We start from the raw sequence: 286,724 nt of genomic DNA on the forward strand, positions 1-286,724 counted from the left end.
CTATCACTCTATCTAGAAGACAGATTCTCCCTTGGCTAATCCTATCAGGATATTGGAACCTCATTTCATTGTCCATCTGTGTGGCCGTTATGACCTGAGACAAGTAGTCTACGCCTACACAAAAGGACTGTTATGTAACTCAGGGATGCTTGTGGCTTGGGCAGAGTGAGAGAAGTCTTTCCCCAGAGGACTGTTGCTCACGCTATGACTCTCACCACTATGTTGCCATTAATTACTAACAACAGCATGCTGCCTCTGATGAGCGCTGGCTGAAAACCAGCGCAGATCTGCATGCGTCTGTGTTTTGAGTTATCAAGCTGTCTGTTAGCGCCATACTTTAATCATGTCTCTGCATAATTCTGTTGACACAATATAGTCTACATATACAAAATCAACGATCCGTTAACCCTACACACATGAGTGAACATACAGCACATTATTTGGCAGACATTTTTATCCAAAGCACATGCAATGCTATGAGAGGATACATGTTAATCACTGATGGAAACACTGCAGGGGAAGTGCCATTTTTGAACCCGAATGAAGGACCAAAAACTGTAAAAGACAAAAAATGACACCAGCTTACACTTCGTCAAGATGTGTCACAACAAGTTATCCATAAGAAGCTGAGAGTTCTTGTAGAAAGTACAAAAGCAGTCAGGCGTCAGTAGCATGTCTGTAAATCTAACCAAGGATTTGTTGAACTTCTCTCTGATGTCGATAACCCGCTGTGCAGTGGTGTCTGGCAGTCGAAAGACACACAAGCATACAGTGATCACACCTCACACTCACATGCCCTCGGTGCGCCTACCCACTGCTAACTGCCACTCACACACAGCCTTATGATCGTAAAAGTATCTTTGTAGAGAAAGCCCCGCACCTCTGAGTTCCTAACCTTTGACCATGCTGTACTCTGTATATTGTTGTGTCCCACTGAGTGAGAGACACAAGGAAGAAGCGGCGCTAAGTGCAGACTGCAGAGACCAGGAGAGGAGAGCATGTGCTGCCAGACTGTAGATTGAATCGTTGCGTTTGTTTACAATTGTGAGCGACCACATTTATAGTCCAATAAAAGTTGGTTGTTTTCCAGTTAGTCATTTATATACAATGGATGGATGGAAAGTTCTTGCCTTAAATAATGAGCATTTTGTGCGCTGTGCACGTTCCTCATCATTTAGTTCATGTGATTTCTTAAAATCCCCCAAAGAAAAACATTGATTGCAATCCAGGAAAAAAAGAGCAAAGAGAAAATAACATGTCACTTCAGATCACATGTCTGTTGGTGAAATATGATGTGCTTATTACCGCTTATGATAGAGGAACAACAGGTTTGTGGTATTGTGGTTGAGGGCTTTGTTGACAGAAATTGATTCTTGCCTTAACAGGGCAACAGATTTTCTTGCACTTCCTCGTCTAGTCCATGTTAGCCAATTTATTTCTGTCAACCTTTGGAGACTTTGGCTGGTCGGGAGTCAAATTTGTTAGCTCGTTTCAACAAAACCTACTTAGAGGAATTCTGTCTTTATGCTTTCAGACATGAAGCAGACTGAAATACCCTGCTCCTCACCGATAGTGAGCTTCAGTAGGGTTGTTGTAACTCACTGGCATGGCAGTTTAATGTGCTACATTTGACTGGAATTTGCCCTGTTAGTCCTCATCAGGCTAGTTTAACATTTGAGTTCATTGTCAGTTGTTGACCTAGTAAAACAGCTGTTTTGATGACCACATGGCCCGCCTACTACAGTTAACTTCATTGCAACAGGCAATTTCTAATGATATATCAACAGCTATTTATCCCTTTCCAAACGTATGGCTCAGTAAACCCTAAAAGTAATGAACTATCTCAATACCGCATGTGACATTGGGAAACAGATGTCTCTTTCTCTACACCAATCAGCCGTGCAACCTCTTTATAAGACCTCTCAGATATCCCTTCAGTTACTCTGTGGCTTACCAACATTATTTATCTGTTTTCAAGAGTCTCTAGTAGCTCTTACACTCAACAACAAACTCCCTCAGGAGACAGGAGAGGGCTTCTGTGTGGTATTTCTCTCCACGGGTGATCAAGGGGCGGCTCTTGATCGCAGGGTTAAACTGTGGAGACTGGGGACATATGTAATGAATTCAAGGCCCTCAGATGCTGGATCTTGGGGATATTTCATCAATCCAGCAGCTCAGTGTTCTTCCATAACCAAAGCGCCACTATTAAGCAGCCTCAGACCACCAACAAGACAAACAGCCAAGTACAGTCTGCCCAGGCACATCAGTGCACATTCTTGCTATAATTCCACTCTCAACATCAACACCACAGTGACTTACAGGAGTTCAGCATATGGCATCAACAGCAACACAGCATTTGCGCTGTGCACACACGATATTGCCCAATAAATCTGAGGTAAGCATGATAGCGTCCATGCTGAAACAGGGTTTTGTTTTTATACTTGCACAAAGTGTATGAGGGAAATACAAAACACATTTTCTCCATTAGAACAACGTAAACTGAAATAGATCATACGGAGGATTTGATGAAAGCAGTATATTATTCCTCGAGATATGAGAGGCAGGCCACCTGGGTAGAAGTAACACTGAAAGTCAAGTCAACACTCACCATCAACCACCATCAGGAGTCAAACAGCACGTGTCCTGTCTCTACATAGCACATGGGTGTAATTTCACATTAGTATAACAAGGAGACACGTCCACTTTCAAAATGTGCACAGTTTTGATTGATTACCTTACACAAATGTACTGTAAGTTGTAACCAATAGTAAGACCCAATATAGCAGATGCTGTTCAAGTTACCATGTGTGAGGGTCAGTACACTGAATACTACAGTTAGCCTCCCGTTAACCTTTAGCTTCAGCTGAAAATGTTTACCAACCAGGGCGACTTGTTCCCCAGGAAGTGCTGCTGCAGTATTTGGAAAGACTATAGAGTATCTTAACTAATCTTAAAAATTGAAAGTTGCATGAAAACTGATTAGGAGAGATGTCTAAACAGTTAGCCAAAAGTAATACAAATGGTTGGAAGGAGCTTAAATTAATGAATAAGCTGTTCATAATTTAATGTATTTTTTAACATATTAAAGTTTACGATAAATTGTCAAAATAATAGCTTAAAGTTTTGGATAAACGTTTGAGATGGTTAAAAGTAGTGGATAAATGGATGAAATAGTAACTTAAAGTTTTGTTATATGAAATAGATGAATGCTGAAAGGTGTAAACATTCTCACTCCAAGTGGTAGTACAAATGCAAACTTGATCAAACCAACCTAAACACAGACAGTTAACTTGTATGAAAAATATTAAAAATATCCAAAAAAAATGTATGATCATTATTGAAGTTACATAACATCCTGTTCAAAATCAGTTCCACTGAATACATTTGGAGCAACAGCAGTCATGTTGATGAAGGGGTACCTGAGCTCATTTGGGTTGTAGGGGCACGTCAGATAAAGAAGGTTGGGAACCACAACACATGTGAAGGATCAGTCTGTATAGTAGCATCATTTAACCTTCATCCTTTAAATACAATGTGCAGTGTATGATAATTTACAGATGTAAAAGTTTCCATGCAGTTCTGACCACAAGCACATAAAAATCTAACTCAAAAATGGAGCTTGCAAGCATCAGTGGCAGTCATACATCCTGATTAGTAATACTGCAATTTATCAGGAAGACATAAGGTTAACTATGCTTGTTTAGTCAAGCAAGAACTCAGTATATGACCCATAGTCATCATCCTGCAATTGAACAGGGAGAGGGTTTGACCCCTAATTTTTGTGTCCTCCTATCTTGTAATTTTCAAGTCATCAATCTTCCTCCATTAAGCAGAAGAACCTGCGGATACACAGCTCATGTTGTTCAGCGTACAGGCGAGGATGTACTTGAAAGCTACAGCAGGCCAACCTGAGACTCCTCTCAGTCTGCAGGGAGTGCTAGCTTTGTGCCAGGGGGCTGAGATTCAACTCATTCACTTTGAGCCTCAACACTTGAGGGACCTTGAGAGCTGAGTGACAACAGGGGTATGCTACCACATTGGCTGCTGTTGGCAGGCAGAACTGGGGCATGTCACTCGGTTCAAGAAGACAGTGTTGGGGTCTGTTGAGTTCAAAAGAAATTCTCATTCAGCAGCCTGCCTAGTGTTGGCAAGCTAAATTTGTTTAAGCCTGATCTATCGATAATATGATGTCTGACTTAGTTGCCAGTGCCTTGCTATGCTGAAATGAGCAAGATCATGCATTGTGGCATCTAATTATATATTTTCTGTTTCTTAGTAATGGAAGCTAGGCTTCTTTATCACCTAGCTGTTACAACATCAACCTGTTTTGTGATCGCACTTAACCTATTGTGGAATGCTACCACTGCTGAATACAATTACCCCAGTCCTCTTAGTCAGACCACAAGGATCCAACTCATTTAACTGCTGCACATGCTCTCAGGGCTCCGTCATGCCTGCCTGGTTAAGACAAATTGCACGGCAGAGCTGTCTTCTCTCACAGGCTGGCAAATGCTCTCACAGTATGCAGCATGCTGTTGAGAACAATGCCAGCCTCATTATTGGCTGCCCTGTGTCCTAAATGTTGTACATGCCGGGCAGTCTGTCTGTCTGTCTGTCTGTCTGTCTGTCTGTCTGTCTGTCCCCTTTAAGTTTGGTTACTGTTCTCACACTTGACTTCAAGTGTCAGTGAGGCCTGTCATTGTTGGATTTTTTGCTGTTCTTATTGATCCTTGTCCACGTTCAGATCTGCATTACTGTAGAGCACAGGCTGTGTTGAGATGAATAGCCCACCTTTGTCGTTTTAGGTACAAAGCCATCACTCTATCAGCACTTGAGATCTGAGCTCTAGCTAAGGAAAGGTCGGTGACTGGTTTACAATACATGTCCAATGTTTTACAGGAATGGTAACACAAGAACTCTGGTTTTAAAACCATTAAGATAGGAATGAGGTGATTAACAGGCGTAATGGATTTTGCACTCAAAACTTAAAACTCTTAGCCCCTTAAAATGTCACAAAGAGAGCCCTGAGGACTCTTTGAGTGTTCTCAACCTTCCAGGCACGTGTAGAAGCCATACTTCACACTCCTCACATTGGGAAACAAATAGAGGGGTGGAAACCACAAGTCCTTCTGAGCATGCCTGCTGCTACTATTTAACACGACAATCACCCAGTGGTAAGCAATCCCACCAGTGCCCAAAGGAAATCATTTAGCTTTGTAAGAGTGTTATGACAAGGGCATAACCTGACTCAAGACAATATTTCAACACCTTATTTCCCATGGGGAGTTGATGCGGGATCTTTAAGAACCCCAGTTGTATCCGCAGTGCCACTGGCGAGGTGCCGAGCACTGATGGATCTTTCAGCACTCAGAGAAAAGACAGCAATGTCAAAGCTGCTTTTTTCTTATCCACCTGAGGAAGTCTGGCATTTAAGACTGTCCTCTCACCTCAAGTTCATGTGTCAACACAGGAGACCTCCCCTGGTTTAGAGGCCAACAGTGAGTTCACACAAAAGCACCCAGGAGTGTCCTATGGCTGCTGGTATTGACCAAAAAGGGGTCAGGAATGTGTATGTGTTTGGGTGAACGGGTGCTTGTAGCTTTGCAAGGGATAAAATAGAAAAATTACAGGCAACATTGAAAGCTGTCTCAGTCCTAGAAGCCACATTTCAGGCTGTAAAGGTAATCATCCCAAGGAGACGGTATCCAGTGTTGTTTTTGAAAGAGTGTGATCATACTAGACTGTCTTATTGACGGTAAAGCGGTTTTCAATGTTTATGGAGAGATCCAAATGAATGGGCAATGTAGATCTCCAGTGTACCTTGAAAAAAAGGCTCCTCTCTTCACCAGCCTGTTGGACAGGAACTGAGTGACTGGCTCGCTACAAAAACACAGATGTCTCGAATCACAGAATAGAAAGTATTCAGAGTATCTGTCCAGAAATAGCAGGCGGTTTTGTCATTAGAGGACATTGATGTCCTTGGCCTGATGACATGCTACAATTGGACTCAGACAGACAGGTATGTCCCATGTCTAGACCCGTGAAGATACCTTACGTCTCATTACCTGGATCATGTAGATTAATCTTACTTGGATTTAGGGACAAGACTTGATAACACTTGCCACAGATGAGTTATAATGGGAGCAAAGAAGACATTGCAAAGTTTATTGGTGCAAAAATAGCACACTCCATTTCAGTGTTCACTTTAGACATATGTTGCACTATTATTATTATTATTATATGCATTTGGCCGATATACTTTTAACGCTAGCAGCGTGGTTAGTTGGTCGGCCCACCACTTTGGTGCAGAACCTCTAGCATCACCATTAGGTATCTGATGATACCTAAACAAGAAATGAGATTTCCTCAGCTATACTTTGTGTGCTAATTAGCAAATGTAAGATGTTAAATGTAAGAATGCTAAAACTAAACTGAGATGGCAAACATACCTGCTACCTGTTAGCATTGTTAGCACATTGACATTGCGATCAAAGCACAGTTGAGCCTCACAGATCTGCTAGACTTGTTAAATCAGTCTAAATCATAAGGATCTGAATTGCTCTGCAAATCCACAAAACAAATATAAGCCAGCGACAGCATATTACATTCTTCTTAGGTGATAACAGGGACAGGTGGTTGCAGTTTTCGTACCCATTCATCACAAGCAGCCAAGGAAGCTAACAAAACCACGACTTGCAGTGTTTGTTCTACCTTACAATAAGTATGTTTGACCACCCATTAAATGGACCAAGGCACGAATTTGGGCAGAGAGAAGCAAATCATCCCGTGGCTGGGAATTGGTTTTGTGTGGCCACTGGCCGCCAGAGGAGCTTGTTTAAACAGACCCAGACTGAAAGACTTAATGACCATGCTGACAGCAGTCATTCGAGATGTCTAGTGAGGCTGGAGTGCTGTGGCTGAAAGGGAGAGAGTCCTACAGCTGCAGAGAGAAAGGGAGGGATGTTGCGGTCGGCGTCTCTTTGTGTAAGCTCCAGAGAAAAGAGGCGCACAAGATTCATTTTTAAATCTGACTTCAATATTTGTTCTCCCACCAAACCTAAACCAACAGAATATAGGATATACAGTCCCCTGGCAGCCTGCTGTGTTTTTCCTGCCACCTCAAACGTGTTCTGCCGTTTGCTCCGGTGTCATCTCAATTAAATGTCAGCATGTGGACAGAGAACAGCTCAGACTTAAAAGGAGGTTCGTGCTTTTGTAATGTAGTGGTGAGTTGGAATTGCATCCTAAATATAATCATGCATAATTTGGAGTAAATTCTGCTGATGTGATTGATTCCCCAAAACCCATGAGCTATTTACACATGCTTAACACGTGCTGACCAGAAGTGTAGCATATGTAGAGAAAACAGTAGCAGGAAAGATAGTACCATTACAAAGAAGAGGACATTTTGTTCGATTAATTTCAAGAACTGAAAGAGCTGTGCGTGTTCTAAAATAAAAAGATAAAAATTGTTGCAATCAGGAGTTGATATTTTCATCTTTCATTTCATTTTATCTTTAAATGTTTTGATAATCTTAGACAATGTTAGACAGGTTTTGATCTGTGATCCTCTGGGTAATTCTTATCTTCAGCCCCACTATTCCCCAGGCTTTAGCCCTGCAGAGGAGACCACATGTGTTTGAAATGTCCTCAGGTCTTTGGGACGCTTTATCTGATAGAGACTTGGTCTGCTGCTACATTTTGATCCCTTTAACTTGGGCCAGGCCAAAGCAAAGAAGAGGATTCCTGATATCAAAAGCTCTGAAGAGCCTCATCATCTGCACTCTGTATATACAAGCTTTCTGTAAATAGTTATGAAAGCAAATGTTTTTTTCTATATTGAAGATATTTTCTTTTCTTTACATAATATAAAAAGATCTTGGCACATACAGTACACTTTGTGGATTATTAAACAAAGTAAACAAAAGTATGCTTTGTGCCCCAAATGGCCACTTGAGGCTAGCTGCAAAGGCGTGTCTCCATAAGCCCCCATGTTATAATGTTAACCTCTACAGCTGAAATAAACACGTTTTCTGCCTAGTTAAAAAAAACAAAAACAATTCTGCACTCTAATTGACCACTGCATTGGAAGTTAATTTTTGTATAACTCACCCATTTAAATTATATTAAGGCTTAAAGTTATGCATAATTAAGAGCGTGGCCGCTTTGAATGACAGGTGGGTTGCTGTCACAGGTGGCTGGTTTCAGCAACCACTTTTGGATTAGCAAAATTCATTTTGAACAACATTCATTAACATTCATTTGAAGTTGTGGCCGCCTGATGAGCCACCAGCTAGTCACTAACTTTGTTTGCCTGCTGTTTGCTGTTGGGCAGGTGGCAGTCACTGAGTTGCCAGAGCTATTTTTCTCCAATTAAAAGCTGGCTGCTGCATCTGGAAAAAACACTGATGAAAGCAGCAAGAGTGAACCAACATAAAACCAAAACAATGAGCTGAAATATGCAATAAAGTTCCCTCAGAGCTGAGGGGAACCACAGAGTTGGCCGGGTGATAAATCTCTGTGGGTTCATCACTATGAGCAACACATTTACATTAAAAGTAGTAATTTGATCCGTTGTTAATGTAAAGATATCCATTAGATCAGCTTTGAAGCTAAGTGACGACACAACTGCGTTCTGCATAACAGAAGAATATAAGCCCGAGGCATGATGGGAGAAAGAGCTGGAACAAATAGGAGTGAAAGGAGAAAACATGAGTCTGCAGAAAAGAAGCGAGTGATTTAAGACTTCCAAGTCTGGATAATCATGGCTATCCTCCACATTCCAGCCTATAAGAGAACAAGATTAAATACTTTTGGAGAGCGACGCTGGCTGTCCTTCCTGCTGTGGTTACTGCAATCGCCTTCAAAAGAAAGTCACAAAGGTTATTGTGATGAAACTGTTTCCCTATGCTGGTGGAAATCTGTTTCGCTTTATCTAAAAGGTCACTGAGTGTTTGTCCCAGACTCTGCAGTCTGCAACAGTATGACCCCCACTTCAGTAGAAATGCCTTCATATGAGAAGTTTAATAATATGATGTCTGTCTTCACTTCTGGGCATCTGGTTATTGTGAAGAAAGAAACAGGTTGATTCTTCAGCTGCCTTTAAGGACACACTATATCATGTGGAATGCACATGATGGATCAGACGTGTGGAGCAGTAAGCCGAAAGCACCTACTTCAGACAGCATTACGCAGCTAAACCAAAACACACAATATAGCTGAGGGAGCTTACTGCTTTCCCCAGCCTACAGAAAGTGGTAGGAGAAATGAACAGTATCAGCAGCTCATCTTTTTCAGCACAGTCCTCTCATATCCCTGCAATTTCTAATTTTAGCTTTGTCTTCCCCAACCTGAAACCGGCATGGGGTCAACTATAGGTTTAGCATTTAGGTGAGATATTCCTCTTGTGTTTGGTTTAGTACTTCCTGTCTTGAGTCCACATAATTTGTCTCCTCTGTGGTATGTAAACTATCATAGACTGAACTGGTTTTTGCTCTTTTCCCCTGCACAAATGCACTTTCTTGTGATACAAACGAAGGTCACAAAAGTCTATAAAATTAAATAAGCAGTGATTGCAGATTGCCAAGCTATTTACAATTTCTTTAAACAGGAACGATTACATTTGCATAATCCTTCTGCACAATTTGAAAGAAAATCTTGACCTTTTTGATGTGCATGTGTCTGCATATTCATGTGTATGTACATGTGTGACTTTTGACTTAACGAGTGTGTGGGCTCATCAGCACACACTCCTGTCAAGTATACACATGTGGAGTGGTTAGGGTTAGTGGTTAGATTCCAGCCATTTCTACGGCTGTGACGGATCTAAACACCAGTCAGTCACCCGGCCCTGCAGAGAGGTGTGATTCACTCCTTTGTGCTGTGTGACTCAAAGCCCTCTTCCCTGCCTCCTCATGTCCTCCTCTCACTCCCACTGTCCTCCGCGGACTTGGGCCTGCCATTTGACCCGCTGCCAACTTGGACATGCTCCCCCAATGGTCAGCTGTGGGCTCGTATACAGCTTTTCTGCATAGCAACAGTTTGTGGACATGCACTCTGAGGCATACACATGCAAAAATGACAAACAGATGACTGTGGAAGTGGCGCGGTTTGCATTTTTCCAAATAAAATGATTGGTTGCCCTTTTCAACATATTGACTCCATATACTCTTAATCAATACTGAACCAAGAAAGGCCCTAAATCAATCTGATACAGGCGAAACACTGTCTGCTCTAGTGAGAATCAACACATGCAGATTGTTGCTTTTGGAAAGTGAAGAACTGACTCTTTCATGAGGTGGCAGTTGAAAAAAAAAATCCTTCAAATTGCTCCAACAATGAAAAAAAACCCATAAGTTCCCAGGTCCAGCTAAAGTATCATACAAAGACTGAGCCCAAGCGGGCGGATCTACTGCCTGGTGTTAAAGAGGACCAGATGATGGGGCGAAGGTGTTTTCAGCAGTGGGGTTTCGGATTTTCTGAGAGGATGGGAAGAGAGGAGCAGAGCTGCAGATGTCAAGGATTCTTCTGCTGCCGTGTGGTCTTATTTGTGCTTGTCTCAATTTGGATTGAGCACTAACTGAAAGTGGTTATGCAAGATCGGCTCCGCAGCTCAGCCTTTGTTGGTTCCTTTATTTACTGATCTCAGTGGACTTGCCACTGGAGCATATTTAAAATGGGGTGTGAAGTGGTCCCCTGGACAGAACAGAACCAGGGTGAGACTAGGTTGAAACGAAATGACCTCAGAATCCAGAGACCGAGAGTTTGCGCTTAGAGTTTCCAGTGAGACACTTTCTCTCCTGAGGACGCTGTAAAAAAAGCTTTCCTGTTCCTCTCCTCGTGAGCTTTGAACTCATTTCTTCACTTTCTCACCAGAGCTGTGCAAAATTGAATGTAAGACTATAATAAAAGCAGTCACTGAAGTCAAATGAGAGGGAAAGTTAGTCTGGCCAGTCAACAGAGCCATGGTGTCATGAAGGCCTTGGAGCCAAACACCACAGTGCAGCTCACACACAGGGCGGGGCGTCCAGTCTCTGTATCCCACAAGAACCAGAAAAGTCCCCTCAAACATTTGTAATAGCCCACATCAGAATATACTGTCTGACGCTCAACCTCCAACAATAATATCAGTTATTATCAGTAACTGTTGTTAATGGAGGGCTCAACACAATCAACCATCCAGTCAAAAAGTACACTTATGGGATCATTTGTGTTAATGGATCAGCAATTACGTTTGAGAACAATCAGCATTCACTCAGAGCATGGCAGAGCAGAGTTTCATTTGAAATCAACCCAGACATCATTATGAAATCCATGCTAAGGTCAAACTGTTGTTTAACATCACTATTGTAAAGTAACTTATTACGTAACTTTCAACACAGATTATTCTGGGCTTGGGTGTATCCAATCCAAAAAAACTGTTGAGAGGAATGAAACTTTCTAATCAAGAAATACCAGCACATAACCCCAGTACAATGGCAAATAGTATTTTTTTATACTTTAGTTTTTGTACTGATAAAAAGAAAAAAAAAACTTTAGTGGGCTGTAGAGGTGCTGGTAGGCAGATTGTATTAGAACCAGGCTAGCTGTTACTCCGTGTTTCAGTGTTTGTGAACACTAAGGGGGATTTTCCATTGCCACTTTTGGCCACACCACGTCAAACTATGCTGCTTTGATTTGCGCTTACATTACCAGCTGAGCAACTTGTTGAGCTGTGCCAAATTGTGCCCACGAAGGACCATCTCCAGACGGACACATGACTGACCCGACTGCCTCTAAGTGAATTGCGGTGAAGTCTGATGGGCTTCATCACACCTGGATGTATAAAGTGCTGCAGTTCTGTGTGTCTGTGTGACCGAAAGTAGGACTGAGCTACACAGAGAGCTTCGGCTTTATTCGAGTGCATTCTCTTTACCATCCGCTACAGTCGATCCTTTATTCTGCATCATAACAGAAAGGTGTTCAATGTGTCGTACAAAGTTGATGCACATTCTGCATCACATGTTGCTAATTTTTCCTCTGACCGAACTTAGCTCTGTTTACAGTTCGGAACGTTACGACTATGATCAGTTCTGCGTGCGTGTTTCCTCCAGTCCACACACTTTATCACTGGTTCTTTCACAGTTAGTTGAACTGTAACCAAAACACTGAAAGCGTAGTTTACATGTATCACTTTGGTCGTAAAACAATGAACCAGCTGTGTGTAAAACAAGAGCTAACAATGGTGCACCATGGGAGTGAATGCCATACAAAGCTGCCTCCCTCTCTCCTGCATGTGTGCGAGCTGTTTAACCATTTACTGACAGTAACTAACTTAGATATTTGCTGGTGCTCTGTTTGGCTCCAGCTACTCCAGTACACACCTGGTTAACATTTCTGGTATTGTGCCTCGTGATTGGTTTAATAATGACACCTAATCTCAGGATACACCGTCATATCTAATTCATATTAACCTTTTCCCCAAACCCAGGGCGGGTATAGCTTAGGGATATATGGGCTTGATTTCATGAAATGAAGGATTCTATCTTCAATTACAGTCAATGGCGAAAATATTCCCACAGTAATTTGCATTATAAAGAACAATGGTATTGTCTCTACTTGAAATAATGGCTATATTCACTTGCTGTGGGTTGATTCTGCAAAGCTTTTAGTCATAAGAGACTACTTCCAAGGAGAATGGAATGATCTGTTGAAGTAGACTATGCTCAATCATCCTCAAAGTTAATGTTTTGGATCAATGAGTGTCTTTGCTTCAGGCAACATGGCCCACTATTGAGTTGAAAAACAATGGTGCACTGTGCTCGGATGCTGAAACATCTTCAGCTTGCCAAAGTCAATAAAGCCAGACTTCTTTAAAGCTCGACAACAGGCTCCGAGCAACAATTAATATGCAATGTAGAGATTTTATCTCCTTTTCCCTAAAAGAAGAAACACATTCGGTTCTTTCCACTGGATTTGGCCTCGTCTTAAAAAAAAAAAGAGGACAGATGACGTGAAGCGATAAACTGCCCAAGAAGTGGAGAAAGGGCCTCGGGTAAGTCCAACAGTACTCCACCTGGAAAACAAAACAGGTGAAAGGATGGAGAGAGATCCGCCTGTCTCCAAGAATTCAGGCTGTATTTTCCACCAAGTCCTGTGGATAAACATTTAAAAAAAAAGGGGGGGTGTCTGAGAGTGAGCTGTCAGTGGGCAGTGACAGATCCAGCTCTCATCTCCACCGCCTGCATGGTCAAAATAGAGGGGACAGGAGATTCCATAGCGACTCCTCAAATAAGCAGCACACGGCATGACACCTCCCTTCACAGGAAAACGGGAAGGAAGATGAGATGGAGCGAGACAGAGACCTGCCTGTCCTTTTAGCCAGTGGAATGGGAAAACTAAACACCTCGGTTTAAACACCCAAGATGGGATCCACTCATCTGTAATCAACAGCCCTTACAATAAATGGAGGCCTCCCTTTTGTTTTATTTGATTCATTTTTCTACGTAGTGAAATGAAAACAGAACAAGTATTCGCTCCGAGCTCTGGTCTTACGGGCCCCTAAAGGGACATGAAAAAAAAAAAAAAAATGAAACGTTTCTAGTGAGCACTAGATAGTATCTTGTGCTCACTAGATAGTATCTTGTGCGCACTAGATAGTATCTTGTGCTCACTAGATAGTATCTAGTGCTCACTAGATAGTATCTTGTGCTCACTAGATAGTATCTAGTGCGCACTAGATAGTATCTAGTGCGCACTAGATAGTATCTTGTGCGCACTAGATAGTATCTAGTGCGCACTAGATCCGTATCTAGTGCGCACTAGATCCATATCTAGTGCGCACTAGATATGGATGAGTGTTGGCTCATTTAAATATTAAAATTAGCCATGTGTTAATAGGTCACAACACGAAAATGTAACCAATGAAATTACTTATTTTGACACACATTTTAAGCCAATACGTATTAAACTAACAAGGTAATGTGTCAAAGGTGGACTGTTTTTGTTATTTTCTCAAAGGAGGACAGGCATTTAAATGCGGACTGTAATAAAAAGGTTACAGATTAATTTACATTTATTTTTTACTTACAGACAAATTAGTTTAATACTCATTTGAATATTAAAATTAGCCATGTGTTGATTCACCACAATATGGATAGTATCTAGTGCGCACTAGATAGTAGTAAGTATTGGCTTAAAATGTGTGTCAAAATAAGTAATTTCATTGGTTACATTTTCGTGTTTGACCTATTAACACATGGCTAATTTTAATATTTAAATGAGCCATGTGCTGATTCGCCACAACACTCCATCCATAGGATCTAGTGCGCCTAGATCCGTATCTAGTGCCACTAGATCCGTATCTAGTGCGCACTAGATCCGTATCTAGTGAGCACTAGATACTATCTAGTCGCACTAGAAACTATCTAGTGAGCACTAGATACTATCTAGTGCGCACTGAAACGTTTGATTTTTTTTTTTTTTTATGTCCCTTTAGGGGCTCCGTAGGCTCTCAATAGAAAACACCAAAATAAAGTTGACTAATCGCACATCTTGTCCACATCCTCCATTCCAAGACAGAGTACAGCTGCTTTGGGAATGCTACTTTTTAGCTAAATCTTTCCAATACTTTGGTTTATGATTATACCTTCAAACATCAACATGTTAGCATTCGCATTTAGCTCAAAGCACAACTGTTCCTAAGTACAGCCCATAGACTCTCAGTCTTGTTTCACTATGGCAATCTTTCTATATACATTGTTGAAACAATCACAGATGGAATTGATGCTCTTTCTCTATGCTTCCATGTGTTTGGCCTTTACATATCACTTATGACATATGAGTGTGATGCTTATATAACACATCACAGCGGATGAGAAGCAAAGTCACTGTGAAGATGCCATAATGTGTAGAGATCCTAAAACATTCTGTGTGTTATTTTAAACCCCTGCCCTGCTGTCGGAGCTTGTTTCCTGCTGATGTACTGTAGGTGGCCTTTGGGAGAAAAATAGCCCTGATCGCTATGATGTACAGTACAACTTCAATGGCTTCTATAGGGGAAACAAACTCTTGAAAGGCGGCAGTAAAATTAATTTGCAGCATCGCGCTTCCAAAGGTTGAACACACAGGGTTTGTTTAAACAAAAATCTATTAAACAAAACATGTAAATTACACATTGATTTACATTAACAAAAAAAATCGAACCGTAGATTTTATCATTACAGGCCTTTTTGCCGGCAGTGAACATTTCCATAAAAGGGTAAAGGGGAAGTGATGTTGTCAGAGTGCAGCGATTCGGCAGCTGGTCTCCTGTGGAATCCTGGGTGATATTGGGAATGACGGAGACCAGCTGCTGACTCAGTGACTCATTTTTACCTCAGCAGGGAGAAGGAGGGAAGGAGAGAAGGAAATGGGAGAGTAGCAGCTCCCGCCCAGACAAAGAACAGACACAGCCAGCACCAGCAGGAAGGGTAGCCAAACAAATTTTGAATCTGCTATATCAGTTTGTACCGTCCTTTTCCTTTGGCACCAAACCGGCTCATGTTGCAGCGTAATCACTTGGTTTATAAACAAGATATACAAAAAGTCATCGTAAAAGTATTTGTCTTTTGGTTAGTTCAATAATTAGTGTGGGATAACTAGAAGCTGAAACTTGGGAGGAAGGGTTTTGCGTGTAGGCTTTATCTTTGTGGCCAAATGACAGCAACCCAAATATCTGTGTCTCTTTCTTCCCGCTCTCTGTCCCTGTTTCACTCTACAAATTATGTGTGTGAGCCTGTGTTGCGTCTGGGTATTGGCATTAGCAATAATTTTATGTTCTGACTGATGAAATTGGATCAGTGGTTCTCCGTCCTGGCAGCCAGGCTTTAGATTCAGGGGTGGAAAGAGAAGTGGCATAAACTTTTTTAAATAATCAAAATTAAAATAACTTGGATTAAAGTAGAGAAAATATTAGTTTCATTTACTAAAATATTGTTCAAACAAAAGTTCATATTAGCTCTTTTCCAGGCGACTGTAAAATACATTTACATTAGTTATATACTGTAGCTGCTGGCCCGGTAAAACTTGTATGGTATTTTTTATGAACCTACATCTTTGAAAACATGTCTAAAAATGACACTGTTACTGTCAAGACCTTTCAACCACTACATTCATTGATACTGCCAAATGGTTACTCTTCTGTATAAGAAAGTCCCTTAAGAGGGGAAATTGTTTAAAGGTAGGTTAAGAGAGGGCAGACTCTTTGTCTTGTCATAGTTGGAAAAGTCCAGGTGTAACTAATAACATTAATGATGGCTTTGTTCCACAAAAGGTCCCAGTAAGCCATTCCACTGGGCCAGCATGGACAATACCAGGAACCTGGAACTGACTCATCTTAATGGAATGCAGCCACCATCAACGTTATTAATTACTTCTGTGCCTTTCCAGCTCTGACCTGTCAAAGGTCTCTATCCTCCTGACTGGATGGTAACTGCATAAACCTGCAAGTTACTGCATAATCCTTCCCCTGTACACAAATACAACAGATACATTCAAAAGTTACTTAATCGCAGCTACAAATCCACTGGTATAGCGGCATGTTTGCACAGCAGCTGAACTCAATCTGGTGCATGAACTCTGGCACATCTCAGACAGCCCACACACACACACACACACACACTGTTTGACACCACAAATTTGACACAGATCTTTGTCCCTTTTAAATCCGGGAAAAGAGCGTATTTTCCTGTAAGTTTTCACATTTTTGTATCTATCACGTTAAGATCTGATTCCATTCTGATGCTGTTTGTCCCAGATGTTTTATGTCACATCTCTAAAGTGACAAATCCTCACCGCAGAGAGTCTGGGAGGTGTGTGACTGTGTACGTGGTTGTCTCTGAAGATTAATCCAACTGATAGCAGTCTTGACTTCATGGCCCCGACGCACTTTCCCAAACATAAATATAGTGAGACTGTGATTACAGACTTGTCTTTTTGATTAAACTCTTTCCACTACTAAGGGGAATATTCTGAAACACTGCCTTAATCATCATTAAACAATACAATGCAATGTTGCTGCGGCTCAGTAGCACATCTCCAACTTCCATAGTGAATATGACTCAACTTGAGCGACAATCAATCAATGTATTCAGTGAGAAAAACTGTCATGACAACGGTTGTGACTGCGTTGGGAAGAACCTCTGAAGATAAACAAATTGCAGGCATACGTAGCGCTCACAGTTTCAGAAGAAAACTACTGAACACACATATTTCAATGTAATTTTACACACATATTTTACTCAAAAGACAAGACATTTTTTGTCAGTACATACCTTTTCTGTCTGGGTGTATGTTTTCTGGAGATTATGGGAAGCTCTGTGATGACAAGGTAGCCTTGCCCTTATATGGCAGCCACTGTCCTCGTACTGTTCCCTGGTGAGAGGGACAACCACTGTAAAAGTCTCACGAACAGCAGACTTCAATTACATAACAGACTTGGCAGTGACTAAGGGGGTATGCTAAAGGCTTAAACCTTGAGCCATGCAGGATTTGTCAATGGAGGTGGTTGGAATTTCTGGTATGGCTGGCGGTACCACCAGCATACAAATCAGAACAATCTGCTGTTTGTTAATCCGGGAAAGAACAAATAAGTTTTTCTGTTGTTATCCAGAGTGAGTTATAAGGTTGTGTAACCAAATCAAATATACAGACAAACATATAAATGAACATGCCAGACTGCGGGTACCAATAAACATTCTCTAAAGATGTGACGTCTGCTGTCGAGAATCAGTGAACTGACTTCTCGAAATAAGTCAAATCAAGCTTTTCCACTCTGACTGTAATGGCTGAAGGGGCCCATTGGATCTTTATTATCTGGTGTTTCTTTTACCGAAAACGCTCTGAGTCAGAGGTTTTGAAGGAGGGTTTTGATTATGAGTTATCTTTCGTTAGTGCTTTGCACCTGATTGATACACGTTATTTGGAACAACGTGTCCAGAGTGACAGAGTTATTTGTCATTTCATGATAAATTATGTAAAAATAGCCTTGACGTTGATTCTAAAAATGAGAGATGATGATACTGATTGTTACCATAGTTTATAATAGGTTTTATTGCTTAGCGCCAGAGAAAAGAATGTGTGATTTTTTTTCCCCCTACACAATTACATTTCTTATCACACATCTGCAACAAGTTAGCCATATATGTACACAGCCAAACAGAGTAATACAGATTCCTTGTAGCATCCTTTGGGAGTCTGTGTTGATAGGCATGAGTAAACATGGTTGCTATGCAATAAAAGAAACTGAAGAAAATCCTCAAAACATTGCAGCTGCTGTTCCAGCTATTCAGGTATCTACGTACATTATAGTTATAGAGACTTACATGAGAGTCAGCTTGTTTACATTATACGCTGACCTGCACTCTCCCAATACCAACTAATACATGATAAGATTACACAAACAAAATCCTACTTTTATTGTTCATATGAAAAGTACACTACAGAACAAAAAGCCTGAGGCACTCAAAAGCTGTTGGCACACAACTCCCAGATCCAGTCATTTGACAATTTACAATCTGTTGATATATATATGTTCGGAGGAGTATGCCCAACACAGACTGGACACGCAATATAAAATACATTCAACGACCAATATGTAGCCAGCGGTCCAAGAAGCTATGGAAAGTAAACTTTCCCGGAAAGGATGCAGTGTTTCACAACAGCATATTTCAGTAAAAACAAGCTCCATCTTTTTATTGGACAAGTCACTCTGCTGGAATTTGCAGAAGGAAGTGCAAATGTTTGATGAAAGGGAGAGTGTAGCCATCCTTTTGTTATTATTTTATTGATTACTGGAACTGCTTCTCTTCAAGTCCAGTCACTTGAACCAGAACCGCTGTGTGAGGGGATCACCAAGAGTTCTGTCTGTTCCTCTGCAGAAGCGTTAACAGAATTGTTATTATTGCATGATTGTTAAGTATTAATGGTAAAATGAGTTTGTGAAAAAAGCTTGAAAAATTTTAGTAAAATGCTTTATGTAGCAACTGAAAAACAGATGATCCTCCTTTAATTTACATGCGACACTATTAACTAGAAACCACTATGTATTTGACTTCAAAAACTACCAGATTCAGATTGTCCTTCTTCTTCTTCTTCTTCTTTCCTTAAAGTGGCTATAACCAATATTCTTATAATATTGCCTGACTACTTTGTGAAAGGGGTTGCTTGTAGTGATGGACCCACAGAGAACTATCACCTGACTTTTCAGTTCCCAGTTGAAGATATATTCCCATTCATTAGCTGAGAACCAGATATTTCCCCAAAACAGAGTGAATATTCGTCTCCAGTGGGGTAATGCAGCAGTGGCATGCGTACATTTAGCACACATAGAACACACGGCACATTAATACAACTCTAGGACAAAAAACTACATAAATACACACTAACAGTACTGACCATGCCAGAAACATGCTAATGTTGCTTCATATCTGTTGGAGGTGTAAATAAGCAATTATTTGCTACCAGGTTAGCCAGGTTTTCAACTTGAAAGGTCAGAATACATTAGTATTGTAAGAATCCAGAAGCTATCTGATGTATGCGGGCTACTACTTTTTTGAAATTCTGGTGCACATCAGATAGTATCCCATGTCCACCAGATACTTTCTGATGAGACTTTCTGATGATGATATCTGAACTTAAACATATGTGGTACACACAGGATAGTATCTAAGTATATAAGTAAATGTTCCTCAATGTCAATATTCATGTCAAACTATGATCAACCATACTAAACTCTAAAACTAATAACATAATATCCTGTTGGAAATCTTCTTTATAGATAATGTGCTTTGAACGGAAATAGCAATTAAAACCAACTTTTTGGTTTGACATACAGGTTTTTATACTGAAATAAGATTTTATGTAAATAGCCCATTCATTCTGTTGAAGTAAAGCTTTCAGTGTGCGAGGTGACGTTGTGCATTAAGTCTGGAGAGGGAACTGCTGAGCTAGGTGCCCATTTGAGAAATAAATGCAGCAAAATGTTACACCAAGTCAAAGCAGCAGATTTCATGTTGAAGAAAGAGGCTTTATTTTCCTCTCCTGCTGTGGCAGTTCTTGTTGGCAGCCCGTTTCTCCTTGAGAAGGCTCCTGGCCGCAATCTGAACAGTCTCGCAGCTGAAGTTGTGAACCCAGGGCCGTGATAAATGAGTGAGAAGAGCTGTAATTCACTGCTACTCTCCGGTGGGTCCTTAAAGACTGGTGGTACTATTTTCGCCCAGACAATTTGCCTGGGAGCTGATGTTGTCACAGACTCTACTCAAAGTTCAACTAAGATGTTTGAGTACAAAAAACATTTAAAAAAAATGTTTTAAATAAATCCAAAGAAATGAAAAGTTAATTACGTATTTCTCAGGCTGAAAAAAACGGACAAGTTTGTGAATCAGTTGAGGGTCTGCCTGTAAGCTTTGGAAAGTCAGACAGTTGACTCAAAGCTCAGTGAGAAACCTGACATGATATATACAGTGTTAAAGCTGTCTTGTTTAAATTATAGAAAACTGGATTACAACAAGGCAACTGTGTTTATGTGAAGCCTCTCTCCATCCATAGCTGTGGTTAGCCACAGCATTCCTGCCACAGATACCATTTTAGTCATACCTGCTTATATGCATGAGCCACAGTAGCAGACAGACACCCAAATAATTATTCAATTTGTCCAGATGACTATACCATTCAGCCACCCAAGATACGGTGCAAAGTTGAAAACTGCTTATATTTGAGTGAAGGAAAGTAAGTCTTCTTCCAGTGAATAACACAAAAGCTGATGAACTTTTAGTAATAGTTCCAGCACTGATTCATCACAGTGAGGATCAGAATACAAAGCTTTAGTTACACATGGAAGTTTCGCCTGGTTTTTACGATGGATTTATGGAAATGAGAATTCTATAATTACAGCTCCATAAAGGGAGCATTTGGGGAAAAATAAATCCTGGTGGTGTGATACGCCTTGACTTTAAAGATGGTGCGGTTTTTAATTCCTGGTGTGTGGCACGCTAATAAATGTCAAAGAGGATATGCTATCTGAAAGCCAGTACGCTATTTGTGGGCAAATAAAACTGATTTCCAAATTATTTTACACAATTTATATATATATAAACATTTCGTCTTTCCTTTTCTAAATTTAAATAGTGAAGTATACTATGGGAACTGAAGACAGAAGTACTGAATGAATTATCATTTAACATGAGACTACCCAATATCATTCCCTTGTTCAATCATTCACTACTCCCTAAATAATGAATATTAAGAAGAAAGTTAATAATTTACTTTATAGTTTGCAGTAAATTGACAATTTGGACAGTGATCATCATCATTTTGCGACACCTGTAAAGTCGCACAACTGTCATTTTTACATCTATAAAGTGCAGTGCATTATGGGACTGTTGTGAAAGTTTTGAGGGCTCGTTATAGTCGATACATTTACACACATTTTAGCCTGTTCGCATTCTAACGTTTGCTAATTAGCGCTAAACACAAAGTCCTGTCATTTGGGCACAGTGGATATCTGTACCAGATTCTATGGCAATACACAAGATACAGTAGTTCCTGGGATATTTCAGTTGGGTCAGTAAGTGGTGGACTGACTGACTGGCCAAAGTTGCCATCCCTGGAGTCGCTCGAAACTTGCTTCTGCATAAATGTGTTACATATGACTATCACTAGTGTAATGTATGCTATGATGCAGGTCAGCTTTCCAGGAGTAATTTGTCCTTTTGGGTGGCAGTATTCACCTGTACAGCGGAGGTCATTGCTCTTTTCACAGAATACATGTTGTTCTGAATATCATCCAAATGAGGTAATGACTTAAAATTTTTCAAGCTTTTTAACAATCTGGAAAATCTATTGAAGTTGGAGAATCAATTTCTATGATCAGTATCAAAATTCAGTTTCTGGTCCTTTGAGGATCACGTCTTCTGCTACTGAATGGACTGTTATTTCAAAAGGTATTACAGACTTTGTTTTGGCTTTGAAAGGTCAATATATCATGTGGAGTATTGAGTAACACGTGCCTTGGAGACATTTTTATTTCTGTAATACAACACTTTTATTTTATGTGCAAAAAATATTTTCCAGCAGAATCACTATGGGTTACAAATTCTGAATTGAATAGAACATTTTCATATATATTTGTTGTACTTAAGTTTAGTGTCACATGAGGGCAAACTCCAGGGACAGGGTTCATTATTGCAACATTATGACCACATGGTGACCAAATGCATTTATTTTATTCACTCCCTGTGTGATTAATGTGGATATTTGAATAAAATATACTCCTTCTCAAAACTGACACTGTTGTGCTTGTGTCGCTAGGCAATATAAGGATATTACAGTGGTCCTTTCTGTATGAAACTGCTACTATACAGGTCTGCTTTTCATCATTTTGATCTGATGTCTTTGGAATTTTTTATTACTGACAGTTTGAAGTTAAAAAAACATCTTCTCTTACAGAATACTGTAACATTTAAGGGCGAGTACACTAAAACATACAGAGAAAAGAGACACTTTATTTTAAAACTACTGTTTTAACTGAATTTATGTGTGTCTGATTGATGTAAGCTATAAAAATATGAATGTATAATATCTGTAAATACATATTTTTTATTAGAAATGTTTTTTACTTTCAACAGTAATTAAAGTGGATGTGACAGAACGCACAACACAACTGTATTTTTTTATTTTTTTTCCATTATTGGATAGTAGTCAGTAAAGAGTTAATGTCTGGAGAGAGACGTGCTCAAAAGACCATGATCAAATTTTAATTAGCTATGTTGCAATTACATGGTACACATCATACACTAGTACACCACTGGGACAAGATGATGTGATTGCAATGTAATTAACATACTGATTTATTTTTGGGGCACCATCTGTACCGAGTCCCTCTCTCTCCCCCTTTCCTGTCTATCTTCAGCTGTCCTGTCCAAAAGCCCCCCCAAAAAACATTCTGATTTAATTTGAAAGGACCACTCTCTGTACATGTACGTGTGTTAGTACAGTCAGTGTGTGGCTAGAGACAACAGCCACAGTTAGCTCAGCTTCACACAAAAACTGAAAATGGGGAGAAACAGTTAACCTGGCTCCGTTCAAAGGTGACAAAATCAGCCTACCAGAACCTCTTATTACCAGATAGGAGAGTGGTATCCTTCTCCTTATGTAACTGAAACCAAATAAAGAAAGAAAAATAAGACAATTTCCCAAAATATCAAATTGCTTTAAGGCTTCTAAACGGGATTTAACACAGGGGCAAATTAAATTTGAACTAAAAGTGTTTTATAACTGTAACTATGTATTTATTGTTTCCTGACTTGCAGAAACGCTACCTTAGGTTCTTTTTGCTACAAATCACCAGTTGCTAGTCTTTGCCAGTTCCTTACACCCAAGTACATAGTAATTCTTATGTAACATGTTGCTCCAGACATCTAATTAGATCCATTTCAGAAGCCATTCTGTGTGAGTCTTCTGTCTTGTGAAGTGAAATGTGTGCCAGGGGCATTAACATGATAAAACGGAGTACAATTTCATGGTAAAAAAGCCATGGAAAATCTCCTTGTTAAGAGGCATAATTGAGCTTCTGTGGGTGTCTCATATTTACTTCCCCTGTTGCATCTGTTTACAATGAGGCATTCTTCGTAAACAGTGAATAATCTTGGTGTTGATGAGTGGAACATTTTATAAAATTTTGATGTGTTTATGTCAGTCCCCTCTTCCTCTTATTGTTAATATAATGAATGCTGTCATCCTCTGGGGAGCATGGCCAAACCACAGGCCTGTTCAAGCACACACTCAAACATCACTGGTTCCACTTATGAAACCCTCTGGCCTATCCAATGTCTTAATTTACTGGATCATTTGAGTTATTAATTAGTAGATATTAAACTATGATGCTAGAGAGCAGTATTTTTCTGTTATTGAGTCAAAATGCCATCTATACAATCTTTTCTATTACTCTTCCAGGAGCACATACAAAATAAGTTCTAAGTCAAGGAAAAAACACATTACAATTCATTTGGTAGGAGTTTGAATGAACAAATATATTTAATTGATATGTGTACAATGAAGAGGACAAATGTGAAAAGTCTTTGGCAATTAGACCCCATCATGACATCATCACATTTGAAGGGGTTGGTGAAGCTGTGATCAGTATAGGTAACCCCCTGATGGAGTCCAGACACAGGTGGTGGTGGTGGTAATGAAGTTATGACGAGAATGAAGATCTGTTTAGTTTAGTTTGTCCATTCAGGGCTACTGTACATGGTGAGGGTCAACAGTGGTCAACAGGTGATACGGCTAACTTGTTAGCAAACAGTTGCCAGTTTACACATCCTGCAGATCTGGAGTTACATAAGCATTTGGAGTAGTGTCTGTGTGTTTCATTTGGTGCAGCTGGAAATAGGGTCAATAAGACCAATAAAAAGCTGAAAGATGCTGAAATGCTCCACAGAGCTGATGGAAACAAACGCTTGTGCGAAATGATGATTATGTGCAGGTTCGTCGCTATGAGTAACACCTTTCACATTGACTCTAATTGTGACCTCAGCACAGACCTTTGGTATTTAGTCACACAGTGTTCTTTCCTCCAGTCTTAGGGGGAAATGAAAAACATGTTTTTTTGCCTATTATCCAGCAGTGGACAGTGGCTTCCAAGGTATTTTTGTGATGACACATAAGTTTATTTTCTGCCTGGAATGATAAAATGTTTGCCTCGGGGCGAATCCAACATTAAATTAAATTTACCAAAGACTGCGCCATCCTGCTCTTCTTATTCACTCGAACATACATTTAGTCCACTGTGCAGACTGCAGTAGTGTGACACCTGTGAGATCTCAAAAATACCTTTAAGATACAATCCGCTTCTTGATAATTGATGAAAAAATAATGTTTTCATCTTTTTGCATATATTAGCGCAGAGAACGCTATGTGACCAGATCTCAGAGTAACATATGGACTGCTGTGCTCACAAATAAGACTAAGTAGCTATGTGTAGTCATTTCATTCATTCTTTATAATAAATATTGAGTAGCACAGCTTAAATTACATGTATGTTAATGAGTATCATTAGGTTAATGACATTGCCATCGTTGATATCTGCCAGACTTGATCTTAAAATGTCTCAACATGTTGTCCTCTGTGAATGGTCTGATCAGTAAAGCATGTGTTGTTTTTTTGTGAGAAATGGAATAATGATAAGGAGCCATCACTCTGTGATCTGAACCTGTACATGTATTGAAATGTTTTTCCCCTTTTGTCTCGTGATTTTATTGAAACTACAGCTGGAGAACAATAGCCCTTTCTAATCTGATTTTGGGGGCACATCTAGTCCACATGTAATGTCTTCTATCAAGATCCTGTTACCACAAAATATAAAATAGCAGGCCAGCATTGGTTTGAATGAGGCTGAATGGTGACTTCACGCAAACTCACAAACATCCACTGTGAAGTAATCTGTGAGCCTCAGACATGACGTGTTGGAGACAACCTGGCCACTAAGAAGGCTTCAAATGTTTATTAATGAGCTCCTCAGACTCACCACAGTTATGTTGCTGGATACTTATAAAGACATGATCTAATTCTGTAACCTTCTCAAGCCCGTCAGATTACAGCCTTACTCTTCGCTGCGCAGCCTGCAGATCACTTTGTAATGTCATCTAAGATGTTATTGTCACAGATGTTAATTGTCAGAATAGGTTGAGAGTATTTGAGAATGAGGCAGCGGTCACATTCACTGAGTTCTTCTAGCCTGCTGAAGGAAGTTGTGTTGGAAATATTAACATGATGTTGAGGCCAAACGCAAGTCAAAATCATTAACGGTCCAATACCCAGCATTTATGGTACAGATATCTCTTTCTCTGCGTCCCATGAGCGCGATCAACACAAAGGCAGTGAAGCTATCGGAGCACTAAGTGATTTAGCAGAAGGAAATTGGTTGTCTAATGTCTACTGAGAGGTTTGTGCAGAGGTATGCTCGCAGGTTTTCCATGATTGCATGTTCAAATCACAATAAATATCACTCTCTGTAGAGCTACTGAGCCCGAGGTAAAATGTTCTGTTTCCCTGCCAGATGCAATTGCCATTTAGAGAGCCTGGCGAGGTGCTTACAGTTTAAAATACCTGCAGTGGTGCTTACTGCTAGCACCACTAGAGGGGAGAATCTTGGTCCTCTGGCTGCAGAGCTGAGAGATTTAATATGTATCATAGCTGAATTCATATGAGCGGTCTGCTCGGTGTTAAGCCATGATAGAACCACACCAAAGTCTGTGCACTTCCTTGACACACATGCCCTCCACATGCATATTTACATTATATCCAGTCTGCAGGAAAGTTCAGGAACAGTGCATGCATGTTTTCTTGAATCTAAAGGGAACTTTTTGGCCTTTCTAAGAAAATAGGTGAACTCTTCCTTGAGTTTACATTTCTGTTTATTGCCTTTCCTGTCTCCATGTTCTCATATTGAAAAACAGAAGATTTTCCTCACCATATAAGAACTGTGTCATAAACTCAGCCGTACGGTAAATGATATCATCGGAATAAAGACAAAAACGAGGTATGAAAACGGCTCAGAGCAGTGCTGAAATTCTTTTCGCTGTAGATAATTTGCAGTGCAGACAGACACCATATGGGATTGTATTCGTGGGGCAATAACCCCAACACAGCTACAGCAGAAAATGTGACAGTAAATTCTTGCTGTTTCATGTTCTGACGTTGTGTGTAACATGAAGATCAGAAAAAATACTTTGCCTCAATTTAAAAACCGTGCTTAGAAGACCCTCGAGGTCAACACACAACCGCAGAAAAGAGCTCGACGCAGGAGGCTGCTCTCAGCGTGCTAATCCCACAACTTTCCAGAAGCTTTTTTTTTTCAGCTCGGTTGAGTAGACTTTTGGCTGTTAGGTCCCCTATTACTGTAGAGGTATAGGCACAATCAGCTTTTCCATGTGGTGGACATTCCAGGCCACATCTGCTTTCAATATCGCCACGTCCAGCTGTTTCAGACCTATAGGCTACCAGTCTTTTTCCCAGTCAGTCCACTGAAGCTATAAATGTAAATGGCATCAACATTGTACAAATCCATGCAGTACTATTACTAGTCATATTGTTGATGCATGTACAGGGACCATACCTAGTCAGATTAATGGGAAAATTAGGGTTAGGGTTAACCCAAGCACAAGATTAAGGCTTAAAGATTTTCGTTACACATCCGAAACCACCAGGTTGAAATATGACTGTAGACAACAGAGAATCAAGGATTAATTTAATTGCTGTTGTTTACACATTTCATAACACCATAACCACATTTATTATTGAAGTGGCATCCAGAGGATTGTCATTTGCTTGTAGATGTTAAGAGAAATTACAGCTCTCTGTGGAAGGAAGTGAACATACATCTTAGTGAGACATCTGCTTTCGACGTACAATTTAAATCAAAAGAAACAACCATGTCTTTGCTTGTCTAGCCACAGCTGTGTGATGAACCTCACATCCCTTAAATGTGTTATTTCCTTCATCTCTTATGTATTTAGACACGTGCACTACAACCAGACTGGGACAGAGTTGTGAGAAACTGATAAAAATCTGCATCAGATATCAGCCGCTACCGCCTGGCCTCTGTCCAAAATTAAACTAGTCGGAGACGAGACAAGATGATGTACAGTGTACCCAGATTTATTTACGATCGGTGTAAACTCAAAAATGTGTTTTGTTTATTGTTACTGTAATTACTTAATTTGGATGTTTGACTTCACTGTACAGAATGATGCATGTGCAGAGTTTGACACAGTTCTAACATTCTTCGGCAGAAGAGGGAAAGTTTGTCTGTGCTTACATTAGCAATGTTTGGGACTGTCTTATCCACTGCATGGGAGACGACAAGTTTCCATTGAAAAGCTCAGGGAGGATTTTTCTTCTCATCAGAGGTGTGTTGCAATTTATGTAGTCACCATCTTAGAAGCCTTCTTCCTTGTAAGTCTCCAAAATACTATCCCGATAAAGCATAAATCTACCTTTTGTGTCACTTGTCCCAGTTTGTATTCAAGCGTGATATGGGTTAATTGTTGCTTCTTGTGGCCTTTGCTGGAAGGATACACCTACTATGAATGACTGTTCTCACTAATCGTCAAATACAAGTGGGTGTTTTCTGCCCTCTGGCTACAGGGGACAGTAATGGGGCCGGAGGGCTATGCTCACCTTGAATCTGAGACTTATCTGTATGAGCAGCTGACTAGCTTGGCAGCCAGTCCTGGTCCAAAAACTGACATATAATTACGCTTTACGTTTATATGGTGGACTTGTTGCCATACAGTTGCCTAGTTACACATCCAGCAGATACGGAGCAATATTAGCATTCAGTCATGTTCATTGTCCTTTTAGCTCTGATTTTGGTCTCCATCAACTCTTAAGGGGAAATATCTGGCTCTTTAGCTGTTACATAAATGCTCCATTACCAGTTGGTCTCTAGCTATGTCTGTGTGCTGTTTGATGCAGAGCAGACAGGTAGTACAGTGGGTTTTTAGAACTTTTGTTTAATGAAAACAGCTGCCTGCCACTATGAGAGCTGTGAGAGTGAGGCATTAAAACAAAAAAGTTGTGGCCAGAAAGCCAAAACAATGAGCTGAAAGATGGTGTAAAATATTTCTCTGTGTGTTTGTCACTATAGCTTTCACATTATACCAACCATTGTTAAACCATTGTTGTTGATTATAGCCAATTTCAACCTTGTAAAAATAGCATATTCCTAATGAGAGGGAAATAAATAAACTTTTTTTTGGAACAAACATATCAGACAATTTATTTATTTTATGGGCCAAACAAGTCTGGCAGGCATCTTTCATAGTTTACTTGCTGTGTGTTGGTTTCTCAGCAGGAATCTCAGTGGAATTCAGTCATTTTCTGATGAATTTCCATGTTAAGATTTCTCTATAAGAGTTTCTTCCAGATAGTTAAGAAATGAATGTGATGCAGAACATGTCAGTTTAAAGCATTAAAAGGTGTCTTTAACACATCAGATCAGTGTACCAGAGTCTTGTTTCAGTCTCTCATCAGCAGCCTTCTGGCAGAACCCCAGAGGAACATCTCTGATGATTCATCACACACTAAATAAGCCAGCTGTTGCTGAAGATAAAGATAAACACCATAATCACAAATGCTATTTTCAGCACCCAATCCATAAAATGTCCCGCAAGTTCAGTAAGGGGCACACAATACACTCAAAAATAAAATAAAATGCCCCATTTGCCTCTTTTACCCTACCCTTCACCTAATTATGTTTCTCCTGGCTGGTTGATGTGTACCTTCATGTAATGTGTCTTTAACTCTGTCCATTACCACCTTTATCTTTGTACTGGCTGTCAAGCAACTATTCCCTTCCCTCATCAACCCAAAATAGTCTTTTGCCATCAACTTGCCATCACATACTTGAGGGTTCATGTGGTGATAGAGTCTGGACTCGTTTGACCCTGGTTCTCATCTGGACCTTGGAACTGTGTCAAGCTGCCCTGGAGGGGAGCTGGTCAGGCTGGAAAGATCCTTTCCTGGGGTGCTGCAGAGGGACTGCAGCCAATTGTTCTTTAGCAGTTTATTTGTCTTTTCCCAAGCAATCTTTTACACATTCCTCGACTTTCCCCAATGCCTTTCCCATGTTTGTTGCATTTTATAGTTTAAGATAAGACTAATTATGACATTTTCCTGCCTGCTGGACAAATGGCTGATATTAATCATCTGGTGGTCAAACTAAATCTCACAAATCTCAGTCCAGGGACTCGAGTTTTGATTTACAGTAGTAGACAAGTTCTGCAAGTATACATCCAACTGCTTAAGTCAATAATGCCTTGATCTGCATCCAGCACAGCCTCCCCAAAGTTGAACTGTTTTACAGATGAGGAGCACAATGCTGTTTCTCAGCAGATAAATTTACCCCCTGAAGCAGTGTCAGCATTTTTAAGGTGACAGCTGATGCTCAGAGGTCAAGTTGTCTTGTGTGTTTAAACCGTCCCGTTCAATCAAAGGGGTCAGTCTCCTCACTGATCCCTCAGGCCAGAAGCATGCTGCAGCTTCCACTGGTCAGTGCAGATGGTGAAGAGTCACTCTATGGAAATTATTGTATTACATCCAAGAGGCAAACATAATAAGTTTTTAAAAATCAAATTAACACTACATATTTGTCAAATCTCTTTTTAAATCAAACTTGAGCTTGCATGAATGTCAGAACTCACCCAGTCAGGTGGACAATAGATTTACATTTTCCACTGGAAAGGCGTTTCAAAATAAAACACAACTATAAAGAACTGTAAAACTGCTGCAGTGTCAGCAGTTTAAAAGCTGAATTCCAGATAAAGAGTGCTCCAATTGGGGAGGGAATTTCCAGCTTGGAAACTACTTGTTTCTGACTTGTCAAATTGCTTGTAAATGTAACAAGATGTACCCCATCACCATTTTCTTGTTCCTCTGTCAGTTCCTGCAGTACACAGATAAAAACTGCTTCCATATTGAAACATCTTTAACCAGGAGAAGACGTACATAACAGAGTGAGAAGTGTAAAGTAAAATGATATATAAGAGGTATACAGCGTGCCTGGCAATAATAATGGAAAATGACTGAGTGAGGTTAACACTTCCTTATGCCACGACCAAGGTATTTGCTAAATTATACGTTTTCAGGCATTCTTTCAATTGATGCCCCAGATATGCCATCCAAGCTCTTGTCATGTAGCTTTAAAAAGTTGCCATAAGTCTCTCACTCCAACATACTGTCATAAATATTTTCCACGTTTCCATTTATGTGCATTCCTACAAACCAAACACAGGCTGTAGGTAGAACCTTTCACATTTTTCACACTTCACTGCCCATTCTCATTCCTAGGTCGTAGAATACAGATCCTGTGTTCAGTTAGTTGCAATTTGAAACTTCACCGCTAGATGCCACTAAATCCTGCACATTGGTCCTTTAAAAAATAATAAATAAACCAAAGGGCCCATGTTCATTGTACTGAAGAAATATGTCACCTAGTACGGCACGACAACTGCACAAGAACAAAGGAGTAAGATAAATCAGGCTTTGACTACTCAGGTTTTGGTCTTTTCATGCATTTTTGACAATAAGAAAAAAATAATTTCTCCAGTCATATCCTTTAAACAAAGATGTACTCTCAGGCTGAAGTCTGTACAGTCTGTCCCATCATTTCTGTCAGCACAATATAGTCTTTCTAGGACTGTTTGTAATCCATCATTTTGTGATTGCTATCCTGAGTGGCACTTAAGCAGGAACTTGTCCAGCTATTATTTACCGTCATCAAAACTGGAATGTCCATATGTTCCTACATTGGAAAATTTAAGGACTGAAGCCACATAAAATCACATCCCCATATTTCTGCAATTGCATAAAAATATCACTCACTCTTGACCACAATCCCTCAATGGGCTAAAAACAATATTATGATGGAAACTGAGAAATACTGCCCTGTCTAAATTTGAGACTTCAAAGCTATGAATTTTAAGATGACATTTTTCCAGTTATACTCACTCGAGGGTCTTTTTCGTCACAGATTATAACACAGCTCAATTTCTTTGTAAATAGCCATGCATTTCAAACCATTTTCTAACGGCAGTCAAGTTGATACTGCTTTATTTCTACAGATAGCTGGCTCAGAATATTTGCTAAAGTAGACCTCGTCAAACTCATCTACAATCCGGTAAGCAAATTCAAGTATCACACATCTGTCGGATGTGTTGCTTGAGGTTGGAAGAAACCTGGTCAGAAAGTGGAGTTGGACCAGGGTAAAAGAGTAGTTCTTGTCTGAGAGGGCATACCAACAGATGTTTATGTGATTCATATGCTGATCAGGGATGTGAAGAACATTTATTTGTCCTTCATAAATGTCTGCAGTGTGATGCCTTCATCAGGCGTCTGTGCGGCTGGATAGCTGACATTCCTGACTGTCTCTTCAGATCCAGGATCGGTCAGAAATGATCTGCACACACAGCACACACACAACGCTACTCTCCATAGGAAGACCAAAAGGCTATCTGTGTTAAGGTCCATTTTATTTATGAAGTCTCCTCTCTTCTGACCTTCTAATTTTTTTTTTTCTAATTTCCTTGTCTGGAAAACTTTTTTTTTATTGTTTTTAAACTAATAAGCAGCGTTGGGTGTGTAACATGTCACAGTAACACATTACAGTAATGTCTGTAACTCTGTCATGTAAAGCATTGCTGTTCCTAAATCAGTTATCACATTACGGTTATTAATCAAACAAATATACTTGCATTACATAGGTTCTTCAATTATCTGCTTAATTTGCAGAAAGACAAAAATCAAACTGTCCTTTTAATGCATTGACTTGCAGTGACATTGAATGTTTGAAGTTTTGTGTCAGAGATGGAGGTCCTGAACTGTTCCCCTACAACATCCATGGAATTAAACACACTGTCTAGTATAGCAGAAACTCCCACTGAGGTATTACACTGCTTTAGTGATAAATCCATTAAATAAGCTGGACTAGTCTAAAGTCATATTTTGGTGAGCAAGCGACTCAAGTGACTTTATCTGGGTGAGTTTGTCCTGTTAAATGCAGTTCACAAGTAGTGTGTTATATTACAGGGAGTAACTGAATAAAGTAATGTGTACCACATTGCTTTGTTTCAGTAATGACCTCAACACTGGTAACAAGTTCTTGAGAACCACTCAGTTGTACACTCATGTCAACAAAATTTAACCATTCACAGGGTCTACTTGCATGCTTCCACTGGTACATCTCTACAGTTTGACTGCTATGATGACAAAGCTCTGTTATATCTGCCCATAACACCTAACTACAGACAAATGTAAAGAAGAATTTTGTAAATTATAGCAGGTAGCAGATGAAAAATATAGTCAGTTTAAGCATTGATAAGTATGGTAAAACTGAATTTTAATCCTATTTCTATTGACTGAAAATATTTCCAAGCTCTGTATTTAAACATATATTAATTTATGCAGATGACACAATCTTGTATGCATGTGCCTCTTCTCTAACTCAATCTACTGTATATCTAGATTACATTCTGCCTTGAGATTTGTCTGCATAACCTCAGACTTATACGAAATGGTGAGACTACATGTGTTTATTCTCAAGAGCATAGCTTTAAAAATATAATTTATGCCTTTTTAGTGCTTCTTTCTTAGAATAGCTCACCAGGTAGAGCTTGCTGCAGAAGCCATGGGTTCGAATCCAACCTGTGGCCCTTTGCTTCATGTCATCCCTTCTCTCTCTATCTCATTTTCTGTCTGTCTTTCCTGTCCTATCTGATGAAGGGAAAAAGCCTAAAAAAATAAAAATAAAACTAAAAAATGAAAATACAGGCAGGCAAGATTACAGAAAAAGATACTGGTAAACAGGTAAATAGGCTGGCAAGGTAACACAATGGCCTGTACCCTTAACAATCTGACTAATTATCAAGACCAAAAGCCTGCTAAATATACGTACTCAAAGCCTGGGATGTGTTTGTTCACCAGCTGGAGGTGAACCTGACCAGCTCAACCTCCATGGTGGGCCAGTCACACTGGGAGTCCTCACATGTTATCTACACCCATCAGACAGCCATTCACGCAGAGGGTCTGTCAAGCGTGCATTTTCTACAACACAACCTGAGACAGACTGCATGCTGTATGACCACTCAACAAAGAGGTGAGACAGATATGTGTATTCCCTTTTACAATGAGGGAAACTGCATTACACAGAGTTGACTCAGTGAAAGTTTGCTACAAAGGACCAGTTGGCGTCAAGTCTGCGAGAATACTCAGTGTGTTACTCAGACCACAGCTGCTGAAATTGATCTTCACTCTCCAATCCAAGTGTTTAGAAGCATGTTAGGTTAAAAACAAAACAAAGAAAATATATAGAAATTGTTATTATAAACATAATTATAATGATTATAACATTTACTATAACTGTATAGAATTGCTATCATATCAATGTCATACTATAAATGATTGTATACTAGTAGTGTCAGTAATACTGTTATAATACTACTTTCATCAACTTTATTGACTAGTTAACAGTTTAAACAACATTTTACAATTGGTTGTTGTGAATCCTCACCTTCAGTACCTCCCAACTCTGACCCTGCAACTTAAAACACCACAGCAGACTCACACCACACACACTGCACACACTCCTTGTGGTTGTGGTTGTTTGTGTTGCTGAGGTGTACAGTAGCAGCGATCCTGTTCAGACAACAGAGGCTGCGGCGCTGGCTGGGACACATGAGAGCCCCTGAGGAGGAAAATGGGATTCTAATAAATCCTTCAGCTGGGGGAGAGTGAGCTCTATAAAAACTGCCCTCCATTAAAAACACTCAGCTGTCATGGCTTGTCTTTGTACTCAACACTATGAGTGATTACAGTGTCAACCTTTTTACTGCTGGTGCTTTTCTAAGAGCAAAAGTGAGTGAGGTAATTTAAGTTGGTATTTGTTTAGGCACTACAAATGCACAGTTTTGGCTAAAAGAACGATTATATAATGCCATGTGATACCATCAGGGAATTAAGTCTTATTTTTTGTCATATGCAGTAAAACATTTGTATGTGAAGGGATTTAGAGACATGCACGTAAAATTAAACTTTTTAGCCATGCTAGTGGCATGGATGGCAATGTCAGCCTGTTGGAGGGTCGGTTGGTGCACCGCTTTGGTCCAGACTGAAAAAAATCAACAACTACTGCGTGGATTGCCACCAAATCTTTTCACAAAAAAGTCATGGTTCCCAGAAGATGAATCCTACTGATTTCAGTGATCCCCTGACTTTTCCTCTAGTACCACCATGAGGTTCATACTGGATTGTTAATATGCTCCGCTCAGTATTGGCCTTATAAGGTCATACACATATCAACAAGTGTTAATAGTGCCCAGATAACTCTGAATGAAGTCTTTCTAACTCAGAATATGTTCCCCATTCTAAAGTGACCTCTTGCTTATAACTCATATGCTCAGTATGGCCCAAAGTCAGAAGACTTTGAACTATTAAACTTTTATTCAATTTGAATAGAAATCTTCAAATATATATATATATATACTTATCACAGTTTAAGTTTAAGGCTCAGTTATGAGCAAGAGCTTACTTTAGAATGTGGAACACAAGACTTAATTTAGAGTTATGGACACTATTAACACGTGTAGTTTGTTGTTTTGTTACATAAGAATAGACCATATTATTAAGGAAAAACTGAGTATTCTTGTGGTACTACCACCATACTGAGCAAAGCATATTCAGATTGTAATTCACAACTTCCTTACATACTATTAATCATCAGTAATAGGAGGTTATTAAGAGAAAACTCTCTAAACCCTAGGTAATATAATTAATTGTCTTGTAGCTATAGAATGTGGTCATGCAAAATAAGGCATTAATACGTGCTTTATAATAGCTAATAAATGCTACTAATATGCATGCTAATTTCTAACGAACAAATATTTATTGGTAAATATTTGTACTTTAATATACAGTGTCACCAAATGAATTTATTTTGCTGCAAAATGTCATACTGCTGTGACCAGCAGGCCTTTACTCTGTTGCCAGGTTTGCTACGAAAAAGCTGCAGACTAATGAACTGTGAGTGATATGATGTTTGTTTGGAAAAAGCAACGAGTGGAACATGTATACACCATTAAGCAAACTTGTCTTGTCTCGAGGCATGATAGAGACAACATTGTAGAGGCTGCTGACAAAGCTCTAAGTAATCATTTTGATGCTTCAAACACTAGGGGCCTGATTTTTGTTTTAGGCAGGAGCAGGAGCAGGAGCAGGATTTAGAGCTTAAGCTGTTTTGGGTTTCCAAACACTTCAAATGTCAATGTCAGCTTTTGAAGTGCTGAGATCAAATTACAACATCACAACCCTTAATCCATGAAAGGAGATGTCCTCTTCCTCTCTTCTCTTTGGTGATGTTTCCTGAGAATATATTCCTGCTCTTGTGCTGATTGTCATCTCTTTGTGTCCTGTTGTCCATTTTCTGAATTGCTGTGTCAGTAGTTTGTCATAGTCATCACATAAAGCCACAAGATAATGAGCGTCAGTGGCAGGGAAGTAACCACACAGTCCCATCCAACCTCTGGTCTTAGTTTTCTTAATGGACATTTTAAAGTTCACATTCATTTAGGATATAGTTTACTGATTTGTTGTAGCTGTGGTAACCCATTAATTCATCACTTTCACATTCCCCAGTGGCACTCAAATGGTCAGTTTTAATTAGGTTTCTGGGCTACATCAGCCAAGACAGCAAACTTTAAACATAAAATATTGTGAAAAGTCGTAATGCGATTACAGTAATTTATGGAAACTAATTGGGCTCTGTTTTCATTATTTGGATTACTGTTATTATGGCTTAATTTGTCATGATACATTGACTTCTTGATGTCTGCATAACTTGGTCACTGGGCTTATGTGTCAGGGCCCAGAGGTGAGCTTGGAGGCTTTATTATGTTAGCTGCATTGACTATGAAGTATAAATGTTTCTTCAGGGATCAATCATGAAGTACATAATCCTTTTTATTATTTTTAACATTTGCATTGCATCTTCTGGCCTGTTTCCACACAATGTGTTTACATCATTTCAGTTCATAATCGGGGTCCAGTGAAAAAAATGAGGCACGCATAAATGACACAATTACTTTTTTATTCATTCAGGAAACACTCTATTAAGGCTAATTGCAATCTTTAAAAAACAATATCAATCATGCATTCTTATCCCTAGACACTGTAGAATTGGAAACCAATTCATGAAAATTGAATAACATGGGAACACTGGATTTTTCTGCAGGGCATCCGAGCCCTACCAGCAGCTTTTCTTGGCTGACTTTCTGCCTCCTGATGAGGTCTGGAAAACATATATCCCTGCAAGGGGCTCCAGTAGATGCTGCTGCTCATTGCTGTGGCCCAGCAGGCAGCGCACCCCTGTATTATGCCTTCCAATGGGAGCACCACCGGAAAGTGTCAGTCACAAGACTTTGGCATCTGCAATGTGAGGGAAGCAAAATACTTAGCTTCTGTTTCCCTGACACAGCACATTGCCAAGGGCACATGCCCACTGTGCAGGAGCCCCGGAGGAGTATCACACACAATGCAGAGTGTAGGGAAATGGTAGCTGGACATGAATAAATTTGGCACCATTGGAGAAACTGTTCTGTGTCATGTCATATCCAAAGTCTCATCTATCAGCAGCCTCAGTTGGCTTGTGCCACATCCTCCTTTCCTTGCCTCCTTTCAGAAGATGACAAAATACCCTCACTGGGCCAATACTCACAGGCCCATCTGTCCGTACACACAACATTTTGGTACCATTGCATGATAGGAGTGTCAGCTCATAGTTTCCTTTAGCCACACAGAGCCTGGTACCACATATCTCTGACTTATCCTGGAGCTCTGATGTTGGTTCTGGTGCGTAGTGTGGAAAGCCTTTTGATATGAGTATCAAAATTAAGCAGACATTTCAGAGGAAGTATCCCAAATAAGTGACATGGGAGTTGAGATGTTTCCTGGCACACTTCTTGTCCAATCAGTGCTGTCTGAGTAAAGTTGTCAGGGAAACAAAAGGGCTTTAGTACAGGAGTGCAGCGTGGGGCAATCTCTGATTGATCCACCAGTTCATCTTCATCAGCATTTAGAGGGGTTTGATGAAAGAGGCTTTGACCTTTCTGCTGATTTGGAACATTACTCATCCTTTGCTATTTCTTGAAGCTCTAGATGGAGTTTTCTCTCCAATTATTCTGTCTGGAATCATCTGCTAAAAAAATTTCGCTTTAGCCTTTTGGAAATGGATTTCGTAGATGAAACTGCACCAAGAGCCTGAGCTACAGTTTAGAATAAAACTCACTGGTAGAGAGGTCCTTTACAGAGACAGAAAACATTATATATTTGCTAACAGCGATCTGACATGGGCCATAAACCAAAGAGGTACACTAACGTATGTTGTAGCTAATACACACTGTAGCTGAATAAGCCCAAATAATGACTTAGAATAAGCCTTTAAAACCAGAAGTACGTCAGGGGACAAATGCAGGAATGCGTAGCATGTGTTTTTGTTTAGTAGCTCTATCTGTTACCTTTCACCAAAACAAAAAACATAGGGATTACACTGATTCCTGTACTGCTTCACAGCTACATTCGATGTCAGGATGTAATGGAATAAGTGCACATGCAACTTTCAGATGTGTTCATTGACTTTAAAGTGGATTCATGTTTATATTGTACAAGCAGCCAAAGCTGCCAATTGGAAAAAGTTGCATGCAGCTGTCTGGTGACTGGTCATAGTGTTTCACCATATGCAGAACAAATCACACTGCTAAATACGTTTACTAGGATTTGCTGTTGGCAGTTCATCAGAGATTATCTGATCCAAGCTGAGATCTTTGCTGATAAATTGTCTTAAGGAAAAATAACCTTTTTCACATTGCAAGTAAAGGAAAGTGTGTAATGGTTACACAATGTGTAGAAGCAGTAACTTTCTATAAACTGTACTTTTTTATGTAGTATCAAAAGCTGCAACAGCACTGCAGGGATAAAACTATTTCTAATTTGGTGAATAGGCCTGCACTTCTTTTTTCAACAGGGAAAGCCTCTTTGTGCAGAGGCATCCAGATGGACACCCACCCTCACTTCAAACTCCAAACAGCCATGCAAAAACATGGAGTCTCCATTTGGTCCCCAGAGGCATAGTTTGAGCGTGCTTCAGCTTTACCGTAAATGCTCAGACATGACAGCAAGAGTTATAACTCCAACAGTGGAGGGAACCTCCGATTTGTGGGGCCTGGAAAGAACAAGCAGGAAGGGGGTAAAGGGGTTCCCGGCACTCTTTAAGGTTGATGACCTAATATTTCATCCCCTTTTTCTGAGAAATGACCATCTTTTTTGTCAGACAGGGGAAAAGCCCAGAAAATATGTTGGGAATTCCTCAGATTCTTTCTTGTTCTATAACTCTGGTAGGGTGTACACTGTACAGCATGTTCTTCTCTTCTCTTCTCTTTTCATAGCACACTTGGGTGTCACAATCAATATTGACTGATTATTGGGGAAATTTAGCACACATGTTGCAAACACATGGAGTGAGAATTAACCACCTCTAAACCTATACACAAGTAAAATGACTCTTTATGCAAACATTTATGTCATTAAAAAAGAAATGCCTTGTAGTTATAAATAGAAGTAAGTAAGAAGAAGAAGTCTTTTGAAAATATTAAATAAAATTGTCTTTAGAGTATCGCAGTCGGATACTGTCGATATATGTCTGAGGTGTTGTGGGACTGCCAAAATAGAGAAACAATATCGTCTTTTATTTTAAAAAGAAATATATTAAGCTGTGTTATTTAGTGCATGATGTGCATAAATTATAGCTGCGAGCCTTCTAGTGAACATCTGCATGTGCTGGCGTGTCCCACATTACGAATGACTGGAAATGATGCACGGTCCCTCTGAGACTTGCAAAAAATGGTTGTACTTTGGGATTAATCTGTTTTCACAACATGTTTGTTGCCCAGATTGCAGCCAGTACACAGGTCATCTCTGTGGCCTGATGTATGACAACTACACCTACAATTCATGCTTATGATGTACTTTTATGGACATGCTGTTGAGATCAGTGAAAGAACAGCAATCCAATGAGATGCATCACCGGGAAAAGTCATACAATTTCATGGTCACAGGTAGCACCAGTTGTTTGTGCCGGGAATCTCATAAAGTATTTAGCCGGCTGAAGGGAATTATTGTTTCCCAGGATTTCAAATAAAAGCCATGATAAATATTTTGGCAATGTCAGCCAGTAGGGCACTACAGAAGGAAATCTGTTAAACAGCTTCAAAGAAATATTATTATACATTCTCCATACCTGTCTGAAACTTTGTATAAAAGGAACTCAAAGATGAACAGCATGCTACACCTTATTTTTCATTTAAACATGACTGATTACCCAATATTCATGGGTCAGCTCTGTATTTATTGCACTGTTGTATTTTAAACACAGTGTGTTGGTTCACTGATGTTGAACCACAAGGAAAATAATCAGACGGGTCTGTTTTAGTGCACTCCTGAGCAACCAAGACAACAAAAAGCTAAGCTCGTGCCCCAGGCTGCTGTTGAACCGGACTCATGCCTGTATGAGTTATTGTATGTGAGCTGTTCAACAACAGTTGTACCTAGCATTACAGTAAATCACCCACATGTTGACTTGGGCTTTTATAATAATGCTGTAATGTTGATTGTAACAATGTGAGATGTATTAGGGCCGTCATTTACTTAATCCATTTGGCTCAGCAGTTGGTGTGGTGTTTGAGTCATGTTAAATTGCCTGCAATGCCTGCAAAGTATTTCTTTCTCATCAGAGTTGTAAGGTAAAACAAACTAAACCACACTGGGCTTACAGTACCAAACTAAACCTTTCAAAGAGCTGTAATAACTTAGCTTAATGTATATGTCCTGCCTATGGATGAGAACCTTCAGCTTCAGAGAACCTTCAACAACCCCCTGCAGCCTCAGCTGCAGGAAGAGCACTGAGGGAAGTGAACTGATAGATTTTCAAGATGTAGGGACTACAAACAGTAGTCAGCAATCCCTGTAAGTACTCTCCAAGCTGTAAGAGGCCCTCGCAGAGCCGAATGGTAACAGATTCAATTGGGGAAAAAAAGCCAAGACAATATCTGTGTTTGGGTACATTCTTAGGCAGCATTCCCAGACACCGACAGTGGCTTCAGTGAGGCTCGGAGGCTGTACTGGCTTTGCCAAGTTTATTCAAAATACAGGGACAATTCAAAGTTTGTCCAAGTAGGGGATTGACGGAAACAAAGTAAGTGGAATAGATGAAATAGATAGAAGTAAGAACATATTTTGATCGAGCAATCTCCAGTGAAGGTACTGACAGTAACCCATTTGTATATGATGTGTGCATCCATGCCACATGGCAGAAGAAAGCTTTTTGAGTTAAAGTTGGTGTCTTTTATACTTTTCCTGTGAGAGTTGGCAAACATCTTGCTACTGACTGGAAGAAGCAGCACAAGCGGCAGTAAATAAAAACGTCTTTATCAAGCACAAAGGAGATAATAAAAGAAACTGCTGCCATTAATTAGCTTCCTCCCTGTGACCCTGACAGACTCTGTTGATAAGTCTCCAGGAGAAGCGCAGTGGAATGGCTTTAGATTGCACACTCCCCAGAACACAGTGGACACTTACTCTACACAGCCAACTGTTTTGAATCAGCGGTAAATACTGCATGGTACATTTACCGACCTTAAAAGTGAAGCCAAATAGGAAAAAAGTAAATGCCTCAGAGTGCATGCAATCAATCTTTACATGAGAATGTCTGGACGGGGACTACGTGTAGACAAACAAGGAAGGTTTGTATTATGTCTGTGATGGTAATTCCATACACTCAAATCCTAACCATCCTCCACTAATCTAATCAGGTAGTGCAGTGCGAGACAAACTTTATCATGTTCAGTATGAGATGGGAATTCCAGGACAACTCATGCAGAAGTGGATAACCTATACCTTAAGGCAAATCTGTGCAATAAAGCTACCTGAAAATATTAAAATCCCACCTGGTTCTACTCAGCATAAACATCTGTAAGAATGTCAGGAATTCTAAAGATAGGGCAGCTTTTACCTGATTTTGCATCATAAAAAGGATTTAAATCAGTGGCCAGTATACACAAACAATCTTTATCTGCAGTGTGACTCATGCAGAGCAACACAGAAACTGTCAGGAAAGACAGATGAAAAATATATGCTCTTGAGCAGCATAGTAAAACTTTTTTTTCCTGTTATCTCCAAAGTAGGTCAGTCATGTGCCGTGGATCGTAAAAAGGAACGTGAGTGACACGTTTACTTCCAGAGTCCCCCAGTGCACTGCGAGGTGAAGGAGATTCATATCCCAAACCTTCATCTCTCTGATGTTCTCACCTAAAGAATGTTAATCTGATACATGAGCAATGATGTTTTCCAAGCATGTTCACCACTTGATTTTCACACCCTGTTATCTCCAAGCACATGAGCACGTCTTAACACCTGGGGTGAAAAGTGTCACAGGAATGTAACATGTAACAAAAGCTGCAATGATGCATATTTTTGTATTATGAATTAAAAAATGATTAATGTGAAGGGGGCGGCTTGCAGTGAACACACAGATAATATATATATCACTTGACTCTGCAGTTACACTCAGCTCTACGCAGCACATTTAGCACATTTAAGCTCATTGTATTAGTTTTATGGTCATTTACTATTTTGATTAATTCTCACCTCTTTTAACACCATTTCCTGGAGCAGCTGCCAGCTGTTTTGAGCAAAAAAGCTCTAAAACACACTGTATGCCATCTGCCCAGCACCAAACCAGACTGACAAAGTTAGCAAATAGCTTGTGAAGAAAGCATAGCATTTAGCATCTAAAAAGCCAGATATTTTTCTCTGGAGTTGGTGGAGACCAAAAGAGAGCTAAAAGGAGAGTGAATGTAGCACTGTAGGGGAAATACAACTCCAAAATGACGTTGTGTAAGTGAGCTGAACTGTTTGCTACCAAGTTCACCATATTAGCTGTTTGCAAACAGGTGATAAAAATGTTGTGTTTACAGCTTGTTGCCCTGTCTCTTAATTAGCCCAAAAAAAAGGAAGCAAAAAAGGTTTTAAGTAGATTTAAATGAATTTTATTTGTTAAATAATCTTATTTATATATTCATGCTATGATGTTTACAATGACCAACACAAGACTCATTGTTTTTTCTGGGTTCCCCCAGCCTATAAAAATATTCAAGAATGTTGACTTGCACACTTAAATACATTGTTTACTTACATTGTACCCTATTTGGTATTTTTGGAAACTGGGGACTCCACTCCACAAGAATTTTAAAAAAAGTTCTGGTTTGAACAAAGTTTGTCTGCACTCCATGACTTCGCCTTGACTGACACATCATTTTTTCCTTGGGGCGGAAGAAGTAAGGATTTTTTCTTCTCTGGAACAGTTCATGGGTCACTCTTTAGTTTAGCTTAGTTTGCGTAAGCTCAGCGCTCCTGTAAAGAGCCAAACAAAAAGCTCTGGAGGTGTTTAAAAGAAACACTCCCTGTGGGCTCATATCTAACTCCATTAAGTTATTTTGACAGAATTAGACCATGTGCATCATCACAGAGCTATGATGTCATGGGAAAGATGCAAAAGTGGTATACTGTACCGACTGTGGAGTGCTGAGTTTGAAGCAGATCAGCAGGGGGAGCTTTGGCCTCACCTCGCTGCCATCACTGGAGGTTGTTTCACTATGAGTTTAATATCCTTCAGGGTCGACATGGCGAGAGCACACTTCCTAAAATCGGTGTGGAATTTTAATAGAAGGCCAAGAAAAGCAGGGTCGTATAGCAAACTGAACTGTAAGTCTGTGCATGTGTGTGGGAGGATGAAATAGTGCCATTACCTTTTAGTTTGTTCTGTACAGCCCAATGCAGAGTATCACCAGTGAGCTATTTTCTTTATGAAGCTACTATTTCCTACTAAGGAATTGTGGGAGAGATGGGCTCTGATGGTGCTCTCTTAGAAAGGTGTGCCTGGGGTCTTTTGAAACAAACTCAATACTTATTCACAATTCTCAGACGTCCTTCCAGAAAAAGAACAAAAATGTCTTCATTTTCAGTGAAATCTTGAGTTTTGTAATAGAACCGGATGTCCTCTAAAGAGCTGATGATTTCGGCTGAAAGAATCTCTGGAGCCAAACTGCACATACTGTACTGAGCACCAGAAAGTAACATGATGACTTGCAAGTGAATATTTCCACATTTGCATCAGAATATTTGATGCTTGACAGGAAATTAAATGTTACATCACCAGCTGTCTGGGACTGATTGTTCATGTCTCTCCCCAATGAAATAAGAAGCAAGGCATTGAACTTTTATCGATATAAAACCTGGAGCTACTCCACTTGTACTTGGGGATGGGGCGTTTCCACCCAAAGACATTTCGATGCACACGAAAACCACTTTGTGAGCTTTAAAGGTCCAGTGTGTAACAATTAGGAGGATCTATTGGCAGACATGGAATATAATATTCATAGGTATTCATTAATGTGTCAAGAATTGTGTTTTTCTTATCTTAGAATGAGCCTTTTATAAAGATGCCATGGGGACCTTCTACGGAGGCCATGTGGAAGCGACATGTTTCTACAGTAGAATGTAACGGACAAACCAAACACTGGCTCTAGGTGGGGCCTTTTGCGGCCCCGTAGTTTCTCCTTCGCACTTTATAACGGGAGGGTGATGTGAGGGAGTTTCAATCTGCAACCACACTGCTAGATGCCACTAAATTCTACACATTGGTCCTTTAGGAAATAGTTAAACATTTTTGTTTTCTTGCTGAGTTAGATGAACATATTGATGCCACACTCATATCTGCACATTTATACAAATCTACAGCCTGGACACAGTTAGCTTAGGTTAGCATAAAGACTGTAAACCTGCTGTTTTCAAAGAAAAGGCTATGATAAACCTACTGTACACTATGCCAGACAAAGTTAGAAACTAGTCAGTGAAAGTTGGTAACCAGCTAGCTAGTCAAAGTTAGCAATTAGCTAATAAGCAATTAGTGAATATAATGGAGCATTTTTCCACTTAACAGGCAGATATCTTTTTGAGGAGCTGGAAAACAGAGCTTAAAGGATAGTGAATATTGGACATACATCTGTCTGGTGGTCAGAAACACTACTGCTAATGTTGCTCCACGGCTGCTGGATGTGTAAATTGTTGGCAATTGTTTGCTAACACATTAGCCATACACTCTCACCAATTAATGGTTTTATGACTATATCCACAAAGTTTTCCTAAATAATCTCTGACAATACAGCTTCTTCAGGTTTTCTGAAGCTCCAATTTTTTCATACTTTTGTCTTTAAGTCGACTTTTCCTTGAAAATTAAGTCGTAAGAGTATTTGTCAAACCATTTAAATACACTTTCCAAAAAGTCATTATTCAATTGTGTGGCCATCAGGAACTCCAGTGTGTAGAGCCTTAGTTCTTTCACAAACAAAACACTATAGTTTTCTTCTTCTAGTCGAGTGGCGTGCAGTCTGTCAGCTCATTAGTCAAAGGTGTGCATTTAGCAGGAGAAAAGTCACAGAACAGCAGCGAGCATTTACCGCCATCACTCACCAAACTCAGAGCCCTCTGTGCTTATACAACTGGCATGCAAGGAGCACCATGGATGACTTGGTGTCAGTCTGTAAACAAGAGAAGACAAGCTTTCAGAGTGTCCGTCCAACATAATCAGACTCTGACATCACTTGCCGGAATCGAAAAGACTCACTGCAACCAATTAATCATTTCCTTCCATGCATAAATCCAAGGATCAGCTAGCTGAATGCCACTGCAAGATGACCCATTTCTTCTCTGGTCCTTTGCAGTGTTTAGCAAAACAGATTCCCTAAGACTGAAATCAATTTGTTCATATGAAGCTAAACACAAAACATGATTGTTTAATGGTGCCATCAATAAGTGCAAAGCATTGGAAAAGATACAGGAAGATTGTATTTTATCACAGAACAGGTTCTTATAATGCTGTTTCACAGAACATTATTTTTGCCAAGCTACGCCAGCTCCAAAGCCACCAGTAATATCCATATTTCCCTCTTTTATCCGTCCGAGGCCAAGCATGTATTACAATCAATGATTTACAATGGTCAACGGCTCCAAGTCATTTTAGTGTTCTGGCATGTGCCAAAGACTAAACAGCTGAAAGAATAAAAAAAATTTGTTTAGTTCTGGCTACACACAACTTTCAGTTCCTTTCATAAATTATATCTTTTGATTCCCAAATTTCCTTGGAAGAACATTCAGCCAGTTTATATACGATGGTTAGTTACTGTTATTAAAATATGTTGCACACAAAGTTCAATATAAACTTGACCAGACAGGGTCATTGTCAGTGCTTTAACATGGATCAACAATTGTTCCTTAAATAAAATATCATCAGTGATCACTGATGACCATTTTGGTGACTCATGTTGTTCTGTGTATGACTAGTAGCATCTTACTCACTCTTTCCATTTTTATTCTCGAGTCTTTGTAATTTATTTCCCCCTTAAATCACGACTTAGACGCGCTTGCTCCCTTGGGGCATGTTTTGTGACAGATAAAGTGAAGGATGATGTGTTCCAGCAAGGCCCGCTTGCCAAGTAAAAGTTGTCAATACACGCTAGTCTTTCTTACACACCTTTCCTTTGGAATAAACGTGTTATTCTGCTGTAAAAAAAAAAAAAAAAAAAAACTACAGCTGCAGGGGACAATGGACCTTAAATGTTTGTTGACTTAGTCATTGCGTATGATGGTTAATTTCAAGATAAAGTTCTAACCTGTTGATACTCATTTGCTGCGTCATGCGTTACTTAACATTAATCCTATAAAATGCACATCCTCAGATGTTATTCCAGATCAGTGTGCTGTTTCCATGCTTTGATAACAATGGAAAAAACCCAGATTGGCTTGATTCACTCAAGGTGAATAATAATGTTTTTAACAGACCACAAAATACCACAGATGTATCATTTAGACAATGCTTGATAACTACATAAAAAAAGTTCATTCTTACCACTTTTATCTAATTCCTTAAGCACTTAATTGCACAATCACCGGGTCTCCTCCATCTGACACACACACACACACACACACACACACACACACACACACACACACACGTGTTGATATCATCACCAGAATGCCTGTGATCTTTAAAGATAATCCCTTCTTATAATTATTATAGCCATATTTAGGTGGATGTCTAATAATTTACGATTGGTTCAACCAAGTCAAAGTAAAATATGTTTAAATGCAGTGTGGTAATACCATTTAATTTTATCTGATCTTTTCACCTGCCTGCTCAGACGCATGCCGTTAGTTATTACTTTTCCAATGTATAAGGTGTAGCTCTCTCTTTGTTAGTAAGGTTGCTTGTGTTGACAGATTTCTTTCTTCGTTGGTATCCTGATTGTCTGCTCCATTCATTGTTTGACTGTTGACTTCGTAGCTGTTGCCAGCTTTAAGCCTGCTTGACCACTGACTTATTTTAATAGTCCACATTATAGAAACAGTGCTTGAGGACTATATTTTTGACTGTATACCCAATGATCTCACGTCTAAAGTCTCTCAAATTGGTTAGTTGTTGTTTTCATCCTGTGCTAAGCTACACTAACTGACTGTAGCATAATATGTACGATGCAGATGTATGTCGACATAACTTTATTTCTGCAGGCCTGTTATATTTGTCTGTGCAGCCATGGCAGCTATTGCTACCCATGCTAACCATATTATAAACTAACTACAGTGGCTTGTTTCAAGTGGTTTTGTTAGTGTTTAAATGAACATAAATCTCTGAACAGACTTTGCTGATAGTCAGTGTTTATTAAAGCAGACTATCATACGGAACATGATATAATATAAAGGTTCAAACCATACCCACTAGGGTTTGAACCTTTATATTATATCATGTTCCGTATGATAGTCTGTGTCCTACTATACTGCAAAATAGAATGTCGACCTATTTGTACAAATATTGTACAAATGTTAAACATATTCTGTAACATGGCTCATCTAGTAAGGTAAGACGGACTAAAATATATAAGGTAATTATTTAGTATCAGAGCCCATGCAGAAAAGAGCAGAGAAATTATGCAATTAAAATCTCCCACCCGCTGACCCCTGTAAATAAGCTCCCCCAGTTGGAAAGAAACACTGGATAATACACGCAGAGTAAACACTTCTATCTATGTATGAGCTGTCTTCTCTGTAGTTTTGGCTCACTTTAACTGGTATTCATCGCATCTTGGCAAGTTCCTTCGCCTCCAACACAGTCTTGTCAGTTACACCTCCCACGCTGTGAGCTCACGGTCACGCCCAAAACGATGTGCGCAGTCACACCTGCCTATGATGTCTCCAAAAGTCTTTCCCATGAAACCAGAGGCTCTTAGCCCCCCTTGATCCCACTTTACAGCCTTAAAGCCATTTTTCAGTTCAATCAAAGTTTGACCAGTGAAGCATCACCACTGCCTTATCACTTCCTGTAGGCCTATGCTTCACCAAGGTAATCCTATTTGTCACAGAGATCATAAAACATCAGAGTTCCTGTGGTATGTGCACTGGCTGAAGAACAGGTATCCAGATGTTGTGTTCCATCACAATCAGGGTTCCATATATCTAACCTATTTTTAGACAGTCCCGCTATTTTAGAGTGTAAGTCATCACAGCATGTAGGCATCTCTGTGGTTCTCTGTTTTTCCAGAAGGCTTTTATCTCTGTCACACACTCACTCTCTTTCCTCAGCTTTCCTCTGTAGCCACAAGTCTGCATGCTGGCGTTATTCACAGAGTTAGAAAACAGTAAAAAAAAAAAAAAAAAAAAAAAGCCAAATGTTTTCTTTGGTCAGGGGTGAAGTGGAACATGTCTGTCATGATGATGCTGTGTTTACTTGGTGGTGGTCTGGAAAGGAAGAGAGAGACAGAGATAAGAGATCATAGGTTGAATGGTCAGTTAGCCATAAACCTTAACCTTCATCTGTGTGGTCATCATGTCATGATTTCGAAGGAATCGGTGTAAATATTGGAGTTCATAAGAATTTCAAAATGCTGTTAAATATAGACTCGTAATGATAAAATGGTGTGGGCAGTGGTGGAAAGTTACCCAGAGCTACTGTGTTTTGTAGTGTTTGAATATTTTCATATTCTACTACTTTATATTTCTACTTTACTACATTTTAGGGAAACCTTTTGATATTACGCTACTACATTGATTTATACATTAGATTATATATAGTTTTTTTGGGTTTTTTTTACAAGTTAGGATTTTAAATGTAGAATAAAACACATTGTTAAAGAATAAACTATGGTTCCAAATCTTTTAGCTTGTGGTCCATTACAATAATCAGAGTGTAGTTGCGGCCTCATGTCATATTTTAGGTGTCTGTATGTTGTTAGCAGTTACACCAAAGAAACATTTCCCATCTTAACTTCTCAGATTGTTTAATTTAAATAAATGTTCAAGGTCCAATTATTTACATTAAGAGTAAAAGAAAATATGAAAATATGATTAGACTTTTGATTGATTAGGATTTTTACTTCTTGTAGGCTATATTTTCTACAATTCTTCTGGTACTGTTACTTATGTAAAGTATCTGACAAATGCTTCTACAGTGGATATGGAATATAAAATCTGTCTAAACAAATAAACTAATAATAAAATATAAATATTTAATACATTTGAATTCACTGAGCAGACCATTTAAACAGTATTTTTTTGGGGGGGGACATTTTCTATTATCTTTCTTAATACATTAATACATATGGATTATATTGATTAGATGTTATATTTTTAGATTTAAAAAAAACCCCCAAAACATATACATATACATAACATATAACTAAATATATTTAGTATTTTTATTTAAGAAATACTTATCAGGCTTTAAAAAACAAGCTTGAAATGGACATTCATAAATTGTATATTTTTATACTGTGTAGGTACAAAGAAAACCAGAGACTTTTATCCTCATATAGCCCACCTCTGATTCAGACCACTTCACACTTCCATTCATTACTACATCACAGTCCCCTGGCGGCCACAGCGGGGATAACAAAATGAGAAACACATCATAAACCAGTAAAAGTTTCTGTATGTCATAAATATGAGCTGGAATTAATACACGAGTGTAGGCTATGGAATATAATTTAATGTTTTATATGACTTTTAAATTTACCCGTAACTGGTTTTGTATTACCAGTGTACTGAATTAATTGGCCCATTACTTATTTTGGATCATATTAAAAATAAATCTATATTACTTTTTTTTCTTTTTTTAGAAAATGACAGTTTTATAAAATTAAGATCATTTGACGAATAATTAAACTTTTATTTGACCGGAAACGACCAAGTCTTGGCTCGGGTGCGTGTATGAAATATTTGTCCGGTGATGGAAACTCAGGAATGCATTTTTCCCCCTCTGTGTGTGCGTCGCGGATATCGCTCTGACTGGCTGTGAGGTAAGACGATAAGTCCGCCCCCTCTCTCCTGCGGCCACCCCATTGGTCCAGACGAGATCTCAGGATGTCCTCTGGTTATTTAAATAGCGGTTGTATCGGCAGGATAAGTCAGAAGAATAAATCCAAGCACCGGAATAAATGCCGGACAGGAGCTCATAGAGACTTCTCAACTATCGACCCAAAACTGAAGACCTTGTAAAGGAAGAGACACGGGATACATAATCGGAGACGCAAGGACTTTTTTCCTCTTTTTTTCAGATAGAATTTTCATTTAAAAGGTTTGTAGACTGTTTTTATTCCGTATTTATTTATGATAAAGATGAAATTTATATGTGTCCATTAACGGAGTGTGTCATCCTTAACAGAGATCCCTTGAGATTTGGAGATGATGTTGTGTGGCATCTTTCTGCTGTTGATGCTTTGGAGTTGTGAAGGCGCAAGACTGGCAGGTAAGAATGGAAAATATTCATTAACAGTGTTCTTACCTGTAAAAACGTTAGAAATTGATCCATGTTTAAAATAATCATTCATATGGGACATTTACTGTAACTGTGGTATTCAAGTTACATATCACATTTATATCATATTTCAATAATATTCTGTAAAAATAGTTATACTCTTATAATGTATTGCTGTTACAGGCTGTAATTATAGTTCTAGTAAATATACTTTATCTCATTACTTTTGGGTTTTTTGTTTTTATGCATTTTCATGCACACTGTCATTATGAGAGAAAAAAGCTGAACAATGCTTTTCTTTTCTTTGACCGCAGAGAGCCGGGATGATAACAGTGTGTATGACTTATTTGATCTCGCCCGGGTAAACAAGAGACAAAACGGAGTGAGTTTGGTCAAAGGGGCAGATCCTTACAGCCCTGCATACAAAATCCTGAACCCAGACCTGATCCCCCCGGTCCCCGACAGCTCCCTCAGGGACCTCCTCGACTCCATCCAGGCTGAGCGGGGCTTCCTCCTCCTGGTGAACCTGAAGCAGTTCAAGAAAACCAGGGGCAGCATTTTGACCATTGAGAAGAATGATGGATCGGGACCCATTTTCGAGATCATTTCCAATGGGAAGGCAAACACTCTGGATGTGGTCCTCTCCACCATGGATCAGCAGCAGGTCGTGGGCATCGAGGAAGCAAATTTGGCCACTGGGCACTGGAAGAACATCACATTGTTTGTTCAGGATGACCGTGTGCAGCTTTTTGTCGGCTGTGAGGAGATCAATGTATCAGAGATGGATTTGCCAATCCATAAAGTGCTGACCCAGGAGGTGGCAGACATTGCCAGGCTCAGGATTGGAAAGGGAGCTGTGAAGGACAGATTCATGGTAAGTTCTATAGTTTTTTTTTTAGCTCAGATGGAAAACCAATTGCTGTCTTATGATGAAAAATAATATTAAGTGCACCATATATTGTGCTCACATAATAACTGATGTAAGAAAATAAATGTTTGATAGAGTGTCTCTTAACTGGAATTTATTGTCCCTCAGGGAGTGCTTCAGAATGTGCGCTTTGTCTTTGGGACCACTCTCGATGCCATACAGAGAAATAAGGGATGCCAGAATGGAGGTAAGTCTGAAACATACATCAATTGCCCTTGACTGAGTGGATCTGCATAATACAGGAGTGTGTTTGGACTACCACATTGTGCTCCAGTGAACAGAAATGTATTTATCTTCTCACCTTTTTCCCCCCTGGCAGCTGCCTTAACTGATGTCATGACCCTGGAAAACCCGATCAATGGCTCTAGCCCTGCCATAAGGACTGATTACACCGGCCACAAAGCCAAAGGTGAGCCCTCTCCTCCCCAAAGAGACAGACAAGTTTGTGTCTCTGTTCTACTGTCCAGTTGTAAACTTTAAGAGGTGAATTTATTGGGCTCTTCTCTCCAATATTCAGATCTGCAGTCTGTCTGCGGCTTCTCTTGCGAGGACATCGCCGGCATATTTAAGGAGCTCAAGGGACTCGGTGTGGTTGTTAAACAGCTGTCGAATGAGCTCCACAGAGTGGTAAGCTCCAAGGGCCATCATGGTCTGCTCTTTGTCATCAGTCACTCTCTCTTTTACTCTGCTTCCAGTTAGCGCATTCCCAGTGCGTAGCCACTTGTCGTTGTAATGGCAATCCATGGCCAGGTTCTTAATGAGTCCCATGTGAATACACAAATATGTTTGGCCGTTGGTTGCATTTGCACTGCTTCGCTAGAGTTAAGCAATGTCTTAATCACGGTGTCGGTCAGTGATTCATTTGTATTGGAACTCTGGCAAAGTGAAAGTTTTCCATCCATCCTGAGCACCCCTTTCTCTCTCTCTCTTCTTCCCACCAGTCTCAGGAGAGAGCTCCGCTGATAAATGAAATTAACATCCACAGTGGAATATGCATCCACAAGGGCATCGTGTACAAGGACAGAGACGAATGGACTGTGGACGGCTGCACCGAGTGCACCTGCCAGGTAAGTGTCATCACACCTGCTGGAATGCAACCTTTAAACATGTCAGGAATTAGCTTAGGAAAGACGTTGCTGTGTTTCCTATATCCCTGCTGTAGTGAAGTGATAATAGTGTTTATGTTAGCAATGTGATTATGCTTCATAATCACATTGCTTCTGTCTGAAAGCCATCAACACTTCTTCTCAAGTATCAACAAAGCAGCATGGGGCCTTTTTCCCCCCCAGCAACATCTCTTGAAGGTTGTTCATTTATTGTGTAATTAGTTAGGCGTTAGTGGGAGAGTGTTAGTGAGGATTATATTTTCTATCAACACAACAGGAGTGTCATATCCCTGATAAGGATCACTCCATCATGCAATGTAGCAATTAGGCTTGGAACAGTACCAGTAGCCAGTCAAGCAGTCCGCTCACTCATTATTCTTTTACTAATTTGACTGTTTCTCTATCCAGAGATCTGCAACTGTGTGTCGCAAAATCTCCTGCCCCCTGATCCCATGTGCTAACGCCACCGTGCCCGATGGAGAGTGCTGCCCTCGCTGTCGTAAGTTTCTTTTTGAATCTGCTGCACCTTTCATAACTTTAATCAGATTTTCTATATTTTTTTCTTGATATCTTTTCCACAAGGTAACAATACCCATACTTTATCTTTTTTACCCCTACAGCGACCTTTGAAGAGGACGGTTGGTCTCCCTGGTCTGAATGGACCCATTGTTCGGTGACTTGTGGTCGAGGCATCCAGCAGCGCGGACGCTCCTGTGACCGCATCAACAGCAACTGTGAGGGCACCTCTGTCCAGACCCGTGACTGCTACCCCCAGGAATGTGACAAACGCTGTAAGTCACTCAGCATTCTTAAATCAGCCATTGTGATAAGAAATATTCTCAGTTTGAGAGCATGAGGAATTAATTGTGTATGTATTGCTCACAGTCAAACAGGATGGTGGTTGGAGCCACTGGTCTCCCTGGTCTTCATGCTCTGTGACCTGTGGTGAGGGGGTCATCACCCGCATACGCCTCTGCAACTCCCCCACACCCCAGATGGGTGGCAGTGACTGCCAGGGAGAAGGACGTCAAACTGAAATCTGCCAAAAAACACCTTGTCCTAGTGAGTTAAACTTTAATAGTTTAAGGTATAAAGTGTGTTAGATGTATGAATTCAGGGAAACATACTGAATGTTGTTTTTATGATACTTTTTAGTCGATGGAGGTTGGGGACCTTGGTCACCATGGGACACCTGCACTGTTACTTGTGGTGGAGGAATCCAGACCCGCAAACGTCTCTGCTCTGACCCTGTCCCAAAATACGGAGGAAAGGACTGTGTTGGTGATGGTACTATGTCTCAAGTGTGCAACAAACAGGCCTGCCCTATTGGTAAGCATTTAAGATTTGACACACATTAAAAAAAGAAATAATTTCCCCCAACAGATTATTTAAATTAGGAATTATTTTTCTCTACAGATGGTTGTCTCTCCAGCCCATGCTTCACCGGCACAAAGTGCACCAGCTTCCCCGATGGCTCTTTCAGGTGTGGCAAGTGTCCACTAGGCTACACTGGGAACGGTATCACCTGCGACGACATTGATGAGTGTAAAGAGGTCCCTGATGCTTGCCATACACATAACGGAATCCACCGCTGTGAGAACACTGAGCCCGGTTACAACTGTCTGCCCTGCCCCGCACGTTTCTCCGGTCCTCAGCCCTTTGGAAGAGGAGTGGAACAGGCAACTGCTAAAAAACAGGTTTGAGTTATTACTTACTCACTATGCTTGTGGTTAGTAAGCTAGTTGCTTGCATGGTTTTAATTGACTGTCATTTTCTTTAGGTTTGCAAACCCCGTAACCCCTGCCAGGATGGTAGCCACGACTGCCATAAAAATGCAAACTGCATCTACTTGGGTGTTTACTCCGAGTCCATGTTCCGCTGCGAGTGCAAGCCAGGGTATGCCGGTAATGGCCGTATTTGTGGAGAGGACAGTGACCTGGATGGATGGCCAAACACTAACCTGGTGTGTGTGGAGAACGCCACCTACCACTGCAAGAAGGTAGCCAGACCCCACATGAACAGAAATACAAAAGGCCATTATTACCCATCTGGACTCTATTATCGTGATGATTGCCTCCTTAACCACTCCTTTGTTCCTTATAGGATAACTGCCCCAACCTCCCCAACTCTGGCCAGGAAGATCATGACAAAGATGGCCTGGGTGATGAATGTGACCATGATGATGACAATGATGGGATCCCCGATGATAGGGTGAGTCATAACAGCAGCTTATTTTAGCCCCAAACTACGCTTTCCTCAGAGACCAAACATAGCAATCAGCAGTAGCCATCCTTCCTTTGGGAAATTGGAATGTAAAGTCTCTATGTTTGTGTGCTTTCCCCAGAGAGTCAGAGTGAAAATATAATTTCAGCATAAAGCCCGAATTGAGGCGAGGTGGCTTATTGCCCAAAATTCTTAGTGTGGATTTGGAAAGTTGGGCAAGAAAAATGCTGTGGTAAAAATAACCAGCTCGCTTGCAATGGAATATCACATTCCTGCAAAAGTCAGAGAAAAAAACAAGGCTTGAAAAGCAGAGTTTGTTCCTCTAAAATAATATTTCTTTGAGTAATGACCCATTTTAGTCATTTAATTGTTGCTTTTGTATTCTCTATAAATTTAGGACAACTGCCCAAAAGTGTACAACCCTGCTCAGTATGACGCAGACAGAGATGATGTTGGTGACCGCTGTGACAACTGTGTGTTCGAGGCTAACACTGACCAAACCGACACTGACAACAACGGAGAGGGTGATGCCTGTGCTGTTGACATTGATGGGGATGGTAAGGGATTTCTCCAATTTCCTCTCCAGCTATCTTTAATGTCTTTCCTTAGCCTTACAAAGCATTTGCACAGTCCTGAAGGCTAAGACAAGTATGTTTTGACTCAACAGGCATTCTGAACGAGAACGACAATTGCCCATATGTTTACAACGTGGATCAGAGAGATACTGACAGGGATGGGGTGGGAGACCATTGTGACAACTGCCCTCTGGAGCACAACCCCGATCAGGTAACTTCAGATCTTATATTTCCATTAGAAGCCGTCCTAGGTAACATAGGTTGATCTGTCATGTAACTATGCAGAAGCTCCCTGTGGACACAGTATCAAAGCCACAAATTGCACCTGCTTAAATGAAAGAGAGGAATGTGACAGCTTTGAGGAAAAAGAATGCAATGCTCCCTCTTCTCCTCTCTATTCATCCACCTTTGGAACAAATAAGAATGGGTAATTTTGCTGAGGTGCAAGGACACTGCACACTTGTCTGAAGGGACATTGCTTACATGCCTGAAAACAAGGGGCTACTTTTAATTCACATCCTGAGTAGCACTTCTGTTATACTGAGGCTGCTGAAAAACAGTGAAGGGAGTAATTTGAAGTGAGGACAAGAGTCTTATAGTGTGAGAGTCGGTCTCTGGGAAATCTCATCGTAACGGAATTCTGTTGTCCTACAGATCGACTCTGACTCCGATCGCATAGGAGACAAGTGCGACAACAATCAGGACATTGACGAGGACGGTCACCAGAACAACTTGGACAACTGTCCCTACATACCCAACGCCAACCAGGCAGACCACGACAAGGATGGCAAGGGTGACGCCTGCGACCATGATGATGACAACGATGGCATTCCTGATGACAAAGACAACTGTAGGCTGGCCTTTAACCCTGATCAGTTGGACTCTGATGGTGAGTCTCTCAATCTTGTCTTCTGAAAGATTGGTGTCTTATTTGGCTATATGCATTATTTTGGATGGTTTAGTTTTACAGCTCCTTGTCCATAGTTCTACATCTTTGAGACCATGTTTATTTTCCTCACAGGTGATGGCCGTGGTGATGTGTGCAAAGACGATTTTGACCAAGACAATGTTCTGGACATCCATGATGTGTGCCCGGAAAACTTTGCCATCAGTGAAACAGACTTCCGCAGATTCCAAATGGTGCCTCTGGACCCCAAGGGCACCTCCCAGATTGATCCCAACTGGGTGGTCCGGCATCAGGGCAAGGAGTTGGTGCAGACTGTCAACTGTGATCCTGGCATTGCTGTTGGTACGTAATAAACAAACAGACATCTCACTGCAAGTGCATGGACACAAAATATAGTAGTGAACCAATTCTAAAACTTCTCTTATCTTCTATCTAATTCAGGTTACGATGAGTTTAGTGCAGTGGATTTCAGTGGAACGTTCTTCATCAACACGGACAGAGATGACGACTACGCTGGGTTTGTGTTTGGCTACCAGTCTAGCTCGCGCTTCTACACAGTGATGTGGAAACAGATCACGCAGACCTACTGGTCCCACACACCCACAAGAGCTCAAGGCTACTCTGGCCTGTCAATCAAAGTAGTCAACTCCACTACTGGACCTGGCGAGCATCTGAGGAACGCCCTGTGGCACACCGGAGACACCCCAGGACAGGTGAGAGCAGATTCATTGATTCAGGGCTTAGATATAATTTAACACAATTTTCTTATTTTAAACACATTGCAATATAATAATAATATTAATATCCCTTTCAGGTTCGCACTCTTTGGCACGACCCTAAGAACATTGGCTGGAAGGACTTCACTGCCTACAGATGGCATCTGACCCACAGACCCAAGAATGGACTTATTAGGTGAGTTCAAAACCTCTCTGCTCTGCTCTTTCATTCCATTACAAATCTGCATCATTTAAATGAAATGCCAGTGAGCTCATGCGATTACATTTTCTTTTTTCAGAGTGGTCATGTATGAAGGTAAGAGAATCATGGCTGATTCTGGAAACATCTACGACAAGACGTATGCTGGTGGGCGATTAGGCTTGTACGTTTTCTCTCAGGAGATGGTTTACTTCTCAGACCTCAAATACGAATGCAGAGGTAAGTACATAAGTGATGGTTTGATATTTTAAAAAGAATAGCTATATCACCATAGACTTTATTTGTAACGTGTTTTCTTTCATTTCTTTCAGATACATAATTGGACCAGAGAGCCTTCCAGACAGAATGGGTCTTGTCAGTATGAATATATAGCACAAGACCTGGATCGATATCTCTTTAACTTTTTCTTTTGAGAAATGCACATTGGAGGAATAACGAGCAAGTGAGGTAAACTGACCTCAGGACATTAAGCCAAATGAAAGTTCAATGCACCACTGCACCAAACTCAAATTATGAGCGCAGCTCTGCTCAGAAGAAATTGGCCCTCACTTTGTTGCTCTGATCTGCATTGAAGGGGGGGCACATTTTATTGCTTTGCACACCTGAACTGTTGTTGGTTGTCGGTATTCCTCTGTGGATGAGGGACCAAAGGGAAGAGTGTTCCATGTTTTTAATTATTTTTTAATTTTTTTGAGCATTAATATACATCTGCTGTGGACTCAAAGATACTTGTGTCAGTATGAAGAAGGCGAGGAGAGAACTTTCTTAGGTTGGGGTAAATATACCCCTTGAAGGAACTGTTGAGGGACCATGGACAGTATGGACGGACTGTTACTATCAAAGAGAGTGAATGTTGTATGTGTGTTTGTGCATGTGTGCCACCCAACAAGCATAGTTATGAAGACAACCGCATCATTTTTTTTGTTTTGATTTCTCTTAATGACCCCTCAACCCACTATCATGCAGACCATATACGAGGTCTTGTACTTAGCCGAGGCTTAGGGCTGGCCCAAAACAATCGTCTTCTCAGGAAAGAGCACTAGAAGAAACGAGGAGAGCACAAAATTCAGGACAGCACAGGGCCCCAAAGCAGGCACACTGAACACTGCTTTGGAACAGTAATTATTAGCAAATATTATGTTAATATCTCTAATTTTTACTGAAAGTGTCAAGGGACGTAAACAGCAAGGGCCAGTCTATTTCCTTCACGAGTAAACTTTTGTAAGTATGGCTGTTTGTATTTACTTATTAATCAAAGAGGCTTTCATTCTTGCTCATCTCTGCATCTTGCCATCTTAAAATGCTGTCAGCAACCTATTCTAATTAACTACAATAAGTATCGGCTAATGGCAAGACACAGCATTACATTTGACCTAAACGGTAAAAAAGATAACATCATTTACACAGTATCTCTGAATATTCTGCTTTTGCACAGTGTGCATGACTGGTGTGCCTGAGCTTGTGTGTACATTTCTGACAAGGGGAAATCAAAAGAAACCCTTTATGTACAAATATTACCTCATTAATTCTTTTTGTATTGAGGCCAGCAATACACAAAAATCACTTGTCTTACCAACAGAGTATAAATTGGTTGGCTTATTTTTTTTTTTAAGCAAGACTTTAGTATCATTTATATGCTGTATATAAGATATTTTTGTAGCGAAAGAAGCCCAAACAGGAACGTAAAGGATTAAAGAAATGTTGTCTTGACTATGTTGTGCTATATGTGTTTCCTGTGCATTTTTTGATAAATTATTATGTTTGTTGTATGTTGAGGGTATTTCATTGTGTAGATATATGCTATTTAAATAATTTATCTAGAAGCGTAGCCTCATATGGAAGCGTTTCTGTCTGTATAAACTTATTTGCACACTGACATGAGGATGTCTTTGTTATTTTGGTTTTTGTATGTCTTTTTTTTAATTATTAGTGGAGCTTTTATATAAACTTTGTACTATAGTTTCTACCTAAAGTGCTGTTTATACTCCAACCTGGTATTCTGTAATGTCAAGTGAACAATAAACACTTCATGAAAAAAAGTACCTTGGTCAGTTGCTGTCTTTTTGGACAACAATGAAATAGTCAGCTTTTTTTCGCAGAGATTTTTGGACTTCATATCTCCTTTGATTGAGGTCTTCTCCATAGAAAAGCAAAGGGAATCGAGCCATGCCATGTCAAGCGACTGGAATCCATTAGTTGAGTCTAGTGAAGCCTTGGAGAAAGGGAGTATCCTCGGGAGTCAACAGCATGAAAACTCAACATGAAGTATAACCCACTTAAATAGCACATCCATACAGGTCTAATTACATATTACACAGGCATCTCCTTCCACCTTCCACATGAGAGGTAGACATAAGGAATTTTGCACTGAATTGGGGAAGTGAACTTAAGTTATAGCTGTGGTCCACTCTTGCCAGTAGGAATGTGCATTGAAATTCCATAGTTTTAATAAAAATGTCTCAATAAAACGTGTCAAAGTAGATAAGGTCCACAGAGTAAGCCTGCAGCTTGCTGACTGTTGTGCTGTAAGACGCTGCAGTACATTATCAGTAAACATAATTGAGATCTTTCACAGGGCCAGAAAGAGCTGTAATCTAAAGCACTAGAGAGGGGCGTTCCAGAAAATCCAGACAGTCTCAGTATGCTGCAGGTCTCTTTACATTAGAAGTGACCTCATTCTTACCATAGTGAGCTCACTGTGTTTCCATTACCCCACATAAGCGGTATACTGAGTCATCCCTACTTAAAATATATATATTGTGGGAATTACACATGGTATTTGTAAAATGGACAAAAATGCTACACATGCTGCATATATATCTATGAAATTATCCCAGATGTATGGAATTAGTTAAAAAAAACAGTCTTATCTAGTGCGGTCAGTCTGAAAAGTGTTTGCGTTTGAGTTGTCTGTTAAGATTCCTGGACAGATAGTGTGGCAGGTTTCACTGATAGCAGGGCTCTTGTTAGGGTTTGACCTTGGAGGCTCACCTAGCTGACGTGTTTTCAGTCCAAAGGAATGTGAGATAATTCCTGCCGTTTAGACGGGGTTAGAATGTGTGGGTGAGGCGAAGAGTGAGACGAACAGGCCCGTAGGTGTCCAGTGCCAGGAGAGAGGAAAGGCAGGACCTCTGGGCTGAGGTCAGCCAGGTGCAGACTAGCTAACTCACACTGTGCAAGCAGGAGCAAATAGGAACCGTGTCAACAGCTTTGCAAATCTCCCAAACAAACCAGAAAGCATATTTCTCAAAGCTGGCCATCTTTTGTCGGTGGAATCCAGTTTCTTTAAACGAAAATTAAGCTGGAAAGAGGTCACACAGGGTCCAGTTTCAGAAGATCCTACTAATCTGACCCTGTCTGAAGGAGTTCACCTGCAGAGGCCGAATTGAAAGGAATGCTGAAGTGGATCTGACTATCACTCCTGTAGAGCACACATCATCCCTCTGTCCTCATTAACAGCCATGTTGGATCCTTGACCACACATTACTAACAGAGCCATACTATATTTCATAAGAGAGGGCTTAAAGTTAATACAATATAAGGGTTCAGACTTCACTAGACAGACCCGCTGCTATCAGCTGAGTGTTTATGTGTGCAGTAGAACATTCTGCGGCCACTGTACCCGGTTATTAGATTTAATGACAGCAATTTTCTGTTCTCATCTATGATACTTAGGTTAATACAAAGGGTGGCCCTGCTGCTTGGTTTCCTCCTGCAGAGCTATAAACACAAATAAAAACAATGGGACGCAATCCAGCTGCATTGTGAAGACATGGAGACCAAGTAGGATCACAATAACAGCTCTCATCCTCAGTTAGCCCATGAACCAAAGGTTAGAACTACAATTTCTTCAAATACTGACACATTGCAAAACATGTTCATGATCAGTTTATGTTACTGTATGTAAGACAGGTTAGTTATATCTCCATAAATCTAAAAGCTTTACAGTGTACCAAAGCCTCTTTGTGAATTCATAGTCTTTTGTGATAATGAAATATTGTGGTAATTTAGTATTTTAGCAATAGCAACATCCCAGCAATGATGTGTCTTTTGATAGCAGGGTTTCAGATGGATTGGGCCCATCAGTCTTTGGGTGACTTTTTTAGGGTCTCATGGTGTCGTGTCATTCGTCTCAAGATCGTGGGTCCAGCTCTCTGTCAGCTCACACTCATCCAGCAGACTAAGCAACTGCTCCTCAGTAAGGTCTGGTGACTCATTCTGCAGGAAGACACAAACATAACATATGTACAATTTAGAATATATCTATGGTGTTAGACTAGGGTTAAATGAAAAAAAAGAAGATGTGCAGATGTGCGTGCAGATGGGCGTGCACATAGCCTTTTACAACCAATCACACATGTACACTGGATCTCTGGCAGTATCAAGGTCCCATTTCCCTATTAGAGAAGTGACGACAGAATATTTTTCCGCTCAACTGCTGATCTCTTCCAAACATTTCCCATTAAGAACATCCTTTACTGAACTTAAAACTCAGTTCTTGACAAATCCAGACAATGTGTTGTATTAATGCATGACCTGTGATAACAGTGGCAGTTCATAATAATATACTTTTCCCTGGTTGGAAGCTTCCCGGGAAAAAACACTTCCAGTTGGATATAGCTCTTGTTATTCTACTGATAACTCGTACTCCTCACAGGGAGCCTTCTGGGAGTGCATGTGAGTTCAAGGAGAGAAGCCAACCTTCTTAAACTAGGTTAAAAGGGAAAGTTTTCAGGATTTAAATAATAGCAATATCTGTTCATGGGAGAGATGTGCTATCTGGCATGTGCAACTGCAATTTTTGGTTTCAAATAATATGGCTTTTAATTCCTTTACCATAATAAAAAGGTGAAACGTGACTAATTCACCTATGCATGTGTGCTCATAGACAGTTGCCATTTCTTGGTGTATACTCTGTTTAGACAGCTGCAACTCAACAGTTAATTTGTTCCAATAATATCAACTCATTACCTTTCATGACATGTGCATTATGCCAAAAACATGTCCAGGGAAGCCAGACCTTAAATCTCCTGTTTGAATAGTAATCATTGTCATCATTCTCTCAGCATGCGCACTCGTGTTTCTAGCTGCCATCCCACACTGAACAGAATGTCCCTGGCCTTTATGAAGGGATGTACCGATCCAGTTACTCTGTCCCTGATCCTGATGTGAGTCATAAGCCAGTTATTCTTTTTGCCATTTGGGGCAAAGGAACAAGCTGTAAAGACAACATTGGCATACTATCACTTTATAAAGTTAATATTGCCAGAATGTTAGCAAATAGTTTCTATTTACAAGCAGACAAGGAGCAACATTATCATTAATTAAGTCATGTCTGAGTCCACCTGAGGAATTTAGGTCAAATATTAAGTCCCCTTTTAGCTCAGTTTTTGGCCTCGGCCAACTCCTGAGGAAAATGTCTGGCTACTTAGCTGCTAAATGCTCCACTATGTTCACTAGCTAATCACTAACTTTGTGCGTGTGCTGTTCAGGGCTGGGCCAAGCCAGTTAGCTTAGCTTAGCACAAAGACATGACGCAGGGGCTAGCTAGCTCTATCTTGTTTTTGTACAGATTAAACAAACAACATACAAAGTGTTAATTAAGGAGTCTTAGAGGTGCTGCTAGGTGGATATTTCCCCGTTTCCAGTCTTCATGCTAAGCTAATTGGCTGCTTGCTGTGGCTTCCTATTTAGTATAGACCTGAGAGTTAATACAGTTAGGATTAGAGTCAGTTTTAAGATCCATAAATACAAAGTTTAATCTGGTATTAAATAACTTTTATATTCCTATATGTTACAGCAGCCAAATGCAAATTTATTACTAATCTGTATTAAAAATTTGGGTGCCAGAAAAAAATAAAATCCTGCACCCCAGTGTGCCTCATCCCAGGCACTCTTTCCTAATATCATGCCCATACAGTTGTTTTCACCCTTTCCCCATATCCCGCTGAGTCACTCGAGACTAAATCACATTCCTGTGTCTCGTCTATCCCCACGAGCTGAAGCTAATACTCTTCATCGATCATCTGTATTCCTCCTCTGACCAGGCCACCCTCTGAAACTCTCCAACCTCTCTCCAGGACCCAGTTGCTGATATACATCTCTACCAGACAACCCTGTCCATGTTCAAAGTCCTGTAATGACACCCCTGAGGTCATGGCGGGTTGGGCCACGTTACTCAATTACCCAGGCGCTGCAGATCATCTCCTACCAATGGACAGGGGGCCACAGGCACCATGGACACATTCCAGCCTTGTTGCCCCCTGCAGCATTGCATGCTTTTGTCCTTTGACATGCATGAAGCAAGACATGGCCATTTGCCTGTGGACTTGACCATCACCTCTAAATAGTGAAGGAAGATGGCCAGTGTTATGTGTTTATTTTTTGCATAACGTATGAATAAACTAGTGACACACTTGGTAGGTACTGTATTATGGATAAGCTTTCCTTCCAGGTTTATTCTACTGTTTTAATAGCAACCCCACTCAGACCAAAAAAAAGAGATTTGCTTGGAATGGAAACTGTAACATAAATTTGCACAAAACATAAGTAAGCCATTAGTGCAACTTACGACATATGGCACAAAAAAATTCACTGGTCAATTACTGGAATGTTAGTGTTTGAGTGTTCATGAATGAGGCAATAAAATGTGCCCCACTGGCTGGAGTATTAATGGCCAGAAATGCCTTTAACCAGCACCAGCCCTCTTGGACATGTGAACTATAAGTTAGACTTTCCTAGAAAAAGGAACGAAAAAGAGATGGAAGAAAGAAAGAGTTTTTTTTTTTTTTTTACTGCTGTGACAAAATGCTGTGACTCTTTAAAAGTGGTTGACCTCAGGTGCCCTTAATACTAGGGAGGCCAAGGGTGTCTGTGGGTGACTGATATGTGTTTTCCTGTCTGACTGTCTGTCTACTCGCTACAGAGTCAGTTTAAAAAAGTATTACAGCCACTTCAGCTCTTTTACAGTCCAGGTTCCCAAGCAGACACCACATTCATTTCAGTAAACAGCCGAGTAAAGAACTGCAGATACAGGACAGCTAGCCAAAGAAAATACATGATCTGTTTGATTGAGGTTGTTCCGGCGAGTAGCCTCCTTCCATTGGGTTATCACTGAGACTGGAACAACAAGGCCAAGCCTTTTTCTGCCAAACTAGGTTCTGTTTTTAAACTGCTATGAGTGGTTTTAGTTCAAGTATCCATTGAACACACTGCAAGAGAAGATGCAAACACATCAATTAGTAGTGTTTTTTATAGACCATTTCTCAGTCAAAGGAAGTGTGCAGGTGTGCCATCCGCCACCATTAATGCTGGAGTTATTCCCAGACATATATCGTCTGAGATAAACATGTGAAAAACAAGCTGGAGGTGCAGAATCTATAGACACTATCACCTATTTTATACCAACACTGACTAACTGAACGCTACGACAAATACCAATGGAAGAATTAAATCAACATACATATTAATTAAAAAAATACTGACTGCCTGTTGGCCCGCTGCTCAGAGAGCTGTTGTGAACATTTTGATTGATCTGAGTCAGAGAAACAACGCAATTACGAGGAATTGGCTTTGACGTGGCTGCTCATGAACCCAACACATTATTAGACAATTATCTATTATTCCAGGAATGAACAATTCCATGAATGACAAGAACAGCCTCTGCCCTGGGCACATCACCTCTCTAACAGTCTTACCAAAACTGCTAAATTTGCATGGTTCACAACTGACTCATCACTCATCAGTAAGTCTTGGAAAAGTTATAGTCAAATAAATCCACAAGCCCTATATATCTGGTGGTTATTGTCAGAATGTAACATTGCTGCTCCAGACATCTGTCTCAGTCTGGCCTGCAGCCACACAAAGCCATTTGCAGAAAAAGTAAGTGTAAGGGAAAACCATAATGCCCTGTTTAGCAACTATTTGCCATGCATCCACTGTAATTTGTCACTTCACTCCCCTTCCTTATTAAATAACCTAACCTTAACCCTAACCCTCCAGACATGGGAGTCCTGTTCCTCTCCCACCAAACAATGGCAGGGTGGGTGAACCCCCAACCTTTGGTAAAAGATCAAGCTTCTCAGTCACTGTCCTGTATCAGTTTCCCACCTGCAGATGAATCTGACAAAGCCAGCCCTGCAGCTATCCATCCTGCAATGGACCACCACCTCTCTTCAGCTCACTGTTGGCTCCTGTACACACAGGGTCCAGGACCGGTTTACCACAAGCAAGGCCTGCTCAGCTTTCAAGGTTACTGACTTCAGGCACATACCTCATCTTTATCGGCCACAGACCCAGGGGCCAGTTCTCCACTATAGGCAGGAATTCTATTCATTACACTCCATGTGGTCCCATTCAGATGTTGAGACCAATTCACTATACTCACTTTCTGCTATAGCACACTACTGACATCACTGTGAATTCATCGAGGTTAGAAGAAAAAAACAAAAACTTGCCAAATGTCAGATAATGTGGATAATACAAATGATTTGCCCCAGGGTCTCTCTGAGGAACCTCATTAAAGTCAGTTTATAGTTGTGATTCATGGCTGAATCCCAATATCCTCATTTTACCCCATCACTTCACACATGGCACCCTGCACATGTATTGTATGAATGAAAGTATTGTACAATGGGTCAGGGACAGATGTCTTAAAATGCTAACATCTAACACTTGCTAAAAAAGGGGGTGAGGGGCTGTCTTGTATCAACGTTCATAACACAGGTCTATGACATTACACACCACCAAAGTTGACAGCATATTTCCTAGCGATGCTGGCTCTCAGTCAACAGCTGCCATGGGGAGGCCTGGAGAGCCGGCTCACTGTAGACGTTGTTGTCCAAAGACGATTTTATCCTCCTTTGAAACATTTTAGAATACGCTGTAAATAACTGCATTATTATCATAGTTCATATTACCAAAAAAGTGAGGAGAATTCATATTTAAGTTTGACTTTAAATAATTGAGCGAAACAACAACAGCTGTTTTTGGTACTTGCAGCACAGACAACAGTGCATAGAGAGTGGTTCTTCACTTCGATTGCACATATCACAAATACCTTTATAACAAAAAACATCCGTGGCCATGATGGGAGCACCTCTTATTCTCTGCCACTCATTAGAAGCAGGAAAAGGGGAGACTGTCAATCTGTCTTTATTTCAGGAGATCATAAAGTGGCAAACAAGAGCAGACAGTGTGACAAGCCAAAGGCTAACAGCCAGTAGCCATGATAATACTGGAATGAAGTGAGAGGGTGAGACAAGCTGAGAGTGAGAGAATCCCTTTTCTCCATGGCTCCTCTTTTCTGGCAAACCTGACTGTGGAAAAAGAGTTGTGAAACTGCAGAGTTGCAATGCAGCTCAACAATGCCTGAAGAGATTGAGGCCAACAGATTCATCAGTGGGTGCTGTCTTTGTGTGGAAAGGACTATAGGTGAGTGCTCACACAATCCCCTGCTCTGCTCCTCTTACTCAATTCAACTAGTTTCAATCTGGATTGTGCCAGGATGCTATACTTACTTGTGCTTTTAATATAATCGTTATTATCCCACCACACATGAAAGACTCTCACATTGCTGAGAGATTTTTTAAGAAATAAAGAAATTAAAACCAAATACATTTTAGTCCCAGTGTGCACACAATAAAGACATGAAGCTGGGAGGAATTAAATATTGATGCAGAGACAGCTGCTGTAACATCAACTGGTTGAAATTAACTGTTGAGCAGAGGTTGAAAGATCGGTTCATGAAAATGTGGCAAAGAGAGCTCAGAAGCATGACGTCCTGCAATATTTATTCAGAATTTAAACAAGAGCTTAAAAGAAAAGAAAATGAAAACCAAAAGTGTTGGCAGGCTATTTGTAAGTTTAGAGTGAATAACACCAGAATTCCTAAGATCAGGGGATGATATAAGGGGCTGGACAGAAACCAGAGGATCTGCAACCTATGTAATGACAATTGTTTGGGAGTTGAGTATCTTTTTTTTATGTAGGAATGTAAGCATACTCAATGACAGAGAGGTATGTGCCAAAGTAAACCGCCCATCTATGTTTAAATTAATCTTGTTATTACAATCAGATAAGCCTAAAGTTGTTTGTAAACTAGGTGCCTTTTTGAAAAATGTCCTTCCTTTGTTTAAGTAAGATTTGTTGTACATTAGCTCTGCCATATGGTATCATTTTGTTATTACTTTATATTTTGTCTGTGCTCTATACCATGTGATCACGGTGCTGAATCACATAAATAAATTCAATTCAATTAAATTTAAAAAATGAAAACTGCTACTTTCAGATCAGAAGTGGACATGAGGTGACGTGAGCTCACAAAAGCTGATTCTTAAAATCAGATCAAGTCATTTTGTGAATTGTGGCCAGTTCAAAACATATGAGAGGGTTGTTGGTCTGGCATAATAGACAAACATGAAAGCATATCCCTGTGGTTGGTACTCAGGTTAAACGGCACTAGAGAATCAAGGCTAACATGACAAAGACTGTATGATTAATGATGTCTGCCTGATTAGATCGAGACTGTCCTGCATTAACCATCCTGTCTTACTGTAAATGTTGGGATTGTCCTTCCTTTAGAAGTTGATCTAGGAATGCAGCCAAATGAGGTTGCAGGAAAACCAGCACCGGATCAGCTGTTGAAAATCACAGATTTAGCGCTAACAGTTGAAAATAACCCTGTTGAACTTGTGTTATCTCTTCTTTCATGATTTTCTTTTGATTCTTTTTGTTGTTTCGTGTAGGTTATCATTGACAGAGAACAATGGCAGTCATACCAACGATACGTTTCCTACCAAGACCTTGCTGCACAGGAAAATATTACCGGCAAAAAAAAAAAAAAAGCTGGAAAATCAAAGGTGAGAGGAGAGATTCTTTGGCACGGAGATGAAGTTCGCTGGAATGGGGGATTGTTTGGATTGAGAGAAAGGAGAAGTTGAGATGACGCACAAAATTACAGGTCTCAGATCTGAAGCCAATGCAACACAGCTTTTGTTTGAATAAATCACTGCAAAAAGGTAAATCAGGTTGATCTCTAGGCAAACATTTAAATTCTTAACACACTGGAATCAATCAAACCGAAGTACAGCAGAGAATCTGTTGTCCCTGCTACAACATTAGAGACTAAGCTTTGAACATTTTCCACCTTTACAATAGGTGCTACACTTCAGCAGAATGCCAGACTAAACACAGAGCACTATACTTCCCATTTGGAGGGAAAACATCTGACATGCAATCCATCCTGACAGTTTATTATAGAGATATTGCACTTCAGTAAAACATTTTTTATGTCAAACACATTCCTAAAACAAATTCATTAACAGTCAGCCTCATGTTAGCTTCCTTCGCTGGAATTCAGGACTAATTTTTTAACTCTTGTCATCACCGACTGTAAGTAGGCACTACTTCTTAAAAAGATTAGACAAAGAAACAAATAGCATTACCCGGACTACAGTATCAAAGCTTATAGACATGTTATTTGGACTAGATGTTTAAAAAGCATTCCATGTGAATGATATCACTGCGTATAAGGTAGTATTAATATTTTACTATTTATGAACTAAAGCTATGCATGCTTAAAGCAGAAAATGGGGTACTAAAGTAAAAAAAATGATTGAAAATTAAATTGTTTTCCAAGCAGCTCTCTCCAAAGGTTTAAAAATAAGCCTAATAGCACATAAGTTGACTTAAGCACATTGTATCTCGTATAATCGTATAATAAAAACAGAAATGTAAAAACTGCATCTTGCATTGTTTTAAAGGGAGTCACACGCTGTTAATATTTCATAGAGAACAGCCAGAGCACTGTCTTCCTGAAGTTTTGTTGTATGAGGTGTTGGGCTTGGCAGTTTGAGTTTACTCCCCTAAACCACAAATCATCATTTTGATTTGCCTGTGTGTGTACAGATTAAACAAATAAGATGTCGATAAGGTGGGAAGCCATATTTTTTGAGCTGTGGAGCTGCAGCTGCTCTCCCTTGCTGCAAGTCTTAATGCTAAGCTAAGCTAACCACCTCTTGGCTCTGACTCCATTTAACGCACAGACGTCAGTGACCTTCTCATCTAACTCTTGAAGTAAGAAGATAGGTACATATCCCAAAATACTTTATAGTAAACTAGTACTATTAAAGTAAACACTTTAATAGTACTAGTGTTGGTAGCATTTGGGGGAAAACTTACTTTAACTAAAAGGATGTTAAACTTTCCTGCATTGCTCTGACTTTGACTTAATTGCTCAATTCAATTCAGTTCAATTCAATTTTATTTGTATAGCGCCAATTCATAACAGAAGTTATCTCAGGACACTAATTCAACACAACAAAAAACGTATTCTCACAAACTGATCTCTCCTTAGTTATCGTGCTCTTATAATACACCAGAGAACTACGCACAATCTCTGCAGACACTTCAGGTACAAAAAGACTGAGAAGACATTTGAGTTATGGATGTTACACAAATCAACTTTATGACTATACAGGAGCTGTGTGAAAGTGTTTAAGAATGCCCTCCCAGACAAATTCCATGCAAATAAATCTTTTCTAACCAAAAACAAGCCCGGTGGCACTAAGAATATGCACAGAGAGTGTGCTGTTTGCATTACACTCGCTTGCTAAGTTCAATCATTTAGTCACTGTATATAAAATGCAGCTTAATGCAAAGAGCGTCTAGCTTCACCAGTAGTTAAGAGACTGGTGGGTTTTTGATGTTTTGTGATCGTAATGAGAGAATGGTTTCCTCAAACAGAGCTTGGTTTAATTAGGAACAGATTCCAATTGTGTCTCCTTAATTAGGCCAGGAATAGGTTACATGGCATGGTGCCTTGTTTGATGTAAGGGTGTGGCGGCCACTTAATGGTTTTATTACCTCACTGTTTGTGAGCAAGTGGGGGCATCTTTTATGTTTAAATTAGGAATATATGCATCATGTTGTGGTTCATCAGTGTGAGAACTGATGTGTTGGTAAAGTTTAGGACAGAGCTGTGAAGAAGCAAGCAGGTAGTTTCTTGTGCAAGACAGGGAGAGACTGCCCATTCGGACAATGACAAAGTCAAACTACTAAATTTATCTTGAATGTTTTTCTATCCTTTCTCACAAAATTTAAAGTCATAAATGTCAGAGGAAGCAGAAATCAGCGCTATCCGCCTTTGTTCTTGGGACATTCTTGTGTTGTGCCTTTAGCTACAGGGTTTGGGGAAAGAGTGACAATTCTGTGGCTGTAACTCTTCAGGGGCTCCTAAAAGCAGACAGAGCTCAGTGGTTTCTAGGGAACACTGTGGAGCGTGGACATTGAATCTCAGTGAAGAATGCTCAAAAGCAATGAAACACCGTGGAGGACAAAAGGCCATCGGTGGAGTAAACGACCATCCTCGCCCTCAGATCAGACTGCAGAGGAACATATTTGACTCTGTGAGTATGTGAGTGATATAAAGAAAGAGAAGGAGAATGAAGAGACTGAGAGGAGAAAAATATGGGCCTGCTGAGACACGAATATTGCATGTGATTTCATCGTCCCCCTGTGAGAACAACAGAGAATGAACTGTGCGCTTGTAATAATTTGTCTCACACAGATGCACGGATAGAAGCACTGAGGAGTGTTAGAATGCACAACACAGGCACTGTGTGGATGTAACGACTTGTGTGAATTTGAGCATGTGTTTTGTTGTGTGAACGAACGTAGCTGCTTTGAACTCACAGTCATCTCTTGGCCCTGGCCCAGGATCTCCAGCTGCTGTTGGATCTCTTGGAGCCGCCTCTCCTGCCCTCTCCTCTCCTTTATATCCTGCAGGACCTTCTCTCCTGGCTGCGGGTCCCCATCGCACTTCCAGCCAACCTCTGAGCTGTGGCCCTGATACACAACAGACACGACTGGTTCTCACGGGGAGCAAACAATTCTTCTCACATGTGGATGTGCTTGGGTTCTCCTAGAGGGGAACTGCACATTGTTCAGAAACCCCCACGAAAAATGTCCAATTGGATTGAAAGCCCACAGCTCTGAAGGCCTGTTTTAAATACACACTCTCCTGGAGTTTTTCACCCTTAATAAAAAAAAAAGTCAGGTGACCTTCATCCGGTCAACTTTGACATCATGGTAACAATAATAAACACATGTTAACGCTGTAACGTTAGGTTTACAACAAAACTACTGGGAAAAGATCATTGTTTGGGTTAAAATAAGTATGTCAGTTATGTTACAGACATAAGTTAGTAATACCAGAGTGTGTGTTTTCAGAACAGTAGGCCTTCGAGGCAATGGGAATTTGTTTTCCGAATAATGGGCTGTTGGACAAATGGGCTTTCAGTCCAATGGGACATTTTTCAAAAAATGTTTTGGGTTTCAAAATAATGGGCCGTTGGAACAATGGCACCCTCCTAGAACTGCACTCAAAGCTTAAGAAACATTTAAATAGGGATCAAACCCATATATCAGTTTATTGAATATTAAAGTTTTCCATTCCTCTAAGACTCTTGAGTTACAGCATGCTTATTTCTTTTAAAATGTCATCATGATGGCATGTCCTAAAGATGTAGGGATGAACACCAATACTGCTTTTTACAGACAGCGAGTAAAAATCAGGTGCTTATATTTAAGACTTGAGAAAGCCATACAGTCCACACGGGGTCCAACATAAATCACAGATTTATAGCATCCACGTGCACTGGGTTGACACAATGAACCGCAAGCTGCATCCAAAGCAAACTTTGAAAATGGGTCAGGAGGAAATGGGTGAGTCATGCCCGGAGGACCAATCCATAGACAGCTGATAAGTAAGCGGCTAGTCATTCTGATCAAGACATGGATCTTTTTCATTGGAGAGGGAACAATCTGTGGTGAGGTCATCAGATTCAAATTACACATTTAGATGTCAAGTTTGTCACAAATATTTGAACAGGTCATAAGTCTGTCACAAACTGTGTTGATGCTGAAATGCTCTGCTAGGTTAAGGGAATAGCTTCTGCAGATGTAGTATGATGAACTGTAGGTGCTGAAAAGCTAGCATAGTTGTGGCAAATCTCAAAGGATAGGTCAAACTGTAAATATCCACCCCACTCACAATTCATTCTTTATACGTAAGGATGGAAAAACATGGCGAAATGAACAATACTGTAGAGACTGACCAGTGAATGACCTGTGGTACCGTCATATTGTGACCTCTAAAAATACACAGCTCTATAAAAGCAGCAACTAGGTCGAAAAAAAAAATTTGTTGGGTCTGAGAGGATGTTGCCAACCGCAGGGCTGTTTTGGAGTGTCAGTCCAGCGCCATGTGGTTGAAATCTCCATCTCTCTTGGTTAGTCTGGATGCCAGGCAGGCGTATGTATGATCTAATAATGTTGAAATTGATGGATATTTCATAAAATGTCGACGTCTCATTAGGGAATTGCATACAGCGAAATGGTAGGTTACCGGAGACAGCGGGATCCACCAGAAATTGTGAACTTAATCACTGAGTTACTAAATCTATTATGACACATTTATGATAGGATGTAATCTTAGTTAAACCCTCGGTAGGAGGGGAGTTCAGTTAAGTCAGCCAGTGTGTTGAGGAGAAGAATAAATGCTTCTAACAGGCATGCCTACATGACTAATATCACGTATTGCATTTACACAGATTTCAGGAAACTGAATGATACCAGTGTTACTTAACTTTAATATTTAAATCTTGGCAAAAACAAGAAGTGTGTGTGGCCTCACCTACCAGTGCCCTCTGTCTCCCTATAGGGAAATAATGACAGCTTCTATCTGAAGCCTCTTTTAAGTGGTCGTTACTAGAGCCGTTCAGTAAAGACTCCCTCATCCAGACTACAAAAGAGAGGACCACGACGGGATCAGACTCCTGTCATGCACCAGAGTGAGAAATACAGCATCCCAACCAGGAAAAATAAAAATTAAAGTCTAGCTTTACCACCATCCTCACACCACTAAATGCATGTTTCTAAAAAAGCCCAAATCTTTGGGAGAAACAGTTTATTTAATTTGGAAACAACATCTGCCCTACTTTTCAAGAACTATAGACTGCAAACTTTAAAATCGCCTGCAGGGCTTAGCCATGATAAAACTATGACTGGCCAAAGTTTGAGTGAATTTGGCACGTGTGTCACATATTTTCCTGAACCAATTCTCTGTGGCCAAATTAACACAATGTGAATTCTGGTGAGTGTAAGGGGAAAGTCTCTTTGTATAAACTTTACTGATTTGACCGTAATTACAGAAAAGATAGATGGTCCACAAATTACACATCATCTTTCCTGGCTTTCACCTTCCCGTTACTGTATGACTGTCTTCTATTAGTTACAACAATGGAAAATAAAGCAAAGCTGTGAGGTTTACATAGTTTGTTGCATACGCTACTATCAAGTCATGTGACACCTGGATCTCACTCACACCCTTTCCCAAGATTCTTCCCTTCTTCCACTGAAACAAGTAATCAGATGTTTTCCTAATGTTTATTAATTATATAAATTTACTGCATGACTACACAGGAGATGTTTCAGCCATGTTTTTCAGTCATGAAACCGTGTTCGATGGAACACTGTTATCAATCCAGCTGTCTCCACAGGCCATGTAACGTTTCGCATTTTACTTGCGTTGTACTAGTGTAAACCTAACCCAAAGCATATTTTTACACTTCATGTCTATTTTTTCCTGTTTTACAAACAAAACTTCTTAATGGAAAGCTCTTAACTATGCTATTATAATATTCAGAATCATCAAACTAAATCTGCAAAATGATCATTTTTATTCCAATGGACTGAAACAAGACTAAGAGTCAGGCAAGTGTCTCTGTAAGGTAGAACTTAGGTATAGCTGTGGTTTCAGCTAACTGCTAACATGCTCACGATGACAATGCTAATGCTCATATTTAACAGGTGCAGTGTTTATCATATTCTAGTTTGCTGTGTCGCTAGCGTGGCTAAAAACATCCCACCAACAGTAAACTGTATTCGTTACAGTGTCATGCGAGGTTCAACTGCACACGTTGGTTCTGATGCTTGAAATGTAATGCCGAGATGAAACCGATTTGATATTGTTTGAAATACAGAATGTGAATATGTACTTGCTTTGACCAATGATAACTGAAAGCTGTATGAGATCATAAGTGTTAAACTGACACAGGGCTCATTTTATGTTTCATAAAAGACGCAGTAGCCTATAACTTACTATTTGCAGCACTTTCGCCACAATGTTTCTAATTATGTAATTGATTAAGCAGTAATAATAAATAAGTGCTAAAACTTTAGATCCACTTCCAAGTCATTAGCAAGAATAAACACTAGTCTCCTGTGCCAACTGTAGTAATGACACACTTCTTGAAGAAGATTATGTACAAATAATGTTTCTTGACCTTTATAGACTCCAGTGATTATTCTTATTTGCTACTTCTCCTGGAATGTGTGATAGCATTAACTTAACATGAAGTTAAACCGAGAGACTTCCAAACAGCCTATCTGAACATCAGCAAAAAGCTGGCAATTGGCTCGCCTTGGAGTTGTCACTTGACATGCTGTTAAAGATCTCCAATAATCACATCACCTATCTGGGTCACAAGACTGCTGGAAGGCCACAAAGATCTAGACTTTGAAAAACATGTCAAACATAATTATGTTGAGAAAAGTATGTCAGCCTATTGATGGTGATCAAATTGGAATTTGATGTTGCATTAGAGTCACAAGTTGATATAAAGTGCAGCATTGTAGTACAGAGTATTACGCTGACTGCCAAGTGTACATTGAATGCAGAATGAATGTTAATAAAAAAGGGGAAAAGCTCATTGGTGCATGATATGACAATTCCTGAGAAGCTGTCCTTGTTTCAACTTACGGTTCAGATTTTGCTTTCCCACAATATGAAAAAAACAATTTGCCAATTTCCATGAGCTAAACCATCATTAGTCGATTATTTGTAGGAGTTTCAGATAACTTTGGTCAGCCATGCATTACACATTCATGAAGTGGGTATTGATATCCTGCGATCAATTTTAGGATTTCAGATAGAAGCAATACATTCCACCCTGGGGTTGTCATGTTCTTTGAGTGTGAAACAGCTGCAGCGGTTGATGGATGAGCCGCTGTTGTCCAGAGTGACGAAATAGGAAAAACTACGGAGATTATTTTATGTTTATAATTTAAAATAAATCTTGAATGCCTAACACTAAGCAATACTGAGTGTGCTTTATCTTGATGTTCCCATTAAAAGGAACATATAATTACATCACGTCAATCATATTAGTTTTGTTAGACAGTGGAGGGAGCCACTGAGATTGGTAGCCTGGAGCTTCTCTGCTCCAATATGGGTTGCATCTGTGGTGTGATTTGCCAAATATAACAGCTGGATCTTCTCATGCAGGCGCATTCTCAGATACATCTCATAAACAGCAAGAAAACAAGACAAATGACTTGGTCACCCTTGTGTATAAGTATTATCTTGCATCCTATTGCAATATATTACATACAGTATATACAAGGCAAACAGTGTACCCACCGTTTGCGTCAGGTTCCTTTATACTGTGCATTAGGTGTTTAAGAGGCCTGCCTGAATCCGGATCAAGAACTGCTCGATGGCGCTGTTCAGACACTCAAGACAAGCTTAACAGGCAAGGCATGCTCTGAGGCAGCTAATCCAAGGAAGTATCAACAGTCAAATCATAAACACTACTGAATATTCCAAACAAACTAATTTGTACAACGTACGGTCCTTCCAATCACATTCTCCAGGACATTTTTGACTAGCTAAAGTCAAAAATAGATACATGTCTTTTTTTTTTGTGCAAACATACAAAGTTACACAAATCGAACAGGGGGGGAGTCCTTTCCTTGAAAAACACTTATGTGATGTGACTGCCAGCCAACATTTCAAACGATTTGTTTTAGCATGCGGTAGCCACAAAACGGCTCATTGGCCTTGACTCTGGGGCCTTTGTTATACTAAAAATGCTTGTTGGTCACATTAAGTCACTCAGTCATTAAAAAACAGGCTACACAAATAATGAAAACAGCATGTTTTTGTTATACAACATTTCATTTAGTAATCTAATGCAATCCAATACAATAGCCCTGCAATAATTCCTATCTTTTTAAACATTATAACTGAGGTTTTGATTCAAATCTACGATATACTGTAGTCATTTTGGAGTTAGTGGTAGTGTACTATTGTGCTGGACTGAATCACTTTGATTCTGACACTATGTCAACAAAAAGTGATCACGGGAAGCCTCACAAACATGGATTTAATGATGCACCTGACTATTGGTAAATCGGTGTAACTCTTTATAACACACTGGCAGTTTCTCTAGAAATTGATTTTTATTGACCGAAAAATATACTCCCCTGTGTTTGCGGACAATACATCTTGTTAACGACCTTTGGCTACATACTGTAAAGGGACAGTGCTGTTGTGATGAAAGGGAGCCAGCCATGCTGACTCACCCAGAGATGGCTGGTGCTGTTCAGAACAGCATGCTCCTCTCTTTCCCTCTCTGCGTCTCTCTGTTTCTCTCCCTCTGTCTCTCCTCAAATCTGAAGTGTAGTAGGAGCTCTGGCTGTGCCACGTGGACCCAGGCTACCTGCCAAGGCCTGTCCACATGCCTTGCCACGAGCGCTCCCTGTGAGAGCTCGGGAGTAAGCTGTTCGGAAGCTATGGCTGAGAGTCTCTTGACTTCTCTCTCTCTCTTTCTCATATTTTTTTTCTCCGTCTCTCAGATTGACAGTTTGCCCAGCTATGACCTGTGGTCATCTGCCAGGTTCTGAGGCAGAGGTGCTGTAACACAGATGTCTGCCATACATGATATATGCATACCTGCATGCTGACACTTGGGGATAAGCAAGGTCATGCAAACAAATGTTTTTAATCCTGCACCACTTGCCTTGCACAAAGTCATAATCTAACTCTCAACACCATAACCACAATTTGATCTAATATAGCTCCATAAGAGAGAAAGTGAAGCTTTGTATATCACCATCTTAAAAATGTCCCAGATATGAAATTTGTCTGAATCCAAGTTGTCTTTTCTGCCTCCAGAGGTCATGTTTTTACATCAGTTTTTTGGATCTACGGTAGATGACTTGGTGATTGCTGAACATTCCTGAAGTATTAGAAGATTCACTTGTGGGTCATCTGGACTTTATACTTGCTTTTTTTTTTTTCAGAACTGAGGGTGGTCTGGAGCAAACACTGTTGCACAGATCAAAACCTCCTGGCACATCCTACAATCAAAAGAACATATTGAATTTGATACTGGGTTAAAATGTCCACACCACCACCTGTGTGTTCTCAGTATCCTACAGCATCATCCAAAGAGCAATCAAAGTGTTTGATCTGTTTGAAGTTTTCACTGTTCGGGTTGTGGAAGAAAATCTTGCATGCATTTGTGATCCCTCCAAACCACTGTAAATACTTCACAGTCTATGGCTTTTACTAAGAGACTCACAGGGCCATCTCCACCCAGCTTCACTTCGCTAATATAAGGTAATTTCAGTGGTTGCCAAATAATGACACACACAGATAAAATAAAATTGAACAAAGAGCTTAAGAAGCATGTTAAATATTTATCAAAAGCATCTGGAGGACAAAAATGTCCAAGCATCTTTTTGCACTTCTTATCCATCAGTGATCACATGCTATGCATTGTCAAGCACAATATCTGACCTAGATTTTAGCTGCTAAAAGTCTTGGTGGTACTTTTTCAATGAAGAGAGACAAAATATAGGAATGTGAGCACTGTCAGTGTGATACTATAAATATAAATAACACATAAAGAAGAATTTCGACACATGGTGTTTTTGCAGTGTCGGTTTTCCATACAAAGACTGCTGCACTGTTTGTGCAGTCCTTGTCGAATAGCTCCGACCAACATACACTGTCTGTACATTAGCTGTAGGCTAGCTTTAGAAATGTATAGTTGAAACATTTTACTGTGCCTATATATGCAGCCAGTTCTCATTCCCAGGTTGTCAAATAATGACGCTTTGTCACAGGGTACCCTTCAGAGTCACCGGGCTTGTGTGTGAGTGAGAAAGAGTGAGAACGTCTGCACCAGAAGGAGGTGGGGTGAACGGATGGCTAAAACAAACACAGTACTTTCACCCAGGAGATCAGGGTTTGTGTCTAATGTGAAACCAAAAGTTAATGTTAAGTTATTTTAAGTTTCAAGTTACACAAATTATGCTATGTGCGTCATGTGGCTTGCAAAGTTGCTTATGTCACATGATTTACAGAATATAATTATTTTGACCCAAACCACTGTCTTTTTTAGCCTAAACATAAGAATACTGTGACAGCACTAAACATGTGTTAAAGAAGGCTTTAAGGCAGCCCAGTGCATCTCATACAGATGCTACAGGGTGCTGTGTGCATCTCTATGGACACAGAGTGGGTGTGATAAAGCATCAGGGTTTGATGACCTGGGATAAGAATGGATTGCGGTGCTGTTAGGTAGATTTGGTTAAATATGTTGAGCACCGCCGGGTATTAAAATACAGACAATAGTGGATGGTGATAATATACTAAAATACTTTACTTACACTTTAATGTTTCTTAATTTGGAACATAGAGACAATTAGCAAACATTTTAAGCATTTTTTATTGTTAGCAGATGATTTTGGGACTGAATAATCCTCTATGGAGTGTCATAATGAGTGGAACAGTCAAAAGTAAGATTTCAACCATGGCAGGGAAAAATCTCTAAACCACTTAACACAACTGCTGCTGTGGGTAACACCAGTGGGAGAGGCGTTTATAAGAAGACAATAAACTGGGTCTCATAGGAATTATAGGGTGGGGAAGGGTGTGGAGTCTATTCTTTTAAGCCAAGTTGACTTTGTGAAAAACACCAAGCATGCAACATGTCAAACCTGACATCTCCTTGTCACCATGCAGCTCTAAAGAAATACTCCTGCAGAATATGTAAGCCACAAAGGCTGCAAAGATGACATTCGACTAGCATACACATTGAATTAAAATGGGGGGGGTGTAAATGCATGCATTCACTATAAAAAACCCCACATTTGACATTTTTTTACCAGTGTGATAAGTGCTGACTGCTGGATTCAGCCAAACTTCAGTCACTGGTAAGGAGCAAAACATAGTCACATCCTTTTCTGTTGTGAATTAGCATATTTTCAATTTTTCAGTAGGGACATGAACATTGTATTCCAGAGAGGAAAGTTTTTTCCTAAGCACAGGATAAGATGTCTTTTCCTGCTGTCATCACTATTAATGAGAAACATATTGTTCTGCCTGTGTTTTACTGCCGTTTTTCTTTACTTTCTAGTTCTGGTTTTATTTTGACAACAAGGTACATGTATATCTCGTATACTATCTGTGCCACATATCTGAACATCATGAATATGTTAAGGTCAGCCAGTATCCCGACTGTCTATCATAAATTCTAATACAGTTAGAATTACACTTGATATAGAATAAGAACTAACCTGCATTTAGATGAATATAACATGACCCAAGCTTTTCCACAGCTGTTTAATTATATGACCGGACCAAATAAGATAAATTCGCAAACTATCTGCTGACCACATTGTGTTGGTCAACAGGGCGTTTTCTGACCAAAACTCTGCTCTTTTACTTAGCATTTGCTGTAGTTAACATCGTGGGTGCTCATCAGCAACCGCACAGTGTGACTAGGTGACCTCATGGTCTTACATCAAAATATAGCCAACCAATACACAACAGAAACACAGTTGGAGTTACTATGCAAACACAGAAGGAGTTGAATCCCTGCTGATTATGGGAGGGATCCGATGCAATCAAATACAGCGGGACAGTGACTGAGAACCATACTGTATTATACCATTCATTAATTTTCATTGTAACCACACTTTCAGTTCAATGCAATTCTGAACTATGAAACACACACACAAACACTTAACACTCCCATGTCACCAAACACCCGACACTAGCTAATTCTCATGACAGAATTCCCCTCTTCTGGCTTCAAACTGTGGGTGGTGCAGGCATTACCACACAGTGGTACAGTAGGAGGGGTGCACTGTACAATAATCCACCGTGCCAACAGATGTTTTTAATGACAGAAAGGCTATTTCAGCTGAAGCCTGAGAAAAGGGGAAATGAAGAATGCAAAAGGAGCAATGCTGTCATAAGCCTAATACCGACAGAGTCCAAGGAAAACACTGATCAAAGCTGTGTTTTGATTCCATTCAATCCAGATCATGAAAGCAGAGTTTGTAGATATACCTGACCTTTTTCCTATCATCAAAAATCCTCAACAAAGAGCCAGAAAAACTTTCATCATGACTCACCGTGTCCTGGGGTTTATGGCATTACGACATAGACTTTTCTGTGCCTTATCATTCAGTCAGTACAATATAATATGCACCTGCCACTGCATTGCCTTATAGATATGGAAAGATTAAAAAGAACCTTTAAATGTCCCCTTCAAGACATATATGAATATTTTGCTTAGAACAATAGAGTGTGTTTTCCACAAAGTATAATTTCCTCATTAAAAGCCTTTAAAAGGCATCTACTCCTTCTACCTCATAAACAATCCAAATCTATGAATATGCAAATTGTGTTCATTTCTAAAGTTCCTGCTGGACACAAGATGTCTCTTACTTCTAAATCCATTCTCAGAGTATGTGCACTGGAGGCTTTAAGTTTTTACATCACACTTGTATAAGTTGCGTACTGGACCAGGCTTTACTATTTATGATGTCACAAATCATGCTTGTAGGCCTGCTCCTTAAAATCTGATTTTAAGGAGAAACAGAGAAAGGTTCTTTTTATGTCAAACTCTGCACATACATCATTCTGCACAGTGAGGGTCAAACTCCCTTAAAAATGAATAAAATAAAACATTCAAGTGTAAAACCTAGATGTCATAGATGACCACCTCCATCCAAGACATTTTCTCCTTTACAAAAATGTATTGCTGCAAGTAGATGATTGGCTACAGAATATAGGCTATTCTTATCCGGTATACAGTAATCTTTACTGTATATATAGTCAGCATTTCTGCATGTGTTAATATCTCCAAATGAAAGGGAAAGCCTTCTTCCTTTTCTGGAGGAGCTGGCACTCCTCTACCTCTACCAGCTCTGTAATTAGGTTCTGATGGGGGGCTGACTCTCCTCTGTGGCAGTATGTGGTGCCAGGCCTCACGGACAGTATCCACCCATATAGGCTCTCGGCAAGGACCCACTTAGCCAGAGAGAGAAGTTACTCATAAGGTGACTGCAAAAGAAGGCAATGGCTCCTTTTACCTCAGAATATCAATCACAACTTATTGGGGAAGAACACCGCCAAGTTCTGAGGTCACAGATTCAAGCCCCGACTGATCCTTTTTGAGTGAGTGCTCACTGGGGAGAGGTGAATAACTCCCTCTTCCATGTAAAATATGACAGATGATCGATCTCACATAGCCAAAGACATAACAGCGTGATTTAATGTGATGGGGGAAAAGAGTTTTGGTGGTGTTGAAACAGAGATATGATGATCTCGTTTGTGTACATTAGAGACTGCCTTGGAATGAGCAGGCAAACAAGCAGGTTTCTGCGTTGCTGTCCAAATGGTTTCAGTTAGGAACTCTTACTCGTGCAAGCTACCGCAGAGAAGAAATCTAATGGCAAAACAAAAGCATATTCACTTTTATGACCACCTTCAGGATTTAGTGGCACTCATGTGGATGAATTACTGGCTCTGAAAGAGATTTGTCATTGCAGTCTATCGATTATATATGCCACAACAGTTAAACAGGATTAAGGCTGGGTGAGGAAATGGCTACTTTTTAAGGCCATACAGGTGTGGTGTTCACCAACCTTTCATTTTTATTTTATACAAGCGTGGAAAAACTAAAATACACTACATCTGTTTGTCATGTGAGCAATCTTAATCATCTAAAAAAAGTTACTTGCGAGGAAACGGTTCTGTCTAATTGTTTAATTCATATAATAATTCACATAATTTGAAAGGCAATGCCCGCATTAGACATTTCAGCACTAATGGAGAGCAGATGATGGATGGATGATGGGGAGTTTTACTTTCCAAAAAACTCTTTTAACCAGGCGAGATGATTAAAGGGTGGGAAAAGTAGGTTACACAAAGCATCCAGCTGCCCAGTAATATCACAGTTTTGTACTATTGGCTCAACATCGAGTCGACATCATGTGGGGAGAGCACAAGGGAGGATTGTCTTATTTTGAAAAAGAGTCTTACTTAAGGCAACAATTACATTTACTGAAGAATGACAGTGTTATACTTTACCCTGAGCACCAGTTCAGCCATTACCAATAGTTTAAATATTAGTTCATGAAATGCGGGTGTTTCAAGAGGCAGTATGTCATGCCTTCATCTTAATCCCCACGGTTCACCTATTGATCATGTAAGCATCTGGTTGGGCTCAATCAGTTCTCAGTGGAAATCGACTGGAATGAAATCTTGTCCTTCTGCGGTGCTTCTAGGGCTGCAACTAAAGATGATTTAGTTTTTTGATTAATCTGCCAGCCCTTTTTTGATTCATCTTTTGTTCTATAAATGTAAAAAATTGTGAACAATGTCCATTTATCAGAGCCTAATGTGACACTTGTTCAAATTGCTTTTTTTGTCCGACCAACAGTCAAAAACCAAAAGATATTCAATCTACTATCATAGAAGTTCGCGAAAAATACCAAATATTCCCATTTGAGAAGTCAAATCTTTTACATGTTTAATCAAACATCAAAATTTTTGCCCATTTTCTGTTAAACAACTACTCGAATACCCGTTTCAGCTATATATGTTGCATATATACACAATTTTACATATCACTCTGATAATATCATTTTGAAGCTGCATCAAGACAGTTGAAACACTGAGAATCCTGATCATCTAAACAGACAGAACACAAATGACCTCAGTGCCTCAACTTCAAATGTTAACCTCCGTTCAGACGGATGATTGAGTACATTTACAGCAGTAAAGTGAAAGAATTAGACCAGTAACATAAATATTCCCAACATTCTGACAAAGCTCATGTGCTAGTCCAGCATTGGGGTTCAACTACTGCATTTTTTCCTCGTCTTCATCCAGTAGTGATAGTAGAAAATGGCACCCTGGCTTCGCAAAACAGTGTTGTAAAGTTTTTATGACTTCAAAAACATAATTTTCCACCGACAGGCTATGCAAGTGATGAGCATGCCATCTGGCCTTTAAAATGTAGTGAGATAAGGTCCTGAGATAACTCACTGAGCTCACGTCTAGGAGCAGGGCCCAAATCCAGGACCAAGGCCTGGAAAAAATATTTTTCATTTATAAATATATGTTAAGTTGGTTCTTAACTGTCTGATGTGGTAGTGATGTACAGACAATGTACAGTGTTTAAAGAGTGAGCATTATGAGTAGGTACTAACGTCATTCAAAATGTATTAAATACATCTAACTGAACAGAATAACAGAGTCTAAATAGACAAAAAATTTTAATGAAAATTATGGATATATAAACCAACCATGAACCAATGCAACATGCAATAAAATATTAGACATGCCTAAATGTATCAAATGTACCATTGCTCATATGGAAATAACATGATCCTTTCAATAATAAAACAATAAAGAAGTTTACTAGCAGCAAACAATGCACAAGAGGCTTTATAGTATGGCCTTCATATGGAAAAGTGGATGGAAAAGTGAGGCAACCCTCAGTTCCAAATTACAGCATCTTACACAATACTATTTTCCCCCACTTACGAATAGGGGTGTGACTCCCTGAGGGTCAATAACAAAAGATTTGACAAGATGTTGCCATTGATGCCCTACTGAGCTGACCTTGTAATAAGACTTAATGACCTTGTCTCAGAGCAGTCCTGGGTGGTGTCTGGAGGAGTTAATGGCGCTCTATATAAACCTATTGCTGTTATAATGTAAACAGTAGTGCTGTTGGATACATACCTGGGACATGCTAAGGTTTGTGTATGAGCTTTGGACTGAGAGGAATTCCTCAACAGGAAGGAGGAGGCGGATTTTGGAGTCGATGTTGATCAGCTGCTCCAGGTCAGAGGGCTCTGGGGTGTAACCCTTTCTTGTCAGGACTGACACAGCCCACATGTCCTCCTGGAAAGGGAATCATCACTTAAATTAATTACGGCCCACAGGGTATATGCCTGCTTTATTTTGTGGCAACGTTAATAAGGGACTGATAAACTGATTATCTAAGTACTGCTTATTAAGCAACTTTGTGACAGTGATGTCTGAAACAGGGCAGAGGTACAAGTCTGACTCCAGCACTTGGTATTCACTTCTGGATGGTGAAAAGGGTGCTGATCACTCTTCTCCACGCTGCATGCCAACTATATAGCCAAATGCCAAAACTTTGACAATTGCCTCTTCCTCTCAGTGACTATCTGTCCCAGTAAGACTCCCCTCACAGCCTATGGGAATCAATGGGTGGGTGGTGAGCTCATCACAGCCCGGTGGTGAGATGAGATCTTGCAGTAATGCTTTCATGCCAAAGAAGATCACAACTCTGCAAAGAACACAGCTGTGACCTCTGGATGCTGTGAGGAGGGAGCAGAAGAAAACTGGCAGAGGACAACAGCAAACATAGGGGTCTGTTAACTAGGTGGAGCACCACACACACAAAGCCAAAACGGAACAAATGACAACCAGAAATTCTTGTGACACTGATTTGTGTTTCATATTTGCAGATTTGTTCTGATCGAGTTAATCCAACGTTTTATCCACTGCAGTGGTTGGACGTGGCAGAATACCCCATCCAAGACTTCAGACAGGCCTCGGTTTGTCCTTCGCTCACATGCACATCCTTTGACCGTGGTATGAAAATATGAGTTGTTAAACAAACATAACATGAGTGAAAACATCGGTGGTGTTCTTCACAGTGGTTGATTCTACATAAACAAGGAACACAAAGGATGAGGAACCAAGAAATAATGCATTTTTTTTGTTGAAACAAATCAAGTCCATCTTTCATTGAATAGTTTGACATTTAGGGACATGTGCTTATTTGCTTTCTGGCCCAGATTTAGATGAGAAAACCATTACTCTCGTTTGTGTGGTAAATATGCAGCTACAGCAAGCAGTCAGTTACCTTAGCTTAGCATGAAGATTAGTTTAGGCAACGGCTTGGTGTTTTTACACTTACTACAGATTTGTACAGATCCCATAAATTAAAATAACATGGCTTTAGAGGTGCTATATTGGGATTTGGGTACATTTGGAAAAAGCCAGGCTGTTGTTTCCCCCTGTTTCCAGTCTTTATGCTAAGCTACAGTAAGCTTGCATTGGCTTCACATTTAGTGTGAGAAATAGTGTTGATCTTTTCATCTAATTCTTTTCTTTCTAAGTCTTTATGCTCTCTTTTTTCAACACTATACAGTTGTTCTTTAATCCCCATGATGACAACTACTGTTCCTTAAGCCGTAGATAAAAGCTGAATGTCAGTAAAACAGCCACTTCTGCAGCAACAAAATGTTCTATGATTACAGACTGCTACTAACTTACTGCCTCCGGTTACCAGAACTACACCAAACTATGGAGCTTGTTAGGACAAGAGTCGGTAATATCAAAAAAAGTGAGCGAGGCAGTGAGCAGCAGCCTGTGATTGATGTGTCCTGGGGGATTCTGCAAAGAACTGCGTGAAGTCCTCAAAACTAAAGACACCTCACTGCCAAACTCCTGGTGACATAAATAATGTGCTTTACTCTGTTATGGCTATTCATAATAGCATGTCTCGCAATAACAGGAAGTCTTCCTCTAGCCAATAAAAAAACCCAGAGCATCTGCACTCCCCTCAGTTTGGTATCTGCCACCACAATTACTACAATATTGTTTTAAAAGTCAAGGCAAACGTCATAAATAGCAAGACATAAAAAAAAATCCTGGCATGCTGTCCCACGGATGCAGAGCTGTCGGGGTCAAGCTAAATGGAACCGTATGTGAAAGGTAAGTATGTTCCCTCTCACTTCCCAACAGGCTTCATCCCATCTGACTTCAAATTGGCCTCACAGCTGCCAAAAGGGCTATTAAAGCAAATTAAAACTGAAAATAAAAAACATTTGAAGTTCAGGTGGTTGGTTCACATTGAAATAATCTATGGCTCCAGGTGGCACAAGGTCTCAGATGAATCTTCAAAGAAAAACAAGAGACCTCAGTCTCAATCTGCACACCCTCACTGGGAGTGCAACTGCTGCGTATAGTAAAGCTACATGAAAGATCCCAGCCACTGAATTTTCGTAAAAATACCACAGAGGGAATTGTTAGGAAAACTCGATAATAAAATGAATCCATAACATGCGGCATTCCATGTGAACTGCATATGGCACCTGACATCTGGTTCATAATCTGAACTGCTTTGAGGAGTCAGAATCTTCTGCCCAGAGGCTGTCTCACCTGCCAAGCACTCATCAAAACATGGATATCTGACCAGTGTTACTCTATGTCCTGTTCTGAGGTTACTTAATGTGTTCAATAACATCATTCAAAAGGCCAAATGTTAGATAATGAACTAGGTCAAAACAAATAAGATAATACAGAGACTGTATTAAAGGGATGTGACTAAACACTGGAGACAATATTTGCTTTCTATAAATTATGAACTGTGCATATAACCGTAAATATAAGATGAAAATGTTGGTAGCAAGAGCAGTGGTGCTGTAGGACTTCTGGACAGGAAGTATTAAGGAACTTGAAAAAGAGAGACTCATCCTACAGCATATGTTGTCTGTTAGGGGTTCATGTCAGCCTACCTCGCTGTCTACGCCTCTGGCACTGTCCTCTTCCCCTTCGTCTACGTCTTGGAGGAGCTCAGCCAGACGCTCTTTCTCCGCCTGGGTCATAAGCACTTGGTCCCCCTCACCACTTACTAGCTATCGCATTACACCACGTTTGGATGGAAGAGAATGAAAATCATTATTTGCATAACATTTCTCCTTTCAGTGGTGCCCTAGTAGGCTTAAAATGTGACTTTCTCTTGAGCTAGAGACAAATATTTTCCTCACTGGAAAAACAAACTCGCAAGAGACTGGCTCCAAGTCATGCGATATACCCTAGCACTGCATTTAGCCTGACGTGAACTTTGACATACCTCAATGTTTCTCTTGACAAAGTCCCTCTGTTTTTTCTTTCCTTTCGAAGCCCCACAGTGGCTGCCTTCAAATTGCTCTTCCCCAGTCTCCCCATGGCCTACTTCAAATGATTCTGTCAAACTGTTTGGCCTCTTTTCACCTGTTAGGAAAGCCACACTTTAGATTCCAGTGGGTAAATATTGAAAAAGTAAGTCAAAGCTCAAACAATAACATTACCCAAATCTGATTTTAAAAAATCATAGAATTTCTCTGGGAATCATTTTTCAACCATAAGTTATTATTCAATCATCTGATCCACATGATTAAAGAGTTTGCTGCTACCAAAATAATCTTGTTAACAATTTGCAAAATGTGAGACTTCTCTAGCTCTGCAAGGTGGCAGAGTGGGTGGGAAGACCATGCTTCAACTAAACCGTAAGAGGTTCAAGCCCCCATGATAACAAGCAGCCAACATGCCTCCCAGAAACTACACACTGAATTCCTCACAGTTCCCGGGCTGCTGTTTTGGAGAAAAAATTTGATTTTTTTTTTCCTCCTTAGGGGATCAATATCATAAAAAGCCACAAGATCTTGATCAGGAAACTATTCATGAGTCATATAATGGGAGAACTGTTATTATTGCACCTCTGGAAAACTGCTGTAATATCTGAGTTAGTTACTACTATCTGCACCAACCTACCATGAAGGGAAAAACAACAGCTGCAAGTTCCCTGAGCTCATGGTGCCATCAAGTGCACAATCCAGGCAGTGCAACATAGATTTTAAGACAACATGGAAATACGCATGCTACATTTTCTGTGATGTTCTATCTTCACTCACTTTGCTCCAAGTATTGGCTGTCTTCATTGGGCTCCCAGTCTGGAACCTGGGTTTCAAACACAGGCACAAAGTCTTCCTCCTCTTCTGTCCCTTAATGATCAAAAACAGTTTTAAGATGTCTCACAGTGACTGCTTGTACTAAACTTTTCAACACTGTTGTTCATCTGTATATTGTTTCCTACGCTCACCAGTGGGTGCTTCCAGAGCCAAAAACAGCTTTGTGTTCAAAGCTTCATGGGCACATTCAGAGTGACCTTCAGGCGTATTCTGCTGCAGAAAAATACACATTATAGCATACCAGTGAAGTGAAGAGTGACCTTTTTTTAGTCCAAAAAAAGTACTGTCAAGTGAATTGGCAATGTAAGTAAGACTGTAAAGACTGTGTCTACCAGGAGCTCTTCCCAGAGTTTAGCTTGAAGTTCTTTCCTTTGACGCTTGACTTCTTTTTCTTTGCAGATCTCCGCAGACAGTATTTCATCAAGTTGTCTCATTTCCTCAATGGCTCTCTGTAGTTCGAAATCTTCCTTCTCTTCATCAGTATCAGCCTGACATTGAGCTAAAAGAAGCACAAACATACAGTGTGGGTAACTTGATTAAAACTGGATCGTACTAAAAGTGTAGTCTACTACTCCACTGCACAGAACACTTACCTTTGTCAGGATCTCTGGATGAGGAGTGGATTATAGTTTCTTCAGAGCTGCTCTGGATCTGGATCTACAGGGAAATTGTTGGAAATTACCCAATTTTGTAAGTCAACAATCAGGAATTTTGTGATGTTAAAGTTTCCTCTTTACTTAATTACCCGAGTATCAGCAGCATCATTGGTCAAAACAACAAGGGCAAATGGAGTTGTAGGACAGATTCTGTCACTATGATGCAATGACACGCTCGAAACACGGCTACCTGTTTGCTCACACGACGCAGGTCGAGAAATATCATCTAAACTACCTCTGATAATTTCCATAGTGGAATTTTCTTAAGCTGTGTTTCAAGAAAAAATACGACAGAACGGCAGAGTAGTTATTAAATTGCAGTTATAGCTGTCGACAGAAACTTCCCAGAGTTTTTATTTATGGTAACTATGGACGCAAACATTCCCGGATGTTGTAACTATGGAAATATGCATTTGTTACTATGGCTACCGGACGAAATCGAGGCAGCTCAGCTGATGTTTCGATCAACGCAGCTAGCTAGAGTAGCGGGTATCAAGCAAGCTAGCCATTAGGGAGCTAGCTGGCGGTTAGCCGTAGTAGTACCCCTCGGCTCGTTCAATCATATTTGTGTTGATTCCGCAGCAACGTTAAATGTCTCCGGTGTCGCTGAGCTATTGGTGATAAATGTCTACAGCGTGAGATAGCGAGGGTGGAGGTTTCAAAGGCCGTGTTTTTGTGGTAGGTAACCAACAAGCCATTTTAATGTGTGGCGAGCTAGCGTAAGCAAGCTAAAAAGGCTAATATTGATCATCTCAGGTAAATTAGCCGACCTAACAATGAAAGGCAGCTATGATTTGCTCTGCTGGATATTCCTTTTCTGTATGTGGCAGTACAGTTGCTAGCTACGTGTCCTCGACATCATCATATACTCTTTATGTTAATGTGCTATCTTTTGTTTTTGGCCTTGTTCTCTGTAACGTTATCGAACTGAGCTAGCATAGCTAACAAGGAAGCACAGAAAATGGGTGTGTATCCGCTGAGACGGAACCATTCAGAACCAGACTTATATTTTATATGTGGGGGGTGTACTTAGCTAAAGTCATTGCTTCGCTCACATTGATATTTAACGGCATTAAAAGGAGAAAACGTCGCTGGTTTCTAGCGCTCGCTAAATGCTTACACCTTTATTGCTAGTGCTTTTCCCCCTCTGTCTTGTCATTGTACCACTGTACCACTGTCCCACTGTCCCACAAATCACACACATCTCACTGGCCGCTGTCCAAGCTCTGCAGATTACCTGCGCCAGGCAGGTGTCAGCAAATGGTCAAGGCTTTGGGCTATTGCTTTTTCATGATGGTGTATTTATACCTTTTTTTTTTTTGTATTTACATCATTTTCTGATCATAACAGGTTGAGTTGACTCTGCAGGAGAAGATGTGCAATGGAATGATAGAGTCACTATCCAATGCCTGTTGGGCCCATACCTCAGCCACTAAACGGACCGTGTTGTTGCTGCTGGTACTGACTGTAGTGTCCACTGGGCAATGGTCAGGTAAGAGGCAGAATTTATGGTTGCACACTCATGTAATACAAAGTTGTATGGGTCTGTATTGTGTTAACGTTTCTTTTCTCTGCTGATAAAACATTATTAAATCAGCTTTGTGATGGCACAGACAATACTGGGGAATCCTGATCCTGACACTAAATGGATGTTAACATTCTTAACATTGATTTCAATGTATGCCATATTATCTAGACGGATCTAAAGGTGCCACACTTATGTAGCGCCTTTGTAGTCTTCCAACCACTCAAAGGGCTTTACACTACATGTTACATTCATCCTTTCACACACATTCATACACTGACAACAGCCCATCTGTCAAAAGAAATGAACTTCCAGTGTCAATGTTGAACAAGTAGCCTCACAAACAACTGTGACAGTTCAGTCTTTGGTATAGATAGATAGATAGATAGATAGATAGATAGATAGATTTCAATAGGAAAGGATGATTTTACGATTTTCTTCTTTTTGAGATTATTGTACTCTTAATGCAGATTACAAGTGAGGCTTGCAAGAATAATGCAAATCATTTGTCCTGTAACATTTAATTATTTTCTCTTGGGTAATATGTTTAAACTGAAGAAGAATCATATCTTAGTTGAGAAAATCACATCATTCTTGGTCGAACAGAATTTTCCTCCTGCATTTAAAGTTGTTTTGTTTTTTTATTTTTAATCATAAATTTGAGTGATAGTGGCCAAAAAACTGTAAAATGTGGTCAAACAGGCACATACAGTTGTTCATATTATTTTGGCACCCTATCTGAATATGAGAAGTAGCACACCACCACACTTTACACTATAATGTGATGCAACACTGCATCAAATTACACACTCAAATATTATTGTGTTGAATCAATGCCTGTCTAGCTGTTGTGTTTGTTGTTGACTCACTGAATTGGAGTTCAGTATATAGTAAGAGTGTTCATGTTATGTTCAACCCCTGTATGTGGTGCCACACACAGTTACTATAGGTCATGCTGTGGCTCTGTAACTGGTGGCCTCATTGGGTATGAAACCAGGCTCAAAATATTTGTTGTAATTCTACTGAAACCCTGAGCAGTTTCACTGAATTTCGTCTTCTTTGTCGTCTTTTCCCAGGATGCGTGAGGCCATATATGGTCCAGAACAGCTGGGTAAACCTCACAGAAACCAACAGGGGCTCCTTCCCTGTGGGCACAGTACTGCAGTACAGCTGTGACCCTGGTTACCTGCCAGACGGACCCAGCATCCTCACCTGCTCCGCACTGGGACGTTGGTCCTCTGAACCTCCTCACTGCATACGCAGTGGTGGTAAGATATTCTTCTCTGATCTGTAGAGTATTGGGTATTGACTGTGTTGTGCCAACAAGCCTGATTTAACATAATTCTGTCATAAGTAAAACAGATTTACTTTAAGTTATTTTCACATTTTAACTATACAGCATTTCAGTCTCTGTAATTCTTAGCCAATTTTGCTAATGTAGAAACTTACACTAAACACTTCAGTTTTTACTTCATATGTTGTGTTTTTTCCCCTCCTCAGCATGTCTACCCCTCTCCAAACCTGAGAATGGGGGCTACACCTGCCATCCATCCCCCTGTCGAATGTTTTCTCATGGCACTGTGATTGAGTTCTTCTGTGATGAGGGCTTCGTTGTCAGTGGAGACTACAACTACCTGACCTGCCAGGATGGACAGTGGGATGGCCCCATGCAGATCAGTTGCGTGAGCCAAGGTTGGTCAGTCCTCAAACTCCGATCTGTCAATAGGGCATGGTGTTCTGCCTGTAAGCACTTCGTTGATATGAACCATATTTTTGAATATTGTCCCTTTTTTAGGTTGTATAAGACCCTCTACTGTGCAGCATGGCTCAACTAATCTGACAGACACCAACAGGAGTTTGTTCCCTGTGGGCACGGTACTGCAGTACAGCTGTGACCCTGGTTACCTGCCTGCTGGACCCAGCATCCTCACCTGCACCACACTGGGACACTGGTCCTCTGAACCTCCTCGCTGTATACGCAGTGATGGTAAAGACAAACTCCTCATAGTACTGTCTGCAAGTCTAATTCTTATTTACTTATCAGTCCAATTCTTTATTGATTCCTACGTTTTAAAACACTTAAGTCTGAACGCAATCAACAGAGTATGAAAAAAGACATGTGTGTAAAAGGCCTACTGTTTAACTGCTGTTTAATTGGGAACTGGAACCCAAATCATTGGTTCAGCATTTGTTTTCATTTACGTTTTCTACGTCAAAGACAAAATCTGCTGACTCCGCCTGCATTACGCTTATGATATTATAACGTATGATATCTACCCTCGGGAACGGATGTGCTGCTCAGTTGGGAAGCTGTGGCCTCGTTCGTAGAGTTTCAAATAAATGGTATTCCTGGAATTTAAGCTTATGTTGTGTAGAAATATGTTACAGCATATTGCTGGTGTTTCCACCCTTACTTAAAATTGTCATTTTGCAGACATTACAGCTAGCCCTGTTGTCATCTTTCTTTTTGAAATTAAGCTTTGGACCGTTTATTCTTTCCTACCGCCATGACTCTTTCTTGTTGCAAGTTTTCAGTAGCGAAGGAAGGAAGCAAACATTTTACCCTTTTATCTGTTAAACTTTGTTCTGTAACTGTATTTTTGCCTGTTGCCCTTTTTTAGGTTGTATAAGACCCTTTACGGTGCAGCATGGATCAACTAATCTGACAGAAACCAACAGGAGCTCGTTTCCTGTGGGCACAGTACTGGAGTACAGCTGTGACCCTGGTTACCTGCCAGACGGACCTAGCATCCTCACCTGCTCCGCACTCGGACACTGGTCCTCTGAACCCCCTCGCTGTATACGCAGTGATGGTAAAGACACTCCTCATAGTACTGTCTGTAATCCTGACACTGTCTTTAGGCAACACAAACCCTCCTTTCACCTGCTATCGAAATGTACTGTATTCTGAATGCATAGAAGATGTCTGCATTAAGGCCAGGACACACCAACCCGACGGCCGACCGTCGGCAGAAAAGCAGTCGGACTGATCAGTCGGCTCCCGTCTCCCCGAGTCGGTCAAAAAAGTGCCTCCGAACACACCAGACCGATGCCGACTGGAGTGTACGTTCTGCGCGTGCGCGAGGCATAATACATCCCCATAACAGCAGGTGGCGTTAATCTGTGTTGTCGCCCAAAAAAATGAAAAACGGAAATGACGGATCACTCTAGACCTAGTAAACACAGAGCACGCTGTCGTCAGTCATTGTTTTCATCAGGGAGTGTTGATAGTAGTCAAGAAGGATCGTTATTGTCATTACTCGCTGAACGGAAAATACGGTGGCTAATAATAACAAGATACTAGCGTTGGCGTAGTATGTTTATCATCGTCACTTCCGGTTTTCTCGTGATTTGCTAGTCAAGTGCTAGCACTCCACCAATCAGATTGGTCATTGAGGGCGACGGCCACTGGCTGATTCTACATGTCGAATGGGCCAAAATGAACACTGACGCCGACTGATGAAGCCACGGGACACACCGAATCGACTCGAGTCACCGACCTCGCCTGACTGTCCGATGGTGTCCGACGGCCGATAATCGGGTTGGTGTGTCCGGGCTTTAAGGTGTATTACAGTAACATGGATTTGGATTGAGCAAAAACAAGTTTTTTGCTCCGGTACAAAGCATCTTCACAAGAGGTCAGAGGCACATCTTGTGTTGTTTAAATCAACATCCAGCAACTGTGATAACGAAAATAGACTTTGTATGACCAACACGATGGCCAGATTGTATTTTTATTGCAGATACACAAAGAGAAGGTGAGATACTGTAGAAAAGAACATAGTGATAGACAAGGCCAGTTTAGTTGTATAGTACATTCAACAACAAGCAAGCAACAAGCAAGATAAGATAAATGCACATGTAAACAAATAAACAGACATGTTTTTCTAAGTCCTGCTTAGACATAGGTCCTTTAATGATTAATACATACTTAGGATGATAGTAGGCTGATTTTGTAATTTCCACAACTACACCAAGATTTTTGGCTTGGTTTGTGATCTTTACAGGACAGATTTTGTTGTTAATGTGAGCTAGTGGGAGCCTGTAAGTAGTATGAACAGAAGCGGCCACAGAATGGAGCCTTGGGCAACTCCATATGTCAGTTTTGTATGCTCAGACGTGTTCAAAAATAGTCCCCCTTCTTCAGGTAGGAGTGAAACCAGTAGCTGGTAGCTTACTGAAACAATATAATTTCCTTTCTTCCCATGGACAGTATGCCAATCTCCTTATCAGCCAGAGAACGGTGGCTACACTTGCCACCCTTCCACATGCGGACGGCTTTCTCACGGCACTGTGATTGAATATTTCTGTGATGAAGGCTATATTCTGAAGGGAGATTATAAATACCTTACCTGCCAGTACGGGGAGTGGGACAGCCAAGTGAAGGTCAGCTGCCTCATGGAGCAAGGTAAAACAAAATAAAAATAGATGACACATTTGCACTCTTGGGTAAACAATTACAGTCACTCCTATAAAGATAACTGTGTGAACTGTTTATCTGTCTCACAGACCACAATCCAACTCTACCGTTGGGGATGCCTGCCTTGTCCATAGTGGCATCCACAGCCAGCTCAGTGGCCCTGATCCTGCTCCTGGTGGTGCTGTTTGTACTTCTGCAGCCAAAACTCAAGTCCCTCCATCGGTAAGTCTGCCCTCAGAATCGTGCTGCTCTCTACCAACATCTTGTCGTCGTGGAAGTAACAACTTGACAGATGTTAACTTTCCTATGGTCCTCCACACCTAGACGCGATCAGGGTGTGTCCGGCCAGCCCGTGTCTATCATGGTGGAAGGAGTCCAGGTGACTCTGCCTTCATACGAGGAAGCTGTGAACAGTAATGGAGCCTCAGCCTCAGCCGAGTCTCGAGTCCAGATAGTGCTGTCTGAGGGTCAGCATGCCACAACGCCAGAGGCTGGCCCCTCTAGGCCTTCTTCCGTCAAGCAGCAGCAGTCAGAGATGGCTGTGGTCCACCCTGTACCACCGTCCTCATCCTCCTCGTCACCCTCACCCTCATCCTCTGCCTGGGTTCTGGAGCATGCAGGTGCTGCAGCTCCTTCATCCTCACAAAGACGGCCGTCTGCAGGCAGCGACCAACACAGCCTGTCTCTGGACTCTGAGATGGACTACTCTGATGGTAAAGCCATCTTCAGACACACTTTTTATTTATTTATATTTTTTATGTATTTAAAATCCCCACTTTGTATTCACGCTCATGCTTTGTTTGCTGTCTACAGATATGCCACTGCTGAAGGAGGCCTGAAAAATGCTGCAGCCTTTGGACTTTTGGACCCGAGACAACCAGCATTGCTACTGATCTGTACTGGTGAGCTGGGATGCCTCCTTGAGAGTTTGTCAACACAGCTGTCCACACAGACAAGCTCAACTAAAGAGGCTCTGAGTGAAGCTGTGGGTCACTCAGAATAGTTCCTCTGACCATCCCAAAGGAGAACAGAGAAGGGATGCACATGTACATACATGCTTACATTTTTTTATAGGAATCCCTACACTATGTATGTAGGTCTAATGTCCGAAGCTCAGTTTGAAAATGTAGAAGAAAAACAGATGGGAACAGGCACCTCCTGAAGGAGTGTGTCTTAAAGGCTGTTGAAAAAAAAATGACTGATGTATTTCAGTTGAATGGGCAAAGCTGCAAATTCACTTTGGGAGCTAATAATCTCATCAGTGACTTGTTTACTGTTTTTTTTTTTCTTTAACCACATATCACCCCATTTCAGACATATTGGCAAAGATGCATGAAGGCCAGGTAATCTAGAGAAGAAGCCATGCAAACTTCCAACATTGTCTTCAAATAGTTTTGTGATTCAAAATCATTATTTAAGGTGTTTATTAATCATGACTCATGTCATTCTACGTGTCACTGTACAGTTTCAGGCTGCTTGCCTACCCAAGGGTTCACACTACTGCATTTTTCATTGGATTGAGGGCAAACATTTTGCAAAGAGTTCATGTATTCTCTTCATTATCATACCTTGCCCTCAATGGCCTTAGCTTTCCACTTCTATGCACAGGTATCTATAATATGTAAAATAAGGAATTTAAAAAATGAATGTCAGTTAAATGCCTCCACTGCTTAGTGATATTATGTGTGGCTTTGTCAGACACATCACTTGTACACCGGAAAATATTATTCTCTTTATTTATGCAGGCTGCTTGGGTTCCTGTTTTAAGTCTTAACGGGAAACTAAAGTGTGTATTTAATTTATTTTTGTCTAGAACGCTGTTGATCAGCCATGGCTTCTTTTGATGCTTCCACAGCTCTTGGAAACAAAAACTAGGTCTTTTCACTTTGCCGCTTCAGTTTTAATTCGACTGCAGGCACGTTATATGTGACACTGTAAATGTGGTTGGGAAGATCCAACACAAAAATGGAAGTAAGTGTACAGATTAGTGTAATGTCAGTTTTCACTTTGTTTGACTGTCCATTGAATTTTCTGTTGGACTGAGGAATTGATATTTTTTTTGTGAAGATGGTATTTTAATATATGTAAAAAGTTTTAAGTTAACTGTATATACCATACGACCATTTTGATTAAATATTATTTGAGGTGTTCAAATTGCCTGTATCCTTTCTCATTAGAATGCTTTGGATCATCTGAGACTGGCCTTTCTCTTTGGTCTGACATATTTCAATTCAAGTATTTAATAACCTAAAGCATAATTCTCCAGTCTAAAGGAGCAAATGACACATCATTAATGATTTAATAAACTCATTCATTCATACACACATCAAAATGCTTTCAGTCTTAGACCAAATATTTTGAATACAAAAATATAAATACAAATCATTGGCTTCCTCTTTTACCTGTACCTAACACTGCATTGACTTGATTAAGTACAGTAATTAAAATTATTAGTGGTTACACATTCTCTAACAATGGTACTGTCCGTATCAAAGGCCTGAGTGAAGAGTATGCAGCTGATAGTGAGACAGTGAAGGCACTAGCTGCATCCTCTGTAGGTTCGGATTCAGCCCTCCTCTGTTTCCCTCTCCGGCTGGGTTGGGTTGTCGTCTGCGATGCTGTCAAGGCTGTTTTACCTCTTGTTTAGCGTCAACGCTGTCGTATATTCTTGCATCTGTGTAAGAGAAGGGAGATATTTGAATCCAAATTCAGAAAGACCAATGGCTACAAGTGTGAGAAGAGGACCTCCAACCCCCCCCTCCCTCCAGCCTCACTGCTTAAAAAACACAGGCAGCTGCAACATTTACCCTCAGCTGGTGGCCTGAATGTTTGGTAACATCTGAAGCACAGGGCCAGGAGAAGGGCTTCAGTACACTGGAGTGTGATGTATATCAGAGGGAAGAGAAACATGGGTCCGATGACCTGTGGGGGAAAGGCCACCTTTAGGATGACAATGCACAGATTGATGTTTTGACACCCTGTTTCCATGGAGATGGTCCTGCTGCATCTGTGAAGAGGTGAGTCACGTGTTATTAGCTTTGATATTACAGTTTTTGAAGTTGATACTCAAATGCACACATTTGATTGTAATTGGAAGGAATGACTTGGTGTAACAGGATTTATTTCCAAGTGTTACCTTTTTATCTGAAGCTAGTTGCTGTATGACATACTGCTGGACATCATTTATATGCATATTGTTTATCATTTAGAGAATTCATTGAAAAATTGGGTTGAAATATTCATATGGAACCTTTGTGGAGGAAGTATTCATATCCGTAACTTAGGTAAAAGTAGCTATATTACAATGTAAAAACACAGTGCATTGAAATGAATCACATAAAATACATCATTATTTTAAGTAGATTCTGCTTAAAATAATGATGTATTTTATGTGATGTATCAAAAGTAAAAGTACTCATTGCACAGACTCCTGTGAGGGTTTTATTATTATATATTATATTAGTGGAATATTATTACAGATGGATTCGTGTGTAGCAGAAATATTTTAATTGGTTCAGTCAACAATAATGCTGCATAGTATACTATGAGAATTAGAATGTGACCGAGCTATAGCTCATAACTCAAAGCTAACTGTATCTAGTGTGTATTAACTTACTGTGGACTGAGTCTGCACATGACAGACATGACGTATCCCAGCATAAAGCCAGTGAGTGGCATCAGTGCGGCCACAGACAGAACATCAGGGGTGAGGATCATCCATAGAACGTCTTTGACGGCTACACCAGACAGGATGAACACTATGATGCTGGAGATCATCAGGATGCCAAGACCAGCCTGTCGGTAGAGCAAAAGCATGTTACAAGAGTCAGTTTATCTATCACTAAATGCTATTTGAATCTCAGCATCAAAGAATGAAACATCTCTATTTCTAAATGTGGCAAACATCGCCTGAAAGTTTAAAGGTCAGCTCCTAGTTAGCATTAAATGAGTTCCTGTTGCAGTCACCCTCCTGTTTATTTGGCTTGCTGTCACACTGTTACAGCTTACTGGGACACTTAAATAGAACATCATTAATGCTATCTGTACCAGATTATGTCTGTGTGAGGCACATTTCAGGAGTCTCACCTTTTTGACGACCGGTGAGTAGTTTGGTTTGTAGTGATTAATGGCAATGCCAATGGTGCAAGGCACCAGGGTGAACACGAGAGCAGTGATGATGCTGACGTACGGAACAGCATTTTCCAGACCGGGGAAGCCTTGGCAGTAGATAAAGAGCAGCAAAGGCATCAGACCCAGGGCCACAATACTGGAGCAAGTGGTCATCACAATGCTGGGAGGGAATCGGAGAAAGGAAGATGCATTATTGGACTGACATGTCTCAAATGGTGAAAAACAAGGCTCTTGTTTTGTAGGAACATTTCTGCTTATTGACAGTCTGTGATATGACAGCTAATTGTGCTGACGCAGCTGAAGTAGTAAATTATTGCAGGCATTTGTAATCTTCCAACGAGACAGGAATCAATACATCAATGAGGGGTTTACCTAAGGTTCATGTCGCCCTTCATGGCCAGGGAAAAAATGTTTGATAAGGTTCCTCCTGGACAGCAGCCGCAGATGAGCACAGTCACAGCCTTGATGGGATCCATCTGTAGGATTTTGGCCAGACAGAAAGCTGTCAGGGGCATGATGCCGAACTGGGCCAGCAGTGCAATGGCTACTCCTTTTGGCTTCAAGAGATGGCTCTTAATTTTGGAAATCTCCATCGTACAGCCGAGGGACACCATGGAGATAAAGAGGATGACAATGGAGAAGATATTGATGGTCTTGTTTAGGGTGTGGGAGATGTTCATTATACCCATGCTTCCATTGCCAGACACATTTGCTTCATTGTAGATGTTAGCAAATCCCTTGTAGACGTCCGTCACATTCATTGTGGCGCTCATCCCGACAAACTGTGTTTACTGTGCTGTGGCTTCCACCTGTCACACAAAGCAGATTAAATACATTAGTAGCAAAGGAATAACAGTTTGGGATACTTCATTAGATTGTTATACACATGTATAAATGCAGCCAATTACTTTTTATTTCCACGTGCAAGTGTGCTCGCTTCAGTATGGGGTTAGGTACTTTGAGCACTTTTCTTTTTATTTGATTTTATTTGTGGAGCTTTCTATTTAAAGCATCTCATGCTGAGTCAAGATACAAAGATACATTAACTTAATTGTTGGGCTAGTCTCTTCAAGAAATGGGTTGTAAAAAGATAAAATAGTGCCATTGTTGTCTTTTAATTGTATTCATTATCACTTGGCCTCATCAATTGCACGCATGACTCACAAAGCATTAAACTAATGTGTTCAATTGTAAAGTCTGTAAAGCATTTGCAGATGTTTTGAAGGCCTCAATCTGAGGTTGCGGCTAATAACATTCATTAAACATCTCTAATGATTTACCATAACAGAGGAAAGTCAGACACGAAAGAACAAATGAAGTTCGTTTTCTCTGTCTACATAAAATGTGTCGCTGACCTGGAACAGCACTAAAATAAAACAATTTTGCAGTATAGATATATATAGTTGCAACATTACATAACATTGTATTAATCATTTTAGAATAAAACAGTGACTCATTTATTTTGTCCCACATACTTGCACTTTAACCGCAATATTATAAGCAATTAAATGAGTGGAAAATGACTGAGTGGTAGCGCAACACTCCATAGTATTACAGGATGAGCGCAGCAAACTCGTTTTTGAAGTTTATAATCAATATTTCTGTTAGATGTGAAGCATCACATGGAACATTTACTGTAGCAGACTGAGGATTGGATAACATCAGACTTTTTGTTTGTTACACCTGCAGATGTTGTCTTCTACAGCCAAATAAAGTCATAACCGCAGAATTTTACACTACCTACACGCAGCCTGATGTAATGCTGCTTTTTTGGTTCCTGCTTCAAGTTTCCACATCCAGTGGTGGGTCGAGTACTAAAACTCCATATACTCAAATACTATCTATACTATACTATTCTATACTATATAAGTACAATTATTCCCATTAAACTAAATGGAACAGACCTTTAATTAGTATCATTGATAACCTGTGTTTACACTTTTTCATGTCAAAATGGCTGCTGTGAAAATTCAATTTAACAGATAAAGTTACACATGAAACATTATTTAGCTTACTATATATTCACAGTATGTGCACCTTATTCGGTGTGCTTGCAGAGGTTAGAGTAAGTTGTCTTTTTTACTAAGTGGCCAGATGTGGCCAGGGATTGTTGCTTGAAGCTCCATTTTGCTGTGGTTTTAGCTCGGCTAAGGTGGTGCTTATTTTGCTTCCATGAAACCTCAACTTGGCACCTGCATTAGAGTTGCTCTTCGCATGGTGTCCCCCATACACTCAGCCCTCACATTTAGCGCAGACGAAAGTATAAATGCAAATGTAATGTAGTAAGTAAAACTTACTCAAAATATACTAGAGTAAACAGAAGTACAGTTTAAAAACGGAACATCAGTGGAATTAGTTCCTTTACTTTTTCACGCATGTGCTGTACTTGTAATCTGTAACTACCCACCCCTGTCCACGTCACACTTGTAAGTTGCATACTGGTTGGAAACTGGCTTCCAGACCAGCTGTGATGACACAAAATCATACTCGTATGTACATGTCTTAAACCAAGATTTGAGGAGTTTAAAGGAACTTTCCCCTTTCATCAGATGAATGTGAAAACAGCCTTCTAATGTCAAACTCTGCACATGCATCCTTCTGCGCAATGAACAATAACGTTAAACACAAAACACATTTTGTGGGACTTTAATGCATTCATGATGTCCACATCTGCAAGTCTAAACAGCTGCTTCTGCAACTTTACTTTCCAATCAATGGTACAGGCTGTGACGGAGGTCTGACAGCTGCTTCACATCAATGATATTGTGCATTCTGGTAAATACTTTATTTAACCTTCACCATTTTATTTTCATTTCATTTTTGCAGGGACAGCACACAATTAAAAGAAATTGCATCCAAGTTTGCTAGCAACTAACCACCCCCCCGAACAGTAAATACACTACATAAAAGTCAACCCTGATGCATGATATAATGTCTTTTGCCAGGTTTTTTTTACCAAAAGCCTGAAATTTAAAAGGGATTTCTGTAGAGCACCATAAGCAGACTGCGATCCAACAAAAGTCGGATCTTGAGTAAAGCCACTGTAGGTTTGTATTTACAAGATAAAACCAGTTTTAAGAGGTAATGTTCGAGTCAAGGAATGAGTTGAGAAACAATAAAGGAAGAAGCACAAGTTGGTTTCCCTTTTCTTAGAGGCACCAAGATAATGAGTTACACTCATTTCATTCAATAACTCAATTATATCATTTAGTTATTGAAATGATTTAGTGCCCTAAATCATGATCAAGAATTTGACTCTTGTTTTCTTGTCACAACTTCTTTGGCTTTTACTTCCCACACAACCAGCAGAACAGTGTATACGCTACAACAGAATGTGCATGCAGTCATGGCTTGATTTTTCCAAAGGGGAGACATGCCAGGAATAACAAGTGTTTCTGGTCAACATGTCTCCTTGTTGCTTTTGTTGACTGGATTCTGATCATGCTGCTGAACTTTCTACACTCAATAGCTGATATCAGGCAGCAAGCACAGATACCTCTGCTGTCTGTAGGGTTGTGTTGAGGCTTAAGCCTTGTTTTCAGGCCAAAATGTAATGACTTCTTTGCAACTTTTTCTAAGTTTGGAGCTTCAAAAAAGTTCTAAATAAAATGCTCCTTCAGGTCTGGACTCTCAAGCAGCTGTGGCCATGGTGCAGATTTCCTACAGCTAACCAAAATGTCTACAGAAACATCTTCTGACAGAAGGATGCTGACATGTGACATAACAGCTGTGTGACGTCCGCATTTGATTGATGTGTGGAAACAAATATCTTAAAATATGTGCTTTTCCTGCTTTACGTGAGCTGAAATTAATCCTGTATGGATTCTGGGGAGTGTTGGATTATGTTTAATTAAAATGAAATTGAATTGTATGTTAAGTGGCTTGTTACAGTGTAGATCACCTTGAATAAAGCAGTGTTAAGTCTGTATGGTTAACCTGGAAAGAAGTGAATAAAATGATATTGTTTTTAATAAATAAGCCATTGTTTTACCACTTCATTTATTGTTGGACATACTAAAGTAGAGATTAACAGGCAGCTACTGTAATATAACATGATGCTGTGTCTCGTGAATTTCCTCCTGACCTTTTTTTTAGTCTTCACCCAACACTGGCACAATATGCCTTCATGCCTCAACTAACTAAACAAACAAGCTATTCAACAAGACAAACAGTACTTAAAACTTAAATGATTTGATCTTTTATGGAAATTTGCTGATAATAATAATATAAGAATAAAATAGCGCAAGCCTTACCCTTTATAAACACAGATATCATAATGATGGCCAAAGTAATAAAGTTTCTTACCTTCGGGCCAGCTTCAGCAACTTCTCTGGGCTCCCTCAGACACTCGTTTTGTTTCACATTCCTGTGTCTAACCCCCTTTTCTCTGTGTTTGTGCACCCTCCCCTCTCTGTCACATGGGCTCATGGCAACATGCACTCAAAAACTACTGGGATTAAAATATTAACTAACTTTAACACTACAACTGGGTCCATCTGACCCAAGTTGGTTTTACCATTTAACCCAGAATGCTGCTGGGGTAGATCCAACAAAATAAGCAAAATGAAATCCGTTGCTGGCTTAAATATGATTATTTTTGCTATATATCAGTTATTTCCTGTCCTATTGGCATGCTACTTTTATATTAAATAATAATAATAATATTAATAATATGGATATGTTATATGATAATTATTTAGTTGTGTCATTTTCAATAACTACCCACAATAATAAACACATTATACAAAAAGAGGCCTCTGCAAATGTGTATTTAATGACATTTTACACTTTTTTTAGCTTTACCAAAAGATTTAAAAATAAAAGTGAGTAAAAATAAAACCAGGAAACCAACACGCATTAAATTGCAAGGTTGGAGGATAATAGCATTATCAGCTAGCATATAGTAAAAATTCTAAGCTAGTTAATAAATGATCCCAGACTGTACTTTTGCAGTAAAATGACCTTAAGATAACACTCTTATCACAACTTATTGAAAATGTAGTACATATTTATATTAACCTACCATAAAATCCTGCCCATCGCGTGCTGTCCAAACCTCGTGACCCAGAGAGTTAGACAATGTGCGAGTGGGAAATTCTGATGAACCGTAACCATTTGTTCGGCTGTAAATGAACCCCATTACAAGCAACAAACAGAAACAACCCAGCGCTTTTTTGAGTGTGGTAGGTGTAAACAAGGCAATCCATTCCAGAGGCAAACCATCAAAATCAACTATGGTGAAGCTGTTGTCATGTCCATGTGTTATGTAGAATTCAAGTGAACCCAACTTTTAATTCAGTTACTGGAAATTATGTCCATATGAGTTTTTTCCGTAGTTACTCTTTTTCAGGGCACTGTGGGAAATGGATGGTGTGAAAAGAATGTAATTGCTTCTGTACTACTCAAAAGAGGCAATGTCTTCATTTGGCCTCACTTGAATGTGTAAACAAACCTTCAATTAATATTACGCAACCAGGCAGAGGATTATGTTTGCCTGGCAGAGTTATTAGTCTTTTCAAAAGGGGGGCCTTCTTTTTTTTTGTGAGTCCGGGGTGCCTTTGTGCACCGAGGCCTTTTATTTACAACTCGCACAACAGATCAGATGTGACAAGGCTGAAAGGTTGTTGCCCTAATCTCTAAAGCATGGTTCAGATTAGATCTTTAATATATTAGTGTTCCTCACGTGCTGACATTCTGTGGAATCTCTTACAGGAACAACAGCCTGTTACACAGACGACTCGGTTGAACCGAACTTATGCAACAAAACAGCTGTGCTAGAGAAGAAGATGAAACTCAAGCTGGGTTTAAGACCGTTTCCAAAGAACAATAAAAGTCGAACAAGAAACAGAAAGGAAGCAGTATAATAAGACAAAACAACTTGGACCAACCAGAAGTGGCAAACACAGAGATGAAATCATTTGTAGATCTGCACAAAAAACAGGAAAATCCAAACACAATGCTCTGTATTTATGTGATAATTTGATAAATATCCCCATCTAAAACTGATCATTTACAGACCTGTTGCCATATGAATTGATCTTTGACACAAACAGGTGCAGCTGAGGACAATCCAAGAGCAAATTACAATTAAATGAATAATAATAATAATAATAAAAAAAAAAAAACATTTAATAAATATCACCATTTAAAATGTTTTTATTTTTCATCCCTGGGTAAATCAATGACACACATCACAAGCAAAGTACCCTGATTTGTATCACACACACACACACACACACACACACACACACACACACACACACTTAAGTGTTAGTTCCATATTTTTACATCATTGTAATTATTGTGAATTGTTCCCAAATACTGACACTTTAAAACTTGTGGACACTGTTGTACCATAAGGAAAAATGTTATTAATAAATTAAATTTCTGTTGCTGTCAATTAAAGGTCCAGTGTGTAACTTAAAGGACAATCTATTAGCGGAAAAGGAATATGAGCAGTTTTTATTTATGGAGAGGGTTACCTTTCTACGCATTACGATACCTATTTACAGTGGAAGTGAACTTATATTAAATATACTTTATTGACCATATTTTCGCCACCATGAGTCCACCATGTTGAACTGCAGAGTTTCTACAGTAGCCCAGAATGTACAAACCAAACACTGGCTGTAGAAAGGCCTTTTTTAATAGTTGTAGTCTGCAACTTCACTGCTACATGCCACTAAACACTGGTCGTTTAAAGTACAAATACGGATTGTAATTATGTATCTTATTGGCCAAGCACACATATATATTTTACATTTTTGGTGGCTTGATTGCTGTTTTTATTGACAATGAGACAGTGATGACAGTGAAGGTATTATGTGCTGATATGCTGTAGAAACAGAGGTCATGCTGTGCACAGCGGATGGGGGAACATCCTTTTTTTTCCTTCTTTCCTGCACCCTCAAACAAAATGTAAAATAAATGCTAAATAGTGCACCCATAAAGATCACAGTGGAGGTGTTGCTCGTGTTGTGTTTGAGAAAGTAAAGCAGCCAGTGTTTAGCTCTGCCTTATGCACATTGCACAAAACAAATCCCCGGTAATAAGGAACATCCCCTGTAGCGCTGCGGTAGGTTTATAAGCAGTGATAGCTTGCTGCAGAAGCTATTTAAAGGTCCTATGGAGGCAAGTGTGCAGCCATGGATGGTGAGTGGGGGGAGGGCAGGCAAAGTGAGCTAGGCCACCATCTGGCCTCATAATCATATGCTGAGAGAAGAGCCCAGTTATTGTAGCACACTACCCTTGCTGACAATGACCAGTGAAACAGCAGACCATACAGCACAATGCATGGTGGTCCTTGCACAGAATCATGTCTGCCTGAGAGGTATATTTCTGGAGAATATGTTTTGTTTTGTGATTATTTATGTTTAAGGTATCACTGGTTTATCCATGGTTATTTATTAAAATGCTGTTGCTCATATGTTTTTGTAACTACACCACAAATAACATTCTGGTCCGAGTTATCAACACTGAAGCTGCTGTTTGTGTTTGCAACTTGAAGGAGAGATAACGGCGTATTTCGGTGGGCGCGTCCAAATCCGTGGGCGTCTGGGAAATGTAGTTCAAATTCCGCAAACCGCACCAGTTCAAACCGGGCTCCGTGTTAGCGAACGCCTCCATTACCCATAAGGTCTGGCTTTATTGCGCCTGCGCTGTTTTCCCGTCCATGTGTAGGCGAATCACGTGTAGAGAAACCGTTGATCGTCATGTATCTGCTGTAGCTAAAGCTCCGCGCTAGATTATTTGCCTCCAGTTGTCGCCACAATTTTGACAGCTGTTTGTTTTCCTTTCTCATACCTTTTACCGAAGAATGAGCGAAAACGATGACATCGAAGTCGACAGCGATGTATGTGGTTTAGTTTACTCTACAAGTAGCTAGCCAAATTGTTAGCCAAACAGCAACTTTTAACATTCCTGCCAACCTACGCTATCCGATTGAGCTAGCTAGCTAGCTCGCTGGTTTCTCTTGACAATCTTTGTATTTGAGGTGAAATATGGAGATAACTGTTAGAATAAAAGGCTCTTTAGTGCTGGCCAGCTGGCTTATAACTGAAGATTGAGCACAGTAGTCTGGTGAATGATTTAAATGGTTTAACTGCGGTAAAGTGAGCCGTCGTTAGTTAAAAAAAAAAAAAACCCGATTAGCGCGAGCCGTTTGGATTTTGTTTTCTCGTCTGTTCGTGCAATTACGGTACCGGTGCTGGGAGTGGCCAAAAAGGACGTAAGATGATAGTCGCTCAGGACTTTAGCCAAGCACAAAAACTGCAATGAATTCTCACATTTCAGCAGACCTAATGGAACTATACTATATGACACCTCCTTAGATGAGACGTGTCTTCAATAAAGTATATGTAATAGAAGTTCACCTCCACTGGAAAATATGTATCGTAATGCATAGAAAGGTAACCCTGTCCATAATAGGTCTGCTGGGAATCCCAGTGGATTTCTGCTCAGAACGCCTCTGCCAGTGATATAAATACAACTGAAGTCATGGTACTGAGAAAAACATCATTACACATGCATATTCCCATCGTATTTGAACTCCTCTTGAAGGGGTTTGCTTCAAATCTCTCTTCAAATGGATGTAATGGAGTCCTGTTCAGTGTGAGCCTGACTATGACCACGTAAAGTAATTCTTCTGTATAGCTGTGGATAGATTTGAAAGGTAAAGTCCCATTCTACATGGCCATTAGTCGTGGTTAACTTCGTGAGTGTTTACACGTCCATTTTGACCGCCCCGAGCACCAGTACCGCAATTGCACGAATAGATAGCAACACAAATCCAAACGACGGCTCGCTTGACGGCAGTGCAAGTGCGGTGTTCGTGTTTCTGTGTTTTGTCGATCAGGGACCTGCCAAGTTGGTCTGTTATTTCCTTACAGCCCCCCGGACCTCTGTTAATACCCCTCCCTGCAACGACAATCCAGGAGCAGGAGTTTGCATTGCATTTGAAACACACTTCCTAAATTTAACATCAAACACACTACATCCTGATTTAAATTGCCATTGCTGTACGAATCAGCTGCACCTCATTCTCCATAAATTGTTCGGTGGTGTTTTATTTGAATGTGAATCTGAAATGGTGTCAGATCCTCGATCCTGTCACATATTTCTCAGCGCCATGGATTCCCCTCCCCCATTTGATTAAGCTGGGATCTCCAGCTTTGGATCCACATAGAGCCACAGTATACTGATAGTGTCAGGCCTATAGTGTTGACAGGTTATGATGATTTTAAGGGCAGCACTCTTCATTGTAACATTGTGTTATTGTTAATCACATGCAGCTTACACATCTGAATGAATAACGTACAGCATCTTTAAAGCTGCATTTACACACTGCAGCTTTAAATTGCTCCCTATCATCATGTTATACATAAGAAATCAAGTGACACTTTCTTTCTTAGTTTTACCCAGTGTGTCCGTATATATAACCGTTTTTGTCTAAACGTTGCCTGTCCCTTTGCAGGCAGACAAGCGAGCACATCACAACGCGCTTGAGCGCAAACGCAGGGACCACATTAAAGACAGCTTTCACGGTTTACGAGATTCTGTGCCTGCATTACAAGGCGAGAAGGTAAGAGGAAAATGCATTTATTTTGTACATTCTATAACTGTACCAGCACAGAAAAATAGTTTTTAACTTAAAGGACCAGTGTGTGGGATTTAGTGTCGACTAGCAGTGAAGTTGCCGATTGCAGTCATTTGAATACTGCTCGCCTTCCAAGCACGTAGGAGAAACTACTGTGGCCGCGAGACTTGCGAAAAACGCAAAAGGCCAGAGCCAGTGTTTGGTCTGTCCGTTCTGGGCTACTGTAGAAACATCACAGCCTCTGTGAGGACCTGCTCCTTCTGTAGATAAAAAAAAAATTACAATTCTTGTTTTTATGTGATTATAAACTGATGAAAACCTCCGGTTTTGCACATATATCCTAAATGTTACACACTGGACCTTTAAGACTCCCATTAGCTGCTTATTTGAGGGCTCAGCAAGTTTTAGGTTTTCTTGTCAGTGCCATATCAACATATTACAAATTAAATTGCATTAAATTATAAGCCAGTCTAAGATGTCCCTCCATTCATCCACCTTAATGCCAGCTATCCATTTCATAAAGCTAATGTGCATGTCCTTAGAGGCAGGAAAACAAACAGATGCCAATCCTTCAGCATGTGCCCACTTAGCCCTTTGTTTCCTTTACTGAACGTTGCTGTCTAGGAGTTGTTTTTAGTTGTGCACATGAAGTGCACCTTCAGAAAGCGCGAGAACTGCATGTTCACCTGAGGACTGTCAGCACAAGCAATACTCCGTTCAGGAGACAGCTGCGTTTCTCTGCAGGAAAATGCAGGTCCTCTCATCTTGTACTGCTGTGCTTTTTGACTGTTTTCAAACAGGGTCACCCGCAGCGGTAAAGTGTGCAGCTCATCAGCTGTATTTCCAACTCTTTAATATTCAGTTACTTTATGAGACTTTTATTGCATTTTGGCCCCTTAAAACTCGATCTACAGTGTTCTGCTTGGAGAACTCTTTAAGAGGTCTAACCTAGAGGAAAGAAGAAGTCATGCGGTCATTTTAAAAGAATGTGTCAAACGTGTCTAGAACAACACGGCCTTCATGTTTCAATCTGAGATTTGAGATAGTTAAATAACCCATCAAAATATCTGGGAATCATTGTTGCAACCTTTTAGCAGCTTAGTCCTGTAACTGCTGGACAGAGAGAGGTATGTTTCTGTTTATATGTACAGTTAATTTGATTAAATTTAAATATGATGCTTCAGCATGGTGGAACTTTTTTCATGTGCCAAAGGTCGGAGACCCCTGGAATAGGTATTTATAATATTTCTAATACAAACTAAATGTACATGTGATGTATGACACTGTGATCTGTGTGTAACTGTTTTGTGAAAGAATATATCACGTTGTACTTGAACAAATGGATACTGCAGCTTTGTCCCATGGCTCTCTGAATTTTTGCTGACAGAACTCTGTCAAACAGGCTTCCCGAGCACAGATTCTAGACAAAGCCACCGAGTACATCCAGTACATGAGACGAAAAAACCACACCCACCAGCAAGACATTGATGTCTTAAAGAAGCAGAATGCACTGTTGGAGCAGCAGGGTAAGTGGAGGAACTGTTGTTATGGACTTTTATGACTAAGTGTGATGTAGTCGTTCAGTAGCAGTACCAAATATTTGATGTGAGTGATATTTACTTGTACCTGTTTGTCTGTGGGTGCTGCTTGCAGTGCGTGCGTTGGAGAAGGCCAAGGGGAACACTCAGCACCAGACAAACTACTCTTCTGACAGCAGCTTGTACACAAACCGCAAAGGCAGCGCGGTGTCCGCCTTCGACGGCGGGTCCGACTCCAGCTCTGAATCAGAGCCAGACGAGCCGCCCAACAGAAAGAAGCTGCGTGTGGAGCCCAGCTAGACTCGGGGGAGGAGGCAACCCCCACCCCTCCGCCCGGTTCTCCAGACAGACTCTTTTTGCCCACCAGCCCCCCGACTCCTCCTACCAGTCCGCACTCAGTCCTGCCTTCTTACGCCGGTCCAGGAGACGAGATGGAGACTGAGCGAGAGCGGTGCTATTATGTATAAAACGCTTCTACCTTCCTTTTTCCTCCTGGCAAGCATCCTGTCACTCCTTCTGTGGCCCAGCAGCAACAACTTTTAAGACCCCCTCCCCCCCCAAAGTGAGGCAGCTCTGCAGTTTTGAAGGACTTTATGCTTTTCAAACCTCATGATAACCATTCATAATCAAATGTGGAGATGACAAGGTATGAGGCTTTAGTGAAGCTACATAAAATATATTTGTTTTTTTTCTCTGTCGGAGTTGTGAGACTTTACGACCTTTTGACGAAATGGTAATTAGGGTTAGTTTACCTTTTTAATATTCATACTTTTTCCAGAAAAGAATGTGAAGTTGCTTTTGAAAAAAAAAAAAAAGTCTGTTATGCAAGATGCAACACTCCTTATTCAGTGTAGGTGGCTCAATTTTGTTTTTCTTTGTCTTTGAAAATATTTGTGTAATCACATGAATCCCTCTATTTATAGTAATGCACCGAAATTGACTTCTTACCCCCCCGTGTCTGATCTCCCTCATGTTTTGGCTTGAGATTTTCCAGAGAACACAGGAGGATGAACAAGTTGACCTGCTGTTTTGGTGGATTTTCCACAGGTTCAACTATTTATTTTCCTCTATTTTTATTATTATCAAACAAATTGTGGGTATAAAAATAAAATAAAAAATCCCCTAATGGATACTGAATGTTACGCAATGCAGTTAGAGGGCTGTGACCTTTTATTTTTGTTAATGGAAGTCCATTTCAGTGTGTAGTATATAACACTGTATACTCTTAAATGGTGTCAGCTCTGCAAAGACAAGCCTTCCCATGAAATATTTGCCTGTGCTGGGAACGTTTATCTTTCTCTTTTTTTTTCTTTTTTCTCCATTTTGCAGAGGTAAATTAGTGTGTACGTGATCAATATTTGTTTGTTCCATTCCATGGAAATTACAGGTATGTTGTACATACTGCCAACGGTTGTCTTGCAAGTTAAGGCATACCTTTATTATGAGACTATAAATAAAACTATTTTATCCTTTTGGGATGTATTTGTGACTCAACATGTTTTAATAACATCTTAGGTAAGCCTCCTAGGTATTAGACTGTGTTTGAGGTTGGAGCTGCATGATGGGAATAAGTCAGTTTTAATCCCAGTTAATAAATTAATGTGATGTGTTTAAATAGAATAGAATCAGAACAATCAATGCTCAATAATTTACTCAAATATTGGAGGATAATGACCTTTTTAAATGTTTCTAGATCACTATACTTGAATAGTGGTGTCAGTGGTACAAATAGAGGATTCAGATATCTGTTTTTCTGCTCAGTTTCAGATATATAGAATATCGGAGCATCAGCAGGCAGGTGTCTGTACTCAGGCTACCATTGAAGATATATCCTTACATAGTAGTAATATTTATGGAAAATTGAGGCATTACATGACATCAAAAAACATTTAGATTGAAGGATTTCACTCATTTTACACATGCTGGATTTAAAAAAAAAAACCTGATACTAGTTATAGTTTTAAAAAAATTTAAATCAATAAATAACAATTAATTTGGGATTTAGTATTCTCCGCTTTATTACGCACTGGCAGTGCAGAGGGACAACATAAGTGAAAAAAGAACATGAAATTCTGTACATTTTAAAAATATAAAATTAGATATTTAAATATGAAAGTGAAAAATATTATTTTTTTCTGCTTAGTCAAACCATTCTAGGTAGGTGGGGTTATGTAGGGGGAATTTGGTCTCATGCTAATAATACCTGGGGGGCATCTGTTTCCACCTGGGAGGTAATGTTTTCGGTGCCATTTGTTGGTTTGTCTGTCAGCAGGATTATGGAAAACTACTGGCCCAATTTTCATGAAACTTGGTGGAAGGGTGTAAGAAGGGTTTCTATGTCAACTGATATGGTTGTGCTTTATTTATTTGCATATCATAGAAGGTCAGAGGGGCAGATCTACCCCAGGGTCGCATGGGGTAGCGGCACCGGTTTGGTGTCAGATTGAACACATTCATTTAGATTAATTAATACATTTTAAAAATAACATGTTAAAGTGTCAAATTAATGATCTGTTATGGCCATATTTTAGACTAAGTGATAGGCTTAGGTTAAATGAATAAAAAAGACATGTAATACTGTCTGAAGATTTGGAAATAAAACAATTTATTGATTTCTAATGCTACCATTAGATGTTTCTATACAATGCTTTACTAATGTGACATAGTAATATAATGTTTTTGAGTTAAAATATCTTCATTTGGGGCCTTTTCCAAGAAAATATTGATATACAGGTATGTGATTTTAATTAAACCAGCATATATTTCTACCACCCCTTAAAGTATCCATTCCACCCTCTTGCCACGCCACAGATATTTCTCCAGATCCAACCCCTGGCTTGGCAAAAGCTCTTCTCTCCCGGAGTTCTAGTTCAAATATTGAGTTTATGTCAGTGATGAGTCCCAGCTGACACTCCCACTGCAACAGGCTGCCTCGTCAAGGATGCAGGTCGTGCGATGCCTTTTAGAGCCGTAGGACTTTTTAGCACACATAGCAAGATAAACTACAACTGAAATAACCCATGGTGTTCGACACAGTGCAAAGACTGCAGAGGCACATTTTGTAAAACGCTCGGAGTTGCTGTGAGCTCTAAATGGCTCTTCTTGTTTTCCCTGAGCTTTTTAGAAACAAGAGTTTCCGAGGCGCCGTGAAGGCAGCGCACAGCCACAGTCACTCAGTGAGGACAGAAGCTTCATGAAGGAGTCATGCTTTGCTCTGTATTTTAGTTCATGGTCATGGCTAAACAGTACGACGTTTTGTTCAGGCTGATCATGCTCGGGGACTCGGGGGTTGGGAAGACTTGCATGTTGCGCAGGTTCACGGACAGTGAGTTTGATCCTTCACATATCTCCACCATCGGTAAGCCATCCAACAAGTTTTCAAAACTCATCCTGTGAATCCGCGTTAGCCTCAGGTCGAACCGGATAAACATGAGTCAGTGCCTTCTTCTGAATGAATGAGTGTCGAGGATGTATGATTTTTTTATTTTTTCTTTTTTTCTTTTTTTACAGTTTAGTGTAATTTCCCCTTTAAGTGTATGAGCAGGCCTACTTAGTTTGTAGGATTAGTACAAATTACCTCAGGTCATAACAGCCCTGAAACTTACTGAAAAACATGTCAGTGCTGAGAAAACTTAAAATAATCAAATATTTTAATAGAGAATGGCCCTAAGAAACGCACTGAAGGGTGTAGATGAGGTCTTAGAAAGCAGTATGTCACAGTAACAATGGAAAGGAAGGTCCACATGATAACACATTGCTTTCTCTGCCCTCAAAGTCTTTGATATCTTATCCTGTTTTTATTCTCAGAGCGAAACCTGTGGACTGACACACACACACACACACATTAGGGCCTCACATCACCACTGCCTCTTTTCCTGACTGATAAATAGGAATCAGCTGTGTAGTTTTGTTGTGACTGTAGAGGAAAGTGCTGTAGGGTATAAGTGGAGCCTAATTCATGGTGGGAAGGCTTTACATGGGATTAAACCCAGTTGTTTGAGAAAGTGCATGGTACATAAGAACTCCTTGCTTCCAGATCTTATTATTGGTAAACATTAGACAGCTTCATTCATCCCTCCAGATCTGCATCCAAGTCCATTAGATAGCTGTGTGTTGTAAACAATGTCTCCTTACATCAAATATCAGACTCTCAGGGATTCTGTCATTATGGACAGATCCTGGAGCAGCTTCACTGACAGAGAATAGAAGTACAGTGTGAGCGCATGATTGTGCTGGAATACACAGTTGGCACGCTTTCTCATTCTCTAGAAGCCCTACATTCAAATCAAACTCATTTGGGTGTAACATCTGAGCCTATGGAGTCATTAACTCTTCATAGCAGTAGTTGAACAGGAAGTACAAGAACAGATGCGTAATGTAGTGTAGCTGAAACGATAGGTCAACTAATTGATTAGTTGATTGACAGGAAAATCATTGATTGTTTTGTAAACGGGCATCCTATTGGCTTACTGTCACAGCGTTGTGGCTGACTGGGAAACCTGAATATAACAGAGCCACCGTTAATGTTATTAACACGTGCTTTTTCCTACTGACAAGTTAAATTGTCTGCTGTAGGGCTGGAAGCTCCATCAATGAACCATATAAGCTTATTTTTAAGCAAAAATGCTTAACATTATCTTGTTTCAGCTTCTCTATTCTGAGCATTTGCCACTTTTCTTTGCTTTATGTGACAGTGAAGTGAAAACCTGTGGGTTACGGGCTGTTAGTCAAGCATAATAATAATTTGAAGGTGTCGCTGTGGGCTTTTATGGAAGTGTGGTGGGTATTTCTCACCTTTTTCTTAAATCTTTAGACCAAAAGATGAATGCCGGGAAGTAGATAGGGGAAATAAATCAGTAGATTAATCATTATTGAAAATAATATTCCAGGTATAGTATAGTATAGTATAAATAGAATAAATATCCTTAAAAAAGAATAATAATACATTATATATATATATATATATTTTAAGCATCTAATGTATACAGTATGTAACATGAAGAATAGAAATAGCCTTTTTTAGAGTGGACTTTCAGTTGTGGTGGCAGCATAAAGACAAAACAAGACCTGATTTAAGAATATATACAGTATATTGTCTTTACTTCAGTATAAACCAATGAAGTGATCTCGAGTGATGCATTCCAGTTGTTGGCAGTCAGTGCTATTTTGTCACACTTCTTAGCTCTTGCGGCCACGCACCAGGTGGAATAAACACCACCGTAGTTCACATTAGTTGCAACCCCCTTGTGGAGTCTCAATGATTTAAAAGTTGACACTATGCAGTACCTGAGATACAATTCATTAGGGATAATAGTGTCTCTGAGCAACACTCATTAAGTGCTCCCAAACACACAAAAGCCTGACGAAAATACAGCAAAGCAGGCTTTTGCACCGGTTTGTCACAGATGCTTAAGTGATTCCATTTTACATTTGCATCACGAATTGCTTCTGTTATGTTGTGTTGACCCTGATTTGTGCTTATTTTGGCAGGAGTTGATTTTAAAATGAAAACACTAGAAATAGACGGAATCAAGGTGCGAATACAGATATGGTAAGTTAAGTTACTCATGTATAATTTAATTGCATTTACAGTATGCTGACGTAAATATTGTGTCATTGTCTTCTGTTGATTCGTGTTTCGTCCTCTGTGCAGGGACACAGCCGGTCAGGAACGGTATCAGACCATTACCAAACAGTACTACAGGCGGGCACAGGTGATCCCTCCATATGAACAATGACTGGGGTCAAGTTACCCTCACAGGTTATTGTAGCGTTCACTCTTTAATTGTTCTTTGTTGTGGATTCTGGTCCAGGGTATCATCTTCGTATACGACATCACAAACATGCCGTCCTTTCAGCACCTAGCCAAGTGGGCCAGTGATGTGGATGAAGTAAGGATAATGATAAGCACCCTAATTTCACTTGCTCCGTTGTACTCGTTGCCCTTCAGTGACCCAGTATTTGTATTACATCTCTGCGCTCTGTTTATGCTTGCTGCACACCCAATGGCTTAGTGTGAGTGACAAGATGATGAAGTCCCTTATCTCGGTGCTGTCTGTCTTGCGTTTTTTTTTTTTTGTTGTTGTTTTGCAGTCTGCCCCAGGAACTGTGCAGAGGATCTTGGTAGGAAACAAGTCTGATGAGGAGCTCAGGAGGCAGGTGACAAAGGACCAAGGGAGCAAGGTTTGATTGAATCTTATTTTGTGGTTTTTATTAGCGTGGTTTATGGTTGTTTTTTTTTTGCATTTAACTCACTTGTTAAGTGATAATAATGTGTAGGATTTTATAGACATGCAAAAGCATTCAAAGGTTCCGGTAGATTGTTGTTTCCAATGTTCACATTCAGTGATGTAAGGTGACAAGGATTACTACAAGATAGCTCTAAGGCTAAATGTAAGTAATGTGTTATGGGGAACACTGACTAAAGCTATAATATACTTTTATTGTACTTATTTCTAACCATATCAAACTGGGTCCTGCAGCTCGCAGAAACCTATGGGATGGAGTTCTTTGAGACCAGTGCCTCCACCAGCAGTAACATCAGCGAGGTAGGACATAGGATGCATTTTCAAAGAAGCTGTCTGGCTCTTTTGAAATGTGCACAAACATTGCGTGACACTATGCCTGCCACATTCTTATTTATTATCTGTGTGTTTATTTTTCACTTCCTCCTTCCTTCAGTCCTTCACTCGTGTGGCAGAACTGGTGCTGCAGGCTCACAAGAGAGACGTGGACAACTTGTTGGGATCTCTGGATGATTATCTGGAGAATGCCGCTTTGGATGAAGAGAAGGGCAGTCAAGATGCCAACGACAACACTCAGAAGACCTGCGCTTGTTAGACAGATGACCAAAACGGTGCCATGGCTCATACTGTAGCTATATACATTTGTTCTCCACTGCAACTTGACTCAGCCCTCCTCCACCTTCCTCAGAGACACTGACCTGTTGGCCAGGAGCTCACTTTTTCGTGAAGTTATGTGGTGGTAAATGCAGTTAGAAGCAGCAACCAGCAGAGGGACAATTTTGTTGCTTGATCATTGAACTCTCTAGCCAGTGAAGTATATCTACAGTGAATGATGGTAGCTCTGTATCCATTTGCTTTAGCAAGGCTATTCAAACACATGCTTTCTTCATTTTCCCTGGTGAAATGCACTATACTTCTATTTAATCAGCTTACTGTATTCCATCACCTTTTCTTTCTAGTTACTTAAAAGAAAAGTGATATGCATGCTTCACATTTACAAATTGATTGGTAATGTGTAAATCCATATCAAAGAAATCTGTTTATGAAGTTGAAACCAGTATATATCGTACAGCAAGGTAGCCAGAGGACAGAGTTGAATTATTTACACCTAGTAACTCAAACCAAGCAAGGCTGGATTAATTTACACAATGGACTTATTTCCTCAATGGAGACAGTGTTGTGCCATGTTCAACGACCTTTCTGAATGCAGTACATGTTTATTTACCATCCTGAATGTATATGTACGTTTGTTTTATGAATGTGATGTCACTGGTATTGCCTGCTGTATGTTTGGCATTTGAGCAGTGTTACAGCTGCTTAAAATAATGTTTTCAGGGTCTACCAAGGTGCCACAGATATTTAATTTTAATATAATGTTTGAAACTCAAGGAAGATGCAAAAATCAAGCAATGTATAAGTTAATAAACTGAAATTGTCATATTTAAAATGAATTAATTGGGTATCTGAACCTTGCTGAGTCACCAAATTTGGATTGAGAGTGAAGTTAGGTCCGGGGAGAGTTCAGACAGTGAGTTCATTCATTTTTCATTACCTGCTGTGAAAGACAGGTGATCACATGTTAAATTTTTGATGACTGAGAAAATGGATACATGTCATAGAGATACCATAAAGCTTAATACATGCCATAATGTGTGTTGATATCCTCCAACCAGCACTCTTTGAAATGAGCATGTCAACGGTATATTCAGGATAATAACCAAATTTTAAAAAAATTCTTGTGAGAAGCACAGCACATGACATTTGGGTTCAAAGAAAGTATTATATAATGTATACAATTTTAAAAGCTTATCCAAAATAGGACAACACACATAATTGGAAACCATGCAAAAACTGCTTCATGAACTTTTTTACAATCAGTTACATCAAACATTAAACATGTAAAGAGTATTGTATGTCAGGTGTAGATCAGTTTCTTCCAGAGCTATTTGACACCCATGAAAGGCAGCTTTCTGCCCTAAGTGAGTCAGGTGACCAAGCAGTTTGATACAGTCGCACGTTGAGATCCCGTCTGCCTCCAGTGTGGAAGCATAGGAGACGAGATGACGTTCATTGCCAAGACCTTCTACGACCTGAGGGCCACCACGCTGGAGGGTGACTCGGTGGATTTCAACGTGTTCAGGGGACGAGTGGTCCTGATAGAGAATGTGGCCTCGCTCTGAGGCACCACCACCCGGGACTACAGCGAGCTTAGCCAGCTTCAGAGCAAATACCCCCATCGCCTGGTGGTCCTGGGTTTTCCATGTAACCAGTTTGGATATCAGGTAAGTTGAACTGCATGTTTTCCTCAGGCGATTCTGGATGACCCCGCAATATCTAGTCTTTATATGACAGAAATCTGATTAAAGTACTTTATATGCAGATGATATTTTATTGTTAATGTCAGACTTGCTGCATAAATCTTCCACTTAATATAAACCTTCCTGCAATTGATTGCTCTCTCTGAATGTAAAATATATATTTTTCCAAATCTGAAGCTATATACCATACACCGTTTTAGGAGAACTGCTCCAATGGTGAGATCCTGAGGTCCCTGCAGCATGTGCGCCCAGGCGGCAACTATCAGCCCAACTTTACCATCTTTGAGAAGTGTGACGTCAACGGAACAAACACACATCCGGTTTTTGCCTACCTTAAAGACAAGCTCCCTTATCCCGATGACGACCCCAACTCCCTCATGAAGGACCCCAAATTTCTGGTTTGGAGTCCCATCTGCAGGACGGATGTCTCTTGGAACTTTGAGAAATTTCTCATTGGGCCAGAGGGAGAGCCCTTTAAAAGATACAGCAAAATGTTCCCCACCATTGACATAGAGCCTGATATTCAAAGACTGTTAAGATTAACCAAGAACTAAGAATAGCATCCACCTCTTAATGACTTCTCATCCATCACAATCAAAGCTGATATGCTGTCCCCCACACTTTTAAGCCTTATTAAATGAGGGTGATATTCTGAAAAGCTGAGGGAATATTATCTGAGGCCTTGTAAGTGCTTAAGAGTAGTGGAGGAGTAAATTCAATATATGTAAAAGGATAGAATTCTTGCAAACTAAAACCAATGTGGGTGTGCTTCATAGAAATAATCACAAGAGCAGTCCTTTGCATGTCCTTTTGTGTCTTGTCCTGTGCTAGCCCTGCCAGCAGATGGTGCTGCTGACTTGATCATACAAACAGATAACTTCTGCCGTGCTTTTATGAATTAACATTCAGCGCACACACACGCAGTCACAAAATGTTTGCACTGCAATAAAACCCTAAAAAGCAACATTCTCTCTCCCTGATGTATCTTTTGTAATTGGGCCGTGTATACGGTGAAGCATGTGTTATAAAGATGTGTGCCTCGGATGCAATGTTGACTAAAATAGATGTTGTCATGTCTGAAACAGCTCTGTGTGGGCATAGTAATGAGGCTTGAAATACAGTAGGAAAGATGTGGAATTATAATGCATGTTGTCATTCCACACTGAAATAACTCATAGGCCATTCCTCTGCATAATGCATCCTCTTGTCTGCTGATTCATTCTTTATTTGTTGATATCTTCTTTCTCCACCGATTCATTAGACCCATACATTTCCAAGTAAGATCTGCTGATACCAGTAGCCTAATACAACTGAAGGAGTGCTTTACAACCACAGCGACACCTGAAGACATGTCTTAAATCATGCCTTTAGGAAAGCATCGACCTTGCCACTGTGTAATATGTAATATGTGATATTATCCAGCTTTAATTTTCTATGCACACTATGCATTGTTTTCAAGGTTTACAGATTAGCAGTGGATTTTCTGCACATCCGCTCACATCCACATCAGCTGATGATGTCAGAGCCACAGGCTGCATAGGCCTGGCAGTGTCCTAATGTCTTTGGCAGGTTGCTGTGAGGAGAACAGTGAAACAGTCACCTGACACTGTTTTATTTCTGTTTGTGGCCAGCCTGAATCACTCTTTGCATATCACATTTAAATATTTGTGTTGTCATGATAGACAAGGGTCATTTAATAAATACATTTCCCACAGGTGCACTGCTCTGTGGTTGACAGGTAAGTAATGTTGCCTATTAGAAGCAGCAAATATTGGAGGAGAAATACCAGGGGCCTGGCCTCCACCCTCTGCACTGCTCCCCTACACACACAGCTTGCAGAAAAATACCACCAAAGATTGTTTAAGTTTGAGAGAGGATCACTCAGTTCAATTCTTGAAAATAATGTAGGCCTATAATCGTTTAAAATGATTAATAAAACAAGAACTTTCTCATCGGTCTGAATCTATGTAAATGTTACATAAATTCTTGAACTTCATCTCTGGACAATACTTTTGATTTGCATGCACTTTAGTCAAAATAATCTGTATAACATTGTAAAAGTTAATTTTAATACAACTTTAGTAACTGTTTTAATGTTACCTCAATATTTCCAACTTTAATTGTGTGTTTTAGTTTGGCTGCAATAGGTCAAATGTTGCTAGTTTTCAATGAACAATAGGTAAATGATTCCATGAACCACCATGTTTCTACAGTAGCCAAGAAGGGACAAATAAAACACTGGCTCTACATAGGGGCGTTAATTTGTGCATTTTGCAGCCCCCATACCTTCTACTTCGCACTCGGAGGGGGAGGGTGAAACAAGGGAGTAGCAAACAACTACACCATTAGATGCCACTAAATACCAACACTGGACCTTTAATACATGTCTGGAGGGGATCTTTAAATGTCCTTATTGTGAGTGGAAAGATCAAGTTCAAGCAAAATAAAGCAGAAACACGCAATAAACGTTGTTCAGATATGACCAAAATTAAACATACAGTAGTAAAACATAAACAGGTTTGTAGGCTGACCTAAAATGATTACAAGAGTGGAAGCTGGAGGGTTTTATATGCCTCGAATTTCAACGCAGAGTGAGAGCTCTTCGTTTCCCCTACTCTCCGTCTACCCACTACAGGTGAGCGCTGTTGCCACGGTAACGTTTGCTTTCCCCACCGAGCCTTCTCGCGAGACTCCGGGGCACAGGGATAGAGAGAGGGAGAGAGAGGGGGAGAGAGAGAGAGAGAGAGAGAGAGAGAGAGAGAGAGGGGGGGGGGGGGAGAGAGAGGCGGGAGGGGGGAGTCTGCCTGAATGATCTCATCCCTCCAGCAGCTGCATAGCGCAGCGAGGCAAACCCGTAACTTTCTATCAAACTTCCAAGTTGCCTTTCGGGGGGGAAGACATCGGCGCATTTTCGGTTCGAACCGGAGCGAACACGTTCCCCCGCGGAGGTAAAGGAAAGGGCGCTGCGCAGCTTGTGTTTCGGACCTTGTTACGAGTTGAAACAAAAGGAGGAAAACCCTGCTTCGCGTTGTGTGACAACCAAAAAGCTCGAGGCAGAAAGGCGAGAAGGTGAGTCGGGAACGTGGTGCTGCTCATGTGCGGGGTTGTTGTCCGCGGTACGAGGTGCGTGCACACATCTGTCGGCTGTCTGTGGACAAAGCACATCTTTGTGCTGTGTGGAGGTGCAGTGTGGAGCCAGTGCGCAATCAGTGCCACTGTGTGTGTGTGTGTGTGTGTGTGTGTGTGTGTGTGTGTGTGTGTGTGTGTGTGTTTTTAAAAAAATAGGTTTTGGTGGTAGACGAAGTGGACTCGGTGAGAAGCGGCTCTACCCGACAGTCACCGCTGCTGTCAAAGTGTATGCATCCGCTGTGTCGTTGTATGTCAAGGGCATTGTTCCCAGCTCTGCCACGGGGAGACGATTTACAGGTGGTATAGTGCGCACTACAGTGCACCTATACATATAGGATGTATGGAAGTCTGCTTGTGTAACTGTCACCGTGCGAAAAATCTGTGTTTTTCAACATGGTATTACCCCCGTGTTGTTGCCACATGATGGATATCAGGCAGGTGATTTCCTTGTGCCACATCTGGATGCCCCAGAGAGCTCGGATGTGTGTACAGCTCTGCCTGGTTCATCATCTTAATGAACAGATTAGGCCAAGCTGATTGCGTTCAGCCTAATCAATATGCTATGTTAAATGATGTGCCTCACGGTGGCCACTAGGCATTTTGATCACATGACACTCAATCCGACCCCCTGTTTGCTAATTTTATTTATGTCTGATTTGTAGAATATGCATAAAAGTTTAAAACCAACCTTTTTGGGCAGACAGAGACTGTTTTATAGAGAGACAGAGCTGATATTACAGTGGTGGCAACATATATTATAGGAAAGATCTGGCACATAATGCATGGCAACAAGGCAGAGAACAGGAATTTGCTCAGATAGTAACAACCAGGAAAATGTGCCAACTTGTCAAAGTTCAAACGTACGCAGTAATGTGTCCAAAACTAACACACAAATATCAGCTTTAACAAACTTGTTACAGGTACGCAGGTTGGAAATGGAACATCACTGGGATCCCGTCTTACTGAATCAGAGCGCCCGCTCTAGTAGCAGTGCTTGTTGGAGTTGGATAACTTGGCGTGAGTCAGGTGAAAAAAAGAGGAAGCTTTGGAGTTTAGCTTTGGGCAAGGATCAAGGATTTTTAGCATTCTTGATAGGCTTAGCTGACCTGCGGTGGGCATGACTGATCATAGAGCTGCACTGCCATTTTTACTGGTGAGTCTAATCTCAGCTTTGTCCCGTGTGCTTGTTCCAAATCGTAGCTATTATTCACACTGGACTACTTCTTGCTTTCTCTGATGGGATTTTATTACAGAGAATGAATCTAATGCAAATAAAGCAGCTTTATATCACTGCTGGGGAGGGGGAAGGAAGCATACATGCTCTGCTTTGATCAGAGATGCTACAGTGGGCCAACAAGTCTGTGTTTTATGCTGCTGCCAAAATACCATTCAAGGTTAAGATAAGACATTTCTGCGTGGGTCGCATTTAGGGAGATAGCAGCATGAAGCCCATATGAATGACAACTCACTGACGAGATAAGTCCAAAGAAGAGTTTTTGTGCTTCTCTCATCAACAAGCATGTTTTTGCAAACTCTAAACATGACTGAAAAAAACTATTGCGTCTGACGTTTCCTACCAGCATAAATAATCCTCCCCCCTGCTTTATTACTGAAGGACAGTGTTTCTATTTTCACTCATGCATCATACTTAACATAACAGTAACAATTGTTATTGTGCTTCATTATCGGGGAGTCTTTTCGAACGTGCCCACACGTTCACACAGGGATGCTTCCTGTTGCTAAATTGAGTTTATGTTTCTATTGTCTCTCGTGCATTGGCTCAAAGGGAATAGCTCGAGCAAAGATAAAAGACAACAACAAGAGGAGCATTGTACTGCTTTATAATTTGCCACTCTGGAATGTGTGGGCTGCAATTATGCTAAGTGGTCATCATGAAATGCTTAAATGAACTGTTTACATTTTATAATGAATTATTGTTGTGATTAATTCTCAAGTTCAAAGTGCATTTATTCCTTTTTGGTTTAATGATCTTAATGTCTTAAGTAGGTTTTGACCACGCCTCTTGGCTACCCTTTCAAAGTTTCTAAGGTTCCATCAGTTATCAAACTTTGTGACTTCACCTTTTGGAAATGTGCAGTACCATCTGACTGGCTGCTGTGGAGCCTGCAGTGCCCCTGCCACCTCCAGCTGCCTGTTAACTGATGACAGACTAGACGACAAACTAAACAGACCTTGTTGCGCTTGTGGCCCTGGATGATCTGGTGCGCCAACAAGACCAATGTCAACTACGAGGCCAGTTTCTTCATGCTTGATTATTCTGCGACAGGCACCGAAGTGAGTCATATGTTCATGAGGTTTGACACAACCTGAAGTAATAGCTTGGAATATATCACCTTTTCAGAAGAGAAAAAAAAAAGGGAAGCTGCGTCAGTTTTAACATGAGTGATGTGTCTGACTGATATTAGTCACTGGGTAGTCAGAAGTCAAATGACTTGATGATAATATGGCCTCCAGTGTGTTTTTTTATCTGTGCGAGTGTCTTTTTGAGGGGTCGATGAGTTTGACTGTAATTAGGTGTGACTACGGGTCGGCGTTTCCTGCTTGCTAAACTGTTGGAATGCTCTTTCTTTTGTCTGGATCGGACGGTCCACTGTATACCAGCCAATGGAGGAAAGCAGAGGGCTCGGAAGCTACAATAGTGATGATGTAATCCCTTTTCAGCGCACTGTCACAGAGTAAATGCGCGTAGACAAAGGAAATTTCCCCTCCTTTTCACCCCATCTGCCACAAAGTTTTGGGAATTTTGACCTCGCAAACTGCACAGCAATCGAGACACTGTAATTATACATCCAGTAGATTCTGTAGGGTTCACTGATGCCAAGGTAGTTCAGTAGTGGGGACAGGTGTTGCTATATAGACTCTGATGTTGTCGACCTCACCTGACTGACGGTTGGGCCTCCTTTCGGTGGTCTGGTACTTATTTGCTCGTGAACTAAAGCAACATCTCTGTGACTGGTTTCTGTCATCCTGCCTCCAACTTTCAACCCTTAACCAAAACCCACAGTCATGCAGAGATCAGACACTGTGTAATTCCCCCTTTCTGCTCCCATCAAACCTCATGCACGCTCAAAATAGTACGACATGGCGCGGCAATCGGAAGATGGAGAAGAGAAAATGAAAACGGTTTGACAAACAGCCGCTTAGTTTAAAGAACTTTAAAGTGAGAGGTAGGAAGGAAGAAAAAAAAAAAACCTTCCATAATGAAATCTGGGATTCTGATGATGATGATGATGATGTTGTTGTGTTGCTGCAGGCTATCTCCGCTGCCACACGCTGGTGATGACGTGCTCGGTGTTGTCTGGACATGTCTGCCAGTTGCTACACTGTCTCACTGTTTGGCCTGCACTCTCTCTCTCTCTGGAGCGGATTACAGAGCTCTGCTCAGAGAAGAATCAAAACATCAAGCAGAGTTCTCTGCCCCATGCAGAGCCTATGTGGGCAGCGGTGGAAAATAATTCCACATACAGAAACCACAGAGGTTTTGTCTGTTGTCCCTCCTGTGGACAGAAATCTGAGAAGCAGGCAGGAATGTGCGAGGGCTTGGTCATGGCTGATCTCAAAAGAGCTCTCAATGCGTAGACAGGTCTGTTCAGCTTGTCCTCATTCCTGTTCGTGCTTCCAACTGTTTTCGTTACTTCGTCAGGAGCCGCTTTTACCATGTGATGTGTAGTAAAGCAGGAATGCTGGCACACGAATACCCTGTGTGAGGTTTCCTCTGGCATGCTCTTGTTTAAAGTTAATGTAGTGAAAGCATTCTTGCTGTAGTTTGTGTTGTTTCCTGTACTGAAACAAGAAAAAAAAAATCCCTCCTCGTATTACTCCAAAATTCCACGTCCTTTGCTTTGGAACCAGGGAATCCATTTCCACCCTGTGAGTTCCTGCTTTGCTCTTAGAAAAGCTGAGAGGGAAGAATGAGAGCACTGTGAACCAAAGGCTCCCTTTGCTAGATTCAGACGACTTTTTAAACAAATGGAAGATTCAGGTGGACTGAGTGAAAATGTCCCACTACCACTAGTCATGCAGTTCTTCAGTATTATTACCTCAGCCATTAACAGAAATAACTCAGTACTGATGTTAAAATAATTAGGCTATACAGTGTATAACGGTGCACTGTGTGACGAATTACTGTAAGGCCATAGTCTTTTTTTTTTCTATGTTGCTCCAGGTGCAAAGGGCAGATAGGACTGGCTAATAACAAACATGGCTGCTTTCCCAGCCTTTCCTCTCTCACAGCCTGTTTCCTGTGTGTTTCATTGATGTATTCCTGGATATTCCTTTGCTACAAGAGAAACGCACTTGAAACTGGAAGCTGTCACATTCATATGGAAGTGAGTATATGTGCTTGTATTGTACATGCACGTAGAAGTTGAACACTGAGACGCCACATTTTGACCACCAGTTTTAAAAGTGCATGTTTGATTGTTTCTGTGGATCTGCCTGCAGAACTAGTGTGTAGTTCAGCAGGCAACTTCAATGCAAGGGAGGAGGTGAGGTGGTATTGTTGCCATGTTTGTGTACATATTACTCATACTCGCCTTGAATGCGTTACCTGTGCACATCCTGGTTTGCTGTTATGCCCTGGATGTTCACCTTTTGCCCAATTTTTTCAAACAGAGCTTAGGAACCTATATCAGGTGTTAAAATATCCAACACTAGTTAGACAAACTAACACCATGGACGGTGCAAATGAAGGGCTCACAGAGAGCTCCAGTCAAAACTTGCATGTTTTCCTCCTCTGTGACTTGTGGGGATGCAACGTCCTGATTATTGCCAGCCGGGGGGGATAAAGGGCGGTGGGGGCGGTGGTGCGGGGGGTGTGATAATTGCATTCTGCTTCACTCTGTATCCACGAACCAGGACAAAAACAGAAGAATTAGTGGAACAACTGTCTGATGTTGTCTGATTAATAAAGCAGATGTTAATTTGTTTGCCTTTTTGCTGTCATGTATTTGAGAATCAGTGGGGCTTTCAGTGTTTAATGGAAACAAAAAGTATCGGAAACACTGCACCCTGGATTGCCGCCCAAAATGAGATGTGGCTTGCATGGAAGCGTGGTAAACCACAGCAGCAGCAGAGCTGGCTGGAGTGTCCCAGTACGTGCAGTGCAGTGCAGTGCAGTGCACTGCAGGCCAGCAGCAGCACTCTGTGCAGGTTTGCACTGTGAGTTTCTGGCACAGACTGTGATTTAACAGGGCACCACTGTTATGCAACACTAGCTGACTTATCGCAGTCCAAAATGACTCTGTATGAATTGATTAACTCTGCGGCCTGACTGTTTATAATTGGAATGGAAGTGTACTGGGCTATGCACTGGACACATGCCAAAATCAATGACTGGAAATGGTTTACGTGTATAACTTTGCTACACTGTTGTTGTGGATTTTATGTTCATCAAGTCTCTCCACATACAGAGCTGTACGTTTAGAAAATACCTGCCATTTCTGACAAATAATGCTGATTACTGAGGCACACCTGAGCCTCCTCAGTTGGGGAATTAGGCTGCCCTCCAAGCTGTAGGGGACAACACAGTCAGCCAGGCTCCTCCAGAGACATGGCGGAGAATCCCCTGAGGGTTTCTGCGAGGATAATAAGCCTTTCCTTTGTTGCCCCCCCCCATTCTTCAGTGCACTGGTTCTCATGTCAGCTCATACTGAAGCTCTCCTCTGTCCCCAGCATTGCAGACCATTGTGTTACCTTGTTAAATTGCTTACCTGGCGAGATCCCATTCTTATTTTTTCTGCCCGCATCCTTGCAAACTTAAAAGGGTTAATTACAAAACTGTACAGTGCATCCCGTGCACAGGGCATACAATTAATGTCTGGTGGCAGCTATTTGGCCAGTGTGAGGGGTTATTAATCAAGCTTTCACCTTGACTCTGGCCTTACAGGATGGCTGGCTGTGTTTTCTATGTGACTGCTGCTCTCTCAGCTAAGGAGCCTATTGTTTCTTAGGAGCACTCTTGTGCTTGCCACTGATATTAGTCTGTGGGGAATCCTTGTACAGTTGCATCCCATTATGGCCGCCCCTGTTCTGCAATCAAATTAGTTGATGCGCTTTACCCTGATTGCTGCAGAGGTGTATTTGTCGGCCAAGCAGCTGTTGATCGATTGATGGAGGTAAATAGAGCTGCATTAATTAGCAGACTAATCGCTTAGCTAATCAACAGAGAAATAATAGTCAATTTTTATAATTGGTTTATTGGTAAAGTACTTTTTCATGCAAAAGGTTCACAAAATGCTGTTTTCAACCTCTCAAATATGGAGATTTTCTTACTCTTTACTGTTTCTATTATCTGTGAATGTGACTGAGAAACTTGGATGGATGTTTCTCAATATTTTCTGACATTTTATAGACTAATGATTATTGATTCATGTTGAAAATAACCATCAGATTAATCAATAATGAAAATAATCATTAGTTGCCGCCCTACTGATGAAAACTAACTCCACAGGCTATGTAGAGCGTGTTTATGATAGATATGATGGCGATCTCTGGGGGCCTTTTAAATAGCCTGTGGTCAAAGCTGCTGCTGCAGTGAAGCTCATGTTTCTCATGTTTACTCAGCAGGGTCCTGACTCTTCCCCAGACTGCGTAATCAAACAACTGCTCCTCTTCCGTCACATCACCGTGCCACAACCTGCCCAGACAGCCTCGTCAAAACGAAGAACAAACCAACATGTAATTCCAAAAGTATTCCATTCTTAAAATGCAATTCCAGCAACACCACAAGTTCCTATTCTTTGTTATCTAACATTCACTTAATGTGTCTGTGTGTCTGTAACAGATACAACGTTGTGGTTGCATGGGCACATAGGCTTTGATTTCCTCTCAGAACACTTGATTATGTGAGTTTGTGATTAATAAAAAAAGGATTTATTTATTAACTTTATTTTGTCAGGGGTTATCACATTGTAATTCTTCTCTTGTCGTCTCCTGTGATTTGGCCTGTTTGCTACCTGTGTTATCAGGCAGAGGATGTGAGAGGACAGGGCAGTGGATGACTTCCAAACATCACAGGCATCTGTCATATTGACACCTCCGCTGTGAGAATCCGTCAGGCTGCTGTTGACTGACCTTGCTGCTCATGCACGGTTGTACACAAAGACCTAACTGCTCTCACCCTGGCCCTGTCCTCGTGCCAAGCCCACATTTTCACACTACATACACATCCCCATGCTCATGAATACAATCGCATTCAGTTTTTGCAGTTTGAAATACACATGCAAGCAAGTATAGGAGCGTCCAAGCACCTGATGCAGTATGAACCCGGAAGCTCACCGACCCAAGACAATCAGGAAACCAGGAGGGCTAAAATAACTAATAGCTAATATATGAATAAATAACTAATAACTACGTAAAATGCTAGCTGCCCCTTTTGAAAGATAATTAATCTGATTTTTAGAGGGGGAAAACATTTACAGATTACAGATATGAAGGGCAATATAGCGTATTTTTGAGCTAGAATGAAAACATATTTTCTAGGGATGCACAATTATTATTTGGACCAATAATGGGAAATTATTAGAAATTCTTATGCATATTTTTAAACCCCAAAGTATGATGCATTATATTCTAGAAAAAGAACAGCTTTCAATTTGCTACATATTGTATAACATATGCAGCAATGCCAGTACGTCTGCAGTCAATATTGGCTGATAATATGGCTGGCGGGTCTCTACGATTGAGAAATCAGTATTATCATCCTCTGAGCCCCAAGCTCTCACTAACAGGTTTAAAATTTTAACATTGATTAGTATGTTTCCAATAGGAACAGTGAGGCCATGTGATTGGCACTCCAATAAAGATTTGTGCATGCTGATGATTTTCAGGAACATTATTGACTTCCTCCATTTTTATTTCCACTGCTGGTAGCCATTGGCCACAGGAGTAAATGGCTGTATTGGCCTGGACCCAGCTAGGATTGGCAGCGGGCAAGTGACCAGCACTCACTGATGGGCACACACATAAACGCAGCATGGTTCCCTGGCATGCAGTGTGTGTGACCACTGGATGCCCCCAGCCTTGAGCAGCCAGCAGTGCACACTACACACTGACATATCTCATCTCCGGCAGCAGCCTTGGCATCAAAATACCATGATCTAATTGACATTTTGATTGATGTCTGACGACACACACTGTTTATCCCTGTTCAAACTTTCCTACAGCTCCACAAAGCTGCTGTTGCTGGCGGTGACCTGACATTGATCCGGTGGAGCAGTCAGAATGAATCTGAACATGCTAGATACATAAGACGTGTGAGCAGCAGCACTGCGGGTTTACTCTGATTTGTTTGCTCCTGAGTGCCTGTGATCTGAGAATGAAGTAATAGCAGGCTTGGAAGTGTTTGGCGGGCCCCCTGGCTGAGCCTCATCTCTCGTCTTCTGGCACGTGGAGAGGCTGAATTATAGGCGGCAAACACACAAACTATTCACTCAGCCCTCCTCCTTGCATCAACACTGTTAATTATACTGCTGCTACTCTCGCATCCCTTCTATTTTAATCCTCAACTGATGGAAACCGCTGCATCGCAGCGCAGACACTTGAGCACACACAGGCATGTGCCAGCCCCATGCTGAGCTTGGGAGTATTTGTTTTGTAACACATACGTTCACTGCTTTTCAGACATATTTACCTTTTGTTGGGTGAACGGAAGAAACAGAGTGCCCCTATAAACTCCCCTCTGCCCCAGCCCACACTGCCTTGTTTAACAAGGCACACTGCTGGGAACTGCTCCCATTGCATCGGGGTTAATCTAAGTGGCCTGGTTGCTCAGCTCAGCAAGGCAAAATTTTGTCAAACACAAATAATGGCTACAGTCTGTACTTCAATGTAACAGGTAGAAATATTTCTATATTCTAGCAATAAACCTACAGTTGTTAAATTGCGTGACTGCTAAGGCGGGAGTCGCCTTACAGCCTCTTATATGAAGAAGCTGTCTTTAGAAACAGTAGGCGAAAGACACTTCCCAAGAGCTAGGGGTTAGTTCTGAAATCCAAGGCTTTCTCTCTCAGATGTCACTGGGAAACATTCCCATATAAATCACCAATCTTTTTTCACCTGGAGGAAGTGGTGCAGCAGGTTGCTGTTTGGCAGTGAGCCTGTGTGGAAATGGTTGTGTGTTTTCTGTGTGGGACAGAATTGAGGTGGAATTGTCATATTCAATTTCTCAAGATGTTTTTTGAAACTCCAGGACTCTGATTGTTCTGTATTCAGTTACTGAGTAGCAAGCCAAATTCAGATTAATATATTATCAGAGATGTATATGAAGAAAAGCTCAACAAATAGCCCTTTATTTGTATTTAATCTACTCAGCTTGGCCCTGTCTGCACTGTATGTGTACCTGGGTGTAGTTGGTTTGTGTTTCAGCTTTTTTTTTAATTAAGTAGCAAATTAAAGGTAATGAAAATGTTGCCAAATAATTACTCAAAGTATGATCGGGGTGGCCTCTCTAGGTTTTGGATGGTTACACACTGTAGCAATTGCCCAAATGCCAATGATTACAATGTTAGAGTCTTGTCCGAGTGGCAGTTGACAGGGTGAACTTTGGGCTTTATCATCAGCGTTTGGCACAACGCCACCACCCGTGGCAAACCGCTATCTTTATAGTGCTCCACCAGTGTAGTGCCACCTACGCACACAAAACCCATGTTCGTTGTTGACCCATGAACCTGCTAATAATCAACGTGTTTGACCCAGTTATACCAGACTGCTGTAACAAGTAAATCGCTGATCTGTGTCTGTAACTACACTTTCGCCACACACAGCACTACAACTGTTGCAACTACACACTACTACTATTGTACTTTACTACTAAACTCCAGAAGTGTACCAGAACTTATTTAAATATATCCTCCTCTTCGCCGTGACTCCTTGTTGCATGTTTACGGCAGCAGAGACAAATGAGTTTGACGGCATTGTTTTGCAATGCACAACTATCAGAAAAAACATGCTGGCATTGATAGAAGAAAAGGATACACTCGGGGGGCATACGATTACAATAGATCACACAATTTGGAACCGGTTCTTAACAGGAACCCATCCCCGAGGCAGCAAGAATAGAATCCCTCACTGGCTTCTGACTTGTGAACAACATTGCCTGCTGGGTACAGTTTGGCACCCAGCCACGCCAGAAACACCTCTGCAGAGATGAACCTGTGGTAGCTATACATTGTATTGTTAATTTATATTATATATAAGAGAGAGAGTATGGAGACAAATTGGGCAAACCTTTTTGTTCTCTGCGGCCCTGCCTGGTCTCTAAACACATGCCACAAACGTGATTTCCAAGAAAAGGTAATCTTAGTTCAAGGCAGTTATTACAGAAATCACATCTCTACAGGCTGGCAGGGGACAGAAAAGTTCTCTTTGATGTTTGCATAAACAAGAAGCAGTTTGGTTTGTCTTATTCAAAAATAGCTATTGTCCCTTGAGTTCCCAGAGATTATTCTTATAAGCCAAATCGGCTGGTTTACTTTCTTGTAGTTTCTGTAGAACTTGGTGTTTTATTTTTAGAATGTCTGCGTTGCCTTGTGCGGGTGCATGTTGTGTCTGTGTGTACCTGTCTATGTGCATCAGGAGCCCACTGTCTCTCTAATGGAGTCCTAGGGTCAGAAGCGGGCAGAGAGGGCATGTAGAGGGAAAGTGCAGCCTAGAGCAGACTTCTACTTTCAGTCCTCGGTTCCCAACTGCTGCAGTTCAGCAGCCAGACAGCCACCTCATTAGAATTTTTTACATTCTTCTTCAGGCAGCAGCACACTGCTTCCTCTCCATTGCTCTTTACAGCGCACAACTTTTAAAAGCTGATGAGCTTAAATCTGAGCCTTCTCAGTAAAGACAAGTCATCTATAACTTCATGTCAGATATGAGGCTCTAAACCAACTCTGGCTCGGCCTCTGTAGATTAATGTATTTATGGACCATGAAGGGGTAAAACGTCTGTGCAGACTGTTGCTGATGGTTTTCCATCGAATATAAGCCCGTTTTAAGACTGTGGACTTTTCATCTTTTTATTTTTGACGGGGCAGCTGATAGATTAGAGTATAAGAAGTAGTAACCCTTCTTTACCCTAGACAAGCAGACCACCTAAGCTAAGCTGTTAGCAGTGCAATTAGATTTTTTCCTTAGAGGTAGAAGGCCCTCAAGGAGTTGGACAAAGGCTTTCATTGTCCAACTCCTGGCCCACCCAGATAATGACATTGAAAATAGGAATGAGTTTACCATTACAAACTATAAACTATGTCAAGTGTTTCAAGTGTCTATTTATCCTCCTGTCTCTCTCACATTATATGTGAAACCCTGGTGGAGTACTTTCTGGATAAGAAGAGAGGAAGGATCGAGGACACCCTGCTAGAGATAATGGCAATGAATATATTCTGGCGCTCCTCCAGAACTGTCTTCTTGTATAAGGCTGTGAGTGAAATTCACTTTGCCAGTGGTTAGCTATGCACATTACTCACTGAACTGTGCCGCAGTGATAGCGAGGGGCCCAGAGTTGGGGCAGAGCAGCGACACATCACAGAACAATGGTGATGATTAACGTCGATACACCGCCACTGGTTTTTTGAAGTGCTCCAACTACACGTGGTGTTTGCTTTGCATGCGTGGTCAGTTGAACAATTCGTCGGTTCAGTTCTCATGTTATTGCGGTATCCCGCTTCACCCAGGGCTGGTATTTCATAGATGAAAGCTCTCAGTAGAAGTTGACTGCAGAGATAGAAGACAAGCCTGTCATTGTAAAGTCATGGCAGACTTTAAAGTGTTTTCTAACAGACTAGCACTTGGACAGTCAGTGTTGCACTTCTCTTGCAGAGTTTGCCTGAACATGCCCTACTTCTCCCCCCCTCCGCCATACAGACGTTCATCACTTCCTGCACTGAAATTGGTGGAATTCCAGGATCTCAGCTCGCGGTTGGGTGATGTTAGTATCGTTTGTCTGCCAGCAGGCCTGCCTGTTTTTTCTCTGAAGGCGTCAGGTTCTCAGGTTTGCTCAATCAGACGGGCAGGTTTGTGCCTGGTTCTCAGCCAGATGCACGTACAGGAGGAGGGAGCAGACGGAGTAAAAAAAGAGCAAAGCAGATGGAGACAGAGGACAGGGCTTTGTTACTTCCTGTGTATCTGTTGTGCCTGTGGGCAGCCGTGGTTAGGCTGTAGCTCAGTGGATGTGTAGAGACTTTTACCCCTCACTCCTAAAAATGATGCTGTTGTAGGAGTCAGTGGAATTATCGTTACAGCAGAATATTGGGCCGGTGCACAGCTTTGTGGGAAAGCTTGCTCACTGTGGAAGAGTTGAACTCCAGTTGCTGCTTTCATGGTCATTTATACAAACTTCCTCAAAAAAGAAAGGTTTTTCCAATGTTACTTACCACAGATCTCTGTCATCTGTTTGTTTTGTAACAAAGATATGTGTTGCAACAGTGAGTCTGTGGATTACAGAACAGCCAAATTATCCTGATATGATTCTCACACAAAGCTCAACACTGATAATTTTCTGCTTCTTGTTGTAAGCCTTTTCCTGTCCGGGTGAGCCTTCTTCTTCTGCCTTCCTGTGCTCATCACAAATATATCCTTTCAGTTCTTTGATGCTTCTGTTTCTCTTGTTTCCAAATTCTGGTTCAGTGTTTGCTTCATCTCTATCTCTCCAGTTCCCCTTGAATCTAATTAATTTGGTTTTCCTGGCAGGCCTCATATACACAGCCGTAGTGAGGTTCCCGTGCCAGGCGATTTTCAAAGACTTCACTATGTTGGAATGGGGCCCCAGTCTTGCCCAAGCCAGGACAGAGGGACCTTTGTGCCTGCTGCCCAACAGCCCAGTCAGCCCTTAGAGCAGGGGAAGATTAGGAGACAGGGAAAGCCAATGGGCTAAATGGTAGGGTGCCTGTTCGAAAGCCAGTGGTGTCAGCCAAACAGCCCCTTAGCCCCATTGAAGCACGCAGTAATTACAAGCTTGTAGGGCAATCCCTCGGTTCCTTTGTCTCAGCTTTGGAGACACTTGCCCAGTCTACTGGGAAACTTCATTCTCCCTCTGTTTGGAGACCCAGGACGAAGAGTCTTTCAACTCCAGCATGTTGTCCTTTCTTTCTGGGACACCAACTAGCCAAGCCAGCTCAGCAACAGTGCTCCCCCTCTAGGAGGCCCTGGCTTTGAGTGTGTGTATCACCCCATGCTGTGTATTGATGATGACTAAGGACTTGTTCTTTTAGTTGCTCTGATTTATGTGAGTCAGATTTGAAAGACTCAGACCCAGGGTTCATGTTTCTGATTCATCGTCATCCTGCCTACTTGAATGCTGTCTGTCTTCTACCTGTAATGCCATTTATTATGTGTGTGTGTATGTGATTTGTCACAAGATGTCTGAGGGACTCGCTGTCTGAGTCACCTGTAACACATGCAAGCTGAGTCCTCATAGGAGCATGTTACTCTGTCAGAGCACAGTTGTCTGTGTCTGGACTCTACATCCAGAAGGACAAATTGTAGCACCTCAGAGGTGTGCCATGATATCAGCAGCCCTTCGTCTGCAGCCGTACCAGCGCTTTGCTCATCTCTCAACGGGCCTGACGGACCAGCTGGGAGGTCAGGGCCCCAATTACAGGAAGTTAACCTCATTTAGTCAACAGGCTCAAGCTGTTTGGACATGTCCCACAGACTTGTGAAAAAAATTTCCCTGTTTAAATCTGCAGGCCATGGACAGAGGATGGCAGGATGGGTTGGCGGGAGATTGTGTTATGTTCGGGTTATTTTTTTTTTTTTTATGTTGCTCCTAGCTCCTCCCAGTCTGTCTCTCTGTCACACCAACCTACACAAGACACACTCGCTCAGTCTCTATGCCACACTCTTCACTTTAATCTCTAAAGACCGTGAAGCCAGTCGTCTGTCTGCATGTCCGTCAGAGAGGAGATTAGAGGCCTGTTTTCTGGGACACGCGCTCCTGTGCTTGTGTGTGTGTGTGTGTGTGTGTACGTGTGCGCGCGCATGCGTGTTGTGTGTGTTGCTTCTATTCTTCTGTCTGTCCCTGTGGACACTCAGCAGCTTGAGGGAATGAGGCCCAACACTCTGGGACTGGACCTGCAGTTTAACTTACATTCCCTGACTATTTTCACTCTTATTCATGTCAGAGAAATTAGGGTGTTAGTAGGACATGAATGAGGTTTTTTTTTAATTACTTAATGAGTTTTTATTAATCTGCTCTAGACACTTACTCCCATGCCCCGAAGAATAGTGTCCATTCATTAGAGGAGTGTAACAGTCAAGAACCGTCCTTGTGTGACAGATGAAAGATCACAGTGGCGATATTCGCTTTCATCTAATTTTCATTTCTTTATGGCTTAAGATTTAATGTCATGTACCCATGAAGCTGTTACTGTATATATCCTGAATGTGAATCAGAACATAGCCCTGTCCATTTCATTTGATGGTATTATGCGGGGAATTTTCTTATCAGCTTATTATCAGACTGTTGTTAACAAATAAGGCTCCATATGAAACCCTCTATAATGAATTTCTTGTTTGAGGACCCTGATCACTGCTGCTTTATGTTTGTGGCATTAACAGTTGTAATAAATAGGAGCATAATTTTACTGCAGACCAAATAACAGTTCAACACACTGTTGGACTAGAACAGGAATTGTGCCTGTTAGTAGTGCTGGGAGACATACCTGATGAACCGGTATACCAGTTTTAATTTCCTACAAGATATGAAGCTACTGCCATACCTGTACCATACCATATGTGTATTAATGAAGTATTATCAAATAAACTGCATTGTATAGGGAACACTCTCTCAGTTAACTGTGCCACTGTGGTAATGTTGGTCACATGGTATAATGCACCTATTCATGTCTTTAACTTTTAAACATGCAGCAATCATTGATTACTTTTATTGTTAAAAGCAAAGTTGAATGTCTTCTCTCTTAGTTAGCATAAAGTTGACCCTGCTGTTGGATGCAGTGTGAAGGTGCCTGCGCTGTAGGCCCGTCACAGTGCACTGATTGCTGGTGGCTAATGTGATCACAGCCACAGCCAGGCAAGGCTGACTGAGAGTGGAGCCTTAATCTCCCCCACTGTCTCACTGCCAAATTGGCCCGATTTGTCAGGCAGAGGATCATCACTCACTTCTCAGATGACTTTCGAAGGCCCCCTTTGCTTTTTGATGTGCAGCTGGGGATATTTGAGAAAACTTAAACTCGGCATTACAATTCACATTCATTTATAATGGTAGTTACTAAGGGGCATGTCAGACACCAACAGTCAGTGACAGAGGGAGGTTTAGAGGTATGCCATCTGAAGAGAATGAAGTTCATTGATATATCCAGATTATTTGTTTCTCACCATTATGTAATCTTGTTTATGACATAAGGTTCGTAACAGGTTTATTAAAATTGCCAACAAAGTCATCTTTACTACTCTCTTTGGCTAAATTAAATGATTACGGCAAAGGCATCATTTTGTTCCGACTTTTAAGAAAGAGAATGACACACATTGTTGAACTCATTTTGAATTTGGCTGAGCTTTCATGTTTCCCCCTCGATGCTTATTCCAAAATTGGTTTGAAAAGTAGGCCCCCTTATCGGAAATTGAACGTGTCAGTGACTTTTCACTGGCTCGCAAAAAGCCGTCAGAGGAAAAAACATCCACATTCTGTTCTGCAGGCAGGTTTGTGTGTGTGTGTGTGTGTGTGTGTGCCTGTGTGTGTGTGTGTACTAACAGATTTTTCGTTTCTTTTCAGGATCATATGTTTGCAGGAGGAAACATGCCAAGTAGCAGTGTCGACACAGTTGAGGAAGCCGTATGCAGGCTTGAGTGCTGAAGAGGTGGCCTTGCCCCTTCCATTTTTCTGCCTCTTCACTTGTGGATCAAGACAATCAACCTGCTCATGAGGTCAGGGAGCTGTATCCCATACCAGAGGCAGCCATGTCTCCCTGTTAAGTGCCTTTAGCCTTTGGCACTGGTGTCATGACCAGCCTGAAGCGCCCACCCATGGAGCGCACCGTTGGGGGTTCCATCCCCGCTACTGATGAGTTTTACACCCGCCACCTCCGTATGGTGAATGGAGGGGCTATGTCAACCCGCACAGACAATGTCCATGCCACTGTGAGCACAGGAGTGCCTAAAATGGGTGTACGGGCTCGGGTGGCTGACTGGCCCCCAAGAAAAGACATTGCAGGGGTTGTGTGGCATTCAACTACAGAGCCTGAGAACTCTAGCGTTCCCTCTGCTGGAAAAAGTCACATTAAGTTAGGCTCTATAATGAGCCCTCAGGACTCGTCAATGCTGCGTAACATCCACAACACTTTGAAGAATCGTACCCAGGCTTCAGCTAACAACTACAGCCCTGACACCCGTTACCTAGCCCCAGGAGACTACCGAGGTCCAGCACATAGAAACCCACGACAGAGACGCATCCGTCAGCGCAGCAACAGTGACATGACTATCAGTGAGATGGACGGCAGTGGAGACAGTGGAGAGGACTGGGGTCCTCCATCGGGAGCCAAATGGTCCCCTCTTCATCGGGAATATGGTAGCACCTCCTCAATAAATCAGCATGGTGCATCCGGAGAGAGCTTCTTTGAAATGCTTAAGGGCTATCAAGGGGACAAAGTTGACCAGCGTAGCCCTGCTCCAGAGAAACTGGAGGACATGCTGAATGTTGGGCCCAAGCAGGCCAGCATTGATCTACAGGAGGACGCCACAGACAGCCAGCCTCCTAAATCCAAGGACAGAGATAAGCCCCCAAAGAGAAGAACTAAATCTGAGACGGGGGGTGAGTCTATATTCCGTAAACTTCGCAACGTACGAGGCGAGTCGGATTCCCCCAGAGCGGGATCAGACGTAGAGGACAGCCGGACTGAGGACATGGGCCCCCCTCTGAAGCCCTGGATGTGTCAGAAAGGCTTTGCCCACTACGATGTTCAAAGTATGCTGTTTGACCTCAACGAAGTTACTCAGTTGCGACAGATTGCAGGCAAGAGGAAAAACACCACCACAGGGGCATCTGCTGCTGCTGTAGCCTCTGCTACCTCCACCCTCTCGTCCACACACAGCCTGCCTTACAGCTCCCCGAGTGGCAGCCAGGAAGAGCTCAGTTCTAGGGACAGTCCTGGTCTGGATGCAGGGGACGAACAGAGCAACGAAATGCTGCTAAGCTGCCCTTGCTTCCGCAATGAGATAGGTGCTGATGGCAATGGGAGGCGCAGATTGGGAGCAGGTGGGGCAGGGTATCATGGGCTTGTGGGTGGTGGAGCAGGTAACAGTGGCTCAGAGAGTCTGATTGGGGAAGTAAGCATGTATGAAACATCTGTGAGCACGCACTGCACAAACGCTGGAGTAGCAGTGCTAGAGGGGCCGAAGGAAGGCCCCAGTACGCTCAGCGAAAAGGGCAAACAATACATTGTGGAGCATGTGGACCTGGGAGCGTACTACTACAGGAAGTTCTTCTACCTTAGGGGTAAGATGAATTTAGCTGCCTTTATTACATGCACTCATTAGCATATGAATGTGTGTTTTAAAGCATTAATGTTTGATATTTGTTTGATTTCTCTCTCCACCTCAGAGCACTGGAACTACTTTGGGATGGACGAGGCACTGGGTCCAGTGGCAGTGAGCTTGCGCAGGGAGAAGCTGGAGGAAGACAAGGAGCATGGCCAGCAGTATAACTACCGCCTCATCTTCAGAACCAGCGAGGTAAGCCATAGTGTCCTATCCTTCCTACCCCCCAACCTCAACCTCAGCACCACATGACATAAATCCTTCCTGCTATGGAGTGAATCTGCCCCCAGCATTTAACTATGCAGTCAATTGTTATTTTTGCACTTGCATATTTAGTTAAGGAAATGATTTTGGTTAGAGAAGGTATTAATTTTGTGGGAATTTTTGAGTCAGATTTGGATGCTTGGATCTTATATCCTGTGTATCTGTATACAAGGTGTGTATGGTTCAGTTACTACTATTCCTGGTACATACTAGGAAGACCAGCTCGAGGTAAAAACCGGTCTCAGCCATTGACTCTTATTATGCAACCAGCCCTCGGGCTATTCAGCTGTCTACCAATATCAGCAATGTGTGAAGAAACTTCAGGAAATGCACTCATCTTCCAGCCTCCAAGGCCTGTCAGTGCCCAACAACCTCAAACCATTGTGTGGAGAGCTTTACTTCGGTGTTTCAGTAAAAATAGACATTCATATTTAGTTGCAGTGTTTGCTCCCAGTCTTCTGTGTTTGGTTTTGGGATTTTGAGTTCTACATTTTTGGTTATGGGATTTATTAAAAGGACGTACTGTACATTCTCAGACTGAGGTTGAGGCACCTGCCTGAGGGTGTTTGTTGTGGACTAAAGGAGAACAGGTGCATGTGATTAAACCCCCGCACTTTAGACTGAAGTACCAAAGGACCCCCGCCCCCCATCCTACCTTCCAAACATGGGGAATACAGGTCCATTGTAAACACAGGCCCTGCACGGCCTCAAGCTAGTAGGAGAGAAAGTCTTGGTCCGTTCCAGCTGCTTGTGATAGCCGAGTGATTGAGTTCACTCTCAGAGCCCAGCACAATGCAGACTTTGTGTACACAGAATGCTTGGACTAGCCCGCCCACCTCTTCTTCCTCAGTTCCACTTTCTATTTACCCAAGGCCTCGAGTCATAATTGTGTTGTTGTTTTATGTCAGCTTTTTTAAGGGTACAGTAAGAGGATGGTTTTACTTTTAAACCTGCAGAGACTTGTTTATTTTTCTCCTGGTGTCTGGCAAGTTTTGCTATCAGTGTGTTTCATCTCCAGGAGAAAGTTCAGAGCACATCAAGGATTCCTGAGTTGCATTCTTTCTGTTCTCACACTCCTCTCTGTAATCTCTGTGCATTCAGCTGACAACTCTTCGAGGTTCTATCCTGGAGGATGCAGTGCCTTCCACATCTAAGCACGGCACCACCCGAGGGCTGCCCATCAAAGAGGTACTGGAGTTCCTTCTCCCTGAGCTGGATCTGTCCTGCCTCAGACTGGCCCTCAACACACCCAAAGTCACAGAGCAGCTGATGAAACTGGATGAACAAGGGGTAGGAGGATAAAGCACGATTTTGTAAAAGACTAAAAAGTGTTATTCTACAGAACCAGACCTTTTGCGCCTTCAATTATTTTTCTGTATTTGCCCAGAAAGGGAATTTGTTTTTGTTTTAGTTCCTGCGTAGCACTCTGTCCTGACATGAACTGTTAAAAAAACATTGGTTCTGCTTCTTTGCTGCCCCCCCAGCTGAGTTTTCAGGTGAAGGTGGGGGTGATGTACTGCCGAGCGGGCCAGAGCACTGAGGAGGAAATGTACAACAACGAGACGGCTGGCCCCGCCCTGGAAGAGTTCCTCCAACTATTGGGGGACAAGGTTCGCCTCAAGGGCTTCACCAAGTACAGAGCCCAGCTGGACACCAAAAGTAACAACTCCCAAACACACTGCTAGATCTTACACATATAGAACTTATTCATTAGTGACCCAGTAATGCATCTTTAAAGTAACAAATTATTATATGCCTGATCACACATAACACTGTAGTAGTTATGCCTAACCCAACTTTGTATTACTATTGTATTATTAAGTTAGTTTCACTTTCATTTTAACAATAAACCAAAGGGCTTGACTCTTTTGACATTTTAGGCTTCCCCTCCTTTATATCGCATTATACTTTATAGCGTTTACTTTGGTTCTTTATCTTGCTTTTAGTCAATTTTTTGCATTTATTGAATTGAAAAATGTAGACACTGTCCATTGTTCTGGCTCCACTTACAGGATGACACTTGAGTGAAAAACTTGATTGAGCTGTGGTTTTGTCAGTCATCTTATCCAGGCTGACATTGATCCCCAGTTCACTGTTGTTGTTGTTTGGGCTACGGTGAAATTGCATCCTGTCTTACACAGAAAACTGTGAGCACACAGAATACACATGTGAGAGAGATGAATGACGGTAATTGTAAAACGGGTCTTGTACTGTTTTTCCTGCAGCGGATTCCACAGGCACCCACTCCCTGTACACGACTTACAAGGACTATGAGCTCATGTTCCATGTGTCGACTCTGCTGCCTTACACACCCAACAACAAACAACAGGTAAAAATGGAGAGCCCATCTTTGGTGGTATACTATTAGCTGTGTTCAGGAAATGGAAAACTCCTTTGTTTGGAAACAGATGTACCGAAGAAAACTTTAAATGAAGGGTGTTGTGTTCTCTCTCACCCCAACTGGTCGAGACAGACGACCACCCACCTAGAGCCGGAGGATCTGTCCTAGGTTTCTGCCTTTTAACAGGCAGTTTTTCCTTGCCCTTGTCGCCAAGTGCTTGCTCATGGTGGTACTGTTGGGTCTCTGTAAATAATGTTTTAAAGAGTTCGGTCTAGACCTGCTCTATTTGAAAAGTGTCCTGAGATAACTTCTGTTATGAATTGGCGCTATACAAATAAAACTGAATTGAATTGAATTGAAGGGAATGCATGATATGACATGTATCAGGTATCAGATTTGATTCCCATCCAACTTTTATTGTCTCCAAGTGCGATGTTTTGTTTTTTGTTTTGTCTTTAACTGGAATGTACCGTGTGCTTGGTATGACTTTGCTTTCAGATTCAAGTCACATACTTCTCCAATTTAAGACTTTGTTGTTTTCCAATGACTAGTTGCTGAGGAAGCGCCACATAGGGAACGACATAGTGACCATCGTGTTCCAGGAGCCCGGTGCTCACCCCTTCACCCCCAAGGCCATTCGCTCTCATTTTCAACATGTCTTCATCATCGTACGAGTGCACAATCCGTGCTCCGACAACACATGCTACAGGTGGGTCATTGTATTTAAACAGCAGAGATAACAGAATGGCAGAATAATAGCTAAACTTCACGGATCACAATGGAAACAAGCCTTTTTCTTCGACACATGTAAGAAAAGAACTGTTGGTGTGTGTGTGGCATGTGTGCTGAACAAATCTTCTTCCTGGATAAGTACAGGTTTCAGAGAATTATGAGTATGGAACAGCGACTGACACTGAGGTTAAGGTTAGCCCACCAGCTATGAATATATATGACCGTGTCTGGAGACTAAGGAGACTCATTACAATTTTAAGTGGGCCAGACTGACTAAACCCAGTAGCAATGTTGAATGAAAATCTGGTTTTAACTTCCCATCTCAGTGCAGAACTGGACCCTTTTATGGGACCCTTAAAAGCTCCACACTACTTTCAGTGCTACCAGCGGTGTTGTTTTTACGCAGGTAGCTACAGTAGCATTAAGACAAAAGCATTGACCGGAAGGCATGGGTCAAACATAAAAGCCTGTTGCGTGACTGTCCCTTCTGGCTGGATTGTGTGTGTGTGTGTTCATGTGTTCTGCATGTCTGCATAAGCATAAATTTGTTTGATTATGGTCAAATAGAATAGATTGGCCCTGCAGTAGCTGTCAAACTGATGGGAGATCTCCTCTCCTCCTCCGGTGGCTGATTCTTGGCCTCGAGATGATCTGTGACTGCAACTACCGTGGCAATGTTCAAACTTATGCATCGCTACCCCACCGCACACACACACACACTCTATGTGCTCTGCATACACAGATATTATACACACATAGTTGCTCCCTGTCACTATTGTACTCCCATTTTTCCTTTTTACCTCCTTTCTCGTGCTCACTTGCGCACAGTTACACACACATGCACACACTTTTTCCCATGCGCACTAATTCACTCAAAGGCCCACTCTTCACACACTCATATAATACAAGCCTCCCCCATTTCTCCTCCTCCTCTCCCTGCCTGCCACTTTGCCTTTGGGCAGTGTGAGCTGGAATGGTCTGAAGGAGTTAGCGCCATGCACATGAAGTGCTCTCTTCACCCGGACATGCATGTGAGCAGGGAGGATTGTTGAGAGCTCACAGAGTCCCTCAGAGCTCACAGAGTCCATCTGAGGAGCGGACGGGTCCAGCCAGCCTTCTGTGGATTCAGATTCCCTTGTCAAATTTGGGCTTATTTATTTCAAGCCCTTCTTTTTGTCTCCGACCAGCTACTCCATTCCCATCAATGAGTGGACACCTTTCTTTTTGCCTAAAGGGGGCATTTTTTTTGGTTTATACTCTGGGAAAAGAGAGGGGGTGAAATGCTGGCTCTCCTGGTTTGCCTTATGGTTGAAATGGAGAGGCGCGGGACTCGGAATCCTTGAGTACAATCTAGCTACCCCACCCAGAGACATTCACACACACACCCAGCCTTTGACTTCTACTCATATTCTGTGGATTGAGGCACCAAAGGTTAAGACTTCACTCCTGACTGTTTTTTCACTAGTCTTTCCATGGATACTTTTTCCTGATGGTTTGGAAAATATTCTGCATCTGGACAAGAGAACACAGTCTGCAAGAATTTGAGTGGTATATCTTGAGAGTGGGATTGTAACTACAGAACAGAATCGAGTTATTGTTGACCCGGAAAATCTTTTTGTTTCCTTGCATTGATTGCCTCAAAGATTCAGGATATTGTGCAGTAATACTTTGAAGAGCATGGTTGCTTATTGGTGAAACCAGGAGGTAAGTTTTAGGTGTTTGTGTTGATGTTCGTAGGTTGTGGTGTGTGTACTCACGCAGAGTAGTTGATGCTGTGATTTGTCTTTGTCACTTACTGGATACCAAGCTCTGTGGATTTCAGCTGATCACTACTAACACATTTGCAAACATAAACACACACATCACACTACACACTAACATGCACACATACTAGCTTGAATCTTGATTTCTCCCAGAGAGATTATTGTTTGTCATCATTCCATATGACTGTCTTTATATCTTGTGTAAGACCATGTCAATAATGGGGTGTCTTACTTCTCTAATCTGTATTAATAAAGAGCATGTTATGATTTGTTGAGTCATCCAGTTATTAATAGCCTGTTGTTGCCTGCTGCTGAGATTTGGATAATGCTCAGGTCATATTGAGCCAGACCGGAGCATTAGAGGAGTAAGTGGCCCGGGGCCAGCGGGGTGCTAATCTGCTGCTTTCAACCGCTGTCTCAAAGTCACACGGGGCCAGCAAGGCAGATTGCATAACTAGACCTTTGTTTAGGAAACATAGGCCATTTGTGTTTGCTAGCCCTAGCCGCGGAAATGCTTCTCCATACCATGATGTAGCAGAGAGTGGCAGGATGTCAGCACTGGGAGCTGGCCTGTCAACTGTGATTGGATGTATAGTATTTATACGCCATGTTTAGTCAGGCATGGTTTGCAACATTTCTGCTACAGGCAATGGCTGTGTTATCTGTTTAATGGACTGGATGGGGACGTGTCAGAACTGTCACATCAGCTTTTCCGAGACCACGTCTCAGTTTTCCCGTTCTCATGGGCTTTTAATGTATATGCTACTGCTGTATACATAATCAGTTATATCCTCCATGTAACCTTCATACTTTCCAGTAGAAAGTACACAGGGTGTGGGGTATAAACACACTAGCAACTGATTTGACACCCAAGCAATTTTTCCCAAATGGCAATTTAATCCCAATATGTTTGAAAACACACTTTGCTTAATGTGTTCCACGCCGAGCCCATTTTCTTATGAACAACAGGTATGAGGCAGCAGTACCTGCACCTGTTCACTAATTTATAGTAATCCAACTCAAGGACAGCCATTGTGTGCAAATGGAATAGGAGCAGTAGAGGGTAACAAGAGGAGAGCCTTGCCCGTAGGAATTCTAACGCCCTCCTTTATACTCACAAGTGAAACAGGTCAAAGGCAACAACACCTTAGGGGAAACTATGTAAAGATGTCTCTACTATGCTTTTTGACAAGCCCATATGCTGTTTGTCCTTGCAGTGGTTTTCACAGTTACACTGTTGTCTTTTTAGTCTTCCTGTATATTTTTCCAACCATTTTTTGTATTGCTTTATGACTGAATCCAACCAAACCAAACCAAACCGTACTTTCGAAGTGCATTGCTGCAGGCCTATAAAGACTAGGGCTATTTACTAGCAAGAATATGGCGATACAATAAGTATCACGATACAGGAGTTACAATTCAATATATTGTGATATATTGTGATACTGTAAGTAAGGCAACATATTGTGATTTATTTTTATTTTTTATCAAATTTTAGGAAAACTGTCAGAAAACAGCACCATATGCATAAAATCTGAGTATCTGAATTAGTATTTATCACAGTCCCTGTAACATCCAACATCATAGTCCTCAGTTTATGTTTACAACACTGCTATCTAGTAGTTAGGGGTTTAAACACAAGCATTTTTGAAAATCGATGAACTATCACAAAACAAAATATCGCAATATCGATATTTTCTTAAAGGTTGTTTACAGATATGGATTGTAATGTTTATTTATTTACATGCTCCCTCTTTTTTCCTTTCTGCAGTGTGGCTGTCACCCGTTCCCAGGACGTTCCCTCATTTGGCCCACCAATCCCTAAGGGCGTGACCTTCCCCAAGTCCACTGTCTTCAGGGACTTCCTGTTGGGCAAAGTCATCAACGCCGAGAACGCAGCACACAAGTCAGATAAGTTTGGTGCCATGGCAACACGCACACGGCAGGAGTATCTGCGGGACTTGGCAGAGCGTCATGTGACCAGTACTCCAGTGGAACCCACTGGGAAGTTCCCCTTCATCTCTCTGGCACACAAACGGCGGGAGAAGGTGCGTCCATACAGTGGGGCGGAGCTTCGGAGCCTGGGAGCCGTGACCTGGCAGGTTCATGCTGAAGATCAGGTAGCCGGTGCTGAACGGGAATGCCTGTTGGCCATTTCAAATGACTTCATCATCCTGTTGGATCAAGAGGCCAAAACTGTGGTTTTTAACTGCGCCACGCGTGATGTGATTGGTTGGTCAACGGGGAGCCCCGCCTCCATGAAGATCTACTATGAGCGTGGCGAGAGTGTATCACTGCGCTCCATCAATAACAACACAGAAGACTTTGGAGAGGTTGTCAAAAGACTGGAGGTCAGTAGAACTCCACTACTGTCTATCTACATCTCATTATCACACACCATCTGCCGTAGTTATCAGAGGTTACACGGAGCCAAACACCCCATCTCTGACAAACCACTTGTGATGAACACCACAGTCCTTGTCTGACTATCTGAATGGATATTACTTTTATCATTACATTATAGTCATATATCTGGAAAACCTAGTCAATACAGATAACAATGAACCTACATTTCTAAATCAAAAAGTGCTTAGTGAATTATTTCACTTTTATCAGTGACTTCCAGTCCTGTGTAAGTGCATGATATTTCATCTGTCCACTTCCTTGACAACAGTAGTATGAAAAAATAAGAACTAAGTATTGTTGATGTTATTATAGCAACATATGGGTGTAGCCTGAAATTATACAGTCACCAAAAAGCCACAGCTGTTGTGTTGACTCTATGATTATAAGTCATGCTAAGGATAATACATAGTAATTTGGTGATATGATATCATTACTGAGGGTTTCAACGTAGTGTAGGTAAGTCAGTGCTTTTTTTTGATTGGACTTTTGGATCACTCTTCTGACACTGCAGTTCTAGTTGGTGGTAAGCAAAGTAAAGATTGACTGTTGCCTGCTACCAGTACTGGCACATGCCCTTCTTTGTAAAGCAGGAATGTGTTTTTTGTTTTTTTTTCCATGGCCTGTCTTTTAGGCATCATGACATGCATCCAAACTGTAGCTAATTGGAACTCCGCTCCTTCTGTGATTTGCTCCCGGGCTGTACTAACTACTGTTTACTTCTCAATTAACTTCCCACAGGTAGAAGAAGAGCTAGACAGGGTGTCGAAAGGCAGTCAATTATTATGGGAGAGAATAATTTGAATTAAAGTGCTTAGTATTCATCTAATGTGATTGAAATATGTGCCTCAGCTTGTGTGAGACTTGCATTTTAAAATGTGTAAGACAGTATATTAATTTACCTGATGGTTTAAAAAAAAAAAAAAGTATAAAAGTTTTACACATTATGCATTTCTTCTCTCTCTCTTATTCATCCTTCTGCACCTCCTCTCCCTCACTCTGTCTGTTCTGTAGCTGTTGACCAAGGGTAGTCAGACCACAGAGATGACCCTGCGCCGTAATGCCCTGGGCCAGCTGGGCTTTCACGTCAACTTTGAGGGCATTGTCGCTGAGGTGGAGCCCTATGGTTATGCTTGGCAGGCGGGGCTCAGGCAGGGCAGCCGATTGGTGGAGATTTGCAAGGTCTCAGTGGCCTCACTGTCTCACGAGCAGATGATCGACCTCCTCAGAACCTCTGTGACTGTCAAGGTGGTCATCATTCCCCCTCATGAGGACTCCACACCACGCAGGTACAGTGGATATAGATGATCCATAGATGCAAGAGAAACGTAATGCTGTTGTCTGTGGCTGTCTCTAATCTATTCTGACTGTGAACGCTTCATGTTCCAACAGAGGCTGTTCAGAAATCTACCACATGCCCCTTGTGGATTACAAGAACCACAAGGAGGGCATGCCCTATGAGTTAAAGTTCCCCTTCCGCCCCACCAACAACAACAAGTGGCCACGCACCTCCTCCAGCCCTCAAACACGCGCTGCTGGCACAGGGGGAACACTGATCAAGGCTCCTCCTTCAGACTTCAGTGACCGCAACTCTGCTGCTATTCCCCGAAGTGTGTCCAGCGACGGGCGACCCCTCAACCCCAAAAGGTCACAAAATAAATATAATGCTGAACACACAGCCGTCTGACAGCAGTTTACAGTTTGCCTTTAATGACATACTTTTGCATCGTCACAGATATTCCCCAGGGAACGACAACTACGCTCTGGCCTGCTCCATCGTGATGGGTCGCACACTGCACAACACAAACTCCCCCTCCAGCCACTCCTACACAGACACCAACCACTGGAGGCAGAAGTCTATGCCCGATGGGTAAGTTCTGCTCTTAGCTATGGGTTAAATATGCTAAATTGGCTTGCTGCACTACCTGGCAAGATAGGTGACCTTCCTTATCTCCCCTCTAGGTTTAATAACAACAACTGCCAGTCCCCTGTGTCATCTGTGCGGCATGCAGCAGGTGAGGGAGTCAATGGGGTCAAAGCGTGCTCTAGCACTGGTGTTGGATGGTCCCGAACTGGGGAGGGAGAGGTGGCCAGCAGACTGGGGGATAAAACCAGTACAGGTAAGACAAACTCATAACTCTGGTCTCATATTAGCGATAGCAAAACTTAACTAATCCTCTGCTATCACTTGTCTACAGACCTCAGTACCCATATTGCTTTGCTTCCTACAGACACTGTGGTTTCCAAGGCTGTGATTCCTCGCCTCCAGCCGTCAGAGCAGAGCAGCCACATGTCTCCCAACAAAAGCACTAAGGTGAGCTGGAATCAACAAGCACCATACTGTATGTAATTTCCTCGCTCCTATTCGATAGAATGTTGGTGAAAATGCTAATTTGATTCATCATCTCTGAATAGCCGGACGCTCCGTATTCATCCAGCCAGTCAAGCAGCAACACACTCTCGAGCAACGCCTCCAGCTCCGCCCACAGCGATGAGAAGTGGTACGAAGTGGGCTCACGTTCAGGAGTGCGGAGTGATCTTGAGCTCAACGGCTATCTTCAGGGCGCCTCCACTGACAGCGGCATTGATGCCACCTCCTTCACTGCCACGCAAAGCAGCACAGCTTCCTCCACTGGGGCCTTCAGGGCCAAAGACAAAATCTCTTGGCAAGAAGACCCGGGAGGCAGCCAGAGGGCCACAGACACTCCACCTCCGACATCAGACTCTCTGGTCACCATTGGAGGCAGTGAAATCCCAGCGAAGAGTCCATCTGCCTTTCCCCTAGTTCCTGATAATGGCTCCTACAACCTGAGTGATGCCGCCTCCCACTCCAGGTGTGCGGCTTTTCTGTTCCCGTCAGCTGTAGGCAGCTGAGGAATTTTTGCCACTGCATCAATGTTTCATTAAACAGACAGTGATTCATTGTAGTCCCAATATATCTTGTACCATCCTAGATGGAAAAGTCCAAAGCTCTGCACTTTGGCATTAACAAAGGGAGAGGGGAAGACTGAAATAACGTGTGTGTGTGTGTGTGTGTGTGTGTGTGTGTGTGTGTGTGTGTGGTTTTGCATTTGTATGTATCTCCGTCTCCCTGTGCCCATGATAGAAAGGAAGTGCTTGAAGTTGCTAGAAATGCAGGCTGTGAGCTCAGCACTGTTTCCCCTCTTCTAAATCCCACTTCCTTTGAATCAACCAAAGCTTTCCTCCCTCTCTTCTTCACTCAGCCAGAAATAACTCAGTTCCTCCAGACCTGTACATTGGCAGCTTTGTTTTATAGTATGTGCACGCACATGTGCACTAGCATACAGACACAGAACTTGCTGTTTGAAAATTAAAGCTTTTATGTCAAACTGCCGAGGAATGTTATTTGAAGAAATGGAGTGCAAGGACATCGTGTCCTATTTTTATCTATAAATTCATCAGTTGATCCTATCCGCAGCGACAGAAAGAGATGTAGTGAGGGGACGTGTTTATTTTGTGTTTATATATGTGCAACTGCTAGAAACTGGAAAAAAAGTTGCCATCTGGGGCAGTTCATTTTCAGTCACATTAAAGACTGATGAATATATCATTCATCAGTCATGCTAATTGAACAAAGTAAAAAATAAAATGGAACCTACAAATTAATACTACTGTACTGCCACTTTTGCAGCCACTTAATCTTCCCTTGGTGCTTGCATATTGTATAATTACATTAATATATAAGTCTGTGATGCCTCCTTTTACCCATAAGTCTCACCTCCCTCCCCTCTTTTTCCAGCACTCTCAGTTCTGGCCACTCAGGCAGTCCGATGGGACAGGGCTGCAGCCCTGTGTCACCACAAGACGAGGCAGCTGCTGAGGCCACCTCACCCACGTCCCAGAACTGTCAGTCCCCAGGGAGCAAGAGTTTCTACCCCCGTCAAGGAGCGACCTCGAAGTACCTGATTGGCTGGAGGAAACCTGGGGGAACTGTCAACTCTGTGGACTTTGGCAGCACTCGCAAGTAAGATAGGAGTAGTTTACACTAAACATCTGTGGATGTTTAAAACTGTGTCTCCCTGCAGTGCTACGTGTTGTGAAAATGAACATTCAGTGTAGAAATGCGTCCTGCTGTCTGTGGTGTTGATCTTTGAGAGACTGGGGAAAGGAGCCACTGACTTGCTCACCTAATATTAAGGCTTATGTTAATTTGGCCAACACTGCCACCGTGTGGTGTTGTTGCATTTGAAACTAAATCTTTTGGTTCCCACAAAAGGGTGACTAAACATAATTACCCTTTTTCAAAGCAGCATGTGTCTCATTATTTGGCCCAAAGGGCGATTGCACAATTTGTGGTTGATGATTACTTCTGGTTTCACACTGTACAGCTGTTCGACAAACCACAGCTTTTCCTGTTGAAGCAATTAAGTGTCACATTTTGAGAGAGTAGCCGCAGCTCCTTATCGTTCCCATATTCTCATCCAGGATTTGAATTGATGACCTTCAGTAACAGACATGCTTTGCTTCCTGGTTTTCTATATAATTTGTGTTATTTGGATGTGGAGTTGAACCTTACTTGTACCTCCAGAAGGCACCAGAGTGATGGTCTGCTCGGTGGTCAGCCACAGCTCAGGGCTAATCTCCGGGGCTCCCAGTCGCCCCAGCGGCACACTGCCAAGTCCAGCCTGGAAGAAGATTTGAAGAAGCTCATCACACTTGACAGCCCTCCACCTACTACAAGCGAAGAGAAGGTACTGAGACAGGCTGTGGCCTTATTGTCTATACTGATGCTAGAAACACAGTACAGTGATTTCTGACCAGGTGTCCTTCTATCGCAAGAGGTACTTCTGCAGTTTCCAGGGGTTACGTGGAAAGCTTAACTAATTAACCCAACCAAACTGAACTAAAAAATAGAAATGAAGATTTTATTTTGTTATGTGTTGAAGAAAATGAAATAGGATTACAATTTCTATTTGCAATTAGCTGCCGTTCAACTTTAGTCAGTTGTAGTCACTAGGTAGCATGCGAGTAGAATTAGGGAGCTAAAAGTAATAAATAAACAATTGAAATAGTTAGCTACAAGTAATAAACAGTTGAAAAAGTTAGCTAAAAGTAATAAACAACTTAAATAGTTAACTAAAAGTAATAGTTAAAAGTTGATTTAGTTAGCTAAAAGTAATAAACAGTTGAAATAGTTAGTTAAAAGGAATGAATATACTGTTGAAATAGCTAAGAGTAATGGATAAACAGTTGAAATAGTTCAAACTAATAATTAAAAGGTAAAATAGCTAGACGTAATGGATAAATGGTTGAAACTCTTAGTGGTACACCACATCGACATGAACTGATGCACAGAGCCGCCGACTGCTCTACTTTAGGAGTTTGACCACTACTCAAACTGACCTGAAACTCGGTTGTTCGGTTCTGAACTTACAACAGAATTACTTCTGAAAACTCACGACATGAACTGTTTCTCTCTGGCTTTTACAAACCAGTGCCAACATGGACTTACATGTCATCCTTCCGCAGCCTTGTGAATCTGTGGTATAATCACCATGAAAGACTACATTATTTTGGGAAAGAACAGGGGAATAGAAGACAAAGAGCAGTGGTGTGACTGTGTGTCAGTTTTGATCAGCATGCACTCCCTTCCTTTGAATTTCACAAATATGATGCTTTGTGTCCAATTTAATGGATTGTTGTTATCCCTGCATGTCACAGACGGCAAGATGTTGAAACTAACCTAAAGGGATTTAAAGTTACTGTCCCCATAATTAAAAGGTAAAATAGCTAGACGTAATGGATAAATGGTTGAAACTCTTAGTGGTACACCACATCGACATGAACTGATGCACAGAGCCGCCGACTGCTCTACTTTAGGAGTTTGACCACTACTCAAACTGACCTGAAACTCGGTTGTTCGGTTCTGAACTTACAACAGAATTACTTCTGAAAACTCACGACATGAACTGTTTCTCTCTGGCTTTTACAAACCAGTGCCAACATGGACTTACATGTCATCCTTCCGCAGCCTTGTGAATCTGTGGTATAATCACCATGAAAGACTACATTATTTTTGGGAAAGAACAGGGGAATAGAAGACAAAGAGCAGTGGTGTGACTGTGTGTCAGTTTTGATCAGCATGCACTCCCTTCCTTTGAATTTCACAAATATGATGCTTTGTGTCCAATTTAATGGATTGTTGTTATCCCTGCATGTCACAGACGGCAAGATGTTGAAACTAACCTAAAGGGATTTAAAGTTACTGTCCCCATAATTAAAAGGTAAAATAGCTAGACGTAATGGATAAATGGTTGAAACTCTTAGTGGTAGTAGAACAAATGCAAGCTTTAGCAAAGCAGCCTATACACTAACTTTGTGATTATTTGCAAGTGATTCTTCCAATTAAATACCATTTGCAATATGTCTCACTTTGTCTTACCTGTGTCCTGTCACTTGTTTCTGTCCCTATCCAAAGCCATTGTTTCCAGGTCCACCACCCACTCGTCGCTCCCTCCAGAGAACCCTGTCAGATGAGAGTATTTATGGCGGGCAGAGGGAGCCATCCTCCAGTGGACAGCGTGACACGCCTACCGACCTTCTGTTCAGCTGCTCCACCATGCCACGCTCACCCACCACTCGCCATGGACCAAGCCGGCGAGCCTCACACAAATCGCTGGGTAAATCTTTAGTTTTTATAGCTAATCACAGAGGAGGTTGGAATGTGATACATATTGGGGACCTTTGTTTGTAGCTAGAAAAGTAATGTGAATTTCAATACATTGTAAGTCTTCAGATAAAAATAGATAAACAGATACACATGCTGTTCAGTGTTTTACTCTTGCTGTGTCCCGTTCCCAGGAGACCTGTCAGCCCCAGAGAGCTCAGAGCTGGAGCAGGAGAGGAAGAGACAGCAGCTGCAGGACCCTGTCCTCATGCCCCTGCCTGACACTGGGGCAGATGGCCCACTGGACTGGGCTCACCTGGTAGACGCTGCCAAGGCCTTTGAGGGTAGGCACATGTTCAATTTTAATTTCCTCCTCGACGTCATTGGAAGTGAAGGTTAATTACTTTAACTATTATTATTAAATATTATTTTTCAGTGGACAATTTGGCAGAAAAAAAACAACTGTAATCTTTACTCCCACCAGAAGAGGGCACTGTTAGTCTGTATTTGTTCTCTCTCCAGGTCAAATAATGAGTCTTTTCACTGTTTTTTATTCAGAGCAGAGGCTGGTCTTCCTAGCAGCCCAAGAGGAGAGCTCCATGGCTGAGAGCACAGCAGCCACCAGCCCCCAGCAGGCTGAGCCTCAGGCTGCCCCGCTGAGACAGCCATCGCCTGGGTAAGAGCCCTTAGGTCATGGCCTGAGACCAATGTTTGCTCTATCCACTGGTGTCCAGCACTATGCCAGGGACGACCCTGCAGATTTCACTCCAGTCAAACACTACTGCAGCTGATATAATTAATTAGTCCTCCGCTCTGGTTGACTGCAGGCTAGACAGTAAAATCAGCAAAGCGTTTGTAAACCTCTATTCCACAGTATATGAAAAAGCCAACCTGCTTTAACCACTGCTTCACTCTGAATTCTCAGTGTTTCTACCAACTAATTTCCTGGTTGTCTGTTTTCATAGAGAGACTCCAGCCTGCCTGATGGGCAAGGTCAGCCAGCTGGAGTCAATGGTGAAGGTGCTACAGGATGACTTGAAGAAGGTGAGTTATTGTTGAGTAAGAGTGAGAGCTCCTCCTGGAAAATGTTATTTCAAGTAACATAAAATAAACAAAAACATAGATTTAGAGTGACAATATGTGATATATCCAATGTATTAATTGTTTTAATGTCAAGATCTAACAGCATTTTGCTCACAAAAGTCTTTGTCACCACCAGGAGAAAGATGCGAAGGCATCACTGCAGGCTCAGATCCAGAGCTTGCGAGAAGACAACCAGCGTCTCCTGGAGGAGTCCTACAGCGCCTCAGCCAAGCTCAAGAAGTTCACAGAGTGGGTCTTTAACACCATCGACATGAACTGATGCACAGAGCTGCCGACTGCTCTACTTTAGGAGTTTGACCACTACTCAAACTGACCTGAAACTCGGTTGTTCGGTTCTGAACTTACAACAGAATTACTTCTGAAAACTCACGACATGAACTGTTTCTCTCTGGCTTTTACAAACCAGTGCCAACATGGACTTACATGTCATCCTTCCACAGCCTTGTGAATCTGTGGTATAATCACCATGAAAGACTACATTATTTTTGGGAAAGAACAGGGGAATAGAAGACAAAGAGCAGTGGTGCGACTGTGTGTCAGTTTTGATCAGCATGCACTCCCTTCCTTTGAATTTCACAAATATGATGCTTTGTGTCCAATTTAATGGATTGTTGTTATCCCTGCATGTCACAGACGGCAAGATGTTGAAACTAACCTAAAGGGATTTAAAGTTACTGTCCCCATTTAGTTCCCCAGCTAACCTAATTACAAGTGAACAGATTTCCAATTTAAAAAGCTCCAACACAATTTAAAATGTGTTCAACCGATGAAAGAGTTGGTGAAAGCAGTCCTATATTCCTCTGATAGAGGTCGACTCTTTCCAAGAGTTAGGTGACAGCGTGTTGTTAATTAGTTGGTGCTTACACGTTCTTCAGACTCACCAATTCAGTGATAACAGCACTGATTATTTTTTATTACTAACCAAAAGAAAAGAAGCTATATGAGATGATGGGATGTGTCATTCCCCATAAGACACTTTGCTTTTTCAGTAGCAGTGTGGGTAGGTAGACACAGACAGACAGACCCTTTGCATAGCACATAACTGTAAACACTGTAAGGTCAACTGCCTCTCTGTACTGCCTACGTAATAAGATTGTACAAGTGTATTATGTTTAAGTACTAGAAGGTTAAAAGCAAGTAAAACTTGTATAGGACTACTGGTCACAAGCTAATGAAAAGAATATATATATATATATATATATATATATATATATATATATATATATATTATCTTAAAAAAAAAACAACACAGAACAAAATGGGTGCCATAAAGATAGAGATTGACAGTTCAGTGTCACTTATTCAGATTATTGTAAATATATGATGTTAACGTTTATTTTCTCACCTCAGTCCTGGATATGATATGTAAAGAGTATTTATGACAAAGATGATGGCCAAGAAAAACAGCCATATGCAGTTAGAGGTCTGCATGTAATTATTATGGTCAGTCTCCTATATGAGAGAGTATATATCCTTTAAATCTAAACCAAGTTTTCAACAGGAGAAAACTAATTTTTAATCCAAAATACAAATTCTCCTTATTTTTTTTTTTATTTTATTTTTATTGAAAGTCTTTACGGTTTATTTCCAGCCTTGCCTGCTGCAGTGGATTGATTGACCATGTCACCTAGTGTTGACAACATGTAAAATGCTATATGGAACTGACCTCCTCCTCCTCCATCCATAGCATGCTAAAAGGGGCTCAATCTGATCCGTATTTCTCTCAATAGATTAAATCGGTACTGTTCAGTATATGATTACATCATAAGATATTGTGTGAATCCTGAAATTCCAGCTACAGAGCGTTCTGTAGCGTGTAGATCTGCTTGTAAGCCCGGCCTGAATTTGGTCTATAGATGACCAGATAAAGTCCCTATTTAAGCCTCCTTTTGTACTCAGATACTGTGCAACTGTATATAAGGAGAATTTGATATTCATCTGAATTTGCACCTTCATTCTTATTTTCTAAGATTATTTTTTGATATATTTCTGCTTTATTGGCTAGGATATAGTGGAGAGTGAAAGGACCGATATGAAAGGTAAACTGGGGATAAGACAGGACAAAGACCATGAGACGGAGACAGACGAATGAGTTCCAGGCCCCTAGCACAGCAGAACGCCCCTGCACCTTCATTCTTAACATGTGTGACAGCATGTGATTCTGTTTCCATTGAGCTGTGATGTGTAAAAATGTTTATATCTATTAAAGATATTTTGTTGAATTACACATTGTCTCACAGAGTGGTCTTTGGCATTTGTGGCAGACACAATATGATTTAGACACACCATTAATATCACCAACAGAAATACTTTTCCCCAAAAAAACATCCTCTTTATATTTTAGCTAGAAAAGTAATTTATGTGCCATCTGAGGTGGATATAAGAGTAAATGGATACCTGTCAGTGGCCTGGTAGGAGGTGGTTGCCTGCTGTTGTATTGTGATTAACAGAGAGCTGCTGTTTTTCCACTTAGGCATGATTACACAAGGCAGTCGCCCTGACAGAGACAAGCCTAGATCAGACAGATTGATGGATGAGTATAACCTGAGAGACGCCAGGGTGAAGACGTGGAGCATTATGGATCCGAGAAATGAGTGTGATGTCTTTCAGAGTTATTCTGCAATGTTTTTTTTGGATATTGGGTCAAAATTAGATTAAAGGAGAAGCTCACATTTCTTTCACTCTGTCTTAAAATAGGACTCACATGGCCACATGTATGATGGTCTTGGTAGCTTGAGATCCCTTTCTAATGTGATTCTAACAGAAGAGACGGGGAGCATATCTACAGTCCAAGTTCTGTACAAAAAGGCATTTGTTACGTTGAAGCTAATGAGGCTTTAGTGGGTCTCACCAAAAATGTGACTCATTTTAGTACAGAATTCCCTCTCCTGTTTCCACAGAGGTTCCTTAGTGAGCTGCAGTGGAGCGATAGTAACAAGTGCCTGTCTACAGCAATGGGGGTCGGCCCTATGTTCCCCAGACTTATATTGCACATAATGGGAACATGGCAAAGGATCCTATGTTCCCCAGTTCTAGAGTTAAGGAAGTATTTCATATTTACCAGGTTCACCATCTCAGTTTAGCCTTGTTAGCATGCAAACCTTTGCTTGTTAAACACAAAGTTGAGCAGAGGTATTGTTTGTATTATTAACTTTGGCTGAACAGAACTGTCCCTCATCCCCCGGCACTAACAATGCATCAGGAAGGGATTTCTACACGGCCAGTATATGAGAGAAGGAACAATTTGACATGCAATAGTAGGATAAACACGTGTTACCAATAATACTAATTAAGGTTCCATTCCATTCAGGTCAATCATAGTTATCTTACTATTTCATTTCAAAGTACATATGGGCATGTGAATATTGTTGGAAGACAGATCATTTCTTTCAGTAAATGACTGTCTCCACTGTATCTCCATATTGTCCAGATGCAGCATAAGCCCCACTGTATGCATTTGTTCAGCTAATAAACACTCCCCTTCAGTCATTTTACATGCAGACAGGATCTCTGTGGTGTCATGTGTGTGGCCAGTAGTGTTGCTCTCTGGCATTGGTGTGACTGACAGTCTGTTTAATAATTTAGTATTAATACAGATTATAGCAGGGCTGGCCCCCTTAAAGCAGATTAGAGAAGTCCCTGTCCGTCTATCTGCCTGTCGGTCTGTCGGTCTGTCTAATGATGGCACTCCTTAATGCCAGAGCTGCTCATGGGACAGGAAGATATGCTGATTGCAGGTCACTGCAGTGTGGGTCATGTGTGTTTGGTGTAATCAGAGAGATGGGTGGTTATGTCATAATTCTATATGGTAGACAAATTTGTATTTCGATAGCAGAGCTCTTCTAATGTGGGGGATGGGGGAGATATAATATACAGTCCTGCTCTTTTCCTGCTGAAAAGTATTAGAGGAATGTGTGGGGTAAGCACCGTGGGCTGACGAACAGTTTCACACTCTAATGGGTGCGCCACTCATGTGGGTGTGTGACCTTGGTTTCCCTTGGTTACATTTAATAAGAACAGCAGTTTTGAGTTTTCTGACTTCATCTGCTTTCGCCAGAAGACATATCCTGAACATACTGAACTTTTAATTATAAGAATTGGGCTTTTCTTTTGTTTCACTTGATGGAATGTTCATTCAAGGTTTTTTCTGTGTGTGAGGAATAGTTGAAGCACCTCGAATATTTTCAAGGACAGTGAAGAGGAGGCTTCACAGAGCCAGGACCTCTGAAACAACTGAAATAGGGAAGAACACACAATGAAGAAAAGCAAGCAAGATCTTTCTTTGATAACTGGTGAACCGGTTCTGTCAACACAAACATCTGTATGTGTGCGGCTGTGTGTCTGTGTGTGTTCACTCTCCATGCATGCATTCACAAATTGGCAATGCCATGTATTTCTGGAGTGTCTTCCTTGGGGGCTTTTGGGATCTCATTTATGGCAGGAAAAAAGGTTCATTCGTTCGGGTTGCCATTTAAGCTTGAATGATTCCAGAGTTTCCTTGAAGAGAGAGGGAAAGAGGAGAACATAGACATGCAAGAGTGGAGTAGCTGGAGACAGAAACAGAGTGCATGTTTGCCATCCTCAAGCACCAAAAATGGAATTTAATGCGAGCAGATAAAAGCTTCGGAAATACAAATGTAAGTTGTGGAAATGTGTCTAACTTTGGATCATAGCCTTCTTAAGGAAACAAGCAATGAGCAGCCTCTCACACATAAGCTTTGAATGGAAATTGAAAAGCTCAAAGAGTCTGGAATATATATTTATAGCCTTGCAACTGTGTGTGCTCAGTAACTTGTTTTTATATTAGCATTTCAATATCTTCCTAATGAAATGTTTCTCATTTTCAGCATCGGTGGGCGCTGCTGCAGTGTGCATCTCTCTGTCCTCCTTTCCTCTTCACTGTGCATCCACTGCTCTCTCTCACTCTCTCTCTCTCTCTCTCGCTCTTACACACACACATACATAAACACTGCCTCGTGCACACATGCACCCTCTCTCTCTGTCTTTCTCCTCCTTCTATTTTCCTCTTTATATTCTCTATAATTCCTTCATCCCTCCCCCTTTTCCAACCTGATCTGCCTCTCTCTCTCTCTCTCTCTCTCTCTCTCTCTCTCTCTCTCTCTCTCTCTCTCACACACACACTCACTCTTTCGCTCTCGCTAAGACTCGAGCACATGCAGACAGAGGGAGAGGGGGGATGAACGAGGTGCACACATGTGAGGATCTCCTGAACTGCCGGGGCAAGGCAGGACTGGTGAAGAGAGAAGAAGAGGAGGAGGAGGAATAGAGGAATACTGCAGTGACCAGCCAGCTTCTCTCTCTCTCTCTCTCTCTCTCTCTCTCTCTCTCTCTCTCTCTCTCTCTCTCTCTCTCTCTCTCTATTTCTCTCTCTCTTTTTCTCGCTGCTTCACTGCTTTCATCACCCAGTCTTCTTCATCCCCTTCTCTCCCCCTCTGCCAATTATACCATGAACCTGCCTGCTGCTTGTTGCTAAGGGGGAGCCATCCAGGGGAGCAGAGTGGACCAGGCATTATTTTGTTTCTAAGGTAATGAATGCTTTAGTAATGGCAACTGTCAGGTGTCACAGATGTTGCATTGCACTCGGCTGCTCGCCTGCTGAGACTGAACAGGGCTTTGGGACTCTCAGTCACAATGTGGTTCTGGGTGAATCTGGAGCATGGCTTGTTCTGTTCATGTTTGTGTGTGAACTCTAGTTTATTCAGTTTGTTTCAGTTGACCGGGCGTCTATTGGCTTGTTTATTTGAGCCACTGCAGGGGGCTGTGCCCTGTGAATATGTGTGTATGTGTGTGCAATGTCCTTTTATATTTGTCTCCTCATAAATTGGTCTTTGCTGTGTGCTTGGATTTGAGGTTGTGCATGTGAAGATACACAGTTGTACTGCACATGAGGGCATGCTGGTGCTCTCTGGGTTTCTTTCAGCAACTGTCAGTGTCCGTACTCCATCACTTTGACACAAGCTTTCAATTAACATCTTGGATGGGCCCTCTGTGGAGTTTGATTTGCATGCTTGATCAGCTTGATTGGGAGGAAGTTGTTCTCTAGAATTACAGCTTCCTGTCAGCAGGGGACCTATTGGGACACTATTGTTTTCTTTAAGCAGGTGCTATGCAATCCATACTGCCTTGTCTTTGTATATGGCCCTTGAGGCAGATGCAAAGATTAGCTGTCTAATGTGCTCAGACTCTAAAGAGAGCACAGACGTGTTAGCCAATGGGGAGTGCTGCACTCCGCACTTCTGGTGGCAATAACAAACAGTAAGACGAGAGCGGATGATTACTTATTCACTCAAGCGCATCACTATGCTCCATGGTGTAATAGATTAAAGTGTTCAACTATGGTGACAAAGCCACCTTGCATGTCTGCTGTCGTGCAAGCTGGCGGCATGCTAAATTTGAGCTATTTCAATTTTCCCCTCCTCTCCACCAGAGCCATTATCTGCAGTTGTTCAAACTTGTAACATTGCACGGCTACAATTATATAATTCAGCTACTCCAAATCGCTTGCCAGCAGCCGGCCCTTGGCAAGATGCAGTGTTACTAATTCAGTTAATGTATGAAGGTTTCATATTGTGCCTGCTTATGTGTGCCTGACATGAAATGTTGTCTACGTCCTCTGTGCTTTCTCCCCTCAATAGCTCATCATAGTTCTTTTCAAACACAAATAGCTGTTACAGTGAATAGTGAGGCCCAGTGAGCCGTGTGATTATTTTTTTTCCTGGCAGCTTTATCCTCTCGCACTTTGTGTTTTATAAGTACCCAAAATTATGAATGTGTCGAACTGTGTAATCCACCCCCTCACCCCTCTTTCCTCCACATGATTAAAGGACTAACAAATGGTTTAACCCATTTAATACACACGGGAGCCTTCAATGGCAAAGGGTACACGGGGCTAAGGAGGCTCGATGAAGCCCAGTCGTCAGCGTAGGTTATGGAAATCCTTAGTTAAGCAGAATTAATTCTCCTGCGAGAGTAGAGGAAGGGGGGGAGAGGGGAGACAGCCTAGAGAAAGTGATGGGGACTGTGTGGAGGTTGTAAATAAATCCCTTAACAGCAGCTCTCAAAGAATGAAGCCTGGGGGGGTTAATGTTGGGAGTGCAGGCAGATCAGAGGTAACCATCATATGATTGTTGCTAATGGAGTCAACACTTACTCTAAGCATAAAAACAACAACACGCATAGTGGCATTGTAGCATTGACCACAGTTAAACTCTCAGTATCACCACTAGGAGGGTTCATTTATTATGAACAGCAGTTTCTTATAAAGAAAGATGACTCATCAACCTCACAGCCACATTGGCTCTGTGTTGTAGACACTAATCTTTGCTGTATAATTAGTGCCATCCTGATTCCCCTGATCACGTTTCTTTCAACAGGTAGCTATATTTCAATTATTTATCCCTTACCTTTAATTTAAAAATTTAAACTGTTTTTACCTAACTATTTGACCTCTTTATTAATTACCTATAGTTATCTTTTTACACTGTGAATCTAATTTAAAATGTGGATAGATTAAAAAAAAAAAAACTCCTTTTTTTTCAAATTAGTTGAGCTACTGACAGCAGAACTACCCCCACATACGGTTGCAAATCAGTATTGTCTATGCTCATTATTTGACTTTGAGGCTTAGTTAATATTCATCTTACATCAGCCTACCTGAGCTCTCTTATCTGTCCCTTCTGTGACAGGTGTCTCCTTTCCGAGACAGCCGCATACATTTTGGCAGCTGAATGTCGTGACGATAAAGACTGTTGGACTGGAGGAATGTTGGTTCCCAGAGGAAATTGAAATGCTGACTGATGTTTATCAAATTGTCATTTTGTGTTCTTCCACCCTCCAGTGGATGTTGGGTGCTGCTGTGTTCATGTGATTCATCTGTTCCCTCGACAGGACTGAGTCAAAATGGCGGAGGGGTCCAAAGACCAGGGAGGTGTGGGCACCACTGATCCAGAGGAGGACTCCCCCAATATGATCGTCTACAGAAAGGTAAGGCTGGCTCTATGTGTGTGCTACAGTATCTGGCCTATATGAAGGGAGAAACATTCGCTGAGAAGCAATGACCCGTAGACAGGCTCCTGACAGCCCACTGGTCCGTATCAGTGTGTATCTACCACACACTGGTTTGACTGTCAAACTCAGATGTCAGGAAGCCTCTCTTTCAACCATTTTAAAACAAGCTCAACTCTATATTTTAGTCCTTCTCTCCCTTCAGGACCTTCTTCCTACCTCTGTACTATGACTAGTCTGGGAAACTTCAGCCCTCCAATGTTTTAATAAGCTCTCAATCCCATCAGTGAGGGTTTGGGCAATGAGAGGTCCTTTTAGTGTCAAGGGTAATTACCTCATCCCCATGGGGCCTCACTTTCAATAGCTGCTGTTTGATTGGAGAGGGTGAGCAGTATTGGTGGCTAATTACGTGGATGTTCGGCTGGGAGGAAGTAGCTGATTCTCCAGAGCCGGGATTGGGAACGGCCAGTGAGGGGGTGGTTATTCCTCCTCAACTGACGAATAGCTTGTTATTTCTCTGCCAGTGCAGTGACAGCCCTTTTAAAAAGAAAAGCTTCTTTTAATCAGACTTAAACCACGGGATCCACTTCTACCACCAAGCCTGCTGTCTTAATTGGTGAAAATTGTGCTATAAGCAGGACGGAGTTGACAGATCCTGTCCCATGTCCCAAAGCTGTTGTTTCATCCTACTCCTAATGATTGTCCATTTATAAAGCTATGTATTAGATTAGTGGAGAGATGGGATGTGAAATTATTGTCGACAGCAGCTGCATCTGTGTTAAAAATTTCTCTTTTAGGCATGTCTGCTAACTATGTGTCAGTTTGGAGCTTAGGGCTTGGTGACAACTTAAAGAGTTTCCGATAAACCTCCATCTTTGTAATAAACACCTCGAGTCTGCACCTCCCCTGGAAAAACTGTCAAGGATCTCCTTTGTACTCAGAAACTTGATAAATCTCTCACACTACTTCTGATAATGATGCTACAAGGATTGTGTGCTATGAACAGAGTGTCACACATCAGCAGTTGGCATTAAAAGGGGTAGTGGAAGTGCATTGCCAGCAACAATTCAGTGGTGTTCTGTAAATACTCAGCCTGTTAGTGTAGCAGTGGGCATTTCCAGTCTCTTAAAGTCTCTGCCAGGAATCCAGGAATAATAATTGAATCAATAATCAAATCAGAACTATGACAGTCTTGAGACATCTCTACGTGAAGCCTGGATGTGTCACATAGCTGTCAAAAATATTTATGTACTGTGTGTGTGTTTTGTGTGCATATTTTACATGGTAATACATTCATTGTTTATTCAGTATTATTATTATCCACAATGTATTTCAAGAAGCCGCCACGCTGCAGAGAGAACATACTGTAGTTGCATGTTATACTGGGTATCTTTATGGCTTTCACAGCAGTGCTTCATTATGTAACGCTACACATGCCTGGAGGCTACGCATTTAAGAGGCTAGTTTTTGCTTGTCAGGATGCTGCCTGAGGGAATATTCATCATTTCATGTTTTAGTCATACGCAGTGACAACAGACAGTTGATTCTGAGAGTGACAGGATTTTTCCACCCTTCCTGCTTTGAAAATGTGATTTCCAATTTGAAGCTTTTTGAGGAAGAAAGCTGAGGAATAACAATAATTAGAGACCAACTATTTGTCTTAGTATGTGGTCGTAATGTAGATCCTGACCTTTAATTTAATTGATGTAGTTACTTATTTTCACCTCGGCGCCACTCACTAGCTGTAGTTGTCAAAGAGGCCAAACGATCAAGAGGGGATGCGTCTTTGAGGGCAGAGCGCCCGTGGCCTCTGGACTCGATGGGTGGGCAGCGTGGCGCAGTGTGAAGGCGCTGCTTGCAGAGAGGCAGATGGCCACCAATATGCTCCGCCGCCTGGGAAAACACTGGCAGCTTCATCCCAAAGGCCTGAGCCTCTGTCAGCTGGAAGACATCAGTATCTTACAGCCAAAAGCAAAGGCTAGTGTAGTCCTAGTCAGGAGATAAAAATATTTCAGTGTGGGCAACACCTTTGTGAAATGTATAGAAGGTAAGGGTTAAGATACCTTTACTTACATTGCCATATCTGTTTCAAAACTATTAAGTAAACTGTGTAGGCAGTTAGACAAAGGTGAATGTGATGTATTTAGCCGTTAGAGAGGCTGAGTGCTCAGGAGGGGAGGAGGTTGTCTCTGTCCTTGCAGTGTAGGTGTTGCAGTGCTATCTTGCTCTGTCTCTCTCCTCCCACGAAAAAGAGGAAGTGAACCAAAACAATCCAATAACTGCAGGACGTCTTATTGCCTCAAGAACTTGTGGAGAAAATTTGGTCTAACAGAAGTAGGTTGCACACATACTGTAAATGCACACACACAGGAACTCACACACTCGCTTCATGCTGTTTTAATGCACACTGTTGTGTTCTTCCTTGCTTGGCAGACAGACTATGGCGGGTAGATGAATAGGACAGGCACCAAGACACACACAAAAACGAAACTTAAACCATGATGAGAAGCACTACTGTGTTGGGAAATGCAATTAAGCTGAGGAGAGAGACTGCTTTACTGCTCTGATGGGGCAAAGCTCACTAACTATTAATAGCTAACATCTCTTGTCCCTAAGTGCGTGTGTGTTGTTGTACCCCCTCTTCCTTTTATTCAGTTCATTAAATGTTTGAGTGGACCATTTTTGGCAGTCAACTCATACCTGAAGGTGGGTATTATAGCCATAGTATGGTGTGGTACAATCACACAAAACTTTAATCCAGATGAGTTTTGAGAGTAATTAGTGGGTAAATATTAGTAATGAGCCATGCCAGAAAGTTCAAAGGCACTACTTGGTGCCAGTGGCCTTTGGGTGTGTGTAAGCACTCTATTAGCAGAAAGTACAGATACTGACAATTACAAATGTGTTATTTTCTAGCTCAATACACTCCACTGGCTGCTTTGTTGGCGGACTTCCACTTTTAGCATGTGTCAGAGACAAATTAAGAAACTGTTGGGGCACATGCTTTTCCATCTCCCTGTCCTGTTTATTATTTTCTTATCAAACCTGCTCACGTAGGCAAACCCAAGCTGCTGATTTGGGTTGGCCTAAATGGACATGTTTGGCAATTTTTTGCCAGAGGCATTTTTCTTACAGGCTGCTGATACTGTGTTTCTTTCAACCATGCTGTATTATTAAATGGTAAATGCATTTATATAGCACTTTTATTCCTTCTACACACAATATTTGCTATTGCCCAAAGACAGTTTGATTTGTGGAGCTGGTGATCAAACCACCAGTCCTGTACTTAGATGCCAAGATGAGATACGATAAGATAAGATAAGATAAGATAAGATAAGATAAGGTAGACTTTATTGATCCCACACTGGAGAAATTCACTTGTTACAGCAGCTCCAGATAAAACACAGCAGATAAGAAAAAAGACATACACATTAAATAACAACGTAAAATAGAAAAATATAAGATATAATGAAAAAAATAGAATTAGAGTTGTGTTTGTACACTATGTATAACGTTTTATACAGATGTGATAGAAATAGAATATTGCAGAGGTTACAGCTGGAGGTAGTGGCATGGTGTAAAAAATAAATAATTGCACCGGACAAAAAGATATATATATATATATATATATATATATATTCAATGCACTCTACCTCATAAACCACAGCCATGCTTCCAAACTGATCATTTTTAGGTAGCTGGCTAGATATTGTGTGTTTCAAATGCAGAGGCAGGTCAGGTGACATTTTCTGTTTGTCTTTGGATTATGACCAAATATCTGTAAAACTAAACTTTTTATTTTGTGCTCATTAGCTCATTTTAGTATGCTAACATGGTAAACTATGAGGACCGTGTAACATGTTATAACATTGTCATAGGCCAAATATCACATCACAAAGCTGCCAGCACGGCTGAAGTTATTTTTTAAATACCTTTCCCTTTTCTTATTTCCCCCGCTCCACTTCTATTTTTCAGCCTTTCTTCTGCTTCCTGCTAATTAATAATTGACACTCATTTCAGGCGTTCCAACTTTAGAAAAATATCTAGTCGCCTGAGACATCATATCCCTCCATTCATTTATTCATAGCCAGCACATTTTTTTCATTACTTGGTATTTTTATCCATGTATGTGCTTCTGTGTGAAGAGAGGAGGACTAAAGGGGAACAAAGGATACAAAATGTCTTTTAATGTCTTAACAAAACGCAGTACTGCAAAGTCAGTTTGACAGATCTTTGAATTTTCATTTGCATGAACATTACAGTGTTGTGATACATGGTATCAGGCGCTATGGGGTGCCTAACACAAGTAATCGTATCCATTACTCCTTCAGGCTGGATAGATGTTTAGTCTAACAGCCTGAGTGATGGGTGAAGAAGATTTAACTGTCAGTGCCACCTTAACCTCCCACACCATCCACATCAGTGACAGTCAGCTGGGTTTAGGAGGATTTAGAGCCAGGACACAGAGGGAGTTCACTCAACTCCTACAGTGCGGATGATATGAAGGTACTGGAGATATGTATAAAATGATGACAATCACACTAACTTAGAAATACTGAATCTCCCTCAAGCGGCAGCAGAAGATGAAATTACTGTAAATAGCAGCTTCCCACATCATCCATTCACCTACCACAGCAGGGACTGACAGCTGGTTGGGTTTGAAAGGCCCAGAGCACTGAATCGCTCTAGTTCTGCTGGTCAGAAGGAGGCTTGCCTGCATGTCTTTCTGCTGCCGCCCATGAGTCACACTCTCTTCTCTCTCTGAAGTGCCCCTGGGGCCCATGGAGGGTATATCTCTCCTCTTTTAAGACTAACCTCCCTCCGAGGTGTCTATGGGCCACTACTGGCTGTTCCTGTGTGCACTTAAGATATCACAGTCCAGCCAAATGTTCTGGATATCACCTCATGCAGCTGTAGGGACCAGTTCTCCAGTGCTTTATCATGTATGACCGTTTTGACAGCGTCTCCACTTGCACCATGGGAGCCTTTATCTTATGCGCTGGTATGGGCTTAACTATTAGGGTCATGCTGAAGCCTTTATGCCTGTATGCTAAGTGCCAGTGTGGGTTGCTTTCCTAGTTGGGTCAATAAGATAAAACAACAGTAATTGTGTAAAGCTCTATCTCTTATATAACCAACTCCTGTGTGTTGGCCTGTCTCTTCTTTCCAGTTAAGCAGAAGGACCAACACATAAAAATCCTGGAAGTCCACTGAAAAACAAATCATAATTGGATAATAATTCACAGTGTTTTGGCAGCCTGTGCACTGTGTTGACAGGATTATTCACCTCACCCATAGAGAATCACTGTGACTGAAATAAAAGGCTTTTCTCCAGCGAGGAAAGTCCTTCCTGTGCCAATGCCTCTCCTGGTTTCCATCCCTGTTTGCACATTGCTGACAGTGTGCTCTTAAAGGAGCACATTTAATAATACGGCCAGTGTTTCTGTGCTTGATATTGGCACTGAAGCGTGAAGCTGCATATGTATGCATAGGGTGATGTTAATAGGGAGCTTGGTGGGGAGTCGTCTGGCAACACTGTGTCCCACTTCTAAATGCATTCCAAACCCCCCCGATTCCGACTTATCGCAGGCTGCTTGGAATCGCACTAGAGATGGAGTACGCTTTAAATACCTCCTACTGTACTCTGAATAACCTTAGCGTCTCTGCAGGACACTGAGGGAGCCCTGCACTCCTACAGAGCGGATCATATGGAAATACTAGAAATATGTCTAAAATTACAGCAGTTGATTTGGAGAGGATTTCCACATCAGATAAAACTTCCATTAACTGTCTGTGTGTGTAATAGTATCAGCAAGGAAACTCTTCCCCAGTTAAACTGTTGTTGATGATGGTGCTAAAGAATAAACTCTTGTGTCATCATACAGTAAATTCTAATGGGTTATTGGAACTGGCTCTGACATTAGTGTGTTAAAAGCTGCCGGTCCGCAGTGCCTTGGGGTGACAAGTTTGACAGCAATGACTCGCTGGGCAAACTGTAGCCCTGCAGTAGTGCTGACACACTGAATTAGTAAAAAGTAGGATGTGAAAAGAGAACAAGCTATAACAGTCCCACATGGTTCTGCCACTTTAAGAAACAAATGTATTGACAATAATTTAAAGAGGATAGTAATAAGAAGGTCATAAGAAGGTCATAAGAAGTAATAAAAAGTCAAGTTGGCCAGACTGAGCCATGCTGGGTCAGGGATAATGTTGCCAAGAGGGAGCATGGAGAAAACAATAGATCCACTAAGACATGTAGGACCCCGACAGGTGACATCTGCTGTAGATTCTACTTCAAAAGTAGGATTAAGTCCATGAGGCAGTCAGTAAAAATTACATCATCAACTGTGCTGGATGCTGCTGGAAATACATGTGGGCAGTGAAAACAAGCTGTCAACACAGCACTGACTTATCACCTAGTAGAGTTGATATGGTGATTGTGTTAGCAAACAGTTGCCTAATTACACATCCAGTAGATACGGAGGAACATTATCATACGTTTGGGGGTCACTTGGGGTGGCTTCAGTGGGCTTTTTTTGTTGTTGCTAAAAACAGCTGCCGACTGTGGCTGAAAACAACTATGAGAGTGATGAGACTGAACTAAAACAGAATTGTGGACCAACTTGTGCAGAACCCAAACAATGGGTTAAAAGATGCTTCAAAGCTACGTAGAACTGAGGTGAACAGCGATGTCCGGTGATAATTTATCACTATGAGAAACCCATGTCATGTGATCCATTATACAGTAGATACCTTAAGGACCGCTGTCCATGTGATGTATAGTGGTTCAAAGAAATTAACATTAATAACTGCTGTGTGTTCAAAATTGTCACCATTAGAGCCCAGCGAGTTTTTTTCCTTCCTATTAAACAACAGTATCAGTATCATCATCTGGAGCTATGATTTTAAGTTAAAGGTGTATGCCATTTATGCATCTTCATCCTCCTTTCTATACATGCCTATAACATGAAATAACATTTACAGAAGGTTTAGTTTGTAATTGTATTAAGCTTTTCTGTCGTTTCGTTGTACAACCGGTGTTGCGTCATTAAACCATAAAGATGGATTTACTCTGTGAACTGATCTAGTTTTCAAGGGTGCAGTAACATCCAAGGCTGATGAGCATAGGTCATTAAAGTGGCTAACCAAATCATTTGTGCGAGCAGTGTATGTGCAGAATGAGCCGTAAGTCTGCTTTTACTCAATTCGGCTGATGGAAATTTAATAGTTGATTGAGCATTAAGGATGCAGGAGCAGATGGTTCATTTGTCCTGCAAAATAACAACTTTAAAGGGACATTAAAAGGAAATACTCCTACGATCAGAGATTGAGAGAGGTTGTCAGTGTGGAGTTTCCACTTTTATAAATAGTGAAAACTTTAGTTTCAGACAGATGATGGATAAATTAAATAGAATCTGTTAACTCAGCAGAAGACTTTCTTTTTTAATGTTGAGTATTCGAAAACTGACCCTGCCTCTGGAATCTCTTGTCCTTTAACAACTTTATCTTCATCATGCTTAAATTTCAGCTGCAACTTTAACTCCGATTTGCTCAAACCTCCGGGGATCTTGTCTAGAATTGCTCTTCGCCTCCCCTTGTCCCATTTTTGCTCTGACTACACTGCTAATCAAAGAAAAGCAGTATTTTGTATTTTGTCACCGCTGACAGTTTTCCTTTGTTCATGGTACATTTTATCTCCGGGTTGGCAAACCAGCCGGTGATGAGAATGTCCTCAATATGCTGAATAGAGCTGATGAAGTATGGTTGTCTGATGAAAAAAAGAAAACTGTGTGCTACTTGTCCGATTACAAGATATGTCATATTTTAATCTCTGAATGCCTCCTTAGACTGCTCTTTCTCTGCTCAGAAACTAAAAGACGTTCTCAGAGAATGAAACATATCAGAAGAATCTAGTCTTACTCATTCACACATGACATTGAAATGGATTTTAATTACCTCTGACAAAGACAAAGAGCATTGTCACACAACGAAAAGGCTGTAAGTGAAATATGCTGCACTTACAAATGTACGGTAATTGAAACACCATCTGCCAATCCTCCCATTTGTATTGTTTACAGACACATCTGATAGGTTGATGGATAGAAATGAGTTTCCCCTGAAAATAGAAGGTCTGACTCAGATGAGTCAGACCGAGAGGGACAGAGTGTCATCTGTGCACTGTTGAGCCACAGGTAATGATGGAGTGTCTGTTGCTGAAGTGCTGTGACTCTCTGTAATTGTCTCTGTGTTGATGCTGAAGCAGGGATGAGTCACCCAGGCCCCAAATGTTAATCACCATGGCCAGCTAGTCTGACTAAACAGCCCTCGGAGGAGAGACCAGACCATTTGGCCTCACTCCAGAGCATAGACCTGCACCCCCGAACCACATCCCCAACCTCAGTTCAGTTCAGACCACCCTGACTCTGTAACTTTGCCCCTTGGGATGTGTCTGTTAAGTTGTACGCTGTCACCAAAACTCCCCAACCTTTACAAAATTAATTGGACAAATGACTGAAATGTCCTTGTGTGTTAGTCACAGCTGCAGTCATGAAGGTCTAAACAACCCATTTGTCAAAAATGAAAGTGTTATCCTCTGGTACGCAGGGAGATTTCAAACTGATCTTGTGACATTAGGGAGGATGGACTATCTGACATTATGTGAGTAAGTTATATAATCAGTTGCAAAATTTCTTCTTTTTTCCTCCTCAACCTGAAAATAATAGAAATGTCCTTGTGGGAGACCTTGTTGTGTGCCGACTCCCATTTCCACTCCAATTGCTCTGTCAATAACTCATACAGCAGAGGCCAAATCCATAACAAAGCAGAGGCCACATCCATAACAAAGCCGTGATTACTTTCATCTAACTGAGTGAGAAAAGAACCTTAGCAAGGGAAAATGCAAAACCTGGACTTGGTGGAGGGTGAACCTGATCTTACATTTTGCTCTGAGGGCGAGTTCTATCAGCAGTTTACATGACTTTTGTTTTGCATTAATATACTACATTCGGATTTCACATACACATACATGAGAGAGTCCTCTAAACCAAGTTTCCTATCCTCTACCAGAGAGGGAAACCTTTATTAATCCCAGCTTCCTTTTCAACTACTTACATGTGTCAGGCAACATGAGCCTAATTTATTTAGACACTCCAATATATCCCGCTTTGAATCTGACACCAGTGTGTATTTGCTTTAAATGGAAATTGATCTTCATTAACTGAAAAGACAGTAGGAAGGGAGTGCCGAAGCTTTTAAGCTTAATAATCATCAGAATCGATCGGGTTCAAGCCAGAGAGAGACGCAGTGACGAGGCTGCAATCGGGTGGTAACACGAGAAGAGGCTAACATGGTTATTCCCACGCTTTGGAGGCACAGCTGGCAGCAAGGACCAAATGCACATTCATAACAGTGTGATTTTCTTTCCACAGTATGGGTTGTGGGTTTGAATAATGTTAGGGCTGTTCCCGAATCGAGATGTTCAGAGTCGTTTCTATAAACACTCAACAGTATTACTGATGTCTTTTTTTCAATACACCTTACAAATATGAGCAATATATTATTAATTCCGCTGCCCAGTTAGTGTCATTTTAGTGAACCTGCAGAGCTGCCGTCCCCCACACTCAGCTCTATCAGCCAGGGACTGCCTAAATCTGCCTAAAATAAAATCCTACTGCACCACAGAGCATCTCTCTTGCTGGGCTGCGCTGTCAGCTGAAGAGCCAATCACAATGGACAGCAGTAGGTTGTACCAGCGTTTAGTTCAAAAGTAGTTTAGCCAACTTCACTAAGATTCAGCACCAGAGCTGGAAGTCAATGAGGAATAAAGATACTATAAAATGCACTCAAGGCAGGGTTTGGACTCTTTTGTAAACTTCATTCACCACTCTGATTTTGACTTCTGTCACTTTTTGTGTGTACAGAGTGCAACACCATGAACCACCCTGGAGGACAGACTGTCTAAAAATGTGTGCCATTATCTATATTTGTATAATTAATTGCATTAATACTACAAAACCATACAGAAGACAAAAAAATCTTTAGCAGTAGGAGCCAGCTAAGAAGCTATGACAGTAGACTTTTCTTGCTTTCCTTTAACATGGTCAAGGTCTGAAGTTGCTAGCCTGCCAGCTAAGAACATACAACTTGAAAATACCGGTAAGACAATTTGGAAAATAATGTCTCATCTGTAATGTTTAAAAAGTGAATTTACTGAAAATAGTAATCACTTTACTGTAACTTGTTACTCAGTAATGCATAACTGCCTGCGTAACACTGGTTATATGTGTATGTCCTCACAGAGGACCATCTTATTAAACTGTCTGTGCTCACGTCACATTGACATTCACATGTGATGTGTCCATTTTATAGAAAAGCACCAGATCAGTTCTGAGGTAAGCTTAATCCTCTCTTGCCAAATAATGCTGATAACTAAAGTAGGATCTTCCAAAAGTATGACATTCAGCAAAAAGTTGGCTGCATGCCTGATGGAAGACACTAAATAGCAAAACAACACATTTAGTTCTTACCATGAACTTTTGGCACGTAAGAAACCATTAATTATTCTTGCATTACAAGGCGGAAGGCACATTAGCTGATGCTTAGTTGCAAGAGTTTTATCTCAGCAATACCAAGTCAGTGTCCTGCCTTCCAAACACAGGAAATCTGCAAACATCACTGCTGTGGTAAAACGGATATTTGCATTTTCACAATCCAAAACCTTTTTCATTCACTCCATGTTTTAGAGTTATTATTTTAGTTATTCTTTCTGTGTAATATTTTATTCATAGGTTATGATAGGAATATTCTAAGCCTTGGTCAGGGTAGTGCTTTTAGCAGTGGCTGTTATGGAGGAAATAACTAGACAATTCTGATGTGCAAAGTCCTAAAGCAGGTGTGGCTGAGCAGTTCGCCTTGCTAAATTACAGCCAGCTGTCACGCACAGATAGCATACTGCCAGGGATGAAAACAGAAAAGGACACTTCACTTCACTTTGAAATATGTTGAGAGGATATTAGATCACAAAGCATGGCTAGTCCTTTTCTAGGAAGCTTATTCAGTAATTCAAGGGGGCGTGATGGTTAGGTTGCAAATTCTAGCTTTGCAGACATAATAGATGGTTCATTTTTGGCTCCCATGAGGTGAAAGAATAAAAGATTTATGAGCAAATTTGGTCGCTGCCTGGCAATGCATTAGCTAGCACTAAAGGTGGTCTGTTGACATTATAGATAATCAATCAGTTGTGAGTAAGGATTTGATGTCATAAAACACCTACTGTAGCTGCTCACGTTTTACTATCTATTGCTCTATCTATCTATCATTAAGTCAGTCAATCAGCCTTTAGGGTAATACTACTCTGTAACATATCCTGTTATGAAACACATCTTTCGGCCTGTGATGCAATTGAAGGAGCTTCCCCTGGCCACCTCAGGCCTCATTCGGTTTCATTAAAAGGCGGTTAGAGGATGCTGATTGGTTGAGTGGCGAGTGAGGGAGAGGATGGCAGTGTGACAAAGGCCAGCACCAACATGTCCTCTGCAGGCTCCTATCAGGAAGAGGTGTCATCCCCACAGGGACTGAAGGCAGCAAAGCACATTACAGGTGTGTGGTGCTGCCAGCTCCCCCGTGGCAATGCGAGATGAGATTTTCCCTCCACATGTCAGCCCACCTGCCCAAATTTCATTACCTGTACCTGCAAGTTGGAAGTAACAAGGCTTTATTGCCAACATTGGAAATCTGTCACCCAGCGAGAGAACAGAGTTGTTGTCATAGCACCTCAGCAGACTTGAAATGATGCTCCAAAAAAAATATCCTAATGCTGCTCAGTAATACACACAGAACTGCTGGTGGTGAACGTGGCGCTCTGTGTCTGACAGCAGGTTCAGCTTGTGTGAGTTTCTCAAGATCTGTGAAGGTCCAGAGGCACATTTCCCCCCTGTGCTCCACTACGCCTCCTCTCTCTTTCATAACAGCCCTTTTCACTTAGTCCCTCTGTTGTCACAGAAACGCTCTTTGCCCCTAAAAGCCTGTCAGCATTCTCACACTCATTGGGGAGAACCAACACAGGTAATAGGGACATCAGGTTTGCAGTAACAGCAGTGTGAGTGACAGTCGTACCACGGTGGAAAAGGGGGAAGGGATGGAGCATAATGCTACGCAGCGGAGCTATAAAAATCCTCTCTTATACCAGTAGCCATGACAGGAAATCCATGCATCTTGAAAGGTCAAGGCCCTCCCATACTCACTGATTGCATGTGAGCATAGGAGCACACTAGGAACTGAGCTAAGAAACACTATCATTTTTGAGCTGAGGTAGAAAATGTGCAGAGGATTGAAACGTACTGTCTCCTGAGAGAGAGAAGGAACCAGGAGCAGATGGCGTTGTAGAATGATAACATTAAAAAGAAAAGAAAGAACGTTCCTTTAAATCAAAACTTGGCCAAGCCAATTCAGATGTGATGCATCATTTGGCTGTGAAGTCCCTCTACATGCTGCACACTCACACCATACCCATTCAACAGTTTACTAATGACGGCCTAAAGAACCATCTGTGTGTGTTGTAATGGATGGAGCTGAGCACAGATGGGAGAGGCCGGACCTGCCCACAACTTGTATTTTATTGTTACTAGAGAACACATCTTGTCATCTCAAATAACCGCCTGGGATGCTGGCTCCATGCCTTTTGTGGTCAGCCTATCAAATATCATGCATCAGTGCTTCAGTAGAAGGACACAATTATTAGAGTGCAAAGGGAATGACTAGTTTTGACTGTGTATTGGCAATGATTACAATATGAAATATAATCTGGTGTAAATATTGAAAGGAAGGAGTTGTGTTGTCGACTTCTGAAGCCTGAATCCTTCATCATGGCGCCCACAGGCCTCTTCTCTCTTCGGAGATGAGTAAACTTCGCGATGAGAGAGTGTGTCTCCTGTGTGTCAGACATCAAGAACAGGCTTGTGGGCCCAATGAGGGACAAGGCAGACCTGGGCTTGATGACGCCTCCTCTCCTCTCTCTCTGTAACCCAATTACCACCAGGCCTTAAGGAATGGGACCGGCAGGAGTAGCGTGTCAGGGGACAATGCCAGCATCAAAGATAGACAGATGGTCCTGAGGTTTTACCACCTTAAACCAATCTCCTGCAGATATTATCACATGATTAACTGGTGCAGTGCCCCAGATAGGAAGCCAGAATGAAGATGTATCGATCGGTATACAAACTGAACTTAAGTTCAGTATCACCTCTTATGAAGCAGACAGCCAGAGATTCCATGAGCCACTGAGCTCCTAAATTGGCAGCAGCACAGAGAATTGTGCCCAGTCTGAGGCCCCCGTACGGGCTTAAAGCGGTGAGCATCCTCACCCGCATGCTCAAAATAGCAGTGTTATCCACTGTCACACCATTGTTGATTTCCACTTTTACTTTTTAACAGCTTACCTCCATCTTGCAAAACGGTGACTGAGAGGCGAGACTCAGATTTCTCCCATAGCTTAGAGAAAAGCTGATAAATGATAGAAACCCCCCTCTGGAAAGAACTTTGAAACTGACAATCAGGCAGATAGCAGCAGATGCCTTTGCCTGGCACAATCTGCTGGTGTTCTCCACGCCGAGCTGTCGCATCCCACCTTTCCCTCTCTGTTGTTTTTTCATTACTCTGCATGCAAATAGCCTTCCTTTGCTCTTCTTCCCTAATTACAGACTAGTGGCTGTAAGGACACTGAACCTTATTAGGATCCAGACCTTTACACAGTCCCACAGGCACTCAGAATGCAGGTGGTGTAAAAGGTGTTTGCAGTGAAAGTAGCCTCCCAGCATGTAAATTGCTGTTAGTAAATGATCTCTAAGGTAAATCATGCAGAGGAGTGAACTGCAGGTAATGTGATTCTCTCCCTCCAGAGCAAATGACCTTTTGTGGCTTGTTGTAGCTGCGGCTCATTTTTGATATGTCATAAAACCAGCACTGTTGTGATCAAAACCGACAGAAGGTTCAAACCAGACTATAAAAGCAGCCAGTCAAATGTGTGGCTGCTGATGCCCTTCATGTCAGACAGTGACTCCTTCAAAAGTAGCCCCTGTATCTGCACAGGGCACTTAGTTTTAGAGTGGACTATCTATTCAGAGGGGCAGCAGACTCCTGTTTTCCCTGCACTCAAGCCCTTAGCAACCCATGAAGTATCTAACAACAGACATTTACAAGAGGGGAGATGATCTTTTTTTGTCCTCCTTGAGTCTCATCAACAGAAAGGTGACCTGATGAGTCACTGTGGTTTGTGGGTAGGCTTATACTCTCCTGAGTATAGCTGGCCTAACAGCGTTTCCATCTGCATTTTGAGTCAACTCCAAAGCTTTGATTTAAAGTTTCTGCTTTTGATTTGGAGGAGCTTATTAATTCCTCTTTCAAAAAGTCAGAAAGCACTGACAACAAGATTATTCCTTCCAAGCAAAGAGCTCGAACTGTAATTGTATTTTAGTCAAACTGGATTCCTGCCCATGCTGCAGCCAAACTTGACAAACTTTTAATTGCTTAGCTCTTCTTCCTACTGCATTGCCATGGAAACAGAGAATCTTAGCTGACACACACACACACACACACATGCACCCATCCCATCTCCGAAATCTCTATGTTGCACCCACGTCAGTTACCATAAGGGATCCTCAACTGGCCCAAACAAGTGACAAACGTCCTCATCAACACTCTCTGTCCCAACATATGGGTCTGGTTGGTTCAAAGTGAGGCGCAGCAGCACAGTTGGACACTTCTGGATCTGAGCATGTTTCCCCGAGGACCATCCAGCTTGGGTGGGCAATCAAGCGGCAGCTAATTAGACTCTTCGTACAGTCCTGTACCTCTGGGCCTCTTTGTCTGGACAGGGTCTCTATTGTGCTGTGGCCACTTGAGCTAAAGAGACTGCTAATGGCTGGTATGTGATTAAATAACACATGAATCCACAGGGCAACACCTGACTTGAGGGAAGAATGTGACTGAAAGTTGTGGCTTAATTGCAAGGGGCTGCTCTCCAGGAAGAGGAGATGTAAACATTGAAAGGTCTCCTTCACTTCGATTGTTTGCATGTTTGCTGACAGGAAACGCTGGTTGCCTCATCCCTTAGAAAACAAGAAGACGTCATTGAGCAGAACAATACAGAGTCGTGCTGCAGCATACATTTAACCTTCAGCAGGCTTTTCGAAATGATGTAAGCCAGAGAGCCCAGATTTGAGTGAATAGGATTCCTTTTCTCCACATTCAAACAATTAACTTTAGTGCATTTAAAGTCCATCACTACTAATGAATACAGGGATTACATATGAAAGGTATTGGCAAAAAGGAAAATGGCTTCACTGGACTGTAAAAGGCATTTTTTTTTTCAGCTGCAGGACCTGATGGGAAAACAGTTGTTTATTGCAGCGAAGGAAAGCCTTTCCCTGCAGGGCATTCCTGTGGAGATGACAATTTGGAGAAGAAATGGATCAGTGAATATGTCTCTTTCAGAACCGTTAGGACATTGTTGATGCCTCACTGAAATGCAATATTAGACGTAGCAGGTGATTTGTTTTTCATTCTTATTGGTAATGATGAGAATCGCCAAGAGCTTTCAAGCAACTGTTTATGTTTTTTGTGCACATGCTGCACATATGACTGTGCATGGGCATGTGTCAGTGTGTGATCGAGTGTGTGCAAATGTGATTCATTCACACGTCTCCAAAGCAGTATAAGTTTCCAACCATCATACTTGGTTGGCAGGGCTTTTCCAGTCTGCTGTGTTGCTCCTTGTGTGGTTGTCATTGTCTCTCCCTGGTGTGTCAAATCCAGCAGAGCTCTCACAGCTCCTTCATCATGACTTGGCATGCTAAGAGAGTTGGACGGTGATGGCAGTGGGGAGGAGAGATGGTTGAGAGAAGGCGGGGGTCTTCTCTCTCCTGCAGGCTTTATTCTCACCTCGTTCCCTAGGGCACCACACACCAGCTGGAACTCACTTAATTATGCACCCAGTATGGCGCAGAGGTCAAAATGGCACTCAAAAAAAGTATTGTGTGACAGGTTGTGTACTTTGGAGAAGTTACTTCACAATACATCATCCAACAAGGCAGAATGTGTGCAGTGAATGTATATGTAAATATTTTGTGTTTTGCAGTTAAAATTATCAAATTAAAGAATCCTTTTTTCTGAGGTAGGGTTTAAAATGCATATTTCATTTTTCTTTGTAAAATCAAAACTGAAAATATAACAATTTTCTGACTTGGGTAAGCCAAAAAGCTGCCACACCTCTAATTTTAAACAGGGTGGCACATCCTCAATTTCAAAGTCTACACCTGCATTTGCCATGTTTTTGCACCTTGATGCAGCTTCTGACGCGGGTGACGTAGGACTGCGAACAAGCAAAGTCAAAAGTAGATAGCACCCTCTGTTGTTTAAAAAGAGTATCATGAATAATTTTTCATCTCATCAATTTGAAGGTTAACATATTTGTATCACAATATGTAGTTAACTTCCTACAATGTGATGTGGCCTGAGGATATGAACAATATATGCAGGAAAACAGTATGTTGGTGAAGCCTGTGTCCCTTTTCAATGAAGAGGAGAATCAAAGAGAAGTTTTAATTTGGCCTTAACGTGATTATGTTTTCCAGCACATGCAAAGTTAGTTTTTACTCTCTTTCTTTCTCACTTGATTCATATGAGACCAACTGAACATGTTTTTTGCAGTTAGTGAAAGAGAGTTAATATTCTACAATATGTGGCGCAAAGCTTATACGATACTTGATGGATGTAAAAGAGGATCTACTTGTAGTATGTAGGAATGCACATATTCAGCAAATTTATTTTGGAATTTATTTTGAGTCTGTTCTCTTAAGAGAAATAAGATGTCACTATAGATATATAAAAAAAATATTCGAATTTGTCGTCTCTAAGAATAGATTTGCAAAAACACAATAACTTTCAAAATATCAAGTGGTAGAGTCACCAAGAAGTACACATGGAACAAAAGGGAAGGCTACAGGCCAACTGCCAAGCGAGGTTACTATGCTAGTGGTGTCCTACTGGCCCACAAGTGTCTGGAAACATAAGTACTGACAGTTCTTACAACAACACACTTCGGAAGGCTACTGCTTTATAAGTCAGCGGAGGCTCAGTGCAGCCACAGTCACTCACTGTGAATAAACAGAGTTAAAGTTTAAAGCCGGACAATGCTCCAATGCCCGGCAGCCGTCAGAAATATCAAATGATATATAAACAGAAAGTATGCAATTCTGTAGAGCTTCAAGGCAAGGGAGGAATTAAAGGTATATGTAGGAGTTCAAATGATGGAAGGCAAAACAGTTCATCCAGGACTAAGCTAATTGACACAGCAAGTGACTTAAGGCAATGCAACAGATTTACTGTAAGGCAAAGACAAAATATAGTAGCAAGCTTAAAAAAAAAAAAAAAAAGTTGTTTCTCCAAGCCAAAAACACATTAACACAAACCCATAAAGTCCAGGATTTGGAACACATTTAGGATGCTGCATCCAGCAATCAGATGCTTGAGGCTTCTACCCAAGTCTCTCTGAATAAAGAGCTGGCTTATGAGAGTCTTATAAACCCACATTATGGCACAACACAGATTTTGAAGCAGAGGCTGCACAATAATTTTTGCGTCCTTTTTGTTCAAAGTCAGAGGATGTATCCCTGGTCAGCGTGGAGGCTAATATGGTCTTAGATGATGGAGTGAAGGAGCTGATGTGGAGAGAACTTTTTGAAGTTAGTTAATTCATGCAGTATTTGATCAGACTCTAGAAGATTGCAGTGCAGGAACGGTAGAGAATCCTCCTATGATATTGATTATTTTAATAACTGGAGAGTATTTTAAAAATCAAGATGCTTTTTGAGAAAATGATCTCTTAATACTCTGGGCTGTTATTTCCCGTACAGAATAATACAAACAGAAGACAAAGAAGGAAGCAAAGGTGTTCTTTTGTCTTATTAGGGACATTATGTCATGCTGTTTACACTGAGCATTAAAATCCAGCCAGCTGCTCTCATTTATAATAGCATTATTATAATAGCATTATGCATAATTTAATACATCCCTAATAATTCCTAATACATTTAAAATAGGTTTGTGTTCTTGCTATGATCTATTTTTAGTTTTTGGGTAGGTTTTTCACACTAAAATCATTAGAAAAAATAGTAAACACAGATTTTTCTGTCATAATGACAAACTAATTTGTGGTTTTCAGTACATTTGAAACACAAATGAACAAAATAGGAAAAGCATAGGGGCTGCTTCGGTGTCTGAGAATGACTTGGCAAAAACTTTTCAAAGCCTCATCACTATTTCATCTTCATCCAGCTCTGACCGACACGTCGTAATTATCCCTGGGCCCGAAATGTATCTTTTCGCCCGTCACCTGGACAGCCGTCGTTTTTCCTCACAGACTCAAATGTCTTTCAACAATGACAAGTGCGCCCGGGCCTGCTGATGACCGCTGAATCATTAATGGCACTATTACCGCCTTGATACATCTTTTACCAGCAGCTGTCTCATTTCTGAAGACTGGGCCAGTTTTTAATAGCTTCATCTCTGGCCATTTTTGGAAAAAGGGCACAGTGTTTCAATTAGCAGGAGAAGTGAATGTTTCCATACTTAACATCCTGCCTGCCAGAGTTCAACATGTCGCATTTACTTGATGATTATTTATGTCACTGACGCACTCATTTAGACGGTTTTATTTCACTTCATTAAGTCCCAATTAAAACCATGTTACAGGAAGTAGTGACATCTTGTTTTAGACATGGAGCATACAGGCCTGACATTAATGTGGAGTTGATGCTTTTTACTAACTGGTTGTTCCTATTGTCGTACTTCACCTCTAGCTGCTCCCTCACATTCTCCCTACACCTCTACCCTCCTACATGTGCCGCCCTCAGAGCCATAAAAGATAAGACAGACAAATGACAACACACACACTCACACCTACACACAAACACACACAGACCTGCATTGGTACAAATCGGCACACATGAGTGCAGCGAATGCAAACATACGGTGGCAAGATACACAAGTGTTCTCCTGATAATCATTTATAGAGCTCGGTGGCGAGGGGCAAAGTGCTGTTATCGCATGCTAGCAGCAATTTTCAGCTCTCAAAAACCCTCCACACCAAGCTGCAAACACCATTAGCTTGTACATCCAGGAGATATGATGTGCACTTTCTGTAGCTGTGCCAAGTGCTTCTTGTCTGCTGTCATCCTATAGGGAGATAATGAGTTCTTATTTCTATACTGGTATACCCAGCCAGTCCAGGGTCCATTATTATATGAGAACAAAAGGACTTAATCCTTTCCATGTTGTTGTGTCTTGGGGGATTTGCAGAGTCCTTCAGAGTTGGATCGAACAGAGCTGATTTCAAAGCTTTTCCCCTGTTGTTTTGCGTGGAAGGTTTGTCTTCAAAGGAAAGATGATGTTTCAGTGCTAATCTGGTGTGCCCCCTATTGTGCTTGTGTAAAACTGTTTATGCTCACATGTAGGCGAAAGAAGGCCTGAAATACCAAGGTTCTGTTCACAACACACAGGGCAGATGCAGCTCTCTCTTACCCCCTCCCCTCATCATGAGAGATTTATCAGGAGTTGAGGCAGTAATTCTCCATTGTGGATGTTCAATAATTCATGCCAAGACACTCTCTCAAGCTTATGGTGAGAGATTGGTAATTGTCTTGCCACGCAGTGCTCTCTCCTCCTCTCCGCTCTGCATTATGTGTGTTATTAAATCCATATGCATCTGGGTGTTTTGTTGTAGATTTATGGGGAGCGTGTATGAATCATCCATTTAATGCTTTGCCAAGGAGGAAGATTACCTTTGATTGTAATGGTGGTTGAGTAAATGTGCTGTAGCATGCTGCACTCTGTGCCTGTTGTTCTTTTTTTACCCTACGATCCACTTTTCTAAAAGATAATGTAGATTTTTGGTCACTGTGAGGCTGCACAATATTGCAGAATGAAAGAATATTAAGACGTGCAATGGGTTGAGGCCATATCTATGGTATGAATGTAAAGTTAATAAGGTTAATGCATCATGATCATCCCAGTTGACATATTTTACAGGTAAAAACACATCTGAAATACATTTGAAGGCACAATGTTCAGCAAATCCAACATACTGTATCCATTGGCCCATTAAAACCTGAGAATTTTGTATATGCAAATGGGGTATAAAAGCACATCTGTATTGCATTAAGCATCTGTATGTTGTTTTTCATGTTCACCATCTTCGTTTAGTGTTAGCATGCTATCATTTGCTTATTAGCACTAAACATAAACTACAGCAGAAGCTGATGGTGTTGTTATTAACCCTAACCCTACAGGACAAACATTTTGACCCAAAGGCGGCACTCTATGTAAGGTTCACCAGAGTTGTTAGACATTCAGCAGCATAAAAGCAGAAGCTCTCTGTATGTGGACACCACAGGTATGCGAGTTGCAGCTGTTCAGCGAGGCAGCTATCATGCATGCTGTGTGGATAAGGGGTTCAATTGTATAAGAAATTGAATGACTATCCATTGATAGACACTATTCATATCCATCAATAGTTGTTGAAATATTTCACTCTGGACCAGAGTAGTGGACCGACAGACTGACAGCCTATAGCTAAAGAAAGAAAACATACAGATACACAGTTACAAGGCATATGAATATACAGTATATACCTTTATTCAATGTTTTAAAGTCTGTCTGCCCATAGTGGTAGGAATTCACTCACAGATATTCTGTGTTAAATGATGTATGAACAGTGGAGGAAGGAGGAAGGAAAGAGAGAAGAGGGGGTCTAGAAGTATGCTGGAATGCTCAAACTAGAGCACAGTGTGATGCTGTGAGCCTGTGATCGTGACTTGAAGTCAACTGTGAATGTGGAGGGATCAGGAGGGAACATGCTATAGCCTACTTTGGATGAGAGAAAACAGAAAAGGCTTCTTTAAATTCAGAGTGTGTCGAGCCCATGAGTTGAACCCTCGAAAATTCACCTAATCAGCTTTGTCATACTGTAGCAGTGTGTGTGTGCTTGTGTGCATATGCATGTGAGTGTATATGTGTATAAGCCTCTGAGTGTGCTTACCTACCAGACAGGTGCTTAGGGAGCCATAAAGAATTTAATAGCCAGCGCAACAACCTTAGCAGCTACGGTACTGCATATGGTTGGCTGCTGATAATACAGCTAAGTGTGCAAAATCATGATCTTTTTGATGTTGATTGATTTCTAATGCGACTTACTGCCTCACATCAATACAGAACCTGACCTGATTACTCATGCACATAAACAACCTGTTCAAGGTCTGTTCAAGTTTGTGTGTTTTTGACTCGCATTTGGATTTCTATATGTTTATGTGTGTTTGTGCATGCATATCCATTGAGTGACTGGATGTTCTCTTGTTTACTGTATGTGCTCTCCCCTGTGTAGTGGGTGTACTGAGTGGCGAGTTGTGCTGTGCTGGGCCTAATTTTAGGCTGCTGATGTGTGATGTGTTTGGGGCTCTGGCTGTGTCGGAGGTGTGATGTTTATCTCTGCCTCTGGGGAATAGCTGTGACAGCCTTTTTCAATTGGCCGAAGCTTTTGACCAAAGCCCTTGTTACAGCTAAATAAATCACCCCAACATGTCATTACCATACAAAATGTTTATGTGTTTCAGTAAATAATGCATTTCAAAACCCTTTAAGCTGCTATCTGTGGCATTTTAGCGTTGCTGATTTTGGTGCCACCCAGTGGTAGTATTAAAAAAGATCCAAAAGAAATAAATGAGCTAAAAGCAAAGTACAGAATTAACATAATCTGAATTTAAAGATGTGCTGATCTATGTTTTTATGTTAACAATGGATCAGATGACTATGTGTAATGTAAATGGGTTCACTTATAGTAAAAAACCAGCAGAGAATTATCACCTGACATCACCACTCAGCATTTTAGTATCTTTAAGCTTGTTTTGGTTTAACATGCCACTCTCACTGCTCTCATCAACCTACCTTGTGTAGGCAGCTGTTCTTAGTGAAAAAGTTCTGATAAACCCACTGTACAGTGCCGGACCAGCACAAGTAGCTGTGGGACAAAGCTAGCAATTAGCTGGTGAACATAGTGGAACATTTAGCTGCTAAAGAGCCAGATGTTTTCCTCAGGAGTGAGTTGAGGCCAGAAAACAGAGCTAAAAGGAGATCATATTTGTCCGGTGGCCAGAAACGTGACTCCAAAACGGATGCTAATGTTTCTTCGTGTCTTCGGGATGTGTATCATTATTATGTGATAACATGTTGATGATGGATTTACAGCTTGCTTTCCTGTCCCACAAGTGGCCATAATATCAGATGATTCATCTTTAACTCAATTCTGAGAGCTTAAATAGCTCCTGTAATTACTGAAAATTAGTTCAAATGTCCTTATATTGGAATGTTTTTTTCTTTCATATCTCTTCTTTTATGATACATTTTGTGTTGTTAAAAGCATTTTAAATGGCAGAAAATATAATATGTGATTTTTTAAATTTTTTTTATTTGGACCTTTAACACACTCTCCCTCTGGCCTCCCCACAGATTGAAGACATTGTTACAAGAATACAAGATGAGAAAGCAGGAGGTGTTGCCATCCGGACTGTCAAAAGTTTCCTCTCCAAGATCCCCAGTGTGGTATCAGGTTGGTATTTGTATGCATAGGTGTGTGTGTGTGTGTACACGCTTATTTACTGTCCATGGCTGCACATTTACATATGCTGCAGTTCTTTTCAAATGTCTTCTTTAATAAGGGTTTGCCTTATTTGATATGCTGATAATTGTGTATGTGTGTGTGCTTTGTTCTCTCACCCAGCGAGCGACTTAGAGAAAACATAGGAGTCCGAATCAGTAAAGCAAATATGACCTTTTGGTCTCATTTAAATTGCTGCTACTATGGTTGGAGGCAGATGATGTCTTTGCCAATAAGTCCTAAGCCACTGAGGAAAGTGCCTGTGGTGTGACGCTGCCCTAGTCACACCGCAGAAAAGATATTTTTTTCCTTCTCTTTTCTGTCTGCATGCACTGTACTCCCTCATGTGTTTATGTATAAAATGAGTCACCAGCATTGGATGAGGGGGTCGCTCCCGCTCTCCCAGAGGTTGTTTTTCGGAGTCACTCCTTCACGTGGCACCCTCAGGCACGATGGCCTCACAATCTCTCTCAGCAGCCTCCGCCAAGCACACAGGCCGGGCCAAATATTATGCTGTCCAGGAGCAGAGAGAGAAAGGACTGCAAACATTTTAACATTATGTTATATTTAGAGGCTTACTCAGCTTTGACAGCTTTGACCCACAGCTTTCAACAGAGACAAATCACAAAGACTTGTTTGTGAATTGCAGCTTTTGTTGAAATTATTGCAGATGCAGAACTGTGACGCCACTCTAACCAATGTCCTTCTCTGAATACTAGGGGCGGACATTGTTCAGTGGCTGATGAAAAACCTCTCCATTGAGGATCCAGGTATGCCCGCTGAGCAATCTGTCATTACATGTAAGCACAATAGAGCTCAATTGAAGAGGAAGGCAATTTCAAATCACGCCTCCCTCCCTGTCTGTGTGCCTTCTCTCATGTCAACAGCTGAAGCCATCCACCTCGGGAGTCTGATCGCTGCCCATGGCTACATCTTCCCCATCTCTGACCATGTCCTGACACTTAAAGACGATGGAACCCTTTATCGCTTTCAGGTACAGACCCTGGGAGAGTCCTTGATTTGTGTTAGGAAGCCTTTGAATATAGAATAATATGATGAAGGTAGTTCATCAGAGGGATATGTTTATTGCGTATGGCTAATGAGAACAATCCTTGCTAAGCCTATTACTCATCCCACCAAGGTCGATACTGTATATCCCTGCTGGACGCTGCGTCAGAGCAGGAGGTGCACCACTGAATAGGGCCTGCGGGCCTGCCGTGCAGTTTGTCAGAGGGGTGTTTTTTCTTCACTCCATCTGATCCAGCATGAACTTTGAGGTCCTTCTGATGGCTACGGGCTCCTCGATGACTCATTATTGTAACTGGGCCATTAGCATCTTAATCCAGCAAGCCAGGCAGCTTCCCCTATGGGAAGCACTGAGCTGGCTGCACGCTGGCTCTGCACTTTTCACTGTCACCAGCCTCTCTCTCCCCCCTCCGCCTCTCCACACGATCTACCTCTGAATGCATTTATCTTCACCTCTATTGCTCAAGATTAAAAGCCATTATTGTGCCTGCGTAGGGAGGGCAGCGTGTGTCACACTTGCTCATTCAGCGGGGGCTAAAAATATTCTCTCTGATGTTGTAGTGATGCAACAGGCCCACGTCATCAGAACATCTAAAAAGAGTCCACGGTGCATTTGAAATGTATTGGCCAGGCTCCGTAGCTGTGCTGTAAGGATTAGTGACAGGGGAATGTTTGTTTGCTGGTCTATAAATAGATACTATTCTGGTAGAAGACCCAGATTTAATGACAACTGTCTTCTGTTTGCAGATTTGTGGCATGAAGTGGTGAAGTCTTATAGACTTAACTTCCTTAATCCTTTATGAGCGGAAATGACAATTATAATGCCGAATGAGAGCATGTTTACCTTTCTGTTCATTATACTCAAACAAGCACATTCATCAGCACACAGCCTTTTGCTCTCAGGCCTATCACTGTTATGAGTAATGGTGGAAATGAAATATGTGGTTGAGAACCACCAACTTCTAATTCTGCCCCCTTATTAAGAATGCATGATAGATGTGAGTGATCCATTATTAATGGACTTGGGAATGAACTTTGAATGTGTAATATCATTTGCCATAGACAATTATGGATAGAGAGAATATAGCTACCATTGCTCCCCCAGATAGTTATGTGCAGCACGTGGACATCAAGGATAATTATCATCATCGTCGTAGTCTTTTGACTTTTGCGTAAAGGGCTGAGAGAGTTTGGGTGGCGGGAGAAATGAGATTCCAACATTCACATTGCCAACTGTTATTGTTATCTAGAAAAGTATGTAATGCTGATGATATGAGTAAATAAACAAAATCTGTTTCTGTCCATCCGCTTCTGTTTTCATTAGTCTCCATACTTCTGGCCTTCAAATTGTTGGGAGCCTGAGAACACAGACTATGGTGAGTCACACACCGTCTCTCAATGTTTGCCTCATTCTCCAAACCAGCAAGATCTTGCTAATGCCCTCCCGCTTCCCCCAGAGCTGAGGCACAACTCATGGTGTAGATCTGTTGTTGACACTCACTGAGTATTGATCCACCGGGCCATTGCCTGTAATGTATCTTGCCCCGAGGAACCCCCACTACAGAGTATCCTGTGGGACAAGATTAGCCTAGGAAAATGAAGGGACAGTCACTGATATGTGCCCATCTTCGGCTCTCTGTGTGGCATTTACTCGAGGCTTGTTATTTCAGAAGACAACACATCGCCTGCCCGCTCCATTCATTAGTGTTGCTTCACACAGCTGAGACCTCAGTCAAAAAAAAAGAAAAAAGATCTGAGCTTTTCCTTTTTTATTTTGTAGTCACACAGCCAGACAACCCATCTGACTAACTTTATTGCCCTCTTTGTGTCTCACTCTGTCTCCCTTTCCCCCCTCCAGCCATTTACCTGTGCAAGCGCACCATGCAGAACAAGGCCAGGCTCGAGCTCGCTGACTATGAGGCTGTAAGTACACTGTCGTTTTGGTTTTAGCGATTTCCAGGAAGCTCTCAGTTCAATGCTATCATTGTGCATTCTCCATAATATGATGACACTCTGAATTTCCTGTTTTCCATCACTTTACTGAAAGACAAAAGAGCTGAAACAGTGTCCTCCGGGGCCTTAAAATGCCAAAATCCATTCTTCCCAGCAAAAAGCCTTTATCAAATTACAGACTTGTGTTCAAATCTATTAAAGGTCATTTGTTCTTTTCCAGGAGCACCATTTGGCAGAATACAATGCAGTCATTTACTGGACACAATATATACGCAACTTATCTATATGCCCACTTGGCATCAGCAGATCAATACAGTCTCAAGAGGGGCATTACTGCAGTGCTGATCTCTTGCTGTTATACAATAGCAATGCGCTGCACTTTAATATTCTAAATTACTCTGCAACTATTGTCCAGTACACTTCCTTTATCTCCTATTCAGGTCACTTTATGCCTCCAGGCCTCATTGCTCTCACTGTTAACATCCCTGCTAGTTGGAACTCATAATTTTTTTTTTCTCTCTCTTTGTAATTAGGTCATGTACTATATCTTTGACAGATGTTTGGGCTGTGTTATTAAGGACACACTATTTAGTATGCAACTTTGATATGTGTACATGATGGGGCTTAAGTCCTTAAAACATTTTACTCTTTTTATCAAAGCAAGATTTATCATGTGATACTAAGTTGCACTCAATGTATTCATGGGTTTGTGTTCGTGACCTGTGTTGGTCATCATCCCTTGCTCATCTGACATCAGAGATGATATCTAAAAATGCAAGCCTGTGCTGATCATACAGCTATACAGTAATAGTGAAAATGAAAGTGAGAGTCAGTGCGATTCTAATACAATAATTTTTTTTCAAATTCAGCAAATATCTCCTCAAGGTCACTCTGTGTGCGCTCTAAAAACAAATCTGGTGGTTGTACACAGCTCCGGCTCTGTAAATGGGAAACAAACAAACGTCTTAGTAATGGTATGGCAAAGTTATGCCATGCCATCACAGTAAATGGATAATATAATGATCTAAAGGCCCTGAAATTCAAATAACCTTCTCCCCTAACGCCGCGCCTGATTGGTTCCTCCAGGAGAACCTCGCCCGTCTGCAGAGGGCTTTCGCCAGGAAGTGGGAATTTATCTTCATGCAAGCAGAAGCTCAAGTCAAGTGAGTACACGGATGGACGTGTGAGTCAGAACATGTCCCCTATTGACGTCAGTGTCGTTCTAATGTGACACAGTTACAGCAGGAGAGCTCTGGGGATAGAGGGATGTTGATGAAATCACGTTTATACATTCATACTGACCTTTGGCTACATGCATGATTTAAGTGTTATTTCCCCAAGGAAGAGAAAATGCTTCAGTGTGCAGTGTCAGTTGGGCATTGGGCCAGTGGTTCTCATTAACAATGCTCTGTTTTCATGCTCTGCTTTGACTGGAGGGTTACATGCATTAAATACAGCAAGTCGTCCCCTATGGAATTAAACACATAATTCTCCCTCCACTTCTGTCTCTTTGTAAGACTTCCATCTGGTGGCTTGCATGTGTAAGCACAGCACTAATATCTCATGTCATTCAGTGAGGAAAGAACCTTCTTTGCCTTTTTTTTGTAAAAGTCTTCAAAGTCATGCCTTTGATTGTCGGCTGTTTTGCACTGTAAGTTGGGGTGGTATGGAAAGCAGTAAGTCTTCTTTCACCTTGGGAGTAGACAATACCTTAGCAAGGGCCGATCAGTAAATGTCAGTTATATAAGAGCTTGGCCCCACTAGAGGCAAAATCTGGCATCGCTTGGTGAGGCGAGCAGACAGGTTAAGACCCACACTCTTCAGCTTTTTGCTCTCTAGTCTGGCCCAGCAGTGGTATTAGCATGTGTGCTGTGGTTTGTGAGAGCGTTTGACTTAATTCTGGGGCCTGATTTATTGCGTTTGACCTGATATTTCCGAGGTGTGTGCTCTCTGTGTGAGTAGCCTGTTTCCATCTGTTCACAGGATCGACAGGAAGAAGGACAAGGCAGAGAGGAAAATCCTCGACAGCCAGGAGAGGGCATTCTGGGACGTCCATCGGCCGGTGGTGAGTTAGGACCAAAGTCATGATAAAGAAAAGGAAAGGAAAGGTGGGTCAGAAGCTGCAGCAGTGTAAAAATGGAAAAAGAACAAAAAAGAAAGAAAGAGTGCCATATAGTTAGACCATTTTAGCATTTAAACCCCGAAAACAGCAAATTTGGCTCTACACACATTGTGTTGTTGGTAGCAGAATCAGATTTGAGCACTTTGCATATGAACCTTTTGTGAGTATGGAATTTTTGAACAGAGAAACAGCAGCTTATAGTGTGAGGAGGACAAGCACAGAATATATGCTGGAGAAAACTGTTATCTGACCCAGAAACACACTGTGTCTCCTGCCGCCTCCCACAGCCAGGCTGTGTCAACACCACAGAGATGGACATCCGCAAGTGCCGAAGAGAGAGGAACCCACACAGGGTAAAAAAGGTGAGGAGAGGAGACGAAGCTGGTGTGATATATCGCAGTTTAACTTTCCAAACCTTAATATTAGCATCTCAACACTGTTTTTTTAGCACCCCTACAACCGGCCTTCACAGGGCCGTAGCCATAAATCCAACCCAGCCCCCAACCACCCTTTCAAAATATTTCATTCATTTAACTGCTCAGTTACATTTTCTATAAACTGTTTCTCTTTAAAGTCCTTTTCACAGTGCCAATATCTTATTCTGGTGGGTAGAAATAGTAAATTCCTTTATTATTATTATTATTATTATTATTATTATTATTATTGTATTATTATAAAAAAAAGTGTATATTTTTTGCTAATAAATCATTTTTGTAAAATATTTTAATAAGACAAAATATAAAACGAATAGAATACATGTATATGTTTTTGTTTAGTTATAAAATATATATATTTGTGTAAAATATTTAATTTTTGTAAAATATTTTAAATGAATATTTATATACAAATTAAAATTAAAATTAAAGTTTTTTATTACAGAATGACAGACATATAAATATAAATTATTTGTCATTGGTCAGAAAATATTTTCCTGTAATTTTTAGATATATTTTTGCTTAGTACTTATACATTTTTTGATGACAATATATGTTTACAAAAAATATTTATTTGATAATGTATATAAAATATATAGGTTTTTTTTTTTCAAATCTCTGTAATCATATCTAAAGATATTCTGTGTAGAATATTCAAACCATGTGTAAATTGTAAAATGAAACTCTTCTTCAAGTTGTTAAAACCCCAAATTCCCAGACACAATACTGAGGCAATGACCTTGGTATCTTCAGTGGTCCCACAGCTATTACCTGACATTTATCAGACATCTGTATTGGTCTGTCAAGGTTAATCGAAAATCCAATGACATCAAAACAAAGCAAGGTTTAAAATGTCTCCCCTTGTGTCTCCTCCAGTCTGTCTATGGGGTACCAGATGATGGCCAAAGCCAACCGAGTCCAATCCACATCAGCTCCCAGCCGACCAGGAAGCCCACCAAAGAGGACGTTCAGAAGGAGGTAACTCACAGTGTGACAGTGTTCTCCATAGGTCATTACCACCAGTCTGCCTCGCCTATCCATCAGAACGACAGTCGGGGACGCAGACTGATGAGCTGTGACCTTATTTAGCATCCTCATTACTCTCTCTCCCTCTCCATCAGATTACTTTCTTGAACGTCCAGCTGGACAGACACTGTATGAAGGTTTCCAAAGTGGCCGACAGTCTGATGAGCTACACGGAGCAGTTCGTGGAATATGACCCCTTCGTGTCGGCCACAGAGCCCTCCAACCCCTGGATCAGCGATGACACAACTTTCTGGGACTTGGAGGCAAGGTGAGGCTGGAGGGGTCGCGTTGGGATGCGGGCTGAGAGTTCACCGGAAGCTGATCATGCTGTAAACCGACACTGGGGTCAGGTGGAGCGTAGAGGTCTCGGTGCTGATGAACTTTTGTTGTCCTGAATTAGGAGGGATCTGTCTGTTTGTATCTCATCTCAAATTAATGCTGGCATTCCTAAAGGTTTACTGTGCGCCGATGTTCTGGCTTCTGCTCTCTGCAGACCGTGAGGGAAAATAACTTGTAAACAATGAACCGCTCTTTACTGTTCTATCCTATTTGATTCTGTTCTTCTCTAATCTGTTTTATTTGGAGCAGTCGTGACCCCAGCCAGCAGCGTGTGAAGAAATGGAGCTTCTCTCTGGAGGAGGCGCTGAAAGATCCAGCAGGACGAGACCAGTTCCTGAAGTTCCTGGAGTCAGAGTTCAGTTCAGAGAACCTGCGGTGAGGCTGTCATTGTACTTCATGTATCTTTCTAAAATTGCCTATAAATTTGTATTTTATACATTTCTGTATAAATGTTTTATGACAACTAATACAACTCCTTGATTATATTAATAGCATGCACATTGATGGAAAGTACATTTAATCAAGCACTGTACTTTCCATTTTATGCTACTTTATACTCTTACTTGACCACATTTCACAGAGAATAATAATAAAAATGTTCTGGTTAATTAATTGATTTTACATATAAAACATATGATCATCTTATCTTGTTATCAAATTTCTGTATACAAATTAGCTCCTCTTTGACCTGTACATTGTTAAAATGCTGCCTACATGTTGCACCCTGCAACACTAATAATCCAGGGACATACACGATGATATAAAACTGAGTACTACTTACTTTTACTTTGATACTTTAAGTACACTACTGCTGACATACTAATTTTATGTACGTAAACATTTAAATCGTGCATTTTTACATTGTGGTTTTCTACTCTTATTCAAGAGTGAATACTTCTTCCACACTAGTGAAAACAAGTGTGTTTAAATATTTTAGAAATGTTCATTTTTCATCGATATTCAAATATACTTAATCACATTAAATGCCCTTGTCAACACATATGATAATAGTGAATGTAACACTGTATGGACTGTATATATCTATGTGATGCTGTTGTAGGTTCTGGTTAGCAGTGCAGGATCTAAAGCGGCGGCCGCTCCAGGAAGTGGCTTCCAGGGCGCAGGAGATCTGGCAGGAGTTTCTGGCCGAGGGGGCGCCAAGCTCCATCAACCTGGACTCTCACAGCTACGAGCGCACCAGCCAGAACCTAAAAGACCCTGGGCGATACAGCTATGAGGATGCTCAGGTGCACTGTTGTTTTCTTCTTCCTGGTGGATGAACATAGGCTCCACATCACTATACATGTTCATGACGCGTGAACAAACACTCACACAAGTCTGAATGAACACCAGAGACGTACAGTGGCAACACACCTGTGCCTGTACTCGGAGACACAGCCAATACTTCTGTAGTGCTACATAGAAACCGATTTAGTGGAACAGAAAAGTGAAGACACCTCCCCCTATTACCTAATTTAACAGTATTTCCTATGGTGTATGTAACACAAACACTACAGCCAATTATTTCCTGTGCTATCCACTTGCCTACCAAAACACTGAACCCTTCCACCCCACTCATGTTACACAAGTGAATGAATGAGAGGGCGGGGAGGGACAGAAAGAGTGAGGAGAGGAGAAGAATGACGGAGTGTGTTTGTGCCAGGGCCTAATGAGGCGAGTAATGCCATGAATAGGTTGTTCACTCGGGTTCACCATGGTTTCCTCTGGTTCAGAGTGGGTTGGTGATGTGTGAGGTGGAATGCCTCTCACTGGCAGGACATTACTCAGCTCTGTCTCACAGGACTCTGCCGTTCATGTCAGCACGCTCCGTTTGCATCAGCCCTTCCGAACCACACATATACGCATATCACATTAGCATAATCAGACCTGTTTTATTTCTCTACACTTCTCTTTATTCTTCCTTTTTATCCCCTTTTCTCCCAGCTCAACGCACACTCATCACCTTTTCTTTCTCTTTCCATTGCAGGAGCACATATTCAAGCTAATGAAAAGTGACAGCTATGCACGCTTTTTGCGATCCAACATCTACCAGGACCTCCTGTTAGCCAGAAAGAAGGTGAGCTGCACTCACTGACCCCTATGTCACCTCTCCTTTATTTATTTTTTTGTTTGTCAAGTTTGTCACCCTAATTGCATCTAAATGTCATATTTATTGTATGTATGTAGTCAGTAATTAGGTTTAGGGCCTTATTTTACAAGTTCGTACAAGTGCAACCACGACGGAGCACGGCACATTATTTTTTGGCTGGGGATTGTTTATGTGCAGGCAACAACATATCACACAGACAGGCAATTTCAAGGTCAAGAAAATACAAAACTGTCAGAGCTCTGCTCGTGCCGGTCGCTGCGCTGCCACTGAAATGCAGCACATATCATCAATATGAAATGCTGCAAAGTAGTTAGTGACAGCAGTTGAATGTAAATAAGTGTATTTACTCAAGTACTGTACTCAAATACAATTGTGTACTTTTATACTAGGCAAATTTTGTACTTTCCTCTCCACTACATTTCTTATTCAGCTTTAGTTATTTTGCAGATTCGGATTAATCATGAGGTAATATTAGAGATTAAGCAACCTGGCAGGATATATAATGTAGTTAAAATTAGCCCCAACTTCACCAGATGCAACATTAGTAATGCTTACACATTAATGCATCATACGATATAGATAAAGATATATTATATTATATATGATTCTGAAATGGGCCATTCTGCATAACGACTACTTTTACTTTTGATGATACTAAGACTTTAACCTGTACACTAACAGGGTGTTTCTACTCTGTGGTATTGCTACTTTTACTTGAATAAAAGATCAGAATACTTCGTCTACCACCAATTAATGATGTTTTTATCATATACATGGGGAGAGCAAATTAGTTCAAACAACTCACTGTTTAGGACTTTAAGGTTATCTGATTACATGTAAATGCTACAAAGGTGGGCCATTTCAATGCCATTTTAATGCCATTTGACAGAATTTGTCAGCTCTTAACAAAGTCTGGCAATCTGCAATTTGATGCTGCCATGAGATGAGCCCCAAAAAGGCAAAACAACTGTGACCAATATACAGGTGCAAGGAAACTATGACATTCTGTAAAATGTCAAGGGAACGGTCTCGAAATACTATGACATCATATGCCAAACACAGACAAAGAGGAACAACAGCCAAGCTGTCAATAGAAATTACCAACACACAGTACATAGTAGGTATGACAGAAAACAAGAGAAAGTATGTGAGATGGTTGACAGATGCAGCCTAATATATCCCAGTGTTGATGCTAGCGGTGATGATTTTGACTTTCCCAGCTAAACAAACACGCATTTAGCTGTTACTGTGTAATATGGAGCTTTCCACAAATCACAGCTGCCTCTGTTCATGCTAGCCTTTCTGCCCTTTTCCCGTTTGGACACCTATCCTTCTGCTGGCCTGTCACTGACCCCACTCCATTTCCTAAAAAAAAAAATGCAACTCCCACATTGTCCTCGGCCCTCATTTTTGCAATGCTTGGCCCCGTTTCTCCCTCACTAACTACTTCACCCCGAACCCCGTCAACACCCGTACCTGACCCAAACACTCACCCTGCTTCCCCCTCCCAAAACAGCAGCCAGCAGACACTGAACAGGGCCGCCGCACCTCCTTGGAGAAGTTCACCCGCAGTGTGGTAAGTCATTTGGAGCTGGGGCTGTTCATATCACAAACCACACTGGCTGGCTCACTATCAGTGGCTTTTTTGCAATTATAACCATATTACACTCTATTATGGCTCTTTATACTTGTAATAGGATGTGTATTTGTGAAAAAGATAACATACTAGTCACATGAATGGTTGCAACCAAGTATTTTAGATTTTTAAAAAAGCACCTTGTTGGTTGAGATTGTGTGTGATTCATAAAGTTGTACTGTCAGCATCTCAGTCTAGTAATCTGTTTTAATTGACCTTCTAGGGCAAGTCGTTGACGGGAAAGCGCCTGACAGGCCTGATGCAGTCATCCTGACACAGCCTGTGCTGGAGGGGTGACCACCACACAGGGGCCGGCGCACAGACAGTGGAGCTGGGCTGGACAGGGCTGCTGTGGAAGCTCTCAGACACTGCTTCGAGGACTGCTGCTGCCGTACTGGTAGCGCAGCACTGGGCCCGATAGGGTGAACGCCCCAAACAGAACCACTGAGGAAGGGACTGAAAGACAATGCTGACAAGGGGAACCTCAGCCGACACACCACATGGCATGCAGCATACAGTATAAGCACATTCAGACGAGGGCTGCCCTCTTTTCATCACTTAGTCGGCAAACTGGTTGTTAGGCTCTTTGTCGACTAAGCTGATGAGTTTATATTGTTTTCTTTCTGTTTTATATACTGGTTTATTGGATATTAAAAGCACATATCTGGTATTGCAACAATATTCTTTGATAAGAAATACATTTAAAAGTTATTTGCCACAACATTTGCAATGAATTGACTATTGGTTTAGTTATCCTAAAAAATCCAGGGCCAGTCCTAACTCAGACATGCTTAACTAAACACAAGTTCAAAGAGGCACATCAACACAGACACAAATCTACAACATTTTGCATATGTCTCTGCCAGCAATAAATAAAGCCTGAGACCACTTTTTTCTTTTTTAAAGAAATATATTTAACCTTTTTATATCCTTGAAATTTCTATTATATCTGTTCCTTAAGAAGCACACGACATGTCAGTTCTATAGTGAACATAGTTTGGGCAGTAATCAACAACATAAAGTTGTTTTTTTCCCACAAGTTATATTTAATGACGAAGGTTGATGATATAGTTTTCCATGCTTCATTACATTCCAAAATCTGGCATAAGGGCTTAATGTAGCATTCACACTGCACCATTGCACGTGTCATCCAAATGTCTTTGTTGAGGATTAATATTTTGTTTCTACAACAGTGATTTGTAATGAGACGTATGGCAAATATGAATTCAATCCAGTTGACAAATTGGTTCACTGCTTTCACAACTTCTCAAGCTTCAAGTCCCAAAATGTTTAGGCTGCACAGTCAAATTAGTCAATTCCAAAAGTCTGTGTGAATAACTGAGAAGCTTCAACATTTAATGGCCCACATGGTTGTGTGAATCACAGTAATCTGAGGTTTTACTTTAGTCACAGTTCTAGTGTGCATAGTCTCATGTGATATAAAATCCACGTGCTTTTTGGGCTCACACCATAGTGTAATTTTTTTGTAAGTTTCCAGTGCCATGGGTCCATCTAGTGGTGGTTAAACCACAGGACCAAGCAACAGAGTGTTAAAAGACTGTACTAAGCTGTGTTCACATCATATCGAAGGACATTATGATGTCAAACCTAGGTGTTCTCTGATCATGGAGACATTTGAAGGCCTGCAGCCCAATATGGGATCATTTATGTTTTGTTGATTTTTTTACTGCATGAATATCTCACCGTTTGTTTTCTTAAAACAATGAAACCTACCCACTTCTGTTTGGCAAAATGTATGCCGTGACTCTCCACCTAATAATCATCATGTGTTTTAATGACTATGGGGGAAATGGTGCATGTTATTGGACCATAACTTAACAGAAGATGGTTTGACTCTCTGAAGACAGCACGCAGACAAGGGGAAAAGCCCTGAACTGGAACAACGCTTGTGAGAGTGATGTCAAAGCCTTGAAGTGGGAACTGGGAACAATATTTGACCTGTCAGGGACGCAGTACACTGAACATTATGGCCTCTGTGCTCCACTGTGGCTTCAAACTTCTTCTACAGACAAAAAGTGCTTGGACTGAAGAGATTTTAGTCTCACAGCTCCCCCATGAGGCCAATGACAGCTACAGTGATGGACTACACTGCTGAATGAGTCAGTCATCTTTTATTTTCTATTAGTCGTTGCAATGCACTGTACAGGTCATATTAATAATCATCATTATTATCATAAACCAATAACCTCTTGATTATAAGGTAGAGAGAGAAGCTTAACTTGAGTCAATGTACCAAATGTTATTCTCAGCACAAACACAATGACACTATGTACAGGGTGCATTGTTGATGTAAATTGGCTAAATTTCATTATCCAAAAGCACATTTTATTATGATATGGGCACATTACTATGCATGTAACATATTCAGGGCATTTTTGTGCTTTTAGTTTCTCAATCAGCAAGATAACTACTGGCACTCCAAAACACCTGCTATCTATTCATGGGTACCAAATAATAAAAACTCTGGACCTGTCTGCCACTGTTGTGCTGTTCATGAAACAAAAGAAGTCAAATGTGTCTCTTCTGTCTGTGTCGGCTGAGATCTGGTGACCTTTATCAGGTGCTGATGCTAACTGCCACTGCCTTTTTCCTCCATACCACAATACAAGGCTGCAGGTATGTTATGGTAAGTGCAAATGTAAATCACAAAACACTTTTTGGGGTTTTATCCTGATGATTTTTCTGTGTTCACTGCCACAGACTCATTATTTCTGTGCTTGGTAGTGTAGTTGCCATCATCAGTAGCAGTATTTACCTGCTTGCATAAATCAAGCTTAAGCAGGTGGTCCATGCTAGCAGCTATGTGAGGCTGGTATTTGGTCATAAAATAAAATGTTGACATGATGATGATGATGATGGCACTTGAAAAGTATGAAAAGTTACTAAAGTTATTAGAATTCCTCTTGAGGGAGACTGAAATGCCTGCATCAAATTTCATGGCATTTCATCCAATAGTCATCGAGACATTTTACACAAAGCCACAATGTGGCGCCAGAGAAAAAGAGAAAAAGAGTTCTGGGCACCGTGAATGTCTACCAAATGTTAGGGTATTCCAATGGTTCTGTAATATTTCAGTCAGATTATTACCGGTAGGTCATCAAGGTTATCTCAGTTTGGGCTTTACGACTTAACATTTATAACAGAAAGCAAGAAAATAGTGTTACAAACTGGTAGCATGGAATTTAAAAGACCAGGCAGGGAGGGTCAAATGAAAAGATGCTTTGGAGTTGCATTATGGGAAATGTGGGAAGCAGCCATTTTGGGGAGATCTGAGTCATACTGGCATTAAAACTCAGGATATTTCGGCCTTTTCTGCATCAATTTTGATTATCCTTCTTTAAAGTCTGAGTGTCCTAATGGCATGGAAGTGCAATACTAAATCGCTGGAGTGCCCCTTTAAAATCTCCAAACAACAGGCTGTACAAAATAATAAATGAAAAATAACAGTCTTACCTGTGACAGATCTTCATATTCTGGCCTAAAACTGTATCTTGTTTGCTAATGTACTTTATGATTAATGTTCCTCTTAATAGTGAATACACAGTAATTTGCAGCTATTCTCATTATGAAGCTGTTGCTTTGACCTTCACACGTCCCTCTATTCCAAGAAGTACATTAATCTAATGTAGTGATCCAGTTTCATGCTCATTTAAATGCTACTGTAGTGCCATCGTGATTTGACACATTTAACAGGATCCATTGGAAACCTGCTCTCATAACACTATCAATTATATTTATATATAGTCCAAACCTTTGTATTTTATACCTGCATACTACCCATGTAGTTATAGTAAATAATCCATCTGTAATCCCCATCTGTAGACACACACTATTGCTCATATGTGATTTCCACAGACTTACTTGTGATTTCTCAAGCAGCACCTACCAATCAATAAGAGCTCCCTGTGCTGAAGCCTCTTTTTGTTGTCTCGTTCCTATTTAGAGTCCAGACCTACCACCGCTCTCACAAACTTGAGAGCTATTTTTTCCCCCCTCTTTGTCTGCTCACAGAGTCTGAGGGTCACTCCAACCTATTGATCCAGTCTAGAATTCTTCAGCTTATCAGCTGCCTTCTCAAAAATTCCCCGTGGTTTCTCTCAGGAAAATAAAAAACCAGCATCGAGCATTATCGTTCATTCTTTATTTTTTTCAGAACAATAAAAATAGTTTAACAAACAAAGACTTCTTCATTCTCTCCATTTCAACTTGTATTTACAGCTGAAGATGAAACAAACGCCCAGTCATGTCCATTTCATCTCCTCTTGGCTCCGTTCCCACCCTGATCCTCCCTCTCCACTCCCGGCAGGCTTGACAAGAGAGTACCAGGGCCTATTGCTGTGTCTTTGACGAGGTATACAGGCTATTCAATGATTGGTGACACATACTTCGAAGCAGACATCACTGACTTTTGCATTTAGGAGCTTCTCCTTTTGTTCAGAACTGCACCACACTAGGCTTGTTTGTATACGGTAGGTTAACATTGAGCAGGTTTATGATTAATGACACATGCTTTCACTTACTGGCATGACTTTGGAAGATAAAAGACACGACGACCCATTTTACTGTGGAAAACGCCACATAACTGATACAAGAGAAGAAGACACAGATAATTGAGAGGTCTCAGATCCATTCTTTGTCCAGACGAGATAAACTGCTTTGTGGAGGGTCCCTGAGGGAAGTGAAGAAATATGGTTTGAATTCACAAGCACTTACGCAGGTCATACCGGACACATAGGATTAATGGTTAGCTTCAAAAACGGAGCGGCTATTATTACATTGCATCGATACTGAATAATCACATGGAAGGACACAGAAATCTTACACAGTATGTGCAGCCTATGGACCTAAAAGGCTTTTTGATACAGGACTTCAAGCACCTTCTAAATGTCATAAAGCAATTAGGCCCCTCAAAAGCACTCAGCGGAAATGTCACAGATAACGTGGATTTACAGTTCTCACTTCTCGCCAAGTATGTGGATCTGGGCAGAGTTGTGGCTGTCTAACAACAACATTGTTTTCCAATGCATCTCTGATTATTCTCACGGTTATAACAACCTACTCGGACTGTAGATATTGAAACAGAAAGTGGAGAGGTTTTGCATGGCTTGTGTGACGCCAGGCAAAAATCAGCAGAGGCCAGACAAAATTCGAAGCTTGTTATTGCGATGTTTTTTTTCCTATAGCATGAGACTGCAGCATCCCAAAAGCACCCCCCTGGGAGTTGATTATAATGGGATCCTTGTGTGGCGTTATTGTCCCTCCGTGCCAACTGAATACAATCACATGAATCAGGGCTGTGTGGCTGAACAATCAACAGCAGAGGAAATGAAAGATGCCTGAGTAGTTGTGGCTATGGTGCACCTGATCAGGACAGAGGTATCAATACAGTCTGAACAAACCCAAGAAGTCATACTAATTCAACTTTAAAGAGTTCAAAACATAGAAATATTATACAACAGAGAAAAAGATGCAAAAAAATTACTAAATTACTGCGACGCATTCGAGTCAGAGGCCCAGGAAAAAGAGAGCAAAAACAGACAGAGGGACAGAAGCAGAAAGATAAAACCTTTTGCGTCCATGTCAGAGTATTAATACAGGAGTCCAGAGGTCTGCATGTAATAGTGGTGGATTTGAGCACCATGTCTATGGCTGGGGGTCAGGGGGTCACTGGTCCAATCAGGTTGGAGGGTCATGGCTGTCAGAGCTGGTTTCCAGTGCAGAGCGGCAGGCTGGCACAGTGATGAGGATAATGACGTCTTAGTGTCACATCGGATCACACAGCAGACACACAGTCACAGAGCAGGGGCCGGCAGGCTGGGCTGCAGGGGCCCCAAATGCACCCGTCGGGGGACACAAACAGTCCAAAAGGCCTGGTCTTTAGTGTTCCCATAGTTCAGTGGAGCTCCAGCACAGTGCAGAAAGGATGAAATGAAGCTGGATCTACTCACATTTCAAATGTTCAGAAGGGATCGATACATATCGTCAAGGGAGCAGTTGTTTCAATTAAGCCACATGGCCTGTAGAAGTGGTGGATGTCTGTCCATCCATTTTCAGTCCGTTATTTTAGGCCCAAATCAGGCGGGACATGAAGGCTCATTAGTTTTTGAGAATTAAATCCTCTTCTTCACTGGTCACCCCCACTTCTGGGCCACATGCCAATGTGCTGAGTGCTCCTGTAGTGTGTAACACAGACAAAATGGGTTAGACTCATACGTTATATGTCTGAACTGAGTCTACAGCCGTGCTAGCCTGTGAGGCTGTACCGCAAGTGCTGTAAGAGAGGTGGTTTGAGCTATATGCTATGTCAGCACGCTCCAGTTTAGCAGATGTAATGTTTACAATGTTCACCATCTTAGCTTAGCATGTTAGCATGCTATTTGCTAATTTGCAATAAATAAGAGCAGCTGATTGGGATGGAAATGTCATTGGTTTTGCAGGTTTTGGGTCACAAAGCAATAAGGGACAAACTGAAAAGGTGACCTACATGAATGTCCGAACACTATTTTATGGCAATCCTGTAGTAGTTGAAATAATTGATATAATAATAATAAATAATAGTCTGAACCAACAGACACTGCCCTCCCTAAGGCTGTTAGCATGGCTAACTAGAATAATGTTCGATTCCTGTTCTCATTACTACAATCGGTGCAGCTAAAACAGAGATTTTCACTTGTAAAGCCAAATACCACTGAATCAGAGTGTCAAATAAATATAAAACATATTTAGTCCCAATCGGACTTTCATTACTAAAAAAACGACTCTGGCAATCTTTTGTTTGTAACCCAGTATAACTCATTAGCATTCTTTGCAAATCAACATCAGCAGAATTTTTTTAATCCATAAATCAGTAAAAGCCTGGTTGCATACCTTTCATTGATTTAGTCCCCTATATCTGTAAAAACTATATTTATAGGTTTCTTCATCTCCAAACATTTCCAGTGGCCCGTAGCAGTCCTTTCATTGGTTCCTTCATTTTCATACAAGTTTAATCCAGAGAGAGAGCAGAAGAAGAGACCTTCATAGTCACAGCAACTACTGATCAAAAACATCCAGTAGCTCAAGTATGGGTCTGCAATGACATTCAATCTTCTCCCAAATGTACTGCGTCATTTATGCCTTTAAATTTTTCAATTGTTCAAATTTCTCCAGTGTTTTTTGTTCATAACGTTTATGCTCCTTCTGCTCCAGTGAGGGGGGGAAAAAACCTCCAAAAACATCTGTTTTGCATGGAGACCAAGTCACTTGTCAAGAAACACTGACAGTTGTTCATTGCCTTAAAAGTTAATATATATATTTATATATAAAAAAGGTGTTCATAAATTATTCAACAATGTTCAGTAGATAAAATACCACTTGCATTTGTGTCCTGAAATTATCACTTTGTGCTTTCTGCAAACGAAAAAACATTGAAAAAGAAGCAGCAGATTTTGCCAGAGGTTAATCCATGTAAAAAAATGTTGTCTCTTTAAATCTAAAAGCTTCTCTCTATCTGTGTCGGTTGGATATTCCGTTGCTGTTTGTGGCGGGCTCCTCCAGCTCGTCGTCCTCAAAGCCGTGAAAGGTGGAAGTGTCGCTCTCCGAGGTGGTGCCGAACAGCTCCTCTGCTCCAGTAAAAGTCCCGTCTTCCTTTTCTTCTCCGCAGTCAGCTGGCACACAGGACAGGAGAGGAACAGAGTCAGGTGATGGCTAACGAGCGAGAGCACCATAGAATTAGAAGTAGTTAAATCATCATATGTTACAATCTGCATCTTCACATCCACGCTCTTTGAGCAAAACAGTTATGTATCGAATGTGTTTTATACTTCGGTGTATACAGACTCACTTGTGCATCGGCAGGCTGAGTAGGGAGTCCCCGATTTACCCGTTTTCTTGTTCGTGCCCTGGCATTTATTACAGTAGTTGTTGGGAATGCTGGTCCCACCTGGACCCTTTGGACCTATAAGGACATTTTTAAAAAAAGTTTTAGGGACAGTTGATTTTACCTTGAGTAAGGCTGGGCTTGTATTCTGGTAGCCACACAGAAGCAGTACCTCTGTATTGCACCTATTGTACCTTCCTTTGCTCAATATTTGTGCTTTCAAGAACCTCAATAGACCTTTTTCACAGCAGCCATTTTGACACGAAAAAAGTAGGGTACCAATGATACTAACTAAGGCTCCATTCCATTTAGTGTGGCAGAGCCTTTCCAGTGAGCCAACATGCACATTAGTTATGGAACCACCACCTGAATGGAACAAAAACTTAAATAGTATTGTAACAACTGTGTTTGCCCTACTATATCATGTCAAAATGCATACTATACTACATTCAGAATTAATTTCACTTCCTTCATTTGACCTTTAATGTTGAATTGAAGCATTATTTGTATTTTGCAGATTATTTTTCTAATTTGAATGTTAGACATTTTCTATTTTGACTTTTGTCTTTTATTCTTCTAGTTGCGCTTGCTAATGGCTTGATTATGTGGACATATATTTGTCAGGCCTTCGTTGGATTTGCCTCAAGTTGACCATTTTGATTTGCATCACCTGTTCCAATTTGTTGCATTTCATCTTGAAGAGGACAGTTTGCCAAATCGTCCACCTTTTTCAGTTAAAATAAGTGCATTGGCGTTACAAGTGTGCAGCTTTTGAATCCTCTTTTTCTGTAAAATTATATAGTCCAGATGCAACAGTTCTTACGTTTATGTCTGTCAGTCTGTTGTGCAGAGGGGGATCTGGATGCCACTGAGCTCCTCTCTCCGGCTCTCCCCTCCTCTGCCAGGTGGGAATGGGTGTAGTGGTAGCTTAGTCCTGTACGGTTCCTGTAGCGCTTCGCACAGACTGCAACAGAGTGCAGAGGTTCAATCCTACTACTATGACTGGTTGCATTTCAGTATCTAAAAAATTATTATTGGCAACACACCATTTCTAAATACAGGGCTTTTTTTTCCTTTTCTGACTACTTGTGTGTCATCCCCCCCCTCTCTACCCCCTTTCCTGTCTATTCCTCAGCTGTCCTATCTCAAAAAAACTTACTAAAAATATATACATGCAGTTTTTGAATTAGCAGAAAAAACAAAGTGCAATCAGTGATAAAAAAAATAAAAAATAGGGCTTATGGAGTCCAAATGGGACAAAGGGAAGCACTTAAGTGTCTGATTACAACAGTCAGTCAAATAAAACACAAACACAGACAACATAATAACCATGTCTCCGTTTCACAGCAGCAAGGGCACTTTTCAGCTTGAGAAAAGTAAGATAATATAGGGGCTAAATCAATAATCACAGCACTTGTGATACAACCACTCAACAATCCATCAAAACAAATATCCCACTGTCAAAAAGAGTCAACAAGTCGAGGTACCTGAGGTCGAAGACTTTGAGTTCTGCTTTTGTTTATATCTGTCTGAAACAAAGAAGACACAAAGAAAGAGAAAACAGCATGAGTACGTGTCTTTCAGGACGAGCCACAGCGGAGTAAAGAGTAAAATCCAATACCTTCCTACCTGGATTTTCCACATGCAACTTGCATGTACGGAAGTACTTGAGGCTACAGTGACACTAGTTCACCTTGTTTCATCCTGTGCTTCCAGCTCAAACAAACTGTGTTGGTGATTGAGTTACAGTGGGTCAACTTTTCTGACAACAGAAGCCCTGACACTATTATTGTAATAACTTATATACTTATAGTATAAAGCTTATAAGTAAGAACAGGACTATGAGACTTAATTAATAACATATCCTTGAGCCAAAAGACCAATCTTGTCCTTTTAACTTTTTTTTAGTATATGGACAAGATAATTTCCTGCTAGATCCAATTAAAGCAACCAAATTTGAATTGTGAAAGAAATAAATACAAGGAAATTATAAATTAGGTCTGAGATACATTAAGTACATTAGATATAAGTATATAAGTATGTACAGTAACATGATGTTCTATGTACTGAGTGAACAAGCAGTCTTACAGATAACAGCTGATCAGTGAAAGTGATCAAGAGGAATTAAGTGTGTATAAGCTAAGACTATCAAAATAAAAAAGGTTAAAAAAATCTGAGAAAGCAGCAGATTATAGAAAAACCACTATGTTGTAAACTCTGCATTGCACATTCATCAATTAAAAAGATATGACACTAGAATAAACCTCATGTTTCATCTCTACTTACTGTCACAGACGTATGGCTTGTCGTCATCCACATCTGCCTTCCTTCGTCCTGAACCCCGACCCTGAGGAGAAAACATCCGGATACTTTAGCTTCCTGCAGTACAATCTGCATCCAGAGTGATCCAACATGCAGAAGTTGCTGGGTAACCCTTGCATCCCAATGGTGTACAAATCTCTAAGTTTAATGAGATTAAGTAACTGATAATGCAATTCTCAGTGGAGCCCCAGCTACTGTGGACCTTAGAGTAAACTCGACTACAAGACAACTGGAATCTGTTGGTCACTTACCCTTCCTTTGCCCCGGTGTCTCCTCTTGGGAGTGTCCACCTCGTAGTCGTCATCATCATTGAAAGCATCTTCTGCTGCGTCTGCCTCCAGAACCCTCTGAGACACACAGAGAGAGGAATAACTGTTTCAACACTCATCTGTGATTAAAGTAGCAGCTTGCTGAAAACACACTGAGCAGCAACAACAGAGAGGAAGGAAAAATCTATTTTTCAGTTCTCAACACAATCTGGGTGTTTTTGACAGATGTAGCGTATGTTCAGTTTTTATTTATTTCCTGTTGAAATGCTTACAGATCATGAAGCTACTTAAAATGACTGGAGACTGTTTATTTACTGCAGTAATTTGTTTGGTCACAGAAGCATGAATTTAAAAAGAAATAACAGTTTGTCTCGAGAGAGAGAGAGAGAGAGAGAGAGAGAGAGAGAGAGAGAGAGAGAGAGAGAGAGAGAGAGAGAGAGAGAGAGAGAGAGAGAGAGTAAGCCATTATCCAAGCTCTTTGTTCCTGTAAGGACACATTTCCACATGTATATTTACAGGAATGTGTGATGTTGAGATATGACTGCTTTGACTTTGACTCAACAAGAGACAACAGAGATTCAGCAAGTTGCTGAACTTAAGGTGAGGTTTCATATATTTTTCTATCCTTATTTGGGCATTACTTATTGTCATGGATGTATATAACAATCAGTAAATGGGAATTCAAAGTTAAAGCAGTCTACCTGTCCAAAATGCCTCTGCAGCAGTCAGCTAATGAGCCCTGCAGGTGAGCTGGAAAAACTTGGCAGGTTGCCTTGACAACCAGTTGGGGCACAACACTTCACTCTCAGTGCCAGGGCCCTCACCGGTTTGAGTGATATCGCTGAACATTTACATTTTAAACGTTTGGCTGAAGCTCCTAACTAGACACACACACACACACACACACACACACACACACACACACACACACACACACACACACACACACACACACACACACACACACACACACACACACACACACACACACACACACACACACACACACACACACACACACACCTGGATCTCCAGCAGGCTCTCCTCATCATTCTTAGAGTTGTTCCTCTTGTCTAGACCCTCTCCTCGTAGCAGAGCCTCCAGCGTGGTGCTCTGGGTGGGCAAGGGGTCCTTGGACATGAGTCCGCCATCTGCACAAAGACAAAAACAGGCAACACGTGATGAATCATTTAAATACCAGGTCAGTGTGTCTACTTTAAAAAGGAATGCAAACGTGTCCATTGTTCTCTTTAGGTCAAAGTTCCACAGGTGTATAATCAAAGCAGTGGAACCAGTATATTGCTAATGATGAATGAGCTGCACAATTTACAGTCATCTGGCATGTGCTGTTTTTTTCCCTGCATCACCATCAAGGTATAATTGTGACAAGAACCATCAGTACTACAATCTCTGACCTCTGTGAGCAGCTTTCTATCAGCACATTTCCATTATATCTCTTCTCTTCCACTCACACTAGACCTAATAAAAGCAGGTGGCAAATTGCTGGAGCATTTGTTTGTTATAACGTGTCATCTTTTTTTGTGCCTGCAACAGAATGTGTCATCACAACTATTTTCACAGCACCACATTACAGGAAAAAAATTACGTTTTCATTCTGAAAGAGAGTGCATTGTCATTGGGGAGCTGTCAGCGTGCAGACGTTAGACTGACTTTGTCCACAGGAATCTCCGAGGTACAATGTAGTTAAGTGGATTATCACATTAACCTGAACGCATCATGCAGATATCTCTTCCTACAGCGAGCTCAAGATCTAAACAAACAGTGTAGGAGGCAAGCAGGTTGAGCAGACAAAGCAGAACAAACAAAAGCTTTGACAGTCAGTCGATTCTGCAGATCTTATTTACACGATCTCTTCTAGAGACAGCTTCATGGTCATCTAGTTGCTTTGTGGACGTTTGAAAAGAGGACACACTTCAAAGCCCCACTGAATCTAGCTTTCTATGAGCCCTTCATCTTACCCACTATGCCTGCTAGAAATACTTTTGCAGAATATTGAACATGAAGGGCTGAAGCAACAGAAGACTGCATAGGTGAGAGGCAGATATGGGAGGTAGGCGTGAGAAGAACATTCAACACGCTTCCTAAAATGGGCCTCACCACCATGCGGCGGCAGCCCCTCACCATTGTGTCTGCACACGTTGACTTTCAACTCTCCGCGACGAGACAGACGACCCCCCCCCCCCTTCCCCTCCCTTTCCCTCCCTTCCCTTCCCCTCCCTCCCTACCAACCCATGGGAGCTGGGGGGCTAAAAATAGAGCCGGCAGCAGCCTGCAGCAGGGAGCTGATTCTGCATGCAGCCCCAGTCTCTAGCACAGCATCAGTTAGACAGCCAGCCGAGGCAGCGAGACAGACTCTGCTGCCCTGTGCCGGCCACCTCTGGCCAGCCGAACAACGTGCTCCGTATAGGAGACGCCAGGTTAAATCAGAGTACGTTTCCCCTCCGCTGGGCATTCGCAGACAGCACATACACTCCACTGTTGCTGGAAAAGAGAAGGGACAGCAGGGTGGTGGTGGCGGGTTCTTAGTGAGCGCGAGCTCAGTGGAAAACAATGGGCTACAATGGGATGTGTTTGGGAAACAAAGGCTTGGTTCATATGCTATTACTCCATCTTGCTTTCTCTTTCCAGGCCCTCTCCCGCTTTCTTACTTTCTCAACTTTACAAAACATTTATCTTTACAGCGTGCACTGCAGAAATCACATTCTGAACTAAAAGCATCATGACAATGGAGATTTGTATGAAAACACAACAGATTCCTCAAAGCCTATTACAGAAACTACTCAAAAGTGAAAGATGTAACACAATGTTTCGGTGCGAGACTCTCTTTTGTCATGTTCATTCCTGAGGGTAGTGTAACATCCCGTTGGGTATGCAAGCCTTGGGCACAGAATGGACCAGTTACTTGAGCTCAGGAAGACTGTGTGTGCTTTGTAGCCAGACTGCATGGCAGACTATGGGGAGAGATGAGAGATGAAAGAGTTGCCAGAGAGAAAGAGACAAAACCCATCAGCAAGGGAGGTGGTGAGGAGAAAATAAGATAGAGGAGAAGGTAAATGTGTTGAGTGAGCTGTTTCGAGTGGCAGCCAGAGAAGGCCAAACTCCATTCCATAACATTTATTAAATACTGTCTTCAGTGGCCGAACTCTGTCTCGCTGCTCCCAGCAGTGGTAAATCTAATTACATGTTCTACTTCTCACAAAACAAGTTTACCAGCCGGGGTGAACACAGCCACATTTCATCCACTGAAAAATGACTGGCAGCCTGTTCTGCACAGTGCGCTGAGACAGAGCGATATGCTTTTAGCCAGATTATTCCAGATCATCACCAGTAATCACATGAGCTAAAGGAGGTGGTGGAGGTGGGTGGGAGACGGGTGGGGGAAGAGAAACTGAGAGGAGCACCGATCGACGGGCAGGTGGTATTTGCGGAGCAGAGGCTGCGGGATCTTACCGAGCTGGAGGCCGTAGATGCCCAGGCGTGGATCTGTGGTGTTGTGCAGCCGTCTCTTCTTTCTCCAGCAGCGGGCGGGGTATGTGTACATCTGCCCGGCTGCGACCCCTGTACAATAAGAGTTGTAAACATGCCAACCGGACAGTTTCAGCTGAAACGTACTGATAAGAAAAACTGAATAAAAATTCTCAAATTATAACAAAGATTATATAGATTTATTTATTTTTTCTTCATAGAGATTTACACTATTTTAATTCTCAGGCATTACTCACAATTAGTTGATAGTAGTTTTAAATTATTAGTTGACTGGAAGAATTGAATTTATTGTTCAAGTCATTTATAGAGCAACAAGACTAACATGCCTGCAGCCACGCTAGCAGCCCTGTAAGGCTGTACATAGGCACAACGGGGCTTGGAGCTAAATGCTAACATTAGCAATGCCAACATGCTCACAATGACATTGCTAACATGCTGATATTCAGCAGGTATAATGTTTACAATGTTCACCATCTTAGCGTGGCGTCTTAGCACACTACCATTTACTAATTACCATTGAACACAAGGTACAGCTGTGGCTGATGGGAATATTATTTGTTTAGCAGGTATTATGGTATATATGGTAAAAAGTATTTGACTAAAGTGTGTGCCAATCTCGCTGGCACATGTTGATTATAGGCGCTAGAGGAAAGTCATAAAAAATTCTGTACATAAATCATTCATAAGTTGTAAAGATATTTTAGTCTAGACCAAAGTAGTGGAACAACCAACCAGGTGACTGACAGACAGACTAACACTGCCGTCCCTAGAGCCACGTAGCTTCTTGCTGCTTTTCTTTGTTTCACAACATTTTAAACGGAGTATCTTTTGAGTTAGGAGTTTCAGCTATGTTAACATTGAGAGGGAAATTTCTCACAATTTTCTGACATTTTATTAACTAAATTATTGATTAAGCAAAATAAAGCAATCAACAGATTGAAAATAATCATTATTTACAACCCTTGTTAAAAGCTTTAGATAATGGAGAGATCATTTTTACAAGCTTAACAAAAACACTCCGTGTGTGTGTGTGTGTGTGTGTGTGTGTGTGTGTGTGTGTTGTGTGTGTGTGTGTGTGTGTGTGTGTGCGCCCACCGGGGCTGCGGTGGTGTCGTTCCATCCAGATGTAGCAGTTGTTCTGGGCCACACCGGTTTGTGAGTCCAGGAATGGCAGGCGGACGCTGCGTTCAGCACACAAGCGGGCATTGTAGCTGCGGCACTGCTCAATGGCCTCCTTATAGAACTGGTCGCCCAACCTACGAGGGGGGTAACGTCAGGTCAGTGACACGGGATGATGCGGTTGACACAACCGAGTCACTGATGTGGCAGCTGGTTTGAAGAATAACCATGATGTGATTATATCTTTAGAATCTCTGATACGGAGATGGAGCCCTTTTTTTAAATCATGTATGAAAGCCTTGATAACGGCCTGTTGCTTTGCTCGCTACAGATCATTAAATCTGCTGAAGCAGCTACAGAATTTGTACACAAGTCCCTGAGAAACTCCCCTCAACCCACATAAAGCTGTTAACGTCTGTTCAAACTTCTTATCAGGGCTGTTCAATGTAAGTCTAAAACTGACAGCTGTGCTTCTCCCTCCTCTCCAGGCTTGCCATCGGGAAGAATTTGCAGGAAGAAAAAAAACAACAACAATGCAACCCAGTTACAGCACTGCAACGACTCTGCTGCTCCCACTCCTAAAGTTAAACATATTATTACCTCTGTGGGCTCTTTGTCTGATTTGATTCTAGACGGGCTGTGAGCTATGGTGGCACTGACTGAGTTAGTTTATCACAACAACAGAGAATCTGAAGTCAGTCCTCCGATCAGCAAACAGCAAAGACTCTCACACTTTAGTTCCACTTTTCTTAGCACCACTGAGATTTTGGCAGGCCCTCAGGGTCTCACTGTTAATATTCAGAGTGAAATGGGGGAGGATATTTCACATTCAAGCCCTCAATCGCTGCCACACGCCTGGTATGGTAATTAGCCTACTTAATTAATCTCAGCAGAGTGCCTAGCACAAGGGCAGGTTCTAATTTGACTATATCAAAGATGGGGGTAAACGCTGCAACTCTAAAATCATGGAAAGGTGCTTTGTATTTGATATCCAGTCTGTTGTTATATCACAGGTTCAACAGGGCAAATAACAGCTACTGGTTCTTCTAGTATGAACATCTCCACACTCGCATAATGAAGTTCCTCCACGTGTTCTCAATTACAACATTAGGAAGACGGCCATTTTGAAGTGAAACTAATGAGCTGCGGGGCTGCGAGTCGAGCCTGGAATTTTAAACTAGAAGGTAGAAGAGGTAGGAGCCTGATTTGTCAGCGTCTTCCAGAGCCCGCTCTGCCCTCCTTCTGTTTCGTCTTCACCCTGCTAACCCCCTTGACGAGACGACGTCCAGCAGATGAACAGCCGTGTTAGGAATGCTGTCCTAACGCACAAAAGCCCACTGCCTCTGCGGTTCAGACAAAGCCACAGTGTGTGTGTGTGTCTGTGTGAGGCTTCTGGGAAAGAGAGGCTTCGTGCCCGTGTGACTGAGAAGAGTAAACAGTCACAGGTACAGAGCGGGGGGGGGGCTGGAAAGGTGTGAGAAAGACAAAGAGAGAAATAAAAACAAGACAGGGGGCTCAAAAAAAAGACATGATGGTGAGAAAGAAGGTTGAAAGCAAAAACAAGCAGATCATGACTAATAACTATAGGCTTTGTTCTTCCATCCCGGCGTTACAATCACACCAAGATATTGTCTTTATTGCCATTAATGATCATATCACTGCTACTCTCCGCCTTGTAGATGTCATCTGGAGTGTTTCTTAGTGCTCACTGAGCCAAGAAAACACCAATTTCTGACATGTACTGGCGCTCTCTCGCCCTTTAAGATGCAGGAATTTTTACAAGAGGAATCACACAGGGATATACTCAAAAACAGATTGGCCATAAAGCTGCAAGTTCAGAGGTTTGACATCTTCACCGGTAGCTTCAATCAAGGATTTCTTCTGAAAAGACAAATATTTGGCCCATAAAAAATAATGACACGCAGCTGCATAATAATATGTATGAATTGTATTTCTCAGAGCTTTCCCATATGTGGGCTGAGTGCACAGCAAATCCTTGTCAAACTAACCTGTTGGCTTCGCTGCCATTCCTTGATATCAACGCACAGCTCCGATGGGACGCAGTGTGACATATCAGTTTACTAAAAGCACACCAGCTGTAAATGCTCCCTGGAGTCAGCAACGAGTGCGTGCTCAAAGGGTACGCACGCCGCGGAGTGCCAAGAAACTCCCTAGATTACTCGAGGTGAGCAAAGCAAGAGAGGACGCCAATCCGTCTCGAGTGAGACATGAAGGGGTTGGGGGGGGGTGAGAGAGAACAAATAAGTGGTAAAAAAAGTCTTCTGGTGGGTGCTAGCTGTCTGTGCAACGACAAGCTCTCCATCAGTGGCCCCCACCACCTCAGGCAGCAGGTGCACCGGCTTAGGTGAGAGATCTTTCTGACACTTATAATGAGTGACAAGACCTACACAACCACCAACGCCACAGAAGGGAGTGAGAGACACACTGACACATACACGCCACCCCTACATTAGCACTCACTAGTTTTCCCCTCATGTCTGCACTGAGGCACATGTTTCTGATTTTCCACTGTCCTCTGAAATCAAAGACACAAAAGTAGTTTAAGAATAATTCCAGTTTATTACAACTCTGGACTATTTTTATTTACAGCTTTGGCCACCATCCCTATCCATTATGATAACTTTGTACTCATTCAATTTCTAAGATTTGAGCAACATCACTAAAAAAGGAGAGAACAACCCACAAGCAATCTGCAATCATACCAACAAACTGTTAAAACTATTACTCAAATATCTGTTGTAAACATCCGGCGCAGTTTACAAACCAGCTTCCTGGTACAACTTTGACCTACCATATTTATTATAAATGTGAGCACACAGTTTCCTGTACAATGAGGGACCAATATTTCAAATGCACTCACTTTCAGTTTCACCTCTAAATTAAGCGGTTTAGATCAACTGTTCTCAACCATTTTGGCTTGTGACCCCCAGAGCAATGTCTAATTGCGAACTGTCATAACCGGTTGCAGTGAAGCCAACAGGTTGAAAAAAAGTATATATATATTCCTGCTTTTCTAATATGTTAATCATCTTAAGCAACTCAAATTATATATATATTTAAGATAGTCTGGCTAACTATTGGCTTATGTACAAACTAGTTGATTGCTTCACTGCTCATTTCTTTAACCACTGGACTATTTTCCCATGTTCCCAGATCTCAGCAGTTACTTTTGCGAATCCAGTTCTACCAAAACTAAAAGAAACGAAACTACAAAAATAACCCAAGCTGTGAATAAACCAGAATTATCCTTTAAAGTCGAGCTCTGTTTAAAAGAGTGTGTGAAATCAAACCAAACTAGAAACACTTGTGTGCTTTGCAGGGCTCAAAAAGGTGCCTCAGAGGTATGTGTTACACATCCTGCATATCTTCCAGTTGAGCAGAGAAGGTGAGTGTGTGTATGAGGGCGAGGAACAAAAGCAAATCTTGTGGCCAGTGGGCCTCCGCTATCAGCATGTTCCTGTCAACGGTTCGCCGTGTCACATGGCCCCGTCCGTAATGTGAGCATGTGTCAACACTCATTTTGCATATCTGACGACAAAATATAGTTTGCAGGAGGGCGGCTTTGCACAGGCAAAGTGCTCTGCAGTCATGACAAAACTCCAGCGTCTCCTTAAAAAAAATTGTCAAGAGATCGCCGACTTGAAATTAATGAGAAAGAATAAATGTGATCCAAAAAACACAACTTTAGTCTCTATTCAGGAGGTTTCTTCAATTTGCAGGTGCACTGCTCCTTCACAGGAAGCTAGAGCTACCACATAACAAGAGAGGGGGAGGAGGATGAGGATGAGGATGAGGAGGAGGAGGAGGAGGGCCTACAGAGTGACTGCATCCTGACAACAACCTCTGATTACAACCAATCAGAACAACACAGTCTGGTTGAGGGCAGGAGTAAAACCAGACCATACACCTCCACACTGCAGTGCCAATAAACAGCAGGCCTGACTCACCCAAAGTCTACTCAACACCAGCGTCAAGGTAGCCAGTGATGAACGGGGGGGAAGGATCTCGCCGATGTAACGTCAGGAGAGCTGTGGCTGGAAGATGTGTCTGGCCCAAAGAAAGCTCCAGCTGTGGCTAAAATTTTAATGAGCAGCTTTATGAGCTTCTTTATTAATCAAATATTCCAGACTCCATTTTAATAATCAGCAGATTCTGGAGATTACTGTCCCCCCCCCAACCCCCACCCCCATGCTCATAGGAGGGACAGACCTCACACACAGACGTGCACAGGCTTGCACACTGCGGCTTCATCTGCCACATCTCTACAACAAAGTCAAACCAGCGTTTCATTTCCCTAAAGTGAATCATCTTAATACAAAAAAAAGGTCAAACTGGTCCACAGGAGCGACATCCAATTAGTGTCAAGTGTGACTAATTATAATCTGACAAACGTGTGAAATGAAGTCAGAAACCCAAGACAGAGGCTAATTATAGCACACTGAAACACTTCATTAACCACAGTTTATAGCAAGGAGACATTCAACATCAGAATGCTAAAACATCTCCGAGATGAAACAGCAGCTTGACAGCAGACACACACACACACACACTCTTGAAGCACGTTGGGACACAACAGAGGGAAACAGTCCCACAAAAGGTAATAATGAAATGTACTTCCCAATAATTAAAACACAAATGTGTGATGAGAGAAATGGAAGCAGCTACAAGGAAGATATTATTCATTTAACATTTACATCAAGCACTTTAACATCAAGTGCTTCACTGAGCCGTTCAGGTGGCCGTGATTGTATTGGGTAATTCCCCGTGGGACTCTGGGAAACTGTGGAGCAGGGCATTGCATGAAAAGTGCAAGCACGCTCGGTCGACTTGTGTATAAACACAGATTCAACAGAAAATTTCGCATTTAGCCTGCATCCAGAGCATCACGCAATGAGTGTGCAAGTCTGGGGTTGCAAGTCTCTGACCTGGGAGCGTGCAAAAATGTCGATGTCCAGCATCCTTTTTGCTAGGGTTTAGTAACAATGTCACAACAACAATGGCAACAGTGTGGGTGATGTGCAAGGTGTTGTGTGGTCCACTCCCCGTGCTTTACAGCGCACCATGGAGGTGCCAGGGTACCTCTATGGAGGAGCAGATGGTTCTCCTGCTTGTGCCCAACACTTCCTCTCTGTCGGAGCATCTCTCTGACAGATGGGCCCAGGATCCTGGACCAAGCTAATCTCCAGCACTCCTCCACTTAAAGGCACAGTGGAGCGCCTGCTCTACCTCCACGGTCCCAAACGAGCCATGATGGTGTGATAACACACATCAATACAGGCTGAACGTTGGTGCCACGTCCGGCTGAATGTGCGTGGTCACGAAATGTCAAAATGATGATCCAGTTTATGGGTGAAATGACAACAAGCAGGAGGGGAGAGGGGGTGGGTGGAGGGGGGTTGTATCTAACTTGCAGCAGTATGTTAACCAGAGGAATTGGTGAAACAATACAGAAGAACAAAGGAGAAATGGAGAAAAAGGTGGAGCTTTTCTTTGAAGTTGAGGGGTAAAAATGACTATTGCACAGGCCATTCGAGCACAGAGTGACAGTCTATATCCGACGGCGGACTCAAAATTGCTGTCACTTTTGTCGATTTCGCCAGCAAGCATGCAAATACAAAATGCCTCCTCCCTTTGCTTTACCGGGTCCTGACCACGTCTGCGCTCGGAGGAGCCAAAGTTGACATGTCGACAATTCACACCAACTGTAAACGACTTTCGCTTATGTCAGATGATATTCCGCCGCTAACCGAGCACGAAGAAAATCGGCTTTTATTTATTCGGAGCGTCGCAAAGGCACGTTGTCGACAGTTTTCAAATAAATTTATAGCCCAGGAAAGACGACTCTCTCTTGTGTTCAATGTACAACCGGGTGGGGGAAACGCTCTCCCGGTGCAGTCGAAATGTCAGGCAACCTCGCGCACATGTTTAAGACTAAATGTTAAAATCTTGTGGAATAAAAGAACTATACGAGGCTACTTTGCAATGCAAGAAGTACACAAAATGAATTTAGACAGCTTAATCTGCCATATGCACACGACTGGAAATCACATGCACGAACGGACAGTTTTAACGTACAAGTTGGCAACAAAGTAATTAGTCACAAATTTCCTAAATGTCTAAATTACTTACGCTTTTAGTGGATTCTGAATGACAGCCGCCATTTTGCTACAATGTAACGCAATATCGGCGTCTTGCAGTTCTGAGGGAAACCTACGGGAATGAACCAATCACAGCTCGGGGTGAATTCGTGGACCAATACATTTGCAGCATACGCGGACGGGGCGTGGCTTTCTGGGGTAAACTGTCAAAATTATTTTAAAGGGTTTTCCCTTGTATTTATATTGTGTACACTGTAGCAGAATAACAGCTCTTTTTTAAAGAGACCCTTACTGGAGCTCGGATACTATTCAAGTGCATTTCCCTCCTGGCGTACTGAGACCATGCAGTGCAAGTGGCACAGAATATCAACATGGAAGCTTGGGTTTAATTATTTATTAAAATAATTATAAATCATTTATCATCATCAATAAGCACCAAGCAAATAATTTTCCCTCACTTTATCTGAAGCTGCAGTGCTGGAGAGGAATGGAAGCAAGGCTCATAATACACTGGCGTGCACACGATCTATTCCTCCCACATACAGTACAAGTAAGTGGTTTGACAGAGGGAGATTTAAACACACAAACACACACACTGAAGACATGGAGGCAATTCCAGACTATGTTTTTGACAGACGGGAGCTGATGCAACTTTAATCTTATGCAAATCTTCCATCAGTTTAGCAAGTATCCACACATCATCGCTTCAAGTTAGTTTCCAACAGTTTTAAATGTGTCAGTCATCTCCGCTTGATTTGTAGTGTGTAGGTGAGAAAGTGTTGATGATAGCACTCAACCTAATAGAAAAAGCAAAAAACTGGACATCACAAAATGCATCTCTCAAACACCACAAAAGATATATCTGAAGTAACAGACTGCACAAATTTGCATGGGAATGAACTCCAGTACAAGTAATCCGGCATGATGTGTCTCCTATTCTATACTGTGCAATATTAGCAACTCAGAGGAGTGTGTGTGTGTGTGTGTGTAATGCAACATTCAGACAGATTAATCTATTTTGAGACAAGGCAGACACAACATCTTCTCATCAGACATCAGAACCAAAAAGTTCCACGTTTGGAGCAAAGGGAGAATTAACTTTATCTACAAAGCTTACAATCGACAAAGACCCTTTTTTTTCTCACTTTTAACAACAAAATACAAGCATATGTGTTAAAGGCATCACCTTGTGCTTTGACATCCAGATGTGACAGTCTCATTAGCCAATAACTCAAAACTAGCAAGAATGCAAGACAAGTTAAAGCTCTCGGTCACTGAATATGGTTCGTTGCCACATTGGAGCATCAGTTTTTCTGTGTAATGCTGAAAGACAAAAAATAAAATAAAGACAAAATAATAGAATAAAAAGGGTGGTTCACATACAGGCACTACAAAGTATATAAATATCCATACAGTAACTAATGTCAAACAAAAACCAGAAAAATAACATATACAATATCTTTCAATAACAGATGTAAAATAACGGAAAAAAACAAGCTTTGATGTGACAAAATGTGTTGACCTTTGATCTCAGGAGTCCTTATCCTGTCAGACTGTGCCTATGGCAACCTGGAGGCATGAATGTAATTTGTAAAACTGGTCTGAAGACAAATTTGGGTGTTCTTCAGATCTGCTAAACAATATCCAGGCAGCCAAGCAGGCAGCGACTGCAAATATTTAGAGAGCAATTAAAACCAGGGTGTCAAGAAAACTAATTTGAACATCAAACACTTTAAAACATGTGAACGCTGAAATGCCGCTTGGTAAAAGAGTTAGTGTTATTCAGAGACCATCCTCCGAACAAGTAAAAGGCCATGGATTTATCAGACTGTCATGCATGCCAGAGTGCTAATAAGTTTTTAGTTTTTTTATCATCAATACATAAATAATTTTCAACAATTCAAATGTACACTCCTCTAACATAGTTCTATGTCTTCATACAACCACAAATTACATGATAAAATATAAACATTATACCAGCAAGGACACAGTGACCTGAATGATTTTTGGCACACCAGATATCCACAATCTAGATCCACTGTAGTAGATTTCAGCTCAGTTTAGGACAGACTACTTGATCATCTGGATATCTGGATTTTGGCCATGGTAAGCAACAGCCTATAACAGCTGAAAAAGGCTTAGTGCAAAAACTAAAATGTTGCAATACAGCATGCAATGGAACCTGCAGTTACACCTGCACGGATATAAAATATCTCCTTGCCATTACATGTATGACATCAGAGAAACAATGCTTATTAATAAGAATTGCTGGAAACTAATCACACCAACCCCGCAGGGTTCTCTACTAACTAATATTCTTTAAATGATTCACTTTTTTAATATTTTCTGATAGTAGAAAAATAGCTCATCAGCCTTATTTAACGTAAAAGTAGGGATTTGTGTCGATAAGAATCTAAATATTCACAATAATCAGAGTGGAAATGCATGTTTCACACTCAGTCAAGTAACTCACATGTTCTGGCTGTTCTACAAAGGCCACAGGAACTCTGAAATCCCAAATCTGCTAAATGTCCTATATTTGTATTTATTTATATATGCCTAAGAACTTCCTTTCCACAGATACAAGACAGAACCATCAAAGTAACCGAGGTAAAGCAGTGACAGACTGCTAGCTGAGTGAGCGAGTGGTTCTCTCCGGTGCTCCGAGGAAGGAAGGCCGTCCCTGTTAAAGTTCTCCAGGTTTCTGGTTGCAGCTGGTGCACACACGAACCGGGTGGTCCCATCCCCGCGATGGAACCGGTCGGCGCTCAGGGGAGCAGTCGTCACACACTCCTTGGCCACAGGCGCGGCAGTGGTGCTTGGACAGCTTGGCAGTGAACTCGCGTTGGCAGTTGTGGCAGGACAGGATGTCCTGGTCAGGCACCCAGTAGGCAGGACGGGCTGCGTCTTTCACTAGACCTACAGGGGACACGTAACATAAATACACACATACATCAGCACATATTGGTCATAGTATGAGTTAAATCTTTTACACTTATCACATACATGGTAGTTACTTTTAGCATTAAAGTTCAGACATTTAAAGGCACAATTTGACATTTGGGGAAATATGCCGTATGAAAAATTTACTTTCTTGCTAAGAAAATTGATAACATCTTATGTTAGCTACTAGCTTAGCATAAAAACTGGATCTGGAACTACTAGCATGGCTCTGTCCAAAGTATACTATAGACTTACACTATATTTCCTGACAAAGAGTACCGATATGTTTTTGATAACCTGCTAAAAACAGGAGAGTATTCTGCTTACTACTACCTCAGAAGCTTACAAATTAGCAAGTTATATCTTGTTGGTTTAAACTGTACAAAAACTGAGGTGGAAAAACGGCAAGTTGTGGTTTTATGGGGGTTATGTCCCGGACTTGGCAGGGAGCAATGACTTCCCGGAGTCTCTGCTGGTTGCCTGGCAACTGCTCCCGGCCAAGAAATAGTCCAACACATAACCCCCAGTTCCCATCCCTACTGATTAAATACTATTTTATGCTGCAGTACCTACATTTATTTACATTCACTTACTCTATTTTTAATACTAGACTGATGATATCAAAACACTCTCAAATAGGCTTATTTTTCCTCTCTACTGTTTGAAGTACACTGTAACTTCAAGTAAAATGTAAGTCCTTGGCTGTCTTGGATGGGGTATCCATGGAAACATGGAAACAAGATTTGGAAATAAGTAGGCTAATTTTGTTGTGATTGGAGCAGATCTTGCTTGGAGGTATTTTTGGGGTGGTTATGGATATGGAGAAGTTTTCAGCAGGATATCGTGTTATCAAAAACATATTCATCTATACCCTTTACCAGTAAATATAGGTCTGAAATAGGCTTGTGTGGCAGCCTAGTATATGTTAATAATCATACTACTTTGGATTAAACAAATTGTCTCAGGTTTTCGAAATATGATTAAGACATGCGTGAAACAACAACCAGAAGGGAAAATAAGAACTATGATTTGTGGTGTGTACAGCATTTATTCTCGCCCAAGACACTTCGCAATCTCTTCCCAGGCAGCAGAGCCATCTAAAAACACCTTTTTGGATTATCTTGACAGAATGTGTCATATTGGCTGTTACAGAAATGTTCTTCTCACACTGGACCAAAGTGCATTCATTCATTCGTCGGTGGAGAGTGTGGAAGTGACTAAAGCAGAACACTTAAGCAAACTCAAAACATTTATATCACTCACTCTTAAACAAATATACAGCAATGGTGAGTTTATAGCAGGAAGTCTCATAAAATGAAATAAGTAAACATGATTACTGGTACATCTTTCTCACCTTTGCACTAGTCTATGATAAACATTAGGTAGAAGGACCTGAAGAAGATCTGAAGAGATTGTCAAAGGCAGGTTCAGGATTTGTAGCTAGTGTGTGTAGGAGGATTAAAATTTTTTAGTCTTTAAACAATTTTTGTTGGCAAGAAAGTTGCAGACAAATGTAAATTTAGTATTTGAAGATCTGCTTAATGAAACAGATCATTTCATCATCTTAGTCTCTCAACAATAGATAGTGTTGAAGGTATAGAACAAACTAAGCCAGCTTTATAACAACTAGGCCATTAGGCTGTCCCATATCTCTGAGAAAGGCTCCGCCGGTCTCCTGCGTGACATTTTTGAGAGTTCAAACTAGAAACCAGACCTCAATACTCTTCGTTCTTACTGTTAATAAGCATGTTACGCCTCTGCCACCAGAGGGCATTGTATCTATTCACTCCCATTTTCTGGGTCATTTATTCCTGTTACATAACAATCCTCTTTAGGTTTTGTTTTGGGCAACACTCACCAAGTGGGATGTCAATAGCAGTGACCACAACCCCGATGGTGTTGGTCACCGCTTCTCCAACCTTCCTGGCGAGGGTTCCACCTTCTTCCTCTTCAAGCTCCGCCTCAAGCAGCTCTGCATGAAGAAAATATCTTCACTAAAGCGTTCATCCAAGTGATAAACGAATGCATTACACACACAAAAGAACATTTGACATTACAGGGAGTGTGTGTACCTGCGTATGAAGCTCTCTGCTCAAAGCAGACATCACAGACTCTGACAGGGGCAAGACCCCAGCCTCTCTCGGGGACGGGCGCAGCTTTGGAAGAGCAGCCGTCACAGAAGCCCTCCCCGCAGGCACGGCAGTGATGTTTGGTGTCATTGTCCTGGAAGACTGTGTGACACTTATGGCACACCTTGTACAAGAGGAAAACAATAACAACAGAAGCTGTTATTGACCAAGAGCTTGAGAACGCAATCTATCCCAGTTTTATCTTGTGACCTGCACACACAGATTGTGTAATAGGCGCAGTACACCAGACAGTAAACATCCCTCTGGACACCAAAGTGTTGACTTGGCTGTTGGTGGCGGGTGGCAGAGGGTGGGGCTGTGTGTGTCACTCACCAAGATGAGGGAGTTGGGTTTCCAGTAGGCCGGGGCGATCTGATCTGTCAGCCAAGAGGTGACGGCCTTGGCAGGCTTGACACTTAGCTCTGACACAGACTGGGCCACTAGGTTGACTCCATCCAGAAGACGCTGCGCTGCATTGCTATTGTCCTTTAGAAAGCCATCCGACTGCAACAAGCACACAGGTTTTTACTACATAGGTAGATAAATGGTCACCTCTGCCCATAATTAATGGTCTGTATGATTACACATAATTACGGACATTTAATCTCCATCACATAAATTAGTGAAATAGCTTGTTTCTCTTACCCCTGGCCAGACATGCTGGATCTCAGTGCGGACAACTGTATCCACAGGGTCCTGGTTCCCATACCAGTACTGACGGCTCCGATAGATCACTCCGCAGTTGGGACATTCAATAACGTACCTGAACATACAGTAAACACATAAATGAACTCAATCTCAGTGAAATTATAAATGTAACTACATGTTCATCTGAGGTATTATTTGGAACATGTAGGTTAATGTAAAAAGAAAAATGTGATTTTAGTTCAGAGTCTGGAACCCCAGAGCTAAAATTAGGTTCAGTAAAGGTAACCAAAGCCTAGTTACACAAGACCCTGCAGGTCATTCAGCTGAAACTCACCCAGACCAGGCGTATTTGGCGAGGCCCATCCATGGAGAGTCACAGGAAGCCGAGGTCTTAGGGACAACTATAACTTCCTTTCCCCCTTCATAGCAAGCCTAAAGTGATGCACCACACAATAACTTTAACTTTAAACTCATCAGTCATGGAACAAGATTAAGTACAAAGGCAGTGGTATGGAGAAAATGCCCTGCATGAGTGATGCAGGTGAGCTACAGTAGCGTGCTTACCTTACAGGTGTAAATGCGATTATCATAATGGACAGAATAACGACAACGATGCTTTGCCTCATGGCACATTCCTTCTCCTAAGTGGTTCATGCTGTTCTTGCAGCCAGATCTGGGATAACAACAGTATGTCAGCATGTTTAACAAATATGACTGGAGGAGAGATTATAATGGTTACAATATTGAGGGTACTCACCCACAACTGAGGCACAGGCTGGAACAGGTGAAGTACTCATCAGGGAAGAAGCAACTGTGGGCTACAAGCTCACCTGCAATTTCCCCATTGAAGCGCTCACTCAGTGCCTTTACAAAAGTCAAGGATGAGTGGAAGTTAGCTAGACCCAGACAGACCCTCTTCATATTGTGATATTGCATAGAAACAATGACTTTTACAGTAACATGAAACATATAAGCTTAAAACATGAGCTGTTCAGACTTAAATAAAACCATCTTTATCTGATTCCAGCCACCAGTTTATCAGCAAATTGTGTAACAGTTCGGTACAGAAACAGGTCTGAAGCTGGCTGATTTTATACAGCCCTACCTGCAGAGCTTTGAAGATGACCATGGGGGTGCGTGGGGAACGGGTGGCGTTGTTATCCAGGAGCTGCTCCAGTTTATTCTGCAGGCCACGGAAGTCAGTGGGGGGGTTGAGAGTCTGCGTGCCCCAGTACTGGACGGAGCTGAAGGCTTCTGGGAAACGGGAAAGCTTCTTGAAGCGCTCCAACAGCAGCCGATCTACTGAGTCCAGTGATTTATCTAAAACAAGAGGTTACCATCAGTGCAATCAGAATATACTGTAGATATTCGATTACCCTTCGCCCATCAGCGCTTACATACACAACACAATTGTGTGTTCATGAAATATTAAAGCGCCAAGAATGTTGCTGCATCAGCCATCAGTCCAAATAAAACACACACTCCATAAAGCTATGAGCCAACACCCAAGTTGTGAACCAGTGTCCCTTCAACTTTTAACACATTTACCCTTCAAGACCTAGCATATATTTTGTGGGGTTTTTTTCTCCCTCATAAGCAGTGATTTGTTTCCATACATTTCTATATAGTAAAAAACAACTTGTAGAGACTTGAGTGGTGTAATACACCACCGGTAATATCATGCCTTTAATTTCATTTCCGTCAGTTATTTTATAGCTGCGTGGTAATGGAGCACACTTTATGAACAAACAAAGACATTTTTTGTCAATATCATTTGCAGCAACTTGCCATTGTCTTTTAAGTGTGTGACTACAGCTATAAATATGTGTCATTTTTGACTACACAACACATTATGCACAGTTTTCCTTCTAATCCAAAAAGTAGTGTTTACACATTTCACAAAACCTGGAATGCCGATTGCTACCTCCGGTGATGTAGAAGAAAGAAAGATAAAACACTGTAGGCTAATATTTGCTAAACCTGCAATTATCTGCAGATTCTTAACCCTTTGTTTACTTTAAAGGCACTGCCTCTTGTGCCTTCTAGTGATGCAGACCTACATTCATGGTGATGAGACAGCCACAATGTATTGTTCTAATGGAATTTTTTAAGTAACCTTCTATTTAAGCTTTGACTTTAATAAACGTGTAACAAATTAAGTCACTATACTCCATAACTGCTGAGATATTTTACCTGAACCAAGTAACTTAGTGTGGACGGTTTCATGGAAGATGACCACCGCAGGGCCCAAGGTGGACAGTGGGACATCCAGGCCACAGCGGGCTGTTGTGGCCTTTAGTTCCTTGGTAAAATGCTTCAAATATGCATCTGAGGCATCCCCGAGGAACTTGAAGAGGTCGTCGTGGAGACGGTCAGCGTGGGTGCGGTAAATGATGAGGTCGGAGATGGCGAGCACCTTGAGCAAGAGACGGGTTCTCTGGCCCTGTTTGGAACTGTTCCCGAGCAGCCCCTCTGTATCGATGACCACTACTTTACGGATGGGGTCAAGCGCTGCCCACACGCCCACCGTGCATGACTCTTGTGTGGGAGAAGTCTTGAACACTTCTCTGCCCATAAAGAAAGTGTGGTTCAGGGTGTGGGATTTGCCCTCTCCTGTGTTGCCAAAGATGGACACCACTTTCAGCAGCTGGTCAGGGTCGCAGCTCAGGCGCTTTATAAATGAAGTTTCATCTTTTATCTTTGAGGAAACAGAGTTTCAAAGTGAAAATTAGTTATTTAAATTAACAAAATGTACGGTCTAAGCAAAGAATTTGATTCTCTTTTGCTCACTCACCTGCATTTCCTCATTCTCATCAACCAAGAGAAAACTGGAAACCTTCTCCAGAAGTTTTGCTATCTGAGATTTGGTCCCATCGGCTATTTGGACAGCGGGCAGGACAGATGTCTGGACAGAGTTGACCACTGCAGTTTTGGGTGGTGGAGAATAAGATGTGAGCTGGTGTTTCTTCTTGTTGCCTCCACTGTGGGTTCGTTTCTGACAGTCTTGACACAAGTTAACTTTGCAGTTCTGGCAGCGGACCACAGATCTATGGCGTTTGCCACTGTCTCCATTACCTCCTTTACAGTTATCACAGTAAGGGACATGCCCAGGACCAATCTGAACCCGCTCGTGGTTCTTCAGACGCTCCTGGTTGTGGAGCTCGAGCTCGCACTGAACGCACTGCAAGCTCTTGCACTCATCACACTCAAATGCAGCCTCCTCAGAGCCACCACAGGAGTAACTCTCTTGACATATTAGACTAGTATTGACTCCCTTTTCTGAAGATGAGCCATGCCCACTCATCGTTTCTTACCAGGTAAATACAGAGCAGTGCCTATTGGAACACCTTTGACAACAGCCCCAGCAATTTCCAATAGCAGTTAATGGGAAATGTATAACATGCAGTAATACTGACCACTGAAATGAACAAATGCAATGACTAAATCAACAGCTGCATAGTAACAGGGCTGGTGATCCGCTCACTTTAACAACTAAGTTTCAACAACAACAACAACAACAACAATACAATCTATCAAATTACTTTTCGCAGCATGAATTTCAAACACTTCAAACGATTTTAATAACAATATTATTGAGTGCAACTAACAGTGAGGCAATGAAAGATAAACAGCCGGATCCTTGAGTAACACCTGATATCTTTATACCAGTTAGCTTGTTCGTGTATTAAAGTTAGCACTTAGCTGCAGCATGACATGTAATACATCTAAGGTCAGCGAATAGACCAAAATAATACAGAAACAATATGCAAGTAGCTTGTACCAACCGAGACAATGAGCTCTCCCTGAAAAGATGAATGTGCAAATGTTGATGCTAACAACAGGCTAACTAGCTAGCAAACTGACCCTCAACAGCTCGCAGGCAAACTCGGCGGACAATTTGGCAACAAAGCAGCAGTACGTGGTTTACAGCGAGTTGGTTTCGACGAACAGTTTGAACTTTTTCCCAAAGAAAAAACTGTAATTAGCGAGCCAGCGAGCTCTAACAGTACACAGCCGTCCTAACAAGCAGCTAGCCTCCAGTCTGTCAACTGAGCTGTAACAACATATCAACAAAAACAACAGCCAGTCGATGTCAAAAGCTCGGATGTGCGCGGACTGTTTTTGCTGTCAAACGGGAGGGAAATCCGCGCGAATCCGTTTAAAAAGTCTTTAAAAAGTGTTACTGTGTTTGAATCCTTCCGAACAGTGTCATTGTTTTGTTCTTCAGCCCCCTCCCTGGCAGATTTCTCTAGCTACGTTATTTTGTTGCCAGGTCAGATCAGCTGATCAGATTATTTTCAGTCACAGGGTCAGAGGAGGGTAAAGAGCGGTTGCATGATGGGAAACGTAGTTCTGCAAGCTGCGAGTGGTCCAGGTTGAGTAGACGATTTCTGTGCAGCTCCCAACATGTGTATATATACTTATATATATTATTGTTTATGTGCTCATAAATTGCAGCTTTTTTGTTGCTATTTTACTACTTTAGTTTTAGTTTTAGTTTCAAACGGTTACTGCTATAAAACCTAAAACTCACATGTCAATAATTGTTGAAGAGGGGGAAGTAGGTCACACCCTTTCAGGCAGGCTAGGAACTCAAAACCAGCTTAACCTCTTGGACTTTTACAACCCTGAAGGACAGTAAAATACCACCACCATTATTTATTAAAGAGTAAAGGAAGAAGCACAGCCACATACAGGCTATGTAAAATACTACCATCCAGGTCTGAGTTAGTATAGCAAATACATCTGAATTAATATTATCTTTTGTAATTTTTTCTTTTGATATCACAATTATTTTTGGGCAAACCTCCGTTACTGTAATTAGGGTTAATACATCTTTAAAACATAATTTTACCAAAGAAAAATCCATGTGGGTGGTTGGTTTCACAGTAATTGTTTAAAAACCTGCTTCAGTGTGAGCTTTCAAACAGAGGGTGGATTTAAATGGCTTTTGTCTTGTAAAGTAGGACTTCAAAGAGTCAGCAGGTTACCATTTGTCCCAAATAGCACTTTGTGTTTTCCCTCCATTTCTTCTCTGACAGTATGTTCTGCTGTAGGATCTGCAGACTGTATGTCTCCAGATGTATTCATTCAAGCACTGATTTTTTTTTAAAAAACACAGCAATTGGCAATTAAATATGTGTAACACTGTACATTTATTACAAAACTTAAACACACACACAATCACACAAAAATATGAACAACAAATAAAACATGAAAGCGAGGACAGGAAAGTAGAATATGTAGCCTATAATGCAATGAGTTCTGGATAGAGATTGTCACATTTCTTACAGGATGGAGGTCAGAGCAGGTTCCACACTACATAATAAAAATGCATAATTTGTCCCAGAAGTCCCCAAACAGACCATGTCCACCAGGCTGAGTACATTCAGTCCACCGGTTGATTCCACTTCAGATGAATATTTTCCTCCACCTACAGTCACAAAAGGTCTTCAAACGTTTAAGCAGGCTGAGCTTTTTAGAGTTTGTGCCAGCGTGTTTGTGTTTGATGGCAGCAAATATAGCATGGTCAAACACATCTTTGAGGTTGTGTTGTGTCAGAGCTGAACACTCCACATAGTCATGCGCTCTGATCCTGTGTGCAAGCCTTCTGGCCCGACTGAAGTGCACTGGTTTGGTGCTCCGCTGGTCCAGGTGGATGAGGACGTCCACATTGTGGCGAAGGTCTGACTGAGTCCCGACCAGAAGTATGGGAGAGGTCGAGTTGCCAGCACGGATCTGAGGGATCCATTTGGAGGTGATGTTGTCAAAGGAGATAGGGTTGACAAGGCTGAAGCAGAGGACGAAGACATCCACATGGGCATAGCACAGAGAGCGAAGATGTCCAAACTCCTCCTGTCAGATCAAATATAAAGAGAGATGAGGAGGAACCAACTAAAGAAATCATAATGTGGTGTGGAGTATCTACCTGGCCTGCAGTATCTATCAGCTTGATACGAGTTGGAATTCCATTCACATGAACCAAACCTGGAAGTCAAGTAGAAATAAGTTTTAGTGCTGAGTCAAGCAGCCATTAACATTTAAAGAAGGACCTTCACTCACCAGTGAAAACATCAAAAGCTGTTTGTCTGTACTCGCTGTTGTATCCATTGAAGATATAACTGATGATCATGCTGGTCTTCCCCACGGCTCCATCACCAACCAGCATGCAGCTCACTTCTTCCCTCAGCCTGTTTGCTTTGTCATGTCTCTGACAGGCCTGGGCCATCTTTCCTTAGATTATGACTCCATTATCACAGCAGTTTAAGTCCTCGCAGGAGTGAAGCATTACTGTAAAAGATGTCTTCTCCCCCTGGGGCCCGTTGATGCCAATAAAGGCGAGGGGACACCTCGATTTGAAAGAACAAAGGCGCCCAATCAGATGAGTGATGCCCCAAGACTTTGGCTGTTTCCGTTTGAAGCAGATTAACATAGTCACTCCCACCAGTCCTGACCACTGCATCATCGGATTTATGATAAAGAACGAACTGATAATGAGATTTTCTGTCGATAAATTATTGTCAATAAAGTTGTAAAGCGCTTTCTATCATATATAGAGTCCAGTAGACTCCTACTGCATGGGAGATTATTATTAAATATTGTACAGTAAAAAAAAAAAGTCTTTAAAAGCAAAATCTTGTGAAAAAGTAGTCCTCAGGCTGCTGTGTCGTGTTAAAAATTCGCGCTGCTTGTACTTTTCCTTCGGCGTGTCAGAGTCTGTCTGTTAAATAATCAATTTTACTCAATAATTGGATGTAATACCATTATTGGTCCATAGAGGGAAGTGTTGCTCCAGAATCAGCTTTTGCATGTTGGCGTGCACCTTTGTCCAAACAAATGCTGCTTTTTACTTCTTGTACATTTCGTCTTCCAAGCTGGTGTTGCACTAGGTAATACAACTTTTATATGTATAATATGGAGTGGCTTCTGTATTTTGGATTTTCAAGTAGGACAATTGTGCTCAGCCAGCCTCACAAAAGATCTCTTTTTGGTTTCATAATCTATTTCACTAACTGTCAGCACAGCTCTCAGGATCAATGCTCTCTAAACATCATATTTCAGTAACTTGGCCTTCACAAACATTTTTAATTTTCCCACACTTGTTTGCCCCGTGTCGTATTGTTCACGTGTTTTCAAATTCATAAAATCATTTTTCTGAAAGCACTCAAAGGCAGATTTATTCTCCCATGTAGAAGGGGCAAAGGGCACAGCTGAGGGGGCATTGTTAGGCTGTCAGCAACTGCAGTTTATTGCAGAAACTTCATGTGCCATGTTTCATCCTGTCTTTTTCAGGGTGACTGGGTTCATAAATACACATAAATAATATGCTTTATTAACTGAAAATAAAATCCTCAATACCCACATTTAGATTACACTGTAAAATAACTTCCACTAATGATAATAATGAATCTTTAATAAAACTAATTTGGAATGTGCACTGTGCAATGACTAATGCAGCGCTATATGCTCAAAGGACTTCTCCGCCTGGAGTTAAAGTGTGAATGAATTGTTCTTTCTCAGACAATCACACTGCAATACAGTCTAAAAGAAGTTCTGAAGTTCTGATTAACACTATTAATCTTTAGTTCAGTAGACAGTTTTACTGGGATTCTTGCTAATATCAAACTGAACTTGTATTTCTGGTGTGGATCTTATGTGACTACTTATTAGAGAATGTCTACTCAAAGTGTTCATTTGCACTGTTTGATATTATTACGTCGTCACTCCAAATTTCGATCATCCATTTGATTTGTGGGGATGGAACTATTAATGTAATGATGTTACTATTCTCCGCTCAACATTAGAAGACATGAAAATGACCAAACTACCAATACCTCAACCTTGTACTGTCTCTTTTGCATTGAATTGCTTTTGGTGTGCCGATGTAGGATTTATGATTTTATGAAGACAAGAAATGTGCAGATGATGATGCTTAGGATTAAGCCTTCCGATCACACAGCAGTGCTTATGTCTGGCCCCTGACTTGAAGGCCTACACTGTCATAATGGTAACAATTACAATGATTATAATAATCATAATTGGAAATTGTCTTATCGTATCGTATTTTGCTTTTATTAAATTCATTACTGCAGTTATATTGTCTTGATATATTAGGATTTCTCTTCTTTTTCAAATTTGAGAGCTCAGAATCCACATTTTCTGCCCTACATTATCACAGCTGTACTGCAGAAGAATGGTGCAAGAATGGTAAGATGTGGTTTGAGAGATCGGGAAACGTTTGTGGGTGAAAATACAGCTTTAAACAAAGTGTTGTTCCTTATCTGTCTGAGCCTGCAGGAAACTCTGCGAGCATTGTGTTGTAAGGTCTCGGCTTCCTGTTTGCCGTTGTTTCTCACTCACTCGTTCTCTTCTCCCTTTCTCTCCCACTTTTTCCCACCACCTGCGGTGTGAGTGATAGAGTTTATTCCCCATGGTAGGAGGACAACATCTGGTCCCCCCCCAAACCCCCCCGCCCGCACGACACACGTCATGTTGCCAGCTCGGCTCCCATGCTACAGCTGTGAGTCACAATGCTGTTCCTTAATCCAAGGTAAATGTCAAACACAGGAAATGGTCTTTAAATACCTCTACATCCAAAGACTCTTTTTCCTGTAACAGCCACTTTTATCATCACAGATCAACCAGTGAGCTGCTCTTCAGTGTTACAAATGCAAATTCAGGAATTGTGCAACTGAATGCAAATGTGTTTGCAAGGTTTGCATGTACCTTAACTTGTGCAGCAGATGTCAGCAGTGTGCTGATGTTTTTAAACAGCGCCTAGAGATAATCAATTGGGATGCATATCTTGTACTGTAAACATGTTTTGTGACTGCATTCTCACGCTCTCTCTTTTTGCATGACTAGACATGCCAGAAATGTATCCTGACACAGATTTATAGAGGTAATCTGCTTAGTAAGGGTGTCTCAATGTATGCAGCTTAGGGAGAGCCCCCAGTATACACACAGCACACTTCAAAATTCATCTTGCTGACTGTCTGACTCCTGTGAATGTATGCAAATATATACTATGATGAACTTAAATACCCCTCATGTCTCCCTGAAGTATTCCTCTGGTCGTTAAAAAGTAAACATAGTAACTGACTCAAGTTACTGTCGCATATCAAATCTGACAACAATAGAGATATCTGCCAGATAGGTGTTAAAAGATTATGCTCCACCCTAAGCCAGAGATAAGCACGGCACGCTGTAGACAGGCCACAAAACAAGTGGCTGACACGGAGATGAAGTGATAAACAAGCCATTTGCATAACATTTCCTGCATAATGTCTCTTTAAGTAGATATTGCCATGGCTCTTAAGTAGTGGGGATTAGAGCAGGATGGGTGCTTTCATCACACGAAGATCTCAGATAATGGAAACGTTTTCCTTTCCTTCTTTAGTTCCTAGGTGTGACTTCAGCGTCATGGCTGGAACACACTGTCACTTTTTTATACATATTTTCGACATAATCTCTGTGATACTGTTTACAGCCTGGTGTCAAAGGTCCTGACCTGCTTGCTTGAATTTGACACAAAACACAGACTGTGGTGGATTAACCTGTGATGACTTGTACTTACTCCCATAGAAGTTTTTTTTATCCCTTTACTGATGCACAACAGAGCCACATTTGTGCATGTTCTGCCACAAAATATTACTCCACATTAAATAGACTCTAACTTAAGTTTCACATTTTACACACTTGTAGTATAATTACACAGCATGCTATCAGAGCAAAAACAACACTAAGAGTCTGCATGCTGTGAGGCTGCAGTGGTAGACCTAGTAGTAAAGGCTAAAATTAGCATGCTAACATGCTCACAATAAAAACACTAACATGCTCATGTGTAGCAGGTATAATATTTACCACGCTCATGTTTTAGCATGCACTAAGTAGCACTACACACAAAGTAGCCTACAGCTTAGGATAAAGGGAAGGTCATAAGTTTTGCAGGTATGTAGTAAAGATCTTAAGTATTGGGACAGATATAAAGATTGACCTGATGATGACTTTGGACGAGTTATTACAACTCATCCTGAGGGTTACACCATGATTGTGTGTGCCAAATTTAATGAAAAACAAACAATAACCACTAACAACTGCTGTTTTCAAAAACCGCAATGTAAATAGTGGTACTTTAGGAAAAGTCAGGGTATCCCCAAAGTCATGAGGATTCATCCTCTGAGGACCATGAATGTCCAGAGTTCATGGCAATCCATCCAATCATTGAGCTGCTTCGGTCTGGGACTAAAATGTATAATACTATCCAGAGTGCTGGTTTGAGGTTTGGGGTTTCTACTCCATGAGAGTCATACAATGTATCTCTCCAGTTTATTAGCAACAGGATACACCCCCCTTCCCAGGTTAACTCGAATTCTCGCACCTTGTGGTCACTGCACCAAGTGATTCATGGGAATTCAGACCTCTGTGGATATCCCCCACCCCTGCCCTAGCTCCTAGCTGACCCCCTGTTGTTCACATTCTTGACTTGTGGCCAACTATTGCAGGAAAGCATAAACTACGTCTGTGAATACATTGTAATCGTGTGAATCAGGATATACGTGGCTTGCCTTTTTTGTTGGATCAGTCCATTTGCAGTTAATCTGAATAAATATTATAAACAGCATTGTATAATTTGGATCTGAACCAGCTTAGGGTAAGTCAGGATGTCCCAATTTTTAAGTAAAGCCTAAGTGTTTTTGGGCTTTTGTTGGCCAGCAAGCATCCCTGTCAATTTAGTTACTCCTGCTCCATTAAACCTTGGCAGGGGTCCAGGAGCAGCGGACTAATCCCACTTTACCCTCCAGAGAGCATCACAGGGGGTCTGTCCTCTGGGCCTCGTGGGATATACAGTAGCCCTGCTCCTAAATAGTCACACAAGTATCCTTCAGTTGATCAGCTTGGTTACTGTGGCCATGGGAACATGTGTTTGAATTAATAAAACATTGATTGATTTAACACATTTAAAGGCGAGTTGCAATTTGCATCTACACCGTTAGATGCCACTAAATCCTACACACTGGAGTGATTACAAAAACTTGTTATGCATTTGTTTGTATGTGTTTCCAGGCCACTGTCAATCAAATCTGATTTGTTAAGAGATGATGACTAAGTTAAACAAAATAACATCTCAGTCTGTAAATACTTTTTACCTAATAGTTTGGCATTTTATAAAAACCCTTATTTGCTTTCTTTGCTGAGTTAGATGAGTTGATTGATACCCCTGTCTTTAGGTGTCAATCTTTAATCCTTATCTAACTCTCAGCAAGAAAGTGTATTTCTCAAAATTTCCTTGAACAGTATAAACACACAGGAGAGGAGTTTTTAACTGGTTATGAACAGACTCTGGTTAATATTAATGCCTCTATATGACCTACATAGACAAGACCATCAGTTAGAATATTGGCTGATTTTAATGTAGTATTTCTTAATGCCTGCCAACGGGTCAGATTCTGTCGGAGTCCCAGGAATAAAACGAAATTAGGTAGTGGAAACACTGGGGGTTGCCAGATTCAACAAAAAATTGAAGTACCTTTGGAGGCTTTAAATAATGATAATTAATGTTAACAAACCCATCATGAGGAGCTGATTAGAAGAGGTAATGCAGATCAATATCAAACTAAATTAAGAAATATTTCAGTTGCTTTACAAAGCTGTGATTTCCACAACAACTGAACTTGCATTCCTCTCTAACAGGTGTTTTTTTGGGGGAAACCACCATTTCCACATATAATATAGGCATATCACCTGGTTCCAGTCCTCCATGTATATGTGTCTGTACGTGTCTGGTTATTTGGATAATCCACCTACAGATAGAGCATGTGTAGCATTTCAACTGTTTAACTTTGACTGTAGATGCAGATTATCTTATTATGAGTGTGACAATAATTGTTGAACATCTGTAATAATTTTCAAAATATGTCATGCTTTCTGTGGAGTGCTCTGTAAGCTGTTTTTTATCAAAAGTAGGACATTCTAAACTCAGATGCCTCTTTACCTTTTCCCATTCTCACGTGCAGCTGATGACTGTACAAGGCTGGAATGTTGACTGCTTTCATTATAGCTTTAGCACACACCTAAATCTATGTCAAGGGAAAATCTGGTGTTTGTGCTTTTGAACGGGGTCAGGTGAGGAGACACATGTTTTTATTTTGATAGTTCATTCTGTAACAATCAAGAGAAACGGCTATAGTTCAGATGAAAAGCTTACTGCATGGCGTTACAAGAACTAAAGACATTGAAGTTATGGTGATTCCAGATACTGTACAAATCCACATCAGTCCCTCAGCGTCTGAATGTTTGATCCAATGCATTACGGGGAACCGATAACAATATCCCCATGGGTCTCACCCTTTGGCCTTTGAAGCATCTGTGTTTTCTTCTTATTTTGATTTCAATTGGCTCCACATCAATCCACACAGCAGCATATGTTCTTGCAGAGCCCGATAAGAATCTATTTCAACAGGAAACTTTGCCGCAATTGGCTGATTAACATGTGAAGAAGAGCTTTTCAAAGGGATAAAGCTTTGCAAACAAACACAAAACATCATTACTTGCTATTAAACACTTTGGGAACAGTTGACTTCGGCTTTTTTAACATTTAAAAAAGTGTTGGTCAACACTTTAGGGCAAGAACGCTTTCATGGTTATGCTGATGAGACTGTGTATGAATAGATAACAAAACTGGCTCGTCAATACGTGTTAAATAAGTGCCTTTTCATTGAAGGTCTTTGTGTACTATAACAAAATGTTCCAGAGAGAGGGAGTGGCATTTGTGGTGTCTCACCCTGAAGTGACTCAAATAAAAACACAAATTAAATGACATTTCACAACTGCACACAGATCACAGACTGACCTTATAGTCAGTGCTAAAATACATTTACAAGCAGATAGACGCTATAATCATAATGTTGCATTTTTTTAAACTTACAAACCAGCGTGGTGTAGTGTGATATTGCAGCACAAAGCCTCTGAGACTCTCACAATGACTGTGCAGCTGCTTGATTGTGTGCTGTAGTGGTCACACTGTAAAATGGCATTGATATTGAACCTCTGTGAGTGTGTGGGAAACAGAGCTGCCTTTCCTGTTCTTTGAGAGAAAACACTCCAGAGAAAAATGGCAGGAAACCTCCAGGGTCTTTTGATTCAGGCTAAGAAAGTGAGTACCTAAGAGCGTGGAGTCCTCATAATGTCAGGGCCATCTCTAAAGGCAAGTGTGTCTCACAGTAGGTAAGAAAGTCCAACAAGTAAGCATAATTCACAGGCTCTTGTTGTTACTATTTAAACGCCCCTGCAGGGTTGGACACAGCACACAAAGTTGGATTATTTAAAGTAAAGAGAAATATAGCATGTATCATAAAGCATGATGTCAGTTGTATCTTCTAGATTACCCAAGCATGATGTTTTATTACACAGTGCAGCTTTGGTTACACTTATCAAACTTTACCTTTAAGCTGTGCTTGCTGTTAAAATACAGCTCGTATCTGCCAACAGGGGGGGCCGGAGTCTCATTCCTCATCTGTATTACCTCTACTGAAGTCTCACCAAAACACAGTTCATTTCACAATGATTACATTCATTTTTGAGTGAAATTAAGGATTATAATCTATCAGATTTTTTGAAGCATGTACAGCATTTACACCTGTAAATCAACTTTACCTCCCTTGCTGTTGACATTTAGCAGCTGTTTACAAATGTTTTTGGCATGTGTTGGCCACCGCACAGAAAGGTATCAGTGTCATTCATGAAAGCAGAGTGTGTGTTAAAGACAAGTTTGTTGAGTTGCCCAATCATTCCATGGCACAGACTGCTATCATGCAAACACTGTGTGTTGTTTTTACCAAAACAGACACCTGTCCCTCTATGCACAGTGTGATTACAACACACTGCACTGACACCCTCTGTGTCTCTTTCCATAATTCACTCCTCCAAACATGGCTATTTACTGCATTGGCTGATTTAGGCCATATATGTAAAATAAAAACTATAAACTGATTGATTAAGGAAATAAAGAATGAGAAAATAGTGCATCCAAATGTTACTGAAGGGAAAAAACAGGCCACACCGTCAGCTATGAGTGGTGGTTTGCCAAGTATGTCACTGTGGCTCTGCACTTGGCACTCGATGCCACTAACAAAACCTGCTTCATCCGATTGTTCTGCCTTCACAAGGTTAACACCACAAGAGGTTTATTTGGCTTCACAACATGTGATAACTACAGCGGTCGCCGATATGCGTGGTGCCAAAGCGGAGCAGGACTACGCTGAAAGACACACTCAGACCTTTGCACCTGCACATGCTCGTGCTGAGCCATCTGCAGAAGTGAAAGAGGTTCGCATTGCTCAACTGAATTGGACTCAGATGTTTCCTGACATTCCTGCAAAGCGGACCAGGAAGCATATGCACTCCCTTCTACCTCTACTCCCCTCAATACTATTGTCAGCTCAAATATGCTTTTAATAAAAAGTTTAGTCTGGGCACAAGCCTCATATACAGTAAAACTGAAACAAAAACGTAATAAGCCCCTGGGAACACTTCGAACTCTGTGGTCCTTGATGCAACTGTCACAACAGTTATTATACATTTCATTGATGAATGCTACACTACAGTATATACATCCAGCAAGCAGTTAGAATAGAATAGCACAAAGACTGGAAACAGCCTCTGTCCAGAGGTAACCTAACAAAACCCACTTACTCCCCTTTCTAGCCTACTCTTAAACTCACTACTCAACACATTCAATCTTATTTGTTTAATCGGTACAAAAACCAAAGTGTTAGAATTGACAAATAGTGGTTCGCAGATGATATATCAGATGTATTTCTCTCTAGCGTCACTAGCACGTTTCGGTAAAGAGTAAAATCTCTATTCAACTGTGGGATGGCTTGTTTATTTCTAATTAGCGAATGCATGCTAACACAGCTAAGATGGCGAATATGGTAAACATGCCTGGTAAACACCAGCATGTTAGCATTGTCACTGTGAGCATGTTAGCATGAATTAGCATTTAGGTCAAAGACGGCCTGGTAGAGTTTTGTCCTTTATACTGTTAGTGGTTACAAGTACCAAAAAGACAAAAACATGTCCTCTACTTCAAGAATCCTTTAGCTAACGTCCAAACAAAAGAAAATTGCATCTAGATCACACGCAACAATTAATTCATCATTTCCTCAGGGCAAACAGGGCTCAGTTCATGTTTATATCAGTACAACGTGTACAATTTCAAAATACTCGGTGGTGTTTCAAGTTAAAACAGGTAAAAAGTTCAGTCACAGATGATCTCATAGAGCCATTTTCCCTCAGGGCCTGACACCCCTCGGCCATGCACTGGCAGCTGTGGTGTGTTTGAGTGTAAAAGAGATTAGGGAAATGAAATTAAGAGCAGCAAAAGTGCCATTCCTCCGGGATAGAGCGGACTAATGAAGCAGGAGGCAGTTCTCTGGCTGGAGCTTTAATTTTGTCAAGCCTGGTTCAGTCCCCAGTCCTGCTCCAAACAGATTGAATTAAGGATCCAGTGGTTGTGAGTCATGTTCTGTTTGGATGAGAAGAAACAAAGTTTACGGCAACCACTGGCGATGATGAATTGATTAAAGAATGGTGTTTATCATTGCACAGTGATGGATGAGTCTAAGCTGTGCTCTTTCTGTCCTGCATCATGAAACAAACCACAAACCAGATCCAGTCTTTTGATCTAAGCATTCAGAAAGCTGCTCTTTTAATGAAATATATATATAAACATATGGGACATTAGTTTCAGCTTTTATTTTGTTGACTGATATAGAGTGGAAAGAAGGCATGTGGTTTACTGCCAAATCATTAGCCATTGTTTGTGTCTTTTTAACGGACGGTCTTCCTCTTGTGGTGAAGTGGCCCCCATGACTGCACAGCACTCATGTCCACTGGCAGCGAGGGGTGAGGTGACCCTCAGTGGTCTGACCTGACCTCTCTGTATGAGAGGGATAGGGCTCTAAAGCGGATGGACTCCATTAGTGGCCCAATCACTTTCTCTTTAACACACTTCCAGGGTGACCTTCAGAACTGCACTGCCCAACCCAAGGTCAAGAGTCAGGGTTCAGACTAGGTACACATTAGCATGCAGGTGGAAGCTCCAAAATGCAATCAGTAATAATGATGTTTTCAGGGATATGGGACCACTGTTCTGGGTAGCAATTGTCCAAATGCACATCCTTAGGACATGACTTGAATCTCCACTTTGTGTGTGTTCCTCATAATCATTGTACGCTCTGTTCAGAAAATAATGACTGAAATCTTTCCTGGAGAGCACATGACCTCAGGAAGGGTAATAATATTGATTAGGGGCCCAAAGTGCAGAGGGAGGACAGTGTATCCATTTATATGTATGGTAAATTTAAATGTAATGTCAATAAAACAAGCTTTTGTGTTTGATTTTATGTGGTTTGATAGTGTAATTACTGCAGATGCATATAGAATAGTCAAAATCAGACATGTGGACATGTTTTGCACCTCTCTTTGTGAGTAAGTATGCTCTAACTTGGTGGTTTCATATTCCCTCTGCATCTCTCCAAGGAGCCCTAACAGTGTAGAAAGGGGCATTTATTGATTTAAGTTTTTATTGTTCTATCTCTAATGAGAGGTGCCAGAGTGAGCTGTAAATCATAATGCTCTAATGCACCACAGTTGCAAACAGATAAATAAATACTTGTGTCTGCCATCAAAAAGACATTATAACAGCCTTTATAGAGCAGCAGATGTATTTTTGCAGCAGCAGTTTTCTAAGTAGTCTTGTCATGGGTGAAGAGGATGAGCTTTGGTATCGTTGGTATGAACATGCAAATCCTTTGAGATGAGCTGTCCCGTGTTTCTACTTAGAAAGAATAAACGTAAATGCAGATATTTTTGCTTTGCTGTACATCTACCCCATGTTACCATGCTGTGTCACAAGTAACCACAAACATTTGTGTTGTTGTGTTGCCGACTCATTGCTGTCTGTCTGTCTGAATGAATGATCTCAGTATTATCACTGAAAACAGAACACTGTGTCTCAGACAGCACAGAGAACTTGTTGTACTTTGTTGTTTTTCAGTGGGAATTTAGCAGCAGCAGAGCCACAAACAGTTCCTCCATGTACCAAAAGGACAACCACTGGACACACTGCTTTAGTTATATAATGTCAGGTAAAAATGACCTGCCCATATCGTATATACACTACATGTTCTGTACATGTGAGCTCTTGGTGAACTGTATGTTCTTGTGCTCTCACAACTCATACCTTTGACCTAGTTTGGGTCGATTTCTTGGAAAGTAGAGCAGTGTTACACAGAAATGTGCAGCTTAAAATGTGGGCTCGTTTATTCATGGATAGAACTGCCTTTCTTCTAAAAAAAAAAAAAGTCTGACATGTGGCATGTGCACATGTTATGGTAACGTGATCAAAGCTCGGACAGGGAAAGAAACCCTATCTGCAACCCCCACCTCCCAGCCCATACACGCTCTGAACTCTACTGTAAGAGGAGGCACTCCTCCATGGTGTGTGGCTTCCTCTACAGCTGAGTGGGTGCACTCTAATACACAGATTTCTGCACTCCTGGACATCACACTGGACAAGCAGTGCATGATTTATGCTTGATTCTGTCCCCTAAGGTTTCTTTACACTGATTGAAAAATATAAATACGTGAATGTATGGCTTAACCATATCATCGAATTAAATATTTGTGCAGCACTTTACATGCATTTCCATGCAATTAACTTGTGTATTTGTTTTGTTTGGGAATGTTGGGATCTTAAATAGACTTTAAGTGAAGTTTTATGTGTTTAAGGAATGCTTGGCTGCACAGCAGGAATTTTAAAAGACAGACCCACCACTATGCCTGGCAGATACTGGCGATCCCAGCATCACAAAAGAAAATGTTTTTATAGCCTGCTGGTCGTGACATTTATTATGTCCATTAAATCTTGTCTCAAGAACTGCACACAACAGCTCTGAAGTCCACAAAACATCCAAAATAAACAGTTATTCAGAGTAAGTACATGTATACAATACAGTGTTAATGCACAAAAGACTTTTAAAAGCTGCTTGGCCTGTGCAGTTAACAGCTCTCTGAGGAAAAGTCAGCATTTCCTGTAAGCCAGAGGCTACAGCTATACATTCCTTGGCCACGTGATGGGGGATTGTAAGGGGGGCTGAACATTCAGCATAAAAATACGGGAGACTTTTTCAAACTCACAGCATGTGGGAACTACAGAAAACAACAAATCGTGAACACCTTTTAAGAATTGTTTGTGTTTTTATTAAAATACATTTTACAAATGTACACAGTATCCTTTCTGAGACCCTTTTACAACAAAGGTGTAAGACATTATGTATTTAAAAAGAGAAGCAGTCCCTTAGTATGAATTTTTAAAAGCATCACATGCTCCTGGAATTTGTATACAGTACAGTACACAGAGTGCTGAGGAACATGAGATCCCTTGAGGTTATGTAACGACCTAGAAATAATTAACCGAGTCATGTTTCACTCTTACAAGCACTGAATACTCTTCAACATGTGGTGCAGGATTTCCCTTTCACCCAGCATAAAGACAGTGACATTTCCATGATGTGGAGTGCTTTATGTAGTCTTTTTATGTAGCTCCCAGCAGTAGGGGTTTTTGGTCTGGGAGTTTGATCTCTCCACAGTCATGGAAAATGTTCAGAACAGCCGCCTCAATAGAGAAGAGGTGCTCATCCTCTACCTCGGGAAAGTAGAGCCTCATGAACTCTGCCAGGCGGACCAGGTATTCAATATTGTGGCCCGTGTTGCCCCTGCAAACAGCGATCTGGTCAGCAATCTCCTTGTCCGAGGCCGGGCCGAGGTAGATGGGATTGTCAGAAGTAGCAATGTAAACGAGGGCCAACAGAGGAGCCTGACCCTTCTCCTTAGGGATGAACTCCACCATCTCCGTTATGTAACCCCCCAGCACAACCTCTCTCATGTTCAGGTACTGGAGGGACTCTTCTATCTGGGAGTCAGTCACCTCATAGGCCACTCCCCATGTGCACGCCTGCAGGGAAAACAAGTGGAGAGAAGTTAGCATAGTTTGACTGAATGCTAACAGCAGAACAAATACAGTATGTAATGGTTAAACATGGCGAGAACCTGGTTTGAGTATTCTGCCAACACCTAAGGCATGTTTGATCTTGATTTAGTGAATATTTACAGTTGACAAAAGGGGATTTTCTCTGAGTTTGACCCTATTGAGTTTTGGTTATAGAACCTTTTTAGTTGGTTATAAATGGTTCATCACCCAATTTAATAGAATAAATCACTGCAGTAGTAGTGGTATGTATGTTGTATCAAACTGATTTACCCATTTTTTTCCCAACAGCATCACTGAGTGTAATAGTTTGGCCAAATATTGTGTAAGACCATAAAGTAGTTTTTTGTGGGTGTTCAGATGTTGCAAAATGTCTTAACGTTTGAAAACTGGCTTCCCCTCTTAGGATGGTGGGAATATAGAAAGCCAATTGCATGCTGTACAGTATCAAAATAGACTGGGAGCTTTCAAAACAAGGACACTTACCTCCTGATCCTCCACTAGTGTGACCACTCTGCCTGGCTGTGGACAGCAAGGACACACACAGCAAAGACATGACTACTCAGCACATCACACAACAACAAGAAGCAGTTTTATACTTGAGAATAATTCATGATACACAGAAAGATTCATAAATAAACACCTAAACTCATAAAGCCATCAGGAAAATATTTGAAACAATTGGAGGGTAATGCAATTTATTAATAAATGAATGTGTTAGAGACAAATCTCACCTTTTTCTTGTCTCCTCGATAAAAATCGTCTCCATGCCAGAAGCGCCTTTTGTATCCCATAATGTGGCCAATTGTGCTCCTCTTGTAATCAAAATCAGGCTTCCACACTAATGAGCCATATCCAAATATCCACAGGGTGCTCTTTTCTTTGATAATGTCCTGAGGTTTCATTGTAGTCGCTTGGCTGTGTTTTAAAAACGAGGTTGTTTATGTCAACAATCTGATATTTCTTCTCTTATTCCTATTGCCTTATACATTCCAATACATCCGACTGTCACTATTATAAAGTGCTGAAGTCAGAAATAATCTTCCAAATTTGAATACTGTCTCGCAGAAAAGAAGCGTCGCGTATATTACTGTGACCAATGTAATGAAAAACGGTTCGGGATGTGTGCATATTGTCCGTTTCTGATGCACACACACGTGTATTTGTTGTTCGAGGCACGTCAGAGCGAGATGGCCTCGGCCAATTAAATCAAAGAAAGGGCGGGCTTATCTAAGCGATAAACCAATCAGGATCATGTAAGTGGTAACACGTCTCACCAGTGAACTTGCGAAACACACAGATAAACAGTGTGTTCCAGTTTGCACCGATACACTGAGTGTTTTTCCACTGAATGCAGGGTTGCTAACAAACAAGAAACATTAATACAAACTTTATTCTTTTGTTTTTTCTGTCTGTCACAAAACTTTTTTAAAAATGTTTTTGCATCATGGTCAAAGACTTATAGGCCTGTATTTTTGTACCCCTGTAGTTATTTTTCTTTAAAAATGTGGGTACACCTCTTGCACCCTTGAGTGTCAGTCAGTAATAGTTCGGCAGGTAATCACATTACCTATAAATAACCGGGACAGTTATATCTGGTGCTCTCCTAAGCTCATTAGATGTCTGTGTTCTGCTGTGGTCTGTCACTATTGTGCCCACGTGGGCCGATCACTCATGAATGACTTCTTGAGGTCATTTGCCCTCTGCCTGTCACTTATACGTGATATATGATGAGCTAACACGTGAAAGTTGAAGAAGAAACTCTTTTTCCTCCAAATTCACACTAAGCTTACTGCCCCCAAGTGGTAGTAAAATACATCAGTCAGTTCTTAAGAAACTCATGCTTTATTATTAGCTGCGGGAGTTCAGGTGAATCAAATGCAAGGTGTTCAAAGTGACAGCAGTGGTGGACAGGGGCAAAAGGAATGAATAGGGCATAAAGTGCATGTGGTTGGGCAGCAGTAGGGAGGTTGTGATCTATTTATGGTGGGACAGGTCCAAACCCTGGTTAAGATTTAAATGGTTTTGCTATGTGACTCCAACTTACAGTAACTATTAACTATTTAAACATTTAAAGGAACCCAGAGGAACCAAATAGTTTTCTAGCATAAAGGGCACCCAAGAGGGCACTTTATCATGTTTTCTCCACTAAATTGACATCCTAGGGGGGGGAGCTTGATCTCATTTTCACCACTGGAAGGGCACCCCATCACGTTTTCTCCATTAGAATGGCACTTTATTGTGTTTTGTCTACCACAGAGGCATCCAAGCTGATTTTTTTGTGGGGGGGGTTTTGTTGTTGTTCTGTTTTTGAACATGGGTGCACCAGGCAATTGCTGTCATTCCTCCCCCTCCCTGAATGACAGTATAATTGTCGGTGCCTGCTAGGTTGTCATGGTCCTCTGCCTCATGGAAAGGCATATGCAGATTTTCTCACTGACTCACATGCAAGCAGTCACTCCACCCACACCTCCTGCAGCCAGAGGCCATAAGAGATAACTTATCATCAGAGATCTAGGCCCTAGTGCTTTGTTCTTAAAAGCCTCAGTTACTATGCGATATATCAAGATACAGCAGCAGTTCACAGAAGCAGTTAAGTACTGTAGAAAGACCACAAGGACTTTTTATTTTCACATACAGATGTTTTTTTGTTTTTTTTAAATATATATCTTTTAGTTTGAATAATTCCTTACATTGCTGCCAATTACAATACTGTCCACTGAATGATTGCTAGCACATTGATTTCACACGGACACAGATGGACATAGACATGGAATCATCAGAAAAGCTACCAGGCCGAATATATATGACTGTATCTATAAACACTGAAGCCACTTCCACACCAGCTGACACAAATAAAGTTTCTAGATGATTCCAACATTTAAATTAGGATCTCTATTTGACCACATGTACACTCAACCATTGAAGAGCAACAAACAAACAGTGTACCAGATATGTATTAATTGCTTCTTTTTTTATAACAAAAAAATAATAAAATAAAACACCAATGACACTTTAAAAATAAATTCACCTTTTCTGGGCGTCAACTTAAAAACAGATGTTCATACTTCTAATCTCAACATATAAATATACAGTATATACAAAATAATCTTATAAAACATAGAAAGAGACAGATCAGTGCTTCATATTCTTAAATTACTAATGAAATGCTAATCTTACAAAATAACATTATTGGTTCAGTAATTTCCTTTGAAGGCGTCCTTGGTACGATAGTCACTTAATGTATTTCTTTGTCTTTATTTAAGGGTGATCTTGCATAAGGTAAAACGAGGCCGTATCATGAGTTTCTCTGCATGGAGCTACAGCGTATTGCATCTTTTGATCTTTTATGTTTCCTCCATTTTGCTGTGCAAAGAATCAAGATAAGACGGGGCACAATGTTTTTCTTAAACACACATATAAGGCTTTGTGATCTATGCTGCATACATTCTTTATAAAAAAGGATTTACAAAAATGATAACCCTAAATATCCTTCAAAAATGAACCGTTTTCAGTAGTTTTTGTCCCTTTTTGATTTAGCACAATGCTGATTTCTGTTTGCATAGCGCATTGCAGGCCACAAAAATGGAAAAGGCTGGCTCCTTCCACAGGCTAGTTGGCAGTAAGTTGATTTGTTGATTGCTGTCTACTGCAGTAAGGTGGAGAGGAGTGCATCATGATAGTCCTCTTCTTCTAATCATCACACAGGCATAAACATCTTGGCCTGAAGCCCTTGGGTGAACTTGGACGGAGCAGACAAGGGGCTGAGTCAAAAATATCAAAGGCGCATCCACAAGTCAGATTTGCTCATTATTTACCGCAGTCTTTTCAGTCTTTACATTCTCACAAAGATTAGTAGCTTTAGTTCTATTGAATTCAAAGAGCACACCGGCTCCATCCAGTTATCAAGTTTTCAAGAGCAGCAACTTGCATTTAAATAAATCCTAGTCTCTCCACACTTGTAAACAGTCCGCAAGAAATCCAATGTTGACAGTGAATAATATCTTCTATTTATTATACCTGAAAAAGAAGAAGATGAAAAAAAGCTCAATGACTACTTCAGCAGTAAATCTAATATCCAAAATAACAGACAAGATAAAGCTATTAATGTTTAACAATAAAGGTTACACTCTAAAGAAACAAGAAAATAGATTAATTATGGAAAATAAAGGCTTACCTCAGTTGCAATGATGCATTCATCTTTCTCCTCCGCTATTACAAAGACATACTGGTACATTGAATCTCTGGAAGGACTTATTGTTGATATTCTACACTCTGGCCTTTCACTGTGGAGTGAAAATACATCATGTCAGTTATTGAGAACAAAAACAAAATGACCTAAAGAATGAATGTCTCATCAGCACCCACGCCGCTACACAGTGACAAAAACACAACTGCTCATTCAACCCTTTCTTGTTCACTTACCTGAACGTTCTACTTAAAGGCTTTTTTTCTTCTATCGTCTTTTCACAGTTTTCGTCTTTGTACAAAAGGGACTGTTCATCCTTGTACCCCTTGGAGGTTTTATAGTCCAGCTGGTAGTGGCTGATGTGTTTGTGATTAGACTTTTCCCTGGGACAGTCCATCTCCAAATCTGCCTTTTTATTGTTGTTCTTTAGTTCTAGAGTAGAGTTGAGGTTCCCTTTCTGAAAGTCTCCCTTGGAGAGGTTGTTCATGGTCTCTGAGTCCTGCTCATTGTTTCTCTGCTTCCTGACGTGACGTCTTACCACCACTACCATGCAAAAAAACACCAGAACAGCCACCAGGCCTATACCCAAGCCGATGGCTGCCAAGCTCAACTTGTCATTGGGCTCCCAGCCTATTTCTGGGCTGGGGGTGTTGGGTGAAGGCACATCGTCTGACTGGCACTGGGGGCCGCTGTAATGGGCAGGGCAGATGCAGGTAGGCTGGCCTTTCGCTCCGATGGTGCAGGTCCCGCCGTTCAGGCAGGGTCGCGAGGCACAGTGGTCTGTTGACTTGTCACAGTGGCGCCCTGTGTACCCTGGGGGGCAGGTGCAGGTGTAGTCATTGATGCGGTCTATGCAGGTGGAGCCGTTTGCGCAGGGGTTCCTGGCACACTCGTTGATGTTGATCTCACAGCGCAGACCTGTGAAGCCTGAGCGACAGCTGCACAGCCGGAGGTTACCGTGGATCACACAGTGTCCACCTATGAAAAACAAAACAGGATTATAGAAGCCTTCCACGTGGTTCCGTTTTTTTTCATTTTTTAGGAATTATTTTTGGTGTTGCAAGGATGATGTATTACCATTGGTGCATTGCAGTGAGGTACATTTATCCACTTTCTTCTCACAGTTCAGTCCAGTGTAGCCTGCTGGACACTCGCATGTATAAGTATGCCCATTGTCCCTCTCTCTGCATTTGCCACCATGAAAGCAGGGTGTATCTGCGCAGGTCAGCATCCTGTGTTCACAGTGTGTCCCTTCAAACCCCTGTGGGCACACACACCTATAGCCATTCTCAGAATCCTGCAGAGGAAAAGATATAAAGTTTATCAAAAAGCTCCCTGTCAGATGTTTTGTTTTATCATATCCTGTTCACGACTGCCCCAACGAACCCCATTATCCTTAGTTTGAATTCTATTTACAGTCCACGCTCTGTGAACTGGGTCATCTACTGACTTGACAATCGATAGCATCCTCCTGGACTAGCAGATAGACTGAGGCAAAAACAAAAACAGGAAAGCCTGTGTTGTGGGAAAGGAGAGAGAGAGACTTCCGGACTCACCAGGCAGTGGCCTCCGTTGCGACAGGGCTGGCTGTCACACTCCCTGACCTCCAAGTCACAGTTAACCCCGGTGAAGCCTGGCAGGCAGGTGCAGGTGTAGCTGCCCTGGCCCGTGTTCATACACGTGGCCCCGTTGGCGCAGGGTTTGTGGTGGGTGCAGTAGTTCAGATCTGTAACCAAATGGGTGGAAACATTATTTTATCTACAGTACTAACAATTCATTCAGTTTGTTTTGCTTTTTACCCCCCTCCCTCGCTGTTTAGAGAAAGAGGCAGTTACACACCTTGGTCACAAAAGATGCCTCCCCAGCCTTCCTTGCAGGTGCACTGCCACGGCTCTTTACAGGTACCATGTTTACAGGATGGATGGAGTTTACACATATCACAAAAGAGTCCCTGCCAGCCCTCTCTGCATCTGTTCACACACAAAACAGTGACAACATGACTGTGGGCTCACACTGTAATCTTTTTATCCACTATGTCATAGCTTTAATACTCCCAGAGATTATTTTAAACAGACAGACAAAGAAATACACACTGAAAACAAACACAATGTCAGCTTTATGTTATGTAATTATGCACTAATATATTATTTAATGGTTTATCTTCTCCTAATGAAGGTGTTCATTCTGTAGGCATTGTAAATCATTGTGTTTTAGCAGTTTGTGAATCCCCTGATGCCCATGAATAGAAAAAAAACATGCATTAAATAATTATGAATAGACAATAAACATGCAAGTAAGTGAAGACTCACTTGCACTCTCCGGGTAATGTGCAGTTTCCATTCCTTTCATTGCACCCCTCAAGACAGATTGCTGTAAAACAAACCAAGAAGGGATATTTAAAGCTCTCTACATCGGTATTTGCAACAAGCTGTTAATAAGACTAACGCCTATAACTGATTTTCTCTGCACAACAAAACCATGTACTTGACCATTTCATTGGAAAACTAATAATTCGCCGCGCATGCTCTGTGCTGTATGTATTGATTTATCATGGTTTTTATAGTGTTAAACGGCTGGTTAGTGCAGAGCAGATGCCTGTTCTAAAAAAAAAAAAAAAAAAAACACACACAAAAAAAAACAGGACAGCTGCCCCATTGTTATCGGTGGGCAGTTCGAGTCCCGTTTGCAGCTGCTGTCCTACACCGCTTCAACAATAGAGCCCGCAATTTAGTGGCGCGTGGCGGGCGATAATGCCGCGATTAACCCCGGCGCGCGCTGCTGCTGCCGGGCGACCACCGCCCTGGATTAAAAAACCGCACGCGCCCGGAGAGAAAGTGGGCTCTCTGTCGTCATATGTCACCTCGAGGGCTCCTCTTTCTGTCACACCCGAAGAAAAAAAAAAACTATACCTGTGATCATGTGACAGGCTATTTAGACTTTAGAGCTAAAAAATAACAACTCATTGTTTACTCTGAAACGTACAACAGACCTATATGTCACTCACTTTGCGGAGGAATACAACAAAAGGTGCTTACAAATTGTACAAAAAAGAAAAGAAAAAAAAGTCTAACTTTAGTTTATGTTCTGTAAATAAGGTCACGACTTTTAGCTTAATCTTTGGCCAACTCCCTTTTGGAGTCTAAACTCTGCCTTGTGACCTTTAACCACAAACAAAGGAAAAGTGTCCATATGGTGTCTTTACTCTTGCTTACGTTCTTGGCAGTATTCTCCCTTCCATCCCGGTAGACAGGCTATTTGCCCGTCAGGCTTGCAGGTGTAGTGGCCAAAATGGTCGTCTCTCGGAGCGCATATTTTGGAACAAGTGTCCCCGTAGTAATTTTCATTGCAGATGAACCGGTATGAGTACCTTAGCTCCGTCTGCGTCCCGTTCTGCACATCCTGGGACCACTCATGCCCTATTCCCAACTGTCTTTGGATGGCAAAAGAACTAATCAAGAAATCAGGGTTGGTGGTGTCTGTGAAGAACAGAACATCAGGGATATAAGGATTAGTTTAAAGCAGAAATATTTCGTAAGCATGAGTTCACAGCAGTGTGTGGTGTAGTTGATCGATCTAACAATTATTCCTGTAGTGATTTGTGTGACAATACACAATCTGTACACTGAAATTTCCTCTTCCTTTCACATCATTCCCCTGTTATGAAGGACCTAACAAAAAAGGTGTAAAATCCAGGAAAGGGCTGTCATGGGATTTTTGGCAAGGCTTCGTGTTCTCACTTAAGCCTGTACACTTTCCCATGCATGCCAAAAATAAAACAAGGGAAGTGCAATTGTGTTGGAGAGATTTTGATTGTAAAGAATTGTCGTGTGACTCATAAGGGATCTTAACAAACACAGATCCATGACGCTGAAAATGCCAGATGCATTTTGCCAGCACGTTGACTGAGGGTTATTGATGTAATGTGTGACAGGTAATAAGTCATAGAGGCTACACATGGCATGTCTCCCCCTAGTGGGCGACAGGTAGTGTGCGTCTCCTCACCTCCAGGTAGGTCCGCTGCAGGAGAAAACCAGGCTTCGATAACTAATGAGAAAGCACCCTGGAACAAATGAAGAAATAAATGTCACATAAAAAAATTTTAATACATAAAAGGTACATTTAGTTAGCTAGTATCTTTTGCTTTGTTTCACTGAAAGACTGATGTGGTGCTCCTGGAAAGCGTTCCAACATTATAAAATAGTGAAATGAAATGACCCCAAGCTGAAAATATATGAGAGTGAATATTTTCATAGTTTCAGTTTCAGTAAAGCGATTAACTTCTGATCTACTATGTTTGGCTTTAATGGCATATGACATTAAAAAACACACTTCTACAGCATTTAAATATATATAGTAGCTACCTTTATTTAATAGTGAGTAAGTCTGGTTGTGTTGATTTGATGTAGACCATAACATTATAAATGATTTAATGATTTTATCAATAAATAATAAAATAAATAGAGGCAATTTTTGTCACTGGGAGAAAGTATTTTTTCTTATGTCCTCAATTCATTACTAAATCATATGAATATCATATTCAATTTCTTGTGTGCGAATTTAGTTGGTTTCAGCATAAAAGTGTGTGAAGCCATTATTCCGCACTCCGCAGGGTAGGACAGGTGCTCTTACCGGCCAGGTGAAGTTGAGCGGCAGGCGCAGCCTGGCGTCCGGCTGGATGCTGAAGGAGTCGGTGCCCAGAACAGGTGTGGTGACTTTGCCAAATATACAGTCTCCGGGAGACACCACAGTCTGGAAGTTCTTCAAACAAACCCTGAAATAAGTCCTGCAGCCAGTCCTGCTGCAACTAAGTCCATTTGCCAGCAAACCTTTAGTATTCTGAAAGTGATGGAGATCTATCTCGAATACACCTGATCCCAGAACCTAAAAGGATACAAAAAGTGAGAACAACAAAATAAAGCAACATTTCCTTCTAAAATAATGATTTCCTTATTTGCAAAAGATTCAAAACAAACACACTACCTGAGTAAATATTGTCATAACTATTGCGAGGATAGAGGTGAACCAAACGGCCATTCTTTAGAGTTTGATGTGCGTATCCTTAAAAAATCAGTTTGTCCTCCAACAAAACGCCCTTATTCCAAGTGGTGATGGCGAAAACGGAGTGATGACAAATAAAGTGATCTAAATAAATATAATCCTTCTTCCAAAGCCTGTAGGACGAGATCCAGTTCCACAATCCGTATCCAGAAGAAGAAGTTGGAAAAGACCGAGTTATCCAGAGTGCTTGAGGTTAGACAAATATCAGTAACGTCAATATCCACAAGTGAGTCTGTCTGCGGTCTTTATGTTGCCCATCCATCGTGCCGGTCAGATGTGGTTTGAGTTTGCAGTGCTGATGCGAGGCTTGTGTTGCCAACAGTGATGCGAGCATGTGGCGGAGCATCAGCGCATAGTGACTGCCAGTGAAGGATGTTTGACGTCCCTCCCAGTTTATATACTGCAGTGTAGTGCCATTACAGACACTGTCAGTCACTTGTAGACACCGCCCACTCTCCTCTCCACCTTCTTTTTTTGCTTTGAATATCATCATCAGGCATTATAATTTAGGAGGAGATTTTCTTTGCCTCACCTGGTCCAAAAAAAACGCACTTTTTTGCGGTTTGTATGCAGATTTAACGATGAAAAACCCGTTAAACCTAAACATTGCAAATGTTAAAGAATATTGCAAAAATATAAATAAAAACCCAACCCGAACAAAAATGTGAAAAAATAATTTAAAAAATAATTAATTTTAAAATCCACAGGTAGACTAGGTCTGCTAACCCGCTGATGGCTGCTAGAGACCCAGTAGAAACAGAAAACTGTACACAAAGTCAGTCATTTTTCTTCAGAGATCACTGGCACTGACCGTTTGTGCGTCTTTACGCACCTTTAAGCGCCGAGTGCCTTTTACGCTTGTGACCTCGCAGCCTTCTCTCTTGTTTCTTGTGTTTATTTTAGATAGGGAGGAAGGAGCGGCTGATAACTCAACAGCTGTATGATAATAGATTCTTATTGCAAACACATTGCCTCAGTCATAAATCAGCTGAGGAGCCCGCGTTTTCCGAAAATCTGGCGCTAAAGCTGGGCCATCCAGGACTTACTGTACAGCTTTTAAATGAGAATTAATATAATTGTGCTTCTTAGGAAATATTCAAGGATGTGTTCCACGTGCCCTAAACAAACTTAAATTATTTTATTTATTTTTTTCGAATCAGAAAGACTTCATTGTCAGCTATGGAAATTGGTCTTTGACTTGACTTATGGTGCATATAGAATACCAACATACATGTAGCATAAATATACAATATGTATTCACTATAGAGTAACAGTTGGATAATTGGGTAGTTGTTATTTGTTATTTGTTGCATTTGTTATTAGCTTATATGAGGATACACACAGACACACACATGCATTTGTACACGCATACCAACCGCTGTGTTACATGTAGAGGGAGAGGAAGAGAGACCATATATTTTACTTTAAGTCATTGTTTATTATGCTTAATAACAAGTGCAGGCCCCCAGCTGCTCGGGCACTTCATTCAACATCATAACTCATAATGCCCTCAATTGAAAGTGAATTTGTATAAATTAAAGTCGAGATTGTATCCTGCATGTTTGTTGAACTAACATCCACTAGAGCCAGTTGAAAAAACTTTCTTCTCCTTTCAAGTGCATGTATAATTGTTCCAAGAGGGAAAAGAAAAATGAACTCAAACCAGTATATAAAGGTTGCTAAGCAAATAAATTCAAATGCCATATACATTTTTATCACATGTAAACTCATGCTGGGCACAGGCATTGTTACCTTTATCACCCCTGCAGCAGGCCAGCATGTCTGAGAGGATTTACAGTGAGGGAACAGGATTTGAGAGTTGTTCCCTGGCCATGAAGGTGTCTGGCTGAACAGCTCTCCCACCGAGATGACTTCATCTCTAAGCCCCCACCTTTGACTTATAGGTTTGAGGTTCCACTTTAGGGCAGAGACAATGGACTATTGAGTCTGGAGCAGTGTGACTAAGAGGCCCGGACATCTCATAGCTCTGCTGTATTGAAGCATTTGGCGTTCCCACCATTGACTGAATCACAGAGATCCTGTGGAGGATCAATGCAGCCCCGTACAGTGGTTTAATCTTGTATTCCTGTTCTGTTTTGTCTGTAAAAAAAAGCACTAATTCACTTATCAATGAGACATCTTACTAGTTTATATTGCTGTCATGGACTCTAGAGCCCAATCAATATCTTTCGTAGAGAGAAGTGTGCAGTGTAATGTTGCTCCTGCCCTCCCTTCATATACGTCAAAACATCCATACACTTTAATATTTGATGGACCATGGTTAAGGTTTCCCAACTGTGCCTCAGGTTACAATTCCTTGTAAAGCATTGGACTGTGTTAAACAAGCAGTGATGCTTGTATTAGAACTCCTTGGTGCAGCATGAAGGAAAACTTGGACCAGACACGGAGAAGCGCTTTTCTGGTGATGCACTCTCCCGGCATTCTTAATATTTACCTATTAATCTCCTGATTTTATCTTTTTATTTTTTTTGTGTGCATATAAATACACAAAAAGCCTGGCCTGAAATAACAGAACATTTTAGCTGTATGGGTTATTTACTCCTGGCCAATGCAAACAATAATCTCATAGGCTCTTTTCTGCTGTGTTGCTCTAGAATAAACACAGCCTTGGAAACAGACATCGGCCCACCACAGTTTCATCTCAGCCTTGTTTAGGACATCATTTTTCTTTGTGACAGTGTTTTGTAAAGCTGACTTCTGATTGTTCAATGGCTGTTCAGCTGGCATCCAAACCCTAAAAATAACATTTTGATTGGGAATTGAAGAGGTATGAAAGTGCCTCTGGACTGACTTATTAGGCAAGTTGCTATTTATGAGAAAGTGCCTGATGCAATTGTTTGGTTCTTCGGCAGACTAATATTTGTTCCCAGGAAAGATTGCCTTCTGAAAATTGCTCATAAGTTATAGATTTTAACAAGATGTTTGAAATCTTATTACTCAAATACTAATAATTGAATCCTGGGATGTGCTATTTGGCTCTCTTCCTTCTTTGAGCGTTTTCAAATATGACTCACACATTTTCACAACACTGTGTGTGCCCCCCATCAATATAGCAGGGATCAAAGACACTAAATTAAATTTTCCTCTTCTAGATGCCAATATGTGTTTACTGTTAAATTGACAGTAAGTGACCATGAACCTTATGACATGAGTGAAAGGTCACCTGACAGAGACTTACTGTCACATGCAAAAAAATAATACTATGTGATTATGTGTCATATTTTTCTTATATTATATGTCTCCTAGGTGACTGAGCAGACCACTTTCTCCTCTTTATCCACCCTCCGGCTTCACTGTGCTGCACGGCCCGATTTGGACCTGCTCCGGCCACTGCTCCAGTAGCATCAACACTCTGGGCAAGTGACACAGGAAATTAGCTACAGTGCTAACAGATGGCTCCTTTTAGTCCCGAAATCTGCCCCGTTTAATGCACAGCAGTTTAACACTTCTTTACAGCGCATTTGATCTCTACGCCCCAATCTGCTCAGCCAATCAATGGGGCTTTTGATGTGCGCTGCCAATGGATCTGAGGCATCTGAGCATGTCGCCCTCGGAGGAGAAATGACCTGCTGCCGCAGTTAGAAAGACAATTGTTGGTTTCCTTCTCTCAAAGCACCATGCTGCTTTGCATTAACTTACGACTGCCTTCAGATAGCCAAATACTGTCTCTACATAGTATTTTTGGGATTTACTGTTGAAATATGTGTGGGTCTTCAGGGTTTAAAGAGAATTTCCAGAAAAGCTTTAATTTGCTTAAGCCAAAGAGAAAAGACTATTTGTCTGCTGCAGTAAATTATGTTGACATCACTAGTTGATTAAAAGCACAAGGAGGCATATAATATGAAGTCAATATTATTAAATGTGTCACTTTTGGACCTACAATCTCTCATGCTTGAATAGGTCATAAAATAAAAACTCTTATGGATGTCTGTTTCCACTCAGTTTGAACCTTCAAACCTCCAGGTGACATGCTGATATTAGGCCGAATTCAGACACCCTGACATTATGGCCGCCTAATAAGAGCCCTTGTCTGTTGTGGAACTTTCCAGCTACCCTGTTGCTCTGCTATTGACAAAACACAGCCATGTCAGCACTCCTCTACCCTTACAACGCAACCAACAACACACTTTGGTCACTGACACCATGTCGTGATGCATGTAGGTGTCACTGCACCTGAGTAGAGCTATTGACAAGATGACTGGTGGATGGCAGCATCGTGGCATCATTCGTGTCTGAGGTCTAATTTATGGCTTCTGCTCAGGCTGAAGAGCATAAATCAGGCCGGGTGATCTGAGGCCATGTGTGTAACAGCTGTCTGTGTGCCAGTGTGCCAAGAGACAGCAACACACACCTCCCTCCCCAGCAGGCAGGGGCCGCACTTTCAATATATTGATCTGAACGGACCAGCTCCACCCTTTGACACATGGAACGTCAGCAGGGAACAGGCATTATTACCACATCTGTCACTCTATCCGAATGATGTCACATCCTGCTACATTTTAGCAGATGCATTTCCGCTTTATTTATAGTGTCTTTCAGTCATCGTCCCCCTGTTGCTGCTGTTTGTGCTGCACTTGAACGCAAAATAAATATGCGAAGGACACTCCCAGGCACACAACACACGAAAGCCAAACATGTTTTTGTGTCCAAGCTCTTCTTGAGTGATTACCAGCGCAAAGGCTAATTGTGTGTGAGTGGAAGAAGCTACTGTAGCCTTGAGGAAATCCTCCCTCGCCAGAGTCAAAGCATCATTGCTTTACGCAGACAAAACCTCACAGCAGGAAAAGGAAAGAGATAAATGGAGGAGAGGGGAGAGCGTGCTGGTGTGAAGAGGGCTGTTAAAACCTTTCAGGAAGACCAGTCTGAGACTACTAACCCTCAGGCCTCGCGGACCCGCAATTCACACACTAATCTACCTGTTAGTATGAGGTGTGAACAGGTGCATTCCCTTTATATGCTGCATAGCGGGGTCCCTGTGTCCTTAAGTAGTTTTGGCAGCACAGATGCGCCACAGGCAGAGTTTTAAATAGCTTCTATTAATTGTCTTTTATTGAAGTTGCCTGGCTTTGTGAATCAGGGGAAATTTTCATCAAAGTAATAGGCAATATAAATCTTCAAAGTTGCAAGGATTTTGGCCTCAATGTCACCAGAGGGTTCAACATAATCACTGAACACCCTCAAGTGATTAGCATCTAGTAATTTCACCTTGGCATGCCATGCTTTTAGATGCTGTGATTTGGTGTGATAAGAGCCTGTGACTCTGGTTTAATTATCCAGACACTTAATGATCCCTAATCTGCTTTTCTTCCTCCACTTCCTGTCCAGAGGCACATGACCTCTACACTACAAAACACTATATTATTGTTTATTTATATAGACGGATCTAGAAGTATTTCTGGAGGGTCCGTTGTTTTTTCCTTTGACGATCTGAAATTCTTATTTGTCCTTTTTCCATTTGGTCTATGCACGAACAGTTTCCTACCTTTGCTTCCGATTTCACGAAGAGAATCCTGGGAATTTGTGCCGCTGCCGTTGTGTGTGGGAGTGTTATGCTTTAGGGTAATGCGTGTGCATCTCTGAAGGTGGGAGGCTCAGGGAGTGCGAGGGTGCTCAAGAAAAACCCACTTTTCTGTGCCAGGGCGAGGCCTTTTTCTTTGTCCTACCAAGAGTCGTCAGGATCTTTCTGCAGGCGTGAGAGTGAAATGTGACCTTTTGTTTGGATTCCATTTAGCTAGCTGAACTGCAGTTGACCTCATAACTGCTCACTGTGTACATACACACAAACCCATCTCCACTCTGCAGGACAAACAACAGATGCAAATCCTTTTGTGTAGTGATTGTTATCCAAGTCAACTTAAGGCCTGGACATGATATTAACAGCCGTGTAGCACGCTGATGGGAGATGTATACGTTTTCACGGCCAGTTTGTGTTTCTGTGGCCAATGAGCGAGTGGGCTTCACGCCATGTTTGACATCATTCAGGCCTCTGTGCGTGCTCACCCAGCCTCGGACAGAGACAACAAGGGCTGACTGGATGCCATTTGATTAATTCTCTCAGTGGGAGCCTGCTGGTTAGGAGTCTGGGTGCAGCCTGTTTGTCTAGTAAAGGCTCATTGAGGTTGGATCTTCACTGATGAGATTGTGTAGAAGGGCCTGATGTTTACAGTGATGAATATGTTCTGGAGCAATGATGCGATCAGCTTAATTGCTGAAGTCGGCCCTGTAGCGCAGGAGGAGCTCCCTTGCTGCCAGGCCTAATGGCTGTGGAGTGTTGTTCCAACTTGACCCTGTGAGTCCCAAGTTGCCCCGGTTCTTACCCCGCTAACTTGGCTCTCATAGGCAATTTTCATGTCTCTGTCCAATATTTGACATCTCTCAAGAACTCCGTGCTCTCCAGACCATACTCATAGGATAGATGTCATACTTTTATTATTCCCTCATTTCAAAAATGCATCGCACATCACATTTTAAGCGATTTCTTCCTTATGAGGAGAAAATGAACGTGTAAGAGAAGTGATTCTTAGCGATGCCCGTTATGCCGCTCCTAGATGCACACATATGGATTTCTGATGTTTTCTTTCAAAGCTGGAGCACTTCTAATGGATTTAGATGAATAGTTAACTGCACCATTCAAATTAATCTTTCTGTTCAGAGTTTGTGTTCTCATACACTCCGTGATGATTTATTAGCCCGAGTGATGAATGACACTGATATTGTAAGTGCAGACCTTGCACATTTTAGCGGGGCTAATTTGTTTATCTTGCAGCCATATGCTGTAAGACGGGGGCAAAAAATCTGTGCAGTTCAACACTGCAATACCAACCATATTACACAGAGTTGTGTGTGTTTTTAGTTTATACATGGAAGGTCCCAATACATTAACTCGAAGTAATGTTTTGCAGTAAATAAAGTGGTTCATATTGCCAATGTTTCCATCTGCAGGGAAAAAATGATTAACAGCGGTTCCTACCAGGACTAGACCATCTAGACAGGGACAGGAGAGGCGTGAAGGGAGAGGGAGAGAAGCGAGTTAGTAGCGCATTAATTTGTAAGTAACATTATACCATCATATCGATAAGTCTGCAAGTATTTGTTTTTGTGTGCTGTCAAGTTAATATAGTTTTTTATTCTGTTTTTTTAAAAACCTTGCCGGTTGTACTGACACATTCTGATACATTACTGCTTTTTCCACTATCGTTTAACAGGTGGTTGTTAAAATATAGATATATATATTTGAATAATTAAATTAATATTATATATGTTCAACAACTAGTCAACTTGGAAAATCTTCAGTCTGGGACAGCCCTAAAAATGATAAGCTGTAGGTTACATAAAGATAATGACTTTGAGTGACAGGGCAAAAGGATAAGTATCCATCTCATAAAAGTACTCATAAGAGTTTTTGCTAAGAAAAGCTTATGTAACCCCTCAGTAATTCAGCTGACCTGTCACACAATACTACTCACTGAGCTAAGTTACATTGTGTGACATTACAGAAGTGATTGTGATTGAGAAACTAAAGCCAGAATTTGACACCCCAGTGTCTTCAGTAATGACTCTTTCTTTAGAGTATTGTCTGTTTTTGTTGACATGGCTTCATTTGAAAATGGCACTTTCCTCTCCTTGGTTGTGGTAGTGACAAGTGTCCACTGGTCACTTCGTGTCACCCGCTCCGCTAACAGCCGCTACCCTCCGCCCTCCACCTCCCGCCCTCTCACCCTCACCCCATCCTCGGCCTTACCCCGAGCCTGGGAGCGGAATTCTGGGAACATTTTTCCATGTGAAATGCCGAGGTCCAGTCGAGGGGTGTGACGCCAGTGCATTGTTCCAGCGGCAAAAAAAGGAACCGCTTGTGATGAGGCCAATTCCTGTTGGTCTCAAAAAAACAGGCACTTTCTCACACCGACTTCCTTCCTCATTGGACAGCACAAAACAATCCCAGACCAACCAGCAAAGTGAAAAAGAAAGAAAGAGAAGGGAAAATAGCAGTAGGAGAGGTGTGCTTGGATTTGAAGAGGTATTCTCAGTCTGTGCGGGTTGTGTAGCTGGATTGTCTGCAATCTCCAGCATTCGCCTGACTATCCCTTTTCAGGTCAGGACCCTTAAAGGTCCTTTATCTGCAAACACAGACCTGTGCAAAACATGCTTACCATTATGCACTGTCTGCTATCCTAGTGACAAACAGAAAGCTGGTCTTATCTTTACGGCTTGTATGATCGTCATCACTTCAGCGACTATCAATGGACTTTTTACTGTCCCTGAATGTTTGCTTTTGGGTCCAGTGTGAAGAAAACAGGCAGTGATTGTGGTTTGATCTATTGTTGGTCGCTATCTTGCTATGAATTATACTTTTAGGAAAACCTTTTCTGGCAGATTGAGAAAACAGAAAAAGAATGAGGAAAAGCAAGTGAGGAGGGCAGTGAGGCTCAACTGATTGAGAGAGCAGGACTCAGGAAGCACCTGCCTCTGTGGAGGGCTGAGCATTTATCTGACCCCGCTCACATCAGGTGGTTTCCTTGTTTACGTTATCTCCCTGCAGCTCCCTGTGGTCCGGCCACTATTGGCTGCCCTGGGCCACTCCTTTTTCCACCACATTCATTGATCTTAAGAGGGCTTGCCACTTCCCTGTTTCTCTTTTCCCACAAGAATGACTGTATGGAGCACAGACCTACCCTTCAAAGCCCCGAAGCTCACTTGAAAACAGACAGATCGATGTAATAAGCTAAAAACTCAAAGCTCTGCTCGACCTCTCACCTCTGTCCTGACAACACAAACATAGCAGCCTTGACGACTGCTTTCCTTTTCCTCCTCGTGCCTATACTTGGGCTCAGTGAAAACAAGTAGGCTCATCAATTAGCCTGACTGATAACCTTGATCCTGCTGTCCTCCATGTCACCTGTATTGCTCAACCCTAACCCAGCCAGCAAGATTTAAACACCGATCTGCCTGGGGGGGGGGTTGTCAGGGTTTTTAATTGTTTTCATGCAGCGGTTGGTGGTAGTTCATTATTCCAGGAATCCTATTGAGCTTTTCCCCTCACGATGAAGACGCAGCAGTATTTTTTTAATAGTAAAGTTATTGAGTTGTACTGCTGCTGAATGTTTCCTTTTTCCCCTGTTGATATAATTATGGTTAAATTGCTGCTTGGCATTTGTGGTAATGACTGCAGGTGGGCCAAGCACAGGTGCTGCCTGTAATTATAGTGCACATGAGATCCAGAAATGATTATCTGGGCTAAATACATATAATCAACCTCTGCAGATGCGCATCTAAACTATTCTATCAAATGTTTATTCTCACCAGGAGGCCGGTGCACACACACACACAATATGTGTGTGTGTGTGTGTGTGTGTGTGTGTGTGTGTGTGTGTGGAATGTGTGTGTGTGTGTGTGTGTGTGTGTGTGTGTGTGTGTGTGTGTGTGTGTGTGTGTGTGTGTGTGTGTGTGTGTGTGATAACAGTGTGTATACATGCACCCGAATGGCAGTGGTTCCCTGCTTGGTGGCAGGGGTCGTACCCTAGCTGCCCCATCATGTTGATGGAGATCTGTTTCTCCTGGCAAGATTTGAACTGGTCTGACGTCACAGACTCTGATGGTGAGCCAAGTGACTCAGTGAAGCAAAGACAACATCCATAATTTCACATCTCAATCAGCAGAGTTATGACTCAGTAAAACAGCTTGTTCCACCAAGGGCTATAGGCTATAACATACTTTTTACAGAGCATTCTCAGCATAAACAAAAGATACACGCAGAACAGATTTAGTGGTCAGCCTAAAGTGAACCCCTCTGGATGGACATTTTCCTCTGCATGGCCTTTCAGTGGCCCTGCTTTCCTTACTATCTTGTTATCTCAGTAAGTGTTTCCTGCGAGCACCTCGCTCTTCTCTGGGACATGTGGTAGAGCTTGCGCCGTGTTACGTCCACGGGGTATTGTTCTCCCAGAGTTCGACCACCATAAATTAGCTGGAAACGATTTGTCAGACATGGGGAGTGGGGGGGCAGGAAAGGGAAAAAAACAACAACAAAATCAGGGCTGTGATGTGGCAACCAGCAATGAACCATACACTGAACAGATATCTTAAAAGTCTCTCTAATTGCAGCAATTTGGGCTATTAAAAAAAATATTATCCAGAATGCTTAACTATCAGCTAACTGGAAGAAATTTTCTAATTTTATGCTTTACTTAGAATGCTTGATGTCATTTCAATTCCATGGCTTTTCCATATTCATCACTTTATGTGACAGGCTGATGTACATTGAGAGGTTGTTATATGTATGGACTACAATATTTAGAGTTAAGTTGGATGTAACAAATGTTAACAAATTGTTATTTTCCCCTGTAATGTAAAGGAATCTATCCATTTTGGCTTTCTACAGAGGAAATGGCAGTTTTAAGAAATGCACATATTTGTGACAACCACTTCCATGTTGACTAAATGTGTGTTTATTTGAAATTGCTGGAGGCACCGCCCCTGTTTATTCCGCAGGCTGATTCCTATTAATCATCAACATAACCCTCTTTAATGAGGGAATTCCTGAACATCAGAGGATGTCTCACACACATCCTGGCCCTTAATCAGCCCACATGTTCTTACCTATAGCATCAATGTCCCACAGCAGTGACCTATTCTAGGCCGAGTTGACACATCATTCTATTCCCTAGGTCTCCCGGAAGGAGCACATGGTCCATCCATACAGGGAGAACGCAGGCACGCAGAGTGTCGTCTCCTTACAATATGCAACCCCGTAACCTCAAACCGCCTCCGTTCGGCTGGAGCGGGGAATTCTTGAACTGCAAAACTATGCCTGTCTGGCCTCAACGTGATTTTCTGTCAAGATGTACCCTGTACCACCACTGTCACAACCAATGTTCCCATGGATGGTAATGACCCCCGGGGATGCACAGATTGACAGTGAGCAGAGTGGGACCAGGAATTAAAGGTCTCTAAAGAGTCAAGGGGCTTGTCAGAGGGGCAAAAATAAAAACAGGCCGTAAAGTATGCCTACAACATCAGCATGGCCTTAGTTGTAACATGAAACCCCCCCCCCACCCCAAACTATGCCTGTAGTCATTCCCCCCTGGACAGCGGGGGCAGGTCACACATGAGGCCAAGTTTGCAGCTGGGTTTGCTCCCTGCTACCTCGTGCCAGGCCGAACTATGCTGGGAACCAACTAAGTTAAGCACACAACCTTGAGATTAGTCCTTGATACACACAGAACTCACAGCTTTTGATAAAAAGCCAAATAAGTAACCGTTTTACAAAATTGCTTTGATAAGGAAATGTGGCAAGGCGAGGGAAAAGGGGACTCTGGCAGTCACCAAGAGCGTGAAAAATGACTGTGATGCAGTATGAAAACAACTTCCCCCACTGTAAAATAACAATATTCTTGCAAGTGTAGGGGAAATCAGAAGGAAGTTCCTCCCTTATAGGAGAGTGGATTGTTCTCTGGCTTTGATTGTTTATGCAAAGCTAAGCATGTTTGCTTTAAATTATGTCACAATGTATCACAGGAGTGCTTCCAGTTTAGTACAGGAACAAATACTGCATGCCTCATTTGGAATGACTGTGCATTTGTTTAGCTCTGCATCTCTTGATTTCCTTATCAGCAAAAATTAACCCTTAGGGACATGAAAAACACCCCAAAGTGAAGCTCATCACCAGAACAACTGACATACCATATTTTGAAGACTGTATTTTTTGGCTCTTTTCTAATTTACCTCAGCTTTCACTGTTATTTTTCTTGGCAGTATTTAATTTGTAATCTCTCTTAATTTCAATATATCTTGGAGAGTTGTCCTGTTTGCGTAGCGGCCTACTAAACAAAACCACTGAACCTGTCCTCGGTTCAAGTCTCTCTCCCATGATCCCTGTCATTCTCTTCTGTCAAGTAAAAGCAACAATTGCAACACAAGTAACCTAAATCTTGGTCTGAAAGTTGGTCATATTTCTTTTCAGACAAACCCCAGTGTTCATATTAAAGCTGGAATGTCCCATGTTGGTCTTGATGGCAGAAGATGGTAACCCTCTGTTCCCTCCTCCCAGGCCTTTTTTGTCCCATCATCAATCTCCTTAAAAAACGGTTACCATGGCACCCAGTATTCTGCAGGGGAAGATGGCAGGATGACAACATTAAAGCTGATGATGTTTTTTATGATGCTGGTAGCCAAACACACATTTGTTTGGTCTCTTTACCTTTCTTTCTGCAGGAGTGTCTGTTGGAGAGAGAAACAGATTTAATCAGAGGTACAACAGATGCTAAATCTAGGTAGAGCACAAAATGCATGTTGATGAATGATGTCAATAAAAATATTTGTTAGTTTGAGTTTGTGGTCGTTGTGCAATTTTCACACTACATTTAATCTACTGATTGTTCACAGGTTAACAGTAAAGTGAAATACACTTATACGTTTAATAGTAAAATGAGACGGAGACAACCAGCTGTCTAGCATAATTTAGCACAATGACTTGAAACTAGGTGTCATGGCATGGCTCCAAAGACCTATTATATCCAAAACAAAATAGTCAAAAAAAAGTTGCATTTGTCTGACAACCGGTTATTCCTAAAAAAAAAAAAAAAAAAAAAAAAAAGTAGTAGTTTGACAACATTAACATGTTTATTATTGTTACCATGGCAATGAAGGTCACCTGACTTTGTCCTTCCCACATCCAAAAAATAATAATTAATGTGTTGTCATTCAAATTTGTTTTTAGTCCAATTGGACATTTTTGGGACTTTGGGGGTTTTCTAAAGCCTACTAACATGTTAAAAGCTTTCTTGTTTATTTAATCAGTGAGAAAAATGAGAGTTCAGAGCCAGCAGGTTAGCTGTTTCTCCGTTTTCAGTCTTTTGCTAAGCTACATGACTTGTTGGGTCTAGCTTTATATTTATGGTAACAGAATTTACCTACAAGAACCATTAACACTCACTATAACACATTATATCTTCTTTGTTTAAACTGTGCATTTTTTAAACTTTTATTTATTCAAGGAAGGTTCACTGAGGGGAAACCTCTTTTACAGGAACGCCCTGATCACATTCGCACTGTTACACATTCATACCTGGAAGCTGCCCAGTACAACTACAGTCTAATCTGCTGGCCTCTGAGCAGCTCCACCGTAGTGTTTGGGGTTAAGGGCCTTGCTCAAGGGCACCTCAGTGAACCGACAAACTTCCGGTCACAAAGCTTGCTTCTCTAACCCTTAGGCCCTTTTTCACTATTTCCCAAAATGACAAACTATTCTTTTCTTTCTTTCTTCGTCTACAGACTCTGAGTTAAGCAGTCTGACTTGAACGACTGTAAACATAGCACTAGTGGCATTTCATTTCCAAAGCAGTCAGTAGCCATGGGAGAAACAGATAAGCATCTGGGCCACATTCAGGCTGGTTCCTGTTTGTCCTATAGGAGAGAGTGACTCCTTAGTCCATGCTGCTGCTGGTAAACCTATCAGGGAAAAAAGGAGAATGGGACCCTCTGTAGACAAGGTGGCTCCTCCTCAGACAATACGTCTCTCTGGACAGGGAACATGTGGGAATCCTGCTGGGACACCCACCTTGACTGCTGATAATGCTGAATGGAAGTTTCTATGTAGATGTTACAAGCCTTTTAGAAGTGTTTTGATGTGATGTTGAATTATCCAAACTCTGGGACATCTTTGACATATATCTATACCATGAAAACACCAAAAAGTAAAAGACAAGAGAAAATAAAACAGCACTTTGAACTCAGCAAACATAATGATGTCGTGGTGCCATTTAAACCTGCTGAGTTGGAACTTACTGAAACTCAGGATCCCTGCTCTGGTCTTTTTGTCTGTTACACAATTACATTTGGAAATTGTGTCATTTCCCTTCTTAATCTACACCCATTTCCCCCCCTGTATGGGTGTCATCCCCCAGTGTAACTCAGGGGAATTGCGAGGGTTTGTCACTGTCAGACATCACAATGCTCATTGTTCTAATGGCTGCCACTGGTTGACAATCTGAGAATAATGCATCAAAGACGGATAATCTTTGTAGTAAAATATGTTCAGTCAGTCCAAAATACAGTAAATGTGCACTTGTGTGTGTATGCTTGTTGTGTGTATATGTGTGTCTGCGCAGGACGAGGCAGGGAAGAGCTTTTTGTGTGTTATGTCACTGTGACCCACTGTAACTGCGTTTCCCACAGCCCACAGAGTCTCTTCGCAAGTTGAGCGAGCTACCTGCGACCGAGCCCCCACCTCCTCTCTCACCCCTCCCTCTTCAAATTAAAGTAAAACCTGGAAACCATTTTGCTTCTCTTTTTCCTCTGGAGCCCTCATAATGACGGGAAAGTGCTCTGGCCCTGCTGCCACGGAGAGCAAAGGCACAGGCTTGATGGGAAACTGTAAAGCCTCTGCAAAAATGTCTCCTTTTAGGGCTCTGTGAGCTCTGTTACACCCACACTCTGCAACCATAAATTTCAAAAGATGAAATAGCATGTGGCTCTTATCTTTATTTACACAATATAAAGTTTTTTTTCTACGTAAGGGAGAATGAAAAAAGTGACCTCTAGAGTCTAGAGAGCCCTAACTTCTCATGGAGGAAGTCAGTTTGAACTAGTACTATAATTTGACAAAAAAAAAAGAGCAAAGTTTAACGGTCCTGCTAACTGCCGTCCCATGCGTATACCATTACCGTCAAAGATGGCTGTTTTCACACAGTGAAAAATGACACATTTATAGGCATATTCCAGTGGAGAGGTGCCAGTTAGTGCAGGTTAATCATGTCACATCACACACTTTATGCATTTGTAGTCATTCAAGTAAAGGTAAAATAAATGTATAAAATGCTTTTTTACTCTCCCATGACTCATACGCTTGTTAGAATCTCAAAAATGCTCAATTAGACGGTCCCTTTTGTTTATAAATGAGCTGTTTATGTGTTGCATCCACTTTGCAAGGGCAATCACCACCATCCAGTTGGATTCTGCCCAGGCATTGGTACAGCAATCACTGTAAGCTTGTTGGTGATGAGGAGAGCGTATACTGCTTATCCAAGGCTAGAACCCACTTTGCAATCAACCAATAGTCAATCATGTCCTGGAAGCAAAATCAAGCTCATTATCAGAGATCATTACAGAGCGATTACAGTGTAATGATGTAATGCATCACAGACTGAAAACAAAAATATAGTTATTTCTGGACAACACATTCAAATGATCGATGGCTGGCAGAGATCAGCTCTTTGGCACAGTAAATTGGTGGTTTATCCTAAAGCGTGGTCGTTAATTAAGTGTGCTAACAACTTAAGACACTCCACAGATACGAATCCAGCTGTGGGCAAGTGCAGGACACAGGGTAGAATGGGAAAGAAACACCCACACACCATTTCCTCCATAAATTATCAAGACACCCACCAGACAAACATGGCTGCCAAGAAGATCCTCGACAGTAAGAGTCAAAGCTTTCCGCGACCTGTGGGGTTTTACAGCTTGTATACTGGTATTGTGTCAGGTTCTCAGGGTCAGCAAGGGGCCAGACAGCAGATAAGGGTTGAGCAAATAAACTATACAACCTGCCACCTTATGGATTTACTATCCTGTGATGGATTAACATACAGTAGACCACTCACTGTAAGGATACTCCTTTCTGTTTCGGTTTGCCTAACAAGCACATCTCCCTCTGCACATGTACTTACATATCTTACATTCTGTGACACATTTTCAACATTATTTGGATGAATTATAGAAAATACTGGATAATAACATAAATTTTAATGTATTACGGTTCAAATGAAATATAGGCACATCTGGCTCTGACACCTTCAGATGGCTCCAATAATTAGCTTCCCCACTTCATCCTCATTATACCAGCACCACCAAAACACTTTGCTCTCATTAGGGCAGAGCCATTGTCCATCGGCAGTTAGCAACCATTTTGCCTTCCCTATTACAACACAAAGAAAGGGGAGGTAAAACAGTTTACCCACAAATCTCCCTCTGTGTGCCCACTGGTACACTCCATGTATTCAGGCGGGGAAGTAAAGACCATCTGCTCATTTTATACAACTCACTCTCAAAACACATTCACAGATTCTATTGCCGTCCGCCAGCAGATTATTTGACCAAACAGCCACCAAAACTCCCTCCAAAACACATCTCAAAGTAGGCCAAGGTTGATCAAGCCACGGCTGTGGAAGGTGGCCATTGCTTTGAATGTGAATGTGTGAGTCTTTGCTCCTCGTCTCCTACTGGCGTGAGATGAATGGCGTCGACCAAGGGAGAAGTTGGACCGTGTGTGAGCTGAGGCATTACAGCCACAGGAGTAGCCACTGGTCAAAAAGACGGGCAGCTGCTCTCCGCTCCTCCCACAGTCAGGCATGAAAGGGTCAATATATAAACACAGTTAATGAGCCAGCATGCCAAAGCAGCTAAAATCTATTCTTGAGTCACATAAGTAGTAAACATCATCCTCATTTTGATGGGATTCGCCCCATATCGCTCCCTTCTATCCTGTCCCTCTCAGGCAGAAGTTAGATTCAGGGACTGTGGGAGTTCACGCTGCAGCAGACGCTTCTACAGTTATGACTTCTTAGGGCAGTTTCACACTTTGGCCTGTCTGACGGCACACCATGTGGGGCCAAACAAGCACACATTAATCTGCACTTTATATGAATATTCAGATACAGCTGTCTGTGACGCAGAGATAGCAGCTGGTGTGCTTGGGCCCCACAGATATCCCAGTGCCATGCCTGGACAGAAGCCGCTGCATCTGGGCCAAGACAGGCCCAGCCGGCCCTGGCAGGCCCATCCAGGCATAGAATCTCCCCAAATCCCACCAGTGACGCCCTCTACACAAGGCTGGTGAAAGACTCAATGAACACTTTTAGCAGCCGGCAGCAGATACGCAATGACACTTTCAGTATGTCACTACAATGGCGATGAAATAGCTGGATATACGGCACTAAAAATGGCAGTCTGAAAGGGCTCTTAATTTAAATATCAAGTATGCCACCTTAGATTAAAGATTGTTAGATCAGTACACAATAAAATATGCCAAAGGTTAGTTTAGCATTCCTATGGAAGCCCAGTATCCATGTTGAGCATTTAACATGAATCCATTTTTAGAGGTTTTACAAAAATAGTAGCGTCAGAGAACTTCCTCCATCATTATAGAGTTCTGTAAATCCATGAAATGCATATTGTCGATCAGTAATATGTAGGCATTAAAACAGATGGCCTTGCTTCGTGTACCACATTCAATTTACCATTAAGGGCTTTTGTCACCAAAGCAGTTGAAATAAAATTGAATTTCACTTCAGTGAATCATACAGACAGGGTCTTTAGTTCAGCCAATCACGGGACAAGGCACATCAGTGAACGTGACACCTGACTGTTTTGGAACCAAACGCTGCCTAAAAAAAACCAACACATTTTTCATTATGGCTAAATGTCATAACCAGCTTAGGATGGCATTTACATTTTCCATGATGACAAGGTTGTAATTTGCCCTTTTTAATTACCCAATTTAATCTCATACTAATCCAATGATATTGCCATAATAGTAGTAGGGCATAGTAACGCAAGTATGGCAAGCTGGAGGGAAGACAAAGCCTGTTATGGTGAAAGAGTTTGTGTTTGGTGAGCCTGGCGTTACCTCTTCCCTAACAGTCTGCTGGTTGGCCCTGACAACACCTCACCACAGTGCCAGGCTGTCGGCGTGCCAGGCTCAGAGAGCAGCTGCCAGGCCAAACCAGCGGGCACTAATTCAGCCAGCCACAGGGAGCCCCCTCCACCCCTTCGTCTTCCAGGCCGTCCCTGTGGCTACAACTACCCCCTCATCTGCGCGTGCACACACACACACCTTACACAATACAAGCTTTAATTATGACAAACTTGCCAAAAGCTAATCTCCCATCTTTTTAATCAAAGACATTTGTAGCTGAGGGGGTTGCCAATATTCTAATAACTAATTAGCAGAATTTCTGGTGAATAAACACCTTTTTTCCTTTGACCAACAGTGGCCTTTCTCAATCAAGCAAAGCCTGAAAATCTATCAAAGCCAACAATGCAAAAAAACCTGGAGCGCAGATTTTGCTTGATGTTGTTGCAGCCCGAATAATCACTGCTACAGGGACATTTTTTTATAACAATTTAATAGCCTTAGTTTATCAAAATAAAAAAAGCATTATTTCTGAACATTACAACCTTGATGGGGGGGCTTGCATCATTAATTTGCATGCCTGCCATTGACACATGTCCATGTTCACTGGACAAATTGTTAACATCCCGCTCGTTTTGTCATTATCTCCTGTGAGTGAGAGTGCAGCCACTGAGCCCCGGGGACTGCGGCCAGGCCAGTGACTCTGCGGTTGGTTAAGTGATGGCCAAAATGCTCAGAAGCGTTCAGCTGCTCTTCTGATGTGATGAAGGCTTTCTGTGGTTGAATCCTGCTGTGTCCCAGGCCTCTCCCCCCTAAGCTAAGCTTATGGTTGAATAGACAAACTTTTCTTCTGCAGAGTGGGTGGATTACAGTATTCTGGTGGCCTGCAACATGAATGGCTTTGAATTCAGCATCGGACCTTTTGTTACTGTATTACTGTATATTACACAAAAACAGGAGAGAGAATGACTGAGACTGTCATGGTACAGTTTCAGAATAGGTTTCGGCCCTTATGCTTGTGCCTATCCTGTCCAGGTTTGAATGGCATCTCTCGCGGTTACCTTTTTGTATTTACGGACGTGAAAACCCTACGCTACACTACATCTCTTTTTGTACACACTCTCTCAAACATGTATTATCAAGACTTTACAGAGTTTACAGCCATGCTAGCAGCTGTGTGGCTGTACTAACAGCAGTGCTTTGAGCTTAACGCTTACACGCTCACACTGACTGACACTAGCATGCTGACATTCACTAATGAACACTAAACACAAAGTAAAGCTGAGGTAAAGCTAATGAGAATGTCATGTGTTGGGCAAATTATGGCACTAAAAGTCAAGGAATCGCCAAAGTCATTAGGATTCATCTTCATGGGACAATGAATATCAGTACATACATTACATGGAAAGAAAAAAAAAAGAAATCTGTCAGCCTAGAACATTGCCATTTGAGAGCCGAGCTGCTAGCGTGACTAAAAGTGTTCATTAGTGCGCTTATGCACGCACAGTCAGACCAGCTGAGGACTGACATTCCTAAGGCCCACTCTCTCTTCATCAAACACATTCTCATCTGCACCCTCATCTGTCACTCATCCTCTATCTGAGCTCGTCTGTCCCAGCTGAAGGTCACAATATGGCTGGTTCCTTTGGAGAGGCCCTAAAGGTCCCAATGCGCCATGCTGCCTGAGTAAACATGGCGCAGCAGTTCATAAAGACGCATATTGTGTGCCTGCGTCTGTGCATGCAGGTGTTTGAATCAACGTGCGCATATCGACGGGTCTTCCTGAAGTTGGGTTTCCTGACTGCAGGGATACATACATACCTTTAGTAAGGCTGGCTGAAATATTGATGCTGTGTTTTGTTCTCATTTTTGCTGTACTTGAGAGGCCATCTGGATAGGTCAGCCTTTCTCACGTTAAATATTCATTCTCCCGTTGAATATGACCAGGGGAGAGCAAAAGAGGGTCATTTTGTAATGTGAGAGAAAGAGGGAGGGAGAAGTGGTAGTGGTAGTGGTGGTGGTGGTGGGGGCTGAGCGGGATTCAACAATAGGTTTTTCCTAACAGATGGAAGATTGGCTGCAGGGATATAGTTCAGTGTCATAGTGGAACCTGATATCTGATTATATCTCCTCCCCCCAGCTCATGAATACAAAGGGATTACATGTGGTTACATGAATAATGAAATTGAGATTATTTTGTTGACATGTGTCTAATTTGTTGTGCCACAGTGGTGAACTGCTGAATACTGCCTATCAATCTGCCTCTTTGTACCGCATTACTCAAGTAAAACCAATAGATCAAGTTCTTTCAACAAGCCAATCAAATAAGTTGCTTCTGGCCAAGACTGCCACCTAAGGTTAAAGCAACTCCCTGATGCAATAAGCCTGGTAACAAGCTGAGAAATGTCTACATGGCAGGACTCAATCTTCAGAACAAATTTAAAAAGCACACAAACAATCTGATTACTGACAGTCCAGTGGCCCAAACACTGCGTTCAGCTTTCCCCCGCATTCAGCATTAACAGAGAAATGCACCGTGATCTGAGTGTGCACTTAGGCAGCAAACTCAACGATGAATTTTAATGATGTGCTTAGGAGTGCAAACCAGCTAACGACATGACAATTCTAACACAGTGCCATTTAAAGGGAGTGGTTTTGGTAAATTATCCCTCTGTTCTTAATAATTAACAAAATCCTATTAATTATGAACAATCCGTAGCCTAACACTCATCAAGAGGCGGGATGGTTGCCTAGGAGCATAGGCCTGTTCTGAATACCTTGTCGCTTTGGTGTTGTTGGTAACTGGAGCCCCGGCAGTATGACAGTAACATGGCGGAAAGTAAATAAGGCGGTGTGGTAGGGGGACACAATACCTTTGTTTTGGGTGCTATCAGAAGGGCGCCATAAGCCTAGAGGATCAATAATGCAGTTTGGCACGTGTCCAGGAGGTTTCGCTGCCTATTGATACCACGTGGTTGAATAATCGTGCAGAAATAACACCCCGGATTGAGCTAAATATCTGTAGTTTGGTGTGTAGTTCAAAACGGTCCATAGGAAAACGTGTGTAATATTTTAAAGGTGATAATCATTGTTTACGGGTGACCTATTTAAATTACACCTTAAGCAAACAGCAGGCCTCCCGAGTCCCACTGCTCAGTCAAAACAATAATTGGCCTTACACAGTTGAACCTCCATTTTCAGATGCTAAATCAACACAGCTGGACATCCTAAAGTTTGTGTTTATGTCTGTGTGCTACCTTTCCGACTTGAGTCTAAATATAGCTCGGCAGCATCCTGCTGTGATGCTGAAGGAGCAGTCATCTTTCCCCTCTGAAGGACACAACACTGTCTGAAGTTTGGGAGCAGGGTTGGAGGGGGAGGGAGGGAGGAAGCGGTGACTACTGTGTGACAAGCGCCCTGTTCCTTCCTCCCAGGCCTGAGAAACAGGAAGTGCTGCACATAAGGCATTATTGTGACGGAGAGGAAATGCAAGGTCCTCTAAAATAAGAGCCCCAATCTGGTTGTCAATGACAGGAGCCTGTCCTCCACAGCCCCACAGAGACCTGTACGTCCCCACTCATTGCCCCCCCTTCCGTAACTTCACTGTTGAGTGACACAGATATGATAGTTCCCAATCTGTACAGGACTTCTATGTGTAATGAATCCCTAAAAATAAAGACACACAAGGCAAATCAAATGCATTTAAGCGTGCATAGATGGTTGTGGAACAGGAAATTTACTTTTGGAAGATCTGAGTGCAGCATCTCAAAGATAACATCAAGCGAATCAGCTTTGAGATGCGTTAAACCTTTTGTTCCCTGCTGAACCCACCCACATACAGATTGAGCAACAACCGCATTTCAAAGGGTTAATGGAGGCATATGGGTAGGATCCACCCTGCTTGTGTTTAGCAGAAGCTGAGGAGGAGCTGGTTGCTAAGAGAGATGCAAGGCTTTGTGCCGGGCTACCTCCCAGTTAATTAAAATCCTACTTTATCTGTTTCATGCTTTCAATTAGAAAGCTCTGGAAAGGGCCCAAGCATCTGCATGTAGATAACCATAGCAATAAGATGTGATTAATACGGGGGGCCCATTTGCACTGCGGGTTGCGGCAATGACCTGCTGTTGTGTGCATGCCTTGTTTTGATCCCAGGCACCAACCTCTGATGAGCCAGGCAAAAATGGCTGCCTCTCTGCAAAGTCTGCATGGCACCTCAAGCAGTAAATTAGATGGATAAGATCTACTTTTATAGAACATGGCAGGTGTCGGCCACCTGTGATCATGCACATATGAACTGCAGCGCTGACTGAAGCTGCAGAGAGTCAATATTGCTGTTCAGCATGTGCCAAGTCTAATGGGTTTTTCTTTTTTTTTTTTAGTCATCAGTAATCAAAAGAAGTGTCAGCTAGCAATGTTTTTGCTCAATTAACGGCAGATCCATCAATGCCCGTCTCTGCTTTTCACAATCAATTAACTGCAACACAGAAGCCAAGCTGTACCGGCAATGAATCACACTAAGCTTAGCACATTATGATTTAATGAGCATGTGCAGCTGTTTTTGGTTATAGTTTGTTTTCCAGCATCCAACGATAATATTTATTGGCCCTTTGAGGCATTGAACGCATAATCAGAACACATTCTGCATGATAAAAATAATCACTTATATTAACTGCAATAGCAATTAATGCACTCATCTATCACACAGATGATCTAGATGTTACTGGTAAGAGTGCAGTCAATTGCCACTCAATCAAAACAAAACTAAAAATGATCTAGAGGGTGCAAAAAATGCTAATGAAATAAAATACAAATGAAGGAAGAGACAGGCATACGTTTTATCACAAATATATTTAACTAAACTGGCATGAAATGTCCAAAATACAAAATATTTTTTCTCTTCTTTTATCTCCCCAACATAAAAGACCTGGTATCAAACAAACCTTAGCACATAACAGAATATTTACTGCCATCTACTGGTCACACTAGGAAATCACAAAGAATGGAACAGCAAACATTTGGAAGACATGACCTTATATGGCTTTGTAACACTTCCTTTAATATCTGAAAGAACTAAATGACTGCCTGAGGGAAGCGAAGGGGGACTGGGTTGTGGGTGTAAAATTGTCTCCTCTCAGGCCTGAAGTGTCCTTTGGCAGGTCATCAGCACTGGGGCCAGGCTGGGGCTGGGGCTGGGGCATCACTGCCTGGGAAAGTGGATGGTTGGAGCACGAAGGAGCCGTCTCCATCCTACCAGGCGTGCTCTCTCTGGGGATCTGAGCTTGTGTTATCTGGAGAAGAAAGCCTCTTCCTGTAGAAGGTAAGGCCAGGACAGATGACTGCTCTTTCCCAAAGGACCTTCCTCTACCCATTGTGCAAATCGGTGCCTCTGTGCGCCCTCTTCCCACACCTACAGACGGGGGACTGCTAACTGACATTTCTGCCCTGAGGTCTGACACAACGGCTGTAACTTGAGCCTGGGCTGCTGGGTCAGGAGAGGCTTGGACATCCACAGATGAGACAATGGTGTCTCTTGGAGGCCCCATAGGTGGCTTGTGAGGGGGAAGGTCTACTTGTGTTGAGGCAGGTGCAGGTTCTGAGGAATCTGCCTGTGTCTGGCAATGTTCCTGTGCTGCAGTTGAAGTCTGGGGTGGAGACTGGCTTTGGGGATTGAAGCGAGCCAGCAGACCTTGCTCTGTGACAGGGTAGTGCTCGGCAGCCCACTCCTGCCGATCATGACGCATTTGCTCCAGCTGCTTGAGCTCTCTGGGCAAGTCCAACACACTCTCCTGAAGAACAGGCAGACTGTTTGTTTAGAATGTATTTTTACACAGACTGAATACTGTGGCTTTTGTCTCCCATTACGTACACTGCAATGATGTTAGGAAGGCACAGACAGGATGGACCAGAAGCACAATTACAGTGACAACAAACTGTCTCAATGTAGTACGTAAATTGTCATGTGAGTATTGTTTTAGGAAGTGAATCCATCTGTTTAGTGAGCTTTTTGAGCATTTTTTTCATGAAAGAAATATACCAAAAAGCTGTTTAAATTCACTTGAATAATCCTGTATAAAGACCCAAAACACACAATTGTGAACGCAGTCTACAAAAATACCCAGTTTGGTTCACCTGATTAGGGCTAAACCAACAGTTTGTAACAGTTGGTCCTCAGGTTGCCTCAGCAGTGTGTGACGGCTGCCTCGCTGAACTTCTGCACCTCGCATGCCTGAGGTGACCACACAGAAAGTGTTTCTGCTGCAGCCAGCCTTATCTTTCTATAGTCAGTTTGCCTTTGATAAATACTATACAGTAAAACATATGAATGGATTCTGTCAACAGAAATGCCAGAGAGCTTCAAATCTAAAAAATACAGGAGGTGTACATATACTTTTGTTCATGTATGTGACATGTTCTACAAATATAGACATTGAAACTGTAGTGAAATGTGTATGTTGGTGGTATAATGTCGATATGACAATGAACTGACCCTTTTCACGGTCTATTTATGCTGGGAACAACGCAAAATAGGCGAGATCTCTGCTCTCTAGAGAAATGTCAATGCAGCTGCGGCCGAGATGCACAAGAGAGATGCACAGCTCATGCGGGTAGTGTGGCTGCTCTAACCTGTTAACAGTGGTGCAAAAATTAAAAGGGAAAAATGTCTTTAAGAAGACTGGTATAAAAATAAAAGACTCACAGTTTCAGTAAAAGAAGAATTCAAAATGGAAGAGATTTTTAATGCCAAAATCATTTATCCATCTAAGACAAATTGTGCCAAAATTTGCATTCTTATGGTGGTAACACCCTGGTGCATGTTGGTGTCATTGTGAGGAAATAAAGATAAAAAAACAAGTGCTTCTTTGTGATTTCCTCACCATGTTGACATGTTCCAGTTCATCAGGTTCGTAGTGGGTGCTGCTGAGGTATGAATCCACCACGGCCACGTAGTCCGTCATAAGAGTATCCAGCAGCACCAGCCTGAGGGGCTGAAGGTGGATCACTGACAGAGCCATCACCTTAAGTAGGGGTACAGGACAGGGCCGCTTCTGCCACATCTCCCTTTCTTCCTGTAAAAACACACAGCAATGATTACAGCACACAAACAGATACAACTAGACAGCTAACAGCTGACTGTGTACTGTACCTTGGTGAGCTGTGACTTCATCTGAAGGGATAAGAGCTGGGAGGAGGGCACCTTGAGATGGAGACTCACCACCTCCTGCAGAGTGCTGACTCTGTCGGGAAGGAAACCTCCTGTCTCCGAGTAGAAGCACATGACATCTGCCACCTGAACACATGCAGAGAGAAAAAGCAGGAAATAAATAAGGTAAACTAAACAAACAGGAGAGAAACAGGAAAGGGAAAATCGGCATTATTGAGTGATGTTCTAAAGTGGGCCTCTGTTTGTACTGTACATGTACCTGTGTGTCAAAGACGTTGGTTAGCTTCACTCCAAACTGAGCAATCAAACACCCAGAAATGGCTCTGCAGTCATGAATGACCTGTACCAAATGTACAATTAACATAGGTATAATGGTAATAAACTTCACTTTACAGAATGTCTCTGTTTAAACTGCTCACCTTTAGTATGTGCTTATTTTCCAGGATCATGGAAAGACCATTCTTAAAAGCCCGGGCTCCAAGCAACAGGATATCAAATAGGTATACCTTGTTTTTAGTGGCAATCTAGATGAATGAAGACCAGTTCACGTTATTTTATTAATGTTTTCACTTTTGCGATTCAAAAATAAAAGAAAGAAGAAAGGAGTGAAGGCCAGATTTCAGAACTTCTCACCTGCAGCCAACACAGTCTCCCATGCTTAAACACCTCAACTCCATCAGCTCCCACGCCAATCACATGCTGCTTCTTGATGTGCATCACCTGAAGGATGGAGATCAGAATGTTATAAAGAGATTTTAAGACAAGAGGTCACAGTAAAAACATGTTTCCATCATTATAGTCTGTCCACATAATTTGGAGTGTAAAATATATGATGAGCATTTAAAAGTCCAGTGTGTAGGATTAGTGGCATTTAGTGGTGAAGTTGCAGACTGCAACCAACTGAATACCACTCGCTTTCCAGGCTTGTAGGAGAAAGTACGATGGCCAAAACTTGCTGAAAACGCAAAAGGCTCTATCTAAATCCAGTGTTTAGTTTGTCTGTTCTGGGCTACTGCAGAAACATGGTGGTTCAACATGGCAGACTCCATGGAAGAGGACCCACTCCTTCGGTAGATAAAAACGACTCATTCTAAGGTAACGAAAACAAAACAATCCTTATTTTCAGGTGATTGTACACTAATGAAAATATACCTATATTAAATTTCTGACGATAGATCCTCCTAAATGTTACACACTGGACCTTTAAGTGACTTATGCAAAAGAAAGGAACCTGAAATCAACTTACAGCAGGTCCAAACTTCTCATGAAACTCATCAATGACCACAAAGTTGATATACTCCTCGTCATCTTCCTCATGATCTGCTAAAACAACCCTCTCAATAGTGATTAATGGCTTTGAAGACATGAATTTGAGGATAAGAGAATTGGATGCCTTTATAACGCTTACCCAATGTGAGTGTCTTCCTGTATGGCTGAAATTTTTTCACATTCAAGTGCTCTTCAAGTCTGTGGTCATGAATATTTCTGTGCAACACACACTGCATGTTAGAGTTAAAGGCCAAGTCAGAGTCACCAATAGTGATTGATTACTTACCCACTGTCAGCCTTTTCCTCATTGGTAAATTCCACTGTTAATTAAATTATACATCATGTCAGACATAAAAAACTTTCATGAAATTTAGTGAAAAGGTAAAAGTAGTCCATGAGTGAACTCACCATTCAGAATATCGTGGCCGTAGAACAGTTTTGAACCAGGATATTTACAGCCATTACTGCCACTAACAACTGAAACAATACACACAAGTTATTTGTTACTGGACGGTGAATTGTATGTGGCCTCCAGGCAGCACACTGCCTTCTGACAAAACCAATGAACTTCCAAGTTAACTCCCAAGAAGATACACGGTGAACATTTGTCTAACCGTCTGCCAAGATCAAGGTTTTGTTGGGGTTGATACGTTGGACGACGCCGAGGTAAGATGAAGTCTTAAGGGTCAGTTTGATACGTTTTCCCTTGAGGACATTCAGGAACTGGACGTCTTCCACAAACATTTTTGACGACAACGAAGCTGCTAGCTTACAGATATCAGCCTGTCAACGCTTTTCTGTTAGCCACAGCAATTACTTGCTAGGCTAGCTAGGCTAATTGTCAGAGCGCGAGCGCCGTACCGTGAGGGGCAAATCAGCGTTGCGTTCAAAAGCACCCTGTTAATTTCAACTTCGACTTCCTGGTCCCTGCCTATCTCTCATCAGAATTAGCCAAATAAAACTGTAAAGGCTGGATTTTATGATATGATATTATAATAGAACATAATATATATTATTACATATTTTCCACCACGCAAAATGCACATGAGTTTAATCATTGTGTGTAAAAGCTACTATGTCTGACTACATTATTTTAACATTTCCAACTTTGGTGGGCCCCCAGTGAAATAAAAAACAAACTGTGGCAGGCGGCAATGTATGCGGTAAAATTACACTTGGTGGTCATCTACAGCTGTCATTGGGTAAACAAATACAAAACAAAGTTTACAGACATTTTTGTTTTACAGAAGGTTAATGCTGCTTCAAGTCCTACTTTTCCTATCTAGTGTGGTGTGTGGTCTTTGCGGACCAACAGCAGGAACAGGCACAGCTCGTACAGTAAACACTGTCTTCAAATGAGGTAATCTGTACATAACTCCAAATATCCACCAGGGGGAGTTCACAACCCAATATTGAGCTAATTGCTGTTAGTCCCTATAAATAGGCTACTGTCAATGGTTAGTCCCACTTGAGTGTGTTCCTTAGACATGTGACGATTTTCAATCTGATAATGGCACTTTTATATAAAAGCAGCCATACATTTCCATCCTTACAGAGTGTATGCATATGAGCATACACATTTAATTTGTCTGTGTACAGTGTCAGTGCCCTGTGTTGGCCATCAGTGCATCCTTAGAGAGGTACACAAAATTTGAATATAGTTTAATTAGATCTTGATGATCATTTATCAAGAGATCGTTCACTGCCCTTTTTACTTATACCCTAAAGACACAAGTCACCGTGCTGCCAGCTGCTGCAGTGACTAACTGAGAACTGATTGGCCATGCTGCATGTTTTGCATCTGACCATAGAGCCAATGCCTGAACTGGTTCCTAATAATCTTTCAAAGATACTGCATTCAGGTATGCAGAGGAAACACATCTCACCTGTTATCTTCACAATACAACATTCAAATAAAGATCAATAGTGGCATGAAGACGTGTGATTTCTTCCATCGAACCCCTAACTTTTCTTTCTTTTAATTATCTCGCATTTATTCAGATATTAATAAGGAAACATTCTTCTCATGAGGTCATCCAGAGTGCATAATCATAAGCAGATATAGAAATATGACCCACCCAAATGTATCATGCCACAAAAAGTGCTGTGGAATGAGAATAACATGATAAGTTGAATCATGTCACTCCTGTAGCAGCAGTACATATCTAAAATCCACCTTTCATTTTTCCTTATCATTAGAGTTTGTTATTGGTCCAAGGTTGGGTGGAGACTCACAATGAGGCAATGGTCACAAGTAACACAAACCTTCAGTCATTCCCTGAAAAGTCCTGCAAAATATGCAGCATCTTTATTTATTATTTAAGCAGTGCATTTCTGTCAGCCGCACTGGGCTCAGTAATGTCCTCAATGAAACCAGATCAGATTTATAGATGTGTCTTTAGCGACACAGGGGCAAGCTTAAGGCATCGCTGACTGGTCTGATAACAGCAGTGGCACAGAAAGGGTACAGACAAGCTATCTTATCAGAAGTAGCAGCTGCTCATACACAGGTTCTCATGACTTTACTCTGCCTGTGGAAACACAAACTCCAACTACTGTTCATCAGTGGACAGCACCTAATCAAAGGGAGGGTGCTCTGGGGGTGCAGGAGGCACAGAGCTGTCTCAGACTTAATCACAAACTGTATGCAGCTTATATCATTTGTCCCACGGTGCGTATTGCTCCTCCTGAGCTCGTACTCAGTTAAAGTCAAGTGAAAAGGGCAAAAGCAGAGCTCCAGAGCTAATTTAACAGCATTCCCTTTTTACTTAAATTGGATGTTTCATGGTCAAAGAAAAGCTGTGTTAAATTTAATCTGCACTTATATCATATGTAAGACCTTGCTTTCTATTACAGCATACTGCATACTTATGCAGCTCATTGAGGAAAGATGTCTAAACACATCAAATGTAGTTTTTAAGCCATAGAATGAAGAATATACACATATTATCACAATTAAAATCAATGTTTGTATGGCACTTGGGTGTCACTTTAGCAATCAAATATTAACTAATCGGTCCACATATGAATCCCTTATCACAGAGCTCTTCTCCACCACTGAGTGATCAGACTCAGGGAACTTAATAATAATAAAACATTTTATTTATAGAGTGCTTTCCAAGGAACTCAAAGACACTTCACATAAGTTGAAAAATAGGTACAACACACTAAAAATATACATATATCTACAACACTCAACAATTAATCAAACATTAAAAGCAGTTCTGAAGAGGTGGGTTTGGATAAGTGATTTGAAGTTGGATGGATCAGTACAGTCTGAGATGTGTGTTAGGGAAAGAGTTCCAGAGGAGGGGGCAGCTATGGAGAACGCTCTGTCGCCCCAGGTACGATGCTTGGTCCTCAGAGCGGCTGGAAAGACTTCAGGAAACATCCTCTCTAGACCACCTACAGTATGCTACACTTTACCCCCCCCCCCAATATAAGCCATAATGGAGCTGTTATCTTTAGAGGAAGGTCCACCCTTTTCCTGTTCTGCAGACTGAACAAACAAAAAGTTTTTTTAGCAATCTAGAAGAGGGATGGCATCCCACAGTTTCCAACATATTCATGTCAAGGACATGGAGACAATGGCATCTGTGTGCATCCAATGGCACTAAAGGCTTTGACATGGGACAGCAGAAACGTGTAGGTGGAGGCTGAAATCTCTGACCAAATCAGCAATCCTTATAACAGTGAGTGAGATGGCAGTAAAACGTACTAAGCTTCTCATTTCTGTTGCCTCTTCCCCAAACCAATTATTTGATTAGAGTTGTAGAGCATAAACCTGTAAGAGCTCCCACTCACTCACTCACTCTCTCACACCCAAGTAGCAACGACTGCTGCCGAAGCACAGAGAGAGAGAGAGAGAGAGAGAGAGAGAGAGAGAGAGAGCCCACTATCTGTGTGAGTGACAAGCCCGGCACCACGGCCGCCCACTCGCAGACAAGCTGGGTGACTCTTAATTGTGTAATGTTCATTGACGAGTCAGCACAATGCTGCTGAGACCGTGGAGGCGCACTTAGCCGAGCAGAGCGATGAAATGCTCCCATCGAGGAGAACACAGATGGACAGCCTAGTTCAGCCGCTCGTCGCCCAGTACCTCGCCATGGGATGTCAATCAAAAGAAAACAACCAAAACGAAAGCGTTGCGTCGGACGAAAAGGGAAAGGACGACGCGTAAGTCAGATCACCTTTTTATGGGTTTTTTTTTTTTTTTACAGAAGAGTGTCCGGTGTGGTTTTGGCTAAAAATGTGCGCAATTGTTTAACAGTTGATTAGTTGAGAGTTGTGTTACTGGCTGTTCTTGGTGGTATATAAACAGGCGTGTCCTAATGTGTGCCATAAGGGTGCGTAAAACTGTATTTGATGCTGCTTAAGTGTTTTGCGCACAAACGCGCGCTATGTTCTCTAATGTGATTTTTTTTTTGCGCTATACTTTCTGACCTGTTGCGCTCAAACCGCACATGTTTCGGACAAATTCCACCTTGTTTACCGGTCACTCAACAGTTTAAACTGGATGTCCGCAATCAACCGGTATTTCCCCAAGTTAAAGGAAGGAAATGAGAACAATGAAGAGCAAAATCTCGGGGGGGGTTTCTTAACAATGGCTCTAATTTTTTTGTGTGACAGTTACGCGAATCGTTTCATGTGTGATAATCTGCGGTGGTTTCATAAGGTTATGGTTTGAAACGCATGTACACGCACATACTCTACATCCTCATATGCAAATAGAGAAACGCACACTTTCATTACAGCAAGCCCTCCTGCCCCTCCTCCTCCCCCACTCACACTTCTTGTGTTGGTGTTTCTCAAGGAGGGTGACTCCAGGATGCAGCTCCAGGTCTAGAGTTTCTCCTCCAGGCCGTCCACACAGGTTTCACAAACCCAGCCCGGCCCAAACCACCCCAGGTAAATCCATGATGCCCCTGGGACACCTCACCAAGGGGGCGAGCTGGGAGGAGCTGATCCAGGCCTGTTTGCAGTCTTTCGGTAAGTCTGTGCTCGCCTACCTTGGCCCTGGTGTTGAGTTTGACATGGTGGAGTGCTGCCTGCTGCAGGTGCTTCTGGTCTATGTTTGTGTAACACTGAAGTATTTTTTCAAGTTTGACTCATACCTTTCTGTGGTCCTGTTACTGAGAAACAATACAATAATACGCCTTAAAGGCAGAACAAAAAACTGCACCTTTTATGAGATCACACTGTTGTTGTTTCCCCAGTCTTTGTTTTTCCAAAACACTTTTCCTGGAATTTTGCTGCAAATCTCCATCAAGTCTGGGCAGGCCTCAATAGAAAAGGAGTGGGAAGATTTACATCTAAAAAGTGAAATTGGTTTTCTTAACACAGCTGCATTTATTAGTGTTGTTTTACATATTATTCTATGTTTCAAAGCTTTTTTTTTTTTTGCTTTGTGCGGTGAAAATGTTGAAGAAAGTATTTGATGGTTGCTTGTATCATAATTTCTTCTGCAATGGTTGCAATGGCTGCTCTGTATGTGTCGGTTTTTGTGTCAAATTACATTTTACTGTCTGCAAGATGTATAGTGTTTTTAAAAGAAAAAAGGACAGCGGTGATTGAGTAGGTTGTAGTTGGATCAATCAAGCAAAGATCATTGGCTTCATCAAGTTGTCTGGAGTGCTCTCAGAGTTATGGTGATTGCGTCTCTGAAGAGACAAGCTTTCAAATTGCTGTTGCCTGGTTACACAAATGGAGCAAGAGCAATGGAGAGGTGTTACAATGGGCTGCACATAAAATGACATCCCGCAACTACATTTATCTGTGGAGAAGTAAAACCAGGCAGTAATGACAGCCTGCTGCTCATTTCAGATACACGAGGGAAATGGATTTAATCAGATGAAGCTAAGGAACCCTATAGTACTGTATTATACAGTGTTTGAGCACTTGGCTTAAAAAAGTCCTTTCAGTGTCACTATGCAAAATATGACATCAACACACACATGCTCAGATGGTATCTCACTGAGTACAGTGTGTTATAACTGGGGTTTTCTTTGAACAGCCTCTCCTGATAAAATGGAGCACTGTCCTGTTCCTTCTGGCCCACATCACAAGCAAACCCCCAAGGTCCATGACTCCTGCCACCTTTTCAAATGTGAGAGGGCACGTAAGAGCTATTTGAAGGATTACCTGATGGCAGCTTCAAGCCTGGCTGAGCTGAAAGGTCAGCTCCCCTAACAGTGGTCCTCAGATGCTGACCAGCCTTTGAAATGCAGAGCGCTATGAGGTGTGGATCAATTGCTGTTGACATCATCACTGTCTTTAGACCGCGCTGCTCTGGGCTGCACCGCATGCTCTGAATAGGCCCTGCGTCAATCTAATCCATTTATATTTTGTTTGTTTTTTTAATACAGGTTACAGTTGCTTTGTATTCATACAGGTTTTCGTAATATTAGATATAATTTATAAAATTAAACATCAAACAATAGAGTTTTTACAGGGAGAAGTTGGTGTTGGCCTGATAGGAAGTGCTTGTAGTGGTTTTAGATTTGATATTATTTAACTATTAATGCTATAAAAGTAGATATGATAGTGAATTGTTTATTATAAAATTGAAACTGAATGTTTGCATTCATAATACTACCACTTTGAGTGGCAGAAGCTGGATGTTTCCACCATTTATGTATTTCTTTTAGCTTTCAACTATTATAACTGTTTCGACTGTTCTTTTTAGCTGTTTCAACCATACAAAACATTACTTAATGCGAACAGTTTTAACTGTTGTCCATTTTTTTGAGCTATTTCAACTATTCATCAAATCAGATCAAATCACATTTATGTGTAAAGCACATTTAAAAACAACTCATGTTGACCAAATTGCTGTACAAACCAGAGCAGGTAGAGGAGACCATAATCAATAATTATTAGCAATTTATACATTACTTTTAACTAACAATTTCAGCCGTTGTCCATTTCTTTCAGCTATTATATTTATGCATTAGTTTTAGCTAACTAGTCATGTGGTGTCCAAGTGTTATAGCGGACTCAATATGTGGATATATTGTTTAAAAGAAATCATGAGCCTCTATTTTTATAAAATTAGACAAGCTACTCCATAATCTTTCAATGCACCCCCTGGCAGCTAAAGAGGTACTTCCTGGGCTACAAGTACTGTAAAGCTGTCGTTCTAAAACTGTAGGGTGGGCCCCACTGGTTGGGCATAGAGCCACTGCAGGTGGGGCATGGATGACCAGGGGAAAAATATGGAGTTGAGCAAAGTTCAATGCATATTATTTATGTAGGGAAAATAAACCAACAAGAGTTTGCAGAAGCTATTGCGCTGACATTTATTTTGTGGAAGGTCAACTTGGATCCTTTTTTACTAGTTTCGGTTGTTAATGAGTGCTGAAGGCTTGGCTTCTGAAGGGAGCCATGCCAGAAAAAGTTTAAGAACCACTGCTGTAAAGTATAAATTCGAACATAGGCTGTGACGTTACAGGTTATTATGGAGACGTTTGTTCAGAGCACAGAGAGATAAAAATCTGCATCAGACTTGGATTCCTCTAAAACAAAGAGACCATCCAGTCTGATGTGCTCTGTCAAAACAAGGAAAAGCGACACGCACATTTGGAGCGGCTGATTTATGTCTTAGATAACCTTAAAACTGGGCCAGACACTGTGTGCCCTCCGCAGTGTTTATCACCATACAGTATCACAAAGTTCCACTGTAGCGGGTGGCAGCTTTCCTAATTTTCCAGTCAGGAACAGACAGTCCAGAGAGGATTTCCTCTTGCAATTAACCCTGCACAGGGAGGGTTAGTGGTTGGAAAGTTGTGAAAAAAAGAATTGAGCAATTGTTTACCTGGTGGAGAGTCATGGCTTCCTGTTTTGCATTAACCATAGGTCTGACTTTTGCTGAATCACACCTGATTGTTACCAGACTCCGAAGTAAAACATTAAATTAATAAATGTAGCACAACAGGCTTATAGCGGAGTTTTTCACAGATGTCAGGAAGAAGAAGAAGAAGAAGAAGAAGAAGAAGAGGGTATTGCTTTATATACACATGTCTTAACTGCATCAAAGCATTGCTGCTTTACCAGCCATGTAATTCTGAATACTAGACATTGTTTCACTTGTCTCTTTTACTCTCTTATTGACTAGACTGGTGAGGTCATTGATGTTCACTGGGTTTAGTAGTGTTACAAACAGAAACACACCCCATGTAGGATATGAGGGCTGGATTAGTCAGCTCTGGCTGGAGTGGTGAGTTGCTTACAGATAACAAAGATTAGAAAACATGTTGCCATGGAGTCCGAGGTATTTCCAAGGTGATATGGTTTGAAAGTGGATCCACAGACGCGTGATGTCCTTGATGGTGTCAAGATACTGGTAAAGCTTAAAGGGAAACAATACGCAGAAAATTCACAAATGTTGTTCCTTAAATTTTCAGCACAATCTGTTCTCTACAGATTGTGGGAAGATGTAAACAGCCTAAGATGTCCCATGATGTTTAAAAAATAATTTGAAGATGCAATTAAATGCTCTTCCTCTGTATGCCAAAAAATGCATTTTCTGCAATGACAGGTCAGATCTGGCATTGTAATATTTTGTACACATGTGGTCTAATTTTTTTAAGTGGCTGACAAGAAAGTTTCTAAATCTGTGGGTCTCAAGATGTAGCGTAGGAAAGGTGGTCTTGTCACAAAGAGAGGAAGTCAGATATACGCAAGGAAAAAGGAAGCGAAAAAGGTAGTGAGACAAGCACGCTGCAGAGGTTCACACAATCAGAGGAAAGGCAAATCTTCAGAACCTTGGGTCTGTGTGACGAATGTTACAGTGTGTGCATCTACCTGGTTAAGTCGGCCCTCTGTTGTCCACCGATGGAAATACTATGTGATGGTTTTCACAGGTAACACCTGAGGGTTATTCAGTGTTAAAGGGGGCCAGTTATATTGGTCTTTACAATCCAATGCAGAATTAAATATATTCTATTTTTTAATCAAAGATATAATCCGTGGGTATAGGTTTATTAGCAAAGTGTGATCTGTGAATCATTGCAATTCGTCCCAGTTATAGTAAATAAAGGATAAGGCACCAAAACCCACAATGAATTTATTCTACCAGCAAATATCGTGTAAAAATACTACAAGTACTACAGTACTACAAGTACTACATCTGTACTTTACTTTTTTCACGAAAATGTGTACATATCTGTACTTTCCACTCCTTACATTGTCAAAACAGGCTTGACAATTTATCTATTTAATATGTGTTATTTGTACTTCCACTTTAGTAAAGAATGTGTGCACTTTTGCAACCTCTGTCAGTGAGCCGCAACACACCTATTCCTTCAGTGTGATAAACATGGGCGCTGTAGTTTATTTTGACTCTCACCGCCATGCTGCTGAAGATTTTCACTTGAAGCACCAAATGTGAATTAATCCGCAACTGAAAATTGTCCCCAACAAATGCGCAATTTCCAAAAAAAAAAAATACAGTTCCCAACTGCTTTAAGAAATGTTTTAGCTTTTTTTTGAAAATGAAAGAATTTATTTGTGACCCATGTTTTAAAGATTTACTGCTGCCAGCCTTATCCTTTAAAAAGTTGACTGTTTAGTCAGTTATGGTCCAAATTAAGCCCACTGTAAGATGAGCTTTTGATTTATATGCAGTAGCTATTGAATCCTATTTTTACTAGTTTACTTTGTGTAAGC

General features: G+C 41.4%; 16 protein-coding genes and 1 long non-coding RNA gene across 32 annotated transcripts in view; 8 read left to right on the forward strand and 9 right to left on the reverse strand.

The window, feature by feature from the left end:
* The first annotated feature begins 50,120 nt into the window (after positions 1-50,120).
* On the forward strand, positions 50,121-59,032 carry LOC127355821 (thrombospondin-1). The gene is made up of 22 exons (XM_051387061.1): positions 50,121-50,299; positions 50,387-50,470; positions 50,794-51,353; positions 51,516-51,594; positions 51,727-51,816; positions 51,925-52,034; positions 52,349-52,474; positions 52,922-53,012; positions 53,134-53,304; positions 53,399-53,575; positions 53,669-53,842; positions 53,930-54,210; positions 54,294-54,512; positions 54,617-54,724; positions 55,134-55,293; positions 55,404-55,522; positions 55,966-56,200; positions 56,333-56,560; positions 56,660-56,931; positions 57,033-57,130; positions 57,234-57,373; positions 57,466-59,032. Exons 2-22 carry the CDS (start codon positions 50,407-50,409, stop codon positions 57,471-57,473), a joined length of 3,510 nt encoding a protein of 1,169 aa, XP_051243021.1. The 5' UTR covers positions 50,121-50,299; positions 50,387-50,406; the 3' UTR covers positions 57,474-59,032.
* A 1,997-nt stretch (positions 59,033-61,029) lies between these two features.
* fsip1 (fibrous sheath interacting protein 1) lies at positions 61,030-89,115 on the reverse strand. Of its 8 annotated transcripts, none has more exons than XM_051387099.1 (10): positions 88,824-89,115; positions 88,672-88,729; positions 88,411-88,577; positions 88,210-88,291; positions 88,022-88,111; positions 87,202-87,341; positions 86,864-86,983; positions 84,051-84,212; positions 70,847-70,999; positions 61,030-61,372 (listed from the first exon to the last, which is right to left on the reverse strand). In XM_051387099.1, the coding sequence occupies exons 1-10, from the start codon at positions 88,983-88,985 to the stop codon at positions 61,265-61,267; spliced, it is 1,242 nt and encodes a 413-aa protein (XP_051243059.1). In that variant the 5' UTR covers positions 88,986-89,115; the 3' UTR covers positions 61,030-61,264. The 8 variants fall into 8 exon arrangements, with proteins under 8 accessions (XP_051243059.1, XP_051243077.1, XP_051243048.1 ...); XM_051387117.1 differs by having other exon boundaries at positions 88,022-88,105; positions 88,210-88,288; positions 88,672-88,735; XM_051387088.1 differs by having other exon boundaries at positions 88,210-88,288; positions 88,672-88,735.
* Positions 89,116-89,228: 113 nt separating this feature from the next.
* Positions 89,229-96,833, forward strand: LOC127355829 (sushi domain-containing protein 6). 2 transcript variants are annotated; one of them, XM_051387071.1, is made up of 10 exons: positions 89,231-89,412; positions 90,085-90,226; positions 91,336-91,527; positions 91,760-91,951; positions 92,055-92,246; positions 92,881-93,072; positions 94,473-94,667; positions 94,769-94,901; positions 95,004-95,392; positions 95,493-96,833. In XM_051387071.1, exons 2-10 carry the CDS (start codon positions 90,109-90,111, stop codon positions 95,516-95,518), a joined length of 1,629 nt encoding a protein of 542 aa, XP_051243031.1. In that variant the 5' UTR covers positions 89,231-89,412; positions 90,085-90,108; the 3' UTR covers positions 95,519-96,833. The 2 variants fall into 2 exon arrangements, with proteins under 2 accessions (XP_051243032.1, XP_051243031.1); XM_051387072.1 differs by lacking the exon at positions 92,881-93,072 and having other exon boundaries at positions 89,229-89,412.
* Positions 96,834-96,964: 131 nt separating this feature from the next.
* Positions 96,965-103,185, reverse strand: LOC127355883 (sodium/bile acid cotransporter-like). The gene is made up of 6 exons (XM_051387154.1): positions 103,116-103,185; positions 99,183-99,619; positions 98,766-98,970; positions 98,296-98,474; positions 97,487-97,686; positions 96,965-97,353 (listed from the first exon to the last, which is right to left on the reverse strand). Exons 2-6 carry the CDS (start codon positions 99,581-99,583, stop codon positions 97,301-97,303), a joined length of 1,038 nt encoding a protein of 345 aa, XP_051243114.1. The 5' UTR covers positions 99,584-99,619; positions 103,116-103,185; the 3' UTR covers positions 96,965-97,300.
* Positions 103,186-106,492: 3,307 nt separating this feature from the next.
* Positions 106,493-111,425, forward strand: LOC127359166 (protein max). 2 transcript variants are annotated; one of them, XM_051393010.1, is made up of 4 exons: positions 106,493-106,662; positions 108,283-108,390; positions 109,808-109,931; positions 110,059-111,425. In XM_051393010.1, the coding sequence occupies exons 1-4, from the start codon at positions 106,627-106,629 to the stop codon at positions 110,241-110,243; spliced, it is 453 nt and encodes a 150-aa protein (XP_051248970.1). In that variant the 5' UTR covers positions 106,493-106,626; the 3' UTR covers positions 110,244-111,425. The 2 variants fall into 2 exon arrangements, with proteins under 2 accessions (XP_051248970.1, XP_051248961.1); XM_051393001.1 differs by having other exon boundaries at positions 106,494-106,662; positions 109,793-109,931.
* A 1,456-nt stretch (positions 111,426-112,881) lies between these two features.
* LOC127361388 (ras-related protein Rab-15) lies at positions 112,882-117,639 on the forward strand. Its single transcript, XM_051395968.1, has 7 exons — positions 112,882-113,301; positions 115,434-115,494; positions 115,597-115,657; positions 115,757-115,834; positions 116,037-116,126; positions 116,426-116,491; positions 116,625-117,639. Exons 1-7 carry the CDS (start codon positions 113,172-113,174, stop codon positions 116,781-116,783), a joined length of 645 nt encoding a protein of 214 aa, XP_051251928.1. The 5' UTR covers positions 112,882-113,171; the 3' UTR covers positions 116,784-117,639.
* Positions 117,640-117,737: 98 nt separating this feature from the next.
* Positions 117,738-119,470, forward strand: gpx2 (glutathione peroxidase 2). The gene is made up of 2 exons (XM_051395969.1): positions 117,738-118,470; positions 118,707-119,470. Exons 1-2 carry the CDS (start codon positions 118,249-118,251, stop codon positions 119,058-119,060), a joined length of 576 nt encoding a protein of 191 aa, XP_051251929.1. The 5' UTR covers positions 117,738-118,248; the 3' UTR covers positions 119,061-119,470.
* A 1,817-nt stretch (positions 119,471-121,287) lies between these two features.
* On the forward strand, positions 121,288-156,598 carry LOC127357473 (signal-induced proliferation-associated 1-like protein 1). Of its 2 annotated transcripts, XM_051389708.1 has the most exons (22): positions 121,288-121,575; positions 137,377-139,095; positions 139,201-139,331; positions 140,502-140,690; positions 140,885-141,059; positions 141,626-141,729; positions 142,293-142,450; positions 146,008-146,587; positions 147,654-147,928; positions 148,032-148,286; positions 148,375-148,509; positions 148,602-148,759; positions 148,871-148,953; positions 149,055-149,473; positions 150,400-150,624; positions 151,189-151,351; positions 153,079-153,280; positions 153,462-153,611; positions 153,826-153,943; positions 154,233-154,311; positions 154,487-154,599; positions 156,377-156,598. In XM_051389708.1, the coding sequence occupies exons 2-22, from the start codon at positions 137,604-137,606 to the stop codon at positions 156,381-156,383; spliced, it is 5,211 nt and encodes a 1,736-aa protein (XP_051245668.1). In that variant the 5' UTR covers positions 121,288-121,575; positions 137,377-137,603; the 3' UTR covers positions 156,384-156,598. The 2 variants fall into 2 exon arrangements, with proteins under 2 accessions (XP_051245668.1, XP_051245659.1); XM_051389699.1 differs by having other exon boundaries at positions 154,487-156,598.
* A 2,755-nt stretch (positions 156,599-159,353) lies between these two features.
* LOC127358451 (regulator of G-protein signaling 6-like) lies at positions 159,354-198,239 on the forward strand. 2 transcript variants are annotated; one of them, XM_051391568.1, is made up of 17 exons: positions 159,354-159,917; positions 162,280-162,375; positions 184,951-185,050; positions 185,818-185,868; positions 185,986-186,092; positions 187,449-187,500; positions 187,983-188,047; positions 189,164-189,240; positions 190,061-190,142; positions 190,487-190,561; positions 191,510-191,611; positions 191,755-191,927; positions 192,248-192,373; positions 193,059-193,245; positions 193,986-194,075; positions 195,625-195,684; positions 195,968-198,239. In XM_051391568.1, the coding sequence occupies exons 2-17, from the start codon at positions 162,292-162,294 to the stop codon at positions 196,016-196,018; spliced, it is 1,482 nt and encodes a 493-aa protein (XP_051247528.1). In that variant the 5' UTR covers positions 159,354-159,917; positions 162,280-162,291; the 3' UTR covers positions 196,019-198,239. The 2 variants fall into 2 exon arrangements, with proteins under 2 accessions (XP_051247528.1, XP_051247538.1); XM_051391578.1 differs by lacking the exon at positions 195,625-195,684.
* Positions 198,240-199,886: 1,647 nt separating this feature from the next.
* LOC127358464 (zinc finger protein DPF3) lies at positions 199,887-217,072 on the reverse strand. The gene is made up of 11 exons (XM_051391588.1): positions 216,991-217,072; positions 210,817-210,977; positions 209,686-209,793; positions 207,238-207,365; positions 206,197-206,292; positions 205,910-205,970; positions 205,111-205,152; positions 204,447-204,587; positions 203,588-203,701; positions 202,633-203,411; positions 199,887-201,938 (listed from the first exon to the last, which is right to left on the reverse strand). Exons 1-10 carry the CDS (start codon positions 217,020-217,022, stop codon positions 203,251-203,253), a joined length of 1,044 nt encoding a protein of 347 aa, XP_051247548.1. The 5' UTR covers positions 217,023-217,072; the 3' UTR covers positions 199,887-201,938; positions 202,633-203,250.
* On the reverse strand, positions 211,867-216,976 carry LOC127358469 (uncharacterized). The gene is made up of 2 exons (XR_007882435.1): positions 212,850-216,976; positions 211,867-212,721 (listed from the first exon to the last, which is right to left on the reverse strand). It is a non-coding gene; the product is annotated as an uncharacterized LOC127358469 (long non-coding RNA).
* A 508-nt stretch (positions 217,073-217,580) lies between the features above and the next one.
* Positions 217,581-226,959, reverse strand: LOC127359179 (zinc finger FYVE domain-containing protein 1). Of its 2 annotated transcripts, XR_007882611.1 has the most exons (12): positions 225,474-226,959; positions 224,873-225,377; positions 223,785-223,999; positions 223,437-223,543; positions 223,244-223,352; positions 223,014-223,111; positions 222,677-222,794; positions 222,365-222,535; positions 221,975-222,155; positions 221,761-221,874; positions 218,146-219,878; positions 217,581-217,756 (listed from the first exon to the last, which is right to left on the reverse strand). XR_007882611.1 is itself a non-coding variant. In XM_051393022.1 (11 exons), exons 1-11 carry the CDS (start codon positions 225,981-225,983, stop codon positions 219,646-219,648), a joined length of 2,361 nt encoding a protein of 786 aa, XP_051248982.1. In that variant the 5' UTR covers positions 225,984-226,959; the 3' UTR covers positions 217,581-219,645. The 2 variants fall into 2 exon arrangements, 1 of the variants encoding a protein (XP_051248982.1); XM_051393022.1 differs by having other exon boundaries at positions 217,581-219,878.
* An 857-nt stretch (positions 226,960-227,816) lies between these two features.
* Positions 227,817-229,100, reverse strand: LOC127359186 (rho-related GTP-binding protein RhoV-like). Its single transcript, XM_051393040.1, has 3 exons — positions 228,743-229,100; positions 228,609-228,667; positions 227,817-228,535 (listed from the first exon to the last, which is right to left on the reverse strand). Exons 1-3 carry the CDS (start codon positions 228,906-228,908, stop codon positions 228,092-228,094), a joined length of 669 nt encoding a protein of 222 aa, XP_051249000.1. The 5' UTR covers positions 228,909-229,100; the 3' UTR covers positions 227,817-228,091.
* An 11,823-nt stretch (positions 229,101-240,923) lies between these two features.
* LOC127361356 (glutathione-specific gamma-glutamylcyclotransferase 1) lies at positions 240,924-242,887 on the reverse strand. The gene is made up of 3 exons (XM_051395914.1): positions 242,468-242,887; positions 242,220-242,255; positions 240,924-241,700 (listed from the first exon to the last, which is right to left on the reverse strand). The coding sequence occupies exons 1-3, from the start codon at positions 242,636-242,638 to the stop codon at positions 241,281-241,283; spliced, it is 627 nt and encodes a 208-aa protein (XP_051251874.1). The 5' UTR covers positions 242,639-242,887; the 3' UTR covers positions 240,924-241,280.
* A 1,444-nt stretch (positions 242,888-244,331) lies between these two features.
* On the reverse strand, positions 244,332-251,350 carry LOC127361219 (delta-like protein 4). Its single transcript, XM_051395684.1, has 11 exons — positions 250,903-251,350; positions 250,552-250,803; positions 249,925-249,982; positions 249,135-249,398; positions 248,232-248,292; positions 247,762-247,892; positions 247,479-247,648; positions 247,000-247,219; positions 246,159-246,900; positions 245,911-246,019; positions 244,332-245,753 (listed from the first exon to the last, which is right to left on the reverse strand). Exons 1-11 carry the CDS (start codon positions 250,954-250,956, stop codon positions 245,748-245,750), a joined length of 2,067 nt encoding a protein of 688 aa, XP_051251644.1. The 5' UTR covers positions 250,957-251,350; the 3' UTR covers positions 244,332-245,747.
* A 22,106-nt stretch (positions 251,351-273,456) lies between these two features.
* exd1 (exonuclease 3'-5' domain containing 1) lies at positions 273,457-281,977 on the reverse strand. 4 transcript variants are annotated; one of them, XM_051392406.1, is made up of 11 exons: positions 277,673-278,946; positions 277,467-277,535; positions 277,345-277,378; positions 277,198-277,274; positions 277,036-277,109; positions 276,423-276,509; positions 276,209-276,313; positions 276,049-276,129; positions 275,772-275,915; positions 275,503-275,694; positions 273,457-274,413 (listed from the first exon to the last, which is right to left on the reverse strand). In XM_051392406.1, exons 1-11 carry the CDS (start codon positions 277,800-277,802, stop codon positions 273,682-273,684), a joined length of 1,725 nt encoding a protein of 574 aa, XP_051248366.1. In that variant the 5' UTR covers positions 277,803-278,946; the 3' UTR covers positions 273,457-273,681. The 4 variants fall into 4 exon arrangements, with proteins under 4 accessions (XP_051248366.1, XP_051248356.1, XP_051248382.1 ...); XM_051392396.1 differs by having other exon boundaries at positions 277,036-277,112; positions 277,673-278,945; XM_051392422.1 differs by lacking the exon at positions 277,673-278,946 and adding an exon at positions 281,847-281,977 and having other exon boundaries at positions 277,198-277,378.
* LOC127358871 (RAS guanyl-releasing protein 1) overlaps positions 280,923-286,724 on the forward strand; it is a 15,685-nt gene continuing 9,883 nt past the window's right edge. The window contains exons 1-2 of the mRNA XM_051392380.1: positions 280,923-281,234; positions 281,872-282,047. Of these exons, the coding sequence (XP_051248340.1) occupies positions 281,098-281,234; positions 281,872-282,047 (313 nt within the window). The 5' untranslated portion in view covers positions 280,923-281,097. The remainder of the gene's footprint in view (positions 281,235-281,871; positions 282,048-286,724) is intronic.

Source organism: Dicentrarchus labrax, unplaced genomic scaffold (assembly GCF_905237075.1).
Source record: "Dicentrarchus labrax unplaced genomic scaffold, dlabrax2021, whole genome shotgun sequence".
NCBI lineage: Eukaryota > Metazoa > Chordata > Actinopteri > Moronidae > Dicentrarchus > Dicentrarchus labrax.

What these genes read in the sequence shown, in the direction of transcription:
- LOC127355821 (XM_051387061.1), top strand. Translation starts at nt 50,407, where the DNA reads ATGATGTTGTGTGGCATCTTTCTGCTGTTGATGCTTTGGAGTTGTGAA. An exon ending in TGAAGGCGCAAGACTGGCAG is followed by an intron (nt 50,471 to 50,793) that starts GTAAGAATGGAA and finishes CTTTGACCGCAG; the next exon opens with AGAGCCGGGATGATAACAGT. An exon ending in GCACCGAGTGCACCTGCCAG is followed by an intron (nt 52,475 to 52,921) that starts GTAAGTGTCATC and finishes TTCTCTATCCAG; the next exon opens with AGATCTGCAACTGTGTGTCG.
- fsip1 (XM_051387079.1), bottom strand. Translation starts at nt 88,985, where the DNA reads ATGGAAATTATCAGAGGTAGTTTAGATGATATTTCTCGACCTGCGTCG. An exon ending in AACTCTGGGAAGAGCTCCTG is followed by an intron (nt 88,292 to 88,410) that starts GTAGACACAGTC and finishes ATTTTTCTGCAG; the next exon opens with CAGAATACGCCTGAAGGTCA. An exon ending in TTGTCAAGAGAAACATTGAG is followed by an intron (nt 86,984 to 87,201) that starts GTATGTCAAAGT and finishes GTAATGCGATAG; the next exon opens with CTAGTAAGTGGTGAGGGGGA.
- LOC127355829 (XM_051387071.1), top strand. Translation starts at nt 90,109, where the DNA reads ATGTGCAATGGAATGATAGAGTCACTATCCAATGCCTGTTGGGCCCAT. An exon ending in CAGCTGCCTCATGGAGCAAG is followed by an intron (nt 94,668 to 94,768) that starts GTAAAACAAAAT and finishes TCTGTCTCACAG; the next exon opens with ACCACAATCCAACTCTACCG. An exon ending in AAACTCAAGTCCCTCCATCG is followed by an intron (nt 94,902 to 95,003) that starts GTAAGTCTGCCC and finishes CTCCACACCTAG; the next exon opens with ACGCGATCAGGGTGTGTCCG.
- LOC127355883 (XM_051387154.1), bottom strand. Translation starts at nt 99,583, where the DNA reads ATGAGCGCCACAATGAATGTGACGGACGTCTACAAGGGATTTGCTAAC. An exon ending in ATGTGCAGACTCAGTCCACA is followed by an intron (nt 97,687 to 98,295) that starts GTAAGTTAATAC and finishes ACCTCTTCACAG; the next exon opens with ATGCAGCAGGACCATCTCCA. An exon ending in ATTCAGGCCACCAGCTGAGG is followed by an intron (nt 97,354 to 97,486) that starts GTAAATGTTGCA and finishes TCTCTTACACAG; the next exon opens with ATGCAAGAATATACGACAGC.
- LOC127359166 (XM_051393001.1), top strand. Translation starts at nt 106,627, where the DNA reads ATGAGCGAAAACGATGACATCGAAGTCGACAGCGAT. An exon ending in ACATCGAAGTCGACAGCGAT is followed by an intron (nt 106,663 to 108,282) that starts GTATGTGGTTTA and finishes GTCCCTTTGCAG; the next exon opens with GCAGACAAGCGAGCACATCA. An exon ending in CTGCATTACAAGGCGAGAAG is followed by an intron (nt 108,391 to 109,792) that starts GTAAGAGGAAAA and finishes TTTTGCTGACAG; the next exon opens with AACTCTGTCAAACAGGCTTC.
- LOC127361388 (XM_051395968.1), top strand. Translation starts at nt 113,172, where the DNA reads ATGGTCATGGCTAAACAGTACGACGTTTTGTTCAGGCTGATCATGCTC. An exon ending in TTCACATATCTCCACCATCG is followed by an intron (nt 113,302 to 115,433) that starts GTAAGCCATCCA and finishes TTATTTTGGCAG; the next exon opens with GAGTTGATTTTAAAATGAAA. An exon ending in GGGCCAGTGATGTGGATGAA is followed by an intron (nt 115,835 to 116,036) that starts GTAAGGATAATG and finishes GTTGTTTTGCAG; the next exon opens with TCTGCCCCAGGAACTGTGCA.
- LOC127357473 (XM_051389699.1), top strand. Translation starts at nt 137,604, where the DNA reads ATGACCAGCCTGAAGCGCCCACCCATGGAGCGCACCGTTGGGGGTTCC. An exon ending in TCATCTTCAGAACCAGCGAG is followed by an intron (nt 139,332 to 140,501) that starts GTAAGCCATAGT and finishes CTGTGCATTCAG; the next exon opens with CTGACAACTCTTCGAGGTTC. An exon ending in AGCCCAGCTGGACACCAAAA is followed by an intron (nt 141,060 to 141,625) that starts GTAACAACTCCC and finishes TTTTTCCTGCAG; the next exon opens with CGGATTCCACAGGCACCCAC.
- LOC127358451 (XM_051391568.1), top strand. Translation starts at nt 162,292, where the DNA reads ATGGCGGAGGGGTCCAAAGACCAGGGAGGTGTGGGCACCACTGATCCA. An exon ending in TTCTGGGACTTGGAGGCAAG is followed by an intron (nt 191,928 to 192,247) that starts GTGAGGCTGGAG and finishes TATTTGGAGCAG; the next exon opens with TCGTGACCCCAGCCAGCAGC. An exon ending in AGAAGTTCACCCGCAGTGTG is followed by an intron (nt 195,685 to 195,967) that starts GTAAGTCATTTG and finishes TTGACCTTCTAG; the next exon opens with GGCAAGTCGTTGACGGGAAA.
- LOC127358464 (XM_051391588.1), bottom strand. Translation starts at nt 217,022, where the DNA reads ATGGCGGCTGTCATTCAGAATCCACTAAAAGC. An exon ending in CATCTACGGCCTCCAGCTCG is followed by an intron (nt 207,366 to 209,685) that starts GTAAGATCCCGC and finishes GTCTTTGTGCAG; the next exon opens with ATGGCGGACTCATGTCCAAG. An exon ending in GACACCGGGGCAAAGGAAGG is followed by an intron (nt 205,971 to 206,196) that starts GTAAGTGACCAA and finishes TTTTCTCCTCAG; the next exon opens with GGTCGGGGTTCAGGACGAAG.
- LOC127359179 (XM_051393022.1), bottom strand. Translation starts at nt 225,983, where the DNA reads ATGAGTGGGCATGGCTCATCTTCAGAAAAGGGAGTCAATACTAGTCTA. An exon ending in TCATCTTCAAAGCTCTGCAG is followed by an intron (nt 223,544 to 223,784) that starts GTAGGGCTGTAT and finishes ACTTTTGTAAAG; the next exon opens with GCACTGAGTGAGCGCTTCAA. An exon ending in GCCAAATACGCCTGGTCTGG is followed by an intron (nt 222,795 to 223,013) that starts GTGAGTTTCAGC and finishes CTGTATGTTCAG; the next exon opens with GTACGTTATTGAATGTCCCA.
- LOC127359186 (XM_051393040.1), bottom strand. Translation starts at nt 228,908, where the DNA reads ATGGCCCAGGCCTGTCAGAGACATGACAAAGCAAACAGGCTGAGGGAA. An exon ending in AGCTTTTGATGTTTTCACTG is followed by an intron (nt 228,668 to 228,742) that starts GTGAGTGAAGGT and finishes CTTGACTTCCAG; the next exon opens with GTTTGGTTCATGTGAATGGA. An exon ending in TGATAGATACTGCAGGCCAG is followed by an intron (nt 228,536 to 228,608) that starts GTAGATACTCCA and finishes TTGATCTGACAG; the next exon opens with GAGGAGTTTGGACATCTTCG.
- LOC127361356 (XM_051395914.1), bottom strand. Translation starts at nt 242,638, where the DNA reads ATGAAACCTCAGGACATTATCAAAGAAAAGAGCACCCTGTGGATATTT. An exon ending in ATCGAGGAGACAAGAAAAAG is followed by an intron (nt 242,256 to 242,467) that starts GTGAGATTTGTC and finishes TGCTGTCCACAG; the next exon opens with CCAGGCAGAGTGGTCACACT. An exon ending in CACTAGTGGAGGATCAGGAG is followed by an intron (nt 241,701 to 242,219) that starts GTAAGTGTCCTT and finishes TTTTCCCTGCAG; the next exon opens with GCGTGCACATGGGGAGTGGC.
- LOC127361219 (XM_051395684.1), bottom strand. Translation starts at nt 250,956, where the DNA reads ATGGCCGTTTGGTTCACCTCTATCCTCGCAATAGTTATGACAATATTT. An exon ending in TTATGACAATATTTACTCAG is followed by an intron (nt 250,804 to 250,902) that starts GTAGTGTGTTTG and finishes GTATCCTTTTAG; the next exon opens with GTTCTGGGATCAGGTGTATT. An exon ending in GGGAGAATACTGCCAAGAAC is followed by an intron (nt 248,293 to 249,134) that starts GTAAGCAAGAGT and finishes TTTGTTTTACAG; the next exon opens with CAATCTGTCTTGAGGGGTGC.
- exd1 (XM_051392396.1), bottom strand. Translation starts at nt 277,802, where the DNA reads ATGTTTGTGGAAGACGTCCAGTTCCTGAATGTCCTCAAGGGAAAACGT. An exon ending in CAGGAAGACACTCACATTGG is followed by an intron (nt 277,113 to 277,197) that starts GTAAGCGTTATA and finishes GGGTTGTTTTAG; the next exon opens with CAGATCATGAGGAAGATGAC. An exon ending in TGAAGTCACAGCTCACCAAG is followed by an intron (nt 275,695 to 275,771) that starts GTACAGTACACA and finishes GTGTTTTTACAG; the next exon opens with GAAGAAAGGGAGATGTGGCA.